At 33.8% G+C, this 230,820-nt stretch overlaps 4 protein-coding genes across 7 annotated transcripts; 3 read left to right on the top strand and 1 right to left on the bottom strand.

Moving 5' to 3' along the window:
• The first annotated feature begins 3,641 nt into the window (after positions 1–3,641).
• LOC142981844 (uncharacterized) lies at positions 3,642–7,484 on the top strand. Its single transcript, XM_076127976.1, has 2 exons — positions 3,642–3,714; positions 5,472–7,484. Exons 1-2 carry the CDS (start codon positions 3,694–3,696, stop codon positions 7,398–7,400), a joined length of 1,950 nt encoding a protein of 649 aa, XP_075984091.1. The 5' UTR covers positions 3,642–3,693; the 3' UTR covers positions 7,401–7,484.
• Positions 7,485–10,890: 3,406 nt separating this feature from the next.
• On the bottom strand, positions 10,891–182,749 carry LOC142981559 (calcium/calmodulin-dependent protein kinase kinase 2). 3 transcript variants are annotated; one of them, XM_076127559.1, is made up of 12 exons: positions 182,593–182,749; positions 106,820–106,878; positions 29,999–30,079; positions 26,898–27,084; positions 26,512–26,565; positions 26,001–26,171; positions 23,592–23,739; positions 21,545–21,735; positions 21,015–21,230; positions 19,673–19,840; positions 17,636–17,793; positions 10,891–16,285 (listed from the first exon to the last, which is right to left on the bottom strand). In XM_076127559.1, exons 1-12 carry the CDS (start codon positions 182,623–182,625, stop codon positions 16,168–16,170), a joined length of 1,584 nt encoding a protein of 527 aa, XP_075983674.1. In that variant the 5' UTR covers positions 182,626–182,749; the 3' UTR covers positions 10,891–16,167. The 3 variants fall into 3 exon arrangements, with proteins under 3 accessions (XP_075983674.1, XP_075983675.1, XP_075983676.1); XM_076127560.1 differs by having other exon boundaries at positions 10,891–16,282; XM_076127561.1 differs by lacking the exons at positions 106,820–106,878; positions 182,593–182,749 and adding an exon at positions 85,045–85,263.
• A 14,044-nt stretch (positions 182,750–196,793) lies between these two features.
• Positions 196,794–205,215, top strand: LOC142981907 (uncharacterized). Its single transcript, XM_076128047.1, has 3 exons — positions 196,794–196,899; positions 197,813–197,918; positions 204,502–205,215. The coding sequence occupies exons 2-3, from the start codon at positions 197,892–197,894 to the stop codon at positions 205,213–205,215; spliced, it is 741 nt and encodes a 246-aa protein (XP_075984162.1). The 5' UTR covers positions 196,794–196,899; positions 197,813–197,891.
• Positions 205,216–210,144: 4,929 nt separating this feature from the next.
• LOC142981807 (uncharacterized) lies at positions 210,145–228,607 on the top strand. 2 transcript variants are annotated; one of them, XM_076127921.1, is made up of 6 exons: positions 210,145–210,252; positions 218,836–218,897; positions 220,112–220,344; positions 223,009–223,281; positions 223,688–223,928; positions 226,858–228,607. In XM_076127921.1, exons 2-6 carry the CDS (start codon positions 218,847–218,849, stop codon positions 227,074–227,076), a joined length of 1,017 nt encoding a protein of 338 aa, XP_075984036.1. In that variant the 5' UTR covers positions 210,145–210,252; positions 218,836–218,846; the 3' UTR covers positions 227,077–228,607. The 2 variants fall into 2 exon arrangements, with proteins under 2 accessions (XP_075984036.1, XP_075984035.1); XM_076127920.1 differs by having other exon boundaries at positions 220,112–220,389.
• Positions 228,608–230,820: the final 2,213 nt, after the last annotated feature.

The following is a 230,820-nucleotide window of genomic DNA, read 5'->3' as shown; positions in this document are numbered from 1 at the left end:
TCATTTAACGCAAATAGCTTGTCACATTAGATGAAAGGACTTGAAATATTAGTCTAACTTCGATTAAACGTGACATAGTCTAATGATAATGGTCATCTTCTGAAATGTGATAGTTGTAGAACTTTCTGTAAGGTTTCGACTTATTTTTAAACATAAGAATATTAAATTGTCTTTTGCTGTAACAACAAAAAAGCAATTGTGAAACAAAAAATCATGCATGACTTTTTTTAAAGTTTGAGTTCACCACGAGCTCTATAATAGAGACCTTACTTCCTTAAAAGGTACTAACCCCCGGTTTCTGAGGTACATAAAGCGGTAGTTTATCTATTCAATAGCGTTTAAACTTATACAAAACAAATCACAATTGAAATCGGGCCTCAGTCGTGCAAAGCAAAGGAAGTGACAATTGTTCCTAATACAAATGGAACTTCAAAAAGATATTGGTGCCTCGGTTTTAAATCCGCGATTAATACACTCGGTAATCAATTAATATCATAAATTAGCCCATAATATAATTATTGCGGTATGTAGGAAATCGCTCTACTGGTCTGCGTAGTTAATAATAAAGTAAAGTTGAGCCTATCGATTAATAAACGGTACAAAACCCTTAAAATAAGTTTATAAACTATTTACGAGAGTGAAGCGGTGCTTGAGTACGTGGAGTGTCGAGTACAGATTATTGGTTTAAGCGCTGTAGAGTACCGTAGAGCCGGCGTTGAGGGGCGTTAAAACTGAAGTAGTAGGTTATGAAACTGTGGTTGAACCGGGTATATGAGATTATTAAATAGTTTAAAAGGTGTATTATTTGAGGAGTGGCTTAGTTAACAACAGCCGCGCGGATCGATCTCTGAGGTTAAGCTACAATTGCCGTGGTTGTTCTATGGATGGGCGACCATCATAAACGATAGCGAGTTCCTCCGTGTTCTGGCACGTTAAATTGTAGGTCCTGGCTGTCATTTTCAAAGATCTTTGACAGTCGTTAACAGTAGTCAGAAGCTTGCCTCAAAGATCGATCCGCGTGGCTATTGTTTACTAAGCCACGAGCATAGTTTGATATAGATCTTAATTCAGTTATCGAGTAGTTTTTATTAGCTATTAAAAATATGGAGTGTGCGAAACGCAACGAAAAGAAAATATTTTTGACTGTTTCTAAATATTGATAGTACCACTCATTAACTTTACTTAAGAATGAATTTTTCGGAGAAAAATGATCGTATTTTATAAAGATTAGAATATCTTAAAATATTCATGAAAAAGTCTTAAAGATTAATAAAATTACACAAGATTTAAATTCAGACGCCTATCGCAAAGCCTCAAGTAAGAAAGTATGGAAATCGCAACCATTTCAGGAGATTTTCATCTACGCCCACCATTTATAACGTATCGAACCTTTCTGAGTTTAAGGCTTTTGCTTCATACTTATAAATATTTTGCCTATAAACTTAAATAGGCTGTAAAATTTATATGGTACTTGATTTTTTTTTACTTTTGTCACCTTTGTATAAAACATTTAACTTAGTAAAATTAAAAAACATTTCTTTTAATAATAAGTTTTAGTAAAATAGCCTTTGTAAAAAGATTTTCTAGTTGAAAAAGTGTTCTACAGCGCAATTCTGTACCACTATCGCCTGCCGAAAACCGTCTAGCTATAGAGAATTTTGTAAAAAAATCTGATCAGCACCAAGCGGGTGTCACGGGAACTATTTTTGCAGCAGATTTTAAATGTCAAACTCTCGATGCTCGATAGTACCAACTGTACAGAATTGCGCTACTGGTTTAAACAGTGCAGAAAAGACAAAGCAGTTATCCTCTGTAATAAGCTTCTATGATTATAAAATTATTAAGTGTAACTAAATTACTTTCATAAATTAAATTGTATTAGTGATACAGTAACAAATGGCTCAACAAAACTTACACACAATTTAATACAATTCTTTAAAAATTTACAGACATACATTCACATTTTAAACTGTTAGTAAGATTTCTTGAAACCAAACAGATATACAAAACATACTTATGAATATAAAAAAGCATTACCTCTACCCTAACAATCTCAAAAAAAGAAAAACAAAAAACATTTCGAGAAGATCCTCATGTAAATAAGAGTCGTGGTATAAATCTGAGCTACTAAATAATACATGTCGTAGTTTTGTTCCCCCGCCATCGCCCGTGGGTCGTAGTGCCGTGAATTTGCATCCACACATCTAACCCGCGGGAAATCATACTGTACTGTCTTGCTTGTAAGGAAGTACGTATTTTTTGCTAACTTTTTACTGTTCCACTGCTGGGCTAGGGTCTCCTACCAAACGAGGGAGGGGCTAGGCCTTGAGTCTTCAACGCCAAGTGCAAGTTGGGGACTTTGCATGAGAAGTGCATTCTTTCTAGTATTCAATTACCATTATTTTTTGCAGTCGGAAATATAGAACATTTAAAATGTACTGAAAAAATAGTTCCCACGGCACCCGATAGGGACGCTGTTCTGGTTTTAATACAAAAGTCAATAGCTCGCTGGGTATTGAGTTAAGTCGATGGTGGTAGAAAATCATGGCACAGAAATGTGTGTATGAACTGTTTGGAATTTGGGACTATGGTCACATGACGCGATTGAGATGGTCTCATCATAACCTAAAAAGATTATGATGTGCTTTAATCGTGACGGGCTACATTATGAGGGAGCTTTTCATGCTTATCTTGCTTATGCTTAAGAGTTATTTAGACTTATATTGGAAGATTGCAATGCCGCCATTTTGCCAGCCTGGTGAGACAAGCTTAATACATCCTTCGTTTGGAAAAATAAGCCCAGCAGTGAGACACGGGTATATTGAGGTAATTAATGGTGAAATAAAAGTATCTATAGTGATGTGTCTTTGGTTACTCCTTTTCAAATGACAGGGCGTAAGTCATAAAATAATTTATTTAATGCCAACTCTCCTTAACTAACAATGATAGGGCACTGTGCCCTACATAAATAATATATTTGTGTTTAAAACAGAATTCATTATGAGTCCTTGTTTGAAAAGGTACGTTTGTTTGACTAAGAACCGGTTTTAACGGTAAACAACGGTTTAGCGGTAAACTCCGGTTTTTGTCTCTAATCTGTTGGCCTGTTTAATTGGGGTATAAAATATGTACTTAAGTTTATCGTATAAATAATGTGAGCAATCATTCCTACTGACTTTAGGACAACGGGAAGCTATTGGTTTGCTGAACGTTTTGGCCGTCTATATACTGACGAAGCTCATTGGTTTTTTTCGGTTACTATCTATACTAATATTGTAAAGCTAAAGAGTTTGTTTGTTTGTTTGAACGCGCTAATCTCAGCAACGACCAGTAGTTCCTGAGATTAGCGCGTTCAAACAAACAAACAAACAAACTCTTCAGCTTTATAATATTAAAGTATAGATAAACATGCAACGTATGAGTTTAATGCATGGTATAAAACTTTTTAAAACTTTTATCAATATAATATACGCAATTACAAAGCTACGTCATAACAAAAACTTATGTCAATACTAAGAAAGACAAAGATACAATAATTATATTTCTATTACCGATTGTTCTATGACGCACGCACACGTTTGTAATTAAATACGAATTAAAGGCACATCATTATCGGTCCAGCCATTAGGTTTTTCCATTTCTATACGTTTAAATTATTAATTTCGTTATTACAGTGTCATTTTGTGTTTCAACATGGCGGCCCACGTATCGATGGTATGCATTTTTTATTTATTTTTCTTATTATTGTTTTTTGATTGATTGATTGATAATGTTTTTTTGGGGCAGTAGAATTATTATTAGAGTAATAGTATAGAATAATTTTCTGTATTATTTTGATTAGAGTGTTCGTGGTAGATATTATTCTTTGTTTTATAAAGACGTTTTCACCACTTCAGGGTAAGTAGCAGATAGTTTATCAGAAGAATTGTGAAACAATAAAAAAAAGATTTAGAACAAAATTTAGACAGATTTCGTTTTACATTTGCTGTCAATTTTGGCAGATTGTGTGTAAATTTTAACAGATTTTGTTTTATAAATAAGCTTCTTAGCTTATCCATAATCTAAGGGGCTAGCCCTGAATGTTTATATCTTACGTGCAATATTGTACATATTATTGGATTCCTTAAAGACAAAAGTTTACGTCGCTTAGTTTTAAATACTAGATTTCCTACCGTTATGCAAAGTTAAGCTTCTTTTATGTTTCTATTTAATGTTCTTTATTATAATTCGTGTCTATTTATCTGTGTCGGGTTTTGTAGTAATTTGTTAAACCACGATTTCTTACTCGTAATATATTATGCTAAGATTCACTTGAAACCACTTCAATTTAAAAGTGAAATAAATTTTCATACATTTTAAAATATAAGAAAGAGCGCTTAATATGTTAATATAACGGCATATCATGCATAAATATCATTTCTGCAACAGAATAATCTACTTGTCCAGCAAATTTTGGCGGAAGCATAAGATCTGTGCTATACTTATTTCTGTAAAATTTCAGGCGTAATTCTCTGTCTAACACAACTAAACATAATTTTTTTCAAAAACGACGATATGATCAAATTAATCATATTTATATACTTTACAGCGATTTACTCCTATCTACAGCTATTTATCGGCCTATAAAAAATGTCTAACATATTTCTACCGTTATAATGTCTCACTTAGATAATAAACACACCCTCACGATAGGGGAGGGTTAAGGGAGGGATAGGGGTGCTATATTTAACGGTGACATCCAACATCGATGCAACTAAGTGGCTCTTTATGTAATAACTGCGAACACACCTTTATTAAAGAAATTATATGAAATCGATTTACCTAATACAATTGAATTAGAGCTGTTAACGCTTATGCATAGACTACTTGATGGTTAAGAGGGTGGTAGTTTAATGGTTAAGATGTTAGGCTTACGATCGGGGGCCAGTACCTCGATTCTGTACCACTATCGACTACCGACAACCGGCTAGCTATCGAAATTTGACATTTAGAATGTACTGCCAAAATGTTTCCTACGACACCCGCTAGAGGCGCTGATCAGATTTTCATACAAAATTTTTCGATGACAGTTCGGTTGTCGGTAGTCGATAGTAGTAGAGAATCGAGGCACAGTGCCTCAATTCGATAGCTAGCCGGTTGTCGGTAGTCGATAATGGTAGAGAATCGAGGTACAGTTCGTACCTTGCACGTTGCACTACCGACGGGAATCCAATACTAATATAAGCCTTTCAAACTTTGCTGGAGTGCTAACAAGATTTTCCTTATTATGTAAATATGTAATCCACAAGGGGGTCTATCTGATAATTTTTTTGAAAGCATTGTCAATTTTGTGGTTTATTTTATTCGTCATTGGTCTTTCTTAAGCTAATGATCAATTAGTTTAATGACGGCTATTAAATATGTGGTTAGATAATATTGTAATTGTTTCTTAAGCGTTTCAAAGTAAATCACCAGTCTCTATTTAATTTCAGATATTGCTGCCTCTGCTCTACCTGGTTATAGCTGAGAGTCATATTCTAGACCCAAACAGGCGTTTTGGTCTCTCAGATTTTAAGCTGCCTCATTTTCCGAAGAAACCTCCTGGAGTTCATCATCATCCTTCAGACTCCGATGTGGAAATAAGAGGTCCGAGAGACAAGAGACCTGTAAACGGCGACATCTTCTCTTACAACGCTCAACACTCCTACAACCATTTCTACGATGATAACAATGGCTACAATCCCATGTTCCCATTCTTTGGCTTCAATGGACCTTATGGCGGTGGAAATTTCGACCATATGCCCATTCCCGGATTTCCATTCGGCGTTCCAAGCATCCAGAATAACTTCATGCCTCGCCCGGGAGTAAATCCTAGTAACAAACCTGTTGAAAGACCGAACTCCGGCGAAGACAGTTCATCTTCAGAACATAATGATGATAAGCATAAGAAATCAGAGGTACCAACATCAGTTGAAGATCAAAAATCTGGAGAAGAGGCGAAACCTATCACTGATCCTAAATTAGACGATATTCCACCAAAAACCAATGTAGACAAGAAAGAAAAACCTGTAGATGGTGATGACAAAAATGGCGTAAATCTAGACCCTAGCAAAGATTTCTTATTAGTCGGTACAGGTGGTAACGGCAATAATATCTACTTACTACACGAAAACCCTGCTAGTTCCCCCTCAGGTTATATAGTACAACCTAATCAGCCTGGCAGTAATGTCGTATACTTGCCTTATAATCCACAAGGTGGCCAAGTGTACCCGCAAGTTAATTCAAATATACCTCTGACTCACAATAAACAGGATTCAAACGGCGTTACCTCAAACCCGTCCCAAAACAATAACCCCGATAGCTACGTCTTAATCTACGCTAATGGACAACTGATAAAGATTCCAGGAGTTGTAATGAACCAGCAATCGGGTATCTTAGGATTGAATCAATTGCCAAATAGTGTCCCAAGTAACTCCCAAAATGTTCCTTTAGTGTCAAACCCTGGTGGAAATGTTGTTTACGCCAACGTCCCTAGTCAAGGTAATCCTGTGGTTGTTCAAGTACCTAGCAATGGAGGTTCCATTCAAGGTAATATCCCTAGTGGTAGTATCATTGTCCAAAACCCACCTGCATCAGGTAATGTACCTGGAAATACGGTTTCTGGTGGAGTAGTCATTCAAAATCCTCAACCATCAAATGTCCCAAGCAATGTTGTTTACGGATATCAGCCGAATGTACAACAGCCTATAAACGGATATATCCAGCCAAGTAATAATCAACAACCAATTAACGCATATGTCCAACCGAGTAGTGTCCAGCAGCCGATCAATGGATATGTCCAACCGAGCAATGTCCAGCAGCCAATCAATGGATACGTTCAGCCAAGTGTACAACAGCCTTTAAATGGATATGTCCAACCGAGTAATATACAACAACCTGTAAACGGGTACGTCCAGCCTTCAGTACCTAACCAAGGATATAACAATGGTTACAGTCCCGTGCAAATGATCGTTCAACCTACTTCTCCTGGTAATAATGTAGTGAGTAACCAACCAATAAATTATAATCCAGCGCCTATGAATGTACAACCAGTTGTTTCAAATCCTGATTACCAGCCAACAGCTCAACAGAAAGATGAAAATAACGCCCCGGTGACAGCTGTCACGCCTATTGGAAATGTCATAACTGACAGCTATCAACCAATCACTGAGGCTCCTATTCAACCTGCTAATAATGCTTTAGCTTCTGACGCGTATCTGTCAAGTACTTTGGGAGCAAGGCCTGCGATCATGGTGTCTGGGTTTAAAGAAACTGATGATAAGAAGACTGATGACAGTTCAGAAGATAAAAAAGAAGATGATGACAATGTTAAGACTAATGAGCCGGAAAAGAAAGATGAAGATGTTGAGAAAGAGGAATGATTCAGAAAAAATATATATTGAGGATGCTCTACTCTTTTTTATGATGTCTGGAAATGAATATATGAATAAAAATTATCCTTAAAACTAATTGTATTATTACAAATTACCTATTAGGTATGATCTAACTGTTGTTAATATTCTATTGTAAATTGGTATTATCATTATATTTTTTTATTATTACAATAGACTCTGTCCTACAGCACCGTTTTGTACTATAGTACGAAAGATTAGCATTTATTTACTCACCAATTTCGCAAATAAAATACTCCATAGTGATAGGAACATGATCGTAAGTTCTATCGGCATAGATATTTAAATTCTAACTCAGTTAACAAATGTTGAAAAAAAATGTATTTGCAAAACTCATAAATAAACATCATAATATCCTCATTCGAAGTCCATCAATCCTCAAAATCCTTTCCGACATAAAGTGTGTTCTAAATAATTTACAAAAATTTATGCCATTTCATGATCCCATTGCCACGTCACTCAATTCTTTGTTAAGTCAATATTAAAGGGAAAAATTGTATAAATGTTTGTAAGAGTCAGTCGTTTGTATTTAATTGGTTTCGTGGCAGTGACTGATCGGTTCCTGGTTAACACAATGATTTGGTTTTCATAAAAATCAGGTGGAAATAATAAAAAGATTAGGGGTTTTCAAATGGTTCGTGAAATTCTTTGTCAACATTATTGCATAAGTATGAGAACAAATTTTATACTTACATGTTGTTAAGGTAAGTGTGCGACCGTTTCTTGTTTGTGCTTTTTTCAAGTTAAAATAGTTGAAACGATTGCCTCACTTAAAAAGTGCGTCATTGCAGAAACCTTGATGCTGACACTTCAAATAAAATTTTCTTTTGCAATACAAAAATCCATGATTTATTGCAGTTAACGATCATCCAAGTCATAATTGTACATTATACGAACCAATACAATAACGATGACTTTAAAATAAAATTAAAACAGCAGCCAAAAATCGTCTAAATACCCATTCATTAGTGTCTTAATTACTAATAAGTGTTCGTATTCAATTTTACTATTACAGTACAGTTAAAAGGCTTTAACAGCATACACAATCAACATCCAGTTTCAAATCTCGGCCAGACAATCTTAAAATTCCTTCCAAAACTCACAATCTTGAGATTTCCTTTGACCTTATCTATTACACAAAGACAAGCGGGCCGTGCTCTCTTTGCGAAGTATTCGGATTAAATGAGGTGTCTTCTCCGTTGACCGTGTACAGTTGAGTGATCACACGGGAATCGATCGCGCACCCCTTCTGCATGCCACTATGTTGATGTAAAATTTATTGTAAGGCTTCGAATCATTTGCTGTAATTTGATTAGTTTACTTGATTTGAAAGTTTAAATAATAGATCGGGGAAAAAGTCTTTTCGCATTATAGTATGCATAAACTTGTTATAAAATATTTTGTCTACACAAAAAGCTCGATATTTGGGTACCTCACGAGCTCACTGAAAGACTTAATGAACCGTGTACTCATTTATGATTCTTGAAGCCAAAGAGACCTTATTACAAGTTCATCAAACTAATGCGAAAAGACTTTTTCCCCGACGTAATAGATGTAGGGTTGTAACTTTGGGTTACTATCAATATTACGTCGAAAATTACCCAATGATATAGTTACCGGAATTGGGTGTTAAACTTAAATGGGCGGTGCATACAGAGTGGAATAAATGCGGACAATGGTAGGGATCTTACCTAAAGAACCTTAAAAATAGAACACTAGCTTTTACCCGCGACTTCGTCCGCCACCTGAATTCCCATGGAAATGCGTCATTTTCCGGGGGTAAAAAGTAGCCTATGTCCTTTCTCGGGTATCAAAATATCTCCATACCAAATTTCATGCAAATTGGTTCAGTAGTTTAGGCGTGATTGAGTAACAGACAGACAGAGTTACTTTCGCATTTATAATATTAGTATGGATTGAGTATGTGACTGTCAAGCAAAGTGCTTTTTTGTATTTCTAATTTGAATATAAATAGTAGTCTCAAGTTTGGTTAAAGAATAATATACAATCGCCCCCTGTAATAGTGTAAATACTATGAAAAAAGTATGGCAAAACCTTTTCTAACCCTTATTTGAAAAATCTACTTCCTGAAATAAACTTTTAGTTAACGTTATTCGTAGAACTTTTCCCACACAAACCCAATTACACTGTGAGCCGGTTCAAGGTTTGACAACGTTTTAATTGGGTGCAATTGTTAATTAGAGAGTTCTCTTCTAAATGCCAATACGTTCAATATTCGTGGACATAAATTGGCCAATATTTGTTAAAACATGGTTTAGAAATTCGTAGAATTTTGCTACTCAATTACGTCAGGACGGATCACTATAATTTCCATAAGTATGGGTATTCTAAAATGTTAGTTTCGATATATTTATTAGGCCAGGAGAAGTAGGGGCGTCTCATGAATAATGTTACAAGATTTCGCTCGATATGCAACGCTTCATTCGTCGCGGACGTAAGATGCGATGTTGCTAGATACTTCAAGTTAAATCGCCTAGCTTCACTTGTCCTGTGTGAATTGTCCCAAAAATATTTATTATTTATTATTATTAAAAAAATATGCCAATGTTCATTTAGGTCTATCTCTTCCAAGCAACCAAATATTAAACATTATTTTGAAGTAGACAAAGAATGCCAACCGTCTCGTGTTTAATTCAATTTTTACAAAACTCATCATCTACCTAAAACGAAATGAAGCGTCTTCAGTGATGGCTAAACTAGGTTGTGAGAACTAAAAGATTATATTTTTTTCAAGGAATCCTTAGCAAGGAGTTTAGGCTTTTTACCATCACGCTACGACTAACATCAGCGGAATAATCACCAAAAACACAAGCAAAATTGCATGTCCAACATAGTACAAGCTTCTAAGACTTCATATCGCACAAGGTTGTTAATGCAAGTCCCGTCGCGGTCGGCATGCGATATTAAAGTGCAGGCGCTCGTTAGCCGCCGGCATTGATCAGTCGCATCGACGCGTGACACCGGTTATTAGTGGTCCTGCATTATGCGCTCCAGTTATACATGCGTCGCTTTGTCTAAGTAAAAATAGATTACTAGGGTGATTAAAGTTAGCTGTAGCCACTTTTGAACGCATAAATATGTTTCATCTTATATAATATCTTATAGTTACACTCATTTTTATATAAGGTGGTGTAATAATGTAAGGAGCTGCAGCCGCGAGTTTAGATAACAAGCTGAAAAAGATATGCAACCGGCTAATGCAGCAATAAGCCGCAGCACCGTCTATTGTAATAAAATTATTTGTAATGCTGGTGTTTCTCATGTCTCATATTGTTTTTATCTAAACTATAAAAAAAGAATGATTCTAAAATGAAGAGAAGATTACATTAATAAGTAATCTCTGGTATTTCTTAACATTCATTCTCAAAAATAATTTACTACGTAATATTTTACTATACACGTGTATTTGAAAGGTAAAGGTTAAAAGAAAACAAATAAATAATTTCCAAAGTGTTTTAATAATGTTGAGATATGAAACATAGTAAGAGCAACAGATGGCTATTGTTCAAAACTTTCGTGACGACTGCATTGTGCGATATTATCAAACTATTTTGAAGAAAATTTCAGATTTCAACGCTGCCATATATTTTTATTCAAAACAAAATAATATATACTGTGTTATCTACCAATAAACGTAAAAAGATCAGGTGTCTAGGACTCGTAACCAGTAGAGGTCTTGTATGACAAGATGTTTGGATGTGAAGAAAGTAAGGGTGGTTTGTAAGGATCGTACCAAGTGGTGTTCTCTGGCCTCTGCCTACTTTTATCAAAAAAGCTGTGATTTGTGTATGTATGTACCAATAAATGTTTTGTAAGTTTTGATTAGTTATACAGTGTTTTATCTTTTTCACTCATATACAGTTTCAACATTGATTGAAAGTGACAAAATACTGTATAACTAATCAGATCCCAAATGACGTTTATTAGAAAGACGAGGTCGGTGATTATTTCACTTGTTGCTGTCGTTTACTGAAATCAGGTTGAATTCCTTCAAAAACTGATTAATCACTTTTGTATGACTATGATTCGTGCAAATTATAACAACTTGAATAAATTTAATTCTGTCGCAGTTTTCGTTTGTTTTTTTTTGGAAACGAGTGGTGGTAAATATTATTTAATTACAATATCTAAAATAAATTGAAAATAAACATTTTGTTTGATTAAATTAGTAGACAAACATGACAGCGTTGGACATCTGTTACAGATTATTTAAATATAATTTATATTTGAGCTTGAGGGCTTTGTGTCACAAGTATTATTATAAAAAGGCTAATTTTGTGGTTAATATGGCAAGCTTAATAAAACGTCGTCATTCATGAACGATAAATCTGATCAAAAGATTTGTGCCCGCAAAAGTGTTCGTGTGTACCATACCTTAATTTTTCATAGATGTTGCCTGTTAAATGAAGAATAACCATTGCAGTAAAGTTAAGTTAAAAGTACAAGTTATTATAAAAAATAAATAATGTTTTTATCTTTTTTGACACAGCTTTGCGCACTTTTACATAAATCTGTTGAATCTTAATCAGTTGAAAACATCAGTTTTTCAGACAACATTTATTTTTAGACCAACCTGTATATTATTTTTATTTCAGCTTGCCATATCACCACCTAGCTATTGCAAATAACAAAAAACAACACGATATTAAAATCTACAGTTAAATCTTAAGATAAATTTTAAAAATTTCTCTTTAATAATATTTTTTGAATTTGAGAGACAATATTTTTTAAAATGTTTTAAAATTTTCTTATTTACATTAGTACTATGTATTAGAATATAAGCATACCTTTCTTCCTAGACTATCACAACATTCAAAGGCATTATAAGTTTGGACCATCGCTTGCAAAGGATAAAGGGTGTTCTCTGACTTGTAGAACTAAAACATAAGTAATTGTGTACACTAAGCAAGTTTTAATTGCGAAACGTTGAACAATTTTTTTATAGTCGGTTTCCTTATAAAGATATATTAAGAAACTTTTTTAACTAGGGAGTCAAACAATAAAGTTATTAAATGACATAATCAGATTAAAGTTTATGACGTTCGGAACAAAGCTAATGTAAGGACTTCATGTATATAAGACGGACGAATGTTGATCTACCCTCATATTTGTGTGTGCTGGTTGGAGAAACCAAAGCTAAAATAATTCTGAAGTTGCGTCATTAATCTTGTTCTATTAATATTTTATTATACAGTAAAGTAGTGTATTACATACACATCGGACCGATTTCAAAATTCAATAACAGTGAAACTAATAATAGGACTAGTCATCGTCAACCGCAACTTACTTAGTGTGCAAAAAGCTTAATTTATTCCCAAACATTGTTCAAGACAAATTATTAGAAATACTTGTACACTTCTATATTAAATAATATAACAATTCACCCCTAGTATTGCCATTAATCACTAAAGATATTTATAGCAATAATTTATGTAGTGTAATTAATAACTTGGCAACATTTTGTTACGGTTGTTAAAATGTTGCCAATTTATCAATTAAATTCATAAAAGATATAGGTTTTGATCATAATTTATCGGGGTTTTAGGCATAGACTAATAAAAAATAAAAGTTGTGTGCCATTCACAGTACGTAAATATTCGTTAAAATTAAATAAAATCTGTAAATAAAACGTATTTATAAAATAAATACAAATCTAAGTACTCAGAATTAAACATATACATGGTGTATATAAATAAATCTAAAAGTAATTATTTTGAAGGCGACTTCGTATTCATTTTTAAATTATATACTCGTAAATTCTTAAAATAAATACCCACTGCTGGGCAGGGGTCTCCTCCCTCCTCCAATGGAAAGTGGGAAAGGTTAGGCCCAGAGTTCACTATGCTAGCCAATTGCGGACTGGGGACTTTGAAGTTCTTTGGACACCAATTTTAGTTAACCAAAATTTGAACATTTGTCTTGGTTTTGACTCGTATTGATTCTAAATCTTTTCATTCTGATCATGACTTATGTTTTGATCATGCAGACTATAATTTATGAGACCTAGTTAGCTATTTTATTTCATATCGCCTGCTAAATAATTACTTTCAGATGTGAACGTCAGAGAACATTTTCAGCAAAACGTGGACAATAAAAATCCTCTCACCTAATATCTAAGCTTGGACAATCGTTAATTAAAAATATTAATAAAAATCTCATTTTTTTTACTTAATTTACGCAAAAATCGTAAGTACGGTGATCGGGACCCTGTACACTAACATGCACCTTATCTAGTTGTAGATTTTATAGTCTGTGCTTCGCTTTAGAGATCAATTTAGTGACAAAGACTCTCCAAAAGGCAATTCTTTAGGAGTGCCTTGTTTTTAGTTTGGCATATGTACGATAGTTAGCATGATTACTTGTCCTTAGTCTCATTACTATCGATTGTTTTAGTTTCGATAGTTTGACAGCTGCCAATTACTTAAAAATATTTGTTCGTAAAGAATACGCTATTGGCGCTCATCTACTCATACTATATCTACAGTAGTCAGTTAGATAGTAGTAGATCGACTTTCCAAAAGTCATCGACGCTGTTTCAATGTCTTGTCTGTTTTATAATTAATTTAAGCAAAGTTACATTGTAGGTATTAGTCGCGTCAAATGTAGCAAACCTTATTGATCGCTGAATGTATGGAGCTGTCTATTCATTGATGCAACATTACTTTTGTCTATCTCTTAGGCTTCATAAATATTCATTCGCTCACTACGCCTCATTGAACAGGTCTTCAGACATTCAAGAAATCTTGTAGAGAAAGGTTACATGTTAATAAATTAACTGGCAACATAGTATTGTGTAAACTCAAGGCAAATGAAAAATAGTAGACTATGTATTGTAAAATAAACGACGACAAAAAGATACATAATTAAAGTTAATGAATATTTAAAACCAATTATCCACTGCATTAAGGAAAATACCTGCATCCTAATTACAATCAATTATCCCTCGATTTCGCGCCATAAACCACTTGACAGCTGTCAAAACTGTCACCGCAACGCACAGACTATAAATACCGACGCTGACACCACGCTGGTCATTATTCGAAATAATTTGACAGTGAAAATTGGTCAATCTCTTAACGTAGCTGCTTGCTATTTACATACGCTTAAAACCTGTAGTCAGGGCAAAAATATCTAGAGGTCTAGGCAATAATCTATTAAGGAAAGTTAAATAAAGTTAGGTTTTAGTTTAGGTATATTTGAGCGACGTCTGCGATCTCATCCTTCTTAATTCAACAATATAATGAACGCGTTACCTCTATCTATCTTTGTGTTGCGCAATTGGGTACCTAATAAAGAAACAGTGTACTAATAATCGTTGTTTTAATTTTTTACTTAATCGGCAATGAAAAATTTAATTTCTGCGGTAAGATAAAAATAAATTTTAATTTTCGTGTAACGCATAAAAATATATTGTACGGAATATAAAATGCGTTTTAACGAAAATCTAAATAAATAAATTGCTGGAGTCGCGGCTCGGCGCATTTACAATTCGTATTTGCTTCCACCGTTACGAGGCCTTTTTAATAACACAATCATTTATTTTTCGAACGAAAATCTGCTCTGATTTATGCCCAACGACCTCTAGACTTACAATATTAATAAAAAATCAACGTTTCATAAAAATACTAAGAACTATTCAAGATGTTTTCGATATAATTCCGTTGTTTTTAGAATTCTTATGTTATATCTCGTGAGCGATTAGTAGACTATGTAATAGCTATATTGTGCATTTATCTGGATATACCTAATACATGAAATTACATTTGTGTTATTTTCAAAATCAACGAAACCCAACGGTTTTTGATATACCGAATATCTCTTCTAGTATTTTTACGAAACGCTGCAATAACCTAGAAGCTATATGTACATATAAAACAAGCATTGAGCAATCATTTATGAATAAGTATTAAAAATATGATAAAATATTTACAGTAAAAGTGGCCGTTGTAAAAATTTTGCTTTGATCGAAGCCGCCTCACGGGAACTATTAACACTAATTGGCTCTCAATTGAAGCTTACAAAGCGCGCGACCTGCAAGCGCTACATAAAATATATCTTTTTTCAAGCGCAGGTCAGCCGCTAAACGATAATTAATAAGCGATTCTTTACATTTTCGCTTGTAGCGCTTCCAGTCCGCACCGCTTAGCGCTCGCAATGCTTACCATTCGCGTAAAAACTGTTCATTTTTAAATTATTTCTTTTGTTGATTAATTTTGTGGCCCGTTAGTGTTATCGAGGTGGTTTAATATTTTGTGCAGCGCGAGGCAGCCCCTTTCGACCTAATTTAATATTATTAAATATATTTAAGTGCTTTTTAAGTCAAAGGAGTCAAATGTTAATATTAAAATATGTACAATAGTAAGTGAATACGACTAGCGGATGAATGAATTAGTAATATTAAGTGAAATATATTATATTCATTGCTGTTAGCGAAATTCGACGAAACCTATATCTTCTCTAAGGTTCATATTTAATAAAATTCTACGGGGTCACCATTTACCGTCGAATTTCGCCAACAGCGATGTGTTAAAATTATTAAAAAAATATCAATTCTTCACTACGAAAAAACTTTCACGCTGGCAACACTCCGTTATTTTTTCGAGTAACAACACTTGGATACTGTTACGTGATTGCCGATTGGCTAGTCGAATTCGAACACGATTTGTATGGTGACCAGCCATTTTTTGGCGGCGGGAGGAGCCGCGCGTGTGCTGTATCACCGCGCGGTACCCTCCGCGTCAGTCGCAGGGGTGGTGTCCTTCGGTGGAAGATCCTGGCTCTGGTCTCTGGTCTCCTGGACCGACTCGAGGCCGATGTCGAAGGAAGCCTGCCTGCTGAAGATAACACTAGTTAATAAGATAGTACGAAATGATGATGATACATGGGTCTATTTTTCATTTGACGATCAAAAAGTGATTTACTTTATTCATATATTCAAGGTGGTTGTTAATGTAACACAGCAATGTGCGACATATTTTAGATTTTTATTTAGAACAAATACATATTTAAATGACCCGCAATGACTTTATTATTATGGGTTTGGCTGTATCTGCTCTGTATCCTATGGGGCGTTAATTTTTTTTGTATGTTTCAGGTAATAAAAGATTGTCTTAGTGCGAGAATTATCCTATCTACCAAGATGAAAGAATAATACTACGCTTCTAAAGAGAGCGAAAGGTACATAAAATCGATGTTCCATTAACATTTCATTACATCGTAAATTGAAAGGCATAAAGAATAAAAGTACAGATGATCGAATTACCAATTCATAATCTAAATACAATTATATTTGACTCTTTTATACTTATTAAGATTAACAGTCTGGTTCAATTAATATTAACCTTTTGGCAAATTAATCGAGAGTAGAATTGCAAATGAGGGTAGTTGATGATTGGAAACGACGTATGTTAAAAGCGAGCTTTCTAAGAAATGCTTTCATCTAGATTCTTAGAAATGTATTAAAGAAAAAATTAAGATGGGATCATAAATAAAGATTTGGCATTTAGTTTTTAGTTTGTGTTCAATACCTTTAGAGTTCTTTATTTTTATAACACATGGAATAATTTCATGGTTAGTATTTTGTAGCTTAGTCGTGGGTAAAATAATTGTAAGTAAGTACTGTGAGCTGGCAAATACAGCCCGTGTAATCTGTATGTGAAACGTCAAACAGTCGAGGTTACTCTATATTGTATGAGTCCTGTACATGGTACCAAAAACTATCTAACCATTAATGGATCCCATCAAATTATTTGGACTTTTATAACCAAATGAACAACTGACCAATCAATATTATGCTTGAATATAGCAACAAACCGTAGCACTCCTTTCCTAATATGTATTTACTATGCTCGCGGATGACGAGACAGAAGGACTAGGTTCTTATCACGTCACCACATCACTCTTTATAAAGCTCTTTTCTGAACATTTATTAATTTAGGTGAAATTATTATTTATTAAGAATATTTACAAATTACTATTATATATACAAAATCTAAAACGGAAAAAAGGAAAAGAAAGGGAGAGTGCCCTATGCGTCATAGTACTCCTCCACATCGCTGTCTACGGGTAACGCTCCCAGAATGCTGGCAGCATTGCCATGTTGTATGGCCAAAAGCTCTTTTTTATTCTAAGCCTTTCATTCAGACTTACACATGCAACACATAAGTTTCAAAGCTTCAACATACCTGTCAGTTAAGTAGTTCCCAGGTGCGGACAGTGACCTCCCAGCTCTCGCTAGACCGGCCCTCTTAGTGCTCGCTGTGGGTTTCTCGCTAGCCTCCCCGCGAGAGCTCGTGGACTCGCGACGAGATGTACTGCCTTCTCGACTGCGTAGGAACGGGTTCTAAGGACAAAAGGTTACGGCTGGACAATTTTATATTGAAGAGGTTAGTAACTAGCGAGATGAGTAAGGTAGTTCCTTGTTTTATTTGTCAAAATTATGAGCGGAAGGAATTAATAGTGTTTATTGTAAACTATGAGAAAAATTGTACATGGTCGAAGAAAACGCGTGCTTTCTTTTTAGTGAATTAGAATTTTTAGTATCTTTATTCATCGATAGGAGCCTCAAACTATTATTTAAGGGCCTACGGATATACCAGTATTTAAGGGATTAAACTTTTTTGTCGCACATGCGGCATGTTTTCTAAAATATATATATACCTATATATATACGGGTTACGAAAAAATTTAAGAGCGTTTCGCTTTTTCGACGTGAAGTGTATTTTCTACAATTTCATATTGATGGTTCTCTGCGGAAGGTTTCAAAATAATCCTAATAAAATTTAAAAACACTCTATTACAAATTAACTTTGTTTTTCCATACAAATGAATTAATTGTAAAATCCAGTTTGTAAGCAGGATCAGCTTATAGTAAACAAGTGAACCGAACTGGCAGTTAATACGATTAAACGAGACGAGAGCAAGTGATTGCCGTCTGACCTCTGAACTTAATCCCTAATACTAAGGTTACCATACCATTGTACCTATTGTTTTATAACATTAGCCACTAATTAATTATTTAAGAAAATAAATAGTGTTGTGAATTGAAAGAAAGTATTCGTCCATTGTCTGAAACTTAAATTTTTGTACATGATTTTGCATATTATATTGATATTGTATGCCAAATCCCATTAATATTAGGTCGGGGAAAAAGTCTTTTCGCATTATAGTATGTATGAACTTGTAATAAAATCTTTTCTCTACACAAAAATCTCGATACTTGGGTACCTCACAAGCTCACTGAAAGAAACCTAATGAACCGTGTACTCATTTGTGATTCTTAAAGCCAAAGAGATTTTATTACAAGTTCATACATACTATAATGCGAAATGACTTTTTCCCCGACCTAATATACAACTGTTAAGGATTGAATATCCTTCCGGAATAAATGAGGGGTCGAGGTTTGTGTTTACTACGCTAACTAAAGACGGGAAGGACTATGCAGCTCATAAAAGATTGTTTTAATTATTAAATTATGTAAAACTACCTAACAATGTGTCCTACACCATGAAATCAATTCTAGTGGTCAAAATAGCAACTGAAATGGTTCAGTCGTTTCGCCGCGAGAGCGTTACAAACAGACAGACAATTAGGTACTTTAGTTTATAGTATCGATACGTAATAATATTATTTTTGACTAGCAATTTTTACATAAGCTAAAAGCTACTATGTCAGCATTTTTCCCGATGTCATTTTCCCACAATTAACTTATAAATGTCAAGTTATTTTAGGCTTACCCCTCAGGGCAGCAAAAACCAGAAGTTGGACATTTTTGCAAATGGTTCATACCTTTTTTAAATGGCAAAATGTTGAGATGTATATTTTGTTTCTCAAAAAAAGGTTACTGAAGCGAAGTTAAGGCATTTTAGTCGCAGGGTTTTATCGGATGGGTGATCGCTGTATGCAAACTGAACTTGTAACAACTTTTCTTTGTCTTAGCACTAACCTACTATTGACTGAGTAGAGTGAGTAATCATTTCTCTTATTGCATTATGTCAATTTGGGTAATTTTTAATCATTTGGGTTGATAAAGTTTATTTTAGTTTTGCAAACTTATATCAATTGTGTTGGTTTCATATGAAAAAATAATCGAAACTAGTTCAAATTTCCACTGTCAATGTTACTCAAATGATTCAAAGTTACCCAGGTTGACTGTAATCAAAATATTTTAAACTTCCTTCAAATATAGGCGTAAGTTCTTCAAAGCAAGATCGTTATCTTACCTGGAAGCTGTGTTTCTTCAGCATGGTCTTGATCAGTATGAGAGTGGAGAGGTTCGGTATGGAGGTGACGACTTGCGCCATATCCTCGTCCGTGACTTCCACCAGGCGGCAGTTCTCTTGCTCCGAGGGTAGAGGATCCTTGCCTCCTGCTGTTATCCATTCATGATCCTGGAAGACATAAGAGTTTTAATATCACAGTTACTACAAACTGGGCGATATATGAGGTCGGGGAAAAAGTCTTTTCACATTGTAGTATGTATGAACTTGTAATAAAATCTTTTCTCTACACAAAAAAGCTCGATATTTGGGTACCTCACGAGCTAACTGAAAAAAAACCTAAAGAACCGTGTACTCATTTGTGATTCTTGAATCCAAAGAGATTTTATAACAAGTTCATACATACTATAATGCGAAAAGACTTTTCCCCGACCTAATAGAATTGACAACAAAATCCAATAGTTAAGTAGACGCTTTTTAGCTGACAAGATGATAATGATAAGAATGAAGATTGAATGTATGAAATTGTGGTTGAGGAGTTACTGGGTGTAAGTCCTGGCCCAATTTTTTTGTTTGTTTGCAAAATTAACTTCACGTAGCATGGAACGAAACCTTTTTTGTTCTTGAAAACATTATTTCATTGGCATTTTCAAAGGGTCAAAACGTGGGAAATTCAAAAATGGAGGCGGCAGTAATTCCTTCTTACTTTTTCTTGTAATTTAATTTGTATATCATATTGAAGGTAAGCCTGAAAAATCTGCAAATGCTCAAAAAGAAAAACATTAAACCGTTTCAGTAAAATGTCAAGAGTTCAAATTCATCACCTGAAACGTTGCAAACTCTACGTTATATTTTTATTGAATTTTTCCATTTTTCTGTGAAAAACTCATGAAAATTTGTTTTCGCCGAATCAGTTTGGTAGCTGAAATTTTTATCTAACATGATCAAGGAACAATAAGAATAATGAAATAAAGCCATCGGAAACCAATTTGATTATGTTAAGAGTATGCGTCAGGTTTACACGAGATTCATGGAATCAAACCTGTGACCTTTCGAGTAAAATGAAAATAGCATCTTATAATTAATGAAATGTCAAATAATGTTTGACACAGCTAAAAATATTTTTTTTCTTGGAATAAAAGCCGGTAGACTAAATTTTTAAACAACTTGTTGATTTAGACAGTAATTTATATAATTGAAACCAAGTTTTAAAAATTGTGTATTTTTTACTTTGATTTTTCAAGAAACATTGTGCAAAAAACGGATCAGAAACATCCCGTTGTAAAAAAAAATAGATAATAAGATTAAAACAACAAAACTGCAACCATTTTCAAAATTAGCCTACCTTGATCTCCTGCATAGTAATCCTGGTCACAGGGTCCTTATCCAGCATCTTGCTGAGCAGGTCCCTCAGCTGCTTGGAAGGTTGGATCCTGCCAGGATACGTGAGGGGTTCGCTCAAGACCTTGCGTTGGAGTTCCACTGCTGAAGCCCCCACCCAGGGCACCTTGCCCGTCACCATCGCGTATAGAGTCACACCTAGAGACCAGATGTCTGCTGCCTGAGTACGAAATGCATAATTAGTAATAAAACGAGGTTTAGTTCTTCTTCTATTTGCGGCTGTTTATACAATTGGAATAAAATATTGCATTGTGTTGCGAGTGATGTGATGTAGTGCCATCCACTAATGAATATAATAATAATATTTGGTGATTCCTTGAGATAATTTTATTGTAAAAAGTAAATTTAATAAAATAGAAGAAAATCCGCTATGCACAGCTTAATATCTAAGAACGGAGGACTTTACCACAGAAAACCAATCCAGACTACTAGAAGATCCATAATATAATTAGTATAAATCAAAAAGACACCTACCTCTCCACTATACTTGTCAGCCGGCGCGGCCGCCTCAGGCGCTCTGAAGGCCGGAGTCCCCACAGTCCCGGAGACCCTCCCCGCCCCCGCCAGCTCTCCACAGGCTCCCAGATCAGCCACTTGCACTCTATCTTCACCAAGTAGTAGGTTGGCAGGCTTGATATCCCGATGGGCAATGCGTTGATAGTGTACTGCGAAAATAAACATAGTTGTAGCACTTTCGTAGCACTGCTACGAGCGTAGCCATCCGTAGCATCGTAGATCCTGCTACGGTAGAATAATATCATTGGATTTGATTTCGTTTTTAGATCTGTTATAGTGTGATATAGTAATTAAATCCTTGCTTGTTTAAAATGTATTTAAAGGTACCTTCACTTAATGCCAGAGCAATTTTGCTACTGAATAGCTGCTAAATACTCTTTGCATATTCTAAAGTACTTATAAGATAAACCTGTCAGAGTTGTTAAAAATATTCCGCGACCAAACAGTGCGACTACTCTATCGCTTCTTACGGCGTATTTCCACTAAAAAAAGCAACGCCAATAAACAGTTAATTAATATAACAAGTATTTCAATCTCCATAGAGATATATAAAATTAACTTATCTAAACTAATTCAAACAAAAGTGAACAGATCCATACAAATGTGTTTTCAGTATCTGAATATGTATGAAGTCGAGTATGAGTTTCCTCCGGCATTCTTACATGTAACAATAATATAGCGTTTGTCATGTTAATTGTGTGGTTATATAGAGAGAGAGTGAATCTATGCGTGTTTATTGAAGATATAGTGAAATATAATGTAAGTCGTGTGGAGTGGAGATGGCCGAGTGGTATAATCATTTGACTTGTAGTCAAGCAAGTAGTCTAAAGTTGGAGCCCGAAGTATAAGTTAGTGTTTGTAATGGGGCAATATTTTTTATCAAGCTGAATTCTTGATTGTCTTTGTGAGGGTGGGAAGCCCCCAACTTGCATATTGGTTTGTGTGATGGACTCGATTTCTACAGTATATTTTTTAAGCTTTGGGGAACCTTGCTGAGTAGTGGGAAAAGAAAGAGTTTAATTTATTTCCATAAAAAAAAAATATTTACAAAATTTTCTTTACCAAAATAATAACTTCTTTAGCTACCTAAAACATCTGAATGTATTTACTTGATACAGCAAAAACGCTAGACCTTTCAACTAAGGTTTTATTCAGCTCATGCGGCACCTAATCTCAGTAAAACAGGCCTTTTATTAAAATATAACATTTTTATGAGTGTACACAGTCGGGGTAATTTCCCCCAATCGGGGAGATTCACCCGCATTCATTAGTCCGACGCGGGACTAGAATATTAATGTCGTCGTAAATACGAATATAAAAAAATTAGGTTAATAGTATTGCTGAGATTTTCTATAAGTTTTTATAGGTTGAATTTAACTTAAACTGAGTTTATGTAATTGATTACATTGGCTGTTGAATTTTTTTAATTCAGAAATAGCAGTTACTCTTTCTTTAGATGACTTTGTTTCATTTCAAGCACTCTAAAAACGTATTAAAGAGAAAGAATTGTAGGTAGCGTATTATTTATCGCCTAACAATGGAGTCTTAATTAATTTAGATATGTTGAAGCGAAGCAAAGTTTTAAAAGGGAAGATGGATCAATTGTGTGCACATGTGAAAACGGCAGTACTTTTTTATTTACTAGCGTGTACCAAGAAACTTCTTTGCGTTGAATACTCTGTTATTATAACTATTTTCCAAAAATCTAGCCTTGACAGCGTTTATATTATCATCACTATTAAAACATTTACGGATCTGTAGCACGATTCTCTACAATTACTTATCGAGTGACGAGAGTTTGACATTTAAATTTTAATGTTCTTAAGAAAATTGTTCTTACGGCGCCCACTAGAGGCGCTGATCGAATTCCAAAACAAATTTCTTGATAGCTTGCCGGTTGTTGATAGTCGATAGCGGTAGAATAGCGCTACTGTTACACAGTACAGTATTTAAAAATTGTGCCCTAAAATTTCACATTTTATAGCCTTCTACAAAACATACTCACGGTATTCAACGCCGAGCAACGCGTCTCTGAAGTACTTCCTAGCGAGGTGTTCACTCAGAGGGTTCTCTGTCGGGATGTCGATGACTGGACCTCCTTCCAGCAGTTGAAACACCAGGTACAGGTGGTCCTCTGCAGGGTCGTCCAGGACCTGGGTGGAGAAGCTAGGAGTTAATTTTGAGAAACCAGTTTCATATTGATATTACTCTTTTCTTATTAGATTTTAATGTGATGATGGCTGTATGCCTTTGTCGTTTAAAGAAAGTGAGTGTTCAAAGAAATGAAGACAATGCTTTATTAGAAAGTTTATGCAATTTTCCGCAACCATTTTATTGCATAACATAGCACAATATATAGAGGAAAGTTGTTCAAATCCGTGCATTGCATGTTGCATTCAATTCGCGAAATACTCTATTCTACAAACCTAAAAACAATCTCTTAAATCTCATGACCAATTGTTATTGTATAATTTCCCGTTTCTAGTAATCATCATACCTATAACTATATTTCTACGTATCATTTACCCATTTACCTTGTTAACAACTAAAATACCTCTTCATACTTGAGAAATACCTGTAAAGTACTCAATGAAAACTAATCAGTAAGAGCTAATGTTATTCCAGTCATGTTCTCTTTGCCAACGTTCAGGTTATTACAATGTAATCAGGTAATGGCTTTGTTGTAAACTTTATTAGCTTCAAATGTTTGGTAATTTGATGAACAATTAAATGAAACAAAAGGTACAGTTTTATTAGGATGGTTTTATTATTGTGGTATTTAGTAAATGGTGTGTAAGAGCTGGTTCAAATTGTATAAATATTTAAGAATATATATTGATAATAATAAATTATTATGTAGATAGAAATTTATGTTTAATTGTACTAGTTCGTCTACCGCAGTTATTTGAAGTTGTAATGACTATTTTTAAATAACTATGCATATTATGTCTTTTTGTATATCTTGGCAACAAATAGATGAATTTTCATGCAGTTTTCTTTAAGAAATTTATTAACTATAATACAATAAAATTTTGCGCGATAAAAACAATCTGGTGCGATTAGGTCGAATAAAGTTCGATAGTTTATTCAAACAAATATAGTTTTCTTGATAGAAAATCTACAAAGCTATTTTGTCAACATCAAAACTACGCAGTTTCTATTATTATAACAAAATCTCTCTTACAGTAATTATTTGCCGGACATTTCCGTTATCTTCATGTTAACCTTTACTTTCACGATGTATATTATTTTCTCTCCTGTTCTTATATTAATAAGAATGCTTATATTGTTCTTATTTATCATTATTTGTTATTTATTATGTGGAAGGACTTTGGCTATTCTTGGAGCAATTAACTGTAAGTTTTTTGGAATTACTTATTCACTTTCCGGTCTTTGGATTACTGTATCTCATATAGACTTAAAATGACATCAATTTATGAAAATGCTAAGGACTCCTGTAATTTATTTCGTAATATAAGTAATAAAAAAGAAAACAGTATAACAAGTTCTTTCATATAACGAATTTATAAAACATTTAAGTTACTAAGCAGAATAATTACTTATCGAGTCCTATCTGGTAATCAATTGCATTGATACTATAATACAGGCAGTGCCTAGTTATCAATGTTAAAAAATATATAACTTGAACTTAAAACTAATGTTTTTATATATTCATTTTCTACATGCCAATCGAGTCTCCTGCTTGCCGTACTGGATATAATAAGTAAACAGTAGCGCGATTCTGTATAGTATGTACTGTCGAGTATCGAGAGTTTGACATTTAAAATGTACTGCCAAAAAAGTTTCTACGACGCCCGCTAGAGGTGCTAATCAGATTGTCATACAAAATTTCTCGATAGCTAGCCGGTTGTCTGTAGTAGATAGTGGTAGAGATTCGAGCTACAGGCATTACAGTGTTAATTCTAATTGTCACCACAACAATAGAGAGAACTTATCAAATCAATTACTTGGTATATTAATCAAGTGTAATTAACTAAGCACTACTAAGCCCTACCTTAACCCTTCAGCTCGTAACATAAACTGTTATTACTCTGTGGTTGAAAATTTGTGCTAATATTTATCTAGATTAATATTAATTTAATGTACTATTTTGATGGTCTAATTTCAAATGGCTTTTACATAGATTCATAGAATATTGTGATATTTCTTCTATTCTCTGTGATTCTGTTATATTACCCAATGGCCATAGGAAGAAATTCTAATTGCAACAAGAATCATGTAATTACTGAGAAATTTTACTAACGCACGTTCAGCCTAGAATCGGCAAACAATTTTTCAAGTAATTAGTTTGAAAACTTATAATAAAGACAGCCTTTTTATCCGACTTCAAGAAAAGGAGGAAGTTTTCAATTCGACTGTATGTTTATTTTCGCAACTGTACAATACAGCTTACCTCAACTAGCTTCACGACATTCGGATGGTCTAGTTTCTTCAGCACTGCTATTTCTCTGTAGACCCTCTGTAGCGGGTCTGGTGGAGGCCCAGGACCTGGTCTTCTCGGAGGAGCTCTGCCGAATAGACCGGCTCTCCGCATCAGCTTGCGTTTGGAGAGGATCTTCATTGCCTGGGAGAAACAGAATAGTTTGAAATTTTGAACCACAAATCGGCAAAAATCTTGTTTATTTGCATTTGTTTTACAAACATGCTTCATTATAAGGACTGGTTATCAGGATTGCACCATTTTTTGTTCTTTATTTTTTATAAAATTCTTATACAAAAGTGTATAAAGGCGGACTAAATGCCAAAGGTAATTCTTGCCAGTCTACCTTGGGGTGATGCAGAGATTACAAAAGTACTTATGTTTTTTACGATTACTAAAGTATGTTATCATATTTATGTTTTTGTGGTACCCAGAAGTAATACTAGTTTTAGGATGTCTTGGTTATAATTGATGATGGACTTACATAATGCGTGTCATCCTCTTCATTGTAGGCTAACTTGACAATACCATAGGAACCCTGCAACAAAGATAGCGTATTATAATTATACACAGATATGGTACTAGTATATACACATAGATAACAAATAAAAAAAAAACTTCAATATGAATCAGTCTAAGGTGACCCTAGAAGAACCTTATAATAAGCTTTCTTAGCAAACTGAATAAGATCTTTAAAAGCCCATTTAAAAGTACAGCAAATCATTTGGTTCACCTGAGACTACAGGAAACACAGTTGTAAAGTAACATTTTGAAGCATAACAGCCATATATCATCATCATTATCATTATTCTCACCTGTCCAATCAAAGCATAAGTCACATATCTAGAAAAGAGCTGGTGGTCTTCATACCTGTCCAATCGGCTCCAGCAACCTGTACTGGTTAAGCTGAACATAACCAGAAGCCTGTGCGAGCGACACACGCCGAGACTCGCGCGGCGCTCGCCTCGGCCGCGGGGAGCCCTGCCCGCTGCACTCGGCCGACTTGGCCGCGTGCGACCGGAGGAGCGCTGATCGGTCCCCTGTTGCGGGGAATAACCTGGGAGGAAAGAAAACGTGTTAAAATAATGATACATCCTTCCTACATCCTTTTAAGGTCCAAAAGACTTAAAAGGTGTGAGAGATTTTGTGGTTCGCGGTTTTATTACTAGCAAGTGATGCTTGGTTAAGCTGTTGGTTGGACTTTTTTCTAACAGTAGGTAGCGTCGTAACGAAGTGATTTTGTTTATAATCATTACTGGCGTAGGTAGACAGGAATTACACATTATTTATATTATTTTATAATTCCTTAATAAATCGTAACAGACACTTTAATTTTAATAAAATAATAGTATATCAACGATTATTGTAAACTTAAAAAGGAATCATTTTGTAACTTTAAACAGTAAAAAGAAAAAACACGAATAAAATCGCTATAAATCATTGTAAAAGCAAACAAATGACTACAAAACACGATCTTTACAACACCTTATATTAAATTCAACAAAAAGTAGAATAATACATCATTTGAACATCAGATTAGAAACGTTTCAACACTGAATACAATAAACGTCTTTCTTTTCACACACGGCTATTAATCTTACAAGAGAAAAACACATAAAAATGTTATTTTAAATCTTGAGTACATTTACAAACGTTTTCAAATGTAGACATCTTTTATATTGTTAGTTGACAGTCGTAGTTATGATGCGAAAATTTCAATATTTTGACATCGGCGTGGGCTTCTGCTTTTCATACAATTAGACCATAACGGTCACGCCGTTGGGCTAGGGCTATCTCTCGGATTGAAGGCTAGCTTAGCCCCGATTTTATCGCACTGACCTAAACTGGTTAAAAATCTTTCCATTCATTTAAGAACAGTTTTAAATCACTCTCAGGCATCAACTTTGAAAAGGTTTTGTAGTCCAATCCTCGAACACTTGCCTTGAAGACGAATTATTCTTAGACCACCTAACTATCACTGCTCGAATAAATACTTACATTCACAAATCAACGGTACAGACAAGACAATAGCGCGCTCAGTCAGTTATAACTCATATACTCCCATTATGTCCTCATCATAAAGAATACAGCCGACTTACTCCCACCATATCTAGCTCATCAAATTAGTTCACAAACAAAGAGCCTGCTAACGAATGCAGTAATGTGTTAATTAATCAATTAGCTCGGCTGCACTGCGGCGGTGTAGTACAATGTTCCTGAGACGCTTTGTGTATTTTGTATGAGGATTGTGGGCTAGCCGGCTTTACTTATGTACGTACTAAGACGCTTGTCTGACTACTGCAGCCTTACGTGAGCTTATTTGTAGCTAATCCACAATTTAGAGCTGCGAAAATATAAAAATGAATGTTAAGTTGATGATTGCGAGAGTCTTTCTGTCTGGGTTACTTTTTCACAGCTAAATTACGGAAATTTCATGAAACATTGCATAGGGGTAGTTGAAAAATTTGGAATAAAACATGGGCTGTTTTTTCAGCAAAAATAAATTATATCATACTTCCCCTGAAAAGCTGGTTGAAAAAATAGCTACCATCTGTCTAACCCGAGAACCGATCCTGCGAATTTGAGGCTGAGCTCAACGACCGCTTACGTTACAGTTACTACCACAAACATAGTCTCATAAACAATCAAACATAAGACTATAAATATGAAAACAATTAGAGTCCGCGGAATAAAAACATAAACAGCAACCTATTTCTTCCATACTAACACAGCTACTATCTAAGGGTCCCCTAAACAAACACATAGTGATATTTACACAAGTAATCTCGGAGAGTTATCAGGACTTATATTCCACAAAGCCTCCTATCATTGAGGATCACGTATATCTCCGCTCTGTTATAGAACCTTCTTATTTTCAGAAAAACTATCGCTTTTTCTGGAAAAGATATTTCTTGTTAAAATACTGTTTTCAGTGATAAGATTGTATGTTTATGTTTTGTATTTTGTAATAAAAATTGCTTAAAACTCGTGTGTTTAGTTCATTACTATTTATAATATTTTTTAAATTATTCATTTATTTATAGATACAAATACAATTTAGAAAGTGTTTTTACTCGTTTGTACTTCATTAAGATAAAAAAAAATCATTATCCCGAGATTAATACGGTACTCTTTTCAGGCAAAGCCGCCAGCATAAACTACTACAATTACAAAGTAAAGGTGTTTGTTCGTCCTTTTGTGGATGAACCGCCTCCAATAAAATGCAGCTGTATGCAAAGAATATTATTTTACATTTTCCATTTTCAACAAAGAAAAAATAATGCCATGTGTGGATTCATATAAGACCACACGCTAGTAAAATAATTAATATTAAAGTATTTATTTGATAAAGTCATAAAACTATTAAAATACTATATCACAATTATGTAAAAGCCTTGTAAATAAACGTTAACACTTCAGCTTATACCGTGAGTAGCAAGTAGGCGTAGGCACTTAATGTATTTGACATTTAGTAGCGAAGCCGCGCTATATAGGGGGGATCTGGTGACTATTGAAGTTGATAATATTATACTGTTTTATTGGTTTATATTGTTGAAATTATGTAGAAGTGTTCAATGGTTTTAAACAGGTGGTGTGTGTAGGAATATCATGAATACGATTAATCTGAAGAGCGATTTTCTACTGCTATCGTCTTTCGACCGATTAGCGTACATTTTAAATGTCAAACTCTCGATACTCGACAGTACCGAGCATAGAAAATTTGCGAGGTAGTCCATCTAGAGCACGCGTTCAAATAGCACTAAGCCTTACTCGCCTATATTTGACAGTTTTTCTTAGTAGACTAGGCTAACTGCTATTCAAACGGGTGCTCTAGATGGACTACCTCAGAATTACGCTACAGAATTCAAGTTTAGATAAAAACGATTTAATTAGTACCTTATTATAGTGTATGACTATCACTGCTCTTTATAAACTAGTTGTTATTTACACATAATATGTCGTGGTCTCACCTGTCGCCATCTGGTGTCTGCCAGCGGTTACTACGCTCATGATCTCTGGAACTGCCGTTTGACACATCCACTGCCGAATGTCTGTGGACAATTGAAATAATATCGTTAGATATTGATGTTTTTATATAAATAACTAATATACACAACGGTAGTAAACTGTTATTTTAGATAAGGATGGCACCCTTATCCCATTTTATGAATTAACATGGCTTCCTTATAAGAGAACTATGTTCCTTCATAAAAATAGAATTCTGTGTTGTAAGTTTTTTTTTCAATTAAATAATCCATTTCGTACAATTCAAACCTGATAGCAGTCAGTGAAAATTCTCACGATTTATATCAGTAAGTGTTATATCACCAATAAAGGCTTCTTGAATTATTCATCTTTACAATAATAAATATTATTATTTACTTAAGATTAATATCTAATCTAAAAATAGAAAAAAACTACTCGTAAACCAAAAGACAATAAATTATTACATCCTAATAAAATGTCTTACACCACGGCCCTACATCTTACAACAATAATTTCATTCTAACCGTACATTTTTCTATGAAATCTCGGCGACATATTACATGGCCACGCAGGGCACGAGGGCACTAACATTCACTTACTTTCAACATAAAGCTGTATTACATAAAGGTGGAGCAGAGAGGTACGTGACTCACATAGAAGAGTGGACGTTGGGACAAAATGACAGAGGTTTTGTTTCATAGAGTCATAAGGAGTTTAGGGTGGTGTGGATATAAAACAAAGCGTTAATACCAAATCATCATTAAATATACTATTTTAGAAAGTACCATAAATATACCACGTTGCAACCATATAACTAAGTAAATAATAATGTAATAAACTCTTTTAATTTTACAAGGAGCTCTCCCAAAGAGAGAAAGAGAGAGTGTATGAGAGAGAGAGTGAGATAGAGAGAGAGAGAGAGAACCCAGTTTTCTGGTTTAAAACACGATATCCTGCGATAAGACTGGTCGTACACTTAAAAACTTCTGACTTCTGTTAACGACTGTCAAAGATATTTGTTTATTATTACAATTTAACGTACCTCTCGAAACACGGAAATCTATAAAATGTCGGAATATATAATTCAAGTCACCTTTCCACAGAGCTACCTCGGCAAGCGTAGCTTAACCTCACTGATTGATCTTCGCGACTGTTATTCTTGGTCTCAGTTATCCACATGTTATTCTGTATTACAGATATTAGCCAACTAATATAGACGTATCGTAGCACCAGAATATCTTCACCTACATTTAATAAAAGCTGGATTTCACGTCTTTCATAGTCATTAAGCTAGGATATTCTCATTAGTTTGTTAATAAACATCACGACTGTTTGACCACAGTCGCCCACGTAACATAATAATCGTAAACTCGAACGATAGGAATACAAATAATGAGCGATTTTCTTGGCTATTCTTATAGAAGTCTTGTATTATTTAGGTTACAAGATAATTGTGTATGTCTGAGATACAATATTAGGGCTATTTTTGGAAATATAGAACTTAATATAGAATTTAAATAAAATTGTAATCTTTCAGATACTTACAGATTACAGTTGGTATTATTAACTTGAATTACATATTCAAAATGTCGAAAAGAATTGAAATAAATTCAATATTCTCATTTTAAATTCATTTTTTTGAAATATATTTAAAAAGAATGGAAGAGCCTTTTGCCTATTACTGCGGGCGGTGCAGTAATTTCTATGCCCGCTTGTTTTAGACATAAATTCGATTCTCACACGAAACAGATATTTGTTTCAATCACAAATAGTCACAAATTTCATATCACTTGCTGTATTTTGTGTATGTTTGAATAGGGCCAGTTACACAAGATTTCTTCTTGATACAATCTACCTAAATATATGTATATAACTCAAAGGTGACTGACTGACATAGTCTTCTATCAACGCACAGCACAAACTACTGAACGGGTCGGGCTGAACTTATGACATAGGCATTCGCTAAGAAACGATTAAGATAAATTATATCCCCAAAAGGATAAAAAACTATGAAAGTTTGTATAAAAATTCCGTTTAAACGTACAAACCACGCGAACGAACACGCGGGCAAAAACTGGTAGATTATAAGTTTATAAACGATTGTTCCGTGAGAATATGCATACGATGACAAGCAACATTCCATAACTGTCCACATTACGCATTCTTTTTGCTATAAAGAGGCTATTTCTTTGTAGAAAGCTCATTCAGTTAACTAGATATTATATAGTTAACTCGTAGTATAATAAGGTATAAGTTGCGTGTTAAATATTAAATTATAAGTGTTAGTAATGAGCTGAGAATTGTGTAGAGGGCGTCACCTGTCTTTTATACTGAAAAGCATGTTCTTAGAAAACGTGTCAATATATCTACACTTTTCAAGCCTTACTGTTATTATGTGAACATGACTTATTGTATTAAAAAATGCACTAATCATCACCTTTTGAAATCGGCTAAAAAGCATATGTAAGTCTGTTACACTTTTACTAAAAAACGACTGAACTGATTTTAGTTAAAATATTAAGGGTTTCTAATCCGCTCGAAGAAACGCCGCGGGGAAATGCACTAAATTTAGTTATATAGTGCTTTTGTATATTTATCCATCTTTCTCTTAAAACGGCTGAATCGATTTATACGTGATTTGGCAGGACGATAGACTATATGACAGGTAAGGTCATTGTGTTGTTAGATTTTGTCTATACAAGCGGAGTGGCGAACAAAAGTTAGTATAATGTAAATATGAGTACGTAATTATTTTAGTACCTTCTGAAAATCTAGAACTTCGCGTAGGTAGATAAGCCTAGTTTGTATAATAGAGTCTAGATTCTAGACATTAAGCCTTAATTAACATTGAATAGTTCATAAGTTTGAGATAACGACTTGAATAATTACTGTTTCAAAGGTCTCGGGTTCAAATCCTGATCTTTGTTATATTGTGATAAGCCCACACATAGCTGTGTTAGGCTTATTTTATAGTTATGTATATATTTATGTAGGCACAATAACTTACTAACTTTAATTAACTAAATAATATGTTTAGATAATTCAAGAAACCACTTAAGACTGTGGTTCAAAGCACACAACTAGTGATCTCGAAGTCTTAGGTTTGGTACCCGTTTGCTCAATTGTGCCCTTGGGATAAGAGTCAAGTGACCGTGTGTACCCAGTGTACCCACACATGGCCATCTCTGCATCTGTCCAAAAATTTTAACACAAAAAAGTATGTAAATAGTAAATTGTAACACTTTATAGAGAAATAAAACAATAAACTGAGCCTTCATTCTAAATTTAGGATAAGCAGAGACTTATTGAACGCAGTGATCAATATCACATAAATATGTAATAGATATTTCAACTAAAAAATCTATCTCCGAAACCCTTATTCCGTAATCCGCGCCTCGTTCATTTTCCACGCAAGCAGGTTATAAACACGCCCGTCACCCAATACATTTAATTTATCTGTCAGTTAAATCTAAAGCCTCGGTTTAGTGCCGGTTTAGTGCCAGTTTAGTGGCGGTTTAGTGCCAATTTACGATCGTATGTTCACGCGTGTTGTTGATACAAGAGTTGTTTTACGAGTTAAATGTAAAATTTATACGATTTTACACTTTGTTGTGTTCATTCTTCAAGGCTTTAAGTATTAGCTGAGTTGCTCCTGTAAAGGTACGGTTTGTTTGAAGGAGGTAATATGTGAGGAGATTTATAGATAAGTAGTTTTCTTTAAACAAATTAGAGCTCCTTTTGGCCTGCTTTTGTGACCAACTGTTAAGCAAAGGCTCTTGCATTTCCAGTCCCTTTGGTCGCTTGCTGCGTAATTATTAAATTAGGGACATTTATTTTAGATGTTTAAGTATGATAAAAATGGTTTTGAGAAAAGTGGCTTGCCTTCAAACGTAATAAAACTTATTTCTAGTGAATTATCCAAACATCCTTAGATAAGAACTTATAAACAAATGACTGCTCTGTACAAGCATATAAACACATAATTCTAGCTCTAAAACTGAAATATCCGAAGTCAACATTGTGAATTTTACAAAAATATTACGAAATGAAAACTTCAAATGTGTGTGAGAAACTATTTATTTAGGTCTACTACTATTTAATTAGGTCTATTACAACTTAATTAGGTCTGTACTATTTAATTAGGTCTATGGTTAAAGATAACCTTCGCAATATTGAAAGTTTAGCCTCAAAGCTATACTACAGATACATATTTGGTCATTCCCTAAAACCACATGGCTACTGGCTCGCTACGTCAGCGTGACGCGGTGTAGCGTGGGATGCGTTTACGTAGGGAAGGTGTGACGACTGTTGCTAAGTCAACAGTGCACGCCGTATCATGGTGGTATGTCGAAAGTAATACCATTTATCAATGTAAGTAGAAAAAACTTCAATCTACTCTTAAATTTTTCAACAGCCTATTTTTAATTTATAAATAAGTATCAGATAACGTATTAGCTAAAGAAATAAATCGCCTTATTCATGAAACAGTACCGCGATTCTCTACCACTATTAAATAGTGACAACCGGCTAGATATCGAAAAAATGTATGGCAATCGGTTCAGCGCCACTATCGGGCGTCGTAGAAACTATTTTGGTAGTACATTTTAAATGACCAACTCTCGATACTAGATGGTTCCAGTTGTAGAAAATCGTGCTACAGAACTTCCTTTTACAAAGTGATATTGTTTTGTAATTTCTTAATATCAAGCCGGTAAAATACGACTGCTAATCAAGAGGTCTCGGATCATGCAATGTGCTATTAGTATTTTTTTATGTATTCTATATACCTCTATCTACACTTTCGAGTATAATAAGCGTGATGTACGTATGTACGTATGTTTCTATGCATTTCTTATTATTAAGAAATAGCAACATTTTCAATTCACACAAATTAGTATCAAAACAAGGAGTAAACACTGATAACGCACAGATGGTCAGTACAGTGACTCTTTGTGTTTGCACGTGTGGCTTACAAACACTTAGTACTATGACCTAATATAATGTCTAGAGATCTTTGATAATTAGGTTTACAACTAGTTAAATAAAGTGTAAATGTTTATTGTTTCTTAAAGATTACAATGACTACTATTTATATTTATAGATGGAAAAACAGTGATGTATTACAGTTATTTTTCGAAATATTTAAAAAAAATAATAGACTTGGAGCGCGTTACATTTGTGACTCAGAAATCAGTCGTCAAATACGATAAATTTTCTTATAATCACAGCTTTTCCCTAATTTTCATAATTTTCGAGACATATTTCGAGTATCAAAACCACTTATGATAAAACTAACGAACTCCCCACCAAATTGAAAAAAGATACAGCATTTAAAGAACTTTCTCCATTAAAATTACCTGTTTAATTTTCAAAGAAACCCATTCCAACAAGAAAGGTATATAAAACACTTAACCACCCACACGTCAAGCTACAAAATTAAACGCGTTTATTTATTCATCCTCCTCGCAGGAACAGGATGAATTATGAATTGTTTCATCCCGGTTTTTGCGGATGAATATCTTAAGAGATGAGCGAACGGTGATGGTTAAATAAATACGCTGTAGTGTCGAGAAGGTATTTTTTTGATTAGCTAGAGTGTAGACTTTGTAGAGTGCTATATTTATGTTGTATAAAAGAGTAAAAAGATGTACGAGCAAAAGTGTAGGAACCACTCTTGTGATTGTTAAAAAAAGGTATTTTTTTGTTCTAGTATACTTGATTTCCCACGCAATTGGTTGATGGTTCAAACCCGAGGCAAAACATCAATGACTTTAGTAGACAGTTGTGTGTTTATTAGAAATAATTATCACTTGTTCCAACGGTGATGATAAACATTATGATACAACTTTGTATGTCTGAGAGTTCTTTAGAATTTAAAGAAACCCTCACCTAGCGAGCGTGATGGATTCAAGGTATAAGGAGGCCCTTACTCAGCAGTGGGGCATGTTAATGGACAACATTTTATTGAATTATTTTAAGCATACCTTACAAAGTACAATGAATTCTTATACAATATACTTGCCAAAAGTTAAGCGAATCATAGTGTAAAGAATAATGTAAATTCCGTTAAATAAGTGTCAGATTCCACGACAGTTTAAAAGTTATTAAATATCGGTTTCTTCTTTCCTCTCTAATCTTATGTTAAGGCTATGGTTGTCGGTTGGTTGAAATCAAAATCGTTTTACAGACCTAATTGCGTTTCAGCACAGGTTAATCTTACGCCATAGGCTTTATACTAAGACAATATTCCTCACATTAAATTCAACATTAAAATAGATCTATTACTTTTAAGCACTACATATAACATACCTGCAAATTATCTGCAGTAATAACATTATACACTAGACAATTAGCCTTGACCTCACTACACCACTGCCTAGTACCTAGCCCACATGATAGTGCCGTGAATAATTGTTATATCTAGTAAACATGCTCCGTAATATATAGTCATTTCACTGGAGTTTTAAATAAGGTGCGCAAGCCAAATGTAAGCTAAGCAAAATATTTTCAACCGACTGCACAAAGAAGGAAGTTCAATTAGTCATCTTTTTCATGTATGTTTCCTAATAAACTCGAATTCTGAATTTCTTGTCTGTATTGCGCTTTCAAAGTTAAACCACTGAAGTAATTTTCATGAAATTTTGCATGAATATAATTAAAAAAAGCCGGTAAAATAAAGACGACATTATTTTTTTCGATAAATCTGTGAGGGCTGACAATAGGGAAGAAATTATAAAAAGTTAGATAAAATCCATTAAGACATAAAAATATATAAAATGTGTCAATATAGTGCAGAAATTACAAACAATGTCATTTTTAAAAAAAATCTTAAAGAATCAAATCAGGAATTAGACTAGTAGTTTATTTCGATACAATTAGATGAATAATATTCATCTCGGTTAAATATTCAGCCGGCGCGCGGCTAATTGTGATTGGATAAAGACACGATTACATTTAGTTGTAATTGGCCAATGTGGTTGTGTTTAGTTAGTACGTTTTATATAATTATATTGTGGGAATACCTGTGTAACGGCTTGGCTTTGTATGCAATTTGAATAAGAAAAAACACGTTAGTATGGTGTAGGGTGTAGGTAGCACTTTTCTGTTACTCATGGCTTAGCCTTTCTTCCAAACTATGTTGGAGTCGGCTTCCAGTCTCACCGGATGCAGCTGAATACCAGTGTTTTTACATGGAGCGACTGCCTATCTGACCTCCACAACCCAGTTACCTGGGTTATAACACGATACCCTTCAGTAAGACTGGTTGTCAGACTTTCAAGCTTCTGACTACTGTTAACGACTGTCAAAGATCTTCGAAATTGACAGCCGGGACCCACGATTTAACGTGCCTTCCGAAACACGGAGGAACTCGATATGTATGAGATGGTCACCCATCCACAGAAAAACCTCGGCAAGCGTGGCTTAACCTCAGAGATCGATCTGCGCGGCTATTGTTAACTAAGCCACGAGCTCCTCAGCACTTTTCTGTTACTACTATAATGAAAAACATGGGCTATAACTAGTCATCCTGATGGTCGAAGGACGCCATTACTAGTAGGTATGTCAGTGGGTCATAAATAGGTTAAAATCATTACATAAAACGAGACGAGAGAGTGGGGTTACAAATATTTATAAAATTTAGTCGCTTAATATGATAAATGCTAAGCCGAAAACATTGTCTGCTAACAAGACAATCCACCCTACACTCGCACTTATTTCCTCATAAAATATATACAGCTAGAGTATTAAGATAATTTGCATGAATATGTTCTATAATCATACACTTTAGAGGCTTGACGGAAGGCTATGATAATTTGCATTAGAAGTAGTTACGCTCAAACTGGCAGGAACTTTGTAAAAGCTACTGAAATTAAATACTTAGTATTATGATTATACTTATAATACAAGTGGTAGTGTGTGTAACTGATAACGAAGTCCCGGGTTTAGATCCCGGATTTGTATTACTTACGTAATATCACGCCTATTATACCCCAATGTGTAGGATATATATATACGACGCACCGACGTTTTGCCATAGACAATGTTAGTCCCATATAATAGGGAGAGCCTATTGCATGGAGTAAACTTTTGATTTCCCAATAGTGAGTTTAGTCGACAGTTTTTGTTTACCTTCGCCTGTTAGACTTCCAGGTCCAGTACAGTATGGTTTGCATAATATCACACTTGTTACATTCAAAGGTATTGGCAGGTGGATAAAAATTACACCCACATTACACCTTTTAAAATTTTAATCCCAATTAATCAGCGATTTACAGGGCGAGCGTATTGCCATAAAGAAATTATAGTTTACTATTTGTTATTTATTAGGCCAAAGCCCATAAAATAATTAATTACTGTGTCGGATTTGTTTTCATAAGAAACCATGCCCTAATTTTTGTGGCAAAAACAAGAATAAAAATAACCTTTTTTCCTCAGGTAATATTTCGGAAATACCTTTTATACGTTGTACAACAAGAAAACACGTTATTTCCTACTTGAGGTCGTTATTTGAGTAAATGCCACGGGCTGTAATATCCGCGAACAGACATTTTGTAAAGGGAATTACGGCCACAATTTCAAGCACCCTTGTGCTGCTTATTTATAGAAAAATTATCAACTTGAGGTTTTGAAGAGGAGGTAACGAAATTACATTCATAAGGTCAATGATATTTAAGCTTTGAATGATGAATAATTTTTAAACTAGCTGACCAGAGTAAACGTAGTGTTGGCAGGCCCCCCACAACATGGACCGACGACCTGGTAAGGGTCGCCGGAGTCCGATGGATGAGAGCGGCCCAGGACCGGTCCTATTGGCGCTCGATGGGGGAGGCCTTTGTCCAGCAGTGGACGATTCCCGGCTGAGATGATGACCAGAGTAACCTCTTGACCGTAATAGCAGCAGATAATTTGAAAATCAACTTGGTTTTCAGATTCACTTGTGGCAATTTTATATCAAAATCGGTTTAGTAGTTAAGCCGTTAAAGCGTAGAAGACTAATAAACTTTTAATGGCTTGAAGCCAACTTAGAAACTAGGTACTTTTTATTCAATTATTTTTTACCTAATACTTTGCGATCTGTTAGCAATCAATCATTAGAATCTCTAACATTTTAATTTTTTCTTTTATAAAGGCAACTCACGCACTAAGAATTGATCTTGTGCCGCGGGGACTTTTACAAACATACAAACAACGGGCAAAAAGTATAATTAGACGCGAAACAATTATTTGTGGATCGCACAAATAAATGTCCCGTGTGGGAATCGAGCCCACGACCTCCCGACGCAATGGTAGCGGCGTAGCGACCTAAAGCACTGCGCCACGAAGGCAATCAAAGTATGGCGGCCAAAATATTCAACTTCATATTGATATTTTATTTTTCATAAATGTCATATAACTACATCTATATAAAAAAGCTTTCCAAAAATCCATCACGCCACGGTAATTGCCCAAAATCGGCCGCGGAATGTCAAGCAGGCTGTATTCTTTCCCCTCCGAAACGATGGCGGCCAAAATAACTGTATACAAAGTGAATTTGTCTAAAAATAGATGTAAATCTTTGAAATAAAGCCTTAGGGAAACATTCTTGCTTTGTTTAATCAGTTCTTCATAAATATTGTGTTGTTGGGTTTTTCCAGTTTCCTTAAAATTTATAGTTATGTTTTCTTTTTATTGTCTTGGTTATTGCTATAGTACCGTGTTTGAATGATAAAAAATTTCTCCATAAAACTCATGGATTAATATTTTAGAAGTTTAAGGTTTTTCTGCTTCTTAGAGATTCTCCTGGCTAGAGGGGTACGCTTTTCTTCTTTTCTTTTTGAATTTCGTCCTATCACGGAAATCAGCATTAGAACGTTTTAGAAGTTGATCTTTGTAAAAGAAGTAGGTACTCTATAGGCCTTCACCTAACTTTATTTAAAATTTTATCAAAATCTGTTCAGAAGTTTAACGGTAAAAGTGTGACAGACAAACGTTCGTATTTTTTATATTTGTTTAACACCGAAAAGATTACCATATTTGAGTAGAAATAAAGCAAGATTAAAAGCCGTAAAATATTCGAAGGAACCCTCTAAACTCGGGTTTAGTAGTAACTTATTCGAGTTTTACGATTGTACAGAATATTACAAGGTTTTATTATGTTACTTATGTTTGACAATTGAAATATATCTGTACATTTAGACAATGCAGATAACATAATTCTACACGTGAAAATTTTGCCTTGCACCTAAACTTTTTTTCGGTTTTCATTTCTTAAATTATTTATAGCCTATTATTGACTATTACTGGAGTGTAGCGGCTAAAACGGTTGTCAGGTTCAGTATCTAGTTGAAACAAATTTAATATTGTTGTGATCTATAAATGGTTTTTGACCTTTATGTATGACTCCTGCATTTCGTCGTTTATAGTCAGTCCCATGAAATATGGAGCAAGCTTATAACCATATATATGTATAGTCTATGCTTAGCGCTTAGTCAAGCTCAGGGCATATAATTAAAAAACGCAATAGCACTTTGCTTAACGTGGAAGTCGAACCTGACACCGTATCAGTAGTCGTGTAAATTACCACCTACATTAAAGTGGCAAGCATATTTGTTCTAGTTCTTAGTACGAGAAATTTTTAAAAGAAACGACTATAGTTATGCAGGAATTTCTAGTGCATATTTGCAAATAAAGCCGCGGGAAGAAGCGAGTTATTGTTCGTGTACAAAGTTATTTGACTTGGTGATGTGCGACGGAGCTGAAATATTGCATACATAAATGTAAACCAGATAACAAACGTATTATACTTTGAGATCGTTCTTAAGAAATATGATACTGTCTACACTGAAAATAGGAGGTTTTAAATCAAAGGACATAAAACTCAAGGATTAATATTATAGAAGTTTAAGATTTTTCTGCTTCTTAGAGATTCTTCTGGCTAGCGCGGTACGCTTTTCTTCTTTTCTTTTTAAATTTCGTCCTATCACGGAAATCAGCATTAGAAGGTTTTAGAAGTTTACAACTCTTTCGATTCGACTGCCACCGTGGCGCAGTGGTTTAGGTCGCCACCCCGATATCATTGCGTCGGGAGGTCGTGGGTTCGATTCCCACACGGAGCAATTATTTGTGCGATCCACAAATAATTGTTTCGGGTCTGGTTGTGCTTTGTGCCCGTTGTTTGTATGTTTGTAAAAGTTTCTGCGACACAAGAGAAGTTCTTAGTGCGGGAGTTGTCTTTTTAAGAGAAAAGATTTTACTAGAAAAAAATCTGACGGTCTTATATAGAACTTGTGACAAGCTGTGGACGAGACTGTGTTATGATAAGAAGGGCTTCGGCTTTGATTGTACTTTGTATCCGTTGTAGGTATGTTAAATATGAAATCAACGAATTACCTATCATAAAAATATATAAAGTTAATAAAGGCTTATAAATAGTTTTGTTTCTTTCACTCGTTAGCGAAATGAAAAAGAGAACGATATTATAGTAGTTGTTTAACTAAAATAGGTTTATAGTGTGTTTATGATTAAGAGGGTTAATATTTAACGGCACGTTTGGCGCAGTGGTTAACGTGGTCGCTGCGCCGCCGCAATAACTGTAGCGCCGCGAGTAGCGGGGTCGAATCTCACCCGGGACAAATATTAGTGTGATGAGCATAATGTGAGATGAGTATTTGTTCTGAACCGGGCTGTGAATTTATCTATATAAGTATCTATGTATTTACTATAATTATGAGTATGTTTATCAGTCTTCCATTCATTAATTTGTCGTATGGTCAGTGGTCAACCTAGTGTCAAAGTTGTTCAAGCCGCTTGAAGGCCTTTGACATGGATTAACCACTGTTATCTTATTGATAACAACCGAGACCGACTTTTTACGTGCCCTCCGAAGCACGGAGACGCTCGGTTCAAATACCACTATGCGGCCACCCATTTATTGAACATCCGCGCCAATGTTGCTTAACCAATTGATCGTTTGCCACTGGTGAGTGCAACTAGCCACTCTAGCCTAGCCTCTGCCTAGGCTAGCCTAGCTCAGTTTGGAATCAGATGGCCTTGTGTGAGTTGTCTAATGATTTATTAATATTTAATTACACTTTTTTATAGCCTGTCTTTACACATAGTAAGAGTAAAATGTTCTAGAAGCTGTGGTTCTGGCATTTTTCTTTAATACTTGTATACCGTCTTATAATATTCACAACTGCCATTACGTCATCAGAACTGACTTACTCGTAAGATCTACTAACATATTACTAAGTCTCTACTTTGGACCACAGTAAATTTTTCCCTAAACTTAAATTTAGTTGAACACTAATACCAACAACTTAATTAATAATCAAATAATTAGCCTTGTTATATGAAACCGCACTCATCAGACCTACTCTATAATAAGTACCTCAATCCCACGTATTGTGGTGTACTCGAATTTGTAATAATTAACTACGCCCCGCGGTTCCGCTTGCGGTCTGTAAGCTTTCTATCACCGCGATAGTACTGCTGTCAAAATATTTACAAATTAGTGGTTTAGGTTAGTTAATTTTAAAATTACTGCTGCAAAATTGAGTGCTATATCAATACTGATTTAAAATCTTTCCACTGCTCTCTTTGTTTATTTAACCTACTCGAATAGTTGCAGAATACGCAGCAAACTATATAACACAGATTCAAAAAAGTTATGTAGCTTTATTGAATTCGGTTCTGAAAATTCAAACCGACTCAAAAATTGAGTTCCATACTTTTGACAGTCTTTTTTTTTGCAATATTTTTTTACGGCGACTTTAAAGTAACCGCGGTATTAGTCATTCGATACAAGTGATACAACAGACTCGTGTAAAAATTGCAATATATGTACGTATAACTGATGTTTAATATCTAAGGAATAGATCCCACATACCAATTACTTACTAAATATTTTTCCGACAAGTCTAGGGTACAAATCTCTACATTATATCTATGCTTTATATTTAACCAAAGTTGAAACTAGCCAAGACCATGTAAATCTACCATGTTAGTTAGTACTTAATACTTAATAACTTGTACATAAGTTAAAGCCTAGAGTCTTGTAACATAAGTTCATGTAGGATTACAGGTTAGTTGCTAAAGCTCTGTTTAAAACTTGGTTTAATTGTTGTCTTATGGGACTTAGAGGATTTGTGGTGAAAATTAAGCGTATGATCAATTGTTATCTTCCCAAATATTAAGTGTTTGGCTGCCTCTATGGTGTGGTCGGTAGTGCGCCTGACTGCTGTCCACGAGGTCCTGGTTTGATTCCCAAGTGGAACAGAACGCTATCCGTATTTTTGTAATTTAAATTGGATTCTTCTCAATAGTTGTTCGGAGTTTAGTAACGTGCTCGATGTATGAAAGTAGACGCGACCAAAAGCATGGGGCTAACATTGTAAATGGCGAAACGTGGTAATCTATACTAATATCTATACTAATATTATAAAGCTGAAGAGTTTGTTTGTTTGATTGTTTGTTTGAACGCGCTAACCTCAGGAACTACTAGCCCGATTTGAAAAATTCTTTCAGTGTTAGATAGTCCATTTATCGAGGAAGGTTATAGGCTATATACCATCACGCTACTACCAATTTAAACAGAGTACCAGCGAAAAATGTTACAAAAACGGGGAAAATTTTGACCCATTCTCTCTTATGTGACGCAAGCGAAGTTGCGCGGGTCGGCTATATTTCATAAAACAGGTAAAACAGGTGTGATATTATTATTATATACGTATGTAGGTACTTATGTGTTAGTAAAAATCAAAACACTATTATTAAAATCGTTTTCAAGTTAACCTATATACCCAATAACGTAATAATAAGGTACAAGTGAGGTACATATCTATTTCCATCAGAAACTGCTTAACGTATCAATTCTTATAACCGTTGATCTTCAGGGGTGGGGGGTGGGGGGTGAAAGCCAGGATTATCTCGATCTCATCTCAAATACGGGAAACTGTGACGTATAATAGTTTTTATCGGATTCGGAGAGGAACTTCAGATAAAACGGATTAAGGATCGAATTTTCTATCTTGAAATAATTTTGTTTAGCAAATAATTTTGATGATTGACAAATATTGTATAGGAAATTGGGGCTTGCGCTGCTTTACTCCAACAATAATTTTAGTTGCGTTGAGTTTTGAAAGTACATTGCCTTCCCAAGCCAAATTTAAACTAAATCGATTTTGTAATTTAATCATGAAAGCGAATCAGGCAGACAGACTGTCATTTTTGCTTTACAATATTGGTATTATACTGGAAAATCTATGGACCTCTGTAGAGTAAGTCTAACGTCAAGCTGTCTAATGCTAGAACTTCGAAGTAAACTAAATACATACTTGTGTTTTTTTAACCTTTACTTTCCCACTACTGGGCAAGAGTCTTCTCACAAGAGGGAGAGGTTAGTCCTTGTAACTACCAAAGGTTCAAAACCCCAATAGCCTTTAAACGTTGGTTTATGAAAACGAAATGTATCAATTTACATAAATAAAACTGACGAAGAGTAATTATTTTTGTAGAGTGCCTTTTACAGTAACAAATAATCGCATTGTATTTATTTCAACTTCCCATACGATGCTCACTCGTGGATTACTGCGCGCTCGATTGATTGCCGCTACCAATAACACGGCGGACAAAGCCTGTCATTGTAAAGTATGTATCACATAAAATAAGGGAGCGTTTCGGGGCGGTTTTAGAGCGTTATTTTCACTTCTCAATGCTTTCAATCTTCATGCTCTATATGAGTGCGTGTCAAGTGCAGTATCAGTTACAGTGGTTGCTGTAGATTCTCAAAGCTTATAGACAGTTGTTAAACAGCGTGGTTCGTGTTTGCCGTGGCTGTTTCTTTTTTTTGTTGTCCATACAAGTGCAATTCGCGCCAAATAACATCAATTATCTCAATACAGCAGCAAAGCGCTTTAAGCAAATTACGTTATAAAAACGTAACATTAAGATTAAGATTGGAGTTCAGAAGATATGTCAATGATGGGTTAATCTGTTTCCTCTAATGAGTGACCTCTCTGAAATTTATTTGCTTGTTGCTATAAAAAGGCAAATAAAGTGAAAATTCGCATATCATACTTGGAACGCTTATGTATAAGACATGTATTACGCTCGCCTACGTGTATAGATCTAACGCACGTCGAAACCCCGTGGCCGCCACGCAACCGCGCCTTATCTTTGTTGCACTTTAACAATACAACACCTAGTTACAGTACAAAGCGCGCGACTGTAATTGGCTTGACCACTGTGTTACCTTTTGTACAGAATATTGTGTAAAATTACCTACGATCTGATGGATTATATCTGTATGATGGATGAGAGAATAAATAATGTGGATTGCTGATTGATGTGTTAAAAATTGGTTAGGTTTGAAATTCAGGCTGTAAATTCTATACTAGTGATATAAGCGTTAAAGTGTGATTTACCTTTTTGTCATACGCCATGGATAAAGATTATATCCCGGGACCTTTCTTGGCCTAAGTTGGTGATGAAAAATATACATATATGTAACACTTGCGAATCTAACAACCATTTTTGCACACACCTAATATCGACTGCGAATATGAAAGTTTATGACAAGTAAATAATAACGCTGTTTTGTACACTTTCATGCATCTATTTAAATAAAAACAACCTATTTGCAGCTTATATAGGGATGGAATTTGAAAAATTAGACACTTAAAGCTAGAGCAACTAAATACAGTTTTAAAGTAAAATACAATTCAATTTAATATATAAACTACAAGTTCAATTTTCTTTTGATCTGTTCTGTAATAAAGACGAGATAGATTCCGTTACAGATACCAATTTATATTTCATTCTGTTTCGGAATGTTCTAGAAATTCTCCAGAGATTTCCACTGTTTTATACTTATAGTTTGTATTGTTACTCTTTTTACTAGTTATAGATTTTTAAAACACGGTCGTTCAAGATTGTTAATACAATTTTATTAGTAACTAGCTGACCCGCGCAACTTCGCTTGCGTCACCTAAGAGAATGGATCAAAATTTTCCCCGTTTTTGTAACATTCTTCGTTGCTACTCCGCTCCCAATGACCGTAGCGTGATGTTATATAGCCTATAGCCTTCCTCGATAAATGGGCTATATAACACTGAATTTAGAATTTTTCAAATCGGACCAGTAGTTCCTGAGATTAGTGCGTTCAAACAAACAAACAAACAAACTCTTCAGCTTTATAATATTAGTATAGATAATTTAAGGTACACTTATGTTTTTATGACTGAAGTAAAACTTGGCTATTTGCAAAGTCAGCTTCAATGATAGGGACCGGGTCTACTGCCATGAATGTTTTTAAAATCCAGGCTACTGATCCGAACTATTGAGAATGATTAACTATCAATTAAAAATCAGAATAAAATACCAGATATTTTTCGGAGCGGGAATCGAACTCGAGACCTGATGATCTACAGCCAAATAGTCTACCACTCGGACGTCTGTGGCGATCAATTTAATTTTTGTGTAATAAATAGCCTTAAATAATATTATTGAGCAATCTATCGGTTTAAGATTGCTATTTATAAATATAGGTAGCTACCATATTCTCAAAAAAACTCAGGCCCGTGGTATTTTTCCTCAAATTATGAGACCCGTACACAAATAATCGAATAGTGATTCTCTTATTACAATAAGGTTATTTCGTCCTCCGTACAAAGGTAAGTACGTTATATTTGATCCTAGCAGTAAGAAGTGTCAATTTACGAGTATAAGTATTGACTGTCTTGTAGACGTTTATTTAGTTCTTGAGACTACTTTTAGATAGAATGAGTATTATTACAAAGGATTTTTGTAGTTTATTGCTAGTTTGCGTAGGAATAAAATGTGGATGGTGGAAAAATATACTAGGTACATAGGTATGTGTAAAAGGGTTAAGGCTACAAAGCATTTATGCTGTCAAGGTAATAATATATAATAATATGTCTACTGTTGGTGAACCAATAAATGAATAAAATAAATAAAGTTAACATCATAGTCTCGATATTGTACTTAAAAAGTCTCGTCACAAGGATTGCCTAAGACAAAAAATTACCTTAAAGTTTGATTTTCACAACCAAAATTTCTCATAAAGAATGTGCCTGCCTTAAATAGAAAACTTAATGACTTGCAAAATCTGTTAAATAATCAAACACGTATCTTTTGGATTGATTGACCGCGGCCGAAACGTCGAGTAGTAAATAATGTAATTAATTGAAATAACGTCTTGATAAAGGTTATAATACACCTTTACAATCGCATTATTTATGTATAAAACATTTAAATCTTTACAAACTCTTCAACTTGTTCAAAATATACTCAAAAATATCCTCTCCACTTTTTGCCATAATCGTTAGAGGCGGGCTCACAAAAATGACGTGAATCAATCATACTGATGCACTATCAATCTTTTTGACTGATAGTGAGATTTATATGCAAATCTACCGCGCTACTGTTGTTTTTTATTGTTTACTTGCCTCATATATGGACCCCTTTGAAATATTTTGTGGATTTATATTCTTATAGTGTGAAGTAGAAGAAAAAGGGTTAGAAAAAGAAATAGTCCTCGTAATAAAAAGAAAACGAGATACGTTTTTAAAATCAGATACCTCCATTAAGGCTCTTATCTTCATACTTTAATTTTAATGCACCATTTTTTGTTTACAATTGCGACAATTCGACATTTTCAATTTATTTGAGAAACTAATTCTTACAGGAAACGCTAGATTTGTCGATAGCTAGCGGTTTGTCATTAGTCGATAGTAGCTTTTAACTTGCCCTTCGGTACTTATGACTAGCCAGTATTTATTTGACATTTAATTTTATAATAATTTGAAGAAAATAGTTGTTGCAAAAGACGCTAGGGGCGCTGATAAATTTTTCGTACAAAATTTTCTTACTACCTACTCGGTTGTCGACAATCGATACTAGTAAAAAAAATATTAAAAAATCGCAGTTTCTTATCAACTTTAATTATAAAACTCAATAGTGAGTAACTAAGACGTGTTAACAGGTTGTCACTGCGATTAGTCTAGAGGAGGCGTTGTACCGTGTTGTAAAGTGTCGCCGTACACCGCAACGTGGCAGTAAGTAGGTGTTTGTGGTTAGTGTCCACTACCCTGTGTATTGGTTGATAATGGTGATAATGAAGGTATGTGGCGGCATTGTGAAGTATGGATATAAGGGACTTTATAGTAGTTGGAATAACGTTTGTGGATTAGGAAGGTTCAAGTTCGATTACTGGGTTAAGAAGTGTTTATTGGTATTTTCTGTTTAATGTTTCAATTGTAGCATTTGATTGCATTGCAGATTAATGATAGTTGGTGAGTACTATTACTTACTACATTATATTAAACTAGTATTCTATTAGTTATTTGTTGTTATTTCTGTTAGAAAAAAACAAACTGATTGGTCTCTTAAAAGAGTGGCCAAGAGTTCCTTGCCAGCTCTTCTCATTGGCCCTAAATTTAGAACTGGCAGTTTATTCGCTCTCTGTATCTTTGACTATCATAAGTGTAATTTTTTACTCATATAAATAAAATACTTGATTTTGATTTTAGATCTATTCTAGTGCTTTTGTTACACTTCTTACTGTCGAAAAAAATATGTCTAACAAATCTATATCACTTCTCAAATAGTAACACATACCTACATAAAACATTAGACGAGATAGAGTCACATTTTGTATTAAAACAAAACTTACAATTTCTCCACAAAACAAACAGAAACAAATAGAAACTGTACTACAAATTAGTAAGACGTCAGCACAAACGCAGCTTGTTCATCTCTTCTACGAACTAGAAATAATTCTATGAAAACTTGTTCAAGAACATTTTCATAGAACATTGTAATTCTAATACCAACTGAATTGGATTGGAAGCTTCTAAGATTCCTTGAATAAATAATTTAAAACGCATTTTTTATTGACAAGAATGAGCAATTTTTATTGTTTTGGTTTATTGAGAAGTTAATTTGTAATATCTTCAACTAATTTTAATTTAGCTTTGTTTTAATTATAGTTCAAGTGAATTTTAATACACAACAAAAAATACTAACACTTATGAAAACGAATAATTGTAAGGTAATAAATGTAATAATAATAATTCCTTGTCTTTGTAAAATATATGTTTTTCAAAATAATCTTTATAATAATAATAATATTTTTTGACCATTAATTGGCTGTAGATAGATATAAGACCCATCCTAAACTACTGTAGGAAAAAATGCACCTGGGTGTATGCTCTCCCACAGTTTTCAAATTGACTACAAGCTAGCGACATTTCGCTTGTACAATTCGGAGAAACTCAGTATTCCTCGGCTCTTTCTATTGACCTTATTTGATAACAGTAATGTTTAAAACGCAGCTATTAGTTCCAACGGTGGAGAATAATTGAAACATGTTAAAATGACACTTCTAAATACTAATCGACCAGTGAACAATCTCGAGCTTTTCTTTCCATAGAACACTTATCTTGCTGAAAACTCATGACATCAAAAGCGTTCATGAAACTCTAACCCTGTAACTCCCCTAATAAGTTGGGCGTGATGTAGACAAAGACAAACACGAAGGCCACGCGTGGACAAAAACTCGCCTCACATACACGCGGCGCAAACAAAGACAGATTAAATTTGCCCAACCGGCCGTTGGACAAGTAGTCGCAGAAGGTTTATTTTGTATTATTTAGTAGAAGTTTTTGTGATCTAGTTGGTTGTAGTAATGAAATTAGATTAGAAAAATGTGCTGTGCAGTTGTTTTTATAAGAAGTTGATTGTATTAGATTAAGTTTACAAGAAGACTGGAAAGCTTGACAAAGAGATCAAGAATATTTTTATAAAAGCACGCGTTCTTGGGTCTAATTTACTTTTATTTGTTTCCCAATCAGTCCCTAGTGGTAATGTCCGCGTAAGCTACATAACCTTTTCGTTAAATTAATTTCGTATACCATTGTTTAATCATTGGGCCAAACAAACACACTGAGTTGTTATCTAGACATCATACAAAAATAAAAAAAGCAAGAACGTAAATACTATTTATTCTATAATTCTTTCTATTAGCCCATAATTCAAAAATAATAGAAGCAAACTTTACTAGAATTTCACGATATTCGGACTAAAACTATTGTTTTAAGACAGTCATCACATCACATACGAACAAACTAAAATCCAACTCCACAACTTTAAACTACACACAATCCAAGATTTATCAGTCAGAAGCACAACAACTAACTTCTAAAAGATTAACGTAGTTACACTTCTGAGTTGGCTGCGTCGTGACGAGGGTAGGTCGCCACCCCTTCAAACAAAGACTGCCAGATAATTCTATTTTTGTTTTCACCCCTACTTTACAACTTGACTCGTTTAAATAGTTTTATACATAGTTTTGTTTTCAGTTGTAATTTAGAAAGAAATAGTTACAGAGAATTTTAAGAGAATTTTGGGTAAACAATTAAAAAATGAAGCTGATTTTTGTTTAGTAAAAACGTGTTTTAGACATCTCTTCATAAGATAAAGATTTCTTACCCCCTAGCGATAGTTTATCTATTCAATAGCGTTTAAACTCATATAAAAATGTTATTGAATAGATAAACTACTGCTAAATGTACTCAAAGACCGAGGATAAGTCAGTCAAAGTACTATTGAGTGTTTTTTTAGTTGAAATAGTCTCAATACAACGGCTCAAAATTATAAACTGCGAAACGTTGTAATTTCCATTATTTTTACCTAAACATTAGGTCGACAAGGTTGACATTAAAAATAATGTCTCAAATATATTTTTCAATTTATATTTTCTAGCTTTCAAACAGCTTTTCTCAATGTTACAAAAGTCTTTGACACAAAAAGCAGGTAATCTATAAAACCCTATAAAATCACACATTCAGGTCACGAGTGAAATCAAATAATATTTGAGAGACCTTCGCAAAAATTTCCACGTTAACCTACTTTTTCAGCAAATCGACGGGAAAAATTACTGTGAAGAACTTTTGTAGTATTCATATGGGTACGTTGAGATCACAGTGTAGGATTACAAGCAGCGTGAAAACTCGCTTTTTTACTATACTGTGGTGAGACAGTGGAAAAAATAAACAAAAATTAAATGATCTGCTATCCAAGCGCAGAACGCAGGCGTTAAAATTAAAAATTCAGCTCCAATTTCAGTTGAGATATGGTATTCTTCTTCGACTATCTCTATGCATAGTTGCATTATAATAGGTTCAGCGGTGGAACAGTGCGAGCGTAACAGATAAACGTTTTCATTTATATTACTGGCAAGGTTAATATATGTAGACCTATAAAGGGCATTATCAGAACATTAAAACTGTGAAATTGCATTATTTTTAATGCCAAATTATTATACGGGAATTTATACGATCATGCAATTTACCTTGATTTTCTCGTTATTTTGGCACTGGTTAAATAGCAACAATATAATGTTCAGTTCTATTCTCTGTCGTTGTTATTTTTTACACTGTGGTAGAGGTCGTAACTTCGGGAAGCCATGGAACCTCAAACTTGTGAAGTATTGTCGTCCAAAATAAATGAGAGTAAATTACATTTCAAACTTTGGCTTTTGACGCACGCTTTTGAGAGTTTTTGATTTATTTCTCTTTTGGGGAATTGTGATTTTGGTGGTATATACCTGAGAAGAATTTTTAATAGTAATAATAAATGTTTGCAAAACTCACACACGGTCGTCTGATTTCGGACTAATCAAAAACATACTTAATATTATATACTTTTAAATAAATATTTGTGTAAATAAATTAACAACCAGATTCAGAATAGATACTCGTGCTCATCACTCAAATTCATACATGTTTATCCTGGGTCGGATTTAAACCTACCATACGGCGCTACGATTATTGCGGTGAGGTGAAAATTTACTTAGTCCCTAGTACTAAGTAATTATCTGTCCATCTATTCTGCCCGTCCCATGCAAAGACAATAGGCGTGATATTATACCTATACAAATAAGGTTACACTTATTTCTGTCCATCTCTTCCGTACAACTAGCGTGATATACGTCATTATACAAATTAGTCGCTGTAAAAGCTTTACAAACATAAACACTAAACTGAAACAAAGTGTCCACATAAGGGCGAGTACATATGAACTCGATCCACTCAGTGGAGCGCGACAGTGTACACGCGCCTTTGATCCCGGGGTGAAATGTGGAGAATTAAACAACGAGTTTTATATGAATGGATAGGATTTTGTAAAAGATGTGTAACTTGCTGAAAAATATCATTTATTATTTAAAATTTTCTTTTATGCATAATACTAGCTGTTGGCCGCGACTTCGTCCGCCTGTTCTAGAGAATTAAAGCAGAATTTTATTTAAACATTTCCCTCTCCTAACCCCTTCATCTCCATTGCGATAAAAAGTAGCTTATGTTCTATGTATCTGAAGGATAATTTTATATCTATCCTCCATTTAATAAAATTGATTTAGTGATTTAAATGTGAAAGCATAGATACAGATTTTGAAGGAAGCAGGAGACGCCTTTGCTCAACAGTTGGACACTTAAAGGTGTAAAAAAAGACCAAGAAAAGTTGATCGGGTTGAAAGATTATTATAGCGAGAAACTATATAATTTAACCCGTTGACCGCTACAGTTGGCTATACTCGACAATCAGAAAGTGCTGACGACGCTTTCGTCGGCAAATGTTGACAAAAATATAACGTCCTGAGCACTTTCTGATTTGGCGAGTTTAGCCGACCGTGGCGGTCAAAGGGTTAAAAAAGTTCATTAATAGTCAAAGTCAAATAGTCGAATAATTTCCGAAGTAAAGTTTAAAAAGCGGACAAAATCGGCTTAAACCCTATATTTGGGATACACATTCATCAATCATAGAAATTAAATTAAATACGTGACGGGTTATTTGTGGCTGTACTATGAAATATAAACCACACTCACTGATCTGTTATTGCAATATTCATTGCTTATTCCCGGTAATAACAGTGGCTTTTCAAATGAAGACCAGATAAATTACGTTAAATTATTTACATAGGAATATTATATTTTCCGACGGCAAGGAAATTTACCGTGCCTAGATGAGAACTAGATTTTATAAAAATTATGCCTGCAAACTGTTCAATAAATACTAAGATTTTATTAAAAGTTTGAAGCATTTTGTCAGTCATTTAAAAAATGTCACCTTGTTTAAAATTGAACCAGTATAACCATAATCTTTGGTTGTGATTATCTTATAGGTAGTTATTGTAAAATTAATTAAGTTTTTAGAAAAAACGTTTTTAATTTTCGCTCACATCAAATCTGTTAGTATTCACCGAAAGAATGCAATTTAAAGATACTTTTCCCGCACAATACTATTGTTCTCATTTCATCTCGCGCGATGCAAGCTAAGAAAACCACGATATTAAATTTGAAAACGCCTACAAAAAATATCATAGCAACATTACACACGAACGCAAAAACGCGTTCTTAGAAATCCCGCAGGCGTTTGTTATAACGACGAAAAGAGGAATTCTCATAAAGATAAAGACTAGTATAAATAGGTAAAACGATGTTAATATGAAGGATATTTGCTTTGTGTGGGTTAATGTTATAAATATGATATGTTAATGAGAGAAGTGAGTCAGTAATGATCTAGGTAATTAAGGGATAGGGCTTTGTGCGTCTGAAATGTGCCGTATTATGTACGGTACATTAGTAAAGTACGTCTATTTGTGAGAGCACTTTAGTGTCGGTAGCAATTTCTGACGACAGTTAAAGAAAATGGCAAAGCTTTTAATTACGAAATGGAAGACTCGAGATGTTATTAGGCTTGGTGAATATTAGCTAGGTTGTTGACAGAGTTACAATTATTGCATAAAGTAGGTACATTTTGAAAATAAATAATTTGTTTGTTAATGTTTACTCGGAACGGGTAACATAGGACGAGCATAACGTATTGTCTTGCATACACAAATACATAAATACATAATATCTTGTCTTTTTCCTATTGGGTTAGATACCAAAGAACACCACTTGCTAGGATCCTTTTAAATTCCCTCCACTTCATTTACATCCATATACCTTATCATACAGACACATTTGAATCATTGTATGAGGGTAACCTACCAACTGACCGCTCAGGTAAATTCTTCAATCTCCATACGAAAAAGAATGCAAAAAAAAACGTTTTTCAGGTAAGTATACACGTGAAATATATGATATAACAAAATTCTATACAAAAAGCCTCCCTTAAAAACCTCCTCATCCTAACATTACATTGTAATCGAAAATAACGTTAATTTGCTTAAAAAAACATTCTGTTAAGTATTTAATTAATGGTACAAGAACAAAGAAGACGAGAGGGTCTAAGCTTGTATCATAATACGTAATAATACTGTTTCAACATCGTCTGTTGGTTTAACCGACTGTGGGAAGGGCGTATGCTGTGTTTGGGTTAGCCCGTTTGAAGTGACTTGTTATGAGTTGAGTAGATAGTTGAAAATTAGGTAGTGTCTATAGTATAGTTAGTTGTGCTGATAGTGTAAGCTTTGGTCTATACAATAGAAAAATATGTATTTATTCAAATAGAGCAGAGCTGTGATAGCTGAGTACCTACTTTATTCGTCTCAATTTTTTGTAGTCATAATAATATGTATTTCAAAAAAAATATTTTTTTTTATATCAAGCCTAATTATCTACAAGATACCCTAGACTTTACTGCTCTCTCATTCCGGAAGACCCATACCCAACAGTGGGACAATAATAGCATAAATCTTATGGGAAAATCACTAAACTAGCCATTACAACACCAAACAGTCAGTCACATGATGTTTTTCTCAAACAATTTCATTCTAAAAGCTTGTAGCTCATAAAATATGTACGTAACTGTTGCTAGTTTAGAAATAAACACGAATAATATTATTTAGTTAGTTCTTTCAACATCATCACCTGAAATATCCGTGCACAAACATACAAACATGATCGCGTGTTTGTTCAATAATTTCGTGTTGTTACTACATATTGTGCGCACGCGTCGACGTCACTGTGGAATTTTGTTAGGCTGAGTTTAGAACTACTTTCTTACTCGTCATACATTTGCTAATGGTTTGATTAGTTTGAGTTTTATTGCTATAAAAATAATTTGGCTATGCACTCGTGCACATGTTTGTATAATTTAGGTACTGAGATTTTTTTTAATGGTAACCTCAAAGGTCCATCTGGAGTTCAGTATTATATGTATTTTATGCTAAGCATTTACACTTATGCTCGATTTCTCAGGCACAATTAACGGTAGTTTATCTATTCAAACTGTAATTTTTAAATGACCTTAAACCCTAATGAATAGATAATCTACCGCTAAATGTACCTCAGAAATCGTACAGTAAAGTCGCATAGACCCTTTCGTGACTTTTCATCTAAATTTGTGTCTATCACTTCAGCTAATTTTGACTGTAAAATATGAACAACGTCCCACAAATATTTGACCATTGTAAGTCTGCACATAGCTTTAAACTCGTTCATTGTGTGGTGCAAATCCTGATATATGTGTGCCGAAATATTTAGAATACAATTGTACTAATCGAGTTGAGAACTGTTTGTTTGTTCAAGAAGAAAATTATCTGCTTTGAAATTAACATACGATCGTGATCTTGGCAACGATTTGAGTTAGATTACAAATATTTTTTTTGGTAAATATAACCTGGATTTTTAAACCAAATTAGACAAACAGACATAGAGATTAGATTAAGCTACTCTAGAATCTAATTTTAAGAGCCTGATGGTTCTGGTTGTAGTACGTCTGCTTGAAATAGTAAGGGCTAAAAACCTAAAAGCCTAATGACCTAGTCATCATGTATGGGTGGAATACCCTTACACAGGACATTTGTGCAATATCTTTTAGACAGTTCGTGAAGCAGTTTTTGAAGGTATGGAAATACTTCAACCAGCCCTTGGCTTAGGCTCTCATTCATTACGGAAAGAGTGAGCTGAAGACTCTTGACCAGCAAAGAAATAGTGATGAGTTAGATTTACTTTTCATACACTTTAAAAACTGGACCCATCACTGAATTCATAAAAACATCGGTCACCCATCAAAAAGCCAACCGTCCCAATAACCCTTTCTTTCTAATCAAACAAACAAAACATCAACAAAATACGCTATCTCAGATAGCTAAACAAAGTATGTTTTGTTAACATGTCTGCCTAGCCTGTAAGTGTAGAGCGTGTATATAAACATCTCGAGTCTATTTCCGTCCTGTGATCTTGCTGCTTCGTGTCTTCTGTGTTAGTGATACAATGCTTTTGTTATAAGCACACGAGCGATAGGTTGGCAACTTTTTGTTGAAGAAATTTAAGTGATAATAAAATTATTTTCGTAATGCCCATTTGCGTGATTCTGCAACCGTTTGGAAAGTTAAGTCTTTTTTAGTTCAGCCAAATATGGGATGATATTTAAAAATAGTGGTCAATGTTTGATGTAAGGTGTTCAGTTATTTCCATATTAAATGTCATGAAAGTCTGATTAGATCAAAAAATTCAAAGATTTAGAAAGACGTGTAAAGTGCACATTTTTGCATTCAAAATATTTGTAGAAGTATAGTGTGTTGCTTAAACTCAAAAAACTGTTTAAAAAATAATCGACAAGTAAGTCAATAGTGAAAAACACCCGCGTTACGATTTGAATTAAGTTAGTTACAAGTTTTGTATGAAAATATTCAAATTTCACATTAAAAAATGTACAACGTTATAAGAACATTTTTTTTTGTAGTAAAACTAATAAACATGCGCGGAGTCACGCTTTATCTAGCAACAAATACAACTTAGGGTCGCGTCAAAGTGGCTCTCCTATCGCCCGTCTGTTACCCATCTAATTCTCATGTATTAGGGCTGTTTACGTACAATTGTTTACTTCCTGAACGTGAATTAATGACATGTTAGGAGTTTATCTCGGCTGTACAAGCAACTATAAATAGACAGGCTTTCTTAGAACGCCATATTGGTTGCCGAGTAATGAAGTAACGTAGGTAATAACTGTGTAATATGTTTATTGTATTATGTCAGTTATGTGTAGGGGTGACGAACCTTTTTAACCGACTTTGAAAGGAGAGTTTTGCGTTTGTAAATGTGTCTGTATATTCAAAGAAATGGTGATAAAGATGGAAAACGATTGGCTTACCCTAATTTTAAATATCTCTTTTCATAATTTCCCTACGACGAGTTACAAAATGTATGTTTTTATGTCCGCAATTGTCTATAAACTACTGAACCGATTTTGATGATTCTTGCGCTAGTTGAATCTCCTTTAGGGATGGCTTTGTACATAATACTTAGGTAACACACGTACACACTCCGTATATTATAATAATATATTATGTATGTATATGTTACTGTAAAAGCCCGAACTGTGGTAAATCCTAAGATTTTCCGGTTAAACCTAAGATTTACCGGTAAAACCTAAGATTTACCAACTCTCAGTGGTAAAAGTCCGAACAAGCCAGAATTTAAAAACTATGTTACGATATATAAAAAAATCCTCCTTCATAACTATGTTTATAACTATTTCAGGGTATAATTATATACTGTGACATAGTTATAAATATTTTTTTTTTAACCACCCAGAAGGAGGAGCCCCGCGAAGCGGGGCTCCGGCGACATCTCGATATCATCAAGTGAATATAGGTAAAAGTTCGAAATAAAAGAATTATTCGGACTTTTACCATTGCGAGTTGGTAAATCTTAGGTTATACCGGAAAATCTTAGGATTTACCACCGTTCGGGCTTTTACAGTAACATATACATGCGATGTGAATACTTTTGTGATTTTAGTTAAGTTCCGCCGAGCATTAAAAATATCGTACTAGTCTTTTTTTTTCGATTATTTATGTACCTCCAGTAATCAAAATGCATGTAAAAGAACCAATACTGAATACTTAATTAATAATATAATTTGCTTACAGTAATTGTTTTCAGTAAACAGTAAGTGCGGGAGTTAAAAATCAAAAAAAAAAAATCAAAATCAATTGTACACGTCATGAACTCGAGTCAAAAGGTCTCATTTAATTGCGAATCAAGGTTTAAACACTACAAGCAAATTAAGGAAGCAGGAAGAAAGCAATATTTGATTAAGTATTTTTTTAAATTACATTTTACAATGTGTGACTGTCTCTATGGTTTTTTTTATCTACTTTATATACGTTTATACCCCGCTATTTGCAGCGTGATGTTAAAAAATCTAAATATAGTGTTTTTCATATAAAATGGTTTTGGATTCATAATTAATACGCCGTAATAGCTGAAACGATTTGGAAAAATTTTAGCATCCCGATAGATGACAAAGAGAAGAAGATAGATTTAGTTTAGACATGTTGTATTTAAGAAAATACAAAGCCTGTGAAGCCTTGGCTATAAACTAGCAAAGTAAAGCATTACAATATTTTTTCACAGCGACTTTTAGCTCCAAATATAAGCGTGTTTAAAAAAACCCCAACTTTATGTTAAAAGAATAAATAAATAAAAAGAAGAGTTTCAGTATTCTGTAATATTACATCTTTGATTTTCACCCATAGGTTGACAACCCCTGCGAGCAAAGTGACGTCAACCCGTGTTAGTTTGTGCGTTTCCTAGAATTTGTCGTCCACAGAGTCGAATAAAAGCCAGAGATTTGGAGACTTTGCAGCTCTGAAATATTCTGGAACACATCGCTTTTGGTAACGTGACGTCAGAGTTTACACGAATTAATAGAGTTTTTCAATAACAGGTATCGCCAGAGTAACCTAGTTTTTGAAAACGTTAATAGGAGAACGAGGCATTTTAATATTGAATGAATATTTGCTGCACTTCAGATTAGTATTTTTTTGCTGTTTTATAAAAATACGAGCAATGTCCACAAAGTACAACCAGACCCAAAGCTGCTTATTTCTAGCTCGCATAAATATTTTGTTTTGTTTGGGAATCGAACCCGCGACCCGACCATGCAATGGTAAAGCATTTTTAGACCAAACAATAAATGCTCCGTGCATCGAACCTAAGACCTCCCCATGAAATGATGTTGCTGTGGTGACCACTTTAACCACTGCGCCGCGATAGTTGTGTAATGCTATTCATATACCATTGTATAATAACACAGGTATATAGTAATTGTGTGTATTTCTTACCCAAAACATTAGTAGTAAACTCGTTGTGGGTTGTTTGAAAATACTGTACGTACCTGAAACAGAAAATATTATTGTTTAATGTAACTGCTTGTAACAATATACTTTTGCACTGGTAGGTTAATGGTCACCAGTCTGAACCAACTCGAACACTAGGTACTGATAGAATTTGTTCGAGGTACACGTAATGGTATATTCCCAATTGTCCCCTCTACGCTGTCATTCTAGGGTGACACTGGGAATTTTCTTCCTACTTTTATCCCCAGTTGTCACCCCGGGGGACAGTGTTAGAGGAAACAACTTGGAATATACCCACATAATTGCCTCTGTGGTCCAATTGGTAGTGTATGTACAGACCAGCTCTTGGTTTCAAAAATCGCTTAAAGTGCTAACAGGTTTTACAATATCTGCTGCGACTGGATCTAGAGTCCATTTTACAGTCGGGAAAATTCGGATTTTCCAACTCGTGGGCCACCAAAATAAGTTCGATTACGTAAGCGGTCTATTTTCGCAACAGGTTTTAATTCTTGGGATTAAATAATTGTAATAAGCGCAATGTAGATGTATTTTAAAATACAGGTTATTTTCCTTCGCAAAATATATACCTACACTCCAAAAGACTTTTTTCGCTGACTGTACCGAATTAGAAATAATTTTAAGTGTCGTGCGAGTTGACGACATGAAACAATTTAAATTATTTTGTGCCATCTCTAGCTCCCGATCGGGCGAGTTTTTTCCAGGCGAGTTTGATGAATAACTCTAAAATTCTGTTAACATCTTCAAGCACTGTTATAAAAGCAGCAAAGATTCTTAAATCCCAACCTACCCCAATAAGAAACGAATTTAAAGCACAAGTGCACTCGTGTCCTCAACTCATTGACAACAACCGGTTCTCGGTCAGAGCGACAAGCAACAATGTCAAGTGGATCTCCAGACTGGTTTGAGACGATGCTGTACCTGTCGTGTTGACTGTACCAGTGTATTTGGTAATCGGTTGGTAGGGGTCTGAAGGATTTGTAGGAAGGAAATTATGCCGTTGTTGGCGGTAGGGTACGACTACCCTGTACGAAAAAAAATAAAATTTGTAATTGGTATATAAAATCTGTAAAAGGTTTATCCCATATGCTTAAGTTTTTTAGTTTCTTTTCGCCAATAATGTTGAAATTAAAATTATTACTTTATTTAATGTATTCTAATTTTCCGAAATCATCCTAGTTTTCAAGAACTTTATCATTTTATTAAAACTACAGAGAAGCAATGATAACTACATCTACTTCAACATCAATATCATCTAAGTTTTCTACTAGAAGTCATGACCCGGTATCTGAACCCCGTCCCACGCAGTGCTATAATTACTGACGTCACAGTATATTATATATTTATATACAAGTGGGTCACGGAGACCTCGTGATTAGATATCACACTTAAATCTGAGCCATCGTTAGGTATTGATTTTGTTTTTGTTCGGGCGGGGGTGACATGACATGAATAATGTTTAGAAATTAGAATCGAAACTTCTAGTAATATATTAATGGCGGAAAATTTCATTGAAACTGACCAACTGTGCAGGAGTTTGTTTAACTCTTCATTTCTTCACTCTCATAATCGTCTCTCCGGTGGGAAGGCTAAACCGACATGACCGGAGAAACGATGAGCACATACTTAAGGTGCTTTTCGAGGCGAGGAGGTCTATGACCTCCTATCGTCAGGCAATTCCTGAAGAATTCTTAACCTAGGATTCGAACCCGAGACCTCTTGCGCCACAGAGGCAGTCGATTCGCACTGTTCATTAACCAACTGGTGAACGAAAATTGCTAGGATAACTCAGAATAATGTTTAACCAAAAATCGAGAAACAATTGTAAATAGAATTGCCTGAACAGTGTCAAAAACAAGAGCGGCCGTCACTCACGTGCCAACATTATCTAACTGGCGTCAAAAGTTTTGTGTAACGGTACACAAGTTTACATTACGTTACATGCCGCCTTAGGGTGGATTTCCACTGTGTAACGACGAGAGAGAGAGAGAGAGAGAGAGAGAGAGAGAGAGAGAGAGAGAGAGAGATAGAGAGAGAAAGAGAGAGAGAGAGAGAGAGTTCTTGAGTTTTTATTTTTTTTTACTTTAATGTAAGTAGTTACTTCTGTTAAACGAGGATCGATCACGTATATGAGCAATTTACTGAAAGTTTCAGAGCAGGATGCAATGGCCGTGGGTGCGTATACGTACATAAAATCAAGCCTTTTGCCCAATGGGGTAGGCAGAGATCCCGACTAAACTCTATTGCTTCATTTACACCTTCAAACATGACATCATACGATTGTAAAAGCGCTACAGTCTTTGCAAGGTGAAAAGACTTCATGTTACGCTATAGCGGGATAGCATCCTTACTTCCAAGTTGTAACATTTTTCCACCCTCCACTCGTAAGGGCTGCTAACTCTGTTACAGTTGCTCACATCCTTTGCCGTAGGGTTGACACTTGCCAGGAAAGGAAGTTTTAATTCTGTTTGCGTGATGGATCAGGGCTGTGTTTTTAAGATAAGGCAAAGTATTTTTATGTGAACGAAAATATATTAATAGAATGTGGTTTTTTATATTGATATTTTTGTTGTGTTTGTTTTTATAGCTACGTGCTTTATGGGATATGTAAATGTCAATAAAGATAATAAAAAAGGCCTTCAAAAAGAATTTCGGGTGACTTACGTTACTTTGGTATAAACTTAAGCCATGTATTGTATAAAAATATATATTTAAAGCTTTAACTTGTAACTATGTACCGAATATTAATCCTTTATTTAACCACAACATCCATTTCCCTTCAAAATAATATATTTATAGAAATATCACACAATTTTAGTCGCTAACATTTTGAACGCTAACCCAAAATAATCCAGACAGGGTTACCTATATTTGTCGCAAGCGTGACAACCCTTTATTTTTAACAGGATTGTCAAAAAAGTTTTATAAATACGTATAATTGTAGAGTGTTCCAAAGCATTTCAATTAAAAACAAATCCGGGAATAAAAATAATGTTTTTTAAAGTTGTATAAAAACAAGTTTGTTTTAATTAATGTATGGATATGTCTTTTTTGAACGTGGGATTCAAATGTCAACAGAGTTTGTTCGTGTCTGACATTTTATTTTGTTTGGAAAACACATTTTTTATTTCATGTTTATTTATTTGGGAATTTCACATAACACATGTGAAAATAACATGTGAAATTACTGTAAGACTCTCAAATTCATAATGGTCTCCGACGCATGGCTTATAGGACGTCGAAAAACTTTTTGACGTTTGTAGTTTTTGTAGTTGCTGTACTAGCTGAATTACAAATAATTATCATTTGTGAAGGAAAACACCGCACCGATAAAACTATGCACGCCTAAAAATTGTTTAACCATTTCTTGAGGACAATCATAGTCCACAACCCTTACTTGGCCAGCGTCGTGGGCATAAGGTCTAAGGCCAAATCCCATATTTCGGGAGAAGACTATAGCCCAACAGTGGGACAATAAGACATTAAAAATAATGCGTTATAATTTTAATTGCAACCAATTCTAAAGTGCCTCTGCTATTATATCAAGGGCCCCAGGTTCGATTCTCGTTCCGTTCTATGAATCGTGATTGATCGTGTTTATAATAGTGTACTGATATAGAGTCAGTGAATGGGATAATACATATCCCCTAAAAATATGTTTTTTAAACTAAATCTTATTCTAACCATATCGCTACATTTCTTAATAGAAGTAAACCAATCTTGTATTAGATATAATATAATATAATATAAATGTTATATGAGATATGAATACATGATTGGATGACCGTATTATACACGATACAGTTTGCCATATTTGATACAAGTTCGATGCAAGATTTTGAAAAACACAATGTAACTGTATTTTTTTATGAATAAAATTATAAACTGGCTACTATCTGCGGGATAATTCAATGGATATGAAAAAAGTCTAGTCTCAGTATCAGTTTCTGTAATTCAAGACCAATCAAATAAAAAAATGTCTCGCTCAAGAATTGATCTAAAATTCGAAATATTTATCGCCCATTCATTACATATTATCGTTACTTGCTTGAAAAAAGTCCTTACTGAAACCAGTGAAAGATAGATCATTTTTAAGTAAAAAATCTAAGATATCAGTCTATACGTAATCTTCGATAGAATATTGAAACTCGGCGTATCGTATCCATTTAAACCATCAATCCATTCCACAACAATTTATTTTATTACTGAGGAACTGAACGGAAACAGTCTAATTCAATGCTATAAAGAAACCATATAATATCAATACTATAAGTTGTAAACTTGTGGTGGATGCGTCAGATTGTCTGTGGGCTGCGAGAGGTCAATGACATTGTGTTAGAGATATTGTACATTAGGTATTAATCTGGTGTTATTAATTTTGGATCAGCCCTGTGGGTAGTATTATTGGAATGTCAGGAAGAGGTCTAGGGTTCGAATCCCAAGTGATAAAAAAATTAGATACTGAGTTTTTTTGTTTCATAAACAGGTAGTATAGCAGACTTCACGGAAGCCTAGGGTTCGAATCTTGGGTGGTAAAAAAGTTGTTTTTCTGTTTAATATAGGGGTTGTACGGGTTATTATAGTCTCGATGGTTTCAATTACGAAATAAGGCGATGGTAGATTTTGTATTTGTGGTCCGCCAATTTGATAGAGTAAGTCCATTTAAAACTTGAGTACCTACTAAGTCCATAACATAAGCAAATAATAAATACTGAGTGTTTCACATACACAATAATACCATAATAATATAGAGACTGAATAAACAGTTAATCACAAAATAGTAGTAAACTAAATCATGTGTATAAATTGTACAAATATTATGTACAAGGGTAAAAATAATAACACTTTACAATCAATATCGACTCAGCTGTTTTCGAGATTAATGCGCATGAAACATACGAAACAGCTGCTCACTTAAACATGTGTGTAATTCATCTGTAAGTAATTTAATAGTATCATAAAATTATTACATGTCTCAATATTTAATGTGTTCAAAAAGCGACAAAAATAAAAGTTAAAATTAATATCTCGCAAATTATTTTTGTGTGTTTGTTTGAGGAAATATTATGCGGAAACTACAGACCACATTTTATTTAAATTGATTTTGATGAAAGGTTAATTGATAACCTTTTAAGATAGTTTACACAAAAAATTGCAACATATATTATTTGTTTTCGACGCATTTGAAAAAGACTTTTAACTTGCCGCCGGTAGAGTAATTTTAAAGGAAAGAGGAGGAGCTTTGCCCAGCAGTGGGACTCCCAACTCTCACATTCTCAGAATAAAAATGTTTTCAAAATCAGATATTATTATGTCGGTGAAGGAACGAACCAACAAACTTATGTATCTATATTGTATAACTAGCTAATCCTGATTTTGTTATTATGCTAGCAATTAAAAATGTTGTCCTAAGAGGAGTTGAAGAAAAAATATCTTTCCAATCGAACCAGCAATTCCCGAGATTAGCAAATTCAATTTTTTTTTGTTTTTTTATATCAGCATACATTATCATAAGGATGTTTATAATAATGGGTAAACATTAATTACTTTGATGTTTTCTAAGACATTGTTTGTTTATGTCACGGTCAATCATTACGTGTGTGTGCTATTTTAAAAGATAACTAGTAGAAAGATGATTGGCGTGTTTGAAAGAGATCGATGCTCTTTAGTTTAAGGAAAACGAGAATTTGTTGAATATAACTAGTTTTTAAAGCGTATTTGTAAACATTTTGGTTAAATTTCAGGTATAATTCTAGAACTCTATACTAATATTATAAAACTGAAGAGTTTGTTTGTTTGTTTGAACGCGCTAATCTCAGGAACTTACTGGTCCGATTTGAAAAATTCTTTCAGTGTTAGATAGGTTATAGGCTATAATATATCATCACGCTACGACCAATAGGAGCGGAGTAGCAACGAAAAATGTTACGAAAACGGGGAAAATTTTGACCCATTCTCTCTTATGTGACGCAAGCGAAGTTGCGCGGGTCAGCTAGTTGTGTATATTTGTTTAAAATGTCACTTGCTTTTACTGTAAAGTCGATTTGTTTTTATACAGTTATGTTTATAAAACAGACAGCTAGGCCATTATACTTTTTTCTTTTGTATGTTTTGTGGACAATTTAGTCTCCCGAAGATATCTTTAGCTTTCTAAAATATATTTTTAACTTGTCCTCCGACTCCGAAATGCTTAATTATTATTCCCCATCTAAAGCATATCAGCGGCAAAGGCTATTGAATAACTATCATACTTTTCATAATTATTCTGCTAAGAATACGGAAAAGAGTTTTACGTTTAAAATTTTTACCTATACTGCGTAAATTGCTGTGTCGAAAATGAGCAATAAACAAGTATTCGATCACGTAATCATAGATGACATCATAAGTCCTTCCACACTTGTTTACTATGCAATATTGTACGTGTGCATCAAATAAACAATATTATGTTGACAATATTTATATTCAAGATTAAAGGTTAGATATATCTTCAACAATTAATAATAATATAATCATATGAGATAATTGTCTGTCATTTTTTATGCAAGTCACATTAATTACAGCCCTTCTAGCCAATAAGTTATTAGTGTTTTGATTCGAACCTACTAATATTTGATTGCAAACACGGCGTCATACAAAGTTGAACAGACACGGTCATAGAAAGTATTACTAGATCTGGAACAGTACATTTTGAATTACACATAATTTCTTGTAAGAATCGAACTCACGACCTCCCTTCTGACAGTGACACTCTTAACCATTGCGCTGTAAGCACCGCCTATAAATACTCTACTACTATTTCATTGGGGTAAAATAAAAATATATTTATTTTTAATCCGAACAGTGAACACGCTCCTTAACAAATATATTGGAATCTGTTTCTTGCAGGCAGGTCAAAATCTTCATACGCCATATCTGTGTTGTAGCATTTTTTGCTCAACTCAACACAAAGAGGTCAATGAGTTACACGTTTATTTTTGTACTAATGACGAACTGTCAATCATTGCTGCTATTTTTGACAGAGTAAAGACGCTGTCCTATTACAAGATATTTTAAAGCAAAGAACAATAAATGCCTTAAAGTTTTAGAATGCCTTTGTGGTCTGAAGGGTAGTGTATACAACCTTTGGTCACGAGGTTTCGGGTTCGACTGCTGGGTCGAGCATAGTGCTACTGGATGTTTTCTTAAATGTTTTCAACTGTAGTTCAGAGTTTAGTCACGTGTGTTCACTATATGGGAATAGGGTCGCCTTGTATTACATGGGGCCTATGTTATTTACGTGGGTGTATTTCTTACACCTCTGCCTATACTATCGTGTAAAGCAGGCGTGACAAAAACTACATAGTAAGCACGTATTAAAGAACGTCAAAGTCATGTACGACAAGATGTATAACTGTGAATAAAATAGAATAAGTTTGTAAAGATCGTACCAAGTGGTATGCCCTGGTCTCTGCTTACCCCTATAGAATAAGGATAAACCCCACGGAATAAGACGTGATTTTATGTATGTATGTTTGCAAAGACAGTCTTATCTATGGTTTAATACTATAATTTTTCATAGCATGTCGTTGTATAGAATCCTTATATTGAATAAAAATACAACTCATTGATCATACAGACGTATGCAAAAACTTTGTATAGATTTCTAAAAATAACATTATTCAATAATATTCATTGTTTAGTTTTTGTGTTAGTTTAATTTTCTTTGTAATAATTTTGAATGGGTATATTTATTTTTATACGCATTCTTGTGTAATAAAAGCATGTACATCAATATTTTTTTATGTATTTGTACTTGTTTCTAGGTCAAAACTTAGTTTAATATATTATTGGACATTTTTGGATAGATTGTATAATAAAAATGGACACCAAAAATGTATATTGGATAGGAACTACCTAGTTAAGACCATTAACCTAGCTTTGTTTTAGTTTATACTCTGGCGCCCAAAGCCCGTTGCGCTCACCGGCTGGGAAATGATCTGTGGGTTAAGCAACCTTTTGCGCGGTCATACCATAGATGGGTGACTGCTTCGGAGGGCAATTAAAAGTCGGTCCCGGTTCTTGTCAATTAAGATAACAGACGTTAAGCCACGTCAAAGGCCTTCGGGCTTGAACAACTTTGACACTAGGTTGACCACTATACGACAAACAAACAAAACATAATATAAACAGACATACAAATCAATTAAATATAATACATCTTACATACAAATTGCATAATGGCTAATACTTCAAAACCTTCCATTATTCTCTCAAGACATATGTAAGTTCACATTAGCCAGTAATTTGTTATACGTTACATGTTTTGTTATGTTCGCTAATCTATACTAATATTATAAAGCTGAAGAGTTTGTTTGTTTGTTTGTTTGTTTGAACGCGCTAATCTCAGGAACTACTGGTCCGATTTGAAAAATTCTTTCAGTGTAAGATAGCCCATTTATCGAGGAAGGCTATAGGCTATATAACATCACGCTAAGGTCATTAGGTGCTGATTAGCAACTAAAAATGTTACAAAAACGGGGAAATTTCTCTTATGTGACGCAAGCGAAGTTGCGCGGGTCAGCTAGTTAAAAATAATACATCTTACAAACAAATTGCATAATACTTAATACTTCAAAACCTTCCATTATCCTCTCAAGACATAAGTTCACATTAGCTAGTAATTTGTTATACGTTACATGTTATGTTATGTTCGCTAATGTTATGTTATTACGTTGTTATGTAATACGGGTATTGTTACAGTCTTGTGTATCATTGTGTGTAATATGCATGTGCATTTTATGAGATCGTTTTACTTAATTGTTTTAAGTGGTTTGGTTGGAAGGTTTCGGAAGATTCCAATTTGAACCTTATAGGTTCAAATTGGAATTAAGTATTAGAAATATTATATATTTTCCTAAAGATTCCTAAAGATCGGAGTCTGTAGGAGTCGTCAATTAAACACAAAAGAACGTAATTAATACTGTTTGTCAGTGTTTCTATCAAGCTTTTAGTTGTAAATTACTTAATTAATCTTAGATAAAAGATTAATAAGGGTTTATTTAACATCATCATAATTTATTTTACATCTTGGGAGAGTAGGCATAAGAATATCTCTGATTTGACTTTGTAAGTGGCTACAAACAATATTGAAAAATCTTTATAATCCTAGATATCTAGACTACTATGATTATAAAGATTATTCACTTACAGGACAAAAACTGCCAATAGTTTCATCAAAATCCCTTTTATAAAGACAAAATCAGTAATCCTAAGAATTTTTCAATTTCAAATTGCAATTCAATTCACTTTCTCATTCGTACAAGTTCCACAACTTGGACTTTATCTTTTATTTTTAAAACTTTATTTCTCAGGTGTAAAGGTCATCTGGACATTTGGAAGAATCCTCTTTTAGTGAGCATTCGAAGCAATTTGATTCAAACACCTACGCTTTCAAACTATCCGTGTAATGTCTATTCAAATGCTATCCAAACGCTATTCAATCACGGTTATTTTGAAGATAGATACAAGATTTCGGGATGTTTTCACTTTTAATAAAATATCGATAAGATCTTTTAAGTCCTGTCGAAGGACGTAAGGACGCAAAATATGCAATTGAAGCTGTTTAATTTGTTAAAATGTGTTCTTATTTCTGAACAATGTATCTAATGCATGAATTTTAAAATACTAAGACACTTGTTCGGCTTGTGTGATCAGGTAGTTACTTCAGGTTTAATCGTCACAATTCGGTTAAAACATTCAGACGCGGCGAAGTCAAGCGGCATTTTTTCCCTAACGTTCCCACATTTTTGGTTTTGCCGGCTAGGCCGATGAATGCCGAACCGAATAATATACGAGTATGTCTGTTTTGTGAGCGCAATTGATCTTAAACATAACTTAAACGGAAACAAATTTAGGGTTATAGTTTTTTTACAAAGTGTCGGCTAGATTGTATATTATCATAGTAATATAGTTTGCGAAGACTGACATAATATCCCGCATAGCAACAAGTTGCAGACAAGGATTGCAGGTTTCGGAGACATCCTTCGACAAAAACTAAAATAACATCTCTTTATCAACAATCTAAGATAATCTAAGATGTGATATTCAAGGTGAACTAAAGAGTGCTCGGGTTTTTACCAGATATGAACTGGAATGCCAAAGTTCAAGTCTCGTAGGAGGTAAATACATATATTTTTGGATATTATGGTTCCAAAAAACCCACATTTTGGCCATAAGTGCCATGTTTAGTATTATGTTAATAAATTATGATTTTAAAGATTTCTAGACAGTCTGCTAATTAAATAAAAGGTGCTGAGTTCTAATCTTGTGGAGTAAAGTGATCTTAGGATTTTTTTCAGTATTTGCTAGTATTTTTCTAATATTTTGTGCAAATTGTAATCGAGCCCGGTATATGAAACAGGGATTGCACCATGAATCTGATACTTTTTTTTATGACTTGCTAAGACCAACAATTTCCAAATCAGTCTCATAGGGAAATTCGAAAGGCAGAAAGTATTATGCAATTAAATACTAAATATACTACTGGATTTTAAATTAAACTAGAGTATCGTAGCGTAAAGAAAAATATTAACGCGGAAGAAGTGGCGAGTAGAAATTAGTTCTCCATATTTATTTAAGTCTGACAACAAAAACAAACTAAGTTGTGACCGGAAAACGACGTCATCAGTCAAAACAGTGAATTTCACACTCTCCCCCATAATGTTTCACAATAGAAAATATGTATGAAAATGTATGAACGTCTTGTATGACACAGTGTATTTAATACCAGTGGGTAAACTAGTATTGTCCTGCTAAGTGACACATGTTGTTCAATGTGCCAATGTTCTCAATATATAAAATTTACTGAAACTAAAAAGAATTTTTCATTAAGCAAACGTTATTTCTTATTAGTGGTTTAAAATTGAATCAGTTTAATTGCTTTAAATTTGCAAACTATTTGTGTATTAGAAATTTCTATTAAATTTTGAATATTTTCTTAACATACAACTTTTCTTACATTCTGTACATTTCTACTAACCTATTACTTGTCATTCCGTCTGTTCCTAATAACCTTTAAAATGGGTGTATCAATTTAAACGCGAATCCTGGCAAGGAGCGTATATTATAAAGTCCCATACGTACAACCTATCTTTAAAAAAATACCAAACAAAACTGAACAAGTTCACAAGTCAGCTAAATATACTACAATATTACACAGCAAAATTTCACCTCAGATCCCAGACACTACATAGTAGACTTAACCCACTGTAAAACTTTATAGACTGTGTCAATTCAGGTGTGTTACCGATAACATACGCGCGGCCGTGACGAATTCCTCCACCGTGAAGATGCGATAAACAGTATGTATAAGAGTATATGAATGTAAGTGTATGAGTTTGTATGGGTTTGTATGAGTTTGTATGAGTGTGTACAGAATTGTGTGAGAACATTCACGGCTACTGTTGAATTATAAAGCGGTGCTTTGTGTAGTAGATGAGCTATTAGTAAAGACTTTGTTAGGTGTAGTTTACTTATGATGTTTTACTATTGGCTAGTTGTTGAGGCTGGTTTTGGCTGCAAGATCCTTTCAGGGCTTTAGGGATGGTTATTTAAAGCAATAGGAAACGGATCACCGTTTCCATGACATGATTGTCATGGGGTTTTCAACTATTTTTTATTATATGCGTAATAATTTCAATGTAAATTGAGTCTGTTATAGCAGACTGATAGACTGAGAGTCTATAAATAACGTAAAGTAGGCTACTAGTCTATACTCCATAATATTAAATAAATGCGGAAGTCTATTCGTTACGCTTTCATGGCTATACTATAAGTATATGGATATAGTAAAGGACCCAGAATCAGCAAGACTCCAGACTTTTTTCAATTTGAACTCCTACACCAAACTATACAAATGAAGCCGTGCGAGTCAACTATCTTTATATATATAATTCTTCTGTAAGTGTGTATGTCACTGAACTTCTCTTAAACGACTGGACCGATTTTGATGAAATTTTTTGTGTGTTCAAGGGGATCTGAGAATGGTTTAGATTCACAATTTTGTCCGCTGGACAATGTTGTTTTAATTAATTTTTCATTTATTAGACAGGACAACATCTGTCGGGTCCGCTAGTCTATTATAAAAAAAACATGAATGAAAGTAACATTGTACTAGTCAAGATGAATGAACATTGCCAAACAAAGACTTGATGACAAGTCACATAATATTCTCAATCATTGTGCACTAGAACGTCAAATATGAAGGAATGTGACTGGTTTCCGTGACCTTGAGGGCCTCTCAGTGTCTAAATAAATAGCTTAAAGTTCATTTGTACGGATTATTTAGAATATTTCGTAATTAGATGTGACAAACCAGTTGCACGTATACGCTGATAAAGGATCCCGGATATAAATATGTTTTGGCCTTCTCATGGATAAGTCATTTAGATTTTTGACGTGAATAAAATATATTTTTTGTTTTTTGAGACGCCATAGCTCTTTTTGTAATACCGAGAGTTCACAGTATCGACTACCGGATTTTTTTTTATAAAAAATTGATAAACTATTTCACAAAAACTGTTTCTTCACGCATGAATCGACGGCTTCCATATTCGCCAAGGCACGGAGTACGGGCTCATTGAGAGCCATTATTTTTTCAATTTTGATTTCAAAACTGAACTGTTACTTTTAGGCTCGAATTGGAACTCGAACTCTAGACCTTTTCTACATAGTCATATAAACTATCAGACGAAAACAAACAATATTTACATATAACATACTAACATGACACGGTAACAAAGATTTCTATTTGAAACAGTCTTATCCCGGCACAATACCCTAGCTTGTGTTCACCCACGTACAATTTCACAATGCAGGATAATACTCCTGCATTCTAAATGTATTCCTGTTTATTTTGTGAGAAACTTGTGCACCTGAGAATATAGGACATCTGAAGGTCTTAAATATATTTTTCTTTATAAAGTTTCTCCTATTTATTCATGTAAATAAAGGTGCAATACGTCTGAAAATAGAAATGTAAAAGTAAACTACTCGTATTTCGGGAGAAGACACTTGCCTTCTCGTAAAATAAAATGGTAAAGACTAGGCCTTGAATTTAAAACATAGGCATTTAGGCATATAAGTGTCATCACGATGTGTTCCTTTACCGTTAGAACAAGTGATAATTATTTCTAATACTTACACAAAACTTCACAGTAATTTTCATAGTTTTAAACCAACGTGCGTGGGAGGCAATTGCTTATACGCTGCTTTTTATTCGTCGAAAATAATTAATCCGGCGGCTTAATTACCCGGACATCAAACCGGCACACGTTTTACAGTCCAACGTTAACTTCCGCCCGACTGGTGACCCTCACCTTGACCCGTAAGCCGATCCGCAATGGCTTCGGGTTCGAACCCGTGCTCTGTGCACGCACCATTTGATTGATATTTCGGCTGTTTATGTAGTTTAAGTGAGAGAACTTATCAATATAAGGTAAGGAGTTTGATGTGCGGGTGATATCGTGACTTCATGTTTTGATGCATATATATTTTTTTAAGACAACTTCCGCACTAAGAATTGCTCTTGTGTCGCGGGGACTTTTACAAACATACAAACAACGGACACAAAGCACAGCTAGACCCGAAACAATTATTTGTGGATCGGACAAATAAATACTCCATGTGGGAATCGAACCTACGACCTCCCGACACAGTGGTATCACTGCCAAACCACTGCGCCACAGAGGCAGTCGTAATATAAAAATAAATTTAAATGAAACTTATTACCGTTTCTCTGTAATATGATTCCCACGGCGCTTAGTGCAGGCTAAATTCTTAGCATTCTTAATCAAGAACTGTTTCAAACAATTTAATTTTTTCTGTTTATTATAACATAAATTGCATTGCAATTATTGCTTACAAACACTCTTCACTAGCGCGTTGCCTTAGTCCACTTGTCTTAGGGATAAAAAAATATGCTTTAGCCACTATCGTTTTCCACAATTATTGTTGCTGTATTCATAAATAGTCGTGTATGAATCGTTAAGCAATTGTAATGCCTCACTGATTATCGGCTTACAAAAAAGCCGCGTTTGTTTTTCATATACATGAGTATAATTCCTTTCAAATTTTAAACAAAGCTAAACGTTATCATATCTCATGCCCTAATCTAACTTGGACCTTTGTCCAAGCCCTTTTGTTACGGAGACAATTGGGCAAACTTCACAATGAGCTTGTTTTAAATGAAGGAGCGTGTCAGTTTTGATCCTAGCGTGACAGTCTGTTGTGGATATGTTTGACAACTTTGTTTAACAAAATGCTTGTGTGGCTGATTCAATAAGTGCTATAGATATTCTCCTCTCTTTAAGTAGCGTGATAAATATTTGACATGTGTTGTTTATTAAATGAATAGTTGTGACTTATGTCCTTTTTTCATTAGCCTATGTCAGTATTCCGCTGCTGGGCAAAGGCTTTTCTCGCAAACTTCCAAACACCTAGGTCTCTTTGTTTTCCTCTAGCTATCCTTCGAAAACGACACATTTTGTTTTATTTGAACCTAAAACCTAGTATGGCAATACAAATAGAGATATTTGCATTGTCATTATTGTTGTCTCAAAGATGATGATTTTATTAGCATAAGGTCAGGGATTATCAAACGATTTGATTAACTAAAGTCAAATTATGACGCTTAATTAGTTGCTATAGCTCGCAAATTTCATTTCGCAATTCAGTACTTTGTTGATTATTAGTATTTTTTCCTGAGCCCGGTTGTGTTTCCCACTGCTGGACAAAGCCTCTCCCCTTACCCTTGAAACTAGTTAATTAATTTGTTGGTCAACTTTTAATTAGAAACACTCCCACCTTTATTTCCTTCATGCATGGACTGACATATTCACGTACTCCCTACAGAGTAAGAATGCTACTAGCGTGAAGGAACATTCTCTAACATAACCTGAATAATTTCTAATTCAATTTCTTTCTCCCGGAGGCGCAATCTAAATAATTTATAAAGTCAGGCTTCAGTGTATAAATAAACAACTAGGTGGTCTGAATTTTGCGTGTCCACTACAATAAATTCTTGGCCAAACGTTTATTTGCCTCGGTCACACAATTTTGACCCTCTAAGGTCAAATATTTGTGGTCATGCGATATACATTTTACGACGGTTCGTGTCATTATTTATTTAAACGGCTTAGGAAACGGCTTGGGGATTAAAAGGTATGAATAAATAAGTCAGCTATTGATTTATTAAAGTTGTACAGAAATATTTTTTTAACGAATTAAGCTCTAAGCTATTTGTGGTTGCCGGTTGGTAATCGATCAGTGGGTTAAGTAATCTTTTCACATTTAATTGCTAATTAGTATTTGAGCTGATATATCTATTCTAGACAGATCCATAGAAGTTTAAGAAAAGTTGGTACCAGTTGTTGTCAATTATGAAAAAAGTCGTCGAGCCATGTCGAAAATTGGTTAAATAACTTTGACTTTAGATTGTTCACTGTCCATACAAAAGGAATAAAAATTGAATTCAGTATTGGTATTTGGCTTTGAACCTTAAACCTGTTTTTAGTGTAAGTAACACCTTCTCGTATTATCCTTATAAAATATTTTAATATATTTTTTGTTCTCAAACAAGTTTCTAAGCAATAAATATTCAACTAAGTCATAAGATTGTCTTATTCAAATCCATTATTAATGTCCTATAAAATTATCTAGTGCTAAATTGAACATTCCTAAAGGTTTTTGTGGCACAGCAATCAGTGTGGGAGGACAAAAATACATACAAATTGATTAATTTCGTCATACAATACTCTTTGGCTTAGGATAACTAATCTCATATGTTTCACGGGCTGATTAAGATTAGATTTAGTGTGTGTCGCGTTTTCGTTGACAATATGTTGTGCAACTATTTAAACTTTCGTGTTGCGTGATTAAGAAACCAAACACAGTTTTGCCTACAATTTATCAAATCTATACAAATAAAAATTAACCACTGGACTGTATGTAGGCGCATAAGTTCTGAATAACCAAACCATATTGTATATATTTTTTTATATGTTTGTAACTGCCAGGACATGGTTTGTATGGGATAGACGGGATCAAAATCAACGGGATAAAATTATACTATACCAGGAGTCAGGACGAAGTCAGGCAAGGCTTAAAGAAATAATTATTTCTCCCAGGAGAATGACCACCTCACCAATTCCGGTCTGAACTGTATTTATGAAGATATTTGTAAACAGTTTTTAATGGAATATAATAACCCTTTCTTTGGTGTATATCTATCTCTATGGGAAAAAGGCGTAATATTAAGTATTTTTGTATGTAATATCCCTTACACGCATTAAGTCACATTGGTAGAACCAAATCTCTTTAAAATCAGACAAGTCTGAAAAAGCTAGCCAAATAACAAAAGTATACTGTTTACATTTTGTGTTATACATATATGTTACAGCTTATAACTAGTGCAAATGACGACACAATTTTAGTATAAGACTAGACAGGACGAAATAATTTACGAGTAATTTGTCACTTAAGTCTAATAAAAATGATCCTTCTAGTGAATTCACTCTATTGTCCTATTTTTGAAGAATGTATTTGAAATAAACTTCATGAAATATAGTGAATTTATTAGAGGGCTATTTTCATACCCCGAGCACTCTTCCAAACTTTACTCTACATGGAAATTGAACGCGGGAACGTGTGATACGTAGCTCTTCAGATTAAAGGGACCTTCATAAAACGTAAAAGCTTCTTTACACTAAGCCTATAAAATATATATGTATAAATAAATATAGATAAAACGCCCTCTTAAAATAATTGCAACATTTTTTAAACTCTATAATGTTTTAAATTTATTTGACAATAGTTGATTAATGATAACTATTGTGCAAATGGACGAAGGATCTCAAAAACAAGGCTCGACAATTTGTCTCGACTCGTCACGATCTTCGCATTACTGCTTAATCTTTGTCTGTAGTATAAAACCTTGATGAAGGTCGCAAAAAAATGTATTTTACTATTGTGTTTTAATGTTATTTAGCTTTGTAATAAGAGCAGGATGTCTTGGAAACTTAAAGCTGTATTTCTATCTGAAATGTGTGACGTAGTGAGACGGTTACAGCCGATTTCAATAAGCTTATCTTCAGTTAGGTTCAGACACATTTTGAAAGAAAGACATAACGAAATTCAATCGAAGAGAAGTCGATCTCTGGATAGTATATAATTATCGCCCGTTAGATGAACCATACTTGGGATCATGCATTTCTTTTAATTAATTAATTATATTTTGTCCAAATTAAACTAGAGTGGAGCCGCGAATGTTGGTTATAAATCTCTAGTGAAAATGTATTGTTTCTAACACTGATCAGTGTTATAGCATGCTATAAGATAGTTAAGTTTAATTACTTAACTGACATGCTATTTAGCAAACTTGTTTATAAAGACGTTGCTAACTCCAATACTTAGTAATGACCTTAGCAAAAGAGAATCTCAAATATTCCACTGATATATAAACCTTATCTAAGAAATCAACCGAACCATACAACTGTGCTGACCTTTCAATAGTTTCATTATAACAACTCAATATCCTGTTTTTTACGACCCACTTCAAGTAGAATACATCTTATTATGCGACCAAATTGCGAAAGTCTTTGTATAGTTTGTGTGTATCTGACGTTCGGTATTTTTTATTTGGTCGTGTTATAGGTACTGATAACCTATTGATAAACCAGTGACATCTGACGTGTGTGTTTGTGATTATAATGATATTTAAGTTATTTATTGTAGAACGAAAATATTTACTTGAAGTGTTTCTTATTATTTTTATGTACTTACTTCTTTTGTAATGCGATTATTCTTAGGTTCATGTTAATTTATCTTAGCTTGATTTTGTGTGTAACTTCGCATGCGTGGAATTTCATTTTTTGAAATATCCTTTTATCCCACATGAATATTGTTAATTTATTTTCAGTATTTGGTAATCACAAAGAGACAGACAGATACTCTTATAGATTATTTATTTTTGTTTACAGCTCGTCCACACCTTGTGTTAATAAATTAAATTTATTAATAAAATTTATCAACGCTTCTTCTTTTATTATATTTTTTTATTAAGTACAATTTTTTGACTATTTACAACACTTACTTATTTTAACCACGATACCTTCCCCAAAATGTCTATGCGCCATTCTCTAAGCTAACTTTTATTTAATAATACACAGCAACTACATTTTTTTTTATCAAAATATAACTTAATTCTTAAAAGGGTGTCCGTATCCAAGTACACTAACAGCCACATGATGGCCGGCATCTAAATATAATATCTATACCTATAAAATTAAGCCGCCGCGTCATTTGCTCATAATGACTTGACATTTGAAGTCATTAAGCCCTTGGACGGTATATTAATAATATTTTTTTCCTTTTAAAGGCTTCATTTAGATCGTTAAGGATATATAGTGATGATTAAGACATAAACGACTAATTGCAGGATAGAATGCATTCTTGAAAGATAATTAGTGAGTTGAACAAGAGTTAAATTAATTAAAAATATTTATAGTAGGTTAGAGAAGTGTTAAAAAAGACACATAAGATCTTTCTTATTGAAGCTTTTGATTGTAAAATAATTGCATCTAATTCTATAATAACTTAAATTACGTGCTAATAATTTTAAATAAAAACAAAACACATTGGTAGCGTCGTAAAATAATTCTTAGTGCGCGAACATATTAAAAATATTAAGTAATTAAGGTCAAACGAAACTTTCCGACAAATGTCATTAAATAATCGATTCTAATGTTACATTATTAGTATGTAATTGTTGCTTAATTAAAAATACAATTAATTTGTTAGGATTTTTGTGTCAACGCCCAAACGGATATTATTATGTTCAAGTTAGACTATTATCACTATTTTCAATAGTTATATGAATGAAATCAAGCTTATAGGAATTATTATTTTTTATAAAAGTAGGTCAAGGGTTTCCTAAAAAATGGTACCATACTTTACCGACTCTGAGTCTTGAACCATATTCATGCCAAATTTGATCATTTTACTATTTAAACTGTGAAAATTTACATACAATTTTATTCGATAAAACCATGAGTTTTACTTAAGTAGGTCGGTCAAGCAAAATACTTTTCACGTTTTGGGCTTATTAATCACTTAAGTTACAATACCATATGGGACTCATAGCATGGAAGAGAGAGAGAGAGAGAATCACTTAAGTTACAAGTTTTACTTGTAACGATAGTTCATACAAGCAAAATATTTTTAAATTTTGGGCTTAGCGGTCTTACTTGTGTTCCTATCACGCCATGCCTTATGTAAACACGAAGCAGACCAGAAAGACTCGCATAATTACACGTACTAGGGATGTTTTGCCAGAACATAAATGATTCTACCCCAATAAGGAAACAAGCATGGCTATCGCGAAAAAAATTAAAAACACAATTCGCGCGTAATGTTTTGACCTTATTGATACACTGATTGTATCTTGAGGGTCGTGGCTTCGATTTCCGCGTAGTTACGATGTAAATGTATCAATGAATGGTTCGGATATTGACTAAATCTTTTATGATATTTTTTTGTAATTCTTCCTGTTCTCCGACGATTGCTTTTGTAGTTGATGATAATAATATAACTATTGGAGTTTACAAATTGGACTAAATAATATATAGATATAACGGCGCAAAAATGCTTTTTATCTTCATTTATGAGAACATCAATTAAATCAATATATTAAGGTACTAATAAAAAAAAATCGAATAGTATTGGAAGCATGGTGGGAGCATCTACTTACATATTATGAGTATTGAAATCATAGGAGGCATTTCAAGAGCATACTATGGTATAGTCTGTACTAGAATTTGCTACTTAAAATGTCTGCCAAAATAGTTCTACGGAGCCCGCTAGAGGCGCTTAACAGATTTTAGTGTTAAATAACTCTATCTAGCCGGTTGTCGGTAGTCAATAGTAGTAGAGAATCAAGCTACAGTATTGTGTCTCTTTCACTCTAACACAGTTTCAAAATTGATTGAATGTGACAAAACACACTATAACCAATAAAAACTTATAGGTCGTTTATTATACGAGTAAGTTAGACAAGTACTAATGTGTAAAGGAACGGATTTTATTGAACAACTTTAACTTTATACTTTTTGAAAGTTTCCAGGGTTCCCAGTGACTCATACTAGCGACGGTGAGTAAGGTTCAAATCCCGCGGTGTGTAAAACTTTTGTTCGTAAGGTCACTTCTTAAGTTTTTAAACTGGTATGGATTTGGTATGATTTTTTTATATTGATTGCTTTTGATCAAGGATCGCAAAGGGTTGGATCCTATATAATAATATATAATAGGATACGGGAATTGCCTGAGTCGAAACGTTAGGCATTTTAAGGTAAAATGCGTGTTCGCGTTAATTCCCGTATCCTATTATATAAAACAAGCAACGCGAGAGTTTAAAAGTTAGTGTTGAATCCTTACTAATGTTTCAATGCATAAGTAGCTTTATCTGTATCTTTTTCATGAATTAACTACTGAAAAGATTTGGGGGCAAAACTTCCCTCGCTTCATTCACATCCTTCATACATCTTGTCATACAGTAGCGCCGGCTACGAATACTACGTACCTGACTCTTTTGCAAATTATTATAAATAAAGTAATCTTTTTAAAATAAATACAAGTAATAATAAAGAATATAATTTTTTCAAATAAGATTAAACAAAAACCTTTTTATTTTGAACAAGAAAGTCATTATTTTCAACTGTGTATCTATTTTTTACAACAACTAATAACATTTTTTGTTTCTATGAAATATGAACCAACGATATATTATTATATTTTTTACTATATTTAATGAGACTAATTTATAATGGTGTACTGGTAAAAAATAAGTTGGTACTTTGACCTCTTATAGATAGGAACGTCATCGACATACCATCAAGACGTATAGTTAGTTTTAAAACGACTTAAGTGGCTTAAATTACTTAAATTATAAATGTGGTCATATTAAGATTTTGATAAAAATTAGCGGGAATTGACGGATCGCTACACCACTACCATAGAGTCGAGGGTCGTGGGTTCGATTACCACTCAGGACAGTTATTTGTGCGATCCACAAATCGTTATTTCGGGTTTGGTTGTACTTTGTGTCAGTTGTTGATCGTTTGTAAAAGTGCATACGACAAAAGAACAATTTTTAGTGCAGGAGCTGTCTCTTTTTTTTATAACCCATTACTGTCCCACTGCAGAGCAAGGGTCTCCTCCCAAACGAGGGGGAGGGGTTAGGCCTTGAGTCCACCACGCTGGCCAAGTGCGCGTTGGGGACTTTGCATACCCTTAATAAATTTAGTAAGCAAATTTTAGGCATGCAAGGTTTCCTCTTAGAAATAATAAAAGATAGTTGAAGTTCCGGTCTTACCCAGGGACAAGCCTCCGTATTATAACCCAGGTAACTGGGTTGTGGAGGTAACTGGTATTCAGCTGCATCCGGTGAGACTGGCAGCCGACTCAAACTTAGACGGAAAAAGGCTAGGCTGATGATAGAGATAGTTGAAGTATTAGTTTTATGAATAAATAGAAAATCGTAGTAGTGATTTTTTTTAACTGTGGCACTTATACGACCACTGTAAATAAAATACTACAAAGTACAATGTGATTTTTGTTCCTTTATTTATCAATAACCTTCGATTTAGTAATAATATCATAAATGCTATTAAATACTACAGGAAATTTCCCACATTACATTTTCCATCCAAAAATAATAAAACATACGTATCCAAAATAAATAATTTTCCTCATATTTATATTATATAAACAATAAATACAAACAAAACACGAATATATCGAAAACAATAATTTATTATTACTATAGACGGTAAATACATATTTATATATTACTTTATATATTTATGAGCCGGATTTTCCGTTTGTATGAATCAATGAAACGTTTATACCTGTTTATAATATTTTTGAAATGAATGAATGTAACTATCCCAAAATTTTCGTTTTGGCTGTCTCTGTGGCGCCTTCAATTGTGTATTCTGGATCAGGCAAAAAGTCTTTTCTCAGTTTTTCTGTGAAAACATTCTCAAATTTTGGCCGGAGTTAGGAAGTTGATATTGTAGACCTTTTAGTCTCGTAGAGCCCGAGGTCATTCTTTTATCTGCCAAATGTGCGGTCGCGGTTATCACTCCCGCATAGTTCTTTTAAGCCACGGACGAAGATGTTCCTCATTATTAATATTCCTCTATCTGACGCCACCTGAATCATCTGCAATAGATGGACACAGGCCAATGAAACATTTTTCTCGGAGAGCACGTAAATCTGTCGTTCTGGCTGACTGGTTTTGTCGGTTTAGCCGTCCTACCGGGCACCGGTCTATGAAAGTTAGGAAATAGAGAATGTATCTGTGTATCGGTACAATTGGACACTATGAACAAAGTCCTGCAAAGTTGGGTAGTTTAAATTAAACTGGCCGTAGTTGTTTATTATACAAATTCTCAGCCCGATTTAGTTGCAGACATGAACCTCAAATGTTCCCAGGAAAAACATTTAATATTCCAATATTTCTAAAATAACACAAGTTTTAAATTGATCAAGGCAAGTGGTTTAAATCCGCCCGAAGGCTTTACTTTAACGAACTCGTTGTAATTGACAACCGGGATTTTAAAATAACTGCTTCGAAATATTATTCTATTTCATAATATTATTTATCAGTTAAATAAATTATTTCCTGTTACGATATAAATGAACTACATAGCGGAAGTATTAAAATTTTATACAGTAGTGCTGTTTATATTTAATTAAATCACTCGGTTCACAATAAAAACTTTGCTTTAGCTTTTGATTTTTTTAGTCCAATTTGTTACCTCAGAAGGAGAACTCTCAGGTATGCAATACCTGAGAGTTCTTTAAATCAGTTCTTGAAGGTATGCAAAGTCCCCAACTCGCAATTAGCCAGCGTGGTAGACTCAAAGCCTTACCCTCCTTCATTACTGGAGGAGAGTCTTGCCCAACGGTGGGTCCGTAATGGGTTAAATTTATTTTATTAAATTAGTCTATATAGTAGCTCGGAGTTAGGTAACGTGCCCGATGGAAATATGGCAATAAGCTCGCCCTCTATTGCATCACTGTGCATGCCCCGTTGCGTATTACTTTTACAAAAGATATGCGGTTATGCGGTCGATACATAAATACTCGTTTTCGCTAAATTATCAAGTTTGTTTTGTTTGTCGTATGGTTAGTGGTCAACCTAGTGTCAAAGTTGCTCAAACCACCCGAAAGGCCGTTGCCGTGGCTTTACGACTGTTATCTTAGTTGACAACAACCGAGACCGACTTTTTACGTGCCCTCCGAAGTATGGAGATGCCCAGTTCAAATACCACCATGCGGTCACCCATCTATAGAATGATGAAGGTTTGCTTAACCCACAGATCGTTTACCGACCGGTGAGCGCAATTATCGAGTAATAAATGTGTGTTTGGAGCAAAAGAGTATGGAGTAAAGTTTGATTAAGATTGATACAAGCGTCGCCTACAAGTTTATAGTGTTGTCGATGAGTACAAACTGGTTTATTTATCGTTAGCAACGATCAAACCATGTTGAAATCAGATTGAATGACAAGCTGTATACAAGATATAAGATTTATTATTTCGGCACGTTTTTTAGTTTTGTGAGATTAAATGAATGTTGTGTTACTAGATTTTTTTTAATATATACTAATGCTTTGATTTAAAGTTTGGGTATTTAGCATTGTTCTAAACCATGACTCCCTCATTACTGGGCAAGGGTCTTCTCCTGAATTGGAGGGATACGTAGCCCAATGAAATATTTAATTATTGTGTTAGAATAAGTATTTCTGTGGTTAAGTAATCATTTAGCTACATAATTAAAAACTGTTTTTTAAGGAAGTCTGTAAAACAAAGTTAAAATGTATTAAAGCACTAGCTGACCCGCGCAACTTCGCTTGCGTCACATAAGAGAGAATGGGTCAGAATTTTCCCCGTTTTTGTAACACTTTTTACTGTTACTCTGCTCCTATTAGTCATAGCGTGATGATATACAATATGATTTTTTTTCACGAAAAATATTCTCAAAATTATTTATATCTCATAATATAACGAAGTCGCGCTAAGGCATATCCGCCATTAAAACAGTTGCCATGACAACGGAATTTTGTTAATTCAATGTCATTATAATTTTGATCACTCGCGATTTCGTCCGCTACCTGAATTTTCCCGGGAAATGCGTAATTTTTCCGGGGTAAAAAGTAGCCTATGTCCTTTCTCGGGTATCAAAATATCTTCATACCAAATTTCATGCAAATTGGTTCAGTAGTTTAGGCGTGATTGAGTAGCAGACAGACAGAAAGACAGACAGACAGACAGACAGACAGACAGACAGACAGACAGACAGACAGACAGACAGACAGACAGACAGACAGACAGACAGACAGACAGACAGACAGACAGACAGACAGACAGACAGACAGACAGACAGAGTTACTTTCGCATTTATAATATTAGTATGGATTTTGCAGCTTCGTTCAGAGTTTAGAATATTATCGTTGTTGTTGATTTAAGTCCTAAATTAAGCTGTTCTGTAAGTTCTTAAGTTCATAGAGCTTATAAAAAATACTACACACAAAAGATGCGAATAATTAAAAACATGTTTGATAACCGAAGAATAATATGTAATTATATGCTGAGTTTTGGAACTAAACAAAATAACTATGTTTTTCTCTAAACACATAATTTATAGATATCAATTTTAATTCCCTCCTCACAGTTTGCGTAATAGCACAGATGATCAATCAAATATTTCTTACCTATAGTTTAATACTTAATTACACAATATTTTATTATTTACGTTCATGTATATAATTAACTTGGCTGACTTTTGACCTAATGACTGATGTTCTTACTCACATTATGACAGGTGATTTGTTATAAGAAATTTAAATTATTGGGAAATATTTTTGAATTTTTTTTGCTACTTTTTTAATGTTTATGTGTTTGATGCTTGTTGCTATCGTAAAATAAGTTTAAATTAGTTTTACAAGTTGATGAATCTATACTAATATTATAAAGCTGAAGAGTTTGTTTGTTCGAACGCGCTAATCTCGGGAACTACTGGTCCGATTTGAAAAATTCTTTCAGTGTTAGATAGCCCATTTATTGAGGAAGGCTATAGGCTATATAGCATCACGCTACTGTCATTAGGAGCGGAGTAGCAACGAGAAATGTTACAAAAACGGGGAAAATTTTGACCCATTCTCTTAGGTGACGCAAGCGAAGTTGCGCGGGTCAGCTAGTTGTCAAATAATTTGGGACTTTTTTCATTGACTCTGTATTTTGAACTGCCAGTTAAATCATTAATAATAAGTTTTAAAAAGCGTCAGTTTTTATTCAAAAATCGCAATTGATTTTATACTATGTAATTTATTTGTAAGTGAGCCGTCGTTTTTTAAATATTTTTAGCTGGTTTATATTTTCTGGTTGTAGGTTATAGAGAGCAATCAATTTTTGTGAGGGTTATTTTAATTCTAAGTCATTTGGAGTTAACTCCCGTAGACCATTTATTATTTTTTAAATGAATTACTTTGTGTTTATATTTCATTTTATGTTGTTGTTATTGTAACGGTAATATTATATTAAGTTAAAAATTATAACCGTCTCAAAAAATATACATCATAACTTAAAAATTACTTTTTTATTTTTGTAAACTGTAACAGTGATTGGCATATTATGCAGTTAATTAAAAAAAACTGCTTTTCTATTGCAATTGACTGTAATAACTTATTGAACATTGTTATACAAAAATAGGATGAATAAAAATATTTTCAAAATCCGATAAATCAATCAATATCGACCATAAATCAATCGCGAGATTCATCACCCTTGACCATTTAACTGTACATTAATTAAATCTTACCTTTCTGTAAGAGCAGCATCCTTCGCTACCTCAGGCTCTATCACTATCCCATTCATCTTACACTCATCACACACAATAAGGCACTCTATCACTTCAGTTAAAATCACATACAAAAATAAAAAAAGTTCGTCTCAAAGTTTGGTAGAGTTCGCGAAATATGCTAGAGACAGTTTGACACGTCTGGTAGAGACGAAAGTTTGCTGCGTACTGGCTACTACACCGACTGTTTGTAGGTAAAGCGTGGGCAAGGTACATAGAGCAAAATATACAGAGTAGAGTCGTTTTTCGTAAATTTGTTTTATGCCTACGAGCTTTGAATATCAAGGAGGGGAAACTATCGTGGGGTGAATTTTGCAGTTGTCACGTTTAAGGTAATTCAGTTTTGAAGGATCGTGAAGGTTTTTTGTCATATCAGTGTTTTGTGAATATAAAGGTAGAGTAAGTATGTTAGCTATTTACATAATTTGTGAGGTAAATTTATTTAGATCCAGATTGAATAAAGGTTTTTTGCGTGTTGATAAAATGTTTCAAATCAAAGTTTTTGGGTAACTTTAAAACTAATTCTGAATGTTTCAAATTTTTTACAATAAGAGCTTGCGAAATAGAGAACCGGCCAACTATTCAAATTAAATAAAAATACTTTTTAAATTCCTTACATTTTCCAACTCTATCTTTACTTACAACATAACTCTTTTTAGACTTTAAAGAACTATAACTTCATCAAAAACTCTACATAGAGTCGACTCTACCTGAACAATCCGGTTGTTCTATGTACAAAACCAGTTGCTCCGGTAGAGCGTGTTGCGCGCGCAATCTCTACACGTTGCTATGCCTCAACACGCTCATTCATGGGCTATTGCCCACATTTACTACTTAGTGTAGTTGTCTACGACTAAAATAGAGCAAAGTATTATGTAGAGTCGGTATTAAATCTGTTGTTTAGAGGTATTTTATTGGAAACATAATATGAAGAAGGAATTTTGCATAACTGACAGTTCTTTAAACAGTTTTTAATTTTTTTTAAGTCCCAAACTCGCTTAATTTAGAAAAAAAATTAAGAAACCAAAATATCTTTTTGGAAGAAGAACTAAAGCAAAAAATTGCATATTTTACACATTTTCCTATTTTTCTTAGTTCGAAGATTAACTGACATTCGAGCATCAAACTACATTAGCAGATTCATATTAATTAAAAATGTAAAGTTGCTTTAAATAAATCACTAAGTCACTCTAACAATTATTTAATCGCTCTGATTGTTCACTGATTATAAATTAAATGACTCTACATTACTCTACAATTAGTAAAGTTATTTATAAAAGGTCATGATCACGTACGTTAATTGCAAAATGATTATAGTTGATGCTTTGACTTTACCTTTAAGTGTTGATTTGATAGCTATGTTTAATTCAGTCTGGCTGTTATAATTATTATGTATTGAGTTTTTAAACACAAGCAGATTGGAGCACGTATAGGTTCTTGTATAAAATCATTGTTATGTTATGTTGGAATGCATGGGAGATGTTGCAATTTCTTATATCGCTCGGTTTTTACAGCTCCCAAAAAGGTTATTTATAAAGTCTTCAGAAATTGTACTAATTACGCTATTATTAATCTTAAAAATAGCTTTGATAACACTACTATCGAATCGCAGCAAATCTCTTTTAAATAATGCAGCAGTTTAGCTATAAAAGCGTAACCAACAGACAATTTATTTTGTAGTTATATTATAACTACAGGAAGGTTCTATGGATGTACGATAAAACACATTATAAGGAAATATATTAAGTAATGTATTACGTAAAATAATATCGCTGAATTAGTTCCCAAGGGTGTCGCGAAAGGTTAAAGACATTATCTAAAGTAGATTGTAAGTAAAAATAATAATAATATTATTATTTTGGGAACGGAAATTTCATGGAAAAATATAAACATAATTTGTTTATATTTTATATGGATACCCGAAAAATATTTTAAAGTTTTATGGTATCTTAGTCTTTAAATGAGTATACAAGAAAATACTGTAGTTTGATAAATTAACTATCATTAGTTTTATTCCTATCGAAAATACCAAAAATATTGACACTCATGGCTCTTTTTATTTATTTAATTTTCGCAATGCGAAATACATTTTTTTTTAACCCATTACTGTCCCAAACTAGGGAGGGGTTAGGTTTTGATTCCGCCACGCTGGCCAAGTGCGGGTAAAAAAAAAATTTTTAGTCAAACGAAATTCCTTTTTACTTTTAAACTTATGCGTTTTAACATTAGGCAAATATAAATACCTTATAATAGTCTAATATTTGTTATTATCTCTCAATTGCTTGTACTGTCTACATTTGAAAGTTGTAACTGAATAAATACAAACATTTAGACGTCAGACAAAGACTCTACATTTATATTTCTGCGCTATTCATGAGCTGACTTATGATAATGAAGTCTTTTATAAATAGAGTTTGAAGACGTCTTATGTGTATTAAGTAGAGGATGCATCAATTAACGATATAGCGGCTCTATGTAGAGTCTTAATAAGGTGTTTTACCATACTAGGTCTTTTAGATTTTCTAGAAAACACACATAACATAGATACCTACAGAAAATTCAAAAATACATCAATTTTGCAGACAAAGAATACAAAAGAATGTGCATTTGTTTTTCTGTCTTTCACGCCAAAACAACTAACTTATTTCGATTAAAATTTGCCATTTATAATTAACACCGAGGAGAGGTTTAGGCATAGTGGTTTTAAAAAGAGAATAATGCTTGCTTAAATCTAAATGTTTTTCTTTGCTTAATAAGTAGCCAATTCTTAAGTAGAACGTAATACATAGGTATTACGTTCTTAGTACAGTGATTATCAAAAGAAGACAAATAAATAACCATAAAAAAATTACGGCTAGTTTAATAAATAAAAAGCAATTTTAAATATCAACACCTACACGGCGCTATGTGGGCGTTATATACTTATCCCCTAAAGCACTATGTTTTATGTTACACCTCACACTACGGTATCTGTCAAATAAATCTGTGCCCACCCACTATGAAACAACAAGCTTGAATACTGGTACATTTGGACATTTGACCTTTTAGGTAGCAGAATGTGAGTATCTGTGAATAACAGTGGTGAACCGCAGTGTCGTGTATTCGATTCTTGTGTAGGACAAGTTATTGTGTGCTACAGAAATAGTCGTTTGAAGTTGTGCTTTGTGGATGATAGCTTTTTTGAAAGGTCAAATGTTATGCAAAATTTTGACAAGATTGATTTTTTTTTATTGTGCATTCTGGTCGAAACAACAATTACTGTCCTATTGATAAACGTGGTGTGAGCTCGTATAATAAGCTAATAAGTTGTACAGTGTTTTGTCTTTCTTTTATATACAGTTTTAATTGTAAGTGCACATGCATGCGCATTGAAAAGTACCAACAATTTCATTTCCTAATACAAATCCTTCTTAAAACAATAAATAGCACATCTCCCGTAAGTCGTACAGGTAAGTCCTGTACGACTTACGGGAGATGTGCTATATTGTTATTAAATAGCTAACACAATACATGCATGCATGTCGTACACAACGTCTGAATAAAATCCAACTCTACCTACAAAAATCTACACTTTCAAACAAACATACTCCACATTCTGTTATTCTTCGTATTAGTATTTAGGTATATAACATAGTCAGTAAGTCAAACGAAACCGCAAATCAATGACATTATTTACTACTATTGAGGTTAGCTAACCAAAATACCTAGTATATATTATTCATATGAACACACTATAGTCAAACTACTTAGTAGATAGACTTATATGCAAGGTTCGCGGTTAGCAAAGGTATATAAGTGACCGGTAGCCCGATTCTCTATAGTCGGTAATTCGACTATCGAGAGTTTGACATTTAAAATGTACGGCGAAAATAGTTTCTATGGCTCCCGCTAGAGGCGCTGATCACATTTTCATACAAAATTTGTCTATTGTCGGTAGACGGACGTAGTATCACCTTTCAGGAGCGAAATTCTTTTCTATTATCGAATACCGACTACCTGCTAGCTAACATGAAATATTGCATGAGGATTTGATTACTGTCCCTAGCGGGCCGGAGGTACTATTTTTGTAGTACATTTTAAATGTCAAACTTTGGAAAATCGATATTACCACCAGTAGAAAATCGAACGGTAGGTTTATGCAGCTAACGGTACCGTAAAACGGGGTGAATAGAATTCGCGGGGTGAATAGAAAAAAAATCAGGAAAGTTTTCAAGCCCAATGTTTGAGTACTCCTCGTTTAAGAATTTTGTTCAAATTTGAAATGATTACACGTCGATATTACTTCTCTGCGGTGTCATAATTGTTTAAATGTTTAAATTGATATTTATACCCAAAAAATTGCTTCAAAGTCAACCGTCCTCGAATGCCTTAATGGTCCATACATTTTTTTCAAAACTTTGGATTTAAAGTGGAATTTATTTTCTAATGAGTTGTTTGGAGTGTTTATCTCTTTAGGTGTATATTTATCTATAAAGATACAATATTGTTAACTGAAAAAACGTTTTAAAACACAATTTTTCCATTCACCCCTTTGGTCGTTTCGATTCACCCCTATCGCTGGGTGAATAGAAATTGACCATTTTTTTAATGAAATATCGTAAAACTATGCATATTTTTGGACAAATATGGTTTTAACTCTTTCTTCATGGCGACGGACATGATATAAAACAACCTGACAATAAAAATAACAAGTTATTCGCTACAAATTTTTAGGACAAAGTTGAAAATTGTTTCTATTCACCCCGTTTTACGGTAGCCTGTTTGGTATAGGGTTAGGGGTAGTTATAGGGTTCGCCCGGATTTTACCTAAATGTGAAGTGGTTTACCAGTTTGTCGCCAATTTTGCCCATGACTTTACCGAAAATCTGTTGATAAGCAGTTAACTGGACGTATTAACATAAGATAAATAGTTTTAAAATTCCATAAATATTTGCTATTGAGAACATAATTCAAGATCATTGTATTGGTATATTTATAACAAATGGCGATTATGTCATTATATCCATCGGAATGTAAAGTTTTTTTTAAAAAATGTACAACAATAGACATTCGTAACGGCATCTAAAGATGTCAAGAATACTAATATTTTGGATACGTTAATTTATTATTTGTAGATAAAAATGTGTTTTTTTCACTTAATAAATTTACATACAATAGTCGCCGAATACTTAGTTGTCGCTCAATTTAAAGTAATACTTAAATGTAAAAAAAATTATGCAATCCAAATTGCATTCAATATTCGGTTATTTTGTTATTTAGATAATCCATCTGCTAGATAAAATGCCAGCAAATCCATCTGATAATTACTATCTGTCTGTCTTGAACAACTTTAAAAGTGTGGCCGGTAAGAAAAAAAAATCTGTATCCCTCAGAAAGTAGTAAAATCACAGTAAATAGTTTAAAATCAAAGAGCTGTGAAAGAAATGTAAAGTTCGTACATTTTTAAAGTAGTTTCCAGTAGTTTGAAGCTGTCTCTGAGTTTCCCAGAGGACATTGATCTTCGAGGACCCAGCGCGAGGAAAGTGTTGAAACTTGCAACATTATAAATAAACTAAGATAAAATCTTTTACAAAGGAGTTTAATTTGATCTCAGTAGTTTGTTAAATTTATTTTTATTTTAGAAGACTATCTAAAACTGTCCCCGTGGCGTGGCTAATCACGAAGTCTTAGGTTAAATTCCTAGATCTTATTTATATTAGAATCTTTATAAATGGAGTTTGGTGACGTATCTATACTAATATTATAAAGCTGAAGAGTTTGTTTGTTTGTTTGAACGCGCTAATCCCAGGAACTACTGGTCCGATTTGAAAAATTATTGAGGAAGGCTCTAGGCTATATATCATCACGCTACGACCAATAGGAGCAGAGTAACAGTAAAAAGTGTTACAAAAACGGGAAAAATGATGACCCATTCTCTTTTATGTGACGCAAGCGAAGTTGCGCGGGTCAGCTATTCGGTATATGGCTAGCACCCAATTACATGGGACTTATCAATATGAATGGCAAAACGTTGGTGTATTTCATACGCTTCTGCCTACTATAACTTCAGGTATAACAGGCGTTATATTATGTACATATGTATGGTGAACTAAAACCACTTACATAAGTAATGAATATCGTTAACAGTATAGTAGAAACATATTTCTATGATTACAGATAAGTTGATATGCGGGTGATGCACTTTTCACAATCATAATACATGCAAGAATGCATTGTTACATTACATGTGTTGTCTACATAGCGGTGAAGCACGTGCCGTTTCACTGCCTTAACGTAGCTACGAGTATAAGTCGCTTGTTGCTACATTCAGACATACAAAGGTACACAGATCATATCGGTAAAGGCTTTTAAAAAAGTCAGGGGTATAGTACTCGTAATCGGCGGTCCTGTATAAAGCGATGAATGGATGTGAATGAAGCAAAGGAAGTTTGTTAAAATCATGGCGTTCTTTGGTCCCTGTTTACACCTATGGGAAAATTCAAGAAGATTCAATTCATTCAAACATTCAAATAAAACAAGTGGGATAGTATGTATGAATCTATAGTGGATGGGTAATGAAAAAAAAATGTTCACAAAATCCGTTTGTACATTAGAGTTTCGTAGTTGCTTTTACAAATATTATTGCAAAATTCGAGCTTAAATTTAATCATTTTCCAGTATCTATCTACTTGTAAATAATAAAGCAAAGCTTTCCATAGAATACATAAATACATGAACGTTGTATTTGTGGTTGCAATACACTCGTGTCCGAAGTGAATACGCATTAATTATTGATATTTGAATAGAGTTCTGTATTATCATATTTGATTCAAATTGTAACATATTAAGTTAAATTCAAATATTATTTTGAATGATGAGTCGTACTGGGGATGAGAGAACCGAGACAATATAAGAGTCGTACATTATATACACATAAGTTTAGTAGACTAAAGAATAGGTATATTCATATAGGACAAATGGGAAGAAAATTCCCAGTTGTCACCTCGGAGACATTGCTAGAAACTTCTAAATTCCGGGAATATACAAAAAAAAACACATCTATGGGCCAAAAATTAGCTGTTGTTCGTCAGGTTTTGAGTTTTGTACCGGGTGGGTTTTAAAATAGTTGCTATTGCTTAAATATGAATCTTAGCAACATGGATTTTAATTATGTGCTTGGTATAGGTAAGCATGAAGGTCGTGCCACCGATTTTCTTTGGAATATTTCAGTCGGTGTTGCATATTGGTATATAGTACATAGGGCTTATGGCGTTCTCTTGTCTCTGCCTATCTCTATGAGAAAAAGCGTGATTTTATGTGTATAAATATGGATGCATAAATTTAATAACTCGTTTCTGACGATAGCAAACGTAGCCAGCTGTGATTCATATACTCTGTCAACACCTTTAGGTATATCGTCATGATATAAAAAACATCACTTATTCTCATTCAAATTGTACGTTTTTATAAAAAAAAGGTGACACTTCAAATACATATTACTTTCCTAATATATTTGGACGTTGAAACTTGAATTGAAAGTCTGACAAATGATTTGATTGAATTATATTTCAATTCACTCGCCCCTGTCGAAGGCTTTACTGGACGAATATAAATTGATTTGGGTAGAAATATATTGCCTACATTAATTATTTTGAAGGTCAAAAGTGATTGATAAAAAGTTACAATCTCTACAACATAAATTCGGAATTTTGTACATAGTTAGTTAGTTTACTGTAACACAGGGCTACCCTAGTACAGGCTCCAAGTCTCTCTCGAAGGTTTATTTTCTATTGTGTATATTCATTGTAACACTAAAAAATTGTACTTACCTTTGGAGAGATTTTTTTTTTATAGTTACACCATTTAACGATGATAAGAGATTTAATGTTTCAGTAGTTCAAGTGGTACCGACCGAATGAAGAATTTCATAAGCCCTTTCTTTATTTTGTTGCTTGGGTATATAGTACAGATGAGATTTTTGATTGAAATGTTTTCTATAACGATCCGGAATTTGATAAAGTTTACATGTACGTACAGACATCTACCAGGACTGTAATGCTGTAAAATATATCACATGAATATAGGTAGTAGCACTGATTTCGTTCGAAATAGGGAAAAATATAGCAAAAGATACGGCCGTTTCGATCGTAAGATAGTATTTTTAATGTGATCAAAACCAAGGGTAGAAGCTAGTTTAGCATACATTGTAGTTTGATTTATTGAGTGATGGTCGTTGATGTAGTGTATCTGGTTTGATAAATGATGCTGCGATGCTGTGGAGAGCAAAATTCTATTATAATGTCAATATAGATAAAATTAATGAATAAAACAGAGACTGGAATATATACTACTAATATTATAATACAATATGTGCTTGGTTTTAAAAGTTAAACGTTCAGTGACGCTTTCAGGTAAACTGCTGACTCAATTTCGATGAAATATAGCTAATAGGTAATCAAAGTTGAGAGATCACTATTATTTTGACAATAGTAAAACAGTCAAATAATATTGTATTTTTTCTCTCATCAGTAATTTCCCGGAGTACTCTTAAATAACTAAAAAGCGATCCTTTACCACTATCGATTATCGATAACCGGCTAGCAATCGTCAAATTTTGGATGAAAAACTGCAGGCTTACTCCCTACAGTATTGAGACTAAAAACAAAATGGTACTATTCTAAATAAGAATCGGCGCCTGTAGCTTGATAATAAATTAATAAAGTATATTTTAAATGTCAAACTCTCGATACTCGATAGTATCGACTACAGAAAATCACGCTGGTTAATCGTTCATCAACATCAATTTGAAAACCTCAAAATCGAAGTTAAACTTTATCTCCTCTTCAAGCCACGTAACACCGTCATTTGGCACCACTCCTACCTAAGTGCCACTTATCCACCGATCAGAAGCGAAAGGTCTCAACTCACGCACTTTACGTTCCCCTCGCGGGTCATTCGTCACGTACTTAAGACTTATTGGAAATAAGACGCTTCGCATCGTATGTACGTACTGTTTGAGAGATTTTACTTTAAGTTTTCTAATACATAAAAAAAATGTTCTTGAATTGATTTGATTTGAAGTTTAATAGTGTATTGATTTGGATAAAATTAAGTAGAAGAATAATGTTAGAATTATGAGATAAGCCGAATTGACGGCCTCCATGACGCAGTGGTTAAAGTAACCGCGCCACTACCGTGTGTCGGAAGGTTCCCACACAGAACAAATATTTGTGTGATCCACAGATAGTGTTTCGAGTCTGGTTGTACTTTGTGTCCTTTGCAATATGTTCGTAAAACTCCCCGCGACCCCAAAGCAATTCTTAGAGCGGAAGTTGTCTTCTTAAGATAATAAAAACACCGCGAAAAGAGCAAAGTAAGCCATGCTTTTCAGTAAGACTAGTATAATCAAAATTGAGACCAAATATACTTAGTTTGACGATATCCGTGGCAAATTTAACTATCAGCGAGTTGCAATGCAAGGATATTCGAATTGTTTCTCAAAGAAAACAAATACAGCACTACACACAAATAGTTTATTTGGCCAGATTTTATTTTATGCACAATGATTTGTCTTTTCAACAGTCCCTGCGATACAAATATAATTCTTATGGAAGTCAAAAACACATATACACGTATATCTTTCAATACATATTATTTTCCGTGCTCAAAACAACTTAAAAAATACTAGTATATTTGTACCGGGCTCCTACTGGGAGTAGCGTGTAACTCGAGCATGTAACATGGTAGACATCCCTAAGGCGTTGTTTACGATGACGTCAGCAGTATATAAGTGAATTAATGACAGTGGTGAAGATTTGAACTCGTTTCTAATTGAACGTGATAATAATTATTGTAATTTGGTCAATAGATGTAATTAAAATGGCTGTAGTCCAATAGCTTGGACTTGTGTTCGAGCAGTTGAAGCTTAGTGCATCTTATTGCACTACATACAGTACATTTTAAGAACCTAGATACAGGGGTTAAAAAAATTGCAGGATATGAAGATGTTAAGAATCATTGGATTTCATCATTAAATTCAGTGTGATTTTTTATATTTAGCAAATTATAAATTGGTTTAACGAATAATGTTTTAAATATATAGATTATTGTATGTAGTGAATATAGATGAATATAGACATCTGCTAAAAGGTTGGTTAACCGATTGTACATTATAAGAAATACCATTTACGACATATTGATTAATTTATTTGCATATTATTATAAAGTATCGTCTTTGACTGCCTTAGGTTTAACTAAGAGAAGACCTACATACCTGCGCTAAATACTTTTTAAAGCGATCGAAAACCGAACTTTACTAAACAATGTCATAATTCCATCTATAAGATACTCCACACCAAATTAATATACATACCGACATAACACTCATATACATATGTGGGTACAAATTAAAACGTCTCCTGAAAGCCGAGTCGCAATTAATTTATAACTCAGTGATATCATCGTCTTGTTGTTTCATTATAACTGGGAATCTTGATTTATAACACATGACGTAATGGCTCTTTAATACCATGCTTTTGTCATTGTATCAGTTGGCTGTGGTTCCTGAAATTATTATAAACTTGGACGTCCGCGTTGTTTGGTAATATACTTGGTAATGCATTTAGTTGCAAGCTTTTCAGCGAATATTAGATTGTTTTATTTTTCTGTTTTTGCATGGTTATTGTTGTTTATTTTATGTAGCGGTCAGTTTAGAGTAAACCGTATTTAAATTAAGAAGGCTTTTGTACGTTTTAAAAACTGATATTTTAACTAACAATCATTTGTTACCTATCAGACGCTCAGTTCGAATAAAATTCGCAGCCGACAGAGGCATGTCAGACTGTCTTTACTTCAAACTCTGTTCTTATAAAATCTCCACTTTTGAAAAACATACTTGCTCTTTAAGCCCATTTCCCGTGGATAGGACCACGCTAGTTAGCCATACAAATTGCTGAAAAATACTGACTTTCTTACTTTCTTCCTAAGATTATTAAACGCCTAATGCCAAATCAAGTCATCCCGGGCGACTATAGAAAATCGCGTACATCAATATATAAAGAACTTAGATCACACATAACAGTCCATTAGTAAGCATTAATCCATTATTAATTAAGTCCATTAAGAAGGAAGTAATGGAGGCGCCCATAGCCAGTTGCGCTCACCGGTCGGTAAACGATCTGTGGGTTAAGCAACCATTGGCGCGGTCATTCCATAGATGGGTGACCGCATAGTGGTATTTGAACTGGGCGTCTCCGTGCTTCGGAGGGCACGTTAAAAGTCGGTCCCGGTTGTTGTTTACTAAGATAACAGTCGTTAAGCCAACAGGCTTGAACAACTTTGACACTAGGTTGACCACTGACCATACGACAAATAATAATAATAGTAAGCTATCTCAACTTCAGATCACATAGTCTTTATCATCTTACACGCTTACTCAGTTGCCGGCTTAACTAAGACAAATTATTCATTAATCTCACTTACTCTAATGGACGATTAATTGTCATAGATTAATAATGAACTACGCTTTGATCTGCTGTTTGTTTTGATAAGAAGACTTAGGGGATGAGTCTGCCTTTTTGGGATTTCGATTGTAGCAAAGGGAATGCCTTGAATCTTACTTTCAAAAGAAGGCTTTTTTACGTAAGCCTTATAGTCATACTAATTACTAGCTGACCCGCGCAACTTCGCTTGCGTCACGTAAGAGAGAATGACAATATTTTTGTAACATTTCTTACTGTAACTTGCTCCTATTGGTCGTAGCGTGATGATATATAGCCTGTAGCCTTCCTCGATAAATGGGCTATCTAAAACTGAAAGATTTTTTTCAAATCGGACCAGTAGTTCTTGAGATTAGCGCGTTCAAACAAACAAACAAACTCTTCAGCTTTATAATATTAGTATAGATGACAAAAGGAAATTGAGGCGAAATAAATATGTTCGAAAGAGTTTTTTTTGTCGTGCGAGACTTAAACCTAAGGCGTGTGTTATTAAGTAAAACAACTGTGACGTGTCCATAATACTACAGTCATAACAAATACACATTACAAATATTTAGTGAACAAATCACTGTTTTACTAAAATAAAAATAAAAAACTGGTTTAAAACACGGTTTTGAGCACGTGGTTTCGTAGCAAATATAATGCAGCTCACGCTTGCCCAAAAGAAATAGACGCCATTTTTTATTATCATTTAAAGAAGATCACATGATTTACAATTTTCCTGTATTGGTTATAGTTTCGTGATTTCCCATAAAACAATGTTATAATATACAGTGCAAATATAAGAATACCTCAACTACAATTACAAAGAAAGAATGAAAATTCTGTAAGTTTGTATTATGCAGCATTCATCTCCAAAACCACTGAAAAATAAATTATTTTAAAAGGTAGATTTTATTTTTTACTTAAATTTAACTTTATTTTTTAATACTGAAAGATACCCCTCGGTCCTAGCTTACAGGAGTTTTATATAAAAATCGGGTTAGCAATTCAGAGGTAAAACCGAAACAAACGGGCAAACCTTCGCATTTATAATTTCAGCATAGATTAGCTATAATTATGTATGTTTGTACAAATCAGCCGGACTTGGACAGAGCCAGGCTATGTAACCAGTTATATACAAACACAAGGTTCAATTTACATAGGTACAGTAAATAATGATGATTGTATGTCAACTTAGCGGTCATATGTGAAGTGCTCAGACATGGATATTTGTTCTTTGTTTTACTATTAAATAAGTGATTTTGCATACTTTGTTGTTGTCATGAGAAATTATACTTAAATTATCTTACAGGAAAACTTATTACTGTCCCACTGTTGAGCACGGGACTCCTTCTAAAAAGGAGATAGAAATTTGACGTTTAGTCATGCATTCGGATGCCTTAAAGAACTGTATCAAACACCGTTCAAGCAAGATTTTCTTCTAGTGTTTTCTTATATTGTTAAAACCAGTTATCATTGTTTTTAATACACACTACTTTCAAAATGTGGCTTGGGGTTTGAATCCTCTGTCACTTGCTTGGTAGACGAATGTTTTAACAAGTGTTGTAGCTGAGGATTGCGGGCGATTAGTCTTTTCTAATTTATGTTTGAAATAATCTCAATAGTAGTAGTTTGATAACATGCCCGGTGTATGGCACGCTCACTCACAATTACATGAAACTAACATTATAATTGTAAATAGTACAACGAGGGAGATTTCCCTTTGCCGTTCGAGTTTAACAGGTGTAACATTATAAATAAATATAAAACTACATTAAACGCCGTATAATAATATATATTGTTGGAATACATACGTTTCTTTTATTAATAAAAATGTATTATCAAGTAAAAGTTTTAACTTTGTCGACACAGAGAGACGGAAATAACTTTTAATGGTCATTTTAACAGTCGTATTGAAATGTACAAGTTTGTGAAAATACTTTGCTTTTTGATAAAAAGTTATTCTGCATTCAGAGTTCACAGGTTGAACGTTTAATGTTTAAAACGACAAGAATAAAAAAAGAGTGGCATTAAAAATATCTGCAAGTATTTTTAACTACCCCTATATTTTTATGAATTAAAACTAGTTAAAAATAATACTATTTTTAACTACTAACTATATTTGTTACTCATTCATATTTTTTGTACACATCTTTTTTAGGTTTTCGTTGTAAACAAGATATCTTAATAGTTTCGCCTCGTCAATTCATGAGGTTTTCGTCCATTGATTTAACAAAATGCACTTTTCATTATTACACAAATGCGTATAATATACCTGCAATAAACATCCTCTTTGCATCTGCAACTGAATTAACTCCATTCAAAACTTCAACTGCTTGCAACTTCATGAATAAGTAATGTTACAATTCTGCTTACCTACCGGCTGTTGGCAATAAGACTCCCCCCTTGTTACACCCCTTACTACAGTCCTGTAAGGTGTTTATGCAGATTTCAGGTAAGTAAATGCAGACTTTTATAATGTTTTCGATTTGGTTCATTCATCTACATTTATAAGTAATTAAAACTGTATGTTTGTCTCCTGCTGGCTGCTACAATTTTACTGCCAAATCTATTTAGATAAAGTTCTTGGTACTACGTCTAAGTTAAGGATACACAGTAAAAAATTGATAAACGTGTATGAAACCTATCAATCTTTCATGTCTAAAGTTCTTAACTGATTTACTGCCGGTTTCTGAGTACATTTAACGGTAGTTTATCTATTCAATAGCGTTAAAACTCATATAAACAAAAACGCTATTGAATAGATAAACTACCGTTAAATGTACTCAGAAACCGGGGGTCAGACGAGTTTTGTAAAAGAAAAGATAGTAGTGTTGCAATAAAAGTACAACATTATATGCTTTGAAAAATTCAGGCGATAAGATAATTACAGTTTTTAACAGCAGTAGTATTGACAAACAAAACCAAGTCTGCCTAGTACGTGTTTATGTCTAAATTACTACCCCTTTTAGCAAAAAAAACTGAGTAGATAGTAGATAGTAGATACATTCTAAATCTTGAAAAGGACATAAATTTCCTATTTCTTGAAATTGGAGAAAGTAAGACAATAAAGGAAGAAAAGCCTGGTAACAAATTAAATAAGCAATAGCACGTGTATCCCTTGTAAATAGTTTTTGTTCCCGTTAATTTCCAAGCTCGTTTTATTTGTTTACAGTTGTTTACAAACTAGTTACGAGTTGTGGTGAAAGATGAATGTCTTCATTAAACTTTGTTACTTGGAAACTGTTGATAGATTGGATTTTATTTATTTATTTACTAATTATAGAGTTTTATTGCGGTTGTTAAAGAAATTACGAGTAGTTTTTGTCTGCTTGTTACCTACGTCACTCTTTTGAAGTCGTGGTCGGAAATAATATGTTACTCACAATTTTTTTTACGACCCCTTTTCGTCTGATTTTTGATCTTTTTACGAAAAAGTCGATACTGAAAACTTGATTTTTATTTATTGAATCAATAAATAGTTTATCGTTTCATTTAGAATCTAAAATCACATCACATCCGCGATTACTTGTTAGTTCTGGAAAATGCCGAGAGATGGCGCTGCTCGTTGCTTTTTGTATATTTATATAGTTATAATATACTTACGAAAACCGCAATTAAATAGGTATTGTCATGTTTATAATTAAGTTTTTACCTACAAAACCACTCGTACATACCGCAGGCTAAAAAAGAAAGTAATTCGGCGTCGTAAAGGCACGTTCTGACAAAATATTATGTGCTCGCTCTTCATGTACTTCATAATAAAGTACTTTATGTATTATGTACTACATGGAGTAACATATGTATATTATAAAGGGATGTTGGAAAGAAAGGAGATTTTGTAGTATAGCAGAATGTTGCACTACATATTGAACATCATTATGACAATATGTTGGCACAGTTGTCTAATAATTATAATTAACTTATCTAAAACGCTCACGCTTTTCAATAAACATACAATTTGGTAATGTTTGTATCTTTTATCCCTAAACGAATTTAAAAACCGCATTTACGATGAACGAAAAGAGAGGCGTATAACTTAAAAAATAGAATAAAGCTGTGTTTCGAGGAGGAACTCGGAATGTATAATCTGGTCACCTGTCCACAGAACACCCCCGGCAAGCGTAACTTAACCTCAGAGATCGATCCGCTCGGCTATTGTTTACGAAGTACTAATAAAACGATTCTTATAGTCTATATTTTACTATATTAGGATATAACAGTAGTAATATTAGTACACCTGATGTGCGAATTCAGAGCCTTTAACGTGATTTTCGTACAACATATCCGTTTCCTGTAAACCTAAGCTGAAATACATTAACTAAGTCTACGAAGCATAAATCTCTCGTCGCCGACGGCTGATAGGATTGTGTTGGCCGAGCGAGCAGCGCCATCTAGCCGTGAAGTCGTTAACTAAGCTCATTCGATCACTCGGCCAAATTGTAACTTTATTAATCTAGATTTCAACTGCAGCGCAATTTTTGTAGTTAGTACTAGCGAGCATGTGAAATTGATTCCCAAAAAATAGTTCTTGCGGAATACGCTAGGAGCGCTAATCAGCTTTTTGGTTTTGATACTCAATAATTAGGATAAAGTCGCTACTTTTATTCTACTTATCCTGTCTCGATTGACTATGTTCTATTTAAATTTTATATTTGCTATTATGCTTTGTTTATTAATTTTAAATTGGGATAAGCGTAAAGCCATACACTGCGCATGTCACTTAGGACTACAATAAAAAAACATTCGAAAAATTAATAAATCCAATAGCACCTTGCTAGACTCGAGAATTGAACCCAAAACGTGGACACCAAAACAGCTCTATTTCTGAACTGTAAAATAACTTCAGCGGCACATTTGTTACTTTTTTACTAAATTTATCTACAGCGATATACAATTTCCCTTCACACAAAATACTTGCCCCTTGGTATTCAGTAAGCGTGGGAACAAATTGGTAACGAATTCACTCGGCGACATGTGTCGACGAGACGTCTTGTTTTATACCACGATACGGACAAACATATGGACATACTTATTTTTTATGTTTGTATTTTGTTAATGTAACTTTGGGATGGGGTTGTTGTTCTTTTCGTTTTTGTAATTATGAAATAACTAGCTGACCCGCACAACTTCGCTTGCGTCACATAAGAAAATCATAATTTTCCCCGTTCTTGTAACATTTCTTACTGGTACTCTGCTCCTATTAGTTGTAGCGTAATGATATATAGCCTTTAGCCGTCCTCGGTAAATGGGCTATCTAACAGTGAATCAATTTTTCAAATCGGACCAGTTAAGTTCTAGAGATTTGGGCGTACAAATAAACAAACAAACTAACTCTTCAGCTTTATAATATTAGTATAGATGCAGACAAACATATGGACCTACTTATTTTTTCATGTTTGTATTTTGTTAATGTAACTTTGGGATGGGGTTGTTGTTCTTTTCGTTTTTGTAATTATAAAAGAATGTGATGAAAGCCGAATGGCGTAACTATATGCATTTTTCTCTCACGGATGTAGTTGGGTGTTCAGAAGCTAAGCAATTCTTAGACTGTTAGAAGTAGAATATAACTTTTTATTTTAAAAGGAAGTGCTTAGTAACTTGCATGTCTGAAAGTTCTGTTTGCAATTCATGAAAGATTGCGAACTCCTGCTAGAAACTAGGCTAACATAGCATACTCGAGGTCTTTTCCGGTTTTCAATCTGGGAGGAGATTCACCAGTGAGACTGGTTTAGTTATTTGTAGCCATTTTTCCACTGGAGTCGCTAATACTAGCATGTAAAACAATTCTCTAAAGAATGCAATAGAAACTTCCCAAGAAGATATTTGCCAGCGTTCTACTCACACGGTTTTATTCGTCTTTGTTTCTAGGACGAGACCCATGCCTAGCAGAGAGACAGATTTCTTTCAAACCCTTACCTGCGGGCTTATCACGTATATCAGTTGACAGTTAGTGTACGTCAAATTGATGGTCATTATTCAGTACATTGCTGCTTTGACGTAACGTGCTAACCACAGCCTTCTAAGGGAGAAAACAATGTACAGGGTAGTGACTTTCAAATATTTGACAACTGAGATACGTGATAGCCCCCCTGATTGTGTAACAGCTTACAAAATATTTCTAAAAATATATACAAAAGAGTATAAATAATACATTTCAAAAATAATTCGTACGATACATTATATTTTTACACGATCCCTTTAGCCGCGGGCAGAAGTTATTAGCTAGTAATAACATATATTAATATTATGTTAGTTTAGGAGAATAACACACGATATACGTCGTAAGTTAACAGAGAATAAATTAAAATACCTTTATTGGCTGACGTATCATGTATAAAATATTATTAATTTTACTATGAAATACGGCGCTTGGAGAAAGTAGGTTATAGTAAATTGTATATTGCTTATTTTTTATTTAGGAATCAATTTTACGTGGTAATTAAATTCCTCAGTTTTGTTTTTCAATAACAATTTCGTGATTAGTTATTGTTATTACTTGGGTGGCTAGGATTTTAACAAACATACAAACAATGGGCATAAAGTACTTCTAGACGTCAAAATGATTGTTTGTGTTTTTTTTTTAAATTTTCCACCATCTTTGCTTCACGGAGGGCATTTTAATCAAAAAGCAAATACAAGAAATTTAGGACTAACCAGAAGGAAACCAAAGACATGTTTTGAAACTGCCTTAAAACACTCACAAAGCCTTCCTTTGTTTCTTTTACTCATCGGAATAAGTCACATCAAAACCTATTCTTTTTAAAGTAACCATAGTCAACAATAAACTGTAATACATAAATACAGTATCCCGATTCTGTACAGTCAGTACAGTCGAGTATCGAAAGTTTGACAAATAAAAGCTACTACAAAAATAGTTCCTACGACGCCCCCTAGAGGCGCTAATCAGATTTTCATACAAATTTCTCGATAACTAGTCGGTTGTCGAAAGTCGATAGTGGTAGAGAATCGAGCTACAGACATACAAATACATTTACATATACGTCGCCACCTGCCGTGTGCAGTCAAGCGTGAGCTGAAGATTTAGGTTGGCGATTAATCTGTTAACCAGTGAGGTCGGAGGACGCAGGTTCGAGCCCTGTGTAATGTAGTGTGTGACTTGAGGGATGAGTACGTTGATTTCTGTGGCTCTTGTTTTGGTATTTAGGTCTAATGTCGAGGTTTTGCATACAATTACATATACCCGACAGTAGGATAGTAGTTAGAAAGTATTTTAGGATGATATTTAAACAGTAATAACAACCATATTAAACTTTAAAAGGTGGCTTATTATTATTATTATTTGAAGTGTGGGGGATGGTTTCCTGGTACTATCAACGTTAGGGTAGTTGTTAAGCTTTGTATGAATAAGCGATCAACGCCCCTAGTGTGTTGCGAAGAAACTAATTTTTCAAGTAGATTTTAAATGTCAACGAGCACGTTTGAAGCCACGGGTAGTTAAATTATAAATACGCACTGAATCCCAATTTTTTACAGCTGAATCCAAATTTTATATTTAAAATCGTACATAAAAAAAATAGTTAGGTACTCTGAAATACGCTTAGGGCGCTGATCAGATATAAATGCAAAATTTGTCGATAGTTTCTCAATTGTCAAGAGCGCCAAGAATGCGTCCCTGCATACTTATTTTCTCCACTATTTTCCACAAACTTTCAAAGCGAGGAAATCTCTAGTAATCTTGTTACAAATATTTACATAGCACTTGTTGAAAGTTCAACGTAAGACCTAGTTCTAGCTCAGGATATAAACCTAGTATTACATAAGTTCTAACTTTACATATAGAGTGGCAATCTTTGTGCTGTCGTGTTAGAAGTTAAGTTAGTTTTGGTGGAATAGGGCACTTGAAAAAGACAAAGTTAAAGAGTATTGTTGAGGATTAATCTTAAATGGGTGGATGAAAATGTAAAGTTGTTTACGAAAAAAGTTAGGAGTAAGCATTTATTGGTATGTTTATTGCTTTATGCATATTACTAGCTGACCCGCGCAACTTCACTTGCGTCACATTTTTTACTGGTACTCTGTTCCTATTGGTCGTAGCGTAATGATATATAGCCTATAGCCTTCCTCGATAAATGGGCTATCTAACAATGAAAGAATTTTTCAAATCGGACCAGTAGTTCCTGAGATTAGCGTGTTCAAACAAACAAACAAACAATCAAACAAACAAACTCTTCAGCTTTATAATATTAGTATAGATAAGTAGGCATGTTTTTAGTGTTCTAATCAAAATAATTTGTGTATTTTCAGATTTTTTTACAAATTATATTTGCTTTATTTCATTAATTTTGTAATTACCTATGTTTATAAAACCGTCATATTATAAGAAACTCACTCACACGTTTAGTTTACATCTCCAGAAAGTATTATAATTATAAAAATGATCTTATTTCTGTTTAACCATTTATCAAAATATGATCCAGTCGAATCAAAAAACTCAAACAGAAAACAATCCTCATTTACTAAAACTATATTCAAATAATTTCCTACATATTACCCTTTAACAAAAAGCAAAACAAGCGGAACTTTCCCATCAATACATAAACCAGTTACAAAGGGAATGCTGTCCAATATCGAATGTTTCATACATAGCGAATAGTGATTGTACAAACGATTCGGTCCTCGCGCCGCTAAATAAATACACGGTACACGGAACGAGTGAATACGGGAAATATGACGTTGTATTTTGAAATATACGTAATATTCAAGTGTAGTAGAGACAGGAACATTTATTCTTTGATTGGCTTAATTTTAATTACGTTTTTGATAATATTTTCTTTTCAAAAACTGCTTCCATTTATGTGACAAAGTAAAAAAGAGCAAATAGTGAAACACAGAGGTTCTATTTTGGGTCAAAAGGAGCTTTAACCGACTGTATCCGATTCAGTCTTGTCTTAGTCTAAATATGATATTTTTTTTAAGATTTTCAGGTCTCTGTGGTAAGTTCTAAGCTCATTTAATAAATGATTTTCTCATAAAAACTTTTAATTACTTTCATAAACACTTCGAGCTTTATAGCAGCAAATACATACATATATAAGTACTTCAAATTCGTAATAGTATCGGACCATTATTTTCAAAAAACTCTATTTTACTTACAGTTTCCTGTAAATATTAAATACTAGCTGACCCGCGCAACTTCGCTTGCGTCACATTAGAGAGAATGCGTTATAATTTTCCCCGTTTTTGTTACATTTCTCGTTGCTAATCTGCTCCTATTAGTCGTAGCGTGATGATATATAGCCTATAGCCTTCCTCAATAAATAGGCTATCCAACAACGAAAGAATTTTTCAAATCAGATCAGTAGTTCCTGAGATTAGCGCGTTCCAACAAACAAACAAACAAACAAACAAACAAACAAACTCTCCAGGTTTATAATATTAGTATAGATAAAATCGATAGTGAATTACATTAGCTTGTACAAAAGGCAATATGTTAAAAGTTCATATGCATAGGGGTATAAGCTGAGTTTACTCGAGGGAAATAAACAATCGGCGTGTCGTCATTTTTGTTATTGAATTACTTTAAAGGTCGAAGTGGTTAAGGTATTTGAAGTTATTTTGTGATAGTGAATTTATATCGATACTTTGTATTTATCGTATGGTTAGTGATCAACCTAGTGTCAAAATTGTTCAAGCCACCCAAAAGACCTTTGACACGGCTTAACGGCTGTTTTAACGTACTCTTCAAAGCTCGTCTCAAAATTGCTGTCACCTATCTATGGAATGATCGAGCCAACAGTTGCTTAACCCACAGCTCGTTTACGGAATGTTGAGCAATTTTCAATATAGCAACAAAAGAGTGTGGTGATTTCTGGTTTAATTTTTGCAACCTTAAGTTGAAGGTTAACGTTTTGCAAAACCAAAAATATATCTTTGAAAATGAGTGGAGTTTGGTGGAGCTACTGTTTTAGAGATATTACATACAACAGAAGTTGCTATAACGCTGAAAGATTCAAGCAACTTAAACAAAATTTTCATTGTTGTATTACCTTGAAATTTACAAGCTCAACTTATCAAATTGATTGAGTCACTTTTCAGAAGCGAGGTGCCGTGAAGCAACATGTAAAATACTGGTATCCAACTCCGGTGAGACCGGAAGCCGACTCCAACATAGTTGTTGCTTGGAATATTTTATAACCCCGTATTTTGACAAGTACACTATGCACTTATCTATTCTTAGTCACTGATATAAGACGTTATTTTTTTCACTACCGCACAGCCTCGTTCTTATCATCTATATACACATATAGTCTTACCTGGGTATGTCTGCGAGGCGCGGCGGCCTCGCGCGGCGGATGCCCGGCAGCACACCCACCTGCAAACAAACAAACACACGTAAAGTACACATTGTTGTATTATATACTAGCTAATGGTTCCTCTGAGATTATATTCTAGACATGTATTTTGTTTTCTACCTCTTTTTTACAATAGTGGTTGGAAAAAGACGGAAGGCGTCTTTGGTGAACATTTTGTAAGAAGAATTAGGTAGGGTTAGAACTTGACGTAAATATGTTTTTACATTTGTTATTGTGGCTTATCTAAAAACAACGCTATTTAGGATGTCTGACTTTGGTAGAGTTTAAGGGAATATAATGATTTTAATCAGTTCAAAAAGTAGCCAAAGTTCGCTTAACTAACTAATAAAATAACATTCACCTCTTAATAATACGGCTTCCTCCGGAAAACTTTATCATGCGTGAGAAATCGCCGGCAAAACTAGTATTTAATAGTTCTTGTAGTAGCTAGATACATTCTGAAGTACCTAAGTAACCAAGTGCACCATATATTTCAGTTCAAACAATATATTCTGAACAAATAGTAGCTAGTAGCCGTACATTGTACATCTTGAACAGAACTCTCTGGAGAATACTCTCGTGACATTCCCATTTATTTCACATAACACAGTTTAAAATAACTTCAAATTAGTTTTATTTTCTTTGAAACAGTTCAGTGTGTTCTTTGTTAAATTGTTATTTTCTTAGAATGAGAAAGTAGAGAATGAGATTGTGTAGTATTGTTGTATTTGTTGTTTTGACGCTTTCATTGTGGAGGGTCGTATGTTCGATTTCCTTGTAAGTTAAATTGGTTGTTTGTTGATATATACGTTATATTCCAAATTTAGATTTTTCCATTCTAATTTTGTTATAATTTTCATATTTTAGTAACGCTGTGTTGATTCAAAAAAGTTAGGTGTGTGAAAAGGAAGTATATAAAAGAGAGGGAAGGTAAGTATATAAAATCTTACAATCCTAGTAAACTACATTTTCAGTTCTTTCACCAGGTGCTAAAAATTATGTATGCTTATATTTTCAAACCAAGTGGCGTAAGGTGTGATTTTATGTATATAAAGGCATTTTCATATAATAAAAGAAGCTCGTATCTGAAGCACAAAAGAGAGTAGTGAAATAAAAACAAAACATTTTGTATCACACTCACAGTTTCACACGTCTCCTGACTTTGTACTCAAACTTACATTGTAACTAGTTTTATTAACTTAACGCTATTTGTTTCAAAGTGCAGGTGCTAATGGCGACGGAGAGAAAGCTTTTAAAAGACATATTGAATTAAATATAGCTTTGAACTTTTATGTCAGGAAAAGACTTCTGCTTTGAGATATTTTGTCGTGATTTTTACAATAAAATAAAAACGGATTTCATTCTTTGTTTCGTGTGGTAATTGAACCCGACGATAAGTGATCATATTAACCACTACACTACAGATTTTGACAGCTTTAGGTCGAAGATACATATGGCCCAGTGTCAGCATATAGTCACTATCGCTATATCAATAACTCAGCTGTATATAGTGGGTTCGATTTCAGCCGGGAAATATATTTGTGTGCATCATTACTGATCTAGGCCGAAACCCTCCCTCGTTCGGGTAGAAACCCTTGCCCAGCAGTGGTATAGTTACGGTTTGAGAATAAAAAAATACTTACTGATCAATGTTCTGAGAAAAAGGTTTCTAATTCGCAAGTTTTTCACATAAATTTTGAAGACTAAACTAATCGTAGTAAAAACAGAGTAAAGCATTAGACAGTCATAACGACTTTTTACTACAGTGCACAGTTCACGCTTGACATATTTGAGAACATTGAAATCCTCTGGTGTCAGTTGCACTTGTAAGATGTTAGCAAATATAAAAACTAAAAGCTTTGTAAAGCTTTGGAGCTTTCAAAGTTTTTGGGTTCTGTAACTGAAATAAGGCTTTCCATTCCATTTTATTCAACTCCAAATATTTTTTTATCTAATGAATTCTTTTACAATATTTTCATACCTGAAAATTATTGCAGGTGGCGTGTATATGGATGCAACTAATATTTTTACAACCACGAAGATTTTATATACATACAAAGTATATCTTAACCCGGCGACCACTATTTATGGACCACAGAATATTCTTATTGATTCGTTTGTTTATACACAATTCAGTATATAAAAGTCTAGCTAAAGTAGCTCAGTATATAAAGCAGCTCTCGCGAGCTAATAGTGTCTATCAAGAAAAGCCTATCATAATATTACATTTGACTACACTTTAAATTCACGAAAAATACTACAGAACCTTTAACACAGTAGCAAAATTCGTAACGTTGTAAGAAAAACTGCCTGTCAGCTAAAAGGTTTGTTGCATTAACAATAAGGGCTCAGCTCTTAGAACCCCCTAATACGTCTAGACGTGCACATTTAATATAAATTCAATTTAATGTTGCACAGTTACATGACACTTCCATCACTGCTTTAAGTTAATTTATAGGAACATTTTCGTTAAAATGCTTTAGTTAATTAAATGAATAATTTCTGTACACTTTTACGGGCTTATAAAATGGAGTCAGTCTTATATCTAAGAACACTTTGTTATTTGTAAGCCTGAGTCTCTTGCCGTCACTTTTCGTGCTTTTCCGAAACGACTTGCTAGATTATACAACACTTAATAAAAAAACAATCGAAATCAGAGAAGCAGTTCCTAAGATTAACAAAAACAAACGAAAAACTCGCTTAAGACGCATAACCAATATCATTTTTTTAATAATTTAAGTCAAGTACAGACACGAATACAGTTCGTAAAATTACAGCAATTTGAAAAGTAGAGCCATTGAAAAGAGCTTGTTAAAGAAGACTGGGTATATCCTAATCATAATTAACAAAAATCATTAAAAACAATTTAATATCACGCCTTGTTCCCATTAGAATAATCAGTGACAAAAGAATTCCCCAGTCTCCGATCCTTGCATTCTCATTCCTCATAAATGTCTTCCTAACGTTCCTAATAAGATAAATCACACGAATGTTAAACATAATAGTTAATACGACAGCTGTCTTGCATACCAAATACCGATGCGTTCGACGTCACGTCACACGTAAGTTTGTGGGAATTGTGATTTACTGCCTTAGATACGAGATAATGTGAGTACATACATACACATACATACAAAATATGACTGGTATCCAGTATATAGAAGGTAGGGCTTGTGTCTAGCCTATTATCATTTACCGGGTACGCTTTTTGGAATCAAGCATGCGTTTAATATAAAACGCAACTGCACGTTTGGCGCAGTGGTTTAAGCGGTCACCTCGCCGCAACAAACGTAGCGCCGCGTGTGGTGGGTTCGAATCCCACCCGGGACAAATCTTTGTGTGATGAGCACGAGTATTTGTTCTGAGCCTGGATGTAAATTTATTTATATAAGTATGTATTTAGATGTATATAAGTATGTTTATCAGTTATTTGGTTACCATAGTACAAGCTCTGCTTAGTTTGGAATCAAATTACCGTGTGTGAATTGTCCAATAATTTTTTTTTTTTTTTTAATATCTCGAAAACTTCGGACCAGATTTTTAAAAACTTTTGCTTAAATGAAGTTATTTTGTTCTTTAGTGCTATAAGTAATATTTTGCCCAAGATAAAAGAGATAAATCAGAATTAGACACTAACGTAGAAAATCACACGTATGATAATTCGAACATGATAGTTAATACGACAGCTGTGCAAACCAAATACCGATGCGTTGCACGTGACGTCACACGTAAGCTTGTGGGAATTGTGATTTACTGCCTTAGACACGAGATAATATTCGTACATACACACATAATAATATAGACATACATACAGACATACATACAAAATATGACTGGTAACCTCGAAGGTAGGGCCTGGGCTAAGGAAGCCTATTGTCATTTACCGGGCACGCTTTTTGGAATTAAGCATGCGTTTTTCTCGTTTCTCGAAAACGACGGAATGGATTTAGGAATTTCTTTTGCTAAATTAAAGTTATGTTGTTTTTAAGTGCTATAAGTTATATCTTGTCCAAGATATCCGAGATTTGTCAGAATAAGACACTAAGGTAGAAAATCACACGTAATTCGAACATGATAGTTAATACGACAGCTATCTTGCATACCAAATACCGATGCGTTCGACGTCACGTCACACGTAAGCTTGTGGGAATTGTGATTTACTGCCTTTAACGTAGATAATATTAGTACATATACATACAGACATACAGACAAAATATGACTGGTATCCTCGAAGTTAGGGCTTGGGTTAAAAAATCCTATTGTCATGTACCGGACACGGTTTTTGGAAATAAGCGTTTTTGGAAATAAGCATGCGTTTCTCGATAACTTCGGACCAGATTTTTAAAAACTTTTGCTTAAATGAAGTTATTTTGTTCTTTAGTGCTATAAGTAATATTTTGTCCAAGATATAAGAGATAAATCAGAATTAGACACTAACGTAGAAAATCACACGTTGTTTGAACATGATAGTTAATACGACAGCTGTGCATACCAAATACCGATGCGTTGCACGTGACGTCACACGTAAGCTTGTGGGAATTGTTATTTACTGCGTGTTTAGAACCAGATAATGTTAGTATACTGTTTAATAATAATACAGGGTAGGTATAGTGTTGCTTTTGTAAATCTTAAAGGGTGTTATAAGACCTAAAGCCACCTTAATTTTAAACATACTTTTTTGATTATTTGCATCCCCTTATCTCGAAAACTGCGGGTCATATTTTAATCGTCCTTTTGTAAAAATAAAGTCACATTACTTTTGAATGCTGAAGGCTGAATACTTAGTCCAAGATTTAAAATGTAAGCTAGATATTAAGATATAAATCATTTGAAGCTCGAACATAATAGTTATTACGACAGCTGACTTGTACCAAATACCGATGCGTTCGACGTCACGTCACACGTAAGCTTGTGGGAATTGTGATTTACTGCGTGTTTAGACCGAGATAATGTGTTTGCAATGTTCAATGTATAAGTAAGTGGAAATTATATGCAATCTCAAAACATGGAGGTGGGGTTTAATAGTACCTATCCTATCGTGTACCCCACTACAATTATCTACAACTAGACCTGCAAAAATGAAGTTAGGAAATCTCTGCCTACCCCGAGAGAAAGAGATTTTATGTATGTAAGTATGTACCTATAAAATGTTCCTCAAAAAGTTTACTGCCAATTTAAACGTTACTTGCATCGAAACTGCCAAAAAAATATATTGCATAATATTACATTATATTATGCAAAACATAATATTGTGCAATACAATTCGATCGTCTAGGTGCGGCTTAAGGCTCAGGTTAGACCTGAGTAAAGACCTAAGTCAGACTTGTCTCACATAGTCCGTAGCGCGATTCTGTACAGTCAGTACTATCGAGAATCAACAGTTTGACATTTAACTGTACTGAACAATTAGTTCCAATGTCACCCGCTAGAGGCACTGATCAGGTTTCCATATAAATTATGTTGATAGTTAGTCGGTTGTCGACAGTCCAAAGTAGTAGGAAATAGGTCCTAAGGTCTGTCGTTTTCTTATCAGACGAGTTTGTCGATAAAACATTTGGCATTTTTTGAAGTCTGCATTCTTTTGTAAAAAATAGTCTTTCTTGAATCAGTCTATCCTATCCTTGGGCTATCCCTTATCTTCATACTTCATGAGCTAAAAGAATATTATTTTACAGGGAAAAGGGTTAATTTCGTGTTCTATTATTCAAATGATGCCATTGTTATTCTTTTTTAATTGTGACTAAGAAAAATTTGGGCAAAAAAGTTTTTTCGTATTGGATGTTTTTTTTGAGGTAAAATCAAGTCGTGAATATTTTTATTGCAGTAAAGCTTTTTGGACTTGATATAAGTACAGCTTGCCAGGTGTTTTAATTCCTTAATCAGACAAAAAATATGATTTTAAGTTACAACTGGTGAAAAGTAAATGTCTAATCATGACATGCAAATTACGAGTACAGCGAAGTTTTCTGGTTAATTTAAATTCGTCTTCACAACTTCTCAAACTTTCATTTAATTGACAATAGAAATTCACATTAGAAAAACAATCATTCAGAAAACCTGTCATAAAAGTATTCAGACCGGAATCCTTACAATTAGCAGCCACCCTATACACTAGTCTATAAAAGCCTTTGATCAAAATTACCCAATAAATATTATAAAAGAACACCCCCAAGGTCGAAAGGGTTGTAACCCTCTAAGTATCGGTAACTCGATCGAGAAATAATTTAGCACAACCCTTCATTAATATTGAACATAAATTGTGAATATAAAGATAACATTTACGTGATGTTATTTAATAATTATACATGTTTTAGAAATTGATTGAAAATAATTATAATTATACCTCTAGAGACGTTTTTTTATCTATATCACTAGGTTTTATGTCTCGTTTTAAGGTGTAAGCAGAGGTGTATGCAATATCTCGGCTCTATCTTTCGAACTGGGGGCAAAATCACTAACTGTAATTTCACCATCGAACCTAAATAAATAAAAGATTTTATTTTGATACAGGTTTATTCACTATCAAATACTATGGAACCAGTCTTTTGCGATATCATATAGTAACAGGGGGCGAGTTTGTAATTCTATCCAAGGCCCGTTATGAAACTCTAGGCTGCTACTAAAATATAAAAAAACAAATTATGCTTTGGCCCACTCGGGAACCAAACGCGAAACACTGTATTCAGTAGTCGGACACTATCACTAAGTCCGCAAAGACAGTAAAGACACAGAAACGCCAAAAACAATAATTCGTTGACCTACAGTCGCAAACAATACAGAAGTTATTATCGGCACACCTCTCTTTGTAACAAAGCCTTCAATTAATAGGTCAACATTTGACACAAACAGAGATATGGGGTTTGGAGTTCATTCACCTCAGGCAAACCCTGTAGTGTTAGTTAGGTAACGTGTTGAAATAGGAAATTTATTTCCTTACATAGGACTTTTCTTACAGACTGAAACACGCAATTTTTATCCTTATTTGAGTACTAACAATATTCTTCTATAAAAAGACAACTCCCGCACTAAGATTTGCTCTTGTGTCGCGGGGACTATAACACACGTATAAACAACGGACCTAAAGTACAACTAGACCCGAAGCGACTATTTGTGGATTGCACAAATAATTGGGAATCGAGCCCACGGCCTCCCGATGCACCGGTAGTAGCGTGGTGACCACCACAGCCAGTGCGCCACATAATTTGGTATTTGACTACCAGTCAAATCAACAACTCTTTATGAAATGAAAAAAACACATTTTATTTTATAAATACGGTATTGTGACGACACAGTTTCGTATTTTCGTTAGTATGAAATGAGTGCTTAAAAAGTTTCACGTTGTAATAATTACAATTTCAACCTTATCTCAAAAAAATAACTAAATATTTTCGTGTACAAGTTTAAGAAATTTCGTAAACCCGGTCAACTACCCAATTATTAGTTTTCAAAAGTAGTGCTCGCAATAAAACACACAATATAGTTACATTTACTGTTATTCTCGCCCTTCATACAAATAGTGACCTACAAACTAACAAAGGAAGATATTGATAAATCATAAAGCGGAGGTCAATCACCTTGTTTGTCAGCTCTAAGTATCAGATAGTGGGACAAACTATACCTACACGGCGAGAAAAAATATGAGCCGTAATACATACATATTTTATATCAGATAGTTTTTATCTTTTCTTCTAGACGTAGTTGAAATCTAGGGTAAACGGATTAGGCTGAAATATTATATATTTTCAGAGATAAATCGTAGGATATTGTTGTAATGCGATAGTTTATTCTTTACTTTTATTGTAAATGCAAAAGTTTGTGAAGATGTATGTCTGTATATTGAATACTCTATCATGCAAAAAATATTGCAGGGGCTTTGGTGAAATACTGCATTTAGATAGTTTGTAATCTAGTAAAGAAAAAAGTTTTTTAATTATACAAATTCATCCAATCACTTAGTGCCTATTTAACCCATAAAATATTTTTTTGCGGTTTTTTTTAACGAACAAGGGAGTCAAATCTTGAACCCGCACATTGCCAAACACACTTACTTAACATAAGCATAGAAATTGACAAAACTACAGCACACAAGAATCAAATCCATCCAAAACACAAAATCACAATTTGTACCTTCAATTTTACTATTCCTTCGAGAAATTAATAAAACAAGAACGAACAAAGACCGTTGGAAAACATAATTACAATGTTATTAACTTTTATATTTTGCCAAGAAATGAGAAGAAACCTTAATCTGTAAACAAGCGGCTTATTCTGATGAGAAATATGTCTCGTTTATTTCAGTATTTTATTTGGAGTCTGACTTTTGTCGGATAAACTACTTAGATTGTTTCCATTAAAATTTTCTTTTAGTAAGGTTTTTATGGTTCCCTACCCAAAGGGTACAAATGGAACATTACTAACCGTAATAACTAGGGAGCTGAAATGTTCTCAAATTATGTATTTCTGTTGCCGCTATAACAACAAATAACGTGTTTTTTATTCGTATTTTTGGTAGGTACGAAACCCTTCGTGCGCGAGTCCGACTCCCACTTGGCCGGTTTTTCCGTTCTATTAAGACTTTTAGCTTTTAGAGAGAAATGTGAACCTATTTCCAAGTAAAAGTACCTACTTGTTTATGAAATAATTTGGTCGACGATAAAAAATGTCACTTAACACTACAATACTGTTTTAACCTCCCAATGACACATTTTACTTTCATAAAACATACTGCCATTTCGACTATTTTTGGAAAACTCATTGGAAATACCTTTTAATAGAAAATGTCGAATGATTTTATACAACAAAACGCTTGTTTTATTGTGAGTTAATTAAAAACTGCCAAAAAACCTTCAGAATAGTAAAAGCTTTAAACAATTAACTTACCCCCCGAACTCGAAAAAACTTCCTTAATAAGCACCCATCTATAAAATGTCCGTACCAAACATCGCTTAACCTCCTCATCGTTTAACGTACCTAATTGCCTATATTCACAACGGAGAACTTTTCAAACAAATCACCTTACAAACTTGCATTGAACGAGTGTTAATTAACTGCATTCACCATCGCGTCCCGTAGGTGGCGTGGTGATCGAATTACTTCGCTACTCGTTAGCGACGATAGAAATTAATGAATAGGGCCGTTTTGTATGTTTGTTGCATTTTTTGCATGTTTGTGTTTAGTTAGATTTTGTTTTGAGTACAGATATTAGAATATGATTTCATAAGTACAGTATGATGATACAAAAACATTTTTTTACAAATGCGAAAATTCTTATTAGGGAAATAATAACGTGTGTATGGGAAGTTTTTCAACGATATCCATTGTTAATATTTGTCTGGTGTGCTTATATTATGTGAGAGGTGAAAAAGCTGGTTTTATATACAGACGTACATATAATCACACCTACATATATTTAATGGAGGTAGGTAGACAGCAAATAAGGTATTTGTATTTAAATTAAGAGTATCTGAACTTTATGGTTTTTGGTTTAATAGGAATTACTACCAGAAATAATATTCATACAGAAAAACTTTTATAATAAACACAAAATGAAATTTACTGTACGTTTCGTAATAAGATTAACTACGGCGAATGCAGTGTATTTTCAAACCAAACTACTCAACTACAGCATGATGTAATATTCCGCAAACCTATTTACCGAAACAACTAGATAATTCAGTACCAAGTTATTGCATTATTTGGTCATATTCCTAATAAAGCAACAGAGATGTTATTTGTGGATCGCGTGATTTGTTCGCGTGTCTACACCCTGTATATTATAGTACTGCCTTATTTACGATCAATCTTATTTTGCTTGAAAATTAGTCGATGTGATTTTTGAGTAGTTTTTGGCAGGCTTCCATGTATTTTTAAAGGTTAAATTGGTGGTTATTTATTGGTTTGGTGGAGTATACGAATGGGGGAAGATGGGAAGGTTAGCAGTGGCAACATAATGCAATCATGGATGTTAGATAATAAGGTCCTTGACGGAATACGTGCAAAAATAGAACAAAAACAATTTCGTCATTAAACGTATAATTATATACGCTTTTAATATGGTATTTTATTATTGTATTTAAATAGATTTAAGAAAGATTTCCGAGTACTAAATTCGTTGGTGTTGTTTTTTGTGTGCTACCAAATTACTCGAAGACGCGTCCACCGGTTAAGAAAATTTAAATTTTTAGCACACTGTTTTTTAATTAACCCTACAAAAGAGTAAGAATGTAGGTACTAATCAAAACACAAAAACACTGCTTCCTCAAAGATCAACACTTTTCTCATAACAATCTCGACCTTGACTCTCTAACTTTTTAAATATTCTACTCCAACACATAAAGCCACTTTCTATATACATATACATAAAATGTTACAACAACAAAACTTTTCAGCAAACACAACCTGAAAACTTTTTGACGACTCTCCCAATAGTTTCAAAGTATTTTTTCAGGGGTTAATCCGACTATATATAGCGCCCCCTCGTAGGGCGGATATTATATTATCGCTCGCCGGAAGTAAGTACCACAAGGTCAGGGCGCCGCCCTACTTCTTGGGCGGAGTGCGTGGAATAAGGCACAAGCGAAAGCGATTTATATAAATTAAGGTGCGTATGTATTTTCGGTGTAAATAGTAGATGGTTCGATTACAGAAAGTAGTGACTGAATATTATCACACATATAGTATTTACTGACTTTATTGTTTTCACATCTGATGAACTGGCTGTGTATTTGGTTTCCATGTCAAACAAGATTGAACAATTATTTCAACAGAACTCTATTGATTTCAAATATAAAGAACACATATTGTGTACATATAAAAAAAATCGAGTTTAAATATCGTAAATATTTTAAGGCATTGATATTTTTAGTCACAAGTATAAAATTTAAAATAAATTAAATCTGATAATTGCTATGGACTTCAGTTAAGGTTGAAAACCTACTTGGAGCACGCAGGAAATTAAATTAGACTTAATGAAGCTTAGATTTAGATCAGATAAAAGTAATTTAGATTGTACACTTGATTTACACTTAATTGAGTTTGTAATTAATGGTTTTACAGATAACCGTCAGGGTACTAAGATTTACCTGTTTTGGCTAAGTGCCAGATAACTTCTTTAATTAGCGGATTAGAACATGTAACGAAAGCTAAACGCTAGGAGAACTCAAGGTGTCCTAACATCGCCTAATTTAATCTAAGTGAACTTTTGAAGGGACGCCTATAGTCAACTTGTAGTCAACAGTGTGTAAAGGTAGGCTTAATAAGTAACAACTTACAGATTATTTTAATACATCTATTAATAAGACCACTTGCTCGCTTGCACATAAACAGATATATGCAGCTCGAGACATGTTTATAGTTAAAATCAATAATGATTTATCCCGCATCCGCCTGTACCATATACCACACTATCATCGTAGAGTTATATGTGACTGAAGTACCGGCTCTCGTGGTCTCGGCGGTATAACTGCTGACTGCTGAGCTACTCACACATCCAGATAACCGGCTTAACGTGTGAGCTTAACTAATACGTGATTGTTAACTGACAGATGACAGTTAAGTGTACATGGTTATGGGTTTTGGAATGTGATTTTACTCTGGTTTTTGTATGTTTGTTGTTTTCCATGACAATAGTAATTCTTAGTTTAAGTTATTTTTTGACGTAATCTGGTATTGCAATAAATCTGATTCAAAGAAAAAGTGAAAATAACTGTCGTCAAAGTCATTTGGGGAGACTAGATGATATCTTTGAAATTTTACATAATATTGATTGCCACTTTTCTTTAGTCTTTACTTACCCCTATGGGAAAAAGGCGTAATATTATATATACATGAAATTGCAACTGTCTATCAACAGTCAACACATAGACTATGCTGGTATTTCTGGCCACAGTTTCGGCCATAGCTTTAACATAATGAAATAAAATTCCGCAACTTTAACAATTGAGATACAGCTACTTAAGTATTCAAAACTGCAAGTAATATGTAGGTTAATTTCAGTAGTTGGTAGTTTCTGTAAGTATAATACGAGTTATACAAGTTACTATTCCGTCTAGAGGTTTCAGCTGAAAGACTTTATTAATTTCACTCACAAAGAACCTCAACTTTGGGTAGAATTTCAGTTATGAAGATAGTAGAATAAGGTAGTTTAAATACCTTTGTATATAATGGAAAAGTTAATTGTTTAGCTAATTTCATTTCGTGTAATTTTAGGATTGTAGTAAAAATATTTATCGTTATTTTAAGCTTGATTATCCCAATCGTAATAGAGGCGTATGCGACCGTTCGGACCGAAGATCACGAGTTCTCAGGTTCGATTATTTGGTTAAACAAAATGCTTTTTGATGTTTCAAATCTATTGAAATAAAAAACTGTATGGTAATGTACCCAGCATATAAGTATACGACAATTGTAATACCCTTTCCTCACCTAGTACTACCAAAAAGCACCTCTTTATCAAACACGACCATCCTTTCAAGTTACAACATTAAAATTGTTAAAAAGTTCGCAGGGGCCAGCCAATATTTAAAAAACGAGAACTTACAAATATTTTCTCTCTATTTTTCTATGTAAAACCACGTGTAACATTTACTTAAGAAAAATAAACGTTTGAACGTGAATGCAGTAATAATTTTCCGGCACGTCGGCTCTTATTCACAGGTGGCTGTGCACTGTGACGTCACACACGCTGAATTATGACCGGCTGACATGGTTCATAATAGGATACATTCATTTTGTTAGCTGTAATATATTTGAGCTAGTTTTGTAAATGCACTGTTGTACTGAAAATTAGTTTTTGCTAGCCAATGCGTAAATAAAAGGGTCATGTATTCTTGGCCGATATTAATTGGTCGTTATGGACGGTTTTATTAAAATTGGACCACTAAACCAGAGTGATAGTATTAGAGAGAGTTATAGTAGCAGTTGTAGTAGTAAATTTCATAACAGTATAAAAGAGCACTTATTTCCATTGGTCCATAGAGTATGTTGAGAATGGTACAGGATTTTTAAAATATTGGCAAATAAAGCTATCTGAAAATAAACTTATAGGTCCAAAAATAGTTGGCTTCAAAATAATCGGACCTAAATTGTAACGAAGTCCACTTTATATTCCTTTTATTTCTATTCCTTTGAATCAATTACCTTTAATAAAAGTTTCAAGCGTATTTGTTCTTTTTGATAAGTATTCTTTCATCCATGTACAGTTCAATACTTATAACATTATCTTTAAGAGGAACATCACAAACGAATCGTTTCTTTGTGATCAATCAGGCGTTCAAACTCCTGTCTTGTAATCAATTGACGTATAATACTAAAGGTTAGTCCGCATTTGAGTATCTAATCAATTGATCTTTGGTTTTAAGAGACATTTTATGCAATTATTTGAATACAAAATAAAAAATTTCAAAAGACCTGATTACGCAAAACAAACATTTATGCATATAGTTTCGTGTAGGAATCGAACAAAAAACCTCTCGACCTACCGAACCCTATTTGTTTTGTGATTAACCCTTAAAATATAGATATCTTATTGATCACAATTTTAAAAACATTACATAACGTTAAAACCTATTTTCTACGTATTTTTTTGCTATTTTACTTTAATTATGTTTTCTGCACAGAAGATATAGGCTATCCAAAAGAAATCCTGTTTGTATTAAGCCATGACTGAACAATGCAAATCAAATATTAGGTCGGGGAAAAAGTTTTTTCGCATTATAGTATGTATGAACTTGTAATAAAATCTCTTTGGCTTAAATAATCACAAATGAGTACACGATTCATTAGGTTTCTTTCAGTGAGCTCGTGAGGTACCAAAATATCGAGCTTTTTTGTGTAGAGAAAAGATTTTATTACAAGTTCATACATACTATAATGCGAAAAGACTTTTTCCCCGACCTAATATATCAAACAGCACTAAGAATCGCGTAGAGAGTAAAGTTACACGTAAATGCTCTTACAAGTAGCTACCTTAAATATTCTTTAGTACAAAATACACGGTAATACTCGAAGAGTTATCGACAAAGTTTTACGAAGGAAATGTGGCTAAATTGCCCTCTTAAATCATTGCGTTTGATGTCTGGTTTAATTAGTAACGGATGGGGTGAATGAACTCTATTGTAGTGTTGAGTTATAATGTTTAGGTGTTGTAAGAATGAAAAGCCTTAGTTTTTGGGAAGATTTTGAGTTACTTAGATGTAACAGTGATCAAGAACATTGGACCTCAGTTTTTGTGGGGTTCAAATTGGCAGCGAGCTTATACCTGGGATACCAGGTTTGATGCTCACGCAGAAAATACATGCATTAATTTGAAATTTCCTAATTGTGTACAGTCTTTTTATTATAGCAAGTTATTTGTAAAATTGTAATATTAAGATCTATTATTATGTTAATGACGCCTGTAATTTTATTTAAAAACCTCAAATATAGTCAAATCTAAAACCTTAGCAAAAAAGGCCTTCAAAATCACTTTCAAGCTCTTCTCTCATAATTTTCCAACAATAAACTATCACATCATAACCCCTATCTCAAAACCACCCCACTCTCACAAGCCCAACATCTGTAATATAAGACGTAACAAGTCAACAGTACCCTGTAACTACGTGCGCTACATGTCAAGTGCCTGTAATTGTTCAGGCAAGTCTCACGAGTTACAATGTACCGCCAGTTCTTGGTACTAAACGTTTTATGAAGAGGCTTGATGTTTAATTACATTTTAACTACAGATTTTTGGGACTAACTGCTCTTTATTACTAAGAAATAATTCTGCCTTATATTCGTCTTGTTCCTTTTTGTTAAATTGTTTAAAACAGAAAATAATTGTACGCATTGATAACTACATCCATATTTCCTTAAAGGTCTATATTGTTTTGATTTTCAGATCGGATAATATAAACGAACGTCTTTTCCAAAGGTAAGTAGAGACAAAAGAGATACGGTACTACGATTCTTGCATCACACAGAAACATAGAGATTATAGTCATTAAAATTAGTTTTCATAAGCTTAATTTTGACTGCAGCAATCATTAATGCGAAATTAGAACTACATAGTATATACGTCCACATATCCACAATTAAATGATATTTCATCATAAAAAAACGATAATAAGAGATTGTTTAGGTCTTTAGGCAAACTAACCTAACTAAACCATGTGCAGATTGGATATCACTTGTCTACTATAGAACTTAAACAAATCTCTTTCCCTCGTTATAAATCAAAAGATATTCGCACACAATCAAATCAGTACATAAAATAATTCTAAAAACCATATAAAAATAAAAAGCTCCATCAGCGAACCACACAGCGCCTCAACAATAAGCGAATGAACAGCATCTCTCATCTCTCGCCAGTAAGTACCTAGTAACAAAGGTGTATAATCCGCGCCGCTGCGTCGCTAGATACAAGTAATCCTATAAACCGACGCTGTGTACACGGTGGATGAGTCAGCTGTTTGTTCGTTATGAAGCTGCATTATTTATTGTTTTGAGTAATTAATATAATTAACTAGCTGACTCGTGCAACTTCGCTTGCGTCACAAAAGAGAGAATGGGTCATAATTTTTCCCATTTCTGTAACATTTTTTACTGATACTCTGCTCCTATTGGCTGTAGCGTGATGATATAAAGCTTATAGCCTTCCTCGATAAATAGGCTATTTTACACTGAAATATTTTTTCAAATCGGACCTGTAGTTCCTGAGATTAACGCGTCCAAACAAACAAACAAACTCTTCAGCTTTATAATATTAGTATAGATTACTTATTTGCCTATATGAAATAAATTGGACCTCTCAACAGTCACTCACGTTTTGTAAGTCAGAAAACATCCTCATACAAACATACACAATATAGTAAATAATTCTAAAAACCAACAATAAAAAGTTCCATCAACAAACACACACAGGCTCAACAACAAGTGACTGAACAGCGGTACTCTCATCTCTCGCCAGTAAGTAGTAACAGAGGTGTATAATCCGCGCCGCTGCGTCGCTAGATACAAGTAATCCTATAAACCGACGCTGTGTACACGGTGGATGGATCAGCTGTTTGTTTGTTATGAAGCTGCATTATTTATTGTTTTGATTAATTACTGGTAACTGCTTTAACTTATATTATTGTTTTGAGTAATTCCTGCAGCTCCATCCTTCAAAGCTGATGACTGAAGAAATTTGTTTTTTAGAATTGGTCTTATATACTAGAACTTATAACAAACTCTAATCTTACTATTCCAACACGAGAAAAACAAGACTTACGTCTTAAAACAAACGCAATTGCTATCTGTTGATTGAATATTACTGAAATACTAGAACTAAAATTCATCTCTCTCCACTCTCTCTTTTGGATTGAGTAAAAAATACTCATATAATACACACTGCATTAAATGCTTTAAATCATACAACAATAAAAAGTTCCATCAGTCAACCACACAGCGGCTCAACAATAAGTGAATGAACAGCATCTCTCGTCTCTCGCCAGTAAGTAGTAACAAAGGTGTATAATCCGCGCCGCTGCGTCGCTAGATACAAGTGATCCTATAAACCGACGCTGTGTTCACGGTGGATGGAGCAGCTGTTTGTTTGTTATGAAGCTGCATTATTTATTGTTTTGAGTAATTAATATAATTAACTAGCTGACCCGCGCAACTTCGCCTGCGTCACATAAGAGAGAATGGGTCATAATTTTCCCCGTTTTTGTAAAATTTCTTACTGGTACTCTGCTCCTATTGGTTGTAGCGTGATAATATATAGCCTATAACATTCCTCGATAAATGGGCTATCTAACACTGAAAGATTTTTTTAAATCGGACCAGTAGTTCCTGAGATTGGCACGTTCAAACAAACAAACAAATAAAAGTTCCATCACAGAACCACACAGCGGCTCAACAATAAGTGAATGAACAGCGGTACTCTCATCTCTCGCCAGTAAGTAGTAACAGAGGTGTATAATCCGCGCCGCTGCGTCGCTAGATACAAGTGATCCTATAAACCGACGCTGTGTTCACGGTGGATGGAGCAGCTGTTTGTTTGTTATGAAGCTGCATTACTTGTTTTGAGTCATTAATATAATTAACTAGCTGACCCGCGAAACTTCGCTTGCGTCATATAAGAGAGAATGAGTCATAATTTTCCCCGTTTTTGTTAATTTTTTACTGACGCTCTGCTCCTATTGGTCATAGCCTGATGATATATAGCCTATAGCCTTCCTCGATAAATGGACTTTCTAACACTGAAAGAATTTTTCAAATCGGACCAGTAGTTCCTGAGATTAGCGCATTCAAACAATCAAACAAACTCTTCAGCTTTATAATATTAGTATAGATTACTTAATTATTTGAAATAGAATGGACCTCTCGACAGTCACTCACGTGTTGTAAGTCAGAAAACATCCTCATACATGATACACAATTTATTTCATACTTCTGCAAACCAAACAATAATAAAAAGTTCCATCAACGAGCCACACAAGGCTCAACAATAAGTGAATGAACAGCGGTACTCTCATCTCTCGCCAGTAAGTAGTAACAGAGGTGTATAATCCGCGCCGCTGCGTCGCTAGATACAAGTGATCCTATAAACCGACGCTGTGTACACGGTGGATGGATCAGCTGTTTGTTTGTTATGAAGCTGCATTATTAATTGTTTCGAGTCATTTATATTATTAATTGTCTATATTATCTTCTTCTTTTTTATTATATAAAATCTAGCTGACCCTGAAAACGTTGTTTTGCTATATAAATAAAAAAAGTGTCACTTAGGGGTATGAAAAATAGATGTTCTATTTTTAGACCTACTGAATACGCCTACAAAGTTTTCTAAAAATTGGTAAAGCCGTTTCGAAGGAGAACGGTAACTAACATTGTGACATGAATATTTTATAAGTATATAAGATGAATCGCTAAATGTGTTCTTAATCACTGAACTCAGACCTACAACTTAAAAAATTTACTCGATCAAGCCATCAATACAGCAGGCTTACTCCCAATAGTATCGAGTTGAAAATCAAATTCGATTGGTTCGAACAAATGTCAAATCGTAGTTTTAACTTTCAAACTGATAATGATGTGGATGTCTTTATAGTGCGGGCACTTGAAATATAAAGTGACATCAGCAATAGTAATACATCAAAAGCTTTGGATGTATTTTCCATGTTCCAATAAAATTGAATCACAGTTAAATTGATGAGAAACTAAACGTATTTGACAGTACTTTCGCTTCTTTGTATTTCAGGAAAAAATAGGCGAAGCCGATTATCTCTGCGACCTGCCATGAAAAATTTACCGTAAAATCTTTTATATGGGATATTCAGGATGGCGCTGAAATCATAGTTTATTGTAATAAAAGAAAAAAAGTTATAGTTTTACATCCTAAGTATCTAAACATTAACAGGTTCAACGAACAAGCTAGGAGATTTATTTTATCTATCACTATTAATAATGAGCTAGAATCTCTGGAAATAGGAAGTGGTCAGATTCTGAGTCTATCACACTGGCCAAGATCCTATAGCAATCTTTAAGATCTATTTGAAATCTCAGGCAAGAAAAATTCTATCACGAGGTTTTCCTTACCCTACAATGGAAATTATTTCTAACACGCTACATTAAGTCATCAAAAATTTCCAGGAACCCTCATACCTATTATAATTCGTTCACCTTTAAAACAGTGATAATTATTTCAAGCACACATTCTCCAAAAATTTCCAGATGAGCACATACCCTATAATTTTCGACCTGTAAGTGATGTTTGAACAAACACACATCCTAAGTGAATCATTTGAACTCTGCCACAGTTACTGACTCTCTACCAGTCACTTCTCATTGTTGACGGCAAACACTCGGTCCTTGTTTATCCATACATTATGGAAACAACATCTTCCATTTGGAAAACGTCTGTATCAATAAGGTTTGTGTTTTAGTGGTTCTGTGGCTGTAACTATAAATAAGAGTTTCTATATGCATAAACTCAAGTATCGCTTCTATAGGACTGGCGATAAAAGGTCAATTGCTTCAATTCTTACAAATTTCTTTATTTACAGTTATACATTTTGTGATACTTACATGACCGCAACAGTATAGCAACGATTGTGTAAGTGTGTTAATTAGCCAAAAATAGTGTACTTATCACCTCACGGTTATAAAATTAATAACCCGTCAGACGAACAATAGATAAAATGTTAATCAATTTATTTTTCCCATTTCAAAATAAAATGTTAGTCAAATACTTCTCCTTTTCCAAATGAATATAATTATAAATGACTAATATAAATGACTGTAGTTTAATTCACTTATTAATTATTTGAACTGGAGGCCAAGCTTTACAAACAGACACAGGTGTTGTATGCGCTACAATCGTAGTTTATAGATTAAGCAAACTAGGTCGCGCCGTCCGATTGATTGATCACAAATACATACAACTGTTTCGGCTATCGGCTATCTGTAGCCTTTGTTCCAGTTAAGCTTTGGGAATACAAAAGAATAGTTCGGTTTTAAATTGATTGAGTTTTGGATATTTTTGTTTTGTAAAAGATGAAAATTGTTTGGATACTTTTAGGGTATAGAGTGTTCAGCGAAACAACTTTATTTATACATTCCTTTGCTTTTGCTTATATATCGATGATTTTTATCGGAATATAGTGAGATAACAATGTGGGCTAGATTTAAACAAAGAAATGTTTAAATCTAGCCCACATTTAGTGAACCTGCAGCAAGGTTTTTTTCTCACTCTGGGGGCTCGTATCCAGTAACCGGAGAGTAATCAGTTATCTTTTTAATATACAAAATAAATCAAGGGCAGAGATTAAGCAAAGGGTTTTTAATTTGTGCCAAAAACGATGTAGATTTTATCGATCAATGGTTCAAAAAAACAATGAATTACAAAGATTACATAGTACATTAAAACACAAATATGAGTATAAACATCAAATCTTTACACCTATAGCAATAGAGACACATCAATTAATAATTGTCAGGCACTACAAGCCTACAACCTCTAGACACGACCAAGCTTTGTCAAGCTAAAATTGTCAATTTTCTAGATAATAAGTTTTGAACCACGCAATATTGTCCAGTAATTACAGCGAGACGAGAGCGCGGCCGCGTCTAACTGAATTATAAACTGATGAACTGATCGACTGATCAAGCAAACATAGACTAATTGCAACCACTAGGTTAAATACATGATGTAAGGTTGGCCTCGGGGTGAAATATGATTTTGATTACTTTTGTTACAATAATAAACATTTAATTTAAAGTAGTGCGAAAATTGTTGCATATTTTGACAGAGAAAGGGATGACAACGTTGAAACATTTCTATTGTTTTGATTGATTAAAGAAGGCTAAATTGCTGAATTATTTCAGTTATAATTTTGGACATAGGCATAGGCCTTTTCAGCCGAAAGTGCACTGATTTTACCTGACGCCACCTTAATCAACTGCAATAGATGTATTCAAGCCAATGATGATACTTTCCTAATATAATAGAAACGTAAATGAAAAACGAATATTTTCAGACTTGTCTTTTACTTCCTAGAAATGTTTTTATGCTGCTTCTATCTATCTTTTCAATAATCTGTTAAAAAGACTCACATTTCAGGTACCTCGAAAGCTACAATAGTACAAAATATGTATAAACTAAACTAAATAAAAGCCTGCAATATCATCAGTAACTAGCGTGGTTCTCTAGTGACAAACGTTGACGGACGCGAGCCGCTAATTGTGCAAACACTCTGTAATTGCATCAAACGGACGCACGCACTGATTTCACAAGCACCGAATACTGTTTTGATGTTAGAATATTTATGTTTTGAGTTGTTTTGAAGTGTCTATTGAAATCTGGGAATCAAGATTTGAGTTTTTAAACTACCGCAGGTTGAATGACTAAACGTGTCTTAACTACAATTAAATGATAAATTTTAAAGTTATAGACCAGTTTGTCGATTTAGTATAACAATCAAGATTGTTTTATTATTGCGTAGGTAAAAACAAATATCAAATTGAGAGCCTTTAACCTCAAAACTCTTATTTGAAAACCAATCTATAAGGCGTCCACGGTAAAGCTTATTTAAACACAAACTAATTTTTACGAAATATTTTTCATGCTCGGTACTTGAAGCTGCGGCACTGATTGAGGCATTTATAATGATGTGATTATCATAACCGTTGCATTAAACAATCCATTTTTGTGTTAAAATTGCGCCGTCTGCTAAACACATACTGATATCTTTATTCCTTCTAATAAAACCAAAAGTAGGAAGTAGAAGTTTGTACTTCCAGAAAGTTCAATTACACTAGAATGTGTTCCTTTCCCAAAGTTTCCCATGTCATATAAAATATCTAAGATAGAACATAATCTGTGTCAGCACCTAACTTGCTATAAATGAGAAAAGTTCTCTCACGAAAATGTAATCATTATTACTTCGTGGTTTCAGGGTTCAATATCCTGGTGGAATTACCAGAATTTTGTATTACCTAAGTTTTACGTAGATAGCTTATTTCTGGGTATTTTCCAAAAGGACCATTATTTACCCATATATATTCTTTTTTCGATTTTTGGAGCTCGTGGCTTTAACAACAGCCGCGCGGATCGATCTCAGAGGTTAAGCTACGCTTGCCGAAGTTGCTTTGTGGATGGGTGATCATCTTATACAAGTGACGTCACACTCCGACGGCCTCTAGTTTGCTAAATTAAGGCACTATTCCAATAACTCATAACACAAAATTATATTTTTGATAAACATAAACTACCTACTATAGTAAAGAATAAACCGTCATGAGCAAAACCACACTCAAAACTAATTTAATATCTAGTTTTAAAACAAAGCCTTAAATAGAAGTAATCTCGAAACTAAAAGCTTTATGTCTGACTATAATAGGATGTATAAATTAAACAGATAACGGACAAGTCTGTCTCGATTAAGGTCGGATAAATTTGGAACCTAACTTTAGAAACAGGTCGAATTGATTTTTAAATCTAGATTTTTGGATAGATGCCTTTGGCCAGCTTGTATTAGATACTCTTATAATTTGACTGTCTCCGTAGAGCAGGTCTCCACGCCGCGACCATTGCGTAGGGAGGTCGTGGGTTCGATTCCCATACGGAACAATTATTTGTGCGATCAACATATAATTGTTTCGGGTCTGGTTGTACTTTGTGTCCGTCGTTTGTATGTTTGTAAAAGTCTCCACGACACAAGAGCATTCTCAGTGCGAGAGTTGTCTTCTAAAAAAGAAATAACAATATTATTCTGGAAATTTGTATGCTTACTGGTCGATGGAGGGTTACAGCTGTACGTTGGTTTCGTAGAGTCCCTGCATGAGCGAAAGACTCTATCATCAGCCTAACCTTACTTCCAACAATGTTAGAGACAGCTTCCAATCTCACCGGATACTAAATTGATATTAAGGTTATGTGAATCATTTCAGATTAGCCATGAAAGCTCAAAAAAAGCTGACTTTAAGAAATGTTGAATAATATAATATGTTTATTTATGTAGTCTTAGTTTGAGTAAAGTAAATAAATTACAGACTAACATTAACAGTGAATTCTTCAGAATAATTAGTTACATTTATAATTCTTGTAACAAGGCCTATTGTACGCGATATTACAATTTATTTGTATAATTTATGTTTAACTAAAGCTTACGTTGGAGAAAGCTTGAGAAATTGAAAGGATTAGGTATTTTTATTTATGCGTGTATAATGTTTTCAAATAATATAAGCCATTTAAATTATAGATAGTTGCATTTTTCAGTTAAAATCTAAATTTTTGTGAGCGACTGCCAACTACAAGGTCTCGGGTTTGACTATTATGTCTATGAAAGCCAATAAAACATGTGAATCGCTTCCGTTTAAATATGCCTCCGCTTAAAAAAAATGCAAAAATATGATTACACTGGATTAGGATAATTACTTGCACCTTTTCATATAGGACTATTCTTATAAGAGGCAAAAGTCGATGTAATATTATTCTCTTTCGCTCAAATCTTTGTTTACAAAAACAATTAATTGAGTTAGGCCAAGCTTACCTTCTACCAAAAAGTCAGTTTCACCTTTTCACACCATAAAACAAATGAACAAATCCATACATAAGCTACATTCACGGTTACAAGCCAACAAATGAGAAAACTTTCACCCCCAGCTTCACCCCCGGGGGTTAAAGTGGGGAGGGGGGTGTAAGGGATGATTATTGCGCACCCCACAAATCTCTTATTATTTGTTAACAAGTTATTAGTTACGCAACTTTATGAAATTATTGTTAGAATATTACTTTTATTATGAAATTGAAAAGGTTTTGTTTATTAAAGATTTTGGTTTGTTGTAGACTTTTTTGAGTAAACCGATATTGAGACAAAGATAGTTTTAGCTTTATTTTATTGTTATGATCAAAGTACCATTTTTAATTTACTACCTTTATAAACATAAAAGTTTGTATTTTACACGTATATTTTTATGTATTGTATATCTGCTATTATTAATGCGAAAGCCTGTCTTTTAAGTTTTACAGCTAAATGAATATACTGATTTCGAAGAAATCCGAATAATTAACCTTTTTATACCTTTTTTAAACCAACCCCCTACGCGGCTAAAACATGAAATGATAGCTAGTCTAAAATAAATAGAGAAAATACTGTCTCTTGACAAAATCGAATCTACAACAGTGAAGTTAAGACTAACAGTAATACTGGCATTTTAACCATTGAACTATCTTCACCATAACATATTAAATATTCCGCCCGTCAGTCCCCCCTTTCAACAGTTACCCGATATTAGCTTCAGATGATAAATGTAAGGATCTTATGGGAAAGCTTCATAGGCAGAAAATGAATGATCCTTATGAGATAAATGACGGTGCGTTTTGAAGATTTTCCCATAAACTGAAGTGAAAAGGACTGTCTATACTCCTTTAGGTGTTCTCAAAAACTTTCCTTTTGGAAAAAGGATCCAAAATCTGGAATTAATATGTAAGTATATTGTTTTTATCCCAAAACAGAGTCACATAACTCGCGAACGAAGTGGTAGGCATAAGCTAGTTAGTACATAACTATATGAGTGGGGTATTAATTTTGTATTTAACTTAATTTGATTGTTAAGTTATAATCTTATGCAAACCACTAAAATTCAATTCAACTCGAGAATAGAACCCAGGACTCGCGCGTCCGATAACTTAGATTACCAGTTATACGCCAAGTTAGACTTGAACTAAGCTGAGTTAAGTTGCTAAACCGATTGGGAACCGGTCTAAGATTACTGAAACTAGGTTCATATAAAGATTCATCACGTGGGAAGCTTATTCAGTTGCACACGTTGATAAGTATTCAGCAAAGCAAGCTAGGTAGGCGCGGTTTATGTTCGGATGAGTAGCCGGGTGTGGTGTGGTGTTAAAGTTTAGAGTATCTTTAGGATGATATATAATCTTGGGTCTGAACTGTTATTCATAGATCAACTGCGACTGTCAGCCATGGTGGTTTTAACGCGAGCCCCAAATAAATATAATACGTTTTGCCAGCAAGTATCCTACTAATATTATAATTGCGAAAGTTTGTAAGTATATTGTACCTATGGATGTTTGCGACTCTTTCACGCAAATACATCTCAACCGATTACCGAGTAGTTGAAGACCCCGAATAACACATATGCTACTTTTTATCCCGGAGTTGCCGAGGATCTGGATTTACACGGAAAGGGTTTCCACGCGGACGAAGTCGCGGGCGGCCTCTAGTAGTATAATATTTCCATATTTTTTACACACGTTACGATTAAGAAACAATTATAAAATCTTGATTCTCTGATTAATCTAATTGATTTTTACTATCACTTTATCGATATAAAAACCTTATACCTTTTTCTGTTTTATAAATTTTTACATTATAATATTCTATAATTATAATTTCACCGCAATTTTTATCAAAACTTATATTAAAATGATAATTTAAGTGACATAACGCAGAGAGGAGATAATCCTGAGCGCCGTCACTCACTCCATTGTGAACTCGTGCTAAAAACTTGACGCTCACTCACTGTGTTACTTACAGATGTCATTATACGTAGGGCTGCTGAAAATGAACATTAAATGTACTTTTTGGTTTATTAATTTTTATTTAATGATAGTGACATATTGAAGAAATAATTGTGGGTTATAAACTTTAATGAAGGACAAGTATACAATGAGTGTAATATAATTAAATTTACACGATTGAATGCTACGGTAAATTGAGCGTACGTTAATAGAGATATCTCTATAAAACAATGATGGAACACCTTAACACGAAAATGTAATGTATAGCTGACTCGAATATTGCTTTGCTGCACTACTGCAAATGCATTTTTTATGAAAAAAGTAAGTACAAATATAATTTAGTCAAAAATTATTAATATAAATATTATGCATTCAAGAAGATTATAAGACAAAATTTAAAAAAAGAATACATATGTAGATACTTGATAAACCTATTTGTACCAAGATATAGCAAGCATTTTATTACAACTCCCCCTTAAGTATTCTATATACATATAATATACCCATATTTAGTTACATTACAGAACTATTAACACCAGACGTATCAAAGAAACGTAAAACCACCAACTAAACCAGTAGCACAAAAAGCAAACCCACGCAACTACAAAACCGCTACCGTTGTAAAAACATTAACACAACAGTTTCCTTGTACTACAGGAAATTACTCGACATAACAATAAAAAACAGGCGGCAACCCTAACGACTGTGACGTCAGAGCGAGTACGAGACAAGGGTTGCGCGTGACTACTAAGATAACATTGTTTAAAGTATACGGGATAGGGATGTATGTGTAGTGTTTTGTGTGTGTTTGTGTGTGTGTGTGTGTGTGTGTTTGTGTGTGTGTGTGTGTGTGTGTGTGTGTGTGTTTGTGTGTGTGTACTTGCTATGTATTTTGGGACGCGGATGAAAAGTTTTTAGACGTGTTCAGGTTGTATTAAGAAAATGTGTGTTTTGATGAATATTTTTTTGCCTTATGGTTGCGTGTAAAAATAAAGGGGTTAGTGTTTCTTTTAGAATTAAGGCGTAAATATATTCCTTATAATTTGTGCTTATAAATAAATTATTGATGAATGTCCTTATTTGACCAAGCCGGAGCTGAAAACTTTTTACAAAGATCTAGATACAGTTTATTAAGACCTAGTTAAGGCCTAGTATTTTATAAAAACCATGAAAATTGTTTGGGCTATGACACAAACTTACTCTCGTAATTGAATACAATTTTTAAATGTTAATAGACCATTTTGAAAACTGCGGTAGAAAATAAAAGAAAACACGAGATATACTAGATATCTGTTAAAAAATATTTTTTGACACTGCACATAAACATAAAAAAAGTATTCACTCGCAAATTATTTCACTAAAATAATGACAGCAAGTTTTTGCTTATCACTACTACCGCATTAATTAAAACTCGAATCTCGCAGCCCTAATTAGCGGTCGACTGAAAAACAGACAGGGCTGTCAGATAACATCGTTTGGAGATGCGGGTGAAGAGTTCAACCTTTTTTTTTAAAGATTTCCTTTTGGAGACAACTCTTGCAATGGAGACTATTACAAACATACAAATAACGGACACAAAGTACAACCTGAAACTTGTAGATCGTATTAGGTCGGGAAAAGTCTTTTCGCATTATAGTATGTATGAACTTGTAATAAAATCTTTTCTCTACACAAAAAAACTCAATATTTGGGTACCTCACGAACTCACTGAAAGAAACCTAATGAGCCGTGTACTCATTTGTGATTCTTGAAGCCAAAGAGATTTTATCACAAGTTCATACATACTATAATGCGAAAAGACTTTTTCCCCGACCTAATATAAATATTTTTTGAGGACTATTGGTAAGATCCCTCCCTCTTTCCGAGAGGAGACTCTTGCCCAACAGTGGGACATTAATGGGTTATTTTTTGTTATTATTGATATGATGGGTCGACGGCATACATATTCGGTTCGGCATTAATCGGACTAGCCGAGCAGGAAAACCGAATATGTTCAGGAAAATGCCACTCGACATCGCCGATTATAATAATAATCTTTATTTGTACAAATATGAGTACAATACATTTGTATGATGTAAGATGTAATATGGGTATATTACATCTTGGACTTAGCAGTAAAATATAGTATTACAATTATATCTCTGGGCTCCGAACTAGGATTTCCTGTGTCGTGGGGTCCAGTCCCTTCCGTTAGTTGAAGACAATAGGAGTGACAAAAAGTGATTCGGTTTTGTTTTTTAATAAATAGTGCCGAATCGAACGTGGCGAACCGAATATGTGTGTATCAAGCCTAATTTAACATTAACCACTGCGGAGGCCGTCTCGTTTACTCTTTACACCAAGTTTTGCTTGCGTAGGTATTAAACAAGAAATTTCGCGATAGTAACACCCACTCGTATTTTATTTTAAAGGTTTGGTGTAAAAATAGAATAGCCCTTCTGTTCTTTGGGGGCGATAAAATTGAAGATAATATTATTATCGTTATCAGCTGTAAAAAGGGTAATGTCAAAGTATTGCTGAAACGATAGTTAGTTATAAGGCAAGTCTACCATATTGTACCTATTATAACTTTGAAATTTTGTATATTGAAGTTGGTACTAATCACACAATCTTCTTCAACCTAGAACTAGATATAATTTACTACCAAGTATCGAGATTTTGATATTTAATATGTATCAAAAATTAGTTCATTCGGCACCCGCTAGAGGCACTATCATACAATATCTGTTCATAGCTAGCCGGTTGTCGACAACAATAGGAAATCATCGCTCAGGACGACAAAAATATTTGGTACAAATGCATTTCTAATAAAATTTGAGAAATCTAGACTTTATCCAGGAGCTGCCAAGCTGCATTAGTTCTGTTGTATAAGAATGTATCTAACATAGTATATATTCTATCCATCTTGTCTCTACACTTTCTCCGTATCCGACCCTTTTGAAGGACATCACTGATAAGATCTATGTTAGACCGTCCCTTCCCATTTGCATTTACATCTGCGTTGTAAGTCCTTTATGTTTATTCTAACTTTTATTTTATTGTAGCTTCTAGACATTTTGTCTGCCTCTCCGAGCAGAAGTATATGTGACGAATAATCAGTTTTGATTCCTGGGTCAAGTAAAGATTTTTATTTTTAACCGCCTTGCATAATAAGTAGTAGGTTCTTAATAAGATCGTATTTTTTTGTTCGTTATTGGTTAACTTAGTATTAAAGTTGTTCAAGCCACCTAAAACGCGTTTGACGTGGCTACTGCTATTTTAATTGACAACTCTCAATACCGATTTTTTACGTGCCTTCTGAAACACGGAAACGATCAGTATTATCGGGTTTTCCTTTTTTCTAATCACGCGGGCGGACCTGTAGCCCGATTCTCTAATACTATCGACTACTGACAACCGGCTTATCATCGAGATATTTTGTATAAAAATCTAATCAGCGCCTCTAGCGGGTGTCGTTGGAACTATTGTGGCAATACATATTAAATGTTAAACTCTCGATACTCGACAGTACAGATTAAACAGAATTTCGCTACTGCGGGTTTAAGCTACTAGATTTATAAACAATTAACATTCAAATGCTCTTCAATTAAAATGACCACTGTCACACTCAGACCCAAGAGACGTATTCAAATCGCTACAGTACCTTAACAATTTGACGCATTAGTGAGGACTATCCTTGAGACCCTTTCTCGAAGGTTCCACGGTACAATGAGGCATCGAGAGAGGATCGCTTATATTGTGTGTAAAATGAGAGTCTATTGCCATTTACTTTCAGAATCAGTGCTCATAGTCAAGAGCTGTATAGCCCTTTCGACATACTAGCAGTTACTTTTATAGTCAAATAATATAATTAATCGGACTGTTTTGCTATTGAGTCAGTCAAGTCAAAAGATAGAATTATTATAAGCACTGAAATCATAAAAATTATTTTTATTGCGTGTAATAGACTGGTCATGTACCTTTACAAATTTTAAAAAATTTTGAAAATTTTTTAAAATTTGTTCTTTCGGAATTTCAAAATTTTCAACATTTTAAAAAAATTTGAAAATTTTGAAATTCAGAAATTTTGTATAATAATCTCATCAGCGCCTTTAACGGGGCGCCGTAGGAATTATTTTTTGAGTACATTTTAAAAGTCAAACTTTAGATACCTAAAAGCAACAATTGTAAAGAATCGCGCTACAGCAGTACCTTATGTTAGCAGAACCTTTCAAAAGGCGTATCCGTACAATAAGGCACATTAGTGAAGGCTCAATCCCTACGACCTTTTCCGAAGGCTTTACGATACAATAGCGAAGGAATTGAGCGAGAACCTTCACGTTATATTGTGATGAAACATCGTAATGTGTAGCACAAACGAGAGATGTTTTTTATGACTGTATCTTGTTAGAAATTATGTATTGGTATTTTAATTATCTTATAACTAGTTATGCTCTACAGTTTCATTTACTTTTGGTTTGTAATATTTTTGTATTAGATTGTTTTTTTTTAAATCCATTCCTGTCCAATTGCTGGGCGAGGGTCTCCTCCAGAACAAGGAAGGGGTTAAGCTTTGATCCAACAAGAGTTGGCCAAATGCGAGTTGTCACATAAAAATTGAATTTCAAAACCCGAATGATTTAATCGCGTTTGTAACAAAATTTTTTCAGTCCTAGGTTCTTCATATTTTATTTAGATTACCTATCTTTTTTTTAAACTACGACTAGTAGACTGGTTCAGTCCCGCTGAATATTTGTGTACTTCGGATAAATTATGAAACGGATGCCGTTTGGACGTTAAAGAAAAACAACAAATAAACTTATTTATTTCATAGACAGATAATATCGCTCCAATATTTTAGTACTAAACAACAATATAAATAGTCTTGATCAAATAGAAAGTATCTTCATTTCTGTATAATGATGAGTCGGCACTTGACCATCGCGGGTAGGCAGATACCTCGCGAGGTCACCACAAGGTCAGCACAAGGTCACGCCACCCCTCAACCTTCGAGACCTTATCAACACAATTTTAAAACGTTTTAGAAAAGTTTTGTTTTTGTTCGTGTAGCTTAAAGTTTTTTTAATTGAATGTAGTCAAATAGTCTAGTTGAAGGTAAAGTATTTTAATAAGCGAACTGTTTTGTGTTATTTTGTGGACTACGAAACATTTAAAAAATATGCTTTTTGCCCTTTAATGCTAAATTGAAGAACGTTTTAAAAGGTTATGGCTATTCGGAAAATATGTATGGCAGAAAAGACTATGTGCGACAATAAACATACGCTTTTTTGGGAAACCTTGCAGTGTTTTAAGCAGAAAGGCTTTAAATTAGTACCCAATATTAGGCTATTTGATAGTGATGTTACTCATTTCACTACGATGGATGTCAGAACACCAAATATACCGGAATCTAGTATTACATATTACTGACCCTAAAAAATAAATATGTTATTTATTAGTCTTATAGCTAATATGAGCTTGTATAAGTGTCAAAGCAACAAAGACACAACAAGTGTGCCCAAACCTAAATAATAACCTACCACTAAAGCATCTGTGATGACATTGGCAGAAGCCCAACACCGTCCATTGTGGCTGTATACAGGCCGTTTGTCTTACACGCTATTGTTTTAGTGGTCGTTTTTATTGAATTTGTGTATTTAATAATACAATTACAGCTCAGCAACTGGTTGAAAATAATCTATACTAAAATATTATAAAGCTGAAGAGTTTGTTTGTTTGATTGTTTGTTTGTTTAAACGCGCTAATCTAAGGAACTACTGGTCCGATTTGATAAATTCTTTCAGTGTTAGATAGCCCATTTATCGAGGAAGGTTATAGGCTATATATCATCACGCTACGACCAATAGGAGCAGAGTACCGGTAAAAAATGTTACAAAAACGGGGAAAATTTTAGCTCATCCTCTCTTATGTGACGCAAGAGAAGTTGCGCGGGTCAGCTAGTACCAAATAAAGTTATGGAATCCGGTGTTACATATAACTTAAAAATATAATCTTTAGTCTTATAGCTTTTATTAGCTTGTATAAGTGTCAAAGCAACAAAGACACAACAAGTGTGCTCAAACCTAAATAATAACCAACCACTAAAGCATCTGTGATGACATTGGCAGAAGTCCAACACCGTCCATTGTGGCTGTATTCAGGCCGTTTGTCTTACACGCTATTGTTTTAGTGGTCGTTTTTATTGAATTCGTGTATTTAATAATACTCTAGAATTTAGCAACTTGTTGAAAATAATTGAAGATATACTTTGGGCTAGAACATTAGTAAATAATGTAAATTCATAACTTTTAAACTCTCGCGTTGCATGTTTAAGGCTGACTGATGAATCAGCCTGCGATCACGGCGAGTGCAACCTGCGCCGAAACGTAAGGCATTTTAAGGTAGAATGCGTGTTCGCGTTAATTTTCGTATTCTATTATACATTAAATAATGTAAATTATAGTGTTAACAAGAATGTTGAGACAGCAAAGTGGGTATCGCCATTTGAAATTTGGAAAACGCAATTATTTTTTTCGCTTAATTCAAGAACATTTTAATAGAATAGTTTTTTATGTAATTGTGCTTGCATGCCAACTTTACACAGTTCTTTAAGGAATACATAGTAGTCGAGGTGCTGTCAGTACTAATCTAGCTAATCTCTAATCTATCAGCATTTGGCTAGCGAGGTAACTTAGATGAGGACTCTTGTCTAGTATAGAATTAAATAGTAATTAGTATTTTTTTACGTAAAATCTTTCTTTCCGCAGTGTTCTGAGTCAAAATTTCGATAATGAGTCACGGAACAAAGGTGTTCGTAAATAGTGTATACCTGTAATTTACTGGCAACCAATTTTACTCATGAAATTTATTATATTTCTTATTTACAGAAAAAATAAAAGAATCCATCGTTCAGTTATATCCAGCAGTTTAATTTCAATAAAGATATTTCATAGTAAAACGATCGCTCGTACTGCCTCGGGCAGTTTTCCTACCGGGAAACTAATGGAAATTTCTTTCCTACAAAACACGTAATAACCTTTTTTTTAATAGATTTTAATAAACGTAATATTATTTATTGCAGTAGTAGCCGAGTGGTATTAACATTCTTCTTCCGCGCAAGTTTTGGGGCTTAAAACCTAAAACACCTGTCATATTGTAATTATGTGTATCTATAAATTGTTTAATGAAGAACTTATCGCAGGACAAACATGTTTAACTGAGAGATTTTTTAAACAGTTCCTAAAGTTAGGTCAATCATATTCCGTTCTGTTCTTGGTCTGTGCGTGGTGTATTTTACGCCTAACCTGCTTTGCCAGAAAGAAACCGGGGTCGTTTTAGTGACAAACACAAACAGAACGGAATTTCGTGCGCTCCAAAGAACGGACATTATCAAATCAAATACTATTGAACAGATATCCACTTGCATAATTTGATAACTGAATTCCTAATTTCTAAAAGCCCTGTACTTGCACCCAATCTTTCCATTTTATTTATGAAAATCGGTAGAGTCGTTTTCCTGTAAAAGTAACAAACAGACATAATATAAACCCGCTACCCCATGCATGTCACGCTTCATCATGTAAGCATGCATGTAACCGTATGTGAATGTTTGTTTAAACACGTTAGCGCATGTTCACCCGCTACAAATGAGGAGCAGTCACGCGGGCAATACGACTACACTCAATTATTATATCGCTGTTTTGGGATTGTGAGTTATTGTTTTATAGATGCATCATTGGCATAAAATTATGTAGACGGAAGAAGAAATATTAAAACTAAATTAAATTGTTATTAAATATATCGCGATAATGTTAAAATTTACTAAACAGATGGTCATATGGTTTTTACCAGTAGATAGAGTGATTTTTGAGGCAGTTTTTGGTGTATAATTTAATAAGGTTTTGTATAAACTGTTAGGAAAATGCGCGGACGAAGTCATGGGCAATAATCAATAGAATGAAGTTAGTTAAAGTATATTATTATGTAGCCCAAAACAAAAAAATATTACGTGCGACGTCTATACATAGACTCGTTCCGCTAGTTTCATGACTGTGTTGAAACGTGCTAGCTACGTCTTGCTGTAGATTTTAACAAAACTTAACCCGCACCTTACTAACCCAGGTTCTCCCCATTTATCTTTGAAATAGCTCTCAAAATGTCTCCAACGTGGAAATAAAACGTCGGATAATCCTTAAAATTGCTTCCATTTTGTACCACGTACGATTGAACCCTTTTCTCAGCGATACGTGTAACGTGTTACAAATCGTAAATTACCCTCACTAGTAGTTATTGCTGTCTACGAATATTGTAGAAATGGGCGAAAAATTTGTCTGTTTGACAGTCGTATATTTTTTGGGACAAATCTTTACTGTATAATTCATTTTTTATGAATGTTTCTGTGTAGTGCTTTATTGATGAAATTAAAGATTATTTTTGCGATCATGGGTTATGGCCAGCTCAGAGCTGTCCGTCTTTCAAATATTTTGTCCTTAAGCGTCATGAAAACTGAGACAAATAGTGTATAGTGCAAGTGTTTAATCTGTAATCCTTATGTAAAACAAACAATAGTTAGGGTTTAAATATGTTTTAGCATTTTGTTAGTCTAAAAATGCTACAATAATATCGTGAGTTTCGCAAATTTAACATTGATTCAAGCGATCGAAGCGATGGAATAATAAACACCGAAGTCTTAAGAACTGTCACGATTCAAATTGCTCTACAGACAAGTCGAATTCGACTGTACTTGCTATTCAGACAAGCAATGTAACGTGTTCAAACTAGCTATAACTTACTAGAGCTATCTGAAAAGGGCGGAACGTTAAACTGAAGGATTACGCCTAAAGATATTGGAATTTGGGATATATTGAAGCGATTCGTATGTTAAAGGTTATAAGGTTAGCATAATATATAGTATTAAATTTTGAATTTACTGTTATCTTCCGTCGTTAATTCTGAATGTGATATTTATGGGGCTTTATTAGTTTGAGATTTGTTTAACTCTGATAATAAGAACGATGTTTAAGTAGATTGTAATATTATATGAAAGTGAATTTCAATTGTGTCATCGTATTCCAAAAAAATAATGCTGATGTGAACTAACTTCTAAGAAATCTATTTTTCTCGAGCTGTTTTTCAGCATGACTGAAATTAAGGTATCTGCAGTCGTCTCCTTCTAGTTTTATTTAACATTTTCAAACTGCCAATGCAAAGTCTATGTGTTCGTCTGCTACAGCCAAACTGCTGAGCAGATTTTGAATAAACGTTATATAGACATAATTGACCAAGGATCATACAAATCATTTATTTATTCAAAGTTACCCTAAGGGGTTGAAATAGAAGATAAAAGTTAATAGTATTCGTGCGAGACAGGAAGTAATAAGTATCACAAAATTATAAAAGTAGGTATTTACTGCCTACATCCCTGTATAAAACAGGAGTGTCTTTATATGCCTACTCCATAAAATATAACAAGAACTTTAACGGCATTACACAACAAAGTGTGCTTCGATATAATGTGGAGAACAGCTGGGTACGTTTACGAGTACTTAACGACTAGACCTATAAAAGTGTGGTAAAATCGGTCTAGACACTGATATGACTGCTTATCATTGTTCTGAGAACAGATTTAGAAAGTTAGCACATAACATTATGGTTGAGATAGAGACATTGATTTTTTATACTTTCAATGATTTTGGAGAAAACACGCTGCTTGATTGTAAAGAATATCAGTTCAGTTCGACTGTCTCCGTGCATTGCATTGAGAGGTCGTTCGATTCCCACACGGGACAATTATTTGTGCGATCCACAAATAATTGTTACAAGTTAGTCTACGGTAAAAGTACGGTAAGTGACTTATGTTATTTTTTTATGGCCTTAGTCATCCTCTCCTTTCTGTCTTTGACAGAAACCAAAAGCGCCAAAGTTTAAACTATAAACAGTATTTTTATCGTGCTTTTAAAAAAATATGCTGCCACATCTTTTATATAGCAAAGTTTCCCACCACGCCTACGCTATCCAACTTCCTCTAAACTAAAAAATAATTACCGACTTCCATCCACTTATAATAAGTTTGGCAGTTTGCCAGTGTTGCCCAACTTTACCCAATGAGGGGTAATTATTGCCACAGTTTAGGGTAAATTGCTACAAAGTTACCCTTGCCAATTAGACCGCGTTTTACTTCAGTTACAAGATTATCTGGGTTAAATACTGTTCTTAATTATAACCTTGCGTTCGTTTATTAAGAAAAGTTATTTACTTTTTGTAATAGAATTTGAAAATGCAAACAAATTATTTTGAGCAGTTGAATACCTAATCAATATGCACACATTAGTTTATCGTAGTTCGTGTAGTTATAAGCTCATGGTTAAAATAGTAACCGCACGGATCGATCTCCCAGGTCAAGCTACGATTACCCAGTTTGGTCTGCGGATGGGTGACCATATTATACATAACGACTTCTTCCGTGTTCTTCACCTTTAAAGCATGTTATAATTATTTCTAATACTTTGAAAATTCATTGGTGTATTGCCTTGATTTCGAACTGCGACCACTTGCGTGGGAGGTGCCAACTTATACTACTCGGCTATCACTGTTAAAAAACATACATTATAAGATAATATCTATTAAAAGCCAGCATAATATTTTTAATTGTAATAACAAACTGAAACACCCTCTGAAAATAATAAAATAAACAACCAACGCTTAAAACTAAAAAGCTTAGACCGCTTAAATTGCAAAACGCAGTGCAAAATTACGGAGCGGTTAAGGCTTTAGGGCGGATTCACATAGCGATCCGTGTTACAGATCCGTTATTTAAGAGCTTATAAATAATAATATAGGTATTGTAAAACACCGAAATCCTCTCGGGAATAGATAGCTAGTTAGATATGAATTGATTTTGAGGATTAGATAGCTAGCATCAAAAGGAGAGGCACCTATAGCCAGCTGGGCTCGCTGGTCGGTAAAGATCTCTGGGTTAAGAAAACCTTGGCGCGGTCATTCCATAGATGGGAGACCCCATAGTGGTATTTGAACTGGCCGTCAACCTCTTGCGTGGGAGGTACCAACTTATACCACTCGGCTGTCACTGCAATTTATTTTGTACAAACCAAATAAAGGCTTTTAAAAATGGACGTCCCATGTGAATACGCCCTAAACTAGTATGCAAAAATTTGTGTTTTGCATACAAAAACGACTTGAACCTCTGTAATTCATAAAAAGCTGCAAACTTTACACTTTTTGTTTGTTTTTGTTATGATACTTTTTAGGGTGGACGCTTAAAATAGATGCTGTGTATTTTGGGGTGGTTTAAATTTAGTTTGGGATGGTAATATTTTGTGGCTAGCAGGGTACATAGTTAGAGGCATTAGTGGTTAGGTAGCGGCTTATTAAAAGCGTTTATAAAACTTGCAGTGTGTGTTAGTTGGTTTAGGGCAAATCTTGCGAGTTTTTGAAGCATTAGTAATGTCGCTAAGATTTGTTTTTCCCATAGGGGTAGGCAGAGACTTTCCCGTAGCTAGTTGCGCTCACCGGTCAGTAAACGAACTGTGGGTGAAGCAAACCTTGGCGCGGTCATTCCATAGATGGGTGACCGCATAGTGGTATTTGAACTGGGCGTCTCCGTGCTTCGGAGGGCACGTTAAAAGTCAGTCTCGGTTGTTGTCAATTAAGATAACAGTCGTTAAGCCATGTCAAAGGCCTTTCGCGCGGCTTGAACAACTTTGACACTAGGTTGACCACTAACCATACGATTAGTAGCAGTAGTAGTATTCACATCCATACATCTTGCCATGTTGTTTGACTGTAATTTATTTAAAAGAAGCTTTATTTTGCAAGTTCAGATATATTTTGATTTTACTTAATATGCTTTCGAAGCTTACTAAACAACTACAAAAGCAATCGCCTCCTCTACGCTGTGAAAACGCTGTTCAACCTAGTGTGAACAATCTCTTACAGTATACAATTTCATGAAACAAACACCTCACCTGGCCTCGCGTGCCATTAAATCCAGGGGTACTTGTGACCTCAACCCTCTCAAGCAAAGGTCACAGCTTGACCTCTAGATGACCGATGCGATGGTTTGATACCCTTCATGGACGGTGTAGGGTTAAATTCAAGTTTACCAAAAGCTTGGTATTAAGTTGTTAGAGGGTTATGTTAATGCGAAGCTTTTGTGTAATCTACTTTTTTAAGGTCAGTGATGAAGTTTGATGTAACTGGAAGTTTTCGTGTTTGTTATTTTATTATTTAATATTTTTTAATATTGAAAGAACTCCGACTCCCGCACTAAGAATTGTTATGTGTAGCGGAGACTTTTACAAACATACAAACAACGGACACAAAGTACAACCAGACCCGAAACAATTATTTATGGATCGCACAAATAATTGTCCTATGTGGGACCCGAACACACGACCTCCCAACGCATTGGCAGCGGCATGGCGACCTAAACCACTGCGCCACAGAGGCCTCGTGTCAATTAATCAAGTATTCTGCTCACAAGAGTCCCGCGTACCTTGGAGAGATGACAGCCGGCTGTATTCACTGAATTAGGACGCCACGTGGACCACATGTAAATACAGCCTGTACACAAAGGTCATTTGGAATTGTAAACTGTTGTATACAGGTAGTGTTTGTGAATTCTAGGCTACTACTAAAGTTCCCTTTAAATAAATAAGATAAATAAAAACGTATCTTGGAGCTTGTGATAGCTGAATACTTCTAAGACCAGCTTAAGTTATTGTCGCTATAACGACCAGATATAACTGTGATAACAACATAATATATTATGCTGCTAAGTCTCCTAGCTACGTCTGTCTGTCTTACCCCCGGTTTCTGAGGTATATTTAGCGGTAGTTTATCTGTTTAATAGCGTATAAGTTCATATAGGCCTTTTGAGCCACGAACGAAAGTGCACTAATTCTATCTGACGCCACCTTAATCACATGATGAATCAATAGATGTTTACAGGCCAATGATGATGAAGCTCATAGAACATGATAGTTTGAGTAGATAAACTACCGCTAAAAGTGCCTCAGAAACCTGGCATAAATGCGTTAGGACATAATTACTGTTGAATGCTTTTACACTAACACATTGGTGATTTAGAATATACAACACTCAATATTTGGGTAAAAGAATCAATAGCTTGTAAAACCTATGAAAAAAATCACGTTGCTATTGCAATCTCCTTCCAGTTTTGAGTAGAAAAATATCAGCCGCTTCCACTACTAATACACGTATATTTTTTTTATAAAATCATTCTCTCAGCTGTTTAATAATAAAATTAAATTAACCCAACAAGCTCTAACTCAGGACAAACGACCCGAGCCAATCACCTCAAAGTTGAACATCAAAACTTAGGAACTACAAACTTTGATAATAAAACAACTTGCTTTAACCTTTCTAGCTCATAAACATGACTTGTATCTAAGTAAGGTTAGAGGTTAATGACCCTAACTTGTCGAGTCACGGATTTCAGACAAACATGAAATTGGGATAACGCCAAGGTGATGCTCCAGTTTTTGTAGTGAATGGAATTAAATAATACGGTTATTTTTGTTTGTTTGCCAAAGCTTAGTAAGCTGGAGAGTAAAGCTGCTATGTGGCCGAAACGTCAAGTAAACGAACGCAATAATAAGTTAATTATATTAGATTAAAGCAAAGCACACACAATTTTACAGTATTTGTTTTATGGATGTGCATGGTTTCCTGCGCCTGGTAAGTACTTATACTAAAACGATTTATAAAAACCTTATCAAAAGAAATCTTCTCTAAATATTAAATTACATACAAGTACATCTATTACTAGTTTCGGCCTGAGGTTTCGTCTGCGTCAAAAGTCTCCTCCGCATAAAAAGTTTTTAATATATTAATCCAAGCCATAAGCTGAGTACTAATTTTATCAAAATCCGTTACGTAGTTTTTCCTTGGTTGAGTAAATAACATACATCGAAAATCTAAACTTTTGCCTTCATAATACACGAACAAGATTTTATTCTTTATTTATATACCACATTTGCTATTAAATCAAATTAACAGTATGAAATATTTGCCGTGTTTGCAAGCACAGGCAGGAGGAGTAGCAGTCGCTACTTACTAATCCACTTATATTTAATTTCTAGTGAAGTGAATTAATTACGAACAAGCCTGCACTCGTTGGCAATGGAAGTAAGAACTGCTTTTTATTGCATGACTCAGCCACATCTGGGCTAATGGATAAGTGGATTAACTTAGGTTTATTTTTATGAAATACTACTATAGCCTGCGACTTTATCCACTTTCTTTAGTTTTCCCGTTTTCACCGGATTTTTCACTTCTGATATTTCATATAAAAGTTTTTCTCCCTTTTTACCCTCATCGGGTCGGAATTTTCAGAAATCCTCTCTTAGTGTTCATATATACTTCCTAAGGAGTCTTCATATCAAATTTTATCTTACTAAGTTCGGTAGTTTCGGCTGTGCGTTGTCCATCAATCAGTCAGTCACTCAGTAACGGAAGAGCTTTATATTTAAAGATTTTTATAGTACTACTAGACTTTTAATACATGTTCATTGTTTGTATGACTTAACTTGTGGCTTTCTTGTCAAAACCTAAAAATTATAGTTAGCTATCGTTATTTACATTGCTTTAAAGTTTGTTTAAAACTTGCTACATGACATGCTTTAGCATTTTTCACTAAACCAATTAAAATTTCATAAAAGTATACCTCAAAGCTCTATCAGAATAGATCTCAAAGAAACCGATTTATTCTTAGATAAGTTAATTGTTTCTGAATCTGAGAGCGATCTCATACCGGCGTCAAATTAAAATGAATGTTTGGACAGAGAAAATTAAGATCGTCCGTTTGGATAGCAGGTAATTGAGTTTTGATTGAATCTTTTGATTGCACTTCCTTGTTAGCTCTACTGTCTGTATTTTTCAAATTGGTTCATGAAATTAGCTGGAATAATTCAAGAATAGATTTAGAAGCCTCCGTTGCGCCATGATTCAGGTCGCCACGCCGCTACCTACGGGAGGTCAGGTTCAAATCCTACAAGGAACAATTATTTGTGTGACCTACAAATAATTGTTTCGTGTCTGGTTGCACTTTGCGGTCGTTGTTTGTATGTTTGTAAAAGTCGCCGCGCACTTTAAGCACTTATCTCACCATTTCTTAAAATAAGTTTTCTTTCAAAACCTAAAATAACATTATCAGAACATATCACATATGCAACCCTCATCCCTTAAAGCCGTCATCAGCCCCTTGATACAAGTGGCTGAAGAGAGCTGACTCTCGCAGACCTCACGACGGCTTGGCTTCAAGCCAACCGGCTTCAATGGCTTCGTACTATTGAAGGCCAAAGACTGCTGACCCAGTGAGATGTAAGCCGGTGTTATTAAATATTACGATGGTTTAAGTAGCTCTGTATTATTCTGAAGGAAAAAATATTCAGTGTTATACAGGAATGAATGTGCCAATGTGTTGGTTGCCTGAAACTGATTGAGATTGTGATGAGTCCGTGCCAAAATGTTAAGTAAACTAAGTTTAAATGTATAGTTGTGATGGTTTCGAAATACAATTCATAGTAATGGAAGGTGATCGACATTAAGGTAATCAAATATGTTTTACTTTTATGACTTTAGTTTTTTTTTTACAGTAACACACACGGTACGTAGTATATACTAATCAGTCTTAAAATATTGATCCCTTCGTAGAACGGCTATTATTTTTTTAGCCCAATTAGCCACAGAAACTATTCCTTCTGGTTTATGAAAAACATTAATGACTTTGCTGTGTTTTTCAGTTTTATATAAGCAGTAATTACTAAACAAACATTTTAATGAACAGCACAAAAGAAATATTCTTCATTCACCAAAACAATAAAACAAAAGAAAAGCAAAGATATTCGTAAAACTACTCGAGGTAAAAAGTCAACTAAACCCGGGTTTAAAAGCATTAAAAGAAAGACGTATTTCTTTTACTTTGTTTGGTTCTATTTTACATAATATGCGGGCTTCTTTGTACGAAAGTTGTTCGTCTTAATAAAGAAAGAATTTGCGGTGCGAATCTGATTAAGCTGTAGGAAATCTTTGAGGATTTTTTTGAAAGACTTTCGTATTGATATGTCGAACATGTTTGATGTTATTATGTAGCTGATTTGTATCAATGATTTAAATACCAACATATTAAGTTTTTCTTCTTTTTATGAAATAACTTTTTTTGTTAGAACTCACGCCTCTTTATTCCCAAGGGTATAGGCAGAGGTATATGGAACACACTTAAGTTTAGTTATTTATAAAAATTGATCACAGTCATCACAGTTATATGGATAAGTCTATTGCCATTATATCGGACACTATTGAAAATATTTCAATAAAATTTTACTTTTCATTATTTTACTCGACCCGGGATTCGAACCCCATCGTCTTTCACACTACCTATCAGACCAGAAAGTCTTTTTAAATACTTTTCTAGATACTCAATACATTAAATTTCATACTACTATTAACAGCAATAGCTTTACTGAATCAACAAACTTATAAAGCACTGTTACCCACATAAAACGGCTACAATATTTCAGACACATATTCGAAAAATCCTTCAAACATTCGGATATCTGCGGATATCCAATAAATATCCGTCTGACTGACAATTAGGAGTCTGGGTTGGCTCCGGTGAGTGTCACGCGCGCACCGAACACGATTTATGACGACCTTCAGAGCTCGATATTTGATTTATATGACCAGTGTATATGTGTTTCTTTTAAAACAGATTGTTTAATTTTCATTTGTTGATTTTTATAATATCCTTCTAATCATCAGCCTAGCCTTTCTTTCAACTATGTTGGAGACGGCGTCTAGTCTCACTGGATACAGCTGAATACCTGTATTTTACATGGAACGACTGCCTACAGCCTGAATCCAGGTATCTGGGTTATAACACATCACCCCTCGGTAAGACTGGCTGTCAGTCTTTCAAGTTTCTGATTGCTGGTAACGACTGTCAAAGATTTTTAATAATATCAGCCGGGATCCACAATTTAACGTGCCTTCCGAAACACGGAGGATATTCTTCTAAAAAGTCTGTACTCAATTTCAAGGTGTTAAGATTACTTAAAATTAAGTTTAGAGATAACCCAATGTCTTCAAAACATATGAATTACGGATAAATAAAACATACTCTTTTTAAAATATATAACAATAAAAAAGGTAAGGTTAGGAGACCACCTTATCATTAATATTATACTTAGTATCGCGAGCGTTTGCACGGCTATTTAATAACATTCCAGAAAATAATTTATAACGTCTTGAGTAAAGAAAACCTATAGTTGTATGCGTGGGATATTTAATATTCCTCGGTATTCTGATTGAAAACTAGCAGAACCTGACAGTATGGACGCCCACGCGCCACGGTGGGATTTTCTTAACAATTACAGTAGGTTTCATAAAAAAATTGCTGGAAAAGGTATACATAAGACGTCTTTTGCAAACCATAAAAAAAATATAAGTCATATAAGTCAAGTTATTTTTTTACTTATAAAATCAAATACTAAGATAATGTTTATTTTATAATTTTATATGATATTAATACAATTCGAAAGCTTTACTTCTACGTATCGTCACATAAGTTTATTTTGTGGTTATATCTGTACGTTTATAAAAAAATATGTTTATTTCCATAAGTAGCAAATAATTACTTCAAAGATTTTTTCTGTGCCCATTTAGCAATTGATTCAAACCTAGCTGTGTATAATATTTTCTGCAAACATCTAGTTTTCAAAGCTTTCCTATTTGGCATGAGAATTGCGAGTAGGCCCAAATCGACAAATCCATTAAGAAAAAAGCATAATAGCTATGGCTTGATGCCAGACAGGAATAGATAGATTGTAATACCGTTTAGTGAAGCTAAGTATCGTAAGTGAAAGCTATATCACTAGACTATCACTGCTTACAACTAAGTTATTATCGAGTAAAATAACAAACTCTAGGGCCTAAAAACAGACCATCTTACAATATCGTAGAGAGTAGCTTTTCAGGCGGAATCTTGACAGTTCTTTTTATAGATTTAGATGTAAGTTTGTCTTTTGGATGGGTTATAAATATTGGTTATTAAAGCTATTTCGTTATTGGTTGGTTAACCTGTTTGACAAAATCTATGGAGTAAGAGTAAGTTTGTAAGGATCGTGCAAGTCGCGTTTTATGTAGATTTTCATAAGTGTCAGATAACTTAAACCTAAAATTTAAATGAATTAAATCAGTCTGAAGTTATTTCTACATAAAAGACGCGATTTTGCACATATTTTCATGTCAAATACTAATCCAATATGATTGTCATTGTACAAAACTCACTTGTCCCTCGATGTTAAAAAAAAAATACAGAAAAACTAGAAAATTAAACACTTGCCGTTATAAAGTATTCACAACGACTAACCGTGGAATAGCTACCTTCTATCACAATATAAATTATGAACAAGCATGACGCGGCCGACGGTGACATCGCACGTCTCATCATACACTGCGCATTATGTATGAGTTATTGAAACGCCACTCGAGTGGAAAAGCGGCAATGTGTCCGCGAGATAGCGGTGACAACGTCACTACTATTGATTGCGGGGGTGGGTTTTCTAGTTTTCTATTGGAAGGTGTTTTATAGATTTTTTTATCGTAGGATATTTTTAAAGAATTTATTTTTCTCAAAGGAAAGGAACAACTATGATAGCTCATTCGTGCATATAATAAATTTACTGGCAACTACCACCAAAATGAAAATTTCAAAGCATTATTTCCAAGAATTTCACCTAGGTTCTTTGGGCCTAATCATCATCGGACACATGTAACAACTACCATCCATATAATAATATGTATGTTATTTAAACAAACATAATAATTTACTTCATACTATAGTCCTATAACATAGTAGAAGGCGAGAAGAAAAAGCTATTTTAATTCAGAAAAATTAAAGTAGCTGTATCAAGCAAGCCACCGTCATATCCCCAGAAATTCCATATTCTGAATTTTGTGTATCTCCGCTTGCCGCGAACCTCACATGCAAGGTTCTCTACTAAATTGCTGGACTATAACTTAGGCCGTAACTGTTCTACAGCAAGACTATTTACTAATTTTGAAACCTAGGATCTTAACTAAGATACTAAACTCCTAAACTAGCCTTACACCACACTCTGCTTATAGCTGTAGCCTGACAACTTATTAGAGAGCCTTGTATGCAATTATCGATCTTTACAAAAGTCGGAATTTAGAACATCCATGACCCTTAATTTAGATTATCCGAGGCGCAGTGGTTAAGGTCACCACGCCGCTACCATTGCGTCGGGAGGTCTGGAGTTTGATTCCAACATGGAAGAATTATTTATGCGATCTACAAATAGTTGTGCCGGGTCTGGCTGTACCTTGTGTCCGTTGTTTATATGTTTATAAAACGTCTCCACGACGCAAGAGCTATTCATAGAAAGGAAGTTGTCTTTTTAAAACAAATGTGAATAAAAAAATATGCTGCTACTTTATTTTGTAAATACACAGAATTCTGTACAATAATCTACATAAATTGTCTATGCCAAGATTCTCTACTAAGTTTTCACACTATAGCCTTCAACCATGCTATGCTTATAGCTAAAGACTTAGACTTGAAACTAGTTGTTTCACACATAATGTACACACACAAAGTGTTCCAAGTTGGGAGCGCAAACATAATCAGCTGGTGTCTAGGAATAGCCTGTAACTTTCAGGTTTATTAGGAAAAGTGGAAGATATACGTGCCTGATTTTCAGCAGTCACGTGTAAGAATATATAGGCATAGTAGAATTAAGTGAGGTTTCTGTGGATAGACTTTGAAGATAGGAATTTCGTGCCAACTTCTCTTGTAGGTAGCTAAGAGAGAAGCTGTTTCTTGCGCAAAGAGAAATATCTAGCAGTTGGAAAAATGTAGCTCTAGTAATAATTGTCGTAAAGACTCTTTGGTGCAGTTAAAGATTCGGATAATCATAGTACAAAATACAAGTAAGTATAGCCTGTAACTTTCAGGTTTATTAGGAAAAGTGGAAGATATACGTGCCTGATTTTCAGCAGTCACTTGTAAGAATATATAGGCATAGTAGAATAAAGTGAGGTTTTTAAATATAGCTGTTGAAGGTAAAAAATATAGTCTGATTTATGAGAAAACTTGCTTTTTCTGCAAAGAGAAATAGCAAGCAGCTGGAAAATTGTAGCTCTAATAATAATTGTCGTAAAGTTTTTATAGTGCAGTTTAAGACCCGTAGTATACAAGACTATTTCAAGACAGAAGAGAAAGTAATGCATTAAGCTTTTTCATTAGAACTGAAAGTTTACGTATTAAATAAAAAAGTATGACCTTTTGTCTGCATATTACATTTGAAAGGCCAAAATCAAAAATAATTATATTGATAGAACTACTAAGTATTAGTACTTTATACCTACTTTCACACAATTTAACAAAAATAGTTTATAATTTTACGAAGCCACGGACAAAAAAAAATGTTCTTGCATTAAAGAAGCTGAAAATTGTTTACATCAAACCAATTAGTCACATTTCCATAAAAATAAAAACACAATGGCGCCGACATTTTCCGAATTACACGGCGCTTAACGTAAATAGTCGTTGGAGAGTCAACAAAACAGATTACTTGTTTTGTGATGCACGGAGCACTCCCATGGGGGTGATGGGGGCGGTAGGGGGTGCTAGGGGGTGGTGGAATGGCCCGGATAAATAATGCTGAAAGACTTTGGATGAAGTGGCGGTTGAGTAATTTGATTTGATGATTGTATCGGTGTGATTTTGGTCAAGTGCTCTCAGGAAATGATTTACTGTTTTAAACTGTCAATATAAATTGATTAGAAGCTTTTAGGATCTAAAATGTTTCTTTAAAGTATATTATGTGTAAATATAATTTAAATGTAATCCCTTTTTAAGTAAGTCAAAACGTAAAAACATTGTTAAATTATATCCAATACAATATTCTAACCCAGTAAAACTATTTTTAATAACAGTGATGATTTTAGTTCCTCGTGTACTATGGGATGATGCAAGTGTGAAGTGATGACTTTTATATTAAAGAAGCATAGCTCAAATATTTTTACCATATTACTTGTCAATACCAATCAGAAACGAGTCCTTCACGTGTACCTATTTCTCAAATAATATATAATAATGCTCTTCCGTTGCTATTATCCGAATATCCGTTCTGACCCTGAATTGTATGAGAAAGGTCCTGAAAAACCTTCAATAACTCGTATGTAACTTTCATACATTCTCTAACATACAGTTTCTATTACCTACATGTACCTGACCGTGTCATATTTTCCCCGGCGTCGTCATAAACGTCAGAACCTCGTCCACTTGTCGTAAAGAGAATATTACGCGAGTTTGGCTCACGTGCTACTTTTCTTAGTAAAATATAACTTGGTAGATAGAGTACAATATAGGTTAGTTAAATAGTAATAAGTGTAATATTTGTAGTAGTTACTTAACAATACTTATGTTAATTAAGTCGGAAATCGAAATTAGCGGGATTAATCCCATATTTAAGAAATATTTGTAAATACTTAGCCACTGCTAAGTATTACAAATATTGCTAAGTATTACAATACACAAACATATTAGGTATAATTAATAACAAACTTATTCACAGAAATCGTGAAAAAAATTATTTACTTCGATTTATTTCACAAAAAAATCTTCACGTATTGGTATTAGGTACGTTATCATGAAGTGTTCATAAGAAACCTTTCGGTCACGTCAGTTTTTAAACAAAAAAAGCATTATAATGAATCCATTCGTTTATGAGCTACGATGCGACAGACTTATAACTTACTTATAACACTTCTCATTTTGCGTCAAAGGTTAGAGTAATTTAGATAACAATAGTATTTAATTTGCCAACTAAGAACAAAAGCACCTGTTTTCATTAAAGCAATTCGTCTTCATTTTCAAACGATCGTGGTTGACCAGACGGTGTCTGAAACCTTCACAAATTGATAGAGACGGATCACAACCCCTGAATATATCATGAAAACGACACAACTACAAGTAATTGGATACTTTTTTCATGGACACAAAGCAAAGGCGGAATTTTTAAAAATAGTCTTGAGGAAACATTCTACTCGTTTCTTCGCATTTTTATAGTGCTTTTGATAGATATCCTTTCGGATTTTAAAAAGACAATTCCCAGATTAAGTATTTCTTTTGTTCCGCGGGACTTTACAAACATACAAACAACGGACACAAAGCAGGACCAGACCCGAAACAATTATTTGTGGATCGCACAAATAATTTAATAGTTCCGTGTGGGAATCGAACCCACGACCTCCCGACGCAATGGTTTTCGCGTGGTGACCTAAACAACTGCGCCACGGAGGCAGTCTTTGGAATGGTTTAGAGTGTAATAAAAAATGGCCAGTGCCATAGACAGTGCATGGATTTGATTTTGTCAATATTGCACTATCCGTATGGTACTAGGTACCTACTTGTTTATTTCTAGGAGTTGTATGTGTTGGGTTTTAATATCAAAAATACGATAGAGTTACCCTAGATTTTACTCGAAATAACGTAGTAATACTGAAGAACGTGAGCCCGAAGGGAAGTTCCTGAGTGCCAATTGACATCATGAAATAGTCAGTGTAGTAGGAGCGGTATAGCGGAGCGGTTACGACACTGAAACTCTTTATAATTTACCAAAAACGTATTAGTGTCAAACTAAACAAGTACTTAAGTCCAACAGACTTTCGAAAATTTATTTAAAATACTACAGGCTACGGCACTTAATTCTGTACATAAAGCCTTCCAAAAGTCTTTTACGTGGCGTAAATATTTTTCATGAAATTTTAATAATCAGGGCCTCCCTGTTTTTGCTCGTGAAATTCAGTGTTTTCCTGCCCTTGACGTCCGAAATGTCTTGAGGATTATTTTGTAAAATTACGACGAATTTTCCATGTAAAATGGATGATGAAAGTACTGGAAAATGTTGGAAAATTGTAGCTTTCTGGGGAAATGTTGATTGAATCTAGTTTGCTGTGAAACTAGATGTTGAGGTTTATAAGAACTGAATCTTTACGGATATTATGTTTAATCGATATTCTTATTACGAGTGACTTTACAAATGCATGAACCAAAAAATACTAGGCCTTACATTAAAAAAATTCAAATGTAAATTTGTGAGGGTTAATAGAAGACAATCCAAGGAATCCAAATACCATAGGATTTTCAAACTTTATACTCAATCGGCGACAGCGTATCAACCGTCAATAATATTGTAACGCTGCCATTATAAAATGTATCTTCGGTTGATCTGGAAAATTCCAGAAAATATGTCGTTAACCTTCGGATGATAGAGACTCGTGTAGTCAAGGCTTTAATAAAAAATGCATGAAACATTTAGCGCTTTCGTATACCTTCCTAAATACTAACATGAAATTTTCATTCCCCCAGCAACAATAAATTGTAAGACCAAGTACACGACTGTAGAACAAAATTAAATTTGTAAACGGTTTGTATACCGAAATAGGTTGATATTGATTGTGTATGAACGTGTAAAGTTAGCTCCAAATTTCTGTGTATGTCAACTCAATGCTGAATAATTTATGTACTGCGGACAACTGGTATATATACTGTGTTATGTTTGTATTTATTTCTTTCTGTCTTCTCTCTATGTTCCGCTAGAAATATGTCTTGTTTTCCGCACGCGTGAGTTTAAATAAGAAAGGGGTATATTATATTCGAATCAAAACATCTATGTATGTGTTATTTTAATGTTCAGGCTACATTACTTCAAAGTTCATCTTAATTAGTTCAGTAGTTCTGGTTATAGGGTCGCAATACTTTTCACACTAAGGTATAATATTAGTAGGATAAAAGGCTCTCATTAGATGTTTAATACCTATGCTACTAATATTATAAATGCGAAAGTTTGTGAGTATGTATATATGTATGGATGTTACTCTATCACGCAAATACTACTGAATCGATTACGATGAAATTTGGTATGTAGGTAGCTACCCAAAATAACAAATAGGCTACTTTTTATCCCGGAGTTCCCGAGGGATCGGGATTTACATGGGAAGGGCTTCCACGCGGACGAAGTCGCGGACGGCCTCTAGTTCTTTATAATTCCGTAATATTTCGTAACAGGATCTTAAAGTTTATAATGAGTGACATTTAAAACTTTTATCGGAAGCTCAAAAAATAATTACTCCGCATAATTTTACTCCGGAAAATCATGATCATACACAAGTCAATTGAAACTGACACAGATTCTTTAAAAAAAAGCTTTAATTTTGTTAGGTATATATTTTTTTTCTTTTGAAGACAACTCCCGCTCTAAGAATTGCTCTTGTATCGCGGGGACTTTTACAAACATGCAAACAACGGACACAGAGTACAACCAAACCTGAACTATAAAAGGGTTTTCTTTATGTAAATTAATATTTTACCGAGAATTATTACATGTAGACATATTTATGACGTAACGCCATTTACCGAACTTAAAAAAAAGGTGCAGGTTCTCGATTCGCCGTAAATTTTACTAAAAAACTACACGATCGATGAAAACAGCAACCTGAATTCGTACACCAAACATCATTGCATTTGCCACGTCCTACACGAGGCTTGCCAAACATACTGGATCAAAACCTTTGAGCTGCCAGCTTTGATGTTCCCTCTTTTAACTCGCGTGCCCTAATTACGTACTAGCATTACCTATTCGTGTGGTTTTAGAACCGTTACTTACAGCATCTGCTATGTGAGGTTTTGACCAATTTTTGATCATTTTAATATAGATGTGAGACTTTTAAAAATAAGCACTTCTTTGCCTTTTAAGACCATACTAATTATTGTATTTATGCGAGAGTTTACGTTTTCATGGATATTAGCTAAGCTGATTTTGCTGCAATTTTCCATTGTTTAAGGTAAACTTTGAATGCAAGCACAACCGTTCAAGTCAGCTAGTAGGTAATAGATAATCCTTAAAAAAATAGGTATTAGGTAAAAATCACATTACGGATATCTTTGAATCAGTAAGATTATTTTCCTTTAACAGACACGCTACGCCCAGGCTTCTCTTAAAGCATTCCTCAAAAAAACTCTTTCCCAACCTGAAACGAATTTAATAAAAAACTGCTATAAATATCACTAAAAGTTTAAAGAGAACTACAGCAATAACTATAAGTTCGACATGATCGTATATTTGAGTTGGGACCTAGCGGTATAACTGAAAGCTATTACTTACCCGCTAGGCAGGGAGCCAGGGCACTAGTTATATACTTGCAGTTACTGTTTGACAATTTGCTTTGGTGCTACAAATGTAGTTATTGATATAACAATCAATGGGGTTTGCAATTTGTTTAAAAATTTTATAGAAGATAAAAAAATATTTTGTAAGATTCAATGCATATTTTCAGCTGGTTTTTCTTTCGACAGTGACGAGAAAGTAGATATTAGAACTGGTATCGTCGCTTTAGATTTAAGGCAAGAGATTTAATTACGAGAATTTTGAACATTCGCGGCGCAAGATTGCTTATTATATAATAGCATAAGGGAATTAACGCGTGTAACCTGCGTCGAAACGTCAGGCTTTCCAAGGTAAAATGCGTATTCTGATTGCATTTCAAAATTATTAATCCTGACTTCTAGCTTGCAATCTTGGCTGGTAAAACGTTACCGAAACGTCGAGGAAATGACTGTTTTAGCAGACGAATTAAAATGCTATATCAAAAGAAAACACACTCATCATCAGCCTAGTTTTTCTTCCAACTGTATTGGAGACAGCTTCCAGTCTGACCAGATGCAGCTAAATACCAGTATCGAAGAAAATAGACTAACATACAAATAGCATACTTTCAAATCTATTCTCAGTCCGACACACCCAGTATTTATTACAAACAGACACATTTTTAAACGTTTACATCGAAACACTTTATATAAACTCTAAATATAAACTGAACGGAAATAAATGGCAGCCCCTACTGAAATACAGCGAATCGATTATGAAACTGACATTAGGATTCTGCACAGACAGACTTTGAAAGAATACTCACATAGAAAACTATTGCGAGTTGGCATTTGTAATGTTATAGTTAAGAAGATGAGATGACAACCTTAATCGCACTGGAGTTAGGCTTGATTCCCACATGAAACAAATATTTGTGTGAAAAACTACCTACCGTTTGTGTGTACTTCGGATCTTTTGCTATGCTTAACTCGCTTTTAACTTTAAGTTTACTATGACTTGCTAGTAATATGGTACTTATCTCTTGGTAAACTAAGAGATTAACATCCTAGATACTTAGTTAACAAGCGTTTTGTATTCTATAAATTTTAATATATTTTAACTAACATGAAAATAATAGCAAGTTGCCTTTACAACACTTTTCAAACTCGTTCAAAAACTCTATCAGCATAAAAAACAACATAAAAAAACAACATAAAATAAATTCCTACAACCCCATAGACTGAATAATTTTGTGTAAAGCACTCGTTTTGACCGTGACTCAGTTCCATGGGACAGATTATAATTAAATTTTGAGTGTTCAGTAAATTGGGACATATTGACATTTCGGTTATATTATGAATAATGGATTGGAAAACTTCCTGACCTTATTGCTCTCTGGGGTATAGAGATTAATAACCTTGGGGAATGTATCTGTATGCTGGCAAAATTATCTAGGTTTGACTCCCTAAATAGGGGTAGTGTATTTTAACTTCAAAACATTTTTACGAACTTTAATACATAGGTAGGTAGTACAATGTTGGGCCAAAAGTGTATTCGAGTAGTGGTTGGATGGATAAGCTAGATTCGATTCCCATTTTGGGCAATTTTTGTTTCCAAAATTACAGAATCCATTTTTCTTCAGTCTGCATGAAAAAAACGTGTTGACCACAAGGTTTCCGATTCGATTATGGAACCATTAATAACAAAAAACTGTTTCTCAATCCCTCACACAGTCATTATTCTATAACTCCCTAAGAAAATCAATAACAATTTAATACAACACCCATCCAGTTTGCTTCGCCAAAGGTCGTTTACTTTGCCTTCTAAACAATAATTCACTGGCCAAATTTCTAAAAGCACTCTAAATACACACCAACTATGCATTCTAAGCTTGTGCAACTAATGTGTACACTGCGGGCCAAGTTTCCTTGCTTAATGGTGATTTACGGCCTGATACAGATGCTGCATCTAGTTAGTTATTTACTTGCATTGAGATTTACGACTAGTTTAGTACCAAAACTATCACAAATATTGTATATGCGATAGTCTTAGTATATTTTAAGCTTCCACGGCTAAACCTTAGAACGCTATTCGATAAAATCTTGCTTCAAGTCTCCAAGAAGACACAAGCTCCTTTTTTCGAAAATAAAAACTACCTGAGCTGCTACGGGGGATGTAATTTTGTAGCGAGCGGAGCCATACGGGTCTAGCCAAGGTTTGGTCCTTATTTTGGTTCTCTTGCTTTTCGACTATCTGTATGCAAAATTGGTTCAGTAGTTAAGCCTTAAAGACATAACAGACAAGCAGACAGACATGGTTTCGCAAAAAATATTAGTAAGTAGTATCTGTTTTATCTGCTAAGTCGAGTATAAAAAACAGTTTTTACTATAAAAGGTACAAGATACTCCCATTTCCATAAATTAACTTAGTATCGCTAAAACTTACTAGGCTATATTTTTAACAGGTTTTTCAATCTTAATGAGGATCAAGATTTAATGGCTATGAGTGACGGCTAAACTACCTTCCAGTAGCCGTAGCGCGAGGAAATCTTGATAGATACTTAAAGTTAAATTGTAAATCTCAAGTTTTGAAGTATTTTTATAATCGATAGTCGATTAGGTAAGGAAGACTTAAGTTATAACATTTTGAGTGACTTTGTAAATAAGGTTAGGTATAATTTCGAATATTTTTTTTTAAATTGACTTGATTTGTGATTTTCTAGAATTACTTTACGCATTGTTTTTGCATTAGTAATATAGTTAATAGGTAAGACAAAGCGTTTTAAGTACAAAAATAGTAGTACTCATAAATCAGCTTTTCTTAATACCACTTTTTAATTTAATCCAGCCTCAAAATATTTCATAAAATAATTTACTAAACAAAACAAAAACAAAGCCTCCAAATCTTAAAAAGTAAACCTCCATTACGCCTCCGCGCTATTTTAAACAGTTTAGCAAAACAAAAGGTCTGGAATACTCCATTCTTACAAAAGCCTTCGGTACCGGAAGTAGGACGGCCAAGGAAATAGAATATTTAATTCTATTTGGCTGTTGGGCTTAAGGCCTTGTCTCGTGATAAATAAATTATAGACCCTCGTGGACCCGACGATTGAATAAAATTGTGACGTCATAGGTATGCAAATTGTGATGGTGTCAAATGATCATAAATATGTTGACAGATTTTCATTATAATATGAATATTTATGGAGATATATATGGCGTTTGTATGACGCATTGCTTAAAGTATTATTAGTTAAAATAAAAGTAACCACAATAAAAATACTGTTGTGATAGATAGAAATTGTGTTGTTAATTTTCAAAAATATATATAACTTTATAAAATTAGAAGTAGAATACATTTTAAAACTCTTTTTTTTTACTTTAAGTTAAGGGCCCAAACGTCAAGAAAAATAGGAAAACATATTTAATTGGATAACCCAGTACACTTGTTATTAGCCACGAGCACCAATCATTGCATTTACAATTTCAAAAGCAATCACCTTACCACTACACAGTACAGCGTCTCTCAAAGAGAATCACTACCCTTGATCCACTCGGACGAAGCAGTGTTTCAGCGGGAAATGGAATCTTTAATCGTATTTGACTGTTCAGCTAAAGCCTTCGTGCTTCGATGATAAATAAATTAAGAGCCCTTGAGAATGTCGCCAGTCGTGAGAAGGTGAATAGTTTGAAAGAGCTTTTTGTGAAGACAGAGCATTTTCATGCTGCTATTGATAGAATTATTTTTTACAAAGACTGTGTAAATGCTAAATATTGTTAGCTGTTGTTATTTGGTTATAAAGTGGTTAAATGATGTAATAATCTGTATAGGTATATCTGTCACTAGCTGACCCGCGCAACTTCGCTTGCGTCACATAAAGAGAATGAAAATTTTCCCCGTTTTTGTAACATTTTTTACTGGTGCTCTGCTCCTATTAGTCGTAGCGTGATGATATATAGCCTATAGCCTTCCTCGATAAATGGGCTATCTAACACTGAAATAAATTTTCAAATCGGACCAGTAGTTCCTGAGATTAGCGCGTTCAAACAAACAAACAAACAAACAAACAAACAATCAAACAAACAAACTCTTCAGCTTTATAATATTAGTATAGATATTAAAAAAAAAATTGAAGATTCAGTAGGTACGACTTGATGGGGGTTTTTATTCGTGTCACTTATCACAAATAACAACTAATTAAATAGATTTAAATTTCTATTGAATGTCAAACAGAAAGCTATTGTTTTTATAGAGAATGACTATTAATTTAACTATTTAGTGAATAAACTGGCTTATTTAGTGATATACACATACATACAATAGGTAGGTACAGTTACGTTCGTATGCAAGTGCTGTGCAGTCCAAAGAATTTGGCCTAGACCTAAAAACGCTACTGATACACGTACTAACTTCTTTCACATAAATGCTATTTACGAACAAAAATACGAATACCGTTCTAAAAATAAACGTGAAAGAAACTTTCACCAAATAAGATCAAGTTTAATAACAATTACTAGCACATGTGCCACTACAATCTGTTAGCACCCTTACATATTCCTTCTCTTTCACTCACAGTACTATTCCAAAAGCGAGAACCATTCGCTGTCTCGCTCACACAACCGTGGGACGTCCACACAGGCTCAAAGTGGGCACATATTAAACAATAAATCAAATAAATTGATTGTCGTGTTGACTTAACGTTCATAAGTGAAATGAAAATGTATGTGAATTCACTATTTGTAGGCTTTTTTTATTTCGCTAGTTGAATAAATATACTCTATTTATATTAGTTTTAGTACTGTATATTGCTTCTGTGTTTTTGGTCAAAATAGTTATTATTTTGGAGTCGATGTTTATTAAATAAAAATGCTTTAACCGTCTGCATTTTTGTAGAAAGACAAATGGACTGCCAACTGATTGAGTTTCAAATCTGCTAGAGCTTAGGAGTGGAAAGTCAGTTAAGGTTTCCAATTCTAATTGGTATATTTTGGGAAGAAGCTAATATTATTAGGCAAAAAGACTAGGGCAGTGATGTAATTTAAATAACTCTTTTAAAACACAATAAAACTATTGACTGCGTTTTTGGGCCACGCAAAAAAATCTATTTAAACGTGTTTATTTCTTTGAATTACTAAAATTATATTTCCTCTCTTCTATAACTCATCTTTTTCACCAATGTGTCATGAAGTTGCCATCCCAATGAACAAGACTGTCGAATACACCAAATTCATGTTTAGAAAATCGCTGAATTTCGAAAGTTAGTAACAAAAACGTTTTACAATTTTCAAACGTTACATTTCTATCGTAATCTGCAAAAACTGCAACTTGGCGTAAATCCGCTCGAGCCGAGTTGAGAAGATTTCAATTAAGACTAGTTCCAGCGATATTTCACCGCTGGCTCTAGTTTCAACTTGATGTATTATTTATGAAGCGACTTTCTGTACCCACTGCGATGCTTTTAGTGAGAAATTTCCAGTTTGTTTCGTAATTGTGTGGAAGGTACTGAATTGAATGTAGTGCTAATTTAATTGATATTTTTGAAACATATAGATAACTGTTTTGTTGTAATACGATTACTAAACGTTCCAAAAAGTTAAGAAAAGGTTGAACTCAAAGAAATATTCATGTTACCAATCATACGTTTATTTAGGTATATGTCAATAATAATGACTTGCCAACACTGAGACTTTTACGAAAAATTCTATCTAAATTTATTATTGGACAACTCACACACGGTCATTAGATTCCAAACTAAGCAGAGCTTGTACTATGGTAACCAAATAACTGGTAAACATACTTACACACTTCTAAATACATTCAATACAGAAACATTAGCATCCAGGCTCAGAACAAATATTCGTGCTCATCACACAAAGATTTGTCCCGGGTGGAATTCTAACCCACCACACGCGGCGCTACGGTTGCTGCGGCGAGGTGACCGCTTAATCCTCTGCGCCGAACGAGCAATATGTACTCAACACGTGAACAAAATATCAAAAGATAGCCCAATCATAGACCGAATCAAAAAAACCAAACACGACCCCAATAAATTGCTCTCTCTTTCCAAAAACAACACAGACACTCTCAAAAGAGCTTGAACAAACGTTTGAGCGTAGAATTTAACTGAAGCATAGACAGCTTAGCCAATAAAAAATAGCGATGTAGTATAGGTGGTTCACTGAACGAAGTCTTGCGGTTTTTGGCGGTTAAACTATGTTCGGACACTATTGGAAAATTTATCGGGGAATTTTCTATTTTTAGGAAATGGATACTTCAGTTACATAGATAAGTATTAAACTTATATAACCTATACACTAAGTATTTAACTTATTCTTGGTACAAATAGTTAATCGTGTAGTTATGCGTCTATTAAGCGAATTTCCCAATAAATCATTTATTTTCTTGCAACGGTTATAATAAAAAATCAGAATGACGACGAACGACGAGTCAGAATAACGAAGGATTTTTTGTATAAACATTTGACAATAATATCATTCTAAGGGCACGCGTTAATAGAAAACTGGAACTTTCACAAAAATGTCGAGAAAATCACAAAATGAAAACAAACAAAGGCTCAAAAGAGCTCGCGGAACAAACGTTTGAGCGTAGAATTTAACTGAAGCATCGACAGCTTAGCCAATAAAAGATAGCAATGTAGTAGTGGTGGCTCACTGAACCAAGTCTTGCGGTTTTTAGCCGGTTAGACTATGTTCGGATACTATTGGAAAATTTATCGGGAAAGTTTCTAATTTTAGGAAATGGATACTTCAGTTACATAGATAAGTGTTAAACTTATATAATCGTTACACTAAGTGTTTAACTTATTCTTGGTACAAATAGTTAATTGTGTAGTTATGCGGCTATTGAGCGAATATCCCAATAAATCATTTATTTTCTTGCATCGGTTATAATCAATACTACTTTTTGATTATTGCGAAGGATTTTTTTGTATAATCGTTTGACAGTAATATTATTCTAAGTACACGCGTAAATAGAAAACTGGGATTTTCACAAAAATGTTGAGAAAATTACAAAATGAAAACAAACAAACACTCTCAAAAAAGCTTGAACTAACGTTTGAGCGTAGAATTTAACTGAAGCAACGACAGCTTACACAATAAAAGATAGCGATGTAGTAGTGGTGGTTCACTGAACCAAGTCTTGCGGTTTTTGGCGGTTAAACTATGTTCGGATGCTATTGGAAAATTTATCGGGGAATTTTCTATTTTTAGGAAATGGATACTTCAGTTACATAGATAAGTATTAAATCTATATAGCCTAAACACTAGGTATTGAACTTATTCTTTGATACAAATAGTTAATCGTGAAGTTCTGCGTCTATTAAGCGAATATTCCAATAAATCATTTATTTTCTTGCAACTGTTATAATCAATAACCAAAATATTACACATTCTGGTTTTTGATTATTACGAAGGATTTTTTTGTATAATCGTTTGACAGTAATATTATTCTAAGTACACGCGTAAATAGAAAACTGGGATTTTCACAAAAATGTTGAGAAAATCACAAAATGAAAACAAACAAACGCTCAAAAGAGCTCGCGGAACAAACGTTTGAGCGTAGAATTTAACTGAAGCATCGACAGCTTACACAATAAAAGATAGCGATGTAGTAGTGGTGGTTCACTGAACGATGTCTTGCGGTTTTTGGCCGGTTAAACTATGTTCGGAGACTATTGGAAAATTTATCGGAAAATTTTCTATTTTTAGAGTAGGTACTACTTAGATGTACAGGTATTAGTGGGGTGAGGTTTAAAGTAGACTCGTAGCACAAGAATTTTATTGTACTCTAGTGTATACCAGGCTTAAAGTGTGTGATTGATAATGCCCTAATACTAGCCTTAAGATGTGTGTAACTGTAGTATCGTAGCAGAAGTAACTGAACATTTTTGAAATACTTTTGTTAGCTTTCCCTGTTTTGAATAAAAGCTTGTCTAGGTTTACTTATTATGCAATAGAACAGACTACTGCAAATTTCTAGGAATGCTATTAAGCTGTAGCTTTACTCGGAAAAACAAAGTATTTGTAGCCATGCTGAGAATTGTATAATTAATCCAGGAAATGCGCCTTTTATGGTATTTAATAAACATCAGAAATGTGTAAACATCCATACTAGTTTTCTTATAATCATTTTTTGTCGCTCTACGGCTAAAACGCTGAATCGATTTCGATGAAATTTAGAATGGAGATATTTTAACTCCCGGAATAGTTTAAAACGCTTTAGTTTTTCGATAAGAATTCAATTCCTGAGGGGCTGAAATAGGGAGCACGGAGAAACTGTAAACCTCGGAATAATCATAGAATACATTATTTTTTTCAAAATCAATACTAAAGGAGCTGAAATAGGGTATAAATGTTTAAATCAAGTGAAACTAAACTAGTCTGTTAAAGATAAAAATATGTTTGTTTCTTTAGCTATTTCTTTCACAAATATTCGTGAACAAACGGGAGATAACACTATTCCTAATGTGCACTGTTCTTAACACATGCTATCGCTAAACGCTAGTAACCGGATATATCCGGATAATTGCCGGTACTTGTACCGAGCTGCCGGCTGTGTACGCTATTCTGTCTCGACAAAACGTTTGCTGCAAGTTTGTTTGTATGTTTTTATTGTCCAATATTATATTAGAGTTTTTCTTACGAGCTTTTTTGTTCGTTTTCTGTTTCTTTAAAGTTCCGCGTTTCAAAATTTAAAAAATATCTGGGTTTTAGCCACTATTGATTAGTAACGGACTCTAAGAATAACCTAAGTGACGCTTGCAAAGCAGTGGGACAATAGGGGTTAGAAAAAAGAACAATCTGAAATCTTAAAAATATTTGTAGGTAAAAATCGCTCCTGCATCGAATCTATGACCGTTCTCCGGAATCGAACCCACGACCTCCCGACGCAATGGTGTTGGCGTGGTGACCTAAACCACTGCGCCACGGAGGCAGTCTACATCATCATCATCAGGCAGATATACATCTACATTGAAAACATGTAATATAAACTAGTATATACTTAACAAAATTAGTAACTCAATTATTTTACAAGTGAGTTTTAATCTCAAGTAATATAATTCGTTCACTGTAAGCACTTACTCGCAATCTGCGTAATAGCTCATGAAACAAAACGAACATGTTCTTCATGAATATTCAGTGGCTTCCGGACTTGCGCGGTTGCCTTTGGTATTATTTGTGGTGGCATTTATGGGGGTTTTGAGAGGATTTTTAACATAGGTTTCTTTTTAGTTATTGTTAAGTCCTTGTCGAAATTTGTTCTTCTTGGTCAAAGTATCAGCTGCCGTCGGTTAAATAAGCTGCCGTGAAAGAGATGAGTAAAAACTTGCTCAGATTTAAGGCGAGGCTTTGGGCAACTTATTGTTCTTAAAATTTTGGAAACTCAAGAGAAGGAAGATAAAAAGTTTGCTCAATATAAAAAGATAATTTAGTTAAAAAGCTTCACCATCATGTAAAACATTCAGCTAAAAAGTCACATGACGTTATATAATTCAACCACTTTTTTAACCCAAACTTCCAAACCTAATTGGTTCTTTAAAAATCGTGTCAAATATTTTTTCTATATCGGATTGATGGACATATTAGAATATTTCTGTTATTTACCCCAAAAACATCCATATTATTGCATCTTTTACTCCTAGAAACACCAACAAATATTTTAAAGTACCCTTAAAAGCTACCCATATGTACCACAATTCCCTGTAAGTAAAAAGCTCATACATTGTGTTAACGTCGGCATCTGTCTTCCCTCGGTTAGTGGTTCAATTATTACGTTCCTTTGTGAACGAACTAATGCATTTTGTCCTCAAGGACAGCGCTTACAGCGTACGTACTGTGACGGAAATTTATAAGGAAGGTTTGTGAGTTGTAGATTGCTAAAGAAGTTGTATATTTAATGTGGTTTTGTTTATAAATATAAAACTTCTTTTTATCAGGCGTTGATGAATTCTAAAATAATAGTAAGACGGAATTAAGGTTGATATTTTTTTTCAGAAAAACTTTCAACTTAGTCGTTAATAGTCAAATTACACTATTGTTCGTTTAGAGTGATCAGAGTTTATAAAACCTGTTAAAATTACTGCGAGATTATTTTACTTTAATTATAACCTTTTCAGCTTTTTTGTTACATTAAATAACACGGGAATTAACGTGACCAGAATTTTGTCCTAAAATTCTTGACGTCTCGGCGCAGGTTGATGATAGACATTTTTGTATTTCTGAGATACTAAAACATTCTTAACAATTCTAAGAATTAAAACCTTAAACTTACCAAAAAGTGAGTTTCAAGTCATAATATAGGTACCAAAGATCAGCTAAAATGTCACACATCAAACAGTTTGATCTCCAAAACCAAAGCATCAAAACGCACAAAACCTTCACTACAGCACATTTCCTAAGAATTGCGTTCTTTCTCGAACACGCGTATACAAGTATTTATATACATGTAAGTATATGAGTTCCGTAAATAACAAGAATGTATGTCTTGTATATAGTGTTGTTAGAGGGAAGTAATGTTACAATATGTTTCTTTTAAACATGGGGAGCATTTATTACGACTACTGCAAGGAAAACTCTCTTTATTCAATTATATTGTTCTAGAAAGATCTTTTCAGTCTTCTTTTACTGTAATTTTAGATGGCACGATAAAAAATGGAAATTGTATTATGCTTATAATCCAATAGTCGTGGGTTCGAATCCTTATGTTTGAAACATTTACTTACAATTTTATTATTTTGTACTACTTCAATTGAAAAATATGATGAAATTAAGCCTTAAAAGCTTGAAAAAAAGGCTATCATAATTGATCAATGACCTATTAGTGCACATGGTTCGTGTATCTACTTGGTGTGTAGGTTCAATATAAATAAACTTACAGCTATGTACGATAGCTATGTATAATCCCCAGATCTTAACTAACTTTTAAAGCCAGCATAGCTATTCATCCGTGAAATGGTAAAGACAGAAATACTTTCAAATTAACAATAGAAATTTAATTACTTCGACCATGACCTAAGACAATTAGTCAAAACCCTGCAGCCCTAAAATAGTCTTTCAACAGTATGTAACAGAAAGGGGTGGTACAATAAATAGTCTAATTGAATCAGCGACTAAAGTTTCCATAAATAGAACCACCCTCCTCTGGGGTATTGTGGGGTACTGTCATGTGAATAAACGACGCTATTCTATGTACTATATAGTATATATTATACAGGGTGTGTTTTCCTGATGGTAGTGTGTTGTAGCATATTTTTTGTTGTTGTTTTGATTATGTTGTTGTGCAAGAGTTGTGTTTTATAGTGTCAACATTTAAAGTGTTTTCTGTTAATAGATAAACAAGACATTGTAGCTCTTTAGTCTTTTAGACTTGTTAGCTCATGAATATTAACTTTTTATTAATAGGATTTCTAAAAATTTTACAATACTAAGAAATTATCTTGTAATTTTTCATCCAGTAAATAACAGCCAATTACAGTAATTTTCCTATTTGACACAGAATAACTGGATTTAATGTCACTAATAATATTAAACCTATTTAAAGGGGTTTCAAATTACGCTGATGTAAAATTAAAAACAACATACCTATCTCTCCACGCAAGAAGGATCTTTATTCTCAAAATATCCATCCCTTGTCCAGCAGTGGAACAGTAACGGGTTAAAAAAATATCTAAACTACAGAAGAAAATTTTGCTACAAAAACTGGAAACCTTTTACAAACTAATTTCCCAATACACAACCACAAACATAACCCACTTATCTGTTACATAAACTATATAAACGAACGAACAATAATAAGTAAAGTTAACTAACTCGAGCCTATTGTGAACACTTGTATAATGGAACAAGTTGCCCCAACTTCCTCTCATTTGAATAAAGCTATTAGTATTGATAATATCTTCGTGGTTCAGTGGCTGTACTCTGTTGTGAAATCTGCTGTAGAACATGGCTTCATTGAAGACTTCTTGAGGCCGCAGCGTCAAATCGCTACTAATTAAGCTTTTTTTTTTGATAGAATTATCAAAATCATAATGAGTGAAAAACACATATCAACATTAAAATTGTAAATGTATATCTGTTTTTAAGGTTGCAACAAAACTTTGTTCCGTATCAATATAAATTGCGGAATTTTCTCAATAATTTACGCTTTAAGGTCCACAAAACTTAACGCAAATCGATGCGATGTTCTTTCTATGATCTAGATCTATAAATACTCTCGAAAGTCAAGCGTAAATCACTTAAATTACATAAGTCTAGTTTAAAGGATGTATTTAAAGGCAAATCGCATCTTCTTAATATATTATCAACGTCTAAAATTCTGATTTATATCCGATACACCTCCGTGACGACTCTAGTCTGTTTCTCCCATTTGTTATGTAAAAATTACCCTGAAATATTCTTTAATACATACCTATAAGTCAATAAGATTAATGCTAATAGTAACTTTTAATATTTTATTATTTTTCAAAAGCTTTCAACACTGTAGTATAAAACAGAAGCAGAAATGAATTACACATAAACAAAGTACACTTTTCCGCAAAACTTATATCCGTAACATTACATAACATGTACCTACAAATAAATACAAGCGTTCTAAATAAAGCATTTATAGAAGCACCGGTACAAACAGAAATAGCCGCCAGCCACCAAACATTTGTATGTATGTTTGTATGTCTGTGCTAAATGCAGCGTTCATTTACCTGTTGTGTAAACTTCAGCATTTTTCACAAGATTATCTCGGGAATAGTTATTTTAGTTGAGATTGAAAGTATTTAGAATGGTAGTGAAATGTCGATGGGTCTATTTTAACGACTTTTAAAAAAGAAGGTACTATGTTTGAATGATTGTTCTTTTTGATGTGTGTTCATGTCAGTTTTACAGAGATATCAATAAAAAAAATGTCTATACTAAAACAATTGTTTTGTCAGTCGCGAGTTCGATTCCTATAATTTTTTTTTTTTTTTTTTTTTTTTTTTTTTTTTTTTTTTTTTTTTTTTTTTAAAAAAGACAACTCCCGCACTAAGAATTGCTCTTGTGTCGCGGGGACTTTTACAAACATACAAACAACGGACACAAAGCACAACCAGACCCGAAACAATTATTTGTGGATCACACAAATAATTGTCCCGTGTGGGAATCGAACCCACGACCTCCCGTTGCAGTGGTATCGGCGTGGCGACCTAAACCACTGCGCCATAGAGGCAGGCATTTTTGTCGTCCTCTCAAAATTTCGGACTTCTATCATTTCTAAATGTCAAACCAAAACCTCTTTTTTGCTTTTCTCGTTTGTCAAAATAGTATACTTAAGGCTCAAGCCCTTTCTACATAAACACTTCCCTGTCGGCAAAATAATTATAAGCTAAAATTATTAGGTTTACTTATAGGTACATAATGGCAAAAATACCGTTGTTGTTTGTTGTTTGTCGTATGATTAGTGGTCAACCTAGTGTCAAAGTTGTTCAAGCCGCCCGAGAGGCCTTTGACATGGCTTAACGACTATTATCTTAGTAGACAACAACTGGGACCGACTTTTTACGTACCCTCTGAAGCACGGAGACGCCCAGTTCAAATACCACTATGCGGTCACCCATCTATGAAATGACCGCGCCAACGGTTGCTTAACCCGCAGATCGTTTACCGACCGGTGAGCGCAACTGGCTAAAAATAAAATAGGTAAATAAATAAAATACCGTAAAATGCGTAGTTAATCACTCCAGTTAGGTACGCAGTTAACCCTTATTTCCCATGGATACGCTTATCAGAGTGAAGGCAATTGATACGGCTATCAGCGTTATCAGTTATCTGTAGTGCCGATAAACTTTCACTACAAATCAAACGTACCACTATTTGTTGCGGATTTTCACAAGTTTTTTACGTTTAATTATAAATTTATCTTTAATACTTTAAAAGAGTAATTGTAATTATTATTATTCGTCAATATTCATTGACAGTTGTCAAAAAAAGAGTAAAATTGTATCGAGTAAATGCCAAAAATGATGACTAAGGTACCTTTGATAGGAATTGGGCACAGAAATCAAGTGATAGGGATGACTGAAAAAATGAGGGAGGCCTTTGCCCAGCAGTGGGACAGTTCCACTAACAAAAAAAAAGAAAAGATGACAAATAGTGAAAATCGAAGGATCTTGCAACACATTAATGATTTTTATCAGGCATATGGGAATGGAAAAAACGACGCTAAGAAAATGTTCTTTAAATGGTTCTTGAAGGAATGCAATATCTTCACGCTGGGCAGTGAAGAGAATTTAAAGTTACTCAGCAATGGAACTAGTGTGATAGGCTTCAGCTTGTTTCGAAATATCAATAATTTCCATGCGGAAAGAAAACATTTTTCTGAATATACAAATACAATAATAATAATAAGACAGACTGCGTCTATACTTATCTATATTATCAACTTCCTGACTGATAAATCAATAATGATAATTTACAAGTAATCGCTACTTACTTGCAGACTACAAGGTATTATATTACGAGATAATGTCATTAATTGCCAAGATAACAGATAAATTAGAAATTAGCTTCGCATTTCCTAGTAATATTACTGATTCATGATAGTTTATTTATTTTCAGTAAATCATAAAGTCTGGCCAGAATACGTCATGATCCTCATGAATGAAACTATCGTGCTTAAAAACCTCGTTCAAATTCAATTTCAAACAAGAATGGCCATGAGTTTCTTGCTAGCTCTTCTCATAAGGCTCTATCCCCTTTCCGAGTTAGTGGTAGATTCAGTAATTGTAACGACTATCATGAGTGTCAATATTTGACCTAAATGAATGATTTGATTTTGATTTTCAATTCGAGAAATTACCACAATCAAACAAATACATAAATATTACTACATGTATTTTTTTGTTATTTCATACAAATACCAAACCACTAAACAGATTTTAATGAAGCACTATAATTGCTTTATAAAACATTATAACCTCTGTCTTTATCGTACTCAAATCCATTTTATCCCAAATGTGATTTAATTTTATTTTTTCCCACAATCAGAATTGCATTCTCAACGAAATCGTATGTTGATTCATTCATTTCCATCGTATTCAAGTCGACAATTCATTCTCCCGGCCACAGCTGCATCTGTCACTAGTCGTTTCAAAGCAATTCTACCTCGATTTGCTTAATAACTTTCAACAGACACAAAAAACATGAGTGATTTTATCAAAAGCTATGAAATGGATTTTGAATAACGTTTGCATTTTAAAAGTGATTTACATATTCAGTTTTTCTGCAGTTATAACTACACGAATTTTCGCTCACTAGTTGGTAAATGTGTGGGTTATGCAACCTGTGCGCGGACATTTCGTAGATGGGTGGCCGCTTAGTACGATCTGAGTTGAATGTCTCCGTGATTTGGAGGGCACGTAAAAAGCGTTTCCAGTTGTTGTTAATTAAGATAACAGTCGTTATGCCATGTGAAATGCCTTTGATTGTCTTGAACAAGTGACACTCTATTGAGCACTAACTATAAGATAAATAAATAATATAAGTAATTATAAGATCAACTAACGATTTATACGCGGCCATCTGATATCAAACTAAGCGCAGCATCTACTATCTATCGTAACCAGAAAACTAACAAACGCTCAAACATACTTCTACATTTATTTATTCTTACATGTTATAATTATATTACAGTTATTTTACATCCATAATTTACACAAATACCTTCTTATGAACAGGTATGTTTTAAAATATATCTTTGGGTTTTCCCTAAAGACATTTAACAGGTAAATCTATATTTAAACTACCTTAACGCGATAATTAAACAATAACCTACTAAAATAATATGATGAACTGCACGTCTGCACTAAATGTAAATTGGATCATTTTACCTCAAATTCTTGCCTTTACGCTATGTACTTCACACAGACATAAGCTATTTTAAAGAGAGGGATGTAAGACTTTACACCATCAAGAGGGCACCTCGGTTCATCATTTTATAAGACACTAGTGGACCCGACAGACGTTGTCCTGTATACACGTCTTTAATTTGAAAATTTTAAACTTTTTTTAATAATCTAAACCATTCTCAGATCCCCTTGAACACACAAAAAAATTCATCAAAATCGGTCCAGTCGTTTAAGAGAAGTGCAGTGACATACACACTTACAGAAGAATTATATATATAAAGATTTGGACGGAAACCAAACATGTATAAACACAACACGTTATTTTACAGTCCTCAACCTCTTTGGTCATTGTAGTGGACTCATGTCTAATTCCTCCCTAAAATAAAAATACTTATAGCATTTTAAAGTTGAAGCCCTTTTTTAAAAACCTCGAACCCACAATCAAAATCCTGGATCCTTCACCGTACGTATACAAACTTCTGAACGAATAAGACGGAATACACACTAGTCATATTAAGGAAAGGAACACATTGCCGAACTCCAAACTGCTACAGAAAACGGCTCAAAGAAAAACCAATAACTCGCTCTGTCTCCCAATATCTCAATAACACTCTCGTCGACCCTGATCTCATAATCAACATATGTCAGTGTTGCCAACTTTAGGGTGTTTTTCGTAACGTCTGTTGGGAAAATTTGTTCAGGGAGTTTTCGGTGTTTAATCAGTGTTGCAATGTTGAGGGTATTTACCCTCAATTTAGGGAGGGATATTAATAAAGAGCGTTTTTTAGGGTCTATATTTTATAAAGTATTAAAATCAAAGGAAGTTGGCCATAAATGTTTTTTTTTTAGTTTTTTTCATGTCAATAAGAAATACTATATTCCTAACTCGCCTTTGGCCAACGTGGTGGACTTAAAGTCTAACCGCCCCCCTTCCCCCTCTTTGTTCGTAAAGATACTCTTGCCCAGCAGTGGGACATTCAGGTTGGTTATGAAAAAAACAAAAAAAGGATTATAGTGGTAAAAAGCTTGCTTCGTAAAAAAAGTGATATGTAGTTTTGAGATTTCACTACTACATTATGTACTAAAACTAGAGGCACATACAAAGATAACTTAGCTAATTATAATCACACACAAGCCTGTATTTACTTGCGGCTCAACTTGGTATTCGAGTGGCGCGACAACTTGAAAAGACTAAGTGTAAACTTCCGGCGCTAATTACATCGCCAGAAGAAAACTTGTTCAAACATTCTCGACGTAAATAAGGGTTGGGAGTTTACAAACTTGTACTATGGAATTTAGTTTGAGTGTAAAGTATAGTAGATAGTTTCTATTTACATGCAAATTATTTTAACGCGCTCTGATTGCAATAACATATTCTTTAGGAAGAGTTAAGCCTCCGATTGATTACTAAATACTACAGCAAATTGTATTTCCACCTATCTAAATTACTACCATTATTAATATCAAACCGTGGGTGCATTATATGTATTTCATACTACCTCTTTCTACACCTTTGGGTATAAAAAGCGTGATGTTATATATTTATGTAAACTAGTGGTTGCCCAGTAGTTGAAATTCGACTATAATTAATTGGAATTTTTATAAATTATTTAATATCAAGATTTATGACATAGAGGCAAGACAGGACCTCAGTAAACATGTAAGGCGGGCGGTACTTTATGTCTATGTCAGTGCCTATGCATATAGACAAAAGTCAAATCCGTGGTAGTGTGTGTAGTGTTTTATTTATTGATTGATTGATTAATGTACTATACAAGCATTATTATTAAAAAATATTAGCGTTCTCCACTCCTCCTAAAAATAAACTGTAAGTGTGCCAACTTCTGAGTCCGCACGTTTTTCGTAAAAAGAGATCCAAAATTTTTGCTTCACGTATTAATATAATGATAAGCTCACACTTCCACATATGTTATTTAAACACGACCAATTTAGGCTCAATACGAAATTACCAGGCCTGCAATCCAAAACAGTATCTAGAAGCAAACATTCCTTTCAACTGAAAACTGTAAAACCGAACGTGCGAACCCACCTGCCAGCCAATCAAATAAAGAGCCCTTCAAATGCTGAACAAGACATAAATATGTAATACATTGAAAACTATTCCAATTTGATTGGAACACATGTTTGCGAACATGTTCAATCAATTCCGTTCTCTATTTATCGACCCAAGTGAACTGAAATATGGAGTTTGGAGTTTTACAGTTTGTGGTTAGTTTTATTTCAATTGAAACACCAAATATACTTTCATTTGTATAGTAGCGCGATATTCAACTAGGTACTATTGAGGGTTGACAACCGGCTAACTATCGAAAAATTGTATATGAAAATCTGATCAGCGCCTCTAGCGGACGTCGTAGTAACTATTTTTGCAGTACATTTTAAATGTCAAGCTCTTGATACTCGATGGTTCCTATTGTACAGAATTGTGCTACAGATAGGTTTATTGAAATTAGCTTTTGTCAAGTTTGAAATTTCGCTAATTTTGGGGGCTACTTATTGATTAGAATTGAAGCTATTTTCTTCTACATTTTAAACTTTAATTAATAGTTTGTAGAAAGAACAACATAGCAAATTGCTTTAAACAAAAACTATGGAAATTATTTATTTATTTTAAATTTAAACAGAGCTGCTGTATAAAGGCGGACTTTATGGGAGGGGCACAAAATATAATGCCAATTTATACTATACTTATACCAGCGATTCCTGTCTTGTAACGACGTAGATGTTTTTTTAACTAAAATCGTTTTAATTTCACCGAAAAGAACTTATACTGCTTTCCCATTATTGATTTCAGGATCTCAACTTTCCCATTAATCTGAACTTAAGTTACAATAGTACCACCATCGTAATTCATTTGAGATAACCGAATTTCGACAGAAAACTTTTAAGTGAGTATTTATTAATAATTGATAACAGGTGCAAAATTGAGCACACATTGTGAAATAAATATTGAAAGCGTTTTAATTAAAACTGTTTCGATTAAATTTAATCGGTTTACGATAGCAAGCGGTTTTAGTTCCAACGGTAATGTATTTTTGTGGTCATTTAATTTTTGCATATAATTTTCCTTTTTGTAGCAACTTTAATTATAAATATATGGTTAAATCTTTAACATTAAGCCATAATTTCAAACCATTGCCATGATTCCGTTTTATTTCATTACTAGCTGACCCGCGCAACTTCGCTTGCGACACAAAAGAGAGAATAGGTCATCATTTTCCCCGTTTTTGTAACATTTTTCGTTACTACTCCGCTCCTAATGGTCGAAGCGTGATGATATATAGCCTATAGCCTTCCTCGATAAATGGGCTATCTAACAGTGAAAGAATTTTTCAAATCGGACCAGTAGTTCCTGAGATTAGCGCGTTCAAACAAACAAACAAACAAACAAACAAACTCTTCAGCTTTATAATATTACTAGCTGACCCGCGCAACTTCGCTTGCGTCACATAAGAGAATCATAATTTTCCCCATTTTTGTAACATTTTTCATTCACTGGTACTCTGCTTCTATTGGTCGTAGCGTGATGATATATAGCCTATAGCCTTCCTCGATGAATGGGCTATCTAACACTGAAATAATTTTTCAAATCGGACCAGTAGTTCCCGAGATTAGCGCGTTCAAACAAACAAACAAACAAACAAACAAACAAACAAACTCTTCAGCTTTATAATATAGTATAGTATTAGTATAGATAGATAAGTATAAGTATAAGTATATAGTATAGAAGTATAGATATGTCGCGGGTAAAAGCTAGTAACTAAATATATTTTTGATCATTCATGTTTAAATAAGCCGGGGCAGTCTAAAATCCCAGTGAGACTGTCTGTTACGGCTTACATTTATAAAAAGTTGACACCCCAATTAGGGAGGATTATCGTTACGGATACATGTACTAATTGGGTCGCCAGAGGTCATTCACATTTAGGTTTTTGTCTAAAATTATTATCGGATTTATGGCTGAAACAATGGCCTACTGAAATTGTTACTTACAATTGCTTAATATATGCAAAAATATTGATGTTTCGCCAAAACTGCTTACCGGATTTAGATGAAATTCGATATGCAGATAGCTAAATACCCTAGATTAACTCATAGCACTGTTTACCCCGGCAAATTTCTCAACGAAATTGCGATGTATGTTTGTTACTCAATAACGTTAAAATACCAAACCGATTTTAATGAAATTTAGTTCACATATAGTTTATAGTCCAGATTAAAAATAAGGGTTGCAAATATTAGAAATTATTCGAATTATTGGACTTTTTGTTGAGAATTTTCGAATATTAATTAATTATTGCAAGCTTTAATTAACGCACAGAACTCTTTACTTTGGGAAGCCTTTAACGCGGATGAAGTCACGGACAATTTAGTAGCATAATAATAATGAAAATAAATAAATATAAAACAAATCACAGACACTCATTAACAAAGAACAAAACGCACATATTCTTAGAAATTTTCTATACATTTACTGTAAATCACCTTTGATAAAATATTAATATCGATAGATTATTTCTTGGTACCGGCCGCCGAGGGGCTCAGCGGCTCGTGCCCTAATTACTGAGTTTGATTACCGACACGCCGTGCCGTAACATTGTGACTTGCTCCTGAGGGGATTGCAGAGATAGTTGTTATTGGTAGCTGTGATCTTTTGGACATTAGTTTGTTGTTTATTATGCTTGTGGGTTTTCTTAAAGGTTTGGTAAAAAAAGAAAGTTGTCAAAAAGATTTTGTGTTGTAACATATTTCTATCATATAAAAAATATTATTATTTGACTTCCAGACTCACCAGATGCAGATGCAACGAAATATCAGTGTTTTACGCAAAGCGACTACTTATCAGACCTCTACTATCTAGTAACTTAGGTTATAACTTATAACTATAACACGAGCGCTTGGTAAGACTAGGTGTCAGACTTTCAAGCTTCTGACTACGGTTAACGACTTTCAAAGATCTTTGAAAATGACAGCTAGTACTCAAAATTTAACGTGCCTTGCTAAACACGGAGATACTCGCTATGTATAAGATAGTCACCCATCCATTTCCCAACCTTGGCAAGCGTAGCTTAACCTCAGAGATCGATGCGTGTGGCTGTTGTTACTTAGCCAAAAGCTCCTGACAATGACTTATGTATAATAAAGGTATTAATAGTTATATAAAATAGTATAGTTTCGTTTTTATTATACCTGATGTGGGATTTTCCTCAGTATAATACCAGCTGTATGAAACTCAATCCACGTTTTACGTAAGACGTTCAACAATATCTTAAAGCACTTACTGGTTGTTTGCGGTACAGGTGTACAAGTTCTCAAGACTGCAACTTGCGAAACAATTTCAAATTACCTTTTGTTATTCTCTTCGATCTTTGGCTGAAGCTCGGCCAGTTTGTTCCTTATTGTTTGATTTATTGTCTTTTGTTGGCTGTCTTTGTCGTTATGTCGAATACGGCGCAAATATGATGGAAATGTAGTGACGAAGTCGAGAGCTCTTTTGTATCATTAACGAATTTTCTATGATTATGATTAGGTACTACAGGATTCAAGAGTAGAAAATAAAGCTAGCTTAAAGTATTTTATTATTGAAACCGACTAATTTAACCTTAAGAACCTTGCAGAATGAGTCTTCATAACAACGGTTATCCAATTTAAATGAGCGCTTAAACAAAAAGTACTATTTTTTCCGGCCCGAGAATCAAATCCCGAATACAATACTCACATTATTGTCGTAGATAGGGATATAGGTACTTTTCTTAAAACAACACTATAAGCCTTTTCTTAGAATTATTTTAAAGCATTTAAAATGTATTTTACTTCAACAAAAGCCTTCTTAAAACGCCCTTCTAAACCCACACTATATACAGATAATGTGAAAAGGGTAAGATGTTTGCTCACTAAACCCCTGTGGAGGTTTTCACGGCAGATACCCCGGATGGGTGTAAGTGATTCTTCCTGTGTTGACAGGCTTTATCAAATTATGTGGTTACCTTACGATGGACTAGGGAATATGCTTTGATGTCCAGGAAAATTGCCTTCACTTAGTGCTAGCTATGGCGTTGCAATTATGTTTAAAGTTATTATAGTAGCATGAAAATACATTACTAGGTGATTTTAATTTTGCTCTGAAATTATATACTGTGTGTAGTGTGTGACCTCGTAAATTGACTGACAGTAAAAGCATTACATTGATATTACGGCCTGTGCCGAAACTTCAAGAAAAACAAGATAAAATGCCTGATTCGGGGTATTGCCATCTCAGAGTTCTTCGTGAACCGAAATTTCGTAGTAATGGTTTATGGTTAATTAATATTATGCAAGTGATGGTTTTTGACAAGTTTCAGATTTATACTTCACTCAAATGTTCTGAAATTATTAAATCTTATTTTATTTCTTGAAATCGATGTTTTCGTTTATTGTATAATGCAAACACAACCCTGTTCATCATCTAGACTCTTCTCATCATCACGAAACTAGTCAAACACACATAAATAATTTGTCCCGTACCTTTCAGAAGTTATATAGATATACGTAGGTACAGTTTTAAAACACTTTTTAGGTTGAGGTTTCAGTGGGTATGCCGAGGCGGGGAAAAGTAATTCATTTAAAAGTTTCAGCATATCCACCAAATGGAATTACGCGGAGAAAATTGACATTCTGGACGTACTTTACATTTAAATATGTTTGGGGACACTGTCTATTATTTATTTGGTAAGCCGACTAAGCCGCTGACTTGAAGGCGGCATTCACAAAAATAAGGCAATTTTCATTAAAATTTGTTATATAGTTAGTAATTAAATTAGTAACAGAAAGGCAGAGGTGAAACGGTACTATCGTTTTCGTAGTGTTTTACATACATACATAATACCATGTGTGTTGAAGGTTTAGGCTGAGGTGTTAGAAATACACCCATAAAATAGGAAGTCTTTTGCCATATACCGCGCACACTTAACCAACCTCCGGACTACTATTTAGAATAATCTAATATAAAATATAAAAATACCAAGAACTTTGTCTGACCTGGGAGACGAACTCGGTACCGCGTGGATTATTTTATGGGCTTTGAAATCTAATGAACTAAAACAGACCTTTAATAATAATATTTATTGAACCTAGTAACAAGTAAACAAGTATATAAAAACGTACATTTCGGCTGTCTGTTTACGAACAGCATTGTAGACTTAGCGGTAAGACCACTGATTTAGGTCACGACCCTTCAAAATATTCTAATTAATGCCAGAATTAAGTATTCTTGTTTAATTATACTCATTTTGGGCAGAGTTCAATGTTCGTTAAATCATTTTTCTATGTAGGGTATTGAGATTGACTACCAAACTAATTATAAATGCCATAGTTAAAGGAATCGTTGGTTTCACAACCTCTGATAAGTATCAAAGATATCAAAAAAAATATTTTTTATACTTCTAGCCGAAACTTGAAAACCACTTGAAACCCAAGTGAAAAGATTTCACAAGGATAAAGATAAATCCTATGTATTAATCCAGACTATAAGCTATCAGTATATCAATTAAATTAAAACTCGTCTAGTAGTTTTTTCGTGAAAGAGTAAGAAACATTAATCCATCCTCACAAACATCTGCATTTAAAATTTTGGTAATAAATAAATTTAACCATTAATTTCCCACTGCTGGGCAAGGGTAATAAAGGATGGGTTAGGCCCTGAATTCAAACTTAAGTAAAACCATAATTATATTTATATAATTTTAATTTTTATATTTCTATTATATAAATTTTAGTAATAAACATTAATATTGTTAAAAAAATCTATATTTTATTAACAATAATAAATGAAATGATGCACAGTCGATCACGTGTACCGGTTGAGTGAAGGGGACATTGTAGTACGGTTTGTAGCGCGGATGTAAGGGAGGGCTGTTATCACCGATGTCCTTCTAAAGGTCAGGTGCGTAGTACGTCTGAGGATCGATGAATGACTCCAGTTAGAAGATGTTTTATAAGTGAATTATATTGTGATAGCATGCCTGTTGTAGACGAGTGTAGGTAGACGTGTTTAAATCTACAATACTATTATCAATAGTATTGTAGATTTAAATGTGAATGTTTGTTTGTTTGTTTGTTCTTTTTTTGGGTGAAAACTGCTGATTAGTTTTGGATATAATGTAAATTATATGGATTAGACTATGACCCCGATAAGTACATGATTTGTATTTTTCGACTGGCAGAGACGCATTCATTAGTTTGTTTTAAAAAAACAACATTTTTGCAATCAATATTGTTGGTCCGATTTAGAATTAGTCTTGCAACATCAGATATGTAGTAGTCATTTGCCTGACCGGATATCGAATCCCAGACCTTACAATCGGTAGTCGCATACTGACCCTACACACATGGCTGCATACGAGATTCGAATTCCAGCTACTTCGAAAGCCATGACTTTGAAGTTCCGTATATTATTCAAAGTAACTACAAAAAGAAACAAAATATAATATCCATAGAAGCCTACTTATTCATGTATCTATTTACATAGAACTATACACGTGAGAATGAAACCTAATACCACGCACGGTGAAATGTATTTGTATTCTGTTACTTCCTAATTCTACGCTCATAAGTGGATAGTTATGGATGGTCTTTATTGTATTATGGATCTACCCTCATAAGTGCTATAATATATTTAATTTGCTTTTCTTCAATGACGATTGATAAACAAAATTGACGCTTATGAGTAAGGTGAACGCTTGTAAGTTAGGTTTGATTAAATATGTGAAGAAATTGTTGTATAATAAAAATAAGTATTTGTTTAAATAAAGGACAATTTATTTTATATTTAGTTAGTTAGTATTTTTGTATAATAAACGACAGTTTATTCCATCTTCAGTCAGTTAATATACGTCACTTTTGATAGATCCATATCATCATCCATCAAAATAAATAATATTTGATCATTCGAATTAATTTATCAAAAGATTTCAAATGTGTCCATAATAGTAAAACACTTCTTCTTGTCCTATAAAAATTAAGTTCATACATACAAACACACATAAAATTACTTTTTCCATAGGGGTAGGCAGAGCCCTAAAAACGCCTACGTACTCTACAAACTTCCCTTACTTCATTCAAATTGTATTTCATGATGATATTATCTTTGCTCTTAACAATAATAACAAAATTACAAGAACATGTTTGTTAAAGGTTACAACACGTGTAAACTTTGTTTATGTTATTACAAAATTTACGTATCTATATATATATATATTTCCTTATAGCCGTCCTTCATGTTTTTCAGGATAAATTAATAATTAACAATATCAATCACATTGTTGTATTATTGAAAGATTTTAATAATTAATTATGTTTTAGTGGTCTCTAGAACACGCAAAAAGAAAAATGACTAGGTAATAATTACATTTTGATAAGTGGTATCTGAGTTTAAATTCATATAAAAAATAATAAATCATGCTAGTTTTCAAAAACACCTGTCTAAAAACGAAAGAGCATAGTATGCTAATAAATCTTTATCTCAAACAATTGAGGAATACGAAAAAGATCTTATTCCAAGCAAATTGAAACAAAACGCCTTTCCACTACAGAAAACACGTAGCTTACGCACATTATGAAAAAAAACCTTATTACTCACCGTACAGCCTCCGCACTTGACGTCGTCTGCCATTTCTTAAGCACTGGCATAACACACACCAATAACTAAACGTCAAAACAAATGTCAAAAATTTAATAATCGAACATACATTTTTGCCGACAATTTGGTGTTTATTTTCATTTGAAGCGACGCGACCAGTCGGGGTCGGAGCGTCGAAGGTACTGGGTGTGCGCGCGCTGCCACCGTTGCCATAGCAACGCAGGTTTGCGTACAGTACCTATATCGGGATGATAAGTAATGTCTGATGGAAACTTTGTACTGTTTGGAATGCATAAAGTGAGGGAATTTGGTTCTTATTTCGGAGACGACCTTGGTATTCTTTTCTGGGATGTTTTCACGAGATTCGTGTCGAACTATTCTAGGTGCTTGCTGTAGTATGAATGGCGAATTTCGTTGTCTCCATTCAGGGATTGTTATCTTTAAGAAATGCAACTTTTATCTTGCATAATAAGGATTAGGTATATGGAATTAAAATTGTCCAACACTGATAATTAATCCTTATATTAAAATTAAGTCGTCTGAAAAGTTCTTAGCAAAAGCAGATCTTGATTTTTTTTCAAAAACAGTTTCCAAAATGTTATTGTTAATCGTCCATGTTGTGCGATCAGTAAGGTTAATCAGCTGATCGTAAGGTCTCAGCTTTCTCTTATTTCTTGAAGAATATTTCTCAAATGCAGCCCTTAGTTCGATAACGTGCTCGATATATGGCAAATGTAGACCCCCTATAGGACTTTCATTGTTAAAGGCGAAACGGGAGTGTGTTTCATACACCTCTGCCTACACTTAAGGATATAACAGGCTTGGTATTATATATTAACGTTCCTAAACTTGTATTATGTATATTGTATGTATGTAAGTACCCAAAATCCATGCAAAAGTCGATTAAGTAACATAAAATTTCACGGAGTTGATGACCTAAAACATAACATTCAATTACATTTGTCTCGTGTATGTAATTTTTGTCATGACTTGTAATTGGGTCACCGGGTACGGGTCGCCGGCACAGCTGTATCAAATGACATTCATTTTATCAAAATTCCTGGAAAATACTTGGAAAAAACCAGGATAGAATTTAAAAAGTCGGTCTTTTTTAACCGTCTTCAAAAGAAGAAGAAGGTTCTCAATTCACTCATTCAATCTCAAAATCCTTTTTGAATAATCTCGCCTATTTTTCCTTTTTTATTTAGTGTTTTGGTGACCGGTTGTGTATGACAACTGCTTCCAGGTTGTTACTGTTTCGAAGGTTCAGGGTTTGATTCCCGGATCGGGTAAAATTATGTTGGGTGTTGGCAATTGCGGTTCAAATATTCTAGACAGCCGCTAGGTATTTGCCAAAGAACCTTCATTACAGCCATATACTTTGCTATTACGTGGTTTCTAAAATATCAGGCTAAAATTAGTATCCCTGCTTAATAGTAGGCCTCCATATACCCTTTGCAAGCTTTATTATTATTATTTGTTTTTGCATGTCAGCCTATATTGTCAGGTAAAACATGCGTGATGTTATAAAAAATAAAACAAGTATGTTTGTTCGTTCATATAATATGGAAACAGGGACTTTACTGGATTGGTTTGCTAGCTAGTATATTGGGGTCGGCTTTTAGTCTAAATGAATTCCAATAAACATTTCACTTTTTTCACTTCTACACTAGTACTACGATATAGTTGTTTTATTTTAGAAATGTTTTTATGCAGTGTGCTGGCAGACCCACCAGTGTAATTTAAATAAAAAAGTTGGAAAAAATATTTGAATGCGACCGCGAATATTGTAAAATGTATGGAAAAAATCAAGCATAGCAAGATAATTAAATATATCTGTTTTAATATCAATCCTTAAATCAATTTTTCAAACCTCAAAAACAAAATATTTTACCTTTGAAACTAGCTTTCCGCCCACGGCTTTACCCGCGCGGATTTTCATCCACTTCGAGGTGGTATTTCTAAAAAAACTCTCTTAGTGCTCCTCTACACTTCCTAAGTAATCTTCATACCAAATTTCAACTTTCTACGCTCAGCAATTTCGGCTGAGCGTTGTCCATCAGTCAGTCAGTAATGGAAGAGTTTAATATGCATAAGATGATGAAGGATATATAAGATGATTAGAATGCTTAATACACTCACAGCTACATACAAAACATAACAAACCTTTTCCTAGATCACAAGCAACATCAACAATACTTTATAACACCGTAGGTACATTCAGTCGGTACGTGTAAATAAGGTCAGCAAAAAAATAAAACATCCCTGTCTACGTCTCTGCGAGTGTTTGTGAACATTCTGCTGATTGTACAAACCTCCCCTTCTCTTTGGAGTACGAATTTCTTTAGGGTCGGGAGTTTTGAAGGTAAATGTACACATAGATATAAAAGTTCAAGGTTTTTGTGATTAGGTTTTGTGGCCAGTCTAATACAGTACGAATAAATTGTGTGTAAGCAACAATTGTGAAACAAACTACATGAGAAAATCACGTTATTTTTTCAAATAGATTTCATAATTCTTTTGTCTAAAGACAAGATTCACGTATAAGGGATGTATGTTGGGTAAAAAAGCTTTTTGTATTGCTTTATTTTTTAATCCAATGCATTTTTTTATCCAAAGACGACCAAAAATACAGGAGAAAATTACATAGGGATTATTATGAATTTTCAAAAAAAAAAACTCATGTCAAAAAACTATTTATTCATAATTCTGTATAATGTTTTTCCTATACGTAAAACAAGACTACATGGACTCCTACCTTTACCAAATCTTAGTTTCCGCAGTTCCGAAGCTCTAACTGTTGTTACCGGCGTTTGTCGACTTTTGCCTGTAATTTGCGACAAAAATGTGTTTTACGAGAAATTCTCTGGAAGATCGACTTATTGGAGGATAAATTGTCATTTCCATGCAATATTCGTTTGTTATTTGATTGTTTTCTTTTTGGCTATAACATTAGGACATAGTAAAACGAAATAGATCCAACCCACAATATGGCTGAAAATGAGTTTATTGAACTTCGCGTTTGGACTAGTGATGACATACTCGTAAGTTACAAAGAATATTTACGACCAGCTGGTTTATCACGTATCTCAGTTGACAGCTAGTATACGTCAAATCTATGGTCACTATTCAGTACATTGCTGCTTTGACGTAAAGTATTAATCACTATAATCTAAGGGAGAAAACAATGGACAGCATAGTGGCTGTCAACTGAGATACGTGATAGCCCCCCAGGAACCACTGTTTCTGGATCACACAAATAATTGTTCCGATTGGGATCGAACCCTCACGGTTCCAGCGACGTAGTGCCCGCCAATACCACGGCAACACAGACGTTGGTAATTTTATGATGACTATGATATAATGCTCATTATACTCGTATAAGTTGCGCCAGATTTCCGGGTTAGGTAAATTCGTAGCTGGTTTTTTTTTGCTAAAATATGTTAGGAATCCCCAAAAAAGATATGCTTGGTATTTTCCACGTCGTCATACAATATCGCAAATTTTACGCAAATATTCTGATAATGACTTATCTAATTAATGATTGATTATATCGCATGATTGTGATAGTGTATATTGCAGGCGTAATTTTTTGGCGCATCATGCAAAAACGTCAGTTTAACTATGAATGTAAGGAATTATGACCAGAAGCGCGATTTTGTTCCTCTCTGTATTATCCATAAGCGAGAGTTTATCATTTTATTTTCATCATTTTTATCAAAACTATTAGAAAATTGATCAATTTCATGATTTTTCATGAACAATTTTGTACATTTACATAGTCTGTTACCGAAAGTTGCTAGTAAATAAATCGAACCTAGGTACACAGTTACAACAGTACCTCGATTCTCTATCACTATCGACCACCGACAACCGGCTAGCTATCGAAATTTTGACATCAAGAATGTACTGCCAAAATGTTTCCTACGACACCCGTCAGAGGCGCTGGTCAGATTTTCATAAAAAAAATTCTCGATGACAGTTCGGTTGTCGGTAGTCGATAGTAGTAGAGAATCGAGGCACAGGTAAAGATATTTAGATGATCAAGAAGCGAAAAGAAATCAAGCGCAGGATTGTCCACAAGATTAAGATGACAAAGCGGCAAAAGACCAGGTACATGACTGAAGACTGACCATTAAGCTTTCGAGGCTTTAAAGCACAGATTTTACCTTATTTGCAAACCCATAAAAATAGTAAAAAAAAGTTATATAACTAGTATAGTTTTTTACAACAACTTTTTATTTTCGGCATCCAAATTCAAGACCGCTGTACAGTAGGTAGTTACTTCTATTCCAAGGAAGGAATCAAAACGTAATAATGTCTATCTGATAATTAAACTACTAGACTTGATAAGAAACTCATATCTCTCATTAAGTGTTCGACAGTGATTTACACTTTAGATAAGAATAACTATATCTTTTTTGATACGATCATAGATTGCAATAGTATTGTAACCTTGACGGGCAGACCGACTCATGTCAAGGCCGATGTAACTCGGCCAAAACGTCGAGTAATAAAAAAGTAGCCTTTCCGTTTTGTTACTAAGCAAGAACTATAAAAAGTTTATTTAAATTAGACTTCCTGATAAGAGTCTATATTATTATACGAAGTTAAGTTTTAAGTTAAAAAAATGTAAAGCGTCGTAATTTTAAATTCTTCAATCACAGAGTTTTTGGTTAATTCCTATATAAAAGAATATGCTATGGAATCTATATTTTTGGCAAACAGCTCTACTAACTCTATCATTAAATAATCAGTTACAAAATATACCAATATTGAACCATACTAAACTCTACAATCTAACTACCAATAATCGTAACCCTAGTAACCCAAAACCTACATCGCTATAATTTATGAACATTACAAAGTAAATCATGTCAATGCTTAGTAATATTGTATACAATATTGAAGACATTTTTGTTTGTTGCTAAACACTAACACATTTTATGACGAAGAGAGGCAGTGTCTTATTTACACGTAACGCTCAGTTCCTAACTTTAGCTCGAAGCTTTACATTATAGATTTTTACACAATAATACATTTACTTCTATATACTTTGGTTTACTACAAAGAAAAGAGAAAATGCATGCCTAGAGACTCGGATCAGAGATAACTGGCACAATTCCATTCCTGTTAGCTTTCGTGATAAACCATCAAAATGCGAATGAATTGTGGGACAACACTTGTTGTTCAATAATACAATCTATGGATTCAATATTCGAGTGAAACCGCATCAACCACTTGTATTGTAGTTACAAGCAGCAGCTATGTAGTCGAACAGTAATCGGCCAACACTTGCGTGGTTATCGCAGCTTACATCGACACGAACTACGGTGGGTTTTAGGGCCTCGAATTTAAATAAAAGTAGTTTTACAAACCTTTATTACACGAATTGTGTTGTAAGGCTGTAATTGTTTGCTTGTAAGACACGCAATGGTTCCTAGGTATAAAACAATTATTATAATATACAAAATAATAAAATATTTTTTTATATACCATCACGCCTGTTATACCCGAAGGTGTAGGCAGCACCCGCAAACCCGCGAATACATATATTGCCGTTGTTAATGTTAGTCCCATGTACTAGGGGGCGACCTAATTGTCTAACAATAAAATCATTTCAAGAATAAAATGTTCAATTTTCAAAGTAAGTAATTAATTTTGATATATTATTTTATAATGAAATAGGAAATTGCTTGTTCCCCTGTTTTCCCTGCATCAAAATGTCTACAGGCTACAATGAGGCGTAAAAAACAACAATTAGAACTTTTTATTTCAGAATTTATTCGATGAATGAAATTTGTTATAATACAGTCTGACTAACACTATGTCACACTTTATCAAAATCAGTATATGTTGTATAGCCATTAAAGCTGGACACATAGACCGGCGTACATACGTTTAAAGTTAAAGTATAGAATATAGCAACTGTCTTATTTCCCTCAAAAGTTTGCTACTAGAAAACTAACAAAAAGAAAGAAAGAAAGACTAACTAACTAAATGTTACTATACAAAGCCTCGTTTTTGAAACCAGCAAAATTATCTCGCACAGTAAACATAATACATAGTCCAATACAATTCCGTAATATCCACAATATCTCGTTCTAAATCCGTCAGTTATTGAAGCTCAGGACAAAGCCTTTGTGACGTCACAGTAGGTAATATAATTACCAACTTCCGCACAGTTACTGAATCAACTTCATATGTACTATCGAACAAACTGAATCATGACCCACCATGTGCTCATTTTCTAAAACACGTCTATATACGCGAAGGTCGAAATTGGCTTGCACCTACGTTTCCTTGGTAATGAATTTGTTATCTGTCATTATTGCGACAAATCTTTGTGCGCCAATACAATAATGCTTTGCTACCGTTTTCAACAGGCTCCGAGGCGTAGTGGGTTCATGTTACGACTACGACGCGTCAGGAGTGGGTTCGATACCCACTCAGGGCATGGTTTATTCAGCCATTATAGGAAATAATGTAACTATAAAAATTTAATAATATAGGGTAACCAGCATAGTTATTACCCGGTTAAGGAATTGATACACAATTTTGGTCAATAGTATCTTTATTTAGTAAAACACTGACATAAACTCTATTATAAACGCAACTTAAATATTCTTTCTAAAAGAACATCAATCCTTTGTTTCAATAACTTTATACTAATTCAATATAAAATACTTAAAAACCAGAAATACTAGCGAATACTATTAATTCAAATGTGTTATCCTTAACAAATATTGCTAACTTTTACTTTTTCTTTTCGAACTACACACCTGTCGCACAAACGTCGGACATGAGTTCTATAAATTAAAAATGTTACCAATATTCTAAAAGTGACATATATCGCAATTAATTTGAACTGGTTACTTTAGAAATTAAAATAAACGTATTATTCCTTAACATTGGCAATCACTGTATGATGGGCAATGACTATAATGGTTACCCTAATCGTTTCACAGATTTCTAAATGACGTGTTATTTGAAATTTGACACAAATATGTTTTTTCGTAGTGAAAAGAGTTTAGACTATTTACATTCTACATTCAAATTAAGAGTGATTTATTGTAAAACGTATCTACGCACTGTAATAACAAAGGTCAAAGTTGTATGTAGTCGTAGATACATCATAACACAGTCGTATTCATGTTTAAAATGTCCTAAGTGCAACTTTGACGATAGAGACGAAATTCTTACTGTTTTGACGGTGTCAAGCGAATTATCGGCAAAATGGGTCATGAATCAGTTGGTTCGATAGTACTTAAGAGTAAGTTGAACGGAGTGTAGAGTTATGTGGCTTAAATAAGAGAGGAATTTTAATGTTGTATCCAAATATATACAATCTAAAGTTGACTGATCTACTGACTGACTCACTGACATATTGATCTATCAACGCACGGCCCAAACCTCTGGACGGATCGGCCTGAAATTTGGGATGATGGTAGATGTTATTATAACGTAGGCATCCACTAAGAAAGGATCTTGATCAATTCTACTCGCCAATGGGATAAAATAGGGGATGAAAGTTAGTATGGAAATTCTGTCATAAGTCACGTGGTGGTGCTCTAAGTGGTGTTATCTAGCCTTTCCCTGCTTCCATGGAAAAAAAGGAGTGGTGTTATGTATTTGTGATACTGCCTCAATAAAACTCTTGAATTAAGCCCGCAATACAAACCTGCGCCATAATAATATCGAAAAGCCCAAATAATTTTCCAAAAGAAGAAATTCCTACCAAATTATTAAGTAACATTGTATACAAAATACTTCCCGCTACAAAAGGAGCTTAACTTCTGAGATCACTTGCCTCCTCATTTACAAAGCGTGAGTACGAAACAATTTTGATCTCAAAGCCGAAATTGTTTCCTCACTAAATGTATGTTAAGAGCGCCGTGCTAATTATGTTCTCAAAGAAAACAGGTCACGAACTCGAAAGGTCAAAAACCTCACACACACTTGAACAACTGTTGACTTCAAATTCTTTGCCTGAAAAGAATATCTATAAAATTCTATCAATGCAAGAGCAATGCCCTCTCTCTATAATTAAAGTCGTGACATCGAGATATTGCACTTCCCTTTGAAGCCGTCTTTTCTGATAAAATGTACAAAAGCTCTCCATCAGCACAGCGATGTGGAAAAAGAAAACTGAAGTTATTTTTCTCCAAGCGCCTGATATAAAGATGACAGCAATGCGCTTATATACTTTTATGAGGGAAAAGATATTGCTATCATTTTTATGGCAGGCGTTTTGTTAAAAACATTCCTTGTAAGAAACTTGTTAATTGTTAACATGATACACTTTAGAAAGAGTTCTTAAATAAGTAAATTATACCGATAGTCATATCAAACATAATCGAATTTACCCAAACAATGACACAAAAAAAATATTTCACGATCAAAGTGGCCTATTTTCCTTTACGTAATTCATATAACAATTGTAAATTGCCTTACATTTCAAATAAAATCCCATTCATACATGAAACGAGGTCGGTACTCTGAATAATTTCGACGTTTATTTAACTCCTTCACATTTCCTGACGGCGGGAGCACTTTTCAGCATTAATAGCGGTTGAGCGCCGACGAATAAAGGACGCTACACACATACACGAATCGGTAATTAATACTATTGGTTGTATCTTTTAAATGAATAAATTACGATTCCGGATAACGACATTCAGTTTAAATACGTAATAGTAGAGTAATGGTAAAATCGCCTACAAAATACGTATATTGAATTTTATTGCTCAATCTCGCTATAAAAAGAATGGTTTAATTTTTACTGAAAACACATTTAGGGGACAACATAATTAAAAGTCTCATTACTTGACACGGGACGAGGCAAGGCATTCAGGCTCATCGCGAATTTCCTGTCCTGTCTCATAACAACTTCTGAGTTAGCCCTATGAGACAGGAATAGTAGACAATCGTAGTATGTATCATAATATCAAAAAAATAATACTACGAATAATTTCAAAAAAAATAATAACACGACGTTTGAACTCGCAAATCTCCACAAAGTGACTTCACAATCGCAGTTATGTGTTTTCACCCTAACAGTGTCTCTACCCCGACATTTTGAAGACTTATACAGCTGTCGTGATAATATTTGTAAAGTAGACAGACTCGTAATGAGATGGAGATATGAAAGATTAATGCGAGAATGAATGACATTGAATGAAATTAATCTTGAATTATTGATTTTCCTTCGTTTTGAGAGGGAATTGTGTTGTAAAATTTTCTTCCGAGATTTTTTATGAAGATTGACATTTTAACAGTCGCGAGTCTATTGTAATTTGTATGCTTCGGACTATAAGATAATATAATTATGTTTACAGACGGAAATTATACTCATATTTCGTAATTTTTTAAGGTATTACAGAGCGACAATAATATTTAAACCATACTGCATCTGAAAATATTCTTACAAAATTCAACTCAACAACCCTTCCCGAGCGAGAAATTAAGCTCATGACCGTTTTTTAACAAAATAAAAAGTTATCTTATTTAACATACTTTCTAACATCTAAAAACTTATATAAGTATTATTGTGCTAAACCGCTAAAGCTCAACCTTCATATAACTATCTCTATATACAAAACGGTTAATGTTCTATATACCAAATAAACGTTTGTTACCTATTTACATAAACATCGACCTGGAGCAGTCTAGCTTTTCGCTCACAAATACGATCTAATTCTACAACACAACATGAATGTTTACTCGTTTGACACCGTTTTTGGGACAACCTGATTTAGTTCGTGCCTAGAAAATAGAGTGTGAAAAACAACTAGACTTAACTAAAAAAGGTTAAGCTGGAGCTGCTATAAGATATGTTGTTACATATAGTTTTGTAAATAAGTTACATTACTTATTTCTATAAACCAGCGACCAGTCGTAACAATTTACAACCTCAGTGACTTACGACTCACATCATCAACATTCAAATATTACACATAAAATATCTTATTTTACTTGAATCTAGACTACTCAAATTGAAGAGAATGTAATTTATTTCAAATAATCCTATTTCTCATCACCTGCATCTAAACAAATTAATCAAAGAGGTAATCAAACAGTTTTGAATTAGTTTCAAAAAGTCACAAGTACACCTTTGGTTAATTTCTCTCATGCATATAACGCTGGGGTATACCTAATATACCTGCTAACTCTCTAAACAATCTCCAGCCTACAGTGCGAGGTAATATCGTGCACAGACAGGTCGGCTGCAGGCTGCTGATAATGAAATAATAACAAACTGTCCGTGTGTCTGTTGCAATGAGCGCGGCCCACTGGGAGAGAACTGTTGTACACTGTACAGGTGAGGTTATAGCGGGATTGATTTATTAAAGTCTGTGAGGTTAGGATCAATATTTAGCTAAAATCATGCAGGTTATGATGGCATTGTGAAATTGTTGATTTTTGAAGCTTTAAAAAAAGCTTTAAACAAATCTATCAACGCACAGCCAAAAACCGCGGAATGAATCGGGCTGAATATGCACGAGAAAGGATTTTGGTCAATTCTATCTCAAAGGGGATAAAATAGGGGATGAAAATTCTGTCCTAAGTCACATACAACGTGGACGAAGTTGCAGGCAAAAACTAGAACTTTAATATATATTGAACAATATTTTTGTTTAACTGCTATCTAAATTTGTTATAGAAGAAGATATTAGTAGCAGAAAAATCTCAATTCAAGTCCATTCAGGTCCATTGTTTAGCCCAAGACCGTGATGATCTACTCTACAAAGCTGAAAATACTAACTTTTAATAAAAACGGTATTGTTCGAACCACTGTCAAAAACAAATTGCAACCAAAAATCCAATTTTGGAACTCCAATATACAGGTGCAAAAATCACTCTTTTACAAATCCCCTTTGATCCCCAATTAAAAAGCCTCAGCCAAGCTTCGAACTGGCTAACAACAGACCTTGTTACCACATTGTTAGTCGGCTAGTTAACGGGCGTACCACGTGGGCCCTTGTTAGTGTTGCCGACAATTTGCTTTGCTATTCGCAGGAACTGTGTCTGTCCAATGGATGTTCTATAGGAAGCTGGTATTATTGGAAGTATAAAGGTATGCTTTTCTGGTGTTATAAACTAGCTATCCCGTGCATATTATAATTAGCTGATCCGTGTAAGTAACATACCCTGTTTTGGTAGCATTCGTTGATGAAGTATTAATAAAAGTAGCATGTCTTTGATGGCTTACCTTCAATAATTATTTCCATGGAACTCGAAATTCTGCATTTACAGCCGTGGAAGTACGACAGATAAACAGACGGACAGTCAGATAGACATACATACGTACAGACAGACAAGCAGATAGACAGACAGACAGACAGACAGGGAAACAGGCACACAGACAAACAACTAGACTGATAGACTTTTGCAATTTATATTTAGCATCAATTTATTCGTTTAGAGCAGATATTCACACAAGCTATCTACACTCTTTAAGTTTACTATCAGTTAGTAATAAAAAGAGAAGAGAAGAACTATCAGGACACTCTAGATCGTCACTCTTAGTGCTAATAGTTGCCCATTTTCTTACAAACCGAAACGACCTTGCTTTTCACCTGACGATACTCTTCAAAACTGCGGTTCAATTACTCGATGTTTCACTACAGGAACCAAACAATGATTCATTGTTTCTACTTCCTAAATACACCACAAATACCTACCTACATACATGTCATCGGTATGTATGTTTGTCACGATTCTATGCGGAACTTGAGACAAAAAATAAGAGTGATTGTGGTTTAGAAATGTGATTAATGTTGACTGAAATTCTTTTAAACAGTGTTTTTAATCATAATTGAGCTGCTGTATGCTGAGTGGAAAACGATGGAAAATGAGGCAGTAGGTAATATACGTAAAGATTAATGCCACGTAACTCGAATCCTACTTTTAGCAATGACAAAAATGAAACTTGAAAAATACTGAGCATGAAATGAAGAAACAAAATTACTCGGGTAAGCTTTGATGACAAAAAACCTTAAGTCCAGATTCAAAATATTTCTCATATTAGTCATACTTTAAGGAAATGTCACGAAAATACCAAAGTAGAACCACAAACAAAAACAAAAGTACATCGGTTATTCACATCTTTATTGTATCGATCATAAAAATGCCCGCGAATTAATTAAACATATCGAAGGAATTTTGTTTAATGACAGGACAATCTTTTGAGGATTAATGAACTACTTGACCATGTGGCCGCACTTAATGTCCAAGTGCATTGAACAACCGAGGAAGGAAAAATGGCAACCAAAAAATAAAAAGCCATTTTATAAGTGGACACAAAGAAACAATTACTAGTCTCACAAATCTTATGTGATTTTTATGTACAATTCAGCAATTAGAGTGGTATAAACACGGTTAAAAACTAAACGAAACCAAGTATTGCGAAAATATTTGTACGTATACATATTTGCCTTTTGAAGCAAGAGCAACAAAACACGAAAAATGAACATCTTACCCCTGGTTTCTGGGTTACATTAAGCGGTAGTTTATCTTTTCAATAGGGTTCAAGGTCATATAAAAACTATATTGAATAGATAAACTACCGTTAAATGTACCCCAGAAACCGGGCATTAGACAAATATAACTCAAGTTAAATGTAACCTAACCTAATTGCAATTTTCACAGCTGATTTCATTGGATGATAGTCTCGTAACAACTTACAATTTCCATACATAAAATATCCCACATTTCAGCAGACAAATAAAAAAATACGACCAGCAACATAAAGCGACAAAGCAGTCTTTATCACAATCTTTTAATTCATTCATTGTACACTACTTTTCTTGTCTCTATTTATAAACTTACTAAGCTTTTTTATACAACTTTTTCAACTGTCAATAATAAAGATCGGTTGAAAAAACTTCAATGTAATTACAAGTAGTTTTTTCGAACACACTCAGGTAAAACGACCTTTTTATTTATTTCTTTTTGGCCATTTTTTAGGGTACCGTGTCCAAAACGCAAAAACGGAATCGTATCACTGAGACTGGAAGAGCTCGTGGCTGAACAACAACAGCCGCGCGAATCGACCCATGCGGTTAAGCTATGCTTGCCAAGGTTGTTCTTTGGATGGGTGATCATACTATATATTCCGAGCTCCTTCATATTTTCAGGAGGCACATTTAATTGTGGGTAACGGTTGTCATTTTCAAAGTTCTTTGATGTTCGTTACCTGTAGTCAGAAGTTTGAAAGTCTGACCAGTGTTCTTACCTGGGGTTACGATGTTACCCAGGTAACTGGGTTGTGGAAGTCCGATACACAGGCGCTCGATGTAAAATACTGGTATTCAGCTGCATCGGGTGAGACTGGAATCCGTCTCTAACATAGTTGGAAGGAACAGAACCCTTTAATGCACGAGACCAAATCACACTTGGTCAGTTTTTTCTTGTCATCATCTGTATCGAAAATGTTACTGTTTGTCGTGACTTTGAGTAGTATGAACGTTTAATTAATGATTAGTAATTGTGTCAAGTGTTTGTTTTTGTTGTTCAAGAGTTTTGTGCATAAACAGTGAAATATTGGAATAAAAAATATTGAGTTTTGTGAAGAAAGGCTTTTAAAGTTGACTGGAAGCGGTAAGTAAAGTGAAAAGATATTATTACTACCTATTTTAAGTGAATTATTAACTCATGGTACCGACCTACTCAGGTCTAGTTCCTCTTTAATTCTGGGACGAAACCCTTGCCCCACAGTGATGGCATAGAATTATTATTTGTGGTTTTTTCTTTGGAAAGTACGAATTTGGCTTTAGTCTCTTCACATTCCGTTATCGAATGAAGACACGTTAACATTCCTGCTTGTATTTATAATGTTTCAATTTTAATGACATCTTGCTTAAAAAATGTGTATGGAATTTAACTGCAATGTGCTGATATCAATTAGGGCAAGGTATATGAATAGAGGAAATTACAAAGAAATCTATCAAAGCAAAGAACTTTGTCCACCACATTGACGTGGCTTGACTTCACATACCTCTGAGAAATGTTTGTGGCCACAGTTCATAATAAAATACGTGAATAAAGAACCAAAACACAATTTGATACAATTGTCAGAATCCTACACATGAGTCAGAAACAACGCCGATATAAAAGCGAAAGTAAATCTGTATGTCTGTCTGTTATAGTTGAACTGCTGCGCCGATTTTAGTAAAATTTAGCTGCGTGATAGATTGTCTTGAGAAGTTTGTTTTTCTACTAAAACGTTTGCACACTTTCACAGTGCAGATGTGGAACCGATATAAGTGATAATTAGCAGAATGCTGAATTACTAAGCCGATTCAGGTATAATTAAGCAAGCATTGATAGATTTAAGAATAAAGATTTTCGGAAAAATCATTACTTATGTTATAAATGTAAAATTCTGTTTTTTAATTTGAATAAACCATTCTACCGATTTCTATGAAATATAGAATGGAAATAGGTGAAGACTTGCTACTAAACAAAGAGCATGTATTTTCCAAAATGATCCTGCTAAACTGTTAAAATAGAAGATAAAATTAGCTAGTCTAGCCATAGGAAATGAATATAGTATATAATAGAATACGGGAATTAACGCGAACACGCATTTTACCTTAAAATGCCTAACGTTTCGGCGCAGGTTGCACTCGCCGTGGTCCCAGGCTGACTCATCAGTCAGCCTGGGACCACGGCGAGTGCAACCTGACTCATCAGTCAGCCTGGGACCACGGCGAGTGCAACCTGCGCCGAAACGTTAGGCATTTTAAGGTAAAATGCGTGTTCGCGTTAATTCCCGTATTCTATTAAACATTAAACATGCAACGCGAGAGTTTAAAAGTTATGAATGAATATAGTATCTACGTGTAGACACCAGAGAAAACGAAAATGAAACAGCGCAGGATTTTTCAAATATCTCTTACCATATTTTATTTATTTTCAAGCTTCTTTCTTACGAAATTAGTTTAATATTTAAATCTACTAAGACTATTTTAACCCCTCTCTCGTTCAAAGTAAAACCCTTGTCCAGCAGTGAGACAGTCATGGATTAAAAAAACTTATTACATTCACGAAATTATGGACCAAAAATTGGTTAAGACAATGAGTAATCGAACATCAAAATGGTGTCAAACCCTAGTAGGCCTACATTTTCATGGTGTAATTTACGAGTCAGTATATTATAAAAACGACAAGAGTGTTTACGTACCGAAGTGAAATGTGTTAATTTATTGTGTTTCAGATAACAGCGGTTTATACAAAACCCGGGTTTTATCGCCAGTGCAGTTTAATTGAGTGTACAGTACTGTGGTGTTGTAAACATGGTGGCCAAATTGATCGCTGTTTTGGTAAGTTTCTGTTTCTTTTATTATTTTTACTAGTTATTTTTTATCACTGTGCTAATTCTGACTTAGTTATTTTGGCATAAATGTGCTTTAGAAGGATAGCTTTCCTACAGCACCATTTTGTTCAGCATCTATGTTTTTAGTACCTAGAGCTATAGGAAATATGGTTCTGAAACTATAAGTGCTATCCATTTAGAAAAATTGAGTTGATATTAAAAAACCAAGAGTTCTAACATTTCAAGGAACGTCAATAATTGAAATTTTGATTTACAAAGTTACAAAAAATTATGCAATACCTAATGCAATTTTATATAAGTAATCGTGTTATCTTAGCGGTTCTTAGTATTTATATAGTCTTCTATTTAGTGGTAAATTTAACAGATAAATAAGTAATACTACTCAGAGTTTTAATACAATTTGATGTTACTCTTTATTCAACTCACCGAAGTAGTTCTTAATGTTTTTATAAGCTTAGTGTACAATTTAAAAAATATATTGTAACAAGCTAAAGTACTTTAATTCAAACGTAGGCTTAAACCAGTGCTTTTATTAGATACGCCAAAATATAGTGACAAAGACCCGGAACTGTCTATGAATCATACAAATCTGTTTCTATCCAAAACGAGACAATACACAAAGCTAGTTTTATATTCAGTAAAAAATCAGGATCATGATACTAACGGCTCGTGAGTTATGGATAAGTGTCGGATAACTTAACTGAAAGATAAAGTGACTGCAAATGTGTTTAAAATTCTATCCTACCCTATTTCAAATACAAACATAATGAGTCACACCAGCACATCAAAATATGACTATTAAACATACTGCATTTAATTTGTGTACTTATGCTGATAATAATAGTTTTTGTTTTATCAAAATCGGGTCAAAATTACCGAAGTTACAGCGTTATAAAGTTTCACTGCTTTTTTAAATTTGCGTTGCTTCGCGCGCTATGCGCTGACGTCACGTCGTGACAGACACGCTTGTTCGACTGCGGGTGATGCGGAGTTTTGATTTAAAAAGTGATTTGCATTTAATATTTAAAGAGTCTGTGTATGTGTATGTGTTATAAATTTAATCATCGTGTTTTTTGTAAAATAAGCCTCCACTAAGATATCCTCGATCTCGATCGCCATGCACACAATCATCAACGAAACCCAGGTAAAGAAAGTTGAACTCGTATACTACTAATAATATTTTTGTGTGTAGTTAACAATAAAATTGAAAGTTTGTTACAACTGGCATTACAAATAATGAGTGTTACGTACCTACCAAGTGTAAATTTGGAAAACCTAGTTTCAAAATAATATTATAAAAAAAAAATTGTCACCCCTGCCTCTGACTTTCTCAGGTTGATGGCTATCATATGAACGCATGAATCTACTCTGTAGGTAGTCTTATATGATTGGGTGTGTAATGAGAACTTTTAATTAAACTAACATTTTAATTTTGATATTATTATATTTAATAAACATGAGTTCTTTTTTCAAAACAAAAAACCAACGCCAACTCAACCGCCGCGCTCGGCTCGCCGCCGCCTGTGAGGTCATTGAACTGCTCATTAAATAGTATCAACTGTTTAGTAGAAGTTCATTGCAAGGTAGGTATGAACATGATATGGCATCTTGATCTTGAGGAAGTGTTCAAAAGGCAATAAACTTCTATTTAACATTTGCGCTTGACAGTATCTGAACCGGCCTTTAAGTTTTAGATTAGGTGTCTTTTGCAAAAATATAAAACAATTTACCTACATGGTACAGAAAAAAACAATTTTTGGGGTGTTTTTTCACTTCTTCTTCTTGACGCGCCCATAGCCAGTTGCGCTCACCGGTCGGTAAACGATCTATGAGTTAAGCAACCCTTGGCGCGGTCACTCTATAGATGGGTGACCGCATAGTGGTATTTGAACTGGGCGTCTCCGTGCTTCGGAGGGCACGTAAAAAGTCGGTCCCGGCTGTTGTCTACTAAGATAACAGTCGTTAAGCCATGTCAAAGGCCTTCGGGCGGCTTGAACAACTTTGACACTAGGTTGACCACTAACCATACGATAAGAAGAAGTTTTTTCACTGGAGTTAGTACACATAGGAACAATACAATATTTTCTAACCATTTTGTTTGTCCACTATAAGCAAAACAAATTATTTAAAGCGAAACCGCGAGAGCGCAACGAGCCTATGTAGGTATCGGCAAGTACTGACGAAATAGCAATGTCACGAGATGACGTCACACGTCCGTGCGGCCGCTTCGCCGGAATTTGGCGCGAAGGCCTACTTTGACGTTTAATATCTCGGTCATTTTTGAAGATACGAAAAAAATAAAAACAGATTTTTTATCCTTGAAGTACCTAGATTTTAAATATGCTCATAACAAAAATCATTGGTGTGACTCATTGTGGGCTCAGCTTGTCTTAGCTCGAAGATCTTTGACAGTTGTTAATAGTAGTTGGAGCTTAAAAGTCGGGCCTTTTTCCCATAGGGGAAGGCAGAGACCAAAGAACACCACTTTGTAAGATCCTTACAACCTTTCCTTGCCACATCCATACATCTTGTCATACTGTATAACCGATATTAATTCGTAATTCTTAGAAAAATACTTAATTTAGGAAAATCCTGTTTTCCTTGTGCCTTCATTTCTAATTATGTTCAAGGGCTTATAATTAGAAGATAATTGAGGCATAATTGCAAAACAAAATTAAAGGCTTCGATATGAGACGTAATAAGTAGTTGTATGTAAACCTTACATGAAAACTGAAAGACAGAAAATATTATCTGATTTCATTTGTCTGGCAAATTAGGGAATAGCTTTCATTAAGGTCACGCAACTCACGCATGGCAAGATGTATGGATGTGAATCATGTAAGAAAAGTCTGTAGATATCTTAGTTATTATGTTAAAGATTTTCCATATATTTACAAAAAAGTGTAAAATATTACAAAATTATTCATTGAATAGAATAATCTGAAGAAGAACCAGCTCTAAGTCATAAATAGTAGTTTCATGATATTTTTCACACTGTAAACCTTATCTTTGTAGGTAATAGTGAAATAACCGGTAACTTGACAATATTCTCCCAAAATTAATACCTAAATTATCGAAATTTTAATTAAATTTCGCTCGTGCATGACGTCTAATTACGTATGAAAGTTACCGCATTGCTTCTGAAAGTTATAACGTAGTTCCCGTTGTGCTGAACAACTAATCTGAAACTTTAATCAGTTGGTTAACCCAAATGATTCTGACATGTCTTCAACAAATGTTATAGTTCCTTGGAATTATGGAAGTTATTCCATTGTTAGAACTATAGATATGATTTTGGTAACTTAATATTAAAGCTAACTTCATAATTTGTCAGATATGTAACTCTAGGTCATTCCGTTTCTTAACGCTCTTGCTATACTATGGGTTGTAAAGCAAAAACTCTCTTTCCTCTTCCAGTGGTTTTGTTTGCCTTGTTATGCGAAGGTGAAAACCGATGTTAAACCGTCTAAAATATTGAATTTAAGTAGTTTTCAAGTTAAAGGGTAACAGGCAGATTGATGTACTCGTAGCAGCATTATTAGTATAGGTACTACTTGTATAAAAGTTAGTCGAGATAGGATTCCAAAACTACGAACCGTGTTTTGATGAAATTTTGTACACAGATAGTTTACGTGAAATAACACAAAGGACATTCATTCCCTGAAATCCTTTTACACGGATGAAGTCACTTTCAGAATCTAGCATTTAGTATAAATCAAAAATTAATTATTAATTTTCATTAAACTTACTAAGTATCTTTAACCCTTGCTTACTATATTTTTTTGTTTAAAATATATTAATATTTGCGCTCGACTAAAAAGGTGTGATGATACTTTGTAAGCTTCTTAATAACTGCTTGAACCTTTAACAGTGTTACAAGTGTAGTTCAAAGGTCATTGAACTTAATCTTTGTGTAAACTTATAATCAAATCTTCTGATTCATGGCGTTTTAATAAAGATTTATGACATTTTTTGTGTAAAATGCGTGATTTTTTTGTTGATAGTCGAGTGAATTTTTATTAATTAAATTATTTGTTCTGTTAAACTGCATACGTGGTTTGAGTAGGATATGCGACTGTTGATCTAAAATTTAAGGTATATATACCCGGGTCGGATAAGATGCTATTGGATTTTTTATATGTCTTAATAGCAGTCCAGAGTTTGATAACGTACCCTTTAGTCCTTTCTTGTATTGTACCTAAATGGCTAATTGTTTATTAATTTTATACCCGAACAAAAGAAGCCAACATGCTTGAAAAGGCGTGATTTTTTGTATGTATGTATTGGTCCATACATTTCTGTTAAAATTTTCAATGCCTATAATTGAAATATCAAACATAAACTTTCCATTTAAAAACTTTTTACAAATGCCCCACAAAGAACTACAAAAGTATTACAATGAAAACACAAGGTACAATACCAGTATCACGGAGTATCATTGTATAGATCGGACGCTGGCGGCTCCCGCTTATAATTGAGTTCTTTTACAAAACAATACACGTCCAATCTTCTGTCCAATCATTGAAGGTATTAGTTTGAAATTGTCTTCTCTTCTCTTGTGTGACGCTTTGATTGTGCCCTATGGGTCTATATAGTTGTCATAAAGAAACGGGTATGGTTTCAATTCCATAATTGTTATTTCAATTAATTGATATTTATGACTGGTTTATTTTAAAGGTTTCCACATTCCTTGATCCTCATTGGAGTACTCTCTCCTCATTGTATTATCGGGGAAAATTTTAAACAGTCTTCGAAGTTATCTGGTGGTAGTAAAGAGATCGATTTATTTATGTAGCCGAAAATACATCATTTTACGGAAAGTTGTCAGAAATCACTTTTTCCGTTAGAATTACAACTCTGGTGAAATAAAGGCATTTAAAGGAATTGTAATACAGAATTAAAAGAATAACACTTTTATTTTAAATGCACTTATCCAAGTAATTATTATTACAAATGCATCTGAAAACCTAAAATATTTCAAACTCAACGTAATCGAACTCACTACCGCATCGGCACAAGGCCTTGACTCACAAGATCCGGTGTAAAAACTCAGTAGGCTTAATTGTCATAGCAGAGTTTTTGCCGCACCTATTAGTAATGACATTAAAATTTAATTAACCTAAATAAAATGGTAGGTACGTTTATTGTCAATATTACACATAATTTTACGAATAAAAGTTTTTTTTAATGTTCAATATAATTTTAATACATAAGTGTATAGTACTGTAGATTTAAATCTTAGGTTTAATTCCTGTGTCGGGAGAAGAGATAGTATTTTTTTTTAACTTCGGTGGGAAGGTTCTTAAGAAAAGCCCGGAGTTTGGTTTACATGTCATTATTTCGTATAAACCCTGGAGGAGCTCGTGGCTTAGTTTACAACAGCCGCACGGATCGATCTCTGAGGTTAAGCTACGCTTGCCGAGGTTGTTCCGTGGATGGGTGACCATCTAACACATATCGAGTTCCTCCGTGTTTCGGAAGGCACGTTAAATTGTGGGTCCCGGCTGTCATTTTCGAAGATCTTTGACAGTCGTTAACAGTAGTCAGAAGCTTGAAAGTCTGACAACCAGTCTTACCGAAGGGTATCGTGTTAATACCTAAGTAACTGGGTTGTGGAGGTCAGATAGGCAGTCGCTCCATGTAAAACACTGGTACTCAGCTGCATCTGGTGAGACTGGAAGCCGATCCAACATAGTTTGGAACAAAGGCTAAGCGAATATATATATAATATTTCGTATAAACCCTATTTCGTATGCTCATACAACATAGAACCGACATTTTAAATGACGAAAAGTGGGTGCAATTTAAATATACCTCTACTAAAAATCTTTTCGGTTTCCGTATAACAGCCGTAGACTTATAAAACAAGTAAAAAAAACAAATTATGCTTGTCGGCCTTCAACATCGGATCATAGATCTACTAAAATAATATTACAAATCGGGAATTAAAATCACTGAACCTATACAAATACCTTGCCGAACCATACACTTAATTGGACGTTCAAACTACATATATATAAATCAGAATACGATCTTACAACCTTCCAGGAATTGCCGGAACAAAACGTTTCGCAATAACTCTTAATATATTATTTAAACAGAAATTCAACTAATTAGGGAAACAATCATGTTGAAAACGAAATCATTTCACGCATCATTTATTATTTTAACGTTCCAATAAATAGGACAAGTTGTGATAATTGTTGATTGTGCTATTTTAAATGAAATGGCGAAGCACAAATTTCATTATTAAACGCTTTTATTTTTAACTATGTTTCGTTTAGCCATTGCAGGATCTTAGAATAGACTAACTGAGTTAAGATAACCACCTCTTTTAAAAGAATATACCTTCTGTTATGAACTAAGATTAATCTGGTGTCGTTGTGATGATTTTATCAAACATATGTACACAAAAACAGAAGAAACCGAATGCCAATAGAATAATATACTTCCGCGGATGTGGTTTTGTCAATATACTTGACTCTCAGATCGATCACAATAAAAGTATTAATTAAACTTAACTAAAAACTTATGACTGTATAAACTAACTATTTTTTACTTCTTTACAGGTACTTTTAACAACAGCACTAGCTGAAGAATCATCAACACTAGGCTACGAAAAATACAAAATAGATGCCACTAAAACTACACAAACAGAAGTAAAACAACCTAGAATATTAGTAGAAAACGACCCACAAAAAACGACCACAACAGAAACAAAACTACCAACAACTACCACTGCAAGCAATCTAAATGTTACCGACAAGGAAGACATGAAGACATCAAGCTCGCAAGTCTATTCAACATACAGTCGCCCTTCTTACCAAGTTACTGAAAATATTATAGACATTCCTGATGACCGAAGTCCTTCTGGACCAATTATAACTAATTATACAAAGAAACCACAGCTAAATACAGTAAACCCAGGTATAAATCCTACTACAGAAATACCTGAAACGACTACAAATATAAAAACTAAAAAGAATACATTTAATTTACTACATATTAAGGCAGAATATGATGATAAACACGAAACAGTAGAAACGAATAATTTGAACAAAGTGTCAAGTATTTTCAAAGGTATTAAAGATTCTTTTAGTGGTCTACACAAAGGTTTGTTGAATGGTATTCATTATTTCTTTAACAAACATGATCTACATGGGGAAAAGTTTAAAAGATCGGCTGATTACCAAATGGAAGAGAGAAAGAAGAATAATGATAAAAGTGACAGTGTTGATAAAACTGAGTATTATGTTAGACGTAAACATATTAGTTTGACTTAAGTGTATTAAAATTTTAGTTTAACTTTTAGAGTAGTTTTATTTTCTTTGTATTCCTTAGTTACGTTTTCTAAGGGATCTTTTGATTTTTATTTAATCTTTTATTTTCTGTATAATTTTTTATTATTTATACTTTCCTTGGACGATCCACTCACAATTTTATTATTGTAGTAAACTTATTTTTAGGATTAAGTAAGGTGTTTGCTGGATTTCTTTTCTTCAAAGAAATTCGTAATCCGTCTAGTTTCTGAAAAAAAATTATAGTAAGTGATAGTAAGATGATGATTTGTTTCGAATTGAAGCCGAATCAAATTGTAAAGTAGGTATAAAAATTCTTGTCCTTTGTTTTAGTCCTGATTTGAGTGCATAACAAGTTCTAGTACGCATAAAATTACAATAACTTTACTGAATATCTCAAAGTCCTTGAATTTCAATGCATGTAAATAAATTCGGCAACTAATTGTACAAAGACCTTTATCAGAAGTGCTCGTTTAATTTAAACTAAGTGCAGTTGTAGTGGGACTAATGAGAGAAATATATTTGGAGTTTTCTGATAAGATAGATTATAAAATATTTGACGAAAATGTCGCCTTGGGTTTGTTTTTATTGAGACTTATATATGTTATCTTAGTACCTATTCACTTTAAAAGGTAGACCGCTGTCATGTAATTTTGCTACCACCGTTTCTTTTAAAACTTATTAAATTAATAATTTGTCGATATTAGATCCTTGATGTCTAAGCATCCAGCAAAGGCAGTTTTTCGAAAATTAACGTGAGGAGTGGCTGCTAATGAGAAGGAAACCAACGGAACGGCGCGAGTCCTCTAATATAAGCGTAACTTTCTATAAATAATGAAACATATAAAAAGTAGACATTAAGCGATTGTACAAAAATACGAAACTTGCTGGTAAGTAACATAAAACCCATAAACAGGAAGAATCAAACCAATGTTTGTAGATAATAATATGTAAAATGGTGTCCCACATACGCACCATCAATATATTATGAACGTAATGAAAGAGCCCACCGCGGTAACAATTACGTGTTAATTTAAATAAACCAATCACTTTCTAATTACAACATCATTATTTTGTAACAGTGCGTATACAGATATACGGGTTCACACAATACAGGTGCGTAGATTGTAATGACTTTATTAATAGGTATAGTATTGTTTAATTAGACACGTGGAAATAAGGGCTATTGGGTAATTGTAGACTATTATTAGACCCACATCATTACTAGATGCTGTGCTTGACTTAATAAATAAATACCAAATTTTGTCTGCCTGTTCCGCTTCTGTGTCTGTGATAAAATGGCTTGATAATATTTGAATATGAGAAAAGACACAGGCTTTTTTAATTAACCCCTAATATGGGTAAAGTTTAAAAAAAATAGCCAGTTTATTTGTGCGGCGGGCCAACGAGTGGAAAAAAAGGGTAATGTTAAAAAAAATTGTAATAAAAAAAATTCTATAATACATGTATAAATACATAATGTTCTTTGCTCGCATTTGATTAATGAGAGAATAAAAAACATCACATATTTTCAATTTCTAGAAGGTACATATTTGCTTCATTCACATTTTTACATTTTGTCATCACGACTTACAAGGACAAAAAAATCTAGATTTATATTTCAACCTACACAATTTCACGCGTAAAATCTAGTGATAGATAAAACCGCGTTAAATGTAGCGATAAATCTAAGCAATTTTGCTTAGACATGATGTAATTTGCATGTCGCCTAGGAACGGTTTCTTCTCATACGAGCTAAATTAGATCAGGGATAGATTTCAGCACGTTTCTTGTGTAAGATAATACACGAACGTTTTAAAGTATTACACGAACTGTTTGCATAGATTCATGTTATTTTCTTGTTTTTATTCATTTTTTACAGCCAATGTTTTAATTAGAGAGTTTTATAGAGGCATAAAGCCTATTTGTTAAACAGTGAATAGATACTGGAGTAAATGAAAATTACATTTTCATACAGTTTAACAAATAAATATAAGGTGCCCGCAACTTCTGAAATATTTTGTCAGGGTAATGTATTACAAGTTAATCCAGGGATCTAAATAAAATAAATAATAAGTCAATTAAACAGTATTTTTTAAATATCCTGAAAGACGATAAATAGCTTCCAGATCTTTCTACCCTTAATATTTACCAAAATTATAAAGGTAAATAAATAAATAAAACTATCTTTGTTCTTCGAATAACCGCCGAACATAATTAAATTCCTATTTAAATGAGGTCACGATGAAACAATCAAGTTATTCATATTCCACGACACTAATCTAGGTTAATTGTTAATTAATCGTTCTACAAGTTTTGATAATATTACTACGTTTTGTTTATCCTAGTATAATAATATAGAGGGGGCAATAAAAATAACACACTTCGGACTTTTGGCTTCGTATGGAGATTGAAGTCTTGGGTTTGATTCTCGAGTCTAGTAAGTATTATTGGCTAATATTTTCAGAAGCAGTCTGGAGTTCATTAATATTAATTGTGATAAAATATTGTAAAAAAACATTCAGAATTACAGGTGCTTATTACTTGGCGTCTGGGAATTAAACCTATGTTTGATCCCTAGGCGTAGTGGTGGAGTAGTCACAACGCTAACGATTTTATTTTTATTTTCTACAGTCGATACTACCGAGTATTGATTGAGATTTAAAATGTACTGCAAAAATAGGTCACACGCTGCCCACCAGAGGCGCTAATCAAATTTTCATATAAACTGTCTTGATAGCTAGCCGATTGTCGGAGGAGAATCGCGCTACTGTCATAAACGTCCTCTGATTTTTAAGGTTTACATTTTGTTTTTTTATGCCCCACTGCTGAAAAAATGCCTTTCCCTTAAATTTACAGTCTCCGAAGTCTATACTTGTGTCTGGCCTTGCATCCAGGAACGTATCCAGGTTATCCAGACATATCCGTTTGGTCGCCCGTCGACGCCGACCATCTTGTGGCATTTTACCTTAATAATAATATTAAACTAAGTATTTTCCTCCTTCAGAATAAGGCTTTTACAACAGTCGCGGGGAAAGTCCAGTAGAAAATAAACTATTGTTAACTTTGTAAGTTGATTGTAGACCGCAGATGTTAGTTCGTTACTTTAACTTTGTGGTCTAAGGTCTAACTAAGGGCAAGAGTAATTCATTTAAAGCTTAGCTTTTTACAACTACTTTTACAAATAATGTGAAATCTTCTTTATGGGTAAAAATATCATAAAAAAATTAATAAACTGCCTCTATGGTATAAGGGTAAGTGTAAATTGTGATGACTGATCACAAGAGGGTTTGATTTCTGGTATAGGCAAAAATACTAGAGATTTTTTAAATTCCTGTTATTAGATTATTTTTGGTCTCATTTAAGAAAAGGATTTCAATTTCAACCGTTACCGATGTGGTCTTGGATTCAGTTCTCGGGTTACATAAAAATGCTATTGGGTTTTTATTTTTTCTTTGTAGATCATTCTCAATTAACTTTGCCTGATAACGTGCCCTGTATACCTTATTACATGGGACTAACATTGTAGATGGTGGAACGAGGGAGTATTTCATACACTTCTGTGGCGTGTTGGTATGTATGTATGTATGTAAGTTTTACTGCTTATAATTGCATATGTTAGAAGGTTTAAAGACGATGCATCTCCGTGTGTCTATTAAGTCAGTGTTCTAAGAAAGAAAGTGACTAGCTTGTTATTTTAAAGGAAGGAAAAGTTGTACATGGTTTAACAATTGTGTTTAAAAAATAATATATTTTTCAAATTACCTGCTTTGACGAGAAAATACAACAAAATTATTATTGCATTTTATGAATATATTTAAAAAGGTATTACCAATTTAAAAAAGATTTTTTGCGTTGGCCGGGGGATCATCGCTACCAAGAGCAGCTACAATTAGCAATTTTAATGCAATTTTGGAGTATAATTCTAACAAAGCAGATCCTATCGGAGGTCTGAGATTCGATTCTCGAGTCACAAAAAGTACAATTCGTATTTACGGAGGCAAGTATTACCTTTTTGAAACACGTTCTGAGCTACTCGCAATCACACCTTCTTAAAAAAAACTTTTTAAACAAAACACACCTACGCAAGCTTTATCCATAATATAGATAAGCTTCAACCGATGATCCCATACAAATACGTCACAATGACATATCAATATAATTCGCACTTGTGTGGAGTGAACAAAATTTACCTGCACGCTAATAGCTGGTCAACGAACTGCGCCAATGTTTAGGATGGATATACATAGAGATGATTATACCGCGATATAAAACTTATCGCTGCAGAATATTTATATTTGTGTTTTGTTTTTGATTTTGTATGCGAATTTACGAGGTGTTCGGGTTTAGGTATAAATTGCATGAATTGGTAAACAAACAACAATATTAGAGATTTGTTTATTTCCTGCTTGTCTTTCTGTTTAAAGCGTATTATCATTTATTTATTGATTATTGATAGGGCAAAAGGTTTAGTCGTAGAATTTTAAAACCTTGAATGGTTCCCCTAATCGCAAAAAATTGACTTAACTATATTTTAGACAGCTTTAATTACATATTGTTACTTGATCAAGTTTTCGAGGTAAATTGAAAAGCATATAAAGTAAACTTACAACACTATAATAATAATTGATATAATCTAGATAACATTAATAAAAGTTCCAATTCTGAAAAAGTTTTGGTTCTGCAAACTTGATATTGTAACGCATCATACAAAAGACATCATACACATCATGCATAAACATTATTTGAAATATGCAGGTAAACCGAACCATAAAAAAGTGCCCCGATTTTTCTTCCTCAAGCACCCGTAAATCATTACCAAAAAGACGATTGGTTACACAAAAGGATCAAAACAAAATCAATAAACCGGTACTATCAGCTCTGTATAGATATTCTCTTGGCCGCCGGGTCAGTTACCCAAAGATGCTGTAGTGTGGCGTTGCGCCCGCGCAAGACGAACGTCAACCGCGATTTATTATTTTTTCAAATTCAAATTTAAATATCGAGTGTTCTGTGTACGAGGTTTGTATTTTTATTTATTTTTTTATTTTGTTTTTTTTTATTAGCAGCCTGGATAGACTTCTTCTGGGTATATTTCTTTTTTTCAATTATTCCATTCCCATAGGATTTTTTATCCCATCCAAACTTTTTCCCGACGTTTAGTCATAGAATAATAATTGTACTTAACGACTATCATAAGTCTAAATAATGATTTGATTTCTTTACAAACATAATAATTTCGTTTAGTTGTTAAAAAGTTATGCGCGTATATATAATATATATATGTCAATGATATATTTTTAATATAATTAACAGATTAAGATATTTAAATGTGTTTCCATATTTGATTTATTGTTAGTGTATTTTTTTGTTAATCGTTTTGTTTTATAAATGCATTTCATTGTTCTCATAAATTTTCTTGACAGTAAATGTCAACAAACTTTAAATGTGTTAAGAAACAGAATTAAATGTTATTTTATTAACTGTTTATTTTGAAAGTAGATTAATATTTAAATTTAAAATTATGCTTAATAGAAAAATAAACAAGTTTCGCTAAGTGATATTTATTGGCATAAATAAACAACTTAATGAAAAATTATTTTATTTATAAGCTTAGCTATATTTTTCGTGATTCAATACATACATAATATCACGCTTGTTTTAATCGAAGATGTTTTCAGAAGTGTATGAAATTCAACCGTTTACCACTAACATAGTTGGTCCCTTGTAAGCGGACGAGCCTAATTTAACCTCCCAATGTCCCACTGCTGGGCAAGGGTCTCCTACCGTAATGAGGGAGGGGAAAGGCCTTGAGTCCACCACGCTGGACAAGTGCAGGTTGGGGACTTTGCATAGCTTCAAGAACTGTTCTAAAAAACTCTGATTCATGCAAGGTTGCATCGCGATGTTTTCCTTTACCGTTGTAACAAGTGATATTTATTTCTAATACACACAAAACTTCGAAAAGTCATTGGTTGCTGCTTTTGGTGTTGATAATTATTTCTAATATATTTGATAAAAAAATCGAATAACAATAGTAGTATTGGTATTTTTTTTTAATATAAACATAAAATAATTTTAAATATAAACTTTCATTATTTCAATCGCGCACTCACATCTATGAGATCACCTACCGTTATCCGGATAACAAACAGAATAAACAAACACTTTCGTATAATATTCTCGGCACATACTCTAAAATTGCTGTACGAATATTAAGCAAACTTTCGCTAATACACGGTGGATTAAGGATTTTTACTTTACTTTTGTTGTACAAAGGCTCTTTGTTTGCAATTCTTACGGTCTGTGTCACTGTTTTAAAAGAATTGCTTTACCGTTTTCGGTAGAGATTTGCTACTTTATACTTTATTTTTGACTTGACGGAGTATTTTTTTATGTATGAAAGTTGTGAAATTTACCTACAGTTGGTTTAAAAGACAAAAACAAATAATTAACAATATCTTCATTCTTTTTCTTATATAATAATTTAAAAAACTTTTAAGTGATAAAATACCTATCTTTAAAATATGTAATATTAATTAAATAAGTCTAGTATGAGGCTCACTCATAAAAAAACCACGAAAATCGAATCTCATAATATTTTACTAACGAAGCTAAATCAGAACATAATTTGAAACAAAAAAAGTGATTCCAAAACCCAATTTTAGTGCCGTAAAGTATTTATTTATTATCCAAATTAGCATATCACATTATAAAAGGGTCGCTAATAAACTAAAATCTAATTAACTTTTAATTAAAGAATCAAATTCCTTAAGGAAATGAACAGACAATTAAAATAAGATTGTAATCAAACGCATACATACATAACATCACGCCTGCTATGCCAGAAAGTTTAGTCAAAAGTGTATAAAATACGTCCACGTGTAGCCATAGACGATGTTAGTCCCATGTAATAGGGGACGAGCCTATTGCTATTTACCAGGCACGTTACCAGATCCCAGGCTACTATTTAGAAATATTCTAATCTATATTATAAAGTGCCCAACCCGCACTTGGCCAGCGTGGTGGACTTAAGGTCTAATCCCTTCCCCTCGTTTGGGAGGAGACCCTTGCCCTGCAGTGGGACAGAAATGAGAGAAAAAAATAGATATATTATAAAGACCTATTGCATTTTACCCGATCCAAGAGTCGAAGCCGAGACTTTGGGATTAGCAGTCGGATACACTACCGACTGCGCCAAAGTCATTAAGTCTAATTACCTTAAAATTAAAGGATCAAGTTCTTAAATGAAATAAACATACAATTAAAATAAGATTGGCATCGAACGCCATACATTTGCAAACAAAATTATCAGTGGCTGACATCAAATTAAGAGCGGAATGCGAAACGGCACTTTGTCGATTGAAAGATTGGAAATCAAGAGAAATATCCAAATGTTTTTACTTTTGTGTATAAATAAATGAAAGTGATGTTGTAATATAGAATCTTCATTAATTAACGAAATGTTTGTGTGTAAGGGTTATTCATACAGAAACATAAAATATACTTTTATGACACTGAACTGTATCTATTGTTCTTATATTAGTACTCTTTACCAAACTCCGAACTAATATCCATATTTAATCAACAGCAATTTTAAATACCAATAGATTTTTGCTTACTCGAAACCTTGCGATCGACCACGTGCCCACAAGTTCACTTCATAAAAAAAAAACATTTACTGTACTGATTAACTAACAATTAAGATAACTAACGGATCACCGATAGCTATTCAAAAGTGATGACATTTCGGCTCAAAAGAAGAAAGAAAATGAAGCCGCTACCTAATAAAGATTTGACCACAAACAACAATAAACTGCGGTCAAAATTAACCCTAAAAATATTCCAATTAAAACAAAATTGCATTGAACATTTCAACAGGAAAGGATTGATATTTATTTCGTTATAATTAAGAAGCCCTCGCTAATAGGTGTCGGGCTGTAACCGCCATTATTCGTCGGAATAATGTCCTTGTTGAAAACTGTCGGATTTGCAATTAGTTTAGCTAATCTTTGAAGGGATTAAAAGGGTTTTTTTAAGGCTCTTTAAGTGATTACGTCTGGGACGTTTTTATTTATGCGGCTGGATTTTCGGATAAGTAATTTCGTGAGATCTGAAATAATTTATTCAATGTGTTGTATTTTTTTAAAGTGACGATGCGCTTTACTTGGTTTTTTGTTATTTTTTTCAAGCCAGAGGTGATTAATGTTATTAAATCATGTCTCTACACAAAGCTTTCTGCTTTGTTACATATATAAGTTGCATTGAAACATTGAGCCTGAAGTTCCGGAGCATTCTTATATTATAATTTTAAAGATAAGTGTTGCTATAAAAAAACGTTTTATAAAATAATTCTATAATAACATTAATATTGGAATGAGATGAGATTCGTTTACGATTCTTTAAGTTATTTTGGCCACATGTAATTTGGAACCTCGTCACCAGTTTTCCTTAAGTAAACAAACTCTGGATCACTACGAAGCACTCACAATACATTCTTTTACTTGAGAACCAGATTAGTTGCATACCCAACTTGAACTACAGATTTAAGTTTAAAACACAAAACGAAACAACAAATATTGTCATATTTTCTATTATTCTAGACACATAAGAGACACCTATTATCTACAAAACTACTATTTAATAAATGTAATAGAAACACTATCACATTAAAACATCACACACTGCGTGGGTGTAATGTCAAGTAATCACTTTATCTCCAGACACCCACAAGTAGTAATTACACCGTTTATTAGTTTGATAGATTACAGAATCTAGGAAGTAAGGGAGCAGGGTAAGTTCTTAGTTAATTACTTAATTGTTTCTATAAATAAGTATTTGGGTAGTGTCTTTAAGCAGTAGATGCCTAAAAAAATCTGATTATCACATAACATCACAAGTATATAGTCTGGTCTATGCGTACCCATATTATATTCATAAGTAATGACGTCGTAAAGCTTGCCACATTTATATAATGACATAGCAAACGATTTGATCATACTAGATTCGTACGCAATTTTTTTCTCTTTCTATAATCCATAACTTAATGGATCGCATTTTAGTTCTTAAATAAATACAACTACTAAATATCTCATAGAACTCACTCTCCTGTGCCAGAAAAAGGGTTTTCTTATAATACAAAAATCGAACTACATAATAGCTAACTTTAGTTAAAAAAATACTTTTTAACCAGCGAGTTAATAGTCGGTCTTATTTGGATCTAGGAACATTTTTACTTATAAAATTTAAAAACACTATATTTACTTCCTATACACGCTTTCTTTATATGATTATATAAACGCATACACAAGCAACCTTACAACAGTTCAAACCCTAGTTTACATACAAACTATCGACACAACGCCGTATTCGCAGCTGATAACAATCTTAGTTTAGTATCTACGTTGTTAGACAGCATATCCGTACATAAGTAGACGGTAGATTGCAGGACAACAGCTATTACAACAAACTGAACGACATCACAACAGTTTTACAATTTCAATTATTTCTATAGATTGTGTAAACCCACGACTATTATAGAATGTATATAAATCTAATGACTTTAAAATAATAACTAATGCATAATAACATACGGGAATGTTTTACCAGCTTTTCTCGTTCCTTATGAAGCGCAAAAAATAGTAAACAAGATGTAAACTACTATACTAAACTACATTATGTCATTATGCAACAGGAAAAAAAACCTTTCAAAGTGATAGTGCAATTAATTAATTGTCTTTTTACAAACGTAATATCTCACGTCAATAGTTCAATCTTCTCACGCCATTAGTACTGCGTCAGGGGATCGTAGGTTTGATTCCACTTAGGAAGAATTAAAAAAAAAATAGAGTCATGGTGTCGAGTAACATTGGATTTGTATGTACTTCGTGTCCGTTGTTTGTATGATTATAAAACTTCTCGTGACACAAGAGCAGTCTTTCGAATGAGCTGGTTTTAAGAAAAAATATTTTAAGTTCATCTAACAATTAAAAAGAAAATTCTTACAATAATTATGTAAAGTATATTATTATCATTGCAACCATTAACACCTGTCTGAATATTTATTGCGAGGCAATAAAATGTTAATGCATTTATGGCTAGCTTTACTGCCGGCAATATTTATGCTTGTAGGTTAAATTATCCGGTTCTGACTTCTATTCCCGACTTATGAATTTATTGCACTTTGCTACTGGGGTAGGCAGAGATTAAAGTTGTTTGATATGCATGTCCTATATAAATATACTATTGACAGTAATTTTAGCCACCTGTCTGTTTACGAATATTTATCAAATCATAATATATCTTTATTGTACCGTACCATCCTACTAATATTATAAATGCGAAAGTTTGTGGGTATGTATGGATGTTTGTTACTCTTTCACGCAAATACTACATGTGGTATGTAGATAGCTGAAGACCCAGAATAACATTTAGGCTACTTTTACCGGAGTTCCCGAGGGATCAGGATTGACACGAGAAGGGTTTCCACGCGGACGAAGTCGGGGGCGACCTCTAGTTATTTATAAAAACAGCAAAAAATTATGTCAGATAAAGTTATTAGTTTGTTGCTTCGCGTTTTAATTGTCTACCATCAGAAGAAAATTAAATCTTTATAAACTACTTACGAAATAAGCCTACCAGTACCTACATAGTAAGTAATATCGGCACAAATCCGAATAGAATCACAATGTAAAGCCGTTCTCTTCGGAACCGGCTTGAAGTAACGGTGCGCCAGGAGGCTAGACACTGTCTTGTTATACATAACTTGTTTTGTTTGTTTGTATGTATGTACTGTGACCCAGAAGGAGATCGAACGGGATGTTTGTATCTGGATAGATTGGAGCCAAGAATTTGCTATATAAATCGGTTATTTACGTTCAAAATGCACATTTCGTTATTCTTTGCTCCAATGCGCCAATTTGAAAAACAATAACCAAAAAAACATTGATTCAAAAAGCTTTGTACTACATATTTTACGAGCACCCCGGAATTATTTAAAAATATAATATTACATAAAAATGCTTAATTTGATATGAGAGCTTTTTTTTCCTTTTTTTTACTATTGCTCAAAATATTATTCCAAAAGTAAAATACTCTTCATCGCTATACAAAACAGTGCCTTTTGTAAACATAGATACAAATCACATTCAAATTACTACATAACTAAAAATCAAACCCACTGTAGAGCAAAAACAGTAAATAAATGACGTCATTAACTCCTATTACATGGGTCTTTGACAACATCATTGATTTCAACTACAAATTATTCTTTGGAGTAAAAGAGAGAGAGAGCATGTATTTTTTATGGCCTTGTCAATCTGATTTACGATGTATAAAAATATCTGAATTGATGATGATTGGCAATCATAAACGATTATTAAACTATAAAGCTTTTAATATTTTTTATTTACAATCTTAAGAATGTTCTACCTCAATCTTTTTATTTTTTATGTACATACATTACGCCTGTTATATTCTAAATGGGTATAGTTTAATAAAATAGAATTACTTTTCGCTATTTACTTTGAAATTCCCATATAATATGGGGCGAGCCTATTGTCATATACCTGACACGATACCAAATTCCGAACCACTATTGAGAAATATTACGATATAAAATAGAAAAGACAAATAGCATTTTTATATAGTTCACCTGTGCCTATAAGATCGCCCCTTATTTCATGGGACCTTATTATTTTAAGTAAATAGCAAACAGCGGTAAAATTCACCTTTTATACATCTTCGGACATTATAACCGTGACTTTCAATTTAAAAAAATAGTTGCAGATTCTTAGGTTTAACAAAAGAATCGATGACCTAAATACATAATAGATCGTAAGCCGTATTTGAAAACCTAAAAATACCCATTCATGTTAAACCTTTTAGCTAAAAACATCTGTTTTTCTTCTACACTTTCACAAAACTAAATAGAGCACTTGTCTACCGGAAGCCATGCATCAGGGCTAAAACGTCGTAAGCGTACAACCTGTGAAGTAACATACGACGTTTTACTTCTCAGATAGAAGTACATTTGTACAACTGCTCGCGAATAAAATGAGTTTAATGTGTATTGTTCCATCACATTAGGATTCTTCGCTCGCGTAACAACTTGGGCGGTACCCACTCACATGGACCATCGTAAAATTACAAAATTAATTAAATCTGTTTACTGTTTCACTGCCGAGGAATGAGAGGGCTTAGGTTTTGAGTTCATCCACCATCATGCTATGCTTTAATTTTGCTACTTACAAAATTTAATCGAATTTTTTGTTCACTGTTAAAGCAAGTGATAATAAAATTATTTCTAATTCAAAAATGATTCAGCTCATGCTAAAATGCTAAAGACTGTTGTCTGTTACACTACGGCAAAAACACTGAACCAATTTTTATGAAATTAAAATTAAATTAATAAATTAACTAATTCAAAAAGTTTTCCATGCATTATTTTAAGTAGGTATTTTTTTTAACAATTGCCTAGGAGATCAATACGCCCGCGTGTCAAATATCACTGTTCTTTCATTTCCTTAATATGTTAGAATTAAAACTAATGCACTTTTAAACGTGAGCTGCATCCAATTATCAATCAAAAATTTTATAACTTCTCGATACGTTCTAAATATGCTAAAAATCGCTTATTTCATAATGAAAAATGCTCCATGTGAGTCCTCCTGCTCCAGAGAGACATTGTCTGGTTTTTACGTACGGAGCTTTACGAGATATAAAGTTTACGAGCCGAGGGTTACGATTCTTGTTCTTGTATGTATGTATGTATGTTTGTATGTATGTTTGTATGTATGTTTGTATGTATGTATGTATGTATGTACGTATGTATGTATGTGTGCTATGAGTAACAAGATGAGAGTAACTGATTAAGAGCAGGATGGTGTTATTGGTTTCCCTTTCCGTTTCTTTTTGGTAAAAATGGTTGTAGAAAATTTCATTGTGCTGTGGTTTCTGCAATGGAGTAATATATTAGGTCAGGGAAAAAGTCTTTTCGCATTATAGTATGTATGAACTTGTAACAAAATCTCTTTGATTTCAAGAATCACAAACGAGTTCACGGTTCTTTTAGTGAGCTCGTGAGGTACCCAAATATCGAGCTTTTTTGTGTAGAGAAAAGATTTTATTACAAGTTCATACATACTATAATGCGAAAAGATTTTTCAACGACCTAATATTTTGAAAAAAGGGAATATTGAGCTCAATTTTCAGTTAGGATGCTACAAAAATTTTGTATTTATAACTTTGAGTAATAAATAGCTCGGAGCTTAAGAAGGTGGCCGTGGTTTGGCATCAATTTCTTCCCTATTTACTATAGTGAACAATGCGACCTTAGTGTTTTTTAGACAACTCTGCCCACACTTTCAAATTTTATACGACAGGTGATTTTATACTATTAATTTTAATACTAATTATCTAATTTATCGCCATAAGATATCACTGGAGATGAAAATAAATCAATTGACATATTGCAAGTCGACTGGAACTAAAAGTCATTAATTTATAAGACAAGTGAAAGTGATAGTACTTTTCTTAGAAATAAGTAGTAAAGTTTCTAATTGTTTATAGGCTTTAAATCTTAAGTATCATTTCTATTTGTTCCAGGTAAAGCAACAATGATTCGGCACGCAGTTTTCCTTGTTATAGCGATATTTTCGCTGAGTCAGGTAAGTTATTTCAGTAATACGATAATAAGTGGTTGGCCAGGGTAGGTCGACCACAAAAATAATCTTAATTGTAACCAAAATCACCACCATTTTATAAGAAAATTGGTTTTACTTCTGCACGAAAATATGTATTACGTCACGGTCACTTTTGCAAAATTATGAGACCCTACCACCCTGATACAGTCATTGGTAGAATTTTACTCTGGGATACTAGATTTTTTGACACCTGTCAAAAATACGACAGATTCTTTTTATGTCTTATAATACTCGTAGATTAATTTATTATAGGGGACGTCATAACAGTACGGGTTATGGATACGATTCCGAAACGGTGCAAATGTTCAAAAAGTGTTACTTCATATTCATGCAAAATTTCTCGATAGCTAGTCGATTGTCGGTAGTGGTAGATAAATCTTATGATTTTATCATTGATTCAATTGTTTATAAAATCTCTAAATTAATTACTGAGATAAATTTTATTACTTTTTAGTTTTGAGGTTGTTTCCAAAAAATCAGATGAGAGAAAGAAAGTAGTTTTCAAAATGAACCAGCGATGAGGCTGTAATTTTCGCTACACCTGATGTATGGTATATCGGCGTGACTAACAAATTTGCGGAACTGTTGAATAATTCATGAATGTCACTTTCATTCACTATTACCTCTATTGTTACACACTTGATTTCACTTTACACGTTGACATACTTGTTTTTAAATTTGTGTGACAGTTTTTTTCTTGTGGTTTTTAAATTTATTAGTGTTTTGATGTCAAAGTCTATTTGCACTAGGCTTTGAAAGTCTTAGCTAGTCAGGTGTACATTTTAGGCTGAAATAAGCATATTTGATGATTTAGTCAGATTTAGTTAGACTAATCATTTTGTAAAGATCGTACGTACCCAGTGGCGTTCTCTGGTCTTGGTCTATCCTTATGGGAAGTAGACGTAATTTTGTATATGAATGTATGTATATAACATACAATTTGTTTCTTACACTATTGATCAGCTCGAACTCAAGGATAATTCTCTTCCTTATTCAAAAGGACTGACTTGCCTAGCAGTGGAACAGAAATTATTAACATTTTTTTTACTTAAAATCACGCCTTTCTTCCCATAGGGGTAGGTAGAGACCATAGAGGCACTTGGTATAATCTCTTCAATCTTCTCTTACTTCATTCCCATTGATTATTAATTACTATGTCAAAAAAATATTTCTTACAGGTTGATTCAGCGAAACAGCAAGTCCAACTATCAGATTCCTACCTACCAGTAGCCATGCAAGTGATAGCACACATCACCGACCAAATGGCTTACGAAGTGAAGGACACGACCCCCAAGCCGACTCCCAAGCCGACGACTCGACCGACTACTCGGCCGACCACTCGACCGACCACTCGCCCAACCACTAAGCCAACTTGGTCAACTTGGTCGACTTGGTCAACGACGCCAAGACCGTTAGTCACAAAACCTTGGTGGACGGGATTTACAACTACAAGGAGGTTATTTTTTATGCTTTGTAAAAATGCTGCTGAAGACCGACTTTGAAAATAAAAGACAATTTTAATTGTAGTATGATAACTTTTCGTAATTGTTGTGTGATCAAAGACTTGCCATTTCACCGAGATATCAGTAATTTTGCCACAAGTTTCTTGATTTTGTATAATTTAAAATAATGAGTTTATTAATTATTTATCTGGTTATAAGATTTCATAAACTTGGTCAGCGTGACGAATTCAAACCTTAAGCCCTAATTAATTTCGGGAGGTTCTCTTTTTACCCAATTGTGAAACAGTAATGAGTTAATTTATTTATTTTATTATAATTTACTAAACGTTATTCAAGTATATTATTTTCAAATGACAAGGCATTGTCTATATTTTTTCGAAGTCGGTCATCACTTAAGTTTAAGTGTGTACATAATATTTAAGTTGTATATATTTGGTTTATTGGAAGGCAGGTGATTGACCTCGAGGCCCAGCAACAAGGTAAATAAAACAAAAACACGCGGTTTTATCTAACTTTGTTCGGTGAAATTCCATTACAAACGATTTTTGCCTCGAGCAGTTATTTAGGGAGTAACTACATTTATTCTACGTTCGAGTCTTACGGGTCGATTTTTGGCACTTACCTTGTTATGTGTGTAAAAACTGAACAAACGTGGAAAGAGAGGAGATGCTCAATCGAACTGAATAAGTAAAATTGTTTCTTAAAGATTTTTCTTATATTAAAAGATGCAAGCCATGCACAGAAATTATTCAACCATCATTAAAAGTAGTTAACTGGTCTCATTATAGAATCGAGAAATTCCCGACCTACCCAAGCCACTGCAGCCTTTATTTACTCCTCCTCCACAGACACAGTTGTATTGTAGTTACTTTTCATCACGTCACATCACGTTACGTCAAAGTACTTTGCCGCTTTGACGTAACGTGTTCATCACTATAATTTAAGAGAGACAGCAATGTACAGCATAGAGTCTTTTAGTATTCTAATACTTATAAACTGAGATACATGGTAGCCCTCCAGGACATTATTCTATCAGATAAATAGTAATAGATTCCCATAATTGCATAAATTAGACGATATCTTTCTTGTGATCTCTGATGTAAAATATATTACGTATATCTTCATTCCCGTCAAAACTTATCTATACTAATATTATAAAGCTGAAGAGTTTGTTTGTTTGTTTGTTTGAACGCGCTAATCTTAGGAACTACTGATCCGATTTGAAAAATTCTTTCAGTGTTAGATAGCCCATTTATTGAGGAGGGCTATAGGCTATATATATCATCACGCTAAGACCAATAGGAGCAGAGTACCAGTAAAAAATGTTACAAAAAGGGGGATAATTATCTCTTATATGACGCAAGTGAAGTTGCGCGGGTCAGCTAGTTTTTCATAAGTAAAATACACCTACTGGTCAATTTGTGGTCAAAAATATGAAAATAATCGACTTAATTACTGCTCACTGATAATTTACAAGTCTATGTTCATTTACCCAAAGCCTGCTCCTATTGGTCGTTCACCAACCATTGAGTGCCACTAACCATAAACCCCTTTCTCCCATCGTATTTGATGTCTCCTTACCCCACATTTACTTAAGATTAATAAGTGACCCAGTTTGCTGAGCGAAAGTAACCAGTATATTTGTCTAACTAATGACATCATATACTATGTTGGTCTATTGGATTAATACCGTTACGACGGCCAATATTCGCGGCCAATAGATTGGGCAAACATTTGACAAACGTGTGCCCAAGGTTTATAGGATTTTAGTTTATCCTTTGATATGAAATGTGATACCTATAATACTGCTTACTGTAGGAAAGGAAAAGATTATTTTTAAAAGGTAGCTTAAAGATGGGTAACCGTTTTGTCTTCTGATCCTTTCTCGTAAAAAGAAAGTCGAATCATATCATTTCACGATACATTTCTGAGCCATATAACGTAATATCTGAAAGTTACTTAACCACAAGTTAAAAGAGTGACTGATCGTTTTAAGACTGGTCGTGGTAACGGTATTTGGTTTTGGACTTATAAATATCGAAAGTTTACTTGATTCACAATCCTCTGTTAAAAGCATATTTACTAGGTATATTTTTGCCAAAATTCAGTCATTAATCAATTTATTTTCGAATGTGTTTTAACAGACGATTGTGAACCAAGTTCTAAGTAATGTAAATATTTACGTAACTGTACATACATATACATAGTATACTTGAATTATGTTTAATGGTAACGTTAACACTTTTGTAAATATTTTAACAATAAGTTTCTGTATAAAGACTAATTAACACATTACTCTAAGAAAAGGCTGCTAAAAAATATGATAAACAGTTTTTATATCTGTCATAAAAGAGATATGGTCTAGCTCAATAGCCTGTTTATTGCGTATGTGACTGGATAGTATTATAACGTCTCAAGTTAGATTTCTGGACCAAATATTATATTAGATTTAACCAAAAAATAGGCAAATAAGGCAAAGGTTTAGATCCTTTTCTACAAGAGTCAATTAAACTATACATTATGTCAATGTACCAAAATTTAATCCTCACAGTAGTCACATACACTTCAAACAGATCACGGAGACAGACACAAACCCCCTATTTTCTTTACAGAACAGAGCTGACCACCCCCTACCACAAACCAGGCCTATACGCCCCCTTCTCCCCTCCCAAACCCACAAACAGGTACTTCTGGCAGCAGCAACCCTTCGTCCTGCTTCCGGTGGAACAAAACGTGCAGTATACCATCTTGGGTCCTAAGGAGACGAAGAGTGAGGAACCGCTGCTGTCCATCCATCATGAGACGATCAAACCACTGGTGGATAAGAGACCAGGATCTTCGCCATTGCTGCCGCCGAACTTTGGAACTTCCAGCAGGTCAAATGTGTAGGTGGTTTTTATTTTCATGAACTAAGAAGGGTAACTAATAGGGTACTTGCCTAGTAAATAAATAAGTGATAGTGAAATCCAAATGCAAGTTCCATGTAGCATCGAAGAAGGAAATTTATTACGTCTTATACCAAATAATAATTTCCTAGACCATGTTACTGGCAAAATATTAGAGCGTTGCATGTCTGAGAGTCTATGAAACAATTATTTGATAATTGAGTAGACACTCGGTACTAAAAGGCAAACTCGACGTTCTGTCTTTCAACACTTACCCTGGGAAATATTTTCGAATTATGGCCTATTCTCTTCGATGCTGAAAGGCGCACTGTATTAAAACAGTAATGGGCAAAATTTAAAGACAATTTATCTGAAGTTAATCTTCAAAAAATCATCCTTTCCACAGTTACGATGCCAATGAAATCACAGATGACAATCTAAACCACCTCTCCGAAGACATTCGGGAGATGATCAAGCTGGCCAACAATCCCCACGACGACAAGCTGGTGGACGTGTGGGACGGAGTCAGGATCGGCGAGCAGCCAGCTTCCACGAAGGCTAAACTGTCTGCTTCTAACTTGAGACTGTTGCTGCTGTATGATCTGCTGAGCAGGGACGCGAAGAGGCAGAGGCTTTCGGATTATAGCGTAAGTATTAATATTTTTCTTTATTTTGTCTCTCCGCTATGAATTACTCTTGTGACACGAGGACTTTTACAAACGTACAAACAACGGACACAAAGTACAACCAGCCCTGAAATATTTTTTTGTGGATTGCACGCAATTTAGGTGCTTTTTTTTGTTAAAGTCTTGTAGGTTAACATTTTATCCGTTTATGATGATTAATCGGTTTCCACATATCGTAGGGTGACGTTAATTCATTGAAAATTTTCTCTAAATTATGGCTATCATTCGAAAACATTATTTCCCGATTTGCGTAGTCGTTCCAGAGTTTATATACTACAAACATAAAAGATATTATATTGTGCGTCCAACAACAAATTAAAGAGATGGTATTCTTTTACAAACTCCCTTGTTTCTTTCAATGTTTTATTATATTAAGTAAAGTATCAAAAACTTCATAATAATAATATTTTAAGAATAAACGTTAAGGTAGTAAACAAACCGTCAGGTCGTTGATCTACATTTATTTTGATCGAATATTATAATTTATGTAGATACGACCCACAAAGTTACTAATAAAATTGTAATTTTGTTATTATGTAATACTAGTAAAATTACCTGACTTTGCTTGTTTTTCACCAAGACTTCATAGAAATCGAGTCAATTGCTTAGAATTATAGCAAACGTCGACTTTTATCTTTTCTTCGTATTTTTTATATAGCGTAAAAGTAAAATTATAGTATTAAATCATTTTCTCTTTTGACACAGCTTTTCTTTACCTATTTTCAAGTTTGAAAATCACGAAATTTGAGCCAGTATTTGACTTGTCATAAAATTAGATCAAAATCCAGACACAAAGAGAGCTCCAGACAGTCTTTATTTCATCACAATTCATACAAAACTAATAAAAAAGGTACATATTGTATGAAAACGTATGAAACATGTTACGTTTTATTAGATTCGTATCGCGCTGATTGCGACAAATTGTTCAGATTTCATTTACGTGCTCACATTGTCTGATTGAATGAGAATTTCTACATAAAATATACGTTTTAAGACTTCTATTATAAGTTTATAATGTAGCCTACTGCTCATGGCAGGGATCAAATGTAGCATAACTCGTTTTTCGGGATTAAATCTATTATTCTACCAAAGGTTATTCAATTCGGTTTAGCAGTCTGTAATCAAAAATACACTTGCTGTAAAAAAAAAATATTCAATCTTAAAACAATATTTAGTTGCATAAAGAATTTTCGTGGGTACTGTCAAGAACTAGACATTCAAATCAAAGCTACTATTTATTTAGGATACTCGTTGCACAGTTTCAATAACTAACCAACACAGGAGATTTATGTCAAGGCCAGTGGGTTTATCAAGTATATCATTTTACAACTATTTGAAAATCACTGCTGTACATTGCATTTTCCCTTAGATTATACTGATTAACATGTTACGTCAAAACAGCAATGTACTGGATAGTGACCATTAATTTGACGTACACTAGTTGTCAACTGAGATACGTTACACGCATACTTGTTTTTACTAGTCGATAAATAATTACCTAAATCCCCAAAAACACTTAAGTACCTCCCAAAACAAGAACATTATTTACTTCCAAAAACTCGGAGATTAAAATGCCAATACGGCTTTAACTTCAAACAAACTAAACTAAATCAATAACACGGAATTATTCCGAGGTCAATGAGACCCTTCGTATCTCAGCCTGCTGTAAATCTCCATTTTATTTTAGTAAATAAAGTGTTTAAGGTTTTATGAAGGAATGAGAATAAATTTGTGTCGGTCCTGGTTTGAAGGATGCCCTTGTTTTTTGATAGGTACTTCAGGCATCTTTATAGTAAACAACACCATAGAAATATATTTTTATCGGTACCCGTCACTGCTGCAAATGAGGCGTGCTTAGATATAGTCCACTCGCGTTCAAAATCCGTTGTTTATTTCAGCCGATTGTTATAAAATACAATCTTTGCCTAGTCTTCAGCTATTTTCATGTCAAATTAAATCCAAATCGGTTCTGTATTTAGTTTAGCTCTGAAAGCTTCAAAGACATACATACAGTGTTAAAAAAGTTTGTCATTGTATGGATACATAGGTCATCAATTATTTCTTAATACTACGGACCAGCGAATAGCTGTCAAGGAACTGTAATTGTTTAAACTGTTAAGATATTTTTTTTATCACCAGATTTTAAATGTCAAATTTTCGATACTCGATAGCACCGAATAAAGCAAGTGGTGTTATAAAAACAACCTACATTTTATCGTTGTTGTGGTACCCTAAAACCACGAATACATTAACCTCATAAAATTCGTAATATAATATAATAAATATCCCGAGACAGAATTAGGTCCAGATCTTAAAATATAGAAGACATTTTCCTCATAATCAAGTTGTTAGGTACTGAGGCTTGTTTTTCAACCATATAAGAAACATTTATGGGTATTTTATGGCTTAATCGTTGAGGATTTTTAAGGGCATTGGCGGGTGTAGTATCCAAATTTTCTTACGGTCATAAATTGTTTCATGTGGTAAAGTTTTATTGCCGTTTTAATTACCTTTCATGTTGATTACGAAATATCAAGACATTAAAATTAGCTTGTACCTACTTACCTTTGTATCTTTGAAAATTTTATGGGGTTTTGATAAGTATGTTTATATATTTGTCTTGATATATTCATGTTTGTTTGCCGGTCATTTACACCCAATGCATGAGTAAGCTAGACAAAGCGAAATTATTATAGAAGAAAACCCACGATCAAAAAACAGCCTTCAATATTAAAAATTATGTGCAATTCGTCTGTTCATATGTCTGTTAACTTTTTGGATGTATTTTAACGGGATCCAGGATGTTTTAAAATACAAATATTAGCGCTGGTAAATCGTGCTGCTATCAGCGTGTCACATTATTTACTTACAATACTATTCTTATTTCTAGGGTTTCTCCCCAGACGTGATGAAAGCCCTCGTAGAATCTTCAAGTGGAGGAGCTCGAGGCCAGCTCAAGATGGCGCTATCAAAGATGGTGGAACGTCACGACTGCGGGCACGAGTACGCGAACAACAGAGCGAGAGAAATGGTGGTGGAACTTGGCAAGGACGAGTCCGGCATGTCGAATGATCTGAGATACTTACAGCCTATTGTGTATCAGTATTAAGTGAGAACAAACGTAGTTTTGATGGTTAAATAAAGGCGGATCACACAAACAAAACTCTATATTGAGCAAACGCGAAAAGAAGCCTGCCAGGAAAAATATTCCCGTGTACTGCTGAGTTACACAACGAAGTGCTGATCTGCCTTTATAGAGGATAGTCAGATGCATCTATTTTTCGGTAAAGGATCAGATTGTTGAATTGCGTCTGCAACTTAAATAAGAAGTTTTATAAAAGAAGTTCGTTTTTTTTTCAGAATAATCCATGTCTTATAATTTTCCGACAAATATTGTTCAGTGGCTATTCTATGCGGCGTATGTGGCGTATGAGTAATTAAAACTACGTTTGTATAGAGTCATATTATCTAAAATCGTATAAGTAATAAGTCCATCTTTGTTAAATTATTATGAAATGTATACATAAAGATCGAAAATTATGTTCGTACTAGCATATGCTGGCAGCTCCACCCCATACAAAACTATATCTTTTCCCGGAGTATGATCTATCACCCTGTCAAATTTCATCCAAGTCGATGAAGCCGTTTTGACGTGAAAGAAAAAATACACACTATTCTCACATTTATAATGTTGTATAGATGGATACAAAATATGTAGCTTATAAACTTATATAAGTATAATCCGGCTAGGAATATAGGAAAGTAAATTAAATCAGCTCAGAATCTAGGCATTAGGCAAGTAAGGCAAGATATTGATGAAATTCAAATTGGATCAAAGTTTTGATGAATGAGCATCCTAATTCAATCTGAAACTTTATGCCTATCTACATGGATTACATAATATTACGCTTCTGTTTTCAGTACTAAGTAGAATTGTATTGATATTTTTAACCTTTTATTTGTAAGGAAAAAATCTTGGAAATTTTTAATTATTATTGCCAACTTAAAAATTTCTTTATTTACGACAAAGCTCCCCAAAAATGAGCACGGCAAATACATGCAACGTAACTGAATTATTATTTTTTCCCTACATTTTGGAAAAGTGCCCAGAATTTGGCAACACTCATGGATGCACAGCAGAGTCTGTGCTATTTAATCTTTTTTATGTAAAATTTTATATTTAGGTTGCCTATGGTCCAGACAGTAGCGTTTACGACTGCAGATTAACTGCAGTAAGGTTTCAGGTTCAAATCCCTTTATCTATATTTTACAGTTTTTTATAGTAAGTAACAAAGATGGACGCTAGGGCTGAATCCCATGAAACGCCATGAAAGTACATGTATAGTCAATCAATACTGATCAAATTGACTGACATATTGAAGGTGCATTTAATTAAAATATAGTATTTATCATAATTATTAATTAATTTAAGAAACTGTCCAATTTATTATTATTTCGAAAATAAAAGTCATAAAGTAAGTTTCATGCATTTATTATTTCTTAGGAAAGTCATATTTCAGTTTATAAATACTAAATAATTAATATTATTTTATTAATTGTGACCAACTATCTTATTTGTAGTAAAATACTCAAAAATATTATATATTTAGATATTAGTTTTACCAAATAAAACTTTTTATAAAAAATACTGTTTCATTAAAACTATATATTATGAAAATTAATTCACTCGACTGTGCAACTAACTGCTGTCCCAATGCTGCTATCGGCTGACAAGCTCCTAGACTAGCGCACAAAGGCACCCAGCAATATATGTACCTATTTGGCAGGTGCTATTCGAACGGGTGCTCTAGAGGTTACAGGTCTTAACTTATATAATACACTAGCTGACCCGCGCAACTTCGCTTGCGTCACATAAGAAAGAATGGGTAAATTTTTTCCCCGATTTTGTAACATTTATACTGGTACTCTGCTCCTATTGGTCGTAGCGTGATAATATATAGCCTATAACCTTCCTCGATAAATGGGCCAACTAACACTGAAATATTTTTTCAAATCGGACCAGTAGTTCCTGAGATTAGCGCGTTGAAACAAACAAACAAACAAACTCTTTAGCTTTATAATATTAGTATAGATAATATACCTGTGTTGTGTTTTACCCAAAAACATGTTACTAAAAAGTTAATGATCCTTCTTTTCAATTCTTTAGACCATTGATGACAAATAATCAATATATTTTAATGAAAAGTAATCCTACCCGTAACACCTCGGTCTGACTTCATCCACAAATAAGGAACAACTTCAATAGAATCTTGGCAAATAAAGAAAATGATTAAAATAATCCGGTTTGAATGAACCTCTGCTTAGGGTACGTTCAGGTAGACACAATAAATAAAGAATATTCGACTTTTTAAAACTCTTGATTAGTTTTAGTTCTATATTTTGGTATTTAAGATTTATTCATGACTAATTCATACCCTCCGAGACTCCGCTTACGTACAAAGTTTAATTTCTATATTCGCCCGTTTAAGGGTTTATATATTTTTATAATGTTTGATAATGTTTCTTTATCTATATCCGTATTGCATTTCATCAAATTGCCTCAGCGATTTAGCCATTATAAGTACTCGGCTAGGCCGCGTTAGTTTATTATCGTAAAGTCAAAAGTTGCGTATAATTCGTCAAAACACACACAGACAAAAAACATAGAATACAACACAAAAAAATGTACCATGACATGCAGGCGATGAGCGATTCAAGATATATCCTGAAAAAGAACTAGCGCTATCTACGGAATATACCTTTACTAACCTAAAAATTTGTATCGGAGGAAAGGAATAGAATATTGATACCAGTTTGTCGTGAAAATATTTGCGTGTACATAACCACACCTTAAGGGGTTCACTCCTAAATCCAATTAGGGGTGGCCAGTGAAACGTAAAACGTTTATAAGATTAAAATAAATTGATTTCTTTGTGACCGCGGGGTCCGGGGTTACAAGTCAATCATTGGGCTTTACTTGTTACTATGATAATATAAGCGGTATTAGGTAAATATAGAGTATGAATAATATTTGCGTAAATTCGTTTCGATTTTATAATTGAGTGACGTGAGAAGGCCATATAAATGTATTTATTTTCAAAATAAAAAAGTACTTAATTATTCCGGAAAGCGGATTTTGTTAAGCAATGAATATTTTAAATTAACAATAAAGATGAGCGATAAAAGATAGTTTGCCTTTCTGTAGATAGGCGTCGTTTATATAATAATCAAGTCAACCAAGCAATTTTAGTATCGGAACTTAATCGCAAAATAAAACTATTATAATTTCTTTAGAAAACGATTTAACAACAGAGAACCGAGAACACAGGCCGTATTATTTTTTCTTAAAAAATATCTAATAGACTTCAATAGTACTTCATATTCAAACAAACCGTGATTTCTCGAATCTACGCATATTATTCGTTGTTTCAAATTAAATACATCTTCAAATATTTAATTAAACTTAACAATCTTACATTAAATTCAAACTCCATCTGATGCCACGAATAATTACACAAACTTGTTTAAGGATTAAAACCGAAATATCTTATTTTATTTGAAGAGTCTTTAAAAAGAAAGACGTACTTATAATAGTTAACATATTGGGCACTGGCAAGGTGATCAATAGCTGTTATATAATTAAGCGGTCGTTATAGTCTGAATTGCTATTGCTATTTTACAGATTATGAAATATTAACTTTCATCCCCTACATCGGCGTACAGCTTCTATCCGCGTCTTTTGTGGGGCTGATTTATCAAATAGTAGCTTTGAATTGTGTCTTGGGTAAAAGTATGTCTGTTCGTTACGCTTTTACGGTTTAACAAATAACGCGATTTTGATATAGCGTGGAGA

Source organism: Anticarsia gemmatalis, chromosome 20, assembly GCF_050436995.1.
Source record: "Anticarsia gemmatalis isolate Benzon Research Colony breed Stoneville strain chromosome 20, ilAntGemm2 primary, whole genome shotgun sequence".
In the NCBI taxonomy this organism is placed as follows: Eukaryota; Metazoa; Arthropoda; class Insecta; order Lepidoptera; family Erebidae; genus Anticarsia; species Anticarsia gemmatalis.
The sequence above is the reverse complement of the archived record's forward strand: the minus strand, read 5'-3'. Positions and strand labels throughout refer to the sequence as shown.

Excerpts from the sequence above, each read along its gene's own strand:
- LOC142981844 (XM_076127976.1), top strand. The coding sequence starts at position 3,694 with ATGGCGGCCCACGTATCGATG. Across the intron at positions 3,715-5,471 it reads TGGCGGCCCACGTATCGATG|ATATTGCTGCCTCTGCTCTA; the intron begins GTATGCATTTTT and ends ATTTAATTTCAG.
- LOC142981907 (XM_076128047.1), top strand. The coding sequence starts at position 197,892 with ATGGTGGCCAAATTGATCGCTGTTTTG. Across the intron at positions 197,919-204,501 it reads CCAAATTGATCGCTGTTTTG|GTACTTTTAACAACAGCACT; the intron begins GTAAGTTTCTGT and ends ACTTCTTTACAG.
- LOC142981559 (XM_076127559.1), bottom strand. The coding sequence starts at position 182,625 with ATGGCAGACGACGTCAAGTGCGGAGGCTGTACG. Across the intron at positions 27,085-29,998 it reads CAGACACCAGATGGCGACAG|GTTATTCCCCGCAACAGGGG; the intron begins GTGAGACCACGA and ends CTTTCCTCCCAG. Across the intron at positions 19,841-21,014 it reads TTACTATGCAGGAGATCAAG|GATCATGAATGGATAACAGC; the intron begins GTAGGCTAATTT and ends TATGTCTTCCAG.
- LOC142981807 (XM_076127920.1), top strand. The coding sequence starts at position 218,847 with ATGATTCGGCACGCAGTTTTCCTTGTTATAGCGATATTTTCGCTGAGT. Across the intron at positions 220,390-223,008 it reads GGATTTACAACTACAAGGAG|AACAGAGCTGACCACCCCCT; the intron begins GTTATTTTTTAT and ends TTTTCTTTACAG. Across the intron at positions 223,282-223,687 it reads ACTTCCAGCAGGTCAAATGT|TTACGATGCCAATGAAATCA; the intron begins GTAGGTGGTTTT and ends TCCTTTCCACAG.